The sequence below is a fragment of the Phaenicophaeus curvirostris genome, chromosome 3, assembly GCF_032191515.1.
Source record: "Phaenicophaeus curvirostris isolate KB17595 chromosome 3, BPBGC_Pcur_1.0, whole genome shotgun sequence".
In the NCBI taxonomy this organism is placed as follows: domain Eukaryota; kingdom Metazoa; phylum Chordata; class Aves; order Cuculiformes; family Cuculidae; genus Phaenicophaeus; species Phaenicophaeus curvirostris.
The window spans coordinates 89,570,214-89,858,571 of record NC_091394.1 but is presented as its reverse complement, the minus strand read 5'-3'; the positions used below and the strand labels follow the sequence as shown (position 1 = coordinate 89,858,571).

Below are 288,358 nucleotides of genomic sequence, written 5' to 3'. Positions count from 1 at the left end.
CTAGCACTTCAGTTTAGTTACAATTTTTTAACAGATCAAAGGCCTACATCCCTCGAGGTGTTTAAGACCAGGTTGGATGGGGCCTTGGGTAACCTGATCTAGTGGGATGTCCCTGCCCATGGCAGGGGTATTGGAACTAGATGATCTTCAAGGTCCCTTCCAACCTTAACTATTCCATGATTCTATGATTCCGTGATTCTATGGTTCTATGATTCTAAGAACATCATCTTTGCATTCTTTCCCTGGTGTAACAGTCTTAACTCTATGGAAAGAATAAAATGTCAGTAGATAGATTGGATAGGAAAACATTATTTAATAGCTTAAGTTGGTGCCAAGTGATGCCAGTGAAAACATCCCTGTGCAATGACTGCAGAAGAAAAAGTAAGTAGAAATGAAGACCTTCAAATCAAAGGTTCCAGATATCAAATGTAGGTAATTTCTTTGGAAAGAGCTTAGTATGAGGTTAAATACACATCCACGCATAAACAGACACCTCCACATCCTTACATAACCTTGTTTCAGATCTAAAACCGGAGAAAAAGAGGAGAATCTCAAAATGGCACTTTTTGCTCTTGTTAGAATTTTTACTTATTTTTCTCTACAACTGTGCTCCTTCCTTGTATGTGAGGTTTTCTTTTTTATTTCTTGTTGGTGTGCAATTTTTCTGTCTGAGATCATTCATACAGAGAACATAAAAGAAGGATTATTTTTTGATCCTGACTTCAGAGAACAAGTCAGCAATGTATTGAGGAAGGGAGTTAAATGTTACCTGAACAGAATGGAGAAAGCTGGCTGGTGTTTATGCTCTGAGACCATCATCTCTGAACTCTCTTCTTTGAACATAGTAGAAACAAGGAGCAATTCAGTCATGCGCTGGAAGTAACTCCACTTTCTGCTAGCATTTTTGACAATAGAAAATACACATTGGAGGAGCACACGATGCTCAGGGTTATTTAGAATTAGTGGAAAGCTTTAGGTCATTTTGCCAGATCAAAGTACAATGTAGTGTATTCTACAATAACTTGTCAGAGCTGTCGGTTACCCCGTCACTTTTGATTGTCTCTCTGTGAGTCCCAGAATTGCTTGAAATGACTCCAGTCAAGGAAGTCTTGTGGCAAACATATAAATGGCCTCACTGGGAACCTAGTATGCCAGCCATGCAATGCGTATATGTTATTATCTCAGATTAAAAGATGCAAACAGAAAATAATTTTAAAATGAGCTTACATACCTCAAATAAGGCAAGAAGTCATTTAGCTTTTAAAGCACAGTCACTGTTAAAATTGTTTCTTTTTCCGCAAATGTTTAGTCACTTTAATGGTAGCTGCCACTGATTGAAATATTTTGCTTTCCATCTGCTTGATATTCAAGCTGAGAGACAGAGGAAACAAAACTGTCAAGGTAGTGTGGTTTTCAACCTTTGCTTTCAAAATACTGTTGTAATACACTGGATGTGTCTCTACATGCTTCTCTGTAATCGCAATTTGTCTTCCAACTCATTAGAAAACTCTACAACCCAATGCATTGCTCTTCATATGCACTTTGGATAATGAAATTCATAGTATGTGTGTAAATTAAGAACCATTAGCAAAAGCTCGTATTTTTATTTATCTCACTTTTAACTTTCTTGGCAGCTAAGGAAATTCTTGGAAAAGCTGTCTTTTCACACCTCAGCAGCAGTGCCCAAAACTTTTCTGTGTAGTGGTTGCAGTTTAATGTCATATTTGGTGTCAAAGAGAGCCTTTCTGATTCTGGGGACATCCTTGCCTTTGTCCTACTTTAAGTTAAATATTTTAAGTGCCTTCTTACATCTACCTTCAGCCTTGTGGATTTGTTCATGTCCTGTAACTGAAGTTTAATGAGGTGCATATTTTAACATGTCCATGTCTGTCTTGTAGTGATATTTGTAACAGTGAGGAGTTGAATGAGTTAAATGCCCATTCACAGCCTTGTTACACAACTCTCTTGCATGTATTCATTCTCCCCTAAGGTAATAGTCTATTCTTGAGGTCCTCCAGAGTTCACATCTGAAAAGTCCTTAGCTTGCATCTGTGTCTTCCTTTTGCCCTGTATTTTTTCCATTAAAATTTCTCTTACTGATGGAATTGTGGGCTTCAATGTACAATAGCATCAGATATTGTACAAAGTTGTTTTTAATTAATGCCTTTTGTAATCAGGTTTCTACATATAGGTAAAGCCTGCCAGAGATTTTCCTTGATGCTTACAGTTTTCTTTAACAGAGTATTAATCATGTCAACTGCTAATTCAGTGTTGACATTTGACTGGCTGTGAGAAAGTGGCGATGTGCTGTGAGTGAATCCTCATTGCTGGGTAAATTGTACAAATAACCTTCCAGTATACTGCATCTTGCTGTCTAAACCAAAATACTCTGGGATAGCAGGCTTATCAGAAAAGCCCCACTGCTTTGTCTGTGACGGATGTTCCGACACCGTCAGACAAATTGCATAGTTTGGAGAAACCAGATTAACAGCTTGCAATACTAAAGCAATGAAAGAAGTAATTAGTCAAAATATTTTCTTCTGCTTTGTTCTGTGGTGTTTGGTGCACATTACCTAGATATTATTTCTTCCTTTTGCTTTCCGCTGTTTTTCACAGCTTTTATGAAAGGTGGAGACAACCATGAAAGCTACTGGAAGAGCTGGAGTTTGCACAAAAGTACAATTTGTCTTTGTCTTACTCATTTGCTTTGGGCAGAAACTTTAAACATCTCCAGTTCTCTCTTACCAGCCTATAGTTCTTGCACTTCAGCAGTATGAACAGATGATGGTGCGCAGCCAGTAAGGTGTGATGTTTTGGAAAATATTCCTTATTCAGGGTGTAGCTGGTTTGCATATGAACATTACAGTTGAACTTCTCCCTGACTGCACACATCCTTTTCACGTGGGTAGTATCTTCCTTCTGACAGTGAGAGTAGACCTGACTGGAAAGCCACATGTCATGGCTCCCTAGACTTTGCCTCACTGCAACGTCAGGCCGCCTTGCTTGCCCATTTACACAGATAACATTTTTTTTGGCACATATTCTGCAAATTAGATTTCTTTCAGCAGATATTTCCTGTGAAATAATAGCACACAACTAAAATAGCATCAGGTCAAGAAATTGTCCCCACTATCACAGAATCACAGAATCAGAATCACAGAATAACCAGGTTGGAAGAGACCCACTGGATCATCGAGTCCAACCGTTCCCATCAATGAATGTGGTTTATCTATTTTCCTTTGCATCCTTTTCTCCTTATTCCAATAATTCTCAAAATAAATGACCAGCAATTTTGATATTGGCAAATCTCTCTCTCTTTTTTGGTCTGATACATTGTATCATCAATAGCAGTCTAAAATTATTCTGCTCTTCACTGTTACCTGTGGGATGTTAGTTATTGGATGTTATCTTTTCTCTCCCCAGGTAGGTAAGTTTAGTTGTTGCATTTGTTCTGATCTGGCTATCAAAATATAACATTGATATCTCTTGGCCAGTTCTGATGAGGGAGATTCACAATTTAAAAGACAGGCTCTTCCAATTCCTTCTTTGCACTCTTTGTTTTCCCTAGTTGTCTTTTCTTCTTGCTTCTTGCTTTGTGCTCCTGCTGCCATCACTTAATACTGCTGCTCAGTTTTTCCAGGACTCACACAGATCTCTTCTGCATTTATGTCCTGTGTCCTTTTCCAGTGTTACATGCACTTCAACACGCACAGCTTTTTTAGTGACTATTCATCATCACCTCTTTACCTGCGACTCCCCTTGCTCCCAGAGAAAGTCATTTTAGACCCAGTGCTTTCTAGTGGTTTTCCAAAGGATCCAGGTCACAATCAGCCTTCCAATTTTTATTTTTTTTTTCCAGGAAATTCTCTGAAGATTTGGAGGAAACAAAAAAAGGCCAGTTCATTATCCAGCAGCTCGCTGAAGGGCAAATGGATATGAATAAATGGCTTAAGGGTGTTTGTTGATGAGGAATAGCAGCTGACTTTGAAATTAGGTGGCAATGTGAATAGCATTCACATGAAATACATTCACATGAAATACATTCCTTCTTACATGTCTCAAGTGACAGGGGACAGGACAAGAGAGAATGGCCTCAAGCTCCGCCAGGGGAGGTTCAGGCTGGACATTAGGAAAAAATTCTTCACAGAAAGGGTCATTGGGCCCTGGAACAGGCTGCCCAGGGAGGTGGTTGAGTCACCTTCCCTGGAGGTGTTTAAGGCACGGGTGGACGAGGTGCTAAGGGGCATGGTTTAGTGTTTAATAGGAATGGTTGGACTCGATGATCCGGTGGGTCTCTTCCAACCTGGTTATTCTATGATTCTATGATTCTATAAGTCGAAAGTTACTGGAAAACATGAAGAAGTTGATGCCGAGATCAAAGCTTGGGAAATTTCTAATGGAATTCAGTTATCTTATCTATTTGGCCTGCATACCCATGGACATGGATCTCCAAGACAAACACATCATTCTTTAACAGCCACGATTCACAACAATGACTCCTTCTAATCAGTGGGTTCAGTTCTCTTCTATAACTGCACTGTGCCATGCACCTGCATTATTCATGCATAATTCCTTACTATATGGGCACTCACTCTATCTGCTGAAGTTTGATTTGATGCCTAGCTTTAGATCCCATATGTTGCCTGCCACTTTTTGCAAAAAAAAAATATTTGCCTACAGCAGATAAGAGTAAAGGGCATTGAGCAATGAAGATTTTGAGTATGGTTGGTACTTTCAATACTGATTTTCCTTACTCCTCTCTGTGGAAATCCTGTAGTTTTTATAAGGGCATTCCTAGCCTAGACATAACCTTCACTAAATAATAACATTGTAAAAGATATAATTTTAAGACAGAGCTGTATAGACTATGCTTCCCTTTTTCCACACAAGGAGTAAAAGGCATAGGAAAAAAACAGTAATACAGATGGCTCACTAAGTCAACTTGCAGTTCATAAGCTGTGTAAAGACAGATGCCCCAAATCATACCAATGCTGCTATGGGGAGCTTGGCATCTGTACATTCTAGATACTACAGCGCAACTGCCGCTATCCTGGTAAGACAGATTCTCTTCCCAATAATTTTTTTTCAGAGAAGACGTGAATCTTATTCTGGGTGACTCAGATACTTGTTGAAGCACCAACTCTTTTTACTTTCAGTAAGGGTGGCAGACTCAATCATGATGTCATGACTGCAGAGTTCTGGGTATCAACCAGTCACTCCTCTGTAATTCAATGAGAAGAATCTCAGGCTATTGTTGGGGGTTTATCCCCTTTAAAGATTGGCTTCTATAGAAGGCAATACAGATTATGGACTAGTCTGCATGCCCAGAAACATTCTATGGAGGTACTTTTTCTCTCTATTGATCATGGGAACCTTGTCCTAACTTGGACAGCCTACCAGACATATAAATTAAAATAGCGTGAAAAATCTCATACAGGAGCATAGTCTTAGCTACTGGTGATTCTAAGGAACCCTCCCTAGTTATAGTCCAGTTCAGTGCTCTGAGTCATGATATTAGAGAAACCACTAGGTAGATGGTATCGGGACCTGCGCTCTTTAAGCTGTGAGAAAGGTTTGAAGACTTCACCTCCTGTAATAGCTATCAGACTTCACATCACTTATTGAATCACTAATTTTTGCATAGTTTTGTATTATTGCCTGTGCTACTGGCCTTATGTATTAAAAAGTGAAAGAGTTTAATTTAGTAGTTGTGAAAAAAATTGTGTATCCTATTGTTTTTAACTAAAAGTGATTCCTCAGGGAGAACCAATTGTCTGGAAAATTCTATTGAAAGCAAACTTTGCTTTCAGATGAAAATTTTGCCATCTTTTGACAAGATCTGTTCCCTAATCTCAATCACATGGTTGGTCAGAGAATTGTATTTAAAAAAATAAACTCCCTGTGGAAAATTTCAGAGATCTCCCTATTCAGAGAAAAATTAGTGGTGTCTGAACACTGTGATGTTTATCACAACTTATGGCATTAAAAAAGACAAGCAATTCACCCTGAAGTAATCAAAATGTTATGAATTCCAAGACTACAAATATACAATTGCTTCCCAATACTCAAACGTGAAAATGTTCACTTGGTTTGATTGTACATTCAAAAAGTGGAAATGGCAGTCTGGAAAACTTTTTAAAACCCACAAGCAGGTTCTCACTTAGTAAGAACTTTCTCAGGCAACTTAACATTCCATATTCCTATTCTTCTCTTCACCACATTCAGCTACCAGTATGGCATTTCATGAAGGACACAGTCTTTCCTCCAGACAGAATAATCAGCCTGAGAAGCACATGTAATGGTATGTAATTGATGTTTTTAAGTACCATCACTGAAAGAAACATATACACAATGGAAGCAAATCAGACAAAAACTGGCTGACAATAAATGTAAGATAGAAACTAGAAGAAAATCTTCATCTTTGTATTTCTCACCTAGATGTTGATATTTTATGTTAGACACCCAGTTTACCATGGGATGAGCCCCCAGAATGCTGATATCAGGTAAGCTGTATTCCAATTCGTGGGTCTTATTTCTAGAATTCAGAGTGAAAGAAACTAAACGATCAGTTATGTTTGTTGAAGTATGTAGTGGTGAAGTTCAGAAATATTTAACCAATAATTTTATACCAAGCAAAAACATTTGTTTGATAAAAAGCCTAAAGTGTTTAAAATGTCTTATGTTGTAAGGTTGGAGTATGTATATAGGATTTTTCTAAATACAGTTGTACTTAAAATATAGTCTACAGACGAAGCATAACCTTTGGAAGTTCTGTGTTGTGAAACACATGTCAAATTAGTATGTTTCCAGTTAATTAAAGTTAAACATAAGCAGACCAAAATATTTTCTAATTTGTAGTTCTGCTCCTTAAATCAGTATTTTTGAACAATATGAACAGTGTGGTTTAATTAACAGTGAATAGGACTCTTCAATTTGGCCGTGTATCACATCTTGCATAAAATAATGTTTCTAATCCTACATTAATTTACTCCCCACCATGACTAGCACAGTTCAAAGGCAAAAATTAATATTTTCAAGGCTTAGCTGTGCACATTTATCTAGACTTCTATCTTTTAATCTTGATTTCCACCCACGCCACAGCTCCACAAGCAAGAGGATTAAGAAAATAGGACAGTGAATGCATCGCTATCACTGAACTCTAATGCATATGGAACTTATTGGAGGAAAATACAGTACTTTATCTAATCAAAACTTACTCCAAAATATGCTCTTAAAGTCATATTTAAATGTTGCACTATGTATGCTATTATTTTGTCTTTGCACGGTTCTTGAGATCAACAGGAAATGGCTTGCAAATTTTGGTATCCGTCTTTCACAGAGGGAAGTGAACTAATACGTAAGACCCAAGAAGGATTTTTCCCAATCCTGCCCACATCACTTGTCTCAGATAAGTCCTTAGGTGAGTCATCTCAGTTGGATGTAGTATGAGAATGGGGCTAGAAAAATGTCACTACAGTTGCAGATGTCAGTGTAAGCACTAGTTCTAATTTTCACATATTTCTCATTGGGAAGATGCTGATCCCTTGCACCTACAGATGCTGTGCTGGCAGCAAAATAAATGTGCTTTCTGGAACAGCTGGCAGTCCTATTCAGCAATCAGTTAAAATTTTAGGAAAAAGGAAGTGAAGTTTCCTTGGGTTGGCAATGTGGTGGTGACAGATTTCCATCATATTTCCATTAGACTAATAAAAACATATGATGTGCGTGAGGCAGAAAGGCAAGATATCCAGTAACTCCTTTCTCTCAAGATTTTCTCTTTGAAATGCTTTTCCTCAGAATGTTAGTACTTTTCTGGAAAAATGTGTCACCTCTATGACTGGTATTGCAACAGTTGTATGTCGTTAACATGTCAGCATGTAATGCAACAATCACAGAACCACAGAATCACTAGGTCGGAAAAGACCCCGAGGATCATTGAGTCCAATCATAAGGCTTTATTGGTGAAGGTAGGGGGGTGGGGTGGTGAAACTCACAGTAAAATCTGGTTCACTTCAGAAGAATAACTACTCTGTTCTATTTGTACATCTTCATTCTTGGTAGTGACATAGTTGCATCTTGCTTCTGCTGCCTGGGTGGAGTAGAGTTCAGATGCTTAGTCTCATGAAATTTAACTATGGCTCCTTAAGACTCTTCTCCCTGCTACTGTATTTAGTAAAACACTTAATTAAAGACAAGTTATTATTATTGTTTGATTCTTTGAAGTCGTTATTCTTCTGAGGTATACCTATATTAGCAAACAAAAAATTAACATTTGTGCCCCTATGCTTCAGTAAAGACCTGATACATAATTATAGCCACTTTCCCTAAAGTCTGGAAAGTGCACATTCTATCACATTAAAGAAATAGGATCAGATGTTATTTAGAAAAAAAGAATGAAAATGGAGGAGGGGAAAAGTTGGTTGGTGATGGGCAATAAGTCTGGACTTCATTTTATGATTTTTTTTTTTTTAATTTGGAGGTAAGAGTAATGTGGCAGTTTGAAAGAAATTGAGAAAATAGAACATAAGCAACTGTCCATTTGCACCTTCTCAATTCATGAAGTGAAAAGGGATAGAAAATTGTTTCACTGATGTTTATGTCTAAGTCACATTACCCCAGAAGGGGTGACTTAGTTGCAGAAACACAGTTACTGTGCAGCTGAACATCGATGTCTAGTGCCATTTGCTGTGCCACAACGTTTGTCTGATTTCCAGCTCCCACTCTAGAAGGGTCTGGGTTATTTTTATGCTGTATCTGCCAGACCCTTGAGGGTATCTCAGATACCATGAGCCATTTCAGACGGCACTAAGTACTTCGATTCAGTTGACTGAATTGAGTCCTTACAAACAACTGAAGAAGCACAACTGGCATGCAGTAACTTAATGCACTAAACCTCATTCATTCACGGGAGAAACTCATTTCATTTATATGAATCTCTGACCATTTTCCTTATTTCTTTTTTATTAAGTAACAGAATATTATTTCTGAATGGGGAGAAAATATGCCAAGAAACTTTAATGATTTTATACCCTCAAAATGTCAATCTTTGTTCATAATTTTTGAAAGTTCTCAGTCTATGCTCAAGTCTTTTCAGGTAAGCTCCTTGGATGCTTTATCTATTTTGAAATCACTCTGATGCATTGTCTCCAAAGAAAAAAATAACCTCTTTGTGCTCAACACTTTAACCACAGCATGCAGGAGGTTGGCTCTGATTATAATCACATAAAAACAGGCATATTGTGTCAGAACGGAGATATAGTTATTCATTATTCTGTTTCTGACAGTGACCAACAGTGAATATCTGGGAGGTGGTATCAGGAAACATACACTAATACTTCCTGAAAATACACTCCTTGCCTCCTGCAGTTTATGACTCAGTGACTTTCAGAAACAGACATCTATCCTTGTTAACAGTTGCCTAGGCAGATTCTTCATCCTGTTTGAAAACTACTCTTTTTACTTTCTTTTCAATTTTCCACTTCTTAGTTTTCTTTATGTTCATTTTCACTAAGTGGTTTGGTTTTGTACTGGAAAAGACAGCAAATAGCAGTTTCTTTAGGACACCTGTGGTCTCATGAATATCCTCTTGGACTGTTTGTTTGCAGGTTGGAAAAGCCTACCCTACATATGGGTTACCTACCCCAGCCTACCCTGGGGTTGTTTAGCCTGGAGAAGAGGAGGCTGAGGGGAGACCTCATTGCTCTCTACAACTACCTGAAAGGAGGTTGTAGAGAGGAGGGTGCTGGCCTCTTCTCCCAAGTGACAGGGGACAGGACAAGAGGGAATGGCCTCAAGCTCCGCCAGGGGAGGTTCAGGCTGGACATTAGGAAAAAATTCTTCACAGAAAGGGTCATTGGGCCCTGGAACAGGCTGCCCAGGGAGGTGGTTGAGTCACCTTCCCTGGAGGTGTTTAAGGCATGGGTGGACGAGGTGCTGAGGGACTGGGTTTAGTGTTTGATAGGAATGGTTAGACTCAATGGTCCGGTGGGTCTCTTCCAACCTGATTATTCTATGATTCTATGATTCTATGATTCTGTGAGTGCAGAAGGAGACCTGTGATCACCATTTTTGCTCTTCTAAAACTTTCTATTTTGACTTTTTTTAAAAAAAAAGCTTCTAACAATTCACTCAAAACCAATCATCTTCTAGGTAAAGTATGGATTGTATTACTGTTGAGCATCACTTTAAATTTATCTACATTGAATGTCATCTGTCATATTACTGCTTTGATATTCAGTCTTGTAATATCTTTCAGAAGCCATCATCTGCCTTGACTTTCCTATCATAAATTACTTCGTATCATCAGCAAACTTTGCTGTTCCATCATCCACTGCCTTACCCAGGACAGACACTGGGGAACTCCTCTACTGACTAAACTACAGTCTAAGCCTGACTGCTTACTGCTATCCCCCTTTTCCTAGCAACTAACAAATTATTCCACCATAAAAGGAACTTCCGTTTTATACCACAAAAGCTTAATTTTGTTAAGAGTATGTTTTACCACAGAATGCTAGGCACAAAGTGCAATCAGCATAAAAAGCCCAAATTCTCCAATACTGAGATCAAATTGTACATGACATCTTAAATCAAAAAAACATAATGAATGCTTAGTAGCAATTAACAACAAGTTAACATTAACAGCTTTAAAGGCAGTGTGTCTAATCTTTACTACAAGAGAATAAGTATAGTAGTTAAGAAAGATGTATCACCAATTGCCCTGTTAGCACCATCCAGATCTCCAGTTGCAGAGGGAGCCCCTTTTGCAGAGGAGATTTGGTGAGTCTGTCCTGGAGAAGTTGGACTCCTATGCAGTTCGTGCACTCATAGATGGAGGACTCCGAAGAGAGCTTTTATATCCTTAAGTAAGCAACTTACACGGTTGTAAAAATGCAGAATTTCTGGACCCAGCTGCTCATTGCCCCCCTTCCTGGATTGTGGCCAAGCCCCAAAGGAAGAAGATCAGAAGTCAGCTGGATATCTCTTATCTCTAAAGTAAGGGGCCTGTTGAGATGCAGCATTCCTGATCAGTTCTCCTCCCTTCACACAGTGTTCAGTGTTCCTGATCATGCTGATTGGTCAGCCAGGATCTTGATGGTCTTTTCCTTCTCCGGTATGCTGGAGAAGCTACAATTAAGGTGACACAGCCCAATTGTATTGATAATGCTGACTATGATGTATTTTCTCACTCTCTTAATCTTAATACATATATTTAGAACAGCAGAGCACAGTTCTACTGATAATAGCAATGTGAGAAGTTACAGATTAAACAGCAGACATAGCAATAAATTACAAGTCATCCATGGGTCACCTATCTTGTTCCAGGCCTGTCAACCAGGCCCTATCACTTCACAGTATTCAGTGAATTTTTCTTTGGCTTTTTACCAAATATATTTTGGAAGTCCAAAAAAATATATTAATAAATTCACTTATTTAATGATTCTTCAGAGCACCCCGGTTGACATATAAGATATGAATTCTTCTCCACAGGCTACATTCGCCCACAGCCACCATTGATCCCTGTGTCTGTTAATCCTACTCTTCTTTAGAGTTTCTACTTGACATCTTACTATTAACCTACAGTTCTGGCAGTCTCCCCTGGAAGGCCTGTTAGCTTCACATTAACAGTTCTCTGTAGCTTTTGCACTTCAAGTTTATTGATTGTATCTAGATTATTCAATTTGCTTTATAATAATAACATCAATCTTCCTATATATGAAAATTCATGTAATACTTTTGTTATGAAAAGACTGTTAAGTTGTACAAGATACAATCAGCCACTAGGTTCTGTTTATTACTTCAATTTTACAGTAATTACAGTATTTCAGTGAGGATAAAAGCCCACGATACATCTTTTTAAATGAAAATCTTCATCAAAATAGTCTCTGTGAGACTTTATTTTCAGTAGTCCTGAATTGTTTCTAGCTACTTTAAAAAACAATTAGCATAAAACAGTACTTTCTTCTGCCATTCACTGCTCAGTGTTTAGCACTGCCTCTTAATCAGAGAAAAAAAAATTACAATGGATCCTATGAATAATATTTACAGAAGTGTAAAATGCTCATACTAAAAAGAGACATTCACATATGCTTTAATTAAAATGACTACTCGAACATTATCTTCATCTGGCACATTAACACACAGCCTACTTAACAAATAAATGTTAATTTCACAACTGCACAAGACCTGTTATATTTAAAGATATGAAATCAGGTCTTCATTGAATTTCAGTTAACATTGTGCTTGCATTGGGAAATAGCACCAGAAAATGTGAAAAGAATAGCATTTTTCAAATTAAGGAAAACAACTGATTTTTTTCAGTGCTGAGGTACATTATGCTTTTAAAAAGAAGAATTTTTCCAACATAATGGCTTTGCACTCAATTATATGATATTTGGCTTCAATTCAACTTCGTGCTCATAGAAATACGGAGTTAATATCAATACCATGGTCCTCGTCCTCTGTGGAAATCTGAGAAAATCCACCCCTTAAACACACTAAATAAGAGTTAGAACTCAAGCTGCCTTCTATTTTTGACAACATTTGGTGAAGAGTCTGATTTTTCAGAAAGAGATGTTAAATTAAAGTGAAACTTACTGGGAGCCACCTAGGATAACAGGACATCTTTTCAAGCAATCTTACCCAGGTTGTTTAGGTCAGATTTACCCTGGGAATATTCAGCTAATAGTCTGCATTCTCAGTCTGGCATTTTGATCTTTGGGGATAGATGGAACCAAGCTCTGTTGAACAGGTGCCGCATTTCGTGCCAGAAACAGCTATTTCTTATTGAGAAATTGAATTATTGATTTACATGGAATCCGTAAAACACACTGGGAAAAGTCACGTAGATGCATATTTTAGGCTATATGACGCAAGGGTCATCTGAATACACTCAGAGAAGCCCAGAAGCACAATGTCAGCAACTGGAATCGGACCATTGCAGACCTATACTTCTAGACAGCAGCAACTGGAGAAACTGGAGAGAGTATGCATATAGTATGGAGATGTGTGTAATTGATAGTATTAAGCAGGACATAATGGTGAGTAGGTAAGAAGCTTATGAGGCAGGTATTGAAGTGACATAATTCTGGGACATTCTGATATATCAGAAGGTCTGCCAGATGGCTACCAGAGGGACCAGGAGGGCCAAGCCAACTGCTGGATTCAGCAGAAGGTCTGGGAATCAACTAAGAGACCCATTTGCATGTGTGCATCTCTGCACGAGGCAACTGGAGATCAGAGGATGTAAGGGCTAGTTATTAGGTAGACCGTCTAATGCATGTTACTGGTAGATCGATAGTCTGTGTGTCTGTATGTGTTTGTATTCACATGCACAAGCAACTGGAGTAGAGCAGCTGAACCATGAGCTCCTATGGCCAAGTGTCAGGAACTGGCCAGACTGGGACCCAGGGGCAGGTGCTGGCAAGTATGACTGATCACAGCTGTTGGACAGATCCACATTACACGAATGTATAATTTCCCACTGACAGAACTTCATCCTGGTCAGCTGGAGAAGTGAAAAAGATGAGACCATCAGTGCTATTTGTGTGTGGTTGCTGGACTGATGTGTCTGTGTTGATCTGTGTGATCAGCTCTATATAGATGTGTTCTATATGCGGGCTCTGTATGTATGTTTACTAGGAACACATGCTCAATCTTGCTCCTGGGTGGATCTGAGGTGTGGAGCTGCAGTGTCTCATCATTCTTAGGCTGCAAGATTTGGCACTTCTGACATGGGGCTTTTTTGTTTTAATGTATTATAAAAAAATAATCTCCAGAATGATCAATTAATTGTATGACATTTTTACATCAGACTACTTGTCTCACCAGAGAAGTCCAAAAAATGTAGGGATGTCCAAAAGATACGTGGAAAACATGGCAAGTACTGGTCTGTGTCTAGCTGAAAATAAATTTCTAGTCTTAACTATTCCATTTGTTTCTTCTATTATTTGTAGATCAACAGGCATGTCCTAAAAAATTACCAATCCCATTCTAATATAGGTTTGAGAGAAATTAGGTGAATTATTGCCTAATTTTTCTCTCCTCCACAGTTGCTGTAAGGAGGCTGGACACCAGAATGTGAGGTAATTAAACGGGTAAAATGAGTCCTGCTCAGAGAAGCAGAAAAGATTCACAGTCCATAAAAACTTTTCTTTCACCTTCCAATTTCCCAAACCAATGGTTTCAATAATGTGTAAGACCAGATTGGTACCAAAAGGTATTCCTGTAGTTATATTCTGCTGTAAAATGGATACCTTCGCCTGCTCTCTCTTCCAGTTCAATGAACTATCATAATGCTTAAATGTCTTTTTGAGGTCCGTACCAGGTAAGAAAGAGCCTCATGGGCCTGAGCTGTCAGAGCAAACAATATATAAAAAGCTATTTAATACTCACAAGGAGGGTGTTTGGATAAAACTGTCTTTCTTATATAAATAGTCATTTTGTGAATAATAACCTAAATTTTACCATATTCATGGCTAAGAAACTAAGTTGTCAGGGAAAGGATTCTGGGTTTAGTTTGTTTTTCTCTAAAAATAAACTTATATTTAAAAAAAACCCAAACCTAACAGGTAACTAGTTTAATTTCAACACTGCAGAAACCTTGAACATTTGGATAACAGTTTAAACAATCTTTCACAAATAACTTTGTGAATGTAACACAACCCAGAATTAATCCAGAAGACCACAGCAATTGCACATTGATATTATAAAGAGACTTTTCTTCAGGCCTCAGTCAAGATAACACACTCTCTGTGGTGGATGCAGTACAGAAATGTGACATAGACCAGATGGATGTCTGCTGAAGGAAGAAAATAATCAATATTTTAATGTCCTCTTCTTTTTGTAACACTGTGTTAGGACGTGGATGTTCCTGAACCACATCATTTGAGCTCAGTCTCAGTACTGTGATGACCTGTTATTCCCCATTTCAAATTGACCATGTCTACCATGGCCCTTGACAGCCAAAATATATACAGCAAAGTAGATGAGAGAGAAAAAACATATGTGAGGGGAAGTATCATAAAAATAGGAAGGTAATCTATTCACATAAGTGAATTTCTAGTCGCATAAGAAGTTTACTGCTAATTGTAGATTAGGACCATGAGATCTGGATCATCAAATCTGCTGCCTTGAAAACAATTCTCTCTGAACAGTTACTGGTTTCAACCTCATTAGTCCCTTCTGTGTTAATCTATGCAATACTGACATCCACCACAGAAAGGTGCTGACTAATACTCTATGGAAAAGTACAGGTTCAAGCCAGTTCCTGATTATACACGGCTCCTTTTTCAAGCTGAATTCAATTCTTAAACCATCTTGCCATTGTAAAATTCCACCTGACCCTGCAAAGCAATACATTGTCATGGCAACTTGAGTCAATCTAGGCATTAATAACTTCCTTCACATGGGAACTTGAATGCAATATTTTTCCAGACTGAACAAACTTACAAGTTACCCATCTGGCAATAGCATCAAAGAAATTTATGAAGACACGCTTCACTAATGGTTTACTAATGTGTCACAGGAATATAATTTAATAAACCCAACCTATGAAACAATTACATAACCAGTACCTAAACCATTAGCTATTTTAAGAATTGTATATCTATGAATATTTAATAATAATTATATTATAACGTGTATATCTATACTGTATGTGTTATAACATGCAATTATACCACTATATATGTTATATTTTATATAAAACTTATGATTTTATATTATAACAGAAAGACTTGGCACTTGCAAGAGTTGTCTCATAGTGACACCTTGATTTGAAATATCTCAGTCAATCTATGTTAAAAGAGAAGTATTTTCTATTCTTAAATAAATTATGCTGAAAACATTAATGAGAGTTTCTTTTAATTGCTTATTTCTGTTCATCCTGATCTTGCCATGTTGGCTGGTAAAAATATTAGAGAAAAAGAAAAAATAATTTCAAAGCAAGTAGGTAGCTAGTGATGTTCAAAGATGAAAATATGATTATTTTTATGAGTCTCTGTGTAGCAAAAATACATCCATCAAAAATATTCATACACCACTCAGATAAGCATCTGGGCTTTTGGATGATCACTCAGTGAAATCTTGATTCTTTATTGCCGCTAGCTGTCATTAGAAGAGCTGATTGAATTTTTTTTTTTGTTAAAATTGAAGAAAGGAAATATTTTGTCACTTTCATAAATTTTTAAATCTAATCTGTACAGAAACTCTCTTTTAAAAAAATTACAATTAATAAATTAAATTAGTAAATTATTCATAAAAATCTGACTATTTTTAGGTGGAAGCCAAAATTTTGATCAAACCTTGTCAAGTTACTCCTCGATATAAAATTTTTCTTCCTTTATTCTTCTTCTGTATCCTGACTCACTGACCCATACTCATCTTCCATATGGTACCTCTGGCTATGGGAACATCCTGATATACTGAAGTAGCTCAGTAAATATAGAAGAACAAAAGGAAAGTGGGCAAAATGAGCACGCTGATCAGGAAAAAAAAAACACCCTCATAAGTATCCCTAAGAGTACATTGATTAGAAACTGCAAATCTCATGATATTGGAACTGTTTGGTTTCAGTCAGAGCTTTTGAAAGAGTCTTCAGGTGTTTGCTTGCTATTTCTGAAAAATCAATGGTTTTAAGAAAAGAAAAACACTTTTATGACAGGCCCTGCTACCTTCTGTGGCCAGACAAATATAGAAACACACTGAGAATCAGAAAGCCTGATTTTATTTTTGATTTTGCCACCCACAATTTGACGTGGGGTGCATCACTTCAGTCTCCTTTCCATTTCCACTTCCATATTTGGCCTATGTCTCCTGAGTTGCACTTCTCTTTTCTTCTGGATGTATACAAAAGGATATAAGCCTCATTTCACAGAGCTCTGAATTTTAAGGACAAAACACCAATCTGAACCGAACTGCTGGCCAACACAAAGAATAGCTTTTCAGTGTGGAATCGCTGTATCAGGACCATCGTTTTCCAAACAAAGAATGAGTCTAGAGGTTTAATAGGATGCAAAGAGTACACTTTTTTTCCAGTCATTCCCTGCTAAGGGCAGGGCTAAAAGTTAGGGCCTATATCTAAAATTATATTGTCTAGTACCAGCTTCTAACCACTGGCTCTTATTAACTTTTCTCTCTTAGATTAAAGAGAATCATGGCAACAGACATATCGACCCGTATTGATACTACTGAGCTTTGATTAAACCTTCTACTAACTTCTTTCTTTCAAACAAGTTAAGTTCAGCTTTCTAAATACTCCACTGAAAAAAAAAATTCTCAGACCTCTAGTCATCCTTACAGCCTCTTTCTGAGTTTTCCAGTCTATGATCATTTTTATTGCAGGCTGGCAGTCAGTGCTGCACACTGTATCCAAATTCTCTCTCTCAGGCAACAATTCCACTCATGGGGAATAAAAAGAATGGGATGCTCATTTGTTATGGGCAATTTACACTTAAACAAGTCACAAGACACCGAAGTGGATTATAAGCAAGGCAAAGGGGAGGAAAATTAGCTCCAACTTCAATCCTTAACACTTTCCACCTAAACCTTCCCTGCTAGTAAGTATGTTAGTGATGTAGTGGTTAGAGGAAGAAACCAAGAGTTAGAACCATTTTTTGCTGTATTCTTTACAGATATCTCACACACCTTATTTGTAAGTTATGTATAGCCACTACTGGATGACCATGCTTAATTGATAGTCAAAATGCATACAGAAATCCTCATACAGAAAGGAATGTGTATAAATTTATATAAAATGTGTGAAGCTGACTTTTTCATGGGGCTGAAAGCACTTCTTTTAAATATCTATCTAGGAAATCTCAAAGATGTCTTATCTAAAGAGGTCCATGACAGAAAATCTGGAGTTTCTTCTGATTGAGGCAGTGAATTTCTGTGTTACTCCCCAGCAAATAGATTGCACCAGCAATCTTATCTTTCTATCTGCCTATTTATTTATTTAGTGATTGTGCCATACACACTGAGTGTGGAAAAATTATTTTACTGTTTCTCTTAACTTGAAAATCGTTGTTGTGCAGATCAGTATCTCAAGATGCCAGAAAAAAAAAAAAGTGATATTTGATTCTCTTTTAAGCTCTTTCTCTGAATATGTCTAATGTTCTAAGTGAAATCCATGCTCTTTCTAATCCACTTTGAGATACACAGAATAGAATTACAGATAGGCCTTTTCCCTGGGCTACAGTTCATTTACTGGCCAGGAATAATTGCTGTCTCTCCAGGGACTATGGACACTAAAGAGATCACCAATTGTTCTAGGGACACCAGGTCCCACCAAGGGAAAGAGGACACAGGTCCTTGCAGAGTGATCTCCTAAGGGAGTTCTGGACTCTAGCATCTCTAACTAGGTGTGTTAGTGCAGCAATATTGTTCATAAAGGAACGGTGGTTGTTATCCACAGGTTGACAGGCTGAGAGAATAGGGTTTGTTCAACCTGGAGAAGAGAAGGCTCCAAGGAGACTTAATAGAAACATTGCAGTACCTGAAAGGGGTCTACAGGAAAGCTGGAAAGGGACTGCTCACAAGGGCTTGTGGTGATAGGAATAGGGGCAATGGGTATAAGCTGGAGAAGGGCTGATTTAGGCTAGGCATAACGAAGAAATTCTTCACCATGAGAGTGGTGAGGCACTGGAACAGGTTGCCCAGGGAAGTTGAGGATGCCCCGTCTCTGGAGGTGTTCAAGGCCAGGTTGGATGGGGCCTTGGGTAACGTGATCTAGTGGGACATGTCCCTGCCCATGGCAGGGGGGGTGGAACTAGATGATCTTTAACGTCCCTTCCAACCCAAACTATTCTATGATTGTATGATTCTTTGATTCTATGACTCCATTCTGAAAACCACAATGCTTCCCTAGGCTCTAGTGGAGAAACAGAGTTCTTTATTAGCCTTTCCTCTGAGCTGTGTTGAAAAAGCATGTTCTGATTTTTCTCACTAAAGTATATTTGAAATCAATGAAAGGACCTTGTTTACTAATGCATTGTAAATAAATAACAGCTAGAACTGTATAACTGTAAGTAATGGTGGTTTCTCCATTCAACTTCTGTAATCCAGGTCTTGTAATTTTTGCTCAGGAGAGGCATTAGTGCCCTTCATGATTTTTAAAAGAAGGTCAATAAAAGCTGGAGAACTATTATGTAGCTGGAAATTATCAAATGCTTTCATTGTATATGATGCAATAGCTTCTGAGGAGGGTTAATAATCAGCTTTGCAGTATCAAAGGTTTTATCTCCTGCACGGGCTACTCCTTTAAAAACGGAAAGGACTTGAAACGATATAACCAAAGGGAAGACATCCTTCTTCTTGAAGTCACACAACATTAATGGATAGAACAATAACGAGCTTTGATCAGACCATGTTTTCTGTCTCATAGATTAAAACAGAGGAAACCTCCAGGCTTTTTTTTTAAGAGAAATAAAGATATGAACAGATCAGCCAACAGCAGATCCTATGAGTTTATCAGGCTTTCAATTACTTCAGTGGCCCACGCCAAACTGCATATTACAGCAGAAAGTTCTGGTTTTCACATAACTCTACCAGTAATGTTACAGTTTGGACCAACAGCAAAAGAATCTCCATTAATAAGGCAAGTTGTACAAGTAATTTCTCTTTTTAGTGAATTTATATGTCTTCATATACCTGACTTTGACAGTTTTCAATTGACGGACTGACAGGGTTGGCTTAACCTTAGGTGGAAGCAATGTAATATCTAAATTAGAACATGTTAAAATATTTGGTTTGAAATTGTATAAATTAGAACTTCTCACTTCTTGCCTTTTCTCAGTCTCTCTGTATCAGTCCTTTTCCATGCGAACACTCTAGCAAAGCCAGTCTGTGATCAGCCATAAAGTCAAGATGGGATGGTCATGATCCCATTACAACTGCTTTCTTGGAAGAATCTCTTGCAGTCTATCACAGTAGTTTTTCAGTTTGTTTATGAAGCTCAAGTGATACATTAAACTTATAAAACTTACAAAGCCTTGTTAGTTTGTTAAGCCGCTACTAGGATAAGTGCTCCAAAGAAGACAAATGAGAAGATTTGAGGCGTGTGTGAAAAGTTTTGACTGAAATAGTATTTTAGTCTGGGTCTGAGGGATGTGATTACTCACTAAAATAACTGTGTCAGTGGAAGGCCCTATGTGTATAAATAACTCAATCCTAGTTCTTTCAGTAGGCTAAATAATAGTAGTATGTGTAAAGTCGTATGGGAAACAGTATTATCAAAACCATTGGAGACAGGTAAGAGTATGAGACTAACATAGATAAGTAACACCTGAGGCAGTACAAGCCAACTAGCTAAACTAAGAGTAATTTCTAATATTAGACAATATCAGATGCATGAGAAAGAGCTCACTCAAGGCTTTAGTCAGGCTAAAAGCTAGGAGAAACCATTTAATTTTTAAAAAAGATATAAATATAATCTTTGTCTTGTTTAGACTGCAAGAAAACAGTGCAATTGTATTCAATCACATTTTTATAGATTAAAATGGTTCACAGTATTGATTGGAGCAATAAAAGATGGTCCTGGCATCCCAAATATATTCTTCTGTCCTTGAAGAATGGGATTTCTTGAAACTCAGTTGCTGAACTTAGGTAAATAAGGTAAGAATTCTGTACTAAAATAAGTAATTTCCCTCTCAAGAATCTTTCTTTTCATTTTATATCCACATTCATTTGTAGATATTTCTTACAGGTCACAGCACCTGTGTCATATCTGCATGGGATGATTTTCCTTTACTTATATGCCATTATTATTTTGTTAGGTAAAATTCTTTTCATCTTGTTTTCACAGAAACCCAGCCTCTACGTGGACTTTTTCAGCCTGTGTCTTTTCCTAAGTAATATCAGGAGATAAACAAATCTAAACACAATTACACAAGAAAAAAAAAAGAAACAACCAACCCCCCCCCCCCCCGATTTGTGTCTTCCTTGTGGATTATTTTCCTTTACCGGTAAAAAGAGCATTTCCAGTACAGCTGTATCCATACCATGGATGGTTTGCTTTTGTGCTTTTACCAGTAAAGTGCTTCTACCATCCACGTCTCCCTCGTGTTTAAGGCATACATTTTAGTGTCCTGCTTTAATTCCTTACATGTCCTCAATTTATTTAAAGGACAAAAAAAACAGGAAAAAAAACATTCTCTGCTTCTTGTTGAGCAAAATACAGAACAGAAAATCCCCCCAAGGAAAGAAAATATTTTGATAATTCAATATAAGGATGGAACAGTTTAAGGATGGAAAAATTGAGGGAACGTTGCTGAGGAGGTATAAAGCACATCTCATCCAGTTTCAGAGGTTACTAAAATTCAGCATAAGAATGTGGATGAAAAAAAAAGGAAAGCAAAATCAAAAAAGAATACTGAAAGGAAAAGCCTGGCTTCTCAAAGTGCAGCATAAGTACAGCATAGTCTTGTGGTCTGAGAAACAGTAATTAGCAGGGAATTCCTATGATCTCATGCTGTCTCTAAGCACAACATCCTTCACTCCCTGTTCCCCCAGTTGAGATGGTGACTAACTGGGCCCCAAGCATGGGAACTTCCTTCACTGTCTTCTTTGTAGTGCTCAGGTATGCAGAGGACAAATTCATCAAGGAACTGGTCACTGTAACTGACGGGAAGACACCTGCAAGCTGAATACAAGAATTGCTTTGTAGGAATAGAGGAATTCCACACCCAGACAATGTTTATGGCCAAGTTTGCAAGTGCTGCTTCACAAGTTCTTCTCTAGCCAGTCACATGTGGGTAAAAGGGTTTTTATGTTCTAATATTACAGAACAATGATCACACATTATCCCTTTCAAAATCACTGAAAGCCAGATCATGCAGTCAGACTTCTCACTTGCTTGTAACAGTTGTACTTACACGTGGACTCCATATGATTCAGGAATGTGATCCTAACCTAACCACACCGTGATTAATTAGGTATGAAAATGTCTCAGCAGCTATTTCAACTGGCAGATGACTTCAAGCACTCCTAGTAATTCAGAGCTCTTCCACTGAGGACACTACAGTATCCTTTGGAGAACAGTAACAGACGAATGCCAGAGGTGTCCTTGAGAGCAAAATAAACCAGGTGCAGTGTATGGAGGTAGATTTTCAGAGTTATTAAGCATTTTTTTTTCAGTACTCTGATGGACCAGAAATCCTTAAAATCAATACAAATATAAAGTATTAAGTCCCTTTATGGATCCGAGGAAATGCAAAGAGATTTTATGTTAAAAAAATAAGGTTTGATGACTACATGCAGGCAGACATTAAATTGCACCAAAATGAAAAAACTACATAAGCAGTAGGGTGGAGACAAATTCTTGTAGATCAGGTACTTCTGCAGCAGAAAGATATCTATCATCTTTTGACGTCTTTGTTGCTCCTGTTACAAACCAGAAAAACAAAAAGTTCTTCAACTCAGAAGAGTGGTTTTCCTGGTCCCTTGATTTTTTTTTTCCAAAGTCCAATCTCCTCTGCTTTGTATCTCCTATCTTCTACCACAGTAAAATATGCTGCTATTATGAAACAGTTTACGTTTATGTTTGCTCTTCTTGAGCAATGGTGGATGAAACAGAAGTGATAGGGCTGGGGAGAGAGCAGGGACAAGGGTTTCTACTGGTTTCAGTTTTTGGTCCTGGAAAGGCTGAACACTCACAAAACTCTGTTTTGCTATACAGGCTGACCAAATTGATTTCTACTGCTTCCTCCTTCTCATCTTTACATTTTTTTCTCTTTTATGTATAAGATGCCAAGACCATATTGTATTAAGCGGGAATAAGTTCATCCACCCACCCATGTTTGGATTTTTTTCTGTTGGAATTTGTTTTTCATTTCAGTGATGTTCAACGGTTTCTAGCCCTTTCAAAAGAATAGAAGGCTTCCATCACTCTGAAACAGAAAAGAAATAGAGCAGAAAAAAAAGCTTCTCGTATGAAAATGTACCAAAGCTGGCTAAGAATGAAGGGCAAGATTTCTTTGTGTGTACATGACTGAGAAAAACTGAACCGAAGACAGATATTTCTTTGCTGTAATAAGCATGTTCTGTATCTAATCCTATCTAAGGCCAAATTCTTGCTTTTACCTTGGTTTACTTCTGTTTTCTTTACAGCAAGAGAACTATGATATAATTGCTATCACAGAAACATGGTGGGACAACTCACATAACTGGAGTGCTGCAATAGTTGGCTATAAGCTCTTCAGGTGGGATAGGCAAGGAAGAAGAGGTGGTGGGATAGCCTTTTCTGTTAGAGAGTGTTTTGATTGCCTTGAGCTCAATGATGGTGATGATAGGGTTGAATGTCTACGGGTAGAACACTGATTAAGGCAGATATAGTGATGCAAGTCTGCTATAGACCACACAGCCAGGAAGAAGAGATAGCCTACAAGCAACTGGGAGAGGTCTCACAATTGCTAGCCCTTGTTCTTGTGGGAGACTTCAACTTACCAGATTTCTGCTGGAAGTATAATACAGAAGAAAGGAAACAGTCTAGGAGGTTCCTGGAGTGTGTGGAAGACAATTTGCTGACACAACTGGTGACTGAACTGACTAGGGAAGGTGCCCCATTGGACCTGTTGTTTGTGAACAGAGAAGAACTTGAAGGAGATGTAATGGCTGGAGGATACCTTGGGCATAGTGATGGTAGAATTTTCAGTTCTAGAAGTAAGGAGGGGGTCAGCAGAACTGCCACCTTGGACTTCCAGAAGGCAGAAAAGGAGCCACACCTGCAAGGAGGGGCAAATAGGGTAGGTGACCCTAAACTGACCAACAGAGTATTCCATCCCTTATACATCATACTTGGTATACGATCAAAAGATCATGAGGGGCTCTCTCTCTTCTCTGATGGACTCGATGATCCAGTGGGTCCTTTCCAACCTATTGATTCTATGACTCTATGATTCTATGGCCAGGTCCTCACTGGACCCCTTTTGCTGCAGGGTGCGTGTGGGGGAAAGGATTTTGGAGGCTCAACTGCATGGTCTTAGCGGCCAAAATTTAGCTGGGTGGGGCTAAACCAAAGCCCATTCTCTACTAATCATTTACTCATTCTCATCAGACAGGACTAGACTTTAACATTTACTGATATTGATACAGACATATGCACCAGTCATGCAAAAAAAAAAGCAAGTCCTGCTTCAATAAATGTTTCAGCTCAGGAAAGATTCTGAAATGAGCTTTTCATGGTTAAATGGCTCAAAAATTTTCTTGCCAGTTATATGAAAATGTTGAAAAGTTAGAGATTAAAAAGATGCTATCCATGTTTAGCTGCTTTTCAAAATAATTTACTAAATCATTCAAGCTAGAAGGATAATTTACTTTCTTTTTATTGGGATTTTGTTCAACATTGCAGGTTCAGTAGTTGTTATGTATCCCAAGGGAGCAGAAGCCCCTGTGAAGTGTATTTCAGCATCTATTAAGATATGAAAGCAAGCTATCACTGCAAATAGCCCATGCTATAGGGAGAACAAAGAAATAGATTTGTGGTATGACCAGAGATGTGCTGTCTTCAGAGAGGAGCTTCAAATAAAATCTCAAGTCTCAGCTTATTTGAAATTTGAGAAACTGTCATCAGGATCTGAGTGTGCCCTTGTACTGGTTTTTGCTGTATTGTGCTGTTTTCCTTACTGGGAACATTTACAAAACTTTTGAAATAATAATGATCATCATAAAATACGCAGTACCCTAAGAGTAGTCTGGCACAAGAAAAGCAAACAGATCTTTGACTTCTGGTCACAAACACATTTTCTGCTACTTTTATAGTGTCCATCAGTTTTTTTCCATTACTGGTTCCCTGTCAGAACACTTAAAATAAATCTGCTATCCTTTTTGTCCTTTTATATTCTTTTGGCTAAGGTTGTCACCTTTCCATCTGCACTTTCTGCACACAGCATAACTCATCATAGCAAAGCTGTTTATTTCCTTTTTTTTTATGAGCACTGATATCACAGTTAGTTTCAAGCAGCGAAGAGAATTTTCTTGAAAGAGAACTGTGCTTTTCAATACAAGGAAAGAACAGCATTTTGATCAAATCTTGTCCGTTCCAATTCATAATAAGTGTTTGGAAATGCTAGTGCTTGAAAGACTCTTGCAGGAAATAGAACATGACCACCATAAAATAGTTTGGGTTGGAAGGGATGTTAAAGATCATCTAGTTCCACCCCCCCTGCCATGGGCAGGGACTTGTCCCACTAGATCACGTTACCCAAGGCCCCATAGAACCTGGCCTTGAACACCTCCAGAGATGGGGCATCCTCAGCTTCCCTGGGCAACCTGTTCCAGTGCCTCACCACTCCCATGGTGAAGAAGTTCTTCCTAGTGTCTGGCCTGAATCTGCCCCTCTCCAGTTTATACTCATAAATAAGAACCTCTACTGTCATATTTCATTAGTGAGACAAATGTGCTAGAAGTTACAGGACTATAAGATCTCATTGGTGGGACCAAATAGTGTGTTGAGTAAATGTTATGAAAGTTTGCATATGAAGGTTGCAGATATGACAAGTAATATATTTTCTTCTTTTATTTCCACCATAAAAATATGAATTCAAATCAGAAGTAGGATGTAAATATTTGGTTTTATCTCATTCCTTCTCTTGCCTGAATAAGGTTCACTGTATTATTGCTTTTACCTGCTAATTTTCTCAGTCATGTGTAAGACAATAAAAACCAGCAGTTTTACCCAGAGGATCTCACAATCAAATCAGTTCAGCCACATCTGTATGCATAGAAGAGGAATACTGTAATGACAAGCATAAACTGTGGTTAATTATTTAAGCTCTAAGTAACTTTTAAGAAACAGAACAGTGAATTAAGCACAGACAGTAAAACTACCACAAGATATTCCCTACCATAATGAGTCAACTTTATAGTAGATTAAATTGTAGCCTCAAATACCTGATAATTCAGCTTTAATGTTTCTAGTTGGCCAAAATTTAATATTAAATGAGTTTGAAATTTCAGCCCAGAGGTAAAGCAAAGTTTCAAGACTAGAAAGTTACTGCAAGATAAGGATAAAAAAAAATTATGGAAACTAAAATAGGTTCTGGATGGCTTGAGTGTTTGTATTTTAACCATGAGGCAAAAGAAAAAGAATAAAAAAGAAGAAAACATGTGACTAGTGATAATCACAGAATTCACAGGTCAATTAGTCAATTATTTTCTCCAGGAGCAGAGAAACACACAATGGTCATTTGACTATGTGCTATATGCCAGGTTTCTAACTCAAAAGTTCAGTGGTGCAGGATGAAATTCTGGAATCATTGAATCTACAGTCAAACTCCCATCTACAGCATTTATATCACACTGCAGTAATACCTCTCCTCCTCAGAATGGCTTATGACTTTGCCCTCCTACCAGTCCAGTATGACTGGTTTACAACAAGAATTTAATAACTGAACAGATAACTTTATATTTTTTTGTCTATCTATCTTTCAAGATACTCTTATACGTCACTGAGGTGCTGGCACTTCAATGTCATCTGCAGATTTCAGCAAAAGGCACAAGAACATACACCTAAACAGCTACTGTCATTCCAAAAGCTCCAGGAAGGCTGAATAATTTCAAAATCCAACCAGAAAAGGAAGAGGGGAAACAGGCTAAGTGTTTTCTCTGTTAAGCAATGAATCAGTTTTTAGAGCACTTATTCCAGATATCCCGAGGGGGCTTGAATTTATGCCCCATTCCTCTGAGGTAGCAGCATAAAATTTTTGGGTACTTTGAGTTAAGAACCTCTTAATATTTTACTTCTTCCTTAAATATCTGATCAACTTTATATATAATTAAATAATCACTAGAACAAAGAGAAGAACCCCAGTAAGCCCTTTTCTAGCAGTGCGTCCAGACCTTGTTCTGTTGCTGCCCTGTGGCAGGCTGCATTCTATACTTAGACACGAGGGAGTGGAAACTCACAGAGGTCTAGTGGGATTTTGTAGTCTTGATGCTTCCCAAATATTAGTATTAAATATTTTCAAGCTCTTCCGTGACTCTAGACCACCACCACATTATGGTTGATGGGTATATATGGCATCTTGATACATATGATATATTCAGTGACAAATCTGAGATCATAAAGGAAATCTTTGCCCACTAAAGAATTAAATTTGTAATTTGTCAGCCCAAGAGTTGAAACTTAACATTCCTAGTAATGACAAACATTAAAACCACTGAACAGAGCAATCTGCTTTCTGTTATATCCCTCTGCTGGGCCTTCTGGAAGTTTTAACAGGCCAGCTCCTGATGCCTGCTTTTTATGGATGAGAATCTGAAACTCTTACTGTCTAGTTAATGCTCTCTATCTATTTATCCACCTTTATTTGAATAAATTTATTATTAATCTTTGAAACTATTAATCACAAATATGTGCTAAGTGACCTTCAAACTCTTCTAGGGTTGAAAACATTCATATTTTCAGGTGGGGCACAAGGCAAGATGCAATCACAAAACCCCTCTTGTTCATGAGTTTCCATCTTGCTTGGTACCTAACTGAAGCCACAGATGATGTTAAATATCAACTGGGAATTAATTGCCCTCCATATGTTGCAGATAGAACTCACCATGACACTCAAGGCCACAATTTGGTTGAGCTTTATTCCTAGTGTCTGGCTGTGGATAGAAGTGAACAATGTATGAGTCATCTTGGAGGAGAGGGAAGTGCTGTGGTGTGAGTGGGAGGAAGCATTTGCATGAGCTGGCAGAAGCTGTGACTGCCGCAGGATGCAATGATCAGTCATCACTCCTGAACTCAATAGCACCACTGGCCGGAAATAATTGTTGACTTCTCTTGCCTGGTGACTGTACCCTCACTGGTAGATGTGTATGTCTTGATGATCTCTGAGCTAGTTAACTCCTGGCTGCAACTTTAGATTTTGACTGCATTACCAGCTACCTCTGATGTGGCAGGTTTTAGGGGATCCATCTAAGTCCTGTGACCAGGCAAGGGTTCTTCAAATGGCTAAGTGGGTGTCTGTTAAAATCCACTGCTTGGACTTCAAGCCTTAACTCTGTTTGAGGGTGGGATATACCCAGGGTACTTGTGAGGACAGGGAAAGTGCTGACCAATTGGCATGGTGCAATAGCTGCATTTCCCGCTGTATTAGATGAAAGCATGCAACATAGCATGATGGGCACAAGAATTCCTTTAAATCATCCTAACTGCAAGTCTGTCCCAGTAATTATTCTATTACACTAGAGTATTTGATTAAACTGGAGTATGATTCTATTAAAATGGAGAGGGGCAGATTTAGACTAGACATTAGGAAGAATTTCTTCACCATGAGAGTGGTTAGACACTGGAACAGGTTTCCAAGGGAAGTTGTGGATGCCCCATCCCTGGAGGTGTTCAAGGCCATATTGAACAGGGTCTTGGGCAGCCTGATCTAGTGGGATGTCCCTACATATGGCAAGGGGGCTGGAATTAGATGATCTTTAAGGTCTCTTCCAACCCAAACTATTCTACAATTCTATGATTCTATGCTTCTAATTACATGCCCATCATAGGTATCTTAGGAAATGAGAAGTGCATCTTGAATATATGCATGGCAATTATGACACTGAAGAGGGGCACATGGAGCTGTCATTGAAGCATCATGGCTTAATGACCACTGCATGAAGCAAGGTCTCAGGTCTACACCTGTTTCCCTGCTGTGCTACATGTTTCCTTCATTTGGCTGCACCCTGCCATCCAAAGAGGTCTGCAGCATCTCCTTAAGATACGGTGAAAACTGTAGCTATGGAAGCACCAAAAATAAGTACTTCCTTCAGCTTACTCTTTACTTTAGGAAAGTTGCTTTAATGCCTTGTGGCAGCTTGTCAGAATTAGAATCAAGTGACCTTAAATGTGTTTATCTTTTATTACACAATTAGCCAGATTGCAGGTGTTTGTGATTTCTTTTTGTGATTTAATCCTTGTAACTGAATTTCAGATCTATCCTAGAAATAGAATCAATAGAAATTTGGGAATAGTAATAATTACAAATCTCCTGAGTTTTCCAGTCTCCCAAATTAATGTATGTTTTAATTAACTATTGGTACTTAATTCACTTCTAGAGGCAGTTCATTTAAACCATTGCAAAATCATTTTAAAGCTATTTCCATTTTTGCACCAGAAGATGAAATCAATGCTTAAAATATCTGGAAAGTTCATGCTTTTCACTCACATTTTCACAATGACTTTCAAAAGGAAAAGGAAGAGAAAGACGGTTTTCACGTCACTTACAGTTTTTCAGCGCGGCAGCGAATAAATTCTGTGCTTAACAGCCCCACCTCCTGGTAAAAAAGCAGTGTTAAAACAAAAAATTGTCTTTTGCTGGGGACGTACTTTCCCTGGTAATTTTTCTGGCTCTAGCTTACATAATGTAAACACTTTTTGTTTTTTTACCTTTGCATTACAGCTCTGAGAATGCTTAAAGCTACTCTTTTTTCCTGGTTTTACCCTGTATTCCCTCTTTTTTTTCTTTTCACTTTATAGGGATAGTATATTTTAATAATTGCTTCTCTCCATAATTTCTCCTTTGAAATAGGTAAGAGATCCATCCTCTTTCCTTTTTTTTTGCCTCTGCATGGGAAAATCCAAAGGTAGAAATCAGGAAAAATAGGATCTCAAGACTTCTGAAACTGTTCTTGTGTATGGTTTCTCCAGGAGTTAAAGCATTAGATAATCTGGAACTCCAAGATGGAATAAATTTTGGGTAATAAAACACTATGTATTACAAAATCATTATCCAGTAGCATGGACTAGGCTGCATCTCCCTTTAGGAAGGATGTGTCCTGTGTGGCTCTATTTGCTGTGCAGAAATCTTGGGGTTTGGTTTGTTTTGTTTCACAGTAACTTCCTAATGGAAATTTCTGATAGCTTTTATCCCTTCCACTAATTCCTTGCCTCCAGAAGTGGACTTACAGAATTGATATGAACCCAGAAAGGTTAATAATGAGAACAGGACTGTCAGCATTTGGGGAGATGAAAACAACCTACATTCAACCCTTGGAACATCATGAGAACAATGAAAAGGTCAGTGACTTCATTGCTAAACAGAGCATGCAAGGAAGGAGCATGGCATGCGCATGAAGAAAGGCTGGATGCTTCACAGTGAGAGACACCTTCAGTATAAATCATGGGCTTGCCTTCTTAAGATCTGCCACTTTAACTTTTCTGACTGAGTCTTTGCTTCAGCCTCTCTGCCATCATTAGGCTTGCCAGCACCTCTCTCCCTCAGCTACCTGTCAGCCCACATCTTCCACAATCCCAGGATTCCCATCATTGTGGCTGGCCCTGCAGCATCTCGCAGAGGGGAGACTGTTTTGCAGTGAGCTGCCTTTTGAGCAAGGCTTCTGAAGAGGAGGAGAGGTGATGAAACTGCAGTCATCCTCATACGTCATGCTGGACAGTTAGGGTCTTGTTGGGGTGGGCAGTGGCAACAAGGTAATTCTTCTCTAGAATTAAATGCAAATTAGACTATATTAAGGAATGTATTTTAAAACACAACAGAGAGTAGGAATTATGTGCTTTTACAGACATTAGCTAGTGCATTTCTAATGGAATCTGTCCAGCAAATACAGAATTTAATTTCGCACTTTTCTGTAGGGTTAAAGTGCCTCTGCTAATACTTTCTAGCTATATGCCTTTAAATACTTACTAAGATGAAGCCTGAAGCTGTTGACCCCTGTTGGGACACAGCACATTAGCACGCAAGGGAAACTTTCTCCACCCATATCTGAGAGGGACAAACCAGTCCTGGGCCCAGCACTTGGCCCCATGTAATCATTATTACATTTCCAAGCTTAATAAAGTGCTGCATTAAATTTCAGGAACTATTGATTGCTCTTGAGGTGGTTAAGCAAAATAAATTGTGGGGCTATGTTTTAGCGAAAGGTATAAAAGAGGGGATAAGAGTACATGCCAGTATTTAAGACAAAACCCGTGTGGATGAGAGGCATAGGAATGTTATGGGGTCACAAGTTCAAAGACTTAAGCCCCATCTAGCCAAGTCCTTTCTGTTGCTCAGATATCCTCCCATCACAGGTTGCTTGAGGTTGCCTCAAAGAGTCTCCTAGCTCTGTCTACTTCCATGTCATTGTATAGGCAGTTCTCTATGGCTTGCAGTTTATTCTCACTTAATACATAATTTAAGACATTGGAGAGGAAGAAAGAAAGGAGAGAGGGATATATGTGCACATGCCTTAAGGTCGAAATGAGCGTTTTATCTTGTTTAACATGTTGCCTGCAGGAGTTAATAAATAGGAATGTTATTGGAGTGTGGGGCTTCAGTTCTGCCAGCTTCTAAGCACATAAGCATACAAAATGTTTATGCATGTTTTTGGTTTGGGGGCATGGTTTAGTGGTTGGTAGGAATGGTTTGACTCCATGATCCTCTGGGTCTTTTCTGACCTAGTGATTCTGTGATTCTGTGAAAATAATTTTGTGCTTAAATAATTTGACAAAATGGGCTAAATTGATTCACTTCTAACAGAAGCGAACCCTGAGAGCGTCCCACCTCATCTACTTTATTTACAACATTTACCACCAGTGCAAGATACAAAATGAAGGCTATGGATCCAATTCAGCCCTTACTGCTGGATAATAAAAGCCTTTTACAACTGAAGTAACTGGCAATGTTGACTTACCTCCCAGTGACCACAACACAAAACACTCATATCAAGTATTGGAACCCTTGCAAAGGTGTTTAGGAAGAGACACAGAAAATGATGTATCTTCTCATCTCTTCCTGCACTACTCAAGGAGCTTGTAGCATCACTTTCATGCTGCACTTAGCCATATATATAAAGACGAGTTTGTTTTGCTAGACTGTCAGGGAAAAGCCTCTCAGGGAGCACTAAATTCACATGAAACCGCTCTGTATGTGCCTAGGGCAGGTACTGGGGTAGTAGTGGCACAACTCAAGAATTTAAGGAAGTTGAAGCAAAAGAAAATGTGAAGGGAAAATGCAATTAGCACCATGGCTTGTGTTTTAGAGTCTCTAGAACACAAGCAGGAGAACTAAGAAACAGCTTTTTTGTTTGTTTGGTGTGTATAATCTTGCAAAGTAACCAACTAATAAATTGTTCATGAGCAGCTCATTGCAGACCTTTGAGCTGTGTTGGATTACTACATGAAAAGCATTAGGATTGTTATGTGGACCCAAAAAAAGTAAAACTTTAATCAAAGGGACTGCTGTGTGAGTGAATTCTGTAACAAATAAACAATGTAAGCAGATTGTGATTCCATTCTAAATACCCTTTTAATATTTGCTTCCTGTTATTTACTTCTTTGGACTTACTATTCCATTCATAAATGTTTTTTGTCATGTGCTCAAGCTGAATCTTGATCCACTGTAGTTTTTTACTGAGAAAATGCAATTAATAAATTATTAATTATCAATAATTAATATATATCTCAATAATAGATAAATGTTAATAAATAAGTAATAAAGCCAGCGGGTAAGGACTGAAAGCAAATACAAAGTCAATTCATTCAAAGTGGAGAAAGTATTAGGAAGGATTAGGAGATCACTGCTGCCAGCAACGTTTTCTTTGTCTGTGAGGAAGCCATGTCTTTTTGGGACATCTATTTCCCCTTTTGATTCTTCATTTACTTTGGCATTGAGCACACGACTGCCAGCAGACTGCCTACTATGAAGGCTGTTTTATCCCTGCAATGTGCCCTGGTAGCAGCTGACATCTGAGTAATCAGTTATATAATTATGGTTCGTCATAGATAAATGTTTCTCAGTGTGTAACTACCTTAATGGTCAGGTTTTTTCAGCAGTCACCCACTTCTAACCTTGAAGTGTTTCAGGGTTTTTTAGAAGGTTCCTAAAAATCCACCTTTCCTTGTAATTCTAATGAGAAAGACAGTGCTGTTGGTAGAAAATCTAATCAGCTTTCATCATGGTGAATAGACCTGGGGTTTTGCTATCAGATGCAACGTCAAGGCCTGAGTTCTGCTGACTTTCATTTTAACATTTTTTCATTTTTAAGATTTCTTAACAATTCCCCCAGAGTTTCACACTGTGAAAGGTAGCACCAGGCTAAATTAACCAATGTTTTGAGGGCTTTAAGGAATCTGGATATACTGGGTGAAAATTTTACCCTCCTTTCTAAACTGGACAAGTATTTTTGCTTGGGTTTGAGGAACAAATAATTTAGATAAAATCATCTTTCTTCAAACTGCTGTGTATCAGATAAAAAGGTCTTTCTTTGAGCAGTTCTGTATCAGACCAGGTAACTATGAAGTTTTAAGAACTGACTGTCCCATTGCACTGTTTCTTTCCTCACTAGCTGCTACAGAAAAAAAAAAAATTCATGGAGGCATTCCATAAACATTTTTCCATCATGTTACTTCACATTAGCTCACTCTATTAACTTACTATTTTGGATGTTTATCAATATGAAAAAGAGGAATCTTTCTCAATATGAACCTCCTCCAGAACAAAATCTATACAGGATCTGTCTTCACACTAAGCAGACTGAGGACAAGGGCAACACACTGTGGGGAGGTAAGTAGCCTCGGGAAAGGCTGTTTGCAACGTCACCTCCAATACACATGTAAGTAAATGTGTTATTCAAGTATCATGTCTCCTGCTAGGACAACCAGCCTGAAAGTTTCTGCTGTTGCACTTGTGCCTATGTCTGTGGCAGGTGAAGTCATAGCAGCAGTTACCATCTGCTTCTCATCTCAGCCCTGACAGCGTTAACTATGGCCAAGGCAGGATTTACAAGCTCAGCTCTCCCTCGGGTCTCTCCTTCATTCCAGGTCATTGTCCAAGAGCTGTTTTGATTTCAGCTACCTGTGAGGACTCAAAAATGCAGTTGAGTTCCAAGGTGAGAAGCATGGAGGTGTCCCTGTTCATCCTCTGACATGCAGCCAGTGACAGACAAAAGGAGAGCAGGCAATGAATACAAACCAGTACACATGTGCTTTCAAGATTGTTACATTTCTATGCCCTGTTGTGCCTGTGGATGGAAAAAGTAAGGAAACTGTTCAACTCATGTTCTGCTGCACAGCTTTTCCACAGCTAGCTGCTTAGAGACTCATTTAACTTGCTAGGCTGATCTGTCGAAAATTATGTAAGTACTAAATCCCACTGCTAAACAAGTTGTTTCAGGTTTGAAGTCAATCAACAACTTTTGAAAGCTGGTCTCTGGAAACTTTCATTAGAAAAAGAGAGGAGTAGAATTTAAGTATCTAAGAGTGTTTTGAACGGGTCAACAAACATGTGAAAAGGGGAAAACATAATAATATTTAATTTCAAATGAAATTAAAAGGACTTGGGTTTAAAATAAAAATGGTGAAGTTCTTCAGCTTGTAGGTAACAGATTTATGGAACTCCTTGCCAAAGATGAGAGGCTGGAGAAGGCTGGAAGAGATGCCTGTAAGGTATTCCTGAATGATAGACCATGTCAGCCTTAGGAAATCCTCACAGATGAACATATTTTCAGGCTGTAAGAATCGTAACTAATAGGTCTGTTCTTATGCTTTTATAGTGTGAAAGATGGAGATAAGAGTAGGTGGTAAAAGAAGTTAAGTTATATAGTGACATGGAAAGATGCGGAAAAGACTGTTTTCAGTAGAATCACACCTCTGTAAACGTAGTGATGCCCTATGTCAACTTTCTCCTTTGCCTTTTAACATTTTGAAGACTCTAAGCCATTTTCTTTCCTTTCAAAACTACTTATACTTACTTTGACGGGGCAGGTAGTGTGTGCCTTGTAGGCTACACGAATGAACATATTAAATCTTGCGGGTTGTTTTATGCAAAGCATTTGTTACATATTTGCCAGGGATTGGCACAGAGTGGGCTCACTGGTGTGAGTGGCCAGTGCTCCTGCACCAGCTCAGGCTGTAAGCAGCAGGTGAGGGATCCAGTCAACCCAGTTACTGATGAAGGTTTGTGGGACAGTAGTAGGAGGTTTTCACCCCAGAAGAGAGAATCACCCAGATTAGTTTTTTTCTCTTGATGCATGCAAGTTTTAAATCTTGGCTCCCATCCTCTGTTTTTACAACTTACTCAAGTTAATTTCAAGCCTTTCTTCCTTTTTCATTCAGCTTTGAAGAAACTTTCTCTTTACAAAAACAGTCCATTAGAGAAAGTTGTGCTCCATTGACTTGGCTACAGTTTTGTGAGGCAGCCGCTGCTGTTGTCGCTAAAGAGGCTTGCCAGCTTCCCTACCTATTGCTTGTGTTTTGGCTCATTATTCATATGGAGACAGAAGTATCTAATCTAATCAAAATATTAAGACTCTGCCTGTGCTTTCTACTGCTTTTTTTTTTCTTTTCAATTTTGCAGATAAGCTATTGCTATTTTATAACAAATCTCTCACTATTGGCAATGACACTAAAAGATCAGAGAAGGCAACATGTGTCCCTGCTCTATTCTTAAGGAAATTGTTTTCTATGCTTTTTCAGTTCTACTGAATGAGAAGAGTAACCATAAAGGTAGGCACTAGGCAAGAAATAGTCAAGCACACAAGCATTTCAGAAGAGGCAGCTAGATGACTTCCGCTGAGATTTTTTTCACCTGACTGTTAATCCTTCTTTCAGACTCCCTGGAAATCATGACTTGCTGCAGGCACTCCTTTATTTGGAACAAATTCCACATAGTTTATGAGGAAAAATGGATAATGACAAAATACTCCAAAATAATTCCCTTCAAAACTTACCAGCATTTCTGTATGGGTGAATTAGACTTAAATAGATTTTCTGGATGATGAACAGGAAGGGCACAATACCCTTTACTGTGCAGCAGAGCATATTCTTTCACAAACAGAAAAAAGTTGCTTTTTGAAATGTCAGAGGCTCTCCATAAATTCTTACATGCTTCTAGATATTAATGCCTCTCTACTTCAGGTATTATTACTTTTCATTCATTTGTTGATATTATTCTAAGTCATAAGACAAGGACAACGGATGTCTTGAAGAATTTGAAGATTGCTTTTATTGGTACAAGTATTAGCACAAGTGAAAATTCAGAATGATTTTGTATTAGCTCTCTTGTCTTCTGCTGACATCATGCTCAAACAGTATAACAGTGCTTAGACAAGAAATAGATGAGCAAACTTTCATCAGCAAGAGATTTTTGAGCAACCATTAATGATACAAGTAATGTTCAAAACAGTGAGGACTCAGTCTAGAAGTGCAAGTATTAGGATTAGCACAAGTAAGAACTGTAGAAAGTAAGACTCATGGTACATCATCTAACTAGCCACTTCTAAAGCGTTTCAAGGACCTTACAGCACCTGACAGCTGTAGGTATGCAAATTTATCTATGGGTATTTATTTTGCAGTGTTAGCTGCTATTTGCTTGAGGGGGATGTTATTTCTTGGCAGCTTGTGCCTTGAACACAGCCTGACTGATCTAGTACCAAAAAAAGCATCCTGTGTTTCAGTGACACAGAAAATGAGCAATATTCCCAAGTAGAACTAGGCAGATAATCCTGTTTTCATTCCTCTGGTCTGGGAAATGAAGACTTTTATTTAACTACAGCCTATTTTTCTTCATGGCTCCTTTACAAGAGCACAATCATTCACCCAATAAGCTCTGTAGAAGTCAAGAACCTCGACTGAGTTCCCCATGGCATGTTATTCAGGAAGATGGAGGTCAACCTCTCTGATACTGATGCAAGTCAAATCTGTCATTACCCATTCACCTCGTGCATCCTACAGCAGCTTTCAAAGGTCACATAGGAAGTGTGGAGCAAAATCAAGGATTTAATGCAAAACTAATTTTCAACCCTGTTTCAAGATCTGAACCAGAAAACAAGCGTTCATCTTCTAAACCTGCTTCAAAACGGCAAGTCAATACCTTGAGTTATTTCACAAATACAACAAATCGAACAGGAAATAGGAATTAGAAATAGGAATTAACATTCCTTCTACTTCTTTTTATTTCCCTTCTCTGTCTTCTAGGTACAAAAAAAACCCCAAAAATAAATGTGCTTTATAATAACAAAACATTTACTGTGGGTAAATACCTTCAGAGGAAATTAAAAAGGAACTTAACAGACACCATTAAGCTTAAGTAGATGTGCTTCCAAGGAGACTTTTTTGCCAGTTTATGAAATTATGCACAACTCCTCTAGTGATTCTATTCACACAAAGCATATATTGGAAACAACTTTTGGATCAGTGTTATTATAAATTTCAGTCAGCTACACCTTTCAAAGCTTCCTATATCTTTTGTAGAATGAAGTGAAAAGCGGTTCCCTCATATGAAGCATGGATGAAAACTTGGCAATGGAGATGTTCAAAAGATGGAGGAAATTCACTGGAGAGTAATTATTGATCATGCCGTTCTTTTATCTAAATGTGGGTAGAAGAAAGCCAAGGTTTGCAGGAAGACATGGCATCATTTATCATACCAGCTACCAGAACTGAAAAAAAATCCCAAACTGTAAAGCTCACCATCATTTCTTCTGTCAGCTCTTCATGTTACGTCAGTAACTTCCACATCATCATGGCAGTGTTGTTGCAGCCAAACTGGCCTTAGGATATTACGTTGCCAAGGTTAATTATTGGCATTGTACTGCCTGCTTCAGCCTGGTGAGGGCAGGAAGTCTCCTAGGCAGAATTATTCTTCTCTTGGTACTCTGGGAGAAGCTGGAGTTAATGTCAGTAACACAAGTAAGTACCGGTATAAAGGAAAGAAAAGTTTTGGAGGTGCATATAGAAAAGAAACAGGAATGCTTAAAAGATTTTATTTCTTTATTTCTTTCCTAGCTAAGAGCCCTAGAGAAACATTTAAGATCTAACATGAATCTATGCAAGCAAACTTTGGTCTACATAGAAAATAAATTGCATTTGTGAATGTACTTGTGTAAGTCTGCTGTCTATAAGCTTTTTACATACACGTTTGCAGTTGAACTGGCTTAATTGTTCAATTATGCCTTTGAAATATATGGGTTGATCCATTCTAGATAATCTTTCAAATTTGTTTTCCTCAAAATGTGAGCACTAGAGCTCACATCTCCAAGTGATGTGAGAAATCTAGTCTTGTGAGCTTGCTTGCTTGGAATGAAATTCTGCTGTAAATACAAGCTTCAAATGTTGTTGGGAGAGTGGTTTTGCTGCAGGTCAGGCCTGTTTTGTATTTGTTGCTGAACACACGTAGGCAGGAGAATTCATGCTGCACTGCAGTAAAATATAAAATTAAGATACATTTGTGACAGCATGATAAGAAAGCGTCAGACTCCAGGATTTTTCCCTGAAAATTAAGAACATGAAAATGAAATAAATGACCTTTGCTTTTTATTTATTTATATGGGTTTAGGTTTTGCATAGAGACAAAGAAAGCCATTGTTTTATTTCATACAGTCTCATAAAGATTCATCCCAGTGGTGCCTCATAACATTTTTAATGAATATCTTCTTCTGTAGCACAAGACCTGAATCTGTCAAAGATTTTTTTCATTTCTATTGTGTATTAAGAAATCCTAGGTTCTTCCACAGATTTTTTTTTTTTGCTTTTCCTGTGAACCACACTGAACAATTGACTGTGATCAACTCAGTGCATTATTTCCTTGCTAGTAATTGGAATTGTTCAAGATTCTGGAGAAGAAGAAAGAGGCAGAACAATTATTTCAGAAGGGAGGCTGGTATTCATCCTAGGACAACTATGGAGAAATGTAAGGCGACTGCTCTGCTTCAGTCTTACACAGCTCTTAGTCATGCATAGATGTACACACTCTTAATGGAGCGGAAAGGGGGAAAGATATATTTCCTTGACCTTCCCACTCACTCCTGCATAATTCCTGTTATTGTTGTTAACGATCTCTTTTAAAATCACAGTATAGTTTGCAGGTGCCTTAAAGCTTGCCTGAATGATATATAGCACTGTGACTGAGGCTGTCATAAAGGAGTAATCTGTATTCCTGGCTTACTTGAACCCATCCAAACAGACAAAAGAAATCTCACTACATCCAAATGCCAACCTACAAGAAGAGAATGAAAGCCAGAGCATAGGAGGGTAGAATTATATCCTAAAAAGTCACTTATTCTGACAAGGATTTAGGTATTGGATAAGTCACTTAGTGACAACACCAAATTGGATGCCACAGGTAATATAAATTAGTAGGGTTTTGAACCAGCTAGTGACAGAGAAGGAACAGAAAGACCCTATATTTATTTATTTGTTTATTTATTTACTTACTTATTTGTTGCTTCTGTATACATTACAGGAAAAACTGAGAGACGAACAATGTATCCAGCTGTGGTAGCTACAAGGGGGAAAACTGGAATAGATACAAAAAGTTGCAACAAAAATAATTAGAGGGCTGAAGTACATGCCTTCCTGCGGGAGATCTGAAGAACAAGATCTGTTCTGCTTATCAAAAGATGACTGAGGGTTGAATTGATTGCAAAATGTTTGCGTTAATGAGGATAAAATAGAGCACTCTCATCTACTGGAGAAAAGCATAACAAGAATTAATGACTACAAGCTGCAGCCACACAAATTGAAATTGGAAATTTGGCACATATTTTTAAAAATGAGGTTGATTATCCAATAGTTTAAAAATCCTAAAGGAGATGTTGCATGCTTTGATCATGGTTGGATGATAAACTAAAACTGTCTGTAGAGCTACTAGTTGCATATCATAGAATCATGGAATCGTAAGATCCATGCCATGATATGTGAGCACTGAGCCATGATATAATTGTTCTGCTTGTTTGTATCTACTTTAGTGTCTATCTAGACTACTGTTTTCTTAATCTCTTTCTGCTCATTTTCTCTAACAGTCCCTGTACTGGGATGTTGTTCATGTCCTGGTTTCAGGTGGGATAGAGCCAGTCTTCTTTCTGACAGCAGGTGTAGCACTGTGTTTTGGATTTGGGATTGTCACAGTTTAGCCATGAAAATTAATGTAGATAACACACTGATGTTTTTAATTGTCCCTAAACAGTCAAGGGCCATGGAGACCTATGGATCCTGGAGCTGTTACAAGAAATTTTGAATAAAGATATGGCAAGTTCATTTTAGAAGGGGCCAGTCTTAACTGTGAGCTGCAATTGCTCTGCAGCATTTGAACCAGCAGCCAGTGATTATTTGTCAAAGTAGACACATTTAAGAGCATATATATAACAATCCGTGCTATGTTTTAAACACCGAAGGGATTTGAAACAGATCGTATCTAAGACTGATGCTGTGAAGGAAGTCTGTAAGAAAGACAGGAATGTTAATGGGTGTTGTGGTGCTGCCAAGTGAGTTCACCTTAATTGGAACAAAGGATATAAAAGCTGAACATCCCAATCCTTTTTTTTTTTTTGAGACCAGTCTTGATTATCATATAGAACTTAATAGAAAAGAAGACCACCAAAAAGATTTATCACCAGTGAGGATGGCAGTGGCATGATTAGGATGGATGACACTCGTGCTTTTTTGGTTGGGGTGTTTTTCCAACCTCTTACTAGATCTTAGACATTTCTGGGCACTAGGCCAGATCCTTTGTGCCATTCTTGACTTGCATGGTAGGGTTAATAAAACTGAATGTGGTAGCAGATAACAACGCTACATTGCCAGCCAGGTCCCCAAATGCTAAGCTTTTATGCTGAGTCTCTTTCAGATGCTTTCATGTCCAAGAATTCAGCATTTTTCTTGTATTCATGGATTTGCTGTAACTGTGACAGTACATACTTACTGAGTTTCTCTTGACATAGTAAACTCCTGGACAGAAAATTGTTGACAGTGTTGTGAAACCAACAATAGGTAAACTTGCCTATGAAATAATAAAAGTGCCCATGGAAGTGTCACAATTTCTGTAGATGAAATTTCAAGGAGCCAGGATGCCAGGACCTGTGGTTAAGATGAAAAAGACTACAGAGAAAAACACTGAATTACGTCAAGGAAACATCAGCTTTATTTCATGAATCTCGTGTATGTAAAATATAAAATTACACACAACAGCACTGAAGATTTTTCAGAAAATAGCTAGGGATTCTTTCACTAGTGGAATCATTGAACCGTGGAATCGTTAAGGTTGGAAAAGACCTCTAACACAATCCCGGTTAAGAAATTTTTTCTAATGTCCAATTTAAACATCCCCCAGTGCGACTTGAGGCCACACAGTTCCTGTGGGTAAGTAAATGAACTGTAGCTGGTGCAAAGGTGAAGACAGACCCATTGAGTTTTCCCTGATCCATCCTGTTGCCATCTGCTCCCCTTTCATCTTGCAATCACTGTGCAGAGGACAGCACCTAAATATGATTGCAGTAGGGAAGCCAGGGTCAGATTTGACTCTGGCAATAAGGACTCTACCTCCAAGCAACAGCAGCTGAAGCAATGTCTTGAGAGGGTCTAATGAGGAATGAGGTTGCCTCTAAACAAGTCACAGCAGCACAAGCCAAGACAACAGGCCTGTGGTGGGAAGAACTTCCAAGCATTAAGGATGGCACTTTGACCGCACTGATCTCAAAGCATCAGGTGCATACAGGCTCCTTGGCATGGCATGAGCTGGGAAGCAGCTGTGGAAGACGCTGCTGCCATTAACTTAGCCCAGTCAGCTGGTGTCAGCTGCCATATGCCACTCTCCAATGACCTACAATACTTGCAGTGCAACAGCGTGAAGCCTTTCTTCATGTTGAGAAAGACCTCAGCTTGGATGGACGAGCAGAGAATATGCATCCTGTCAACTACATGGTAGGCCATCACATGCAAACAGAACCAGTTTTGACCTTCTGTGTGCTCACCATCCAGAGAAAGTATAGGCTAAGACTAATGTCTGTGAAACTTTGCAGACAGTTGTCATCTCAGAGCCTCTAAATGGCACAACAGAGGGAGTTAGAGGTTACAAGATTCCAAAAAATAAAAGCAATCTTCTTTCTATTCTAAGCACTACTTTCAGGCTAGTCATCTAACACATCATATAACAGCCAGCACAGATGTCCCAGAATTTTACCTTTATCCTTCCTCATTTGTGGCACAGATCCAGCTACGATATGTTTTCATATCTTCAGGTTTGGATGTCTTTATGAAAGAAATATTTTTGCCAGACACAGGTTACTGGATTGGGTGCAGATAAAGCTAGATGAAACACTATGACTGAAATGAAAAGGATTACCTTCCTCATCCCTTTTAACCTTATATAAACTGTACCTTTGGCTTTTAGCACAATATTTGATGTGGGTCTCTAAAATGGCAAAGAAAAAGATCAGAACCATGATTTGACTCTACTCGTATATTCCAAATACCAGTATTTTTTAAAAAAATCTTGTATTCAGCTTGTGGGGTTTTTTTTAATAACTGGCCTGGCAAAACAGCTCTGCCCAAAAGTACACCCGGACAGAGTGGAGAAGTGACAAGATAATGGTGCAGAGAAAGCAAAACTGTTCAGTGAAAAAAAAAAACAGTGAGATCTTTTTAACAACACACCCTATTCCATTTATCCAGGAGAAAGGTGAATAGAGGAAATCAAGTAATGAGCAATGAGGAGCTTTATTGGAAATACAAAACTAAAGAATAACATTGCGTATACTTGAATTCCTCCTACTGGCACCTCACCTTTTGACCAATACTACCTAGACAGGCACATTCTTGGAAAGGTGCCTGTATATTATCCACACATTGAACCTTAATTCAGGGCAGGTAGTGGGCACTGGAATTAGATCTAGTCCTCATCCAAATAGAATATCCACTTGCTTCAATATGTATACTGACTGCCTTCAGTTTTAGCCCCATGTCTGTAATGTCCAAGACGCTCAAAAAATTTTCCACAGTTTCGGAGCCACAGGTTTCATGACCTTGCAAAGCTTGTACTGTTAATAAATTCATTAGTCTCATCACAGGAGCTGATCCTGAACTTAGAGACATTTCAGTTTCCTGAGTTCAGAGTCATCCATGCAGATGATAGCATGACACAAAGACACAGTGGTAATTCATTCAAAAAAGAAAAAAAAAACTCCCTTAATATCAAAGAGAGGAAGAAAGCTCTCATTTTGACACTGCTCCAAATACAAAGCCTCTTAGTTTCTTCTTTTCTTTATTAAAGCAATAGATCATGGCTTTTAAATGACTGATGAAAGAATATATATATTTTTTTTTTAATTGAAAATTGATATGAGTGACAAACTTGGAGACACATATACTAAACACTCCTATTCCTGTGAATAGCAGAGACAGTATCTGTGTGAGCCCACAAAGATTCCTGTGCATTGTCTGATGCATATTTTACTTATTATGTTGGTAAATCATCATGATTTGTAGGAAGGGCAAAAAGTGCTGAGAAATAAAATAAGGAGGAATAAAACACAGACACAATAAACTGGTGGGAGGAAACCTTGGTGAACACTGAATGAGCACGTGATTTGTGCCCTGACCTGACTAGCTCTGGGAGGTGGACGTTCTCAGAGGGACTCCTGATAAGATCTGTGTCTGTAATTTGTAAACTGACTTTAGAGAATCTGATACACTTGGAAGGACAGGCTCTTTTGATATCTAAAATTATTAGATATGCAAAACAGGCATTCAAAAGGTTTTACATAACTGCATCGCTCCTCCTGACTCCATCAACATGGCTAAGTTAAAATGAGCTTTAAAGTTCCAGCCTCTTCCATAAATATACACATTTAGAAACTTAAATACAACTGAATTTGCAAATTCACTGTCTCAAGATTAGGGCTTATGAACAGACAAGGCAGCTGGATCCCTTTATCCAGGGAGAATCAGAAATAAGCCGGGCTGCCTCCAGTATTTGCAGTGCATTTCTGCGGGCCTATTTTTCTTATTAGGGCTGTGTGGTTATTTATAGAGCAGTGACTGAGACTGGAGATCTAGCCACTGTGAAAATGCATAGCAAGGAGTGCTGGCTGGAAGTGTTGCCTTTAAGCTGTTTGGTCAGAAAAGTTGATGGAAAACTGGATTTTCAACAAACCTTTTTTGGGGAAAGTTAATATCTGTTTTCCAATGAAACTTTAACATTGAAGAATAAAAATTACCCAAAGATACAAGTTGACAGAGTACCTCATGATAACTATAATCCAATTGCATCGTTTCACCTTTCTCTGCCAAACCACATCTCCTGTGATTCACTGAAGCTGAGAACACCCAGAATACACCATCTCTTTTTCTGATGAAGACTATATGATCCATTAGTCAAGACATAAAACAACCTGCTAATGCACTGAAAAGGGTTACACATATATCAAAGCTATACTACTTGTGAAATACACTGGAAGCATTTCCAAACTGAAATATTTCATGGCTCTGCATTTTGGTGTTTTTTTTTTTTTATTTTGGGGCTTTTTTGGTATTTTGGTTTTTACACTCAAACCAACCAATGAACCAATCAAATTAACTGCTAATGTCATAACAGGCAAAGGGCCAGAAAGAAAACAGAGGTACAGAAGGGTGAAGGGATCTGCCCCAGGGACTGGGTTTATTTTTGGGAACTCTTCATTGCTTAGCATACTGTTGTGCTTCACAGGCTCTAAGACTGGAAGCAAAGTCGAGGGAGGCACCAAAGCAGGCTGTCAGGATGAAACATTAGTCATATCATCAGCCTATGCTTAAATAATTCCCGTGTGTGCTGTTACACCAAGTTAAATATACTCAATCTTATTTTCAGATTTGTTACACATGAAACCACCGAAATTAAGGAATTGCACTAAGGTGCTTTAGAAGAGAATTAAGCCTATTTTCTTTCTAAAAAGAAAAAAATCACTTGTAATTGCTAGCTCTGTATCTTTAAACACATGGCTCATCCTTTGTCTTTTCCTCAGGGAAAATAAAAAACAGTATTTTCTTTCATGAGCCTGCAGTCATTTGGGAAAGAGAATCAGAGATCAGCTGTCATTGCAGAGAATGTCAGAGGAGTTTGTGGCAGCAAGCCATAGTAAGGAGGTTTAAAAAAAACCTCCATCATGCAACTATTTTGTTCATGTTGTTGGAAAGAGATAAACACTAAAATTAGAGGTTCATTGAGATCCTTGGGGAAAACGTGTAGTTTACGCTGATAAAAGTACCTCCTGTATCACTGCATACACAGCAGAGCTGGCACAGGAAAGCAGTCGGACTATAGAGAGAAAAGGGGATTCGTGATCGAGTAAGAGTTATTTCCTACTCTCTTTCTTTGGTTGCATCTCTCACATGCTTCTAGGATGAAAAAAACACAGATTAGTGGGGAAGAGTATGATCTCTTACTGTCCCAGCCAAGTAAGCTGGAGAACATAGAGGTCAACGGGATCAGCCAGCAGCAACATGGAAGTGAAGACTCCAGTGTCTCACCAATGTCATCCTCACCTCAGCTGTCTTAAATTCAGTCTGTCATCTGACTTTCTTCCCAACTAACAGTAATTTCTTCCCAATTAACAGTTGAATTGCTTACCACACATTCTTTTCCTTCATTCAACCTTTTATGTCTACATACAAATATTTATGGTTTTGTCCACTTATTCCTTCACCAACAAAACCTTGCCCTAAAATGTTAAAAATGACAGCCAAGTGATAAAATAAAAGGTCATCTGTGATGCAAACAAAGCGTTTTGCCTTCTCTCTGATCATGATGTTTATCTGTTACATTACCTTTCCCAGTACTGCTTCCATCTTGACGAGGCAGATAATAAAACCCCTGTAAAACAGGTTTTGTCTTCTGTTTATGCAGAAAGCTAGATTTGGCTTAGAGCCTCAGACGCAAGTCTTTACATGAATGGAGTTGCTAAGCTACAAAGTTTAGCCAATTCCTTAAATTTCATAGTCTTTAGCAAAAATAGCTGCTTGGGATGGATGCATCATGGACTTATGCTCCCACTCACCTTTATCAGGTGCCAGCCATGGGGACAGAGCACCCCACCTAACAGCAAACCACAGCAGCATCTGTGGCATTATGAGAAAAGCTGACATTTTGGAAGTAATTTTGGAAGGATCTCAAATGTCTCCTCTCAAAGGTGGCAGGGGTAAAAGCCAATATAATTATTTCCCTTTTTTTTCTGCCCAACAATACATCATTTCAATATGCGACAATTTCCACTGGAAGTATTCAAGACCAGGAATGTAGCCAGAGGAAAGAAGGGAGTGTATGTTCTTATAAATAAAAAGACACAGAATATCTAAGGTAAAGTAAACAGCTAAAATGAAGAAAGGCAGATGAATCCTCATGATACAATTCTCAAGACAAACAGTAACTATTAAGATTTAGGATAAGAGCATTACTCAGGCAGATTATCATATAGCTGTCTCCTGTGAGAGCTATTGCATCTTATTCTGAAGTATTTGGCACTGGCCCTAGCCCATGAGTGGATAAATGAGTTTACAAATATTATTTCTGAAATTGTGGTAAATCTTATCTTCCACAAGCAAGGCAGCTGACAAGTTTTGAGACAGTTTGCTAGATTAGTCTTTATTCACAAAAATCACTGCAAAGGGGCTGTACTATAAAGTATTGCTATATCACACCTCTACTGTTATGCCAAGCTTCTTGAATTGTATTTTTTTCCCAAAGGACAGAATACTGAACACCAAAGGATCTTGATTAAATTGAGTGTGGTCATGTTCCAGGCTATAAGGCAGTTTTCTTGACTGAAATCACAGTGGAATATTTCACTAAATCTTTAATATCAGCATGGAATTCCTGATGGGGCAGACATTCAAAGACACGAGTGAGATGCATGATAAAGAATGGCACCTGCACTGAGTAATCTTGCAATCGGTTATGAGCAGTTTTCTGGCCAAGGAAAAATTCTTTTATTTTAAAGTCTTAATTTAATTCAGCTACTTTCTATACCTGAACTTCTGCATGTCATTCTTAATAACTGAGGCTCTTCCTCCTCCTTATTTTTGTTTTCTAAACTTTTAATTTTTCTTGTCTTTTTACTATTTTTCTACTCTTCCCACACTGAATTGTCTCCTGAAATCCACTTTATAGTACACCAGCTTTCTTTGACATTACATATTTTTAGATTTTCCTCATCATTGCAGAGTCCTTTGCTAGTTTGCAGTTCTCTGCTAGAAAGACAGTTGAAGATTCTTCTTTTCTTTTCCACATTTCATATAAAAGCTAAAAAGCACAGGGTGTGATCAGAAAGAAAGGTCAGTTGCTAATAGGAAAGGTTGCATTACAAATACACTTCTACACAGTACCAATTGCACCAATTGCAGCAAAGGACACACCAGTGTGTTGAGCACCTCTTTTGTTCTGAAGGAATGTTCCCTCCTGCTATCAAATCTTCCTATGCAAATAAGATTTCTCAGATAGTACAAAATAATTTCAAGCAGACCTAGAGGCTGATAAGTGTTTTTTAAAAAATATAATGAAAAAAAGTCTTTTGAAAATAGCTGGAGGAGAAATAAAGTTTAAATGTACTCCACTGGAAAGTATGGACCCTTGAGAGGAAATTTGGAGTGTAGGATCATTTTCTAGTGGCTACAGCAGAGAAAGGGGAGATGAGATCTGGACTTCTTTTTTGTTTGTTTGTTTTGCTTTGTTCTTTTACCCAGTCTCATGTGGCTTTGGGCTAGCTGGGTAACTTGCTATGCCTTGGTTTCCCTATACTAATTACTATTTTCCAATAAATTACATAGAGGTATCACATTTCCAAAGCAAAATGAAAGCATAGGAAAGGACACCTTGGATTCAGCGTGTGTTCTTAAAGCATGTGTTCAGTGAGGGGCCGGAAGCACTTTAGAACTATTAAACCAAAGCTCAGTTGAACTTCAACATTTTTCTCTAGAACTCCAACCAAAACTAGACCTCACAGAACAACCAGGCAAAGAAACCTCTGAATTCAATATAAAAAAAATTTGGTCTTTAAAATATTCCCAGGAGTGATAATAGGAAGAGAACGGCTAGAGTGATTGGAGACCCAGTTCACCTTCCATTGCTATGCTGTAATGTGCACGGAGAAATGATTTGTGAACAGTTGAGTTACTGGGCAGCCCTGCTACAATTTCATGCTTCGAACTTCTCTTCATTTTCTACTTAGACTACAAGATGTTCTCATTACTGATATATCAGCAAACTCCTCATAAATTTTGTGATACTTGATATTTACTAGATGTTCTTCAACATTATGCAGTGATGGATGATGGATAGAAGGAAGGGAGGGAGGGAGGAAGGAATACAGGCAGCTGAGAATACCATTAACCGAAAAATACTGGCAGTCAAAAACACCTTACCGTGCCTGGTTCTATAAAACACCTGAAGTTTATGCGTAAATTTTCTTTCATTCCAGCAGCACTAGGTACAGCCTCAAGTCCCTCATGCAGGACAAGAGGGAAGCAGAAATTCTCCAGCAGTTACCTCCACTGTTTCACAGTCTTTCTGACAATTTACATCAAAGCACAGGTGTTCACAGAAATACTTGGCCATCCATAGACGCACATATTTAAATTTCAGCACACATGACAGCTACAAGAAAGCATCAGTGAGAAGTGATGGGATGCATAAGTGACTGCTCCTGTAGGGGGTACATGGAGAGCGCGTGCTAGTTTGGTTGAGTGAAGGACTGGCTGATGCATATTTACTTCATTTGGCTTTAGATCATTCTCCTCCATTTCTGCACGTAGATGTGGAAAAATTACTATGGAAAAGGCATTCTGCATGGACATATGCAGTCATAGGAAGACACTGGGAGAAATAAACACCTGTGCTAATTTGTAAGCAATATTAAAACGGTTCTCTAAAATAGTAAGTGAAATATTATCTTTATGGAAATTAGGTATTGTCATTGAGCTTATTACTGAAGGCTTCAAAAGAAGAACATAATCTGTCCTAGGTTTCTTAGCTGTACAGGATTTAATGTTTTGTTATTTTCTTATTTTGTTTTATGTTGGAATAATATCTGCATTATTATCCTAGAATGTGAATTTCTCGAAGGTTTGATAATTAGACCATGAAAAACTAGTCCATTTGTAAATGCAAGGGGTTTTTTGTTTTGCTTTATTGATGTTGAAATTAAACTTAATTCTCACTGCAATCTATGCACGCATGAAACTGATTCCATCATTCAGCAAAAAATTCTCACACAAGTGAAGTACCAGCAAAAGTGGAATACCTTTTCTGAGAGATAATTTAATTTTTTTTCAGTGAAACTCAGAGTATAAAGGCTTTCTTTATGTGTTTTTTAAAACCACGTGAAAATCAAACTGAGTGAAAATGAAATGTGGGAAAGACTAATGCACACTTTCAAGTATTTTGTGCTTTGGGGTTTTTACTACGATTATTATTTTCATAGCATCAGTCTGAGGTTCTGGATTTAATGCTAAGCAAATAACAGCAGAACTTGACCACTCTAAAAGCAGCCCTGGAAAAGACATTTGTCTCTTGATGGCTGATTCTAATTATGTTGCTCTTACAAGCACAAAACTATGCTATGGTTTCCTATTAAAAATGCAACAGATTTCCCTTTTTTAGTCTGATTCTCTGTGGACCGAGATGTATGCAGAGCTATGTCTTCCTAATATTGCCTACCCTCTTCCACACTCTGACTTAGCCTACCCTGGTGAACCTGTCTGTGATTTCTAAAGAGCAGGCTGTCTTTTCTTATTTTCGTTTATGCTGGTGAAGAGGAGGGCAGAATCTGTGCACTGCAGCAGGTAAAAGGAGTAAACCTTATCAGATCAGATACATAGGAAGGTCTCCCTCATTTCTATTTCCTATCTGCTCCCCTAAGTAAGAACAGGATAAATATGACTTTTAACATAGCAAGCAGCAGTTCTCACGGTGTGGGAGTAATAAATTCTTAAAGGATGTATGGATGTAGTACTCATACACACAAATGCCTTTTATTTGTCTATGTATCAAGGAACAGAAATGCTACCGATCTCTTCTTTGCTTGTTTGAAAGACCATTCAACGAACTACATTGAATATCTGCATAGTAAAGGCCAAGGGCTTTCACACACAGGCTCCTGTATTGAGCCTTAAACTTCTAGCTGAGCACACCAGGAGCAACTTTACCTGTTCACCTCTCCCTGTTTTATCCAGCATCTTTGCTGGTTTTTGTTGGCCACAGCAGAAGCTGCACAAAGCACACTGTTGTGTGCTGACACACCCACAGATGGAGAGTCCATGCCCTTGTACACTTAGAGCTACTGTCCAGAATCACTGAGCTACCACATACCTTTCAAAGCACACAATTGTTGCTAACTTATTTAAAAACACAAAATAAAACAAAATATTCAACAAAAAGATGCCCTCATTTTAATTGATCACAGACAAAGATTAGATTTAGGATTTTTCTCGTTCTGTGTACAGACTTTCCTGAGAATCACTTGTCTATCTACACTAATTCCAACATCTTCTATAGTACTCAGTTAAGAGACTTGAGAATGCAGGCAGTGCTGAATGGCTAACGAAATCCTAGAAAAAAGGCCCAAGTATGAATATATGAATAGCTTGTTAAGTGTGTAGATGTGAAAATATATGGGAAGGGCATAGACTGTGTGGAAAGAGATGAGCCTGAAAGCAATGATAAAAAGCCTTTGGGTAATGTTTTAATTATACCTATACTATGCATAATTTATAATACCTTTTCTAATATACTGATTATATTCAGTCAGAACTATTGATGCCTCCTCATGAAAAGTGTACAATTATAATCACATTCATATTTCATTCTCACAATTAGCAGACAACAAAATAATTTCTCATTGGAATTTTTTGACCATGAAAAAGATTATCATTCAAGACTAAAAAGGTAATCATATGCAATATGAAAAAATATAACATTTATGTGACTAAAAATATATTGAATTCAAACATTTCACAGCTCCTTCTTTTCATTGTTCCTATTCAGAAAAAAATGGGAATGTAAGGTATGTTAAGTCGCTAAGTTTATGATACGTTGTGTGTGTGCAAATAAAACTGTGTGAAATGGCACTATTATCTTTATAAGAAGCCCTTAGTGTTTCCGCTACCTGACAAATTACATTTACCACCTGCATTTGGAAACTCTCCACACAGTCTGCGTAAAAATAATAAGAAACCAAGGACTGAAAATTAACAAGTTTCTAGACACATGTTGGGTTTATAATAATAAAGTTCCATGCGTGACTAACTTTTGTCTTTTGTTTTACATATGACATAATCCACTAAGAATATTTTCCACTTATGTTAATGAAACATACCTTTGGAGATAAATTATGTGAGACTGAAAAATAAAATTAAACTGAAAGCGAAGAGTGGATGAGTCAGAACATTTATAACAGTGAAATGAATTGGTGCTCTGCACTCACCAGGCAAAACAAGGCAAAGGCACAGGGATGATGTTGAGGCCAGATATGTACTTCTTCTATGCCTGAGTGGAAAGGGATTGCTCCATTAGCTTAACATTAGCTTTCTCTGTAGCAATTCACTTTATCTTTCTAAGGGCAACGGCAGATACACAGCTACTTAAGTGGCCTATGAGGTCAGAGCTTATTTTTTTTAATTTTCCTTGGGAAATGGCACCTCCTAGTTTCCACCAAACCTAACTGTTGTTTTAATTGGGGGGATGGACTTTGAAGCATGGAATCATAGAATGGTTTGGGTTGGAAAGGACCTTAAAGGTCATCTAGTTCTAACCCCTCTACTTTGGGCAGCGACATTTCCCACTAGACCAGCCTGCCAAAGGCCTCATCCTACCTCACCTTGAACATCTCCAGGGATGGGGCATCCACAACTTCCCTGGGTAACCTATTCCAGTGCCTCACCACCCTCATTGTGAAGAATTTCCTCCTAATGTCTAGCCTAAATCTGCCCCTCTTCAGTTTAAACCCACTGTCCCTCATCCTGTCACTACATGCCCTCATAAAAAGTCCCTATCCAGCTTTCTTGTAGGCCCCCTTCACATACTGGAAGGCCATTGTAAGGTCTCCCCTCAGCCTTCTTTTCTCCAGGCTGAACAACCCCAAGTCTCTCAGTCTGTCCTCATCTCAGATGTCCTCCAGCTCCTTGATCATCTTCATGGGTCTCCTCTGGACCTGTTCCAATAGTTCCATATAGTTCTTACGTTGAGGATTCCAGAACTGGACACAATACTTCAGGTGGGTTCTAACAAGAGAGGAACAGAGGGGCAGAATCACCTCCCTCTACCTGCTGGCCACGTTTCTTTTGATGCAGCCCAGGATATGGTTGGCACATTGCCAGCTCATGTCAAGCTTCTCATCAACCAGCACCTCGAAGTCCTTCTCCACAGGGATGGTCTCAATCATGTCACCCCCCGTCCTGTAATGAAACCATGGATTGCCATGACCCAGGTGTAGGGCCTTGTACTTGGCCTTGCTGAAACTCATGAGGTTCTCACAGGCCCACTTCTCCAACCTGTCCAGGTCCCTCTGGATGACATCCTATCCTTCTGGTGTGGCAACTACATTATTCAGCTTGGTGTCATCTGCAAATTTGCTGAGGGTGCACTCAATCTCGCTTTCTATATAATTGATGAAGATATTAAACAGCACTGGTCCCAGTACAGATGCCTGAGGGACACCACTTGTCACAGATCTCATCTGGACATCGAGCGGTTGACCACTACTCTCTCAATGTGTCCACTCAACCTATTCCTTACCCACCAAACAGTCCACCCAACAAAACACATCTCCCCAGTTTAGAAAGAAGGATGTGGGGGACTGTGCCAAAGGCTTTACAGATGTCCTGACAGATTACATCTGTTGGTTCTCCCTTGTCCACTGCTGTGGTTACTCCATCATAGAAAGCCACTAAGTTGTTAATACAGGATTTGCCCCTGGTGAAGCCGTGCTGGCTGCCATTAATCACCCTGACAGCCATTAATCACCCTGACTGCCAAGGCTTTCAAATATCAATGCAGAGTGTCTTGACCACCACATCAGCCAAGCCCCTCAGGATTCTGGGATACAACTTGTCAGGTCCCATAGACTTATATATGTTCAGGTTCCTCAGGTGGTCATGAACCTGATCCTCCCCTACAGTGCGAGGGGCTTTAACCCCCTGGTATCCATCTTGTTGTCCACTGACAGAGGAGGGGGCAAGGAGAGCAGTTGTCAGTGAAGACTGAGGCATAAGTGTTTTTGAATACCTCAGCCTTCTCCTCATCTGCTGATATGAGCTCAACATTTCCATCCATCAGTGGGGATACACTTTCTCTAACCTTCATTTTCTGGTTGATGTACCTGTAGAAGCCCTTCTTACTAGTCTTCACTTCCCTTGCCAAGTTCAGTTCCAGCTGCACCTTGGCCTTCCTGACCTACACAGCCAGGCAGCATCTCTATACTCTTCCCACGTTACCTGTTCCTGCTTGCATTGCTTGTGCATTTCCCTCTTGCTCTTCAGTTCGACCAGCAGGTCTCAACTCAGTCATACTTGTCTCTTCCCTTTCCTGTCTGATTTTCTGCATCTGGGGAATGAGTGCTCTTGTGCTTTATGGAAAGTATCCCTAAATATTTGCCAGCTCTGTTCTGCTCCCTTGTCTCTGAGGACCTTTTCCCAGGAGGTCCTACTAACTAACTCCTTGAAGAGCTGGAATTTTCCTTTCCTGAAATTTAAGGTGCTGACTATACTCTTCACAGTCCCATATCCCTCAAGATCTTGAACTCTGCCAATGCACGATCACTGCGGTCCAGGCTGCCTCCAATCTTGATGTCACTGATAAGTTCACTTGCATTGGTGACCATCGGGTCTAGTATTGCATCCCCTGGGACTGGTGTATCTATTACCTGGGTTAAGAAATTATCTTCTATACATTGTAAGAGTCTTGGTTAGTCAAATGCACAGACTATGTCTTGCACAATCTTACTACGTATGATGTCCACATAACAGTTACAAACTGTGGGGTAGAAGGTAGAGGTTATGTTCGAAACCTGGACTGGCAGAAGGGGACATAGAATATGCAGACCTGTGAGTGTCATCGTCACATCTTTATAGAAGGATAATGATTTCAAAATCAATCCAGTTCATAATCCAGTAGCCAAAAGATGGGGCTTAAATCACTGAAGAAGATGAATTTTTACTAAGACTTGAAGTGAACTGCAGTGTCTGGAACTAAGGCATTTTCTCAACTCTTCCAGCTTTGTGGCTGGATGGTATGCTTCCCCAGAAGAGCAGGCTACAAAGCTGAGAGGAATCATTTGCGGGGGACACTATGTGAGGTAGTCATGAGTCAGAGTCCCGAGCCACTATACGAACAGCCACCACCACCTAGGTCCTTTCCAGTCAAGGACATGGAAAGACTCTCAAAAAGGAGCAATACGGTACAAATCTTAACAAGGAAAGTTAAAAAAAACTCTGAAAAACTAAACAAAATGCTGCACAATTAAAAAAAAAAGCAACTGGTAAAGTCATTTATGTAAAAAATGTTCTACAAATCAAGTCTAGAATGGAATTTGAAGACACAAACAAAACGGGGAGGAGAAACAGAAGGGAGGCCAGAAGTTACCTGACATGATTGAATGGCAACTTCCAAATAGTAAAATGAGTCAAACAAAAATCCTCTGTTATCTGACCCTAATGAAGCCAATAAACAAGAAGATAAATAAAGTAAACAGCTATTAAGCAAGAAGAAAATTAGGAAGGACAAGATGGATTTCAAAGAATAAGTAGCTAATGGTGTGAAAACAAATGAAAATCAGGAAGTTTGCAAGAGACTAATAATTCCACTGAATCATCAAGGGCTAAGGGGAACTGTGAGGAAATATAAGCACATTGATGAAAGGCTTAGCAGCTTTTCTATAAAAGTTTCATGAAGGAGACTGCTGGGTAAATACCTTGAACTTTTTTTTTCCTGGCATGGAACAAGAAATATTTTTGGATATTGAAATGTCAGAACAAGAAATAATAACTTATAGAGTGATAAAATTCATCAGACCCAAATGACACACCTGGGAGTTCTGAGGGATTGTAAGCATGGAAAAAAAATCTACAAAACTATGCAGTCTGCCTTAAAAATACACCTCTTCCAAAGCAGAAGATGGTAGTAAATGCCACATGTAAACAGCTGCAGCCAGAATAAGAAATGTCTGGAGGGTATTTCAAGAGAGGCACCAAACAGCCTAACCCTTGCAGAAGAAAATTATCTGACCCCACTCTCTTGGATTTTTCTATGTCATTAGTGTAGTGGTTAAAGGAAGTATCAGCATGGTAATGTGTAAACTTATTGACCTTGAAGAACGTTTTACATCCAAATTTCTGACAGAGAATGGATCCTGACCTACACAAGCCTTCTAGACATTGTCTGAGAAAATGCAGGTTGGTGTAGTATAACACTTTGCTGCAGACAATAGTGATAGTTCATAAATATGGGGACAAGTAGCAATTTTGTAAATCTCTTCTGAAATACAACCAGGGATGTCTGAGCAAGTCCTCAGAGTCCTACACAGGCAATATTAATCTTGTACCAGTCTCTTGTATGACTAACTGTTTTCCAGAGTAGTACTGCGGAAGAGATTGCCAGTAGAAGAGTCAAAATGAAGCTAAGGGAGAGAAACAGGGGTAAAGAAACTGAGAAAACTGTGTTTGTTCACGAGAATGATGAAAGAAAAGAAAAAATCCACTGGGACTGAGGGATGATGCTATGTAATAACATGATGCATTTGCAGAAGACAAGAACTAGAAGAGAAGGATGAAGAAAGAAAGAGGAAGTTGAAGGTGTAAGAAGTCCAGCAGTGGGAGAAATAGATCAAGGAGAATGGGTGAAATATCTGAGTAATGTCAGAAATTTAGTTTTTAGTTTTAGTTTGCCTATAAATTGGAGTACTTACGTTAATGCATGGTGCAAATCCCCACCAGGCATAAATCATAGAATCATAGAATCATAGAATCATAGAATAACCAGGTTGGAAGAGACCCACCGGATCATCGAGTCCAACCGTTCCTATCAAACACTAAACCATGCCCCTTAGCACCTCGTCCACCCGTGCCTTAAACACCTCCAGGGAAGGTGAATCAACCACCTCCCTGGGCAGCCTGTTCCAGTGCTCAATGACCCTTTCTGTGAAGAATTTTTTCCTAATGTCCAGCCTAAATCTCCCCTGGCGGAGCTTGAGGCCATTGCCTCTTGTCCTGTCCTCTGTCAGCTGGGAGAAGAGGACAGCACCCTCCTCTCTACAACCTCCTTTCAGGTAGTTGCAGAGAGCAATGAGGACTCCCCTCAGCCTCCTCTTCTCAAGACTAAACAACCCCAGCTCTCTCAGCCGCTCCTCATAAGGCCTGTTCTCCAGCCCCTTCACCAGCTTTGTTGCTCTTCTCTGGACTCGCTCCAGAGCCTCAACATCCTTCTTGTGGTGAGGGGCCCAGAACTGAACACAGTACTCAAGGAGCGGTCTCACCAGTGCCGAGTACAGAGGGAGAATAACCTCCCTGGACCTGCTGGTCACACCGTTTCTGATCCAAGCCAAGATGCCATTGGCCTTCTTGGCCACCTGGGCACACTGCTGGCTCATGTTCAGTCGGCTGTCAACCAACACCCCCAGGTCCCTCTCCTCCAGGCAGCTTTCTAGACAGACTTCTCCTAGTCTGTAGCACTGCATAGGGTTGTTGTGCCCCAAGTGCAGGACCTGGCACTTGGCCTTGTTAAACCTCATGCCATTGGACTCTGCCCAGCGGTCCAGCCTGTTCAAATCCCTTTGCAGAGCCTCCCTACCCTCCAGCAGATCGACATTTCCACCCAGCTTAGTGTCGTCCACAAACTCACTAAGGGTTCACTCAGTGCCTTCATCCAGGTCATTGAGAAAGACATTGAACAGGGCTGGACCCAGCACTGAGCCCTGGGGAACCCCACTTATCACTGGCCTCCAGCTGGATTTCACACCATTTCCCACCACTCTCTGGGCCCGGCCAGCCAACCAGTTTTCCACCCAGGAGAGTGTGCGCCTGTCCAGGCCAGAGGCTGACAGTTTCCGAAGCAGAATGCTGTAGAAACTGTGTCAAAGGCTTTACTGAAGTCCAGGAAGATACATCCACAGCCTTTCCCTCATCCAGCAGCCGAGTCACTTTGTCATAGAAGGCAATCAGGTGAGTTCATGGAAGGCGATCAGTGACATGAAAAGAGATACAAGTCTCTGGTGATATAAAAAGTGGTTACTGCTAATCTCTAACCTATGGTCCAGATCTTTAACATCTGTAGTTAGTTATAATTCCTGTAACTAGCTAGCAACTAGCAACAACACAAGTGACTGCAAAGACAGTGTTTTCTTTGTTATTTCCAAACTTAAGCCACCTCATGATGTGATTGCGTGCTGTGAAATAATTATTGATCTATACTACAGTGCCAGCAATACCACTATTTCTATATGAAATTTCCTCTTTTGGCTAAGTGTCTCAAGAACCCTCCCTGTGTGATGAGAAAAACACAGGTGAGTGAAATGTTCCTGGTAACGAAGTGCAGTGCATTGCTCTACCCATGGTCTTTTTTTACATCAGCTCTAAGAAACTTAAGTTGATCTCACTTGTCTGCAGTGTGTGCTGTGTTTGTTCATTCTCTAGCCTCTTTATGCATAACTGCAATCCCACAGAGATTGAATGTTTTACTAAAGATATTAAATGTTGCCAGCAATCTCTGTTAGCATAAGAGGCCACACAGAGGTCCAAAATGCCTTATATTAAATCATTAAGTGTGCTACTCCAATAGCTGAGGTTAAAGTTTTCTAACTTGGTTGCTTACAGCATGGTACTTAGAGAAGTAGATATGATTTCCAGGCCTTCTCTGAAAATCCTCCTCTGTTCTGTTTGGCCTTCATCAATGACAGTCAGTTCCTCATACTGGGACTGGGGGGATTGATTTCCTGTATACAGTTGAGAAAACAAAGTTTCTAATAGACCTTGTGGCATATGAGCTGGGGTCATGCTTATGTCTCAAATGGCATTACATGTCTTCTTTTAGGCAGCTGGATCATGTTTCATTCCAATTTAAAAAGTTGAATTTGCTAAACACTTTAATATCTGAATATGGAAGTTATGCCTCCATCCGGATATCCAAATTTGAAAGTTTTCCTTCAATAGAATCCATGGATTACTTCGGTTGTTATTTAGCTTTATGCTTGGGCAGAAGTTCTCATACAGTTATTATAGAAATTGCCCTGAAATGTTTTCAAATTATACAAAATTGCCTAAAACAAGGCTAGCATATATTGCTCAGTGATTGGTTACAAGATTTGCAATTTCTAAATCTTGTTCTCACATTGGAAGTAGAAAAGGTTAACCTCATATTAGCAAAGATTATAACCTCATATTAGCAAAGATTTTGTTCAATAGTGAAAAGATCACAGTTGATAAAAAACTACAGGGAACTATGTTTCTGATTAAATTGGAGCCAGTTTGTAGACCAGCAAATAAAATTTGAGAAGATTAGGTGCAGAGTTTAATGCTAGACATGCAGGATGGGCTTCAACACATTTAAGTTAGGTGTGCATACCATAAAAAAAATTATCTGATCTTAAAATAACTTAACTTCCTGATATAGTTAGTGGAGGGAGAAAGCACTTTTGAGAAAAATTTGTGTGTTCCCTTTCAGACTCCTCCTGTTTGGGTGAGATGTGTTGTACCATGTTTCTCTCACTGACTCTGCAAGCAGCAGAGATCACCAGGCCATGTGTAGATGTTTGCAGTAGGTCAGGTGGGTCCCATGCATGCAAATAACTGTACTCACACCACCTCACATTAGACATCAAACTTGGAGTTCCCCACTAGGAAGCAAATCCTCTACTTCCAGTCTCTATACACAAAGAGAGGAGAATCATCTATTCAGGTCCAAGGAAAGATGTTGTCACTTGGAACGTAGATACAGATGCCTACAGCTGGATGGTGTGACTACTTCCAGAGGTGGAAATTTAAAAGCAATGATCATGTCTTCCCTATTTACCTTTACATTTTTCCTTATTCTTCTTCCCGTAGATGTCACACCATTTTTTTTAATTACTAGATGAAGTTTTCCTGGGAGGTTTAATATAGATATTTACAAAATATTTCAACCTATTTGAGTTTAGTTATTATGAAATATTAAAGTAGAGCTTAAAATAATATATGCACAGAAGTTTATTTTTGTGGTTGCACGATTTTGAAAAACTTTCTTTTCTCCCTCTTTTCTAATGTGTGATCTGAAGGAATATAAAACAAACACTGAAAAGAAATCAAAATATAGATTAGGAAAGAAATATGCAGTACGTGCACATTGCACTGATATTTTCTTGCCTGCAGCAGTAATTTTTTTCCAAAGTAAGTTTCATGTCTTGCAATTTTCTTACCTGCAGTAGAAGACAAAAAGTCATTTAGAAAAAAAAAAAAGCAAATACTTTACAAATATAATTTGTTTGGTTCTGGCATTCTCATCTGCTTAGGTCCCATGCTGCCACTGGCCATTGTTGTTCATGTCCTTGCTAAATGATTGGAACACAAGTCTGACTGTTATGCAGCATTGCCGCTGCTGGAAAAAAAATGTTTAAAACATTGAAGTACTGAGTAAAGGTGTACACAACAGGTACAGATGTAAGAAGATTCAGGGAATAAATGTGTATGGCTTATGTCCAACACCTCATTTGATATAAAATAACAAGTTTTGAATAAAGTAAAATAAATCATCTCTTGACAGTTTTATTTCCTAAGGACTCTGCCACAGGTCAATGGTCTACTGAATTCACTTTGTCTATCCAAAGACAGAGTTTATGTCTGCAATAACTTGCTATAAACATTGATTTCCATTTTTTTATTGCTGTGTTTGTCATTGCTTAAATTCTTACTCCGAAAGTGGCACTTTGGCAGAAAAAAAATAGATGCACTTAGCCCAGAGGTTTGCAAAGAACGCTGCCAATTTCATGTGCCCTTCACTGGAGAAGCACAAGAAAAAGCAGCTAGAGATATTAGATAGATTCTTGTTCTGATGTGTACATTTCTAATCACATTTTCCTACTTTTTTTCTTTTCTATTTAATTCTTTTTTTAATATTTGATGTCAGGATTAAAATGAGGCCACTTCCCGCCAAATTGGAAATTTCATCCCTTTTGTACACTGCTATTAGATTTCACAGATTTCATTACAGTTTTTGTTAAAGAATATGTAATAATTAGAATGTGAATGATTCAGATGATCAGTTCACTGGAGTCTCCAGGGGGTAACTGGGACTTTGAAAATTTCACTTTGGGAAGTGCAATTTGTTCCACTGAAGAGGCAACTTGGATGGTCGGCAAAGTCAGATAGAGTGTCAGCAGTGGGAACTAACTGAGAATGATCACCTCAGTGAAACTGGTAAGATTTCTACATACACCTGGTCACAAATACAGTTCCTCAGGGTTCGATACTGGAAGAAATACTATTTTGCCTCTTCTTAAAGAACAGAGCCAGGGAGATGGAATGCATTCCCTGCAAACTGGTGGATGACACTAAACTGGAGAGAGCTCAGTTTGGGTTCCCAAGACATTGGCAAAGTGCAGCAAGTTGAGCAGAAGGCCATCAAGATGATCATGAGGCTGGAGTACCCAACATATGGGGAGGGACTTACAGTACTTTGCAACCAAAAATATTCTGTTATTCTCTAATTCTAAATAATCTGTAAGTGGCATTTCTCTTTCTGTTGCCATAAAGAACTGCTTGAGAAAGCTTTACTTTCATAATTTCTCTTCCTCAATGATGAAAAAAATGAAGTATATGGGAAAGAATGCAGAGTATGTGAGAAGGAAAAATCTAAATCCCGTGTAAGGAGTCTATTCTCATGAAGGAGGTATATAATTCAATATGGTAAATATATCTGCCACGACGTGTTAATTTCTCGTTCATGTTACTGTCCATTACTGTAGCAGAGTCATAAAAGTTTGAGTTCTTCCGCCTTCAGGATGTTCAGGAATTGGGCAGGGGCACTCTCCTAATGCTGACCTGAGAATTTGTACTGTGCCACAGAACTGAGAGGCTAGACCTGAGCCAGGCTAACCAGTGCTATTGACATATGACATATTGCCTGGCTCTATTAGCTACTCAATTCCTTCTTTAATATCATGTTCACAGGATCAGAAAGATATTATTGTGCCTGTCTTCAAGGCAGGATGAAGAATCACAGTGTTTATTGGCATTTTTTATAGAAAGTAGTGCAGTTAAATAACCTCTCTTAAACTTCCTGAAATTTAGCCCTGCAGAAATGTGAAGCTGTGCTATTTTTACTCTCTAATATTGAACTGCATCCTTATATTTTTTACAGATCCATTTTCACACTGTAGCATCCTCTCAGTAGTACATAACATTGTGAATCAACAGAAGCTCATGATTGTAAGACAAGCAGACAGAAACAGTAAAACTGGAAACCAGGCCCAAAGGCCTTTAGTAGTTCATGTTTCTAAATTATGAATGAAAAGAAAATAATTTCTTATGCATCTCAATACAACTTTTTGCATATCTGATGTTCCTTTGATTTAACATTAATGTCTATATATGATGTGAAGCATTGGAGCACTAAACCCAAGACATATATGTCCTGAACTACCTATAGAAAGTTTCCAGCAGACATAAATTTTCCCTTTATATAGTTCATATTTATCAGTACTTATGCTTGAAGCAATTAAATCAGGATAACTTACACCCTTACTTTTCTGTACAGAAATAACTCCAATGAAGGCTGATCAATGCTTGAGGGTAGAAAGTAAAGCACACAGAAATAAGGAAAAATCACAGTCAATATGGCCCTGGGAACAGTGATTCGTGTACAATCATTACAATACCATATTTAAATACCTGATCATTTATTGTTTTCCTTCATTGTCCTTGGATTGAGCCAAACTCATATAGGAGAGGAATTTGTTTGGTTTATTGCAAGAATCTCCTTTGCTTCTTGCAACAGAGAGACAGTATTAAAAGGATGACAGGTTAAACTAAGAACAGGATCCTCCTCTTCTCTTTGCTATAGATTTCATGTGATGATGGACAAGACCACCTCAGAAGACGTTCTCTCAACTCCTCTTTTACTGGGAAGTTACCAAACAGTAGACTCCAAGGTCTGATTTACTGAAATACTGGGTGCTCACAGCTGCTACCAAAATCACTCTGAGCTATACTTTTTGTCAAAGAAACAATGAAAATAAGCTAAAAATCTCAGACAAAGGAAGTATTAAATGCCTCTATTGGGCTTATAGTCAGAAAGCAGATGAGTCAAGATTGTGATTCTTTATTTTCCAATTCCTTTGAACTATAAATACTTGTTCACAGCACAATAAGGATGATGTCTGGGATCAGGTCATCTGAGACAAACTGCAATCTGCAGAAGAGCTTCCAGAGAGCCAGTAAGCAGTCTTGTGTGGTTTCTCCTCTTTCTAGAACATCTTTCTTTTCTTTTATAGTAATTTAGTCCTGCCTTTTGCTTCTGCTTCTGTGAATGACCATTTGATATAAGACAGTACTAAGCTGGCCTTCAGATGTGTAGGTTGATCTTTTTGCATCAACATTAGGACATAAGTATACATGATGGCTATCAGATTGTCTACTGCAGCCGATACACCGAACCCTACTGGGGACAGATATAAAAAAGACTGTGAGGAAGAGAATACTCAGGGTTAAAATATTGCCTGAAAACTGTAAAATCTTACCTTTCTGCTGAAATATTATCTCTCCAGTAGAACTCTGCTCAAAGCCCTGTTGGCATAAAACTAAGGGGTAATTTCTATATTTTCTTTCATTTCCCCCTCATTTTTTAATTTAATAGTCTCATCTGAGTGGTGTAATTGTAAAACAACAATTAAAAGCTCAGCAAGCACTTGTGCATTTTTGTCCTCCCTGATCTTATGGGGGCTGCCAGACAATGGCGCTGTGGAATTTTTATTTTTATCCCTATCTTTGGTGTTCCATATTTGCTTCCTTGTGGGTTTGTTCCTCCTGTCTCCTTCAAATGTAAAAATCAAATTGATCTCTCCAGAAATTAGTGAGGCCATACTGCTATTACTTTGTTAATTCTGAAGCAAATTGGTTTTAGCTTTGCTATCTGCATTGAATATTTATGACTCAATCCACTCTCTTGAGGTGCTCAGTCATATTTATATGGCTTTAGGAATCCATGAATGCATAGTGTAGGGCCTCAATTAAAAATGGCACTTTGCAGAAGGTTTCATAATCATATCATCCTATGATCAACAGAGTGTGTAGAAAACCTAAAGGTTTTGTCATCTAGGTTTTGTGGAGAAGTTTAACATTAAAGCGAACACGATCCAACTCTGTCACCAACAATGTGACATCCTTTTCCCAAAGAATACCAGATGTGAATTCTCATGGCCCTTTTTGCCTTTGATCTGTTGATTGTGCCATCTCACTGATGCACAAGAAAAAAATTAATTTTAGAAAAATGTATTCAATTTCCTTCAGGTCAACAAAGGGATCAAAGGCACCCTGGAGATAAAACATTATATTTGATACAGGAGAGAGGGTGGGAGATCTGCTCTTCTGACAGAAGTATGAAACACAAAATCATCATAGAATGATAAAGCGGTTTGTGTTGGAAAGGACCTTAGAGATTATCCAGTTCCAAGACCCCTGCCCATGGCACCTTCCACTAGATCAGATTTCTCAAATCTCCATCTGACCTGGCCCTGAACACCACCAGGGATGAAACACTTACAGTCTCTCTGGCAACCTGTTTCAGTGACCCACCACACTTATAAGGAATAAGTTCTGCCTTACAACTAATCTAAAACTACTCTCTTTCAGCTTAAAATCATTACCTCTTGTCCTACCACTACATGCCTTTTTGAAGTGTACCCTCCACAGCTTTCTTGTATGTCCCTTTAGGTACCAGAGGGCTGCTATAAGATCTTCCCTGAACCTTCTCTAGGCTAAACAAGATCAACTCTCTTGGCCTGTCTTTGTAGGACAAGTGCTCTGGTCCTCTGATCATCTTTGTGGCCCTTCTCTGGACTTGTTCCTTCTTATGTTGGGGGTCCCAGGGCTGAGTGCAATACTTCTGGTGGGGTCTTGCAAAACTGGAGCAGATGGGGAGAATTACCTCCCGCTACCTGCTGGCCACGATTTTTTGTTGCAGCCCAGTGTACGGTTGGCTTTGTAGGCTGCAAGCACACATTACTGGCTCATGTTGAGATTCTCATCGACTAACGCATGCAAGACTCTCCCTTCAAGGCTGCTCACAATCTGCTCACAAGGCTGCTCACCCAGCTTGTATTTGTGCTTGGATTGCCCCATCCCAGGTGCAGGACTTTGCACTTGGCCTTGTTGAGCTTCATGAGTTTCATGCAGGCCCACCTCTCAAGTCTGTCAAGGTCCCTCTAGATAGTATCCCTTCCCTCCATCATGTTGACTGGGCCACACAGCTTGGTTTCTTTGGCAAACTTGCTGAGGGTGTATACAATTCCGCTGTCCACGTCACCAACAAAGATGTTAAACAACACCAACCCCTGAGGAATACCACTCATCACTAGTCTCTACTTTGACATTGACCTTTTGACTGCAGCTCTTTGAGCGTGACCGTCTAGCCACTTGGTATTGGTACACTGAATGGTCCCCCTGTCAAATCCACATCTCTCCAATTAAGAGGCAAGGATGTCATGCAGGATAGTGTCAAATGCTCTGCGCAAGTCCAGGTTGATGACATCATTTGTTCTTCCCTTATCCACCAATTCCATAACCCTGTCAGAGAAGATCACAAAATTTCTGAGGCACAATTTGCCTTTAGTGAAGCCATATTAGCTTTCACCAATCACATCTTGTTTTCCATGTGCCTTAGCACAGATTCCATGAGAATCTGCTCCATGATTTTCAGGCACAGAGGTGAGACTGACCAGTCTGTAGATACCTGGGTTTTCCCATTCTACCTTTATAAAAAATAGGGGTTATGTTTCCCCTTTTCCTGTCAGTGGGAAGTTAACTGGACTATATGTATATATAAAGCTGGTGAAGTTAAGGACCTGATGAGGAACTTGAACCCTTGCCTAGAAGATAACTCTACTCCTGAGTGAGCAGATGAGTCTATTTTCCCAGCTATTGCTCCAATAGATCTGTGAACAAGCTGAGTGAATGAACAAATTATTATGTTGTATGAATAGCTATCTGCTACCGGTAATAACAGCGTAATGAATAGCAGATGTTGTAAAAAATATTAATTGCAAATCGTGTTTTGCCCATTCACACATACAAACATACATTTGAATCCCTATTTGAAAGAAAGGAAATTTACAAGACAGGCTAAGCAATAACTTGATATTGCTTAACCTTACATACAGTGATCAAACTATCCTAAATCCAAGACCCAAGTATTCATGAAAACAAATAATGTACAGTTTGCGAAACGCAGGATCTATTTCTGGTATATTTCTAGAATTCAGAAATTCTGATTTAATGTCTCCATCTTAGCTTGTCATGATGACAAAACATGAAAAACAAAGGAGTGGACTAGATTTCATAAGGCAAAAGTATTTCCTACCAATAGCTACCCTCAAAACAGTTTCATGGAAAGTTTTGCCATTTCGAATATCCCTTGCTGCATCCTTGAAATGCTAAGTTATCTGTTGTTTCTCACATGGGGCATGAAACACAATTTTCATTTTGCTGCCTTCTCTTTCTCCCCACAAAGTAGTGTTCAAGTGTGACAATTCTTACAGAAGAGTTTGACAAAGGATTCTCTAATGAAAAAAAAGGTTTTTAGTAATTTGGAAAAGCATCTGGGACCCCAGCAACAAGAATTAATGGAGTAGGCAATGAACCTTAGCACATTGCTTTCGGGAGATCTGGATCTGCTGCCGCTCATAGGATTAAGGAGTGTGTCAGTGAACTCATCTATGTGGGCTTCTCTGTTATGGCTGGGAGAGATCCTCTCTTGCACATAACCCCAGTGACCTCTTCACTACTCCCAAGCCTCCCACCAGGATGTAATCTGAAGAGCAGATGATAACTGCCCAGCACTTATTTAGGACCATTTACAGAGACCTTGAATTCCCCCATATGAATAATACATTTTCCTTACAACTGAAGACGATTTTTCCCCCCATTTTTTCATATTTTCTTTTCCAGAATCTGAAACACAGTAACACTTCCTTCAATTACTCAGAGATGTCTAATTTCTCTTGACATTAAAAGTTCTATTTTCCTTTTCTCTCAAAGGAAATGAACAACCAGCCTCTCTACGCATCATAGGTCAAGCATCAGAGACCGCAACTTTACCTAATTTTCAGATAATTCTTCTACACTTACCTGGTTCCCCACATCTCCCATACAGCAACAGAGATCTCTAGCACTAAGGATACAAATAATTACAATAAAATCAGTCATAGTATTTGTTTCTAACTAGCTCCTAATTAGTTCCAAAGTCAGGTCAGGAAAAAGCCCAGGTGAAGTGCTCAGTGGTCCTGAAAAACCCATAGCAGCCAAAATCTTTTGACCTCCCATCTCTTCTCCAATAATCCCAAAATGTTTCCCTGAAAATTGGAAATGGGACAAAGCCAAAGCAAGATTGTCTTAGTAAGCAGTCATAGAGGTTCACTCAGCTTGAGCATCAGCTGTTTTATGAATTACTGATTTCAACTTCACTCAACTGCTTTCTGCCAACTGAGGGCATGACATTGTGCTTATCTGCTCTGTTCTTTGATTCATAAATAAGTGAATAACTGTACAAACAAATGAAACTTATGGGTCTGAATATGAGGAAGTTCACCTAGGAGCAGTAACTAGATGTGAGGAAGGTACCACTTCAGGATTTATAAATTAATTAGGTATTGATATTTATTGACATTTTTTTGAGAACAAATGTGGGTGGATTTCAAATCAATGGTTAGCTACATTTGTATGTGATCTAAGGCCTACCTACAGGTCCCACTTCCCTGTGGTGATAGACCACGGCACAAACAAAAGTATGAACTCAGTGCTGGCACATGGAGGGGAAAGAATGAAAGGAAAAGATCAAATTCAAGCTATTTAAATGGAGGGAAAACAAGAATTAGGAAAATTACTGCTATCAAGAGACACAAAAGCAGTGTCACTGAGCACTTCCATATTACTTTTTAAAAGCAATTCAGGTATGAATGTGCAGCCCTCAAAGTCAGCAGACCTTGCTAATCCTTTATATCCTTTAGCTCAGTGCTGGGTTAAACGTGCACTGGAGCTGGAAGGAAAACAGCTGGAACATATGGCCAAAATAGAAAATGTCTACAAGCTGCCAAGGGTGAGGTGGCAGCACATACAGGCATGTGCCTTCAACCAGTGCAGCCAGGCTGTGCTTTTGGCAGTGCAGGCAGAGGAAAGGCTCCTCTTAGTGCTTCCCTTGTGCTGCACTGACCTACAGTCTGCAGCATGATGGTTCCCTTATGGAGGAGGAATCTGGAGGTGGGAACATATGATAAAGCACAAATCTGCATGGCTGAGTGAAGTGCAGGCTACAACTTCTCTCTGCTGTAAAGAACTGGGAATAACCTGGCCCAGATGAAGGCGTCATTCTCCTAAATCCAGAGATGCATGAACAAAGGCTAAGCTAAAACTGATAGTCCAAAGCTTCACAAGTAAACACTAGTCACTGGTAGGACATACAACTCCCTTACTGTGCCTTCCAGGGTGGTTGCACAGAGAGCATGCATTCATCCTGGCGGTGACCGCATCTTTCCTTGTGTGTCTGCTCTAAACTTCTGCTTCTGTTTTTACAAAGTGGACTATGGCTTAGTTTGATAGCTATAATCATTGGACTCTACCAAAGCACCTTCTGATTCTGAGCAGGTAGCTGTCAAAATGATGCCCATGACACAAAAAAAAAAAAAAAGGAAAAAATATAGGAAGTCCTGGAGAAAATGTGCTATGTGCTATGTTGACAGGAGCTGAGCATTCTCTAAACCAGGAGCTTTCTTTTAAAGCACACCTACTGAGAGCTTCTCTCTCAGGAGTTTTGCTCTTTGCACAGCACAGGCTTTACTTTTGGTGACAAATAAATAAGTTTCAGGGAAGTGGAGGATACCTCAGCATCTGTTCTCTGTAGCCATGAATTAACTTCGTGATGGGGCTGTTGATAGGCTTGGCATATTCATACACTAGGAACAAAGTGATGGCTACTGGCAACAGCATACATGCTCATTTATTCTGGATTTTCCCAGCTGTAAATGGACATCTGGTCATTCAGCTTGGAAGACTAATATTCCTGTTACTATTCTCTATGCCACCGGATGCAGGAAACAAGCACACTTTCAGTCTTCTTGGATTGCCTGGCCACCCAGCCTCAGACTGACATTTCCTATGGAGGTATCAACTTTCAGGGGCTGTTTTTGTGCTAAACCAGTACAATGACAAGGCAAATGATAGTTTTGATGAGATAAACAGCAGTTCGGAGAGTCTAAGAAAACAAAGTTGGGCTTCTAGCTACTGGTGAAGCATTATCATACCTAAGTTCCAGTATGGCTGTAAGCCTATCAGACAAGATTTACAGTGGTATCTAGAACAATAACAATAAAGACGTATCAAGGGAAAGGTATTACAGCATTTAAATTAGTTTCCTCTTTACCTGCCATGACATCTAATGTCTTACTTGGATGGAAAGTTTTTGCAAACCATCTAGACATCTTTAAGGCACTTAAACTCTCGAGAGTCCTGCAGGAAGGGCCCATTTTGATATTAGATGCAGTGTCCACGCCCTATGCACAGCAGTAGGTTACTTCTTTCAGGAGGGCTGAAACCAACATGGAATATTTATGTGGACCCTTGTATGTAGCTAGCATCTAATTTACGGCTTTGAATGTGCCCTTGCAGGCACTCGTGTACTGGCTATATGGAATGTCTCATTCCAGTCCCCTGCATTCTACCTAAAATAGCCAGATGTTGTAAGTATTGCTCTTCCTCCCAGCCAAAATATCTAGCTTGTTATCCTTATTGATTATGGCAGAAGCTAAAGGCACGATACATTACACCTAACCAGCCAATCAAAAGCTAAACAACACTTTTAAGTTTGTCTAACTTTGCTCTTATAGGAGAAAAAAATTCAAATAAGCAAGTCATCCCTGCCATAATACTTCACTCTTAAGATGTCTTGGGTCACCCACCAAAGATTGTTGTCTCCAGCAAGTAAGGAGGAGGCTAGATGTTGATCTCAGACAGTGAGGCTTTTTAGAAGATCTCAGTTTTTTTATATTCAAGCATGAGATTCTGTTAGAAAAAGAGAACAAGCTTATAGACACACAGGCCCTTGACCTGAAGAAAGGCTGGTGTACCTGCAAACTTGTCTGTGTTCTTTTTTGGGATTTTTTTCCAGTTTTATTATATCTAATATAAGATATAGTATTTTGTTGACATGGTCATGTCTGTACATCATAATGGTTATACTGTGAATGTGGAATAGAAAGCTAGCTAAGACCTGAATAAGAGCTCATACAGAAGGAGCCTTTCATGTCAAATCACAGTTAGCTTCATATTGCAAGAGAGGGACTGCAACTAGGGTGGGTTGACCTGGGCCAATAGCCTGATGCCAACCTAGCTGCTCTGTCACTCCCCTTCCTTAAGATGACAGGTGGGAAAATAGGATTTAGAAGTTCATGGGCTAAGATAAAGACAGGGAGGTCTCTTAGCAGCCACCATTACCGACAAAACTGACTCAGCTTGGGGAAAATTAATGTAATTCATTGCGTTTTAAAATAGATTCAGGTAGTGAGAAACAGACAAACATTAAAACACCTTCCTATCACCAACTTTTCTCCATGCCCAGCCTCACCCCTCCACTCCTGACTCCTCTCCCCTCAGGGTGTGCAAGGGTGGGGATACAGTCGGGATCAATCCATCACAGCCCCTCTCAGCTACTCCTCCCTCCTCACACACCTTCCTGCTCCAGCATGGACCCTTCCCTGGGCTGCAGTCCTGCAAGGACTCCATGTTCGCAATTCCCACAGGAAATATACCCCTGCGGCGGCCTGGGGGGTGATAGAGACAGAATCAGACACTCACTTCTTGGGGCAACTGCCCACTGCCCTGTGCCCATCCACAGGGATACAGTAAGAAAAGTGAACAACTCACCAAGGCAGAGCTGTCTCCAAGTGTTGACACCTGATGTACCCTCACAATTCTTTGCTGGAGCCTGGAGTTCCTCTGTTTGCAGAGGCTGAACAGTTCAAGCTGTCTCAGCATTTAAAATGGCATCTCTCTGTGTAGCAGTGTCAGTAGGGGTTTTCTTCTCCTCTTGTCTTGGTAACTCAATACAAAAATCCTCAAACTCTATGAGAAACATGGGATATTCCTTCCTTTCTGTACCTTGCACAATGGCCACAGGCAAACATAGTCATTGGAATAGACAGTGTTTCAAAAAATACAGTTCGCAAGAGACGAAGAGACGTCGAAGGCAGTTATCCACTCAGGCAGGATGTCACTGAAGTGTCTGCATTACTCCTGGACCGGTCAGCTCATGCAGTTGAGTGACCCATAGAAAGTCCTTCTTCCCACCACCCATTTCTCCAGGCTGGCCCTGACCTAATTCCTTCATTAAGAGAGCAGGCTTTCCAGCATATGTCCCACCTGATGTTGTTATCCTCTGCCTGAACCTTTCTAATCACTATTCCATAGCAATCAATTAGAAGGTGACTTAACAAGCAATTAGGACTTCAGGAGAGTTTATAAACACTCCAGACACTAAGATCTGTCTTTGCCTAAGAATACTTTGCTATCGAGAATGAAATCAAAGAACAACCAAGTTTTCCAAAACCAGAATTAGTCCTCAAACAGACCAGGGCAAGATAGATGACCATGGCTTTTTGCTGGCGTATAGGAAGGTGCAATCTCTTCCCAGAGGCCCTTTCCAGAAATGTCAGTAATGTACTAAAAGAGAAAAGTTGCTCATGGGGTCATACCCAAGGTTGTTTTAAAACTTGGAGGTTCTTAGCCCTGTATTAAAAAAAAGGGAAGCCAGCTTAATATGGGCCCATCAAAGCTGAGAAGCTGAGTTAATATAGTGGCTGGCCAGGCTCTACTGCTATTTTAAGTATAATCCAGGTGCACCTATCTAAACAAGCTGCATGTGGTTCATCCCTGAGGCCATATGGTACAATATATCAGTTTTTCCGGACTGTATCAGGTCAACCCATCCATCAGCCCCTTGGCTGTATGATGAAGGTGAAAGTCATGTTCCTTCTCAGTGACAGGCAATAGGGCTTAGCTAGGTTCTTTATTGGTAGAATAAAAAACCCAAATGAATAAACAAACCAACCAAGCCAAAACAATACAATAATAAAAGGAAACAACAAAAAAATACCCTCAAAAACAAAGCAGAACTGAAGTAACTGGGTAACCAGTGAAAAAAAAAAAGAAAAGAAAAATAAATTGTTGCTGCTTCTGGGCCTACTGAGTTTTCGCAGAAAATATTTGATATTTTGCATTTGGCAGTGGCATTTCAAGACAAAATGGATCAACAGTTCTTGGGGGGAGGCAAAAAAACCCCCGAGGGTAATATTTTTTATCTTTCTGATGTTGTTTTTATGAGTGAATCGAAGATGGACTCCATTGCATATTGCTATCATTTTCATCTTTCCCTCCCTGGTTTTCTGTAGGATAATGCATACCCTTTGGGACTTCAAGAAAGGGATTGTCCTTGAAGCAAAGCTCACAGCTACCTCAATACTTTGCACTGGTTGTGCTTTGGGTGGGGCAAGTGGCCTCTGCAGGCATGTGGGTAAATACCAAACCACCTGACCCTTATTTCACTGCAGTACACAATAAACAATCAGGCACAGAAGTGAGGACCCTAGGAATGAAAATTTTCATCAGAAATATGTGGGAGAGAGCTCACTACATTTGGGATTGTGTCCTGCAGTGATCTCCGAAGTCTGTCAAGGCTGTGGAAGCAGCTGTCCCTACAGCGATCCTTCTTTTCTCAAAGACCTTTCCTCTTAAATTAACAGATGGGGACATAGAAGAAGTTAGAATAAAATTTCAGCTATTTGTAAATTGTGTGGGGTTGTTTGTTTTCTTCTCTATTGTCTTCTTTTGTTTTGCTTTGTTATTGTAGTAGGTGGCCCAGAATCCTCATCCTTCTGGCAGCAAATCATCTGCAGAGAGCAAATAGCATGGGAAAGCTAGATGCAAAGCAAGCGTCAGAGCGGTTTAAGGAAATATCTATGTCAGCCAGAGGAATGGACAGTTTGTTTCAAGCATGAGAAAAGGTCTGGCACAAAGAAGGTCCCAGATGGAAGAGAGAAAAAGAAAGACTATGAAAAGAAGAAATAATTTTTCCAAACTCTCTTAAAATATAAAATAGGAACAATACTGGATTTTATAATGAAATGAAATGGAAATGATCTCTACACCTGACATGTCTGGAAAGTACAGGCAATGCTGGATTCTCTCTAACAATAATTTTTCTTCTAGACAGTGGTAATAAGACTAAAACATATCAATAATTTCACAATATCAAAAATTTCAATAATTTAACAATAACCAGACTTGGCGCTTGGAGTTTTCATCTTGACATCATTAGAGGAAGAGATTTACCAAAACCCCCATGGAAAATTGCAGATTGTTACTGCAAATGGAGAATTTCAGCTTGGAGAATTCAAAAGGTCCAGAACCATGTCAGCAGGGCTTTATGGAAGGATATTGTGTTTGAGTGCTCACTGAAGAAAACTGAGGTCTGAAATCCAAGATGACTTTAAATTCAATAGGAGGATTAATTCCTACCAGAGACTTCATCTCTAGATGTCACTGCAGAAGAAACAGGGTCTTAGCCTCCACAAATCAGAAAGAGGGCTTTATATCTGCCTTAGTGGATGTGGCTGAACTGCAGGAGTTTTTCATCACATAGGATAGGTAACAAACCTGCAATGTGGGTACAATGATTAACTGCCAGCATCACAGTATCTTGCATTTCCTGAAGTTCTGATTCCTAGAATTATTTTTTTCTCTCTTCTTTTTGTAATGAAAGAGACTTTCTGAATATAAAAGAGTGCTTTATACTTCTAAGATCAGAAGGTGAATTAAAAACTCAATACTGTTATTTTTCAAAATCCATCACAGCTTAAAGCAGTCTTGTGCTTTCCCACTGTCTGTCTCCTGACTCCTGGATGCCAGGCAGGAGGACAAGAAAGGGATGACCCATCACGCAGGGTGTCTACAGGTCACTATAATAAGAGTAGGCTATTCCAGTTCTTACTCTACTTACTACTCCCCATTTCTCTCTTTCAAGGCAAAGTATCAGGGATCACTTGGTTCTTCTCCTTTCTGCCCTCTTCTCTAAACCAAAATCACTTTGGAACAGAGGACCGAAGAGACTTAATCTTCTTCCTTTTTGCAGCTAACACAGAGCTCTGACAGTCCAGGCACTTTTCTCATTGGAAAAGGCACATAGCCTTGCCTTGTATCTCTTCATCCACATAGAAAAAGGAAGCAGTGGACTCTAGCACAAGCAGTGATTGTTTTGGTACTATTGGTATCTATATTTTCCTATCAGACTATTGGACAGAGGTCTCTTCTATCCCACAATTTTTGATTCTAAAAACACAAGGGCCACTTGAATTACAAGAACCAAAATGATTGCTAAAACTAAGAAAAGTAGACTAAAGTTCAGAAGTTATTCTTAACTTTGATTCAGCTTTGTGTTATTACAGTCACGTTCCTTTTATTTTCATTAAAATTACAGGACAAAGCTTGTTTGCCCAAACATGAACTGTAGCATTAAGATATTCCTGAGCCTTATTAGGGGCTAGTGAAGCGAAGGTGTACCATTTTCTGTTGCTGATAACATTCAAAGAATACCTAGACATTTCTAAGTGCAGTAAACCACTAAGTTATGCACCTTAAAGTGACTGACCTGGAGGTAGCCTTTAATGCAAATCTGGAGACTTACTAGAAATTGTGCCTCTGTAGCAAGAGTCATGTAAATGTAAATCTTACTTGGCCTTTAGGTTTTTGTATGCATTTCATACAATGTTGATAATAAAATCCAGTTAGAAAGTCAGCAGTTTTGTATGAACTCTCAATATTCCTTGACTTTTTGAAGCTAGATTGATCTTGCTGTCAGTCTGGTTGTTTTCTGGGTTTGTGTCTTATTTGTAGATTAAAAAATGTGTATTTCAAAATAGAGTCTGACAGTAAAAATGTTGAATGGTGAATACTTCCACTGAGCAAACATGCTTAAACTATTTTTCAGCACTTAAAATATATTGGACCATGATTTTCTGAGCATTAAACTTCACTGAATTTGTACATTTCACGACTCCCATGGGAAAGAAAGGTAACTCGGACACCCAGATTCATCCTGGCTAGCTGCAGGCACCAACCAGAAGTGCCCACATCAGGGAGCTGTTTATTTAAATTTCCCATGTATTCTGGAGAGAGAGACAGGTATCTCCAAGAAAGCACTTTTGTCTGCCATCTGCCTTATATATATGATGAACTCCACCTCTCTACATGAAGGAAAATAGGGCCATCACAGCTCCTGCCTTACACTAAGGGAGCTTACCTACTCACTTAAGTCCCTACTAGCTGTTTTGAATCTGGACCAATAAATGTTGGACACAGCCAGAAACACTCAAAGACTACAGCTAGTGTCCTAATAAATTAAACAGAATGAGGGAATATCAAATGGTAACAGATCCAGAGAGTACACATTGCTGTATTCTTCAGACTGGCATAGCTTTGTTCTGGGACATCCAGCACTTCCCTTAGGAACTAGCAGAGGGTAGAAACTACTCTCTGTAACCAGTCTGTATGCAAACAGCTTTTAGAGAACAAGAGAAGTTAACGGTAAGGACATTGGCTGTTCTGTGCCACTCAGACAGACTACCAAAGGGTGATTTGGGACATAGATAGTTTACTAGGGCAGATGTAGCTGGGGCTTGGATTAGTCCCAGCTGCCTCCAGACATCCCCTAACTAAAGTCAGGTGCAGATATTTTCAAGCTTCTCTTTTGTTAAAATATCACTGCTGTTATATCAATGCTGTAACATCATCACATCTGAAAAATACAGGCAGCACTTTGAGATATTTCCATTGCCATGTCACTAGGTTATGATCTACTTGTGATTCAAACATTCTGATTGTTTTTAGTCAAACCAAGCAATTTATGTCTCTCTCTATGACCCTGCCAACATAAACATGTCAGGGATTGAGGGAGGGTCACAGTTTGACAAACCTTCTTGCATGGTCATAGGAAATGGCTCTCAATCAGAGAAATCTGACATAGAGAATCAGTTGCTCTTAATCAAATGGAAACCTGCACTGGAATAACAGACCATGCTGCTTAATAAAATATATGAAATAGGAAGGGAAACAATAAAGAATGCCCTGGGCTGTTCTTTGAGGAATAGCATCACAAATCCATCGTCATCAAAGGAACACCATGTATCCCAAGAACAACTACACTATCATAGAATGGAAAATGTAAAGTAACAATGAATGAAATATGATATATCTTTTGGGAGGATTTGTTTTATTTGTTTTTTTTGGAATGTGTATGTTCACTTTGTCCACAATGAACACATTTAAAGGAGGCAATATTATTTTCCCAAATGCCATAAAATTACAAATTAAATTCTATCATGTCTCTATATGATATATAAGTCAACAAATAAATTGAAGTCAAAATGAGTATTGGCACTGAGCTCAGTGGAAGTATGTCCCTGGGCATTCTGGACTTTTAAAAATGCTAAGAAAGGTCATGGCTTGAACAGTCAAAACTGGTTTATTTTTTTTATTATTTCTGATGCCACATTGTCTGTGTTCTACATTTTAGACACATAGGATCAAAGTCCAAGGCTACTCAAGCACTCACATCAGCTAGGGTCTTTAATTCTGAAACTGTATCTTAACTAAGAATCACTTGAAACATACGCATCCAAATTGCAGATAATTTTTTTAAATAATGACTTTACTTTTTTGAATTATCCTATGTGAAATAAGGATGAAATTTAGCAAATTCCTGCTCTGTTACTTTTGGATATGTAGATCTTATCTTTTTCCTCATATCACATTTAGTATCTTTATCTCATATCCAGATTGGTGGGTTTATTATTAATGGTTGGACTCAATGATCCAGTGGGTCTCTTCCAACCTGTTTATTCTATGATTCTATGATTCTATGATTTGTGCTTACTCAAGATTATTCAGCTGTGCTTACTACAGTAATCTCTTAAAAGCCAAACAAACATAGAATGTCTCCTCTAATATCGGAAACTACTCAAATTTCTCTGACATTTCAGAAGAAAACAAAAATTAAAATTGTAATGACTTTTGATATCGAAAATTCAGCCAGTTTTGTAGCTCTTTCATTTATTTTTCCCAAAAATTATCTGCTGAATTTTTCAAGCTGTTACAATAAAACATCATTATTATGGTTCTATTATGAGGAATGATCTAGTAGCCATAACTGTCTACAGTTTCACAGAAGATTTTCTTTGCCCTAAAGTCGCCTATTTTTTGAGAGTATCAGTTGAAATAGTAAGAAGAGACTCCTTTTTTTTTCCTGTAAACTTTAGTTTTTTGTTGTTTTTTGTAATGAACTATATCATCAGTGTCTCAACTATCAGAGAATTCCAAGCAGACCTCATTTCATATACAAATTTATTTGTCTGATCTTCATTTATTTCAAATAGTTTTAAATAAAAACCTTGGGAAGAATCTTAATGTCTCATCTGTAGACTTCACATAGCTTTTAATTTATGCCTTTCAACCAGCCTACAGACTAAGCAAGGTATAATCATGCGGTTTATTTGCATTCTGAATTGCATAATAGTCTCAGTACTCTCATAGAATTTACTGTATTTTATCTAACAATTGTTACTGCATATGTAATAAAATAAAGAGGTAGATTTGGGGAATTAGGAGCAGAATCAGGTTTCTCCCATTCTCCAGTTGTGTGCTGTAACTGTAACAATTGTAACAGGAAAGGAATCCTGGAAGTGTCTTGTCCCACCCCACTGCTCAAAGCAAGGCTATCTTCAAATCTGGGTGAGGTGCCTCAGAACTTAATTTAGGGTTCAGTCAAGGTCTAAATATCTCCAATAATGAAGCTCCCACTATCTCCATGAGCCTTTCTTCCAGCAGTTAACTATTCTCATGGTGATTATTTGTTATGTTCTCATGTTCCTTATATACTGACTGAAGGACAAAGGGTTCCCAATGATCAGGAAAACAAGTAGAGTTCATGAGGGGAGGCTGATTAAAATACTGGTTAAAAGCAATTCAGAGAGAAGGCTTGAAGTGCTGCTTGCCAAGGGAAGCAGCCGTTCATATTAGCACTGTGGGATACTGAAAAGACCGTCAAAAGAAGAATGACAGCAACAGAGGACTCACAGAATAATCCTCCCATCAGTAGGCCCTGAGCCAAGTTTTTTCAGATTAAAAGCTTGATCACAAGGTGAGATTTGCAAAGCTTTCATGCTCTCACTCTCACAATAATGCTCCAGTTATCAGAATCTTAATTACCAAAAAAAACTACAGGCAAAAAAAAAAACCCTATCCAGTGTTCCATTTTTAGCTGCAGCCAGCTGCAGCTAGGCATGAGTATAATAGCAATTATTAGTTGCCTATGGAAATTACAGTGATGTTTGTGAATAAACTTCCCCAAGTTTACATCAAGAGATTACTAAAAGCAATATGGTCAGTTGCTTAGTGGGACCAAGCATTCAGAGGTTCCCTACAAGTGGCTTCCCAGACTCTCAGCCGTGTTTTTAAAAAGCAATAATTTGTCATTTGTTTCCTAACACAGTGGGCTCACATGAGCTCTTCAGACATAGCCAAATGATCTTCATTTTTCTGCTTATTCTTTTTATGGCACATGGATTTCATTTGGTATTTCAGAGAGAGGATTTCCAACAGACATCCAAACACAGCTGAAATGTTATTGAAATCTTTCCCTCCTGCAATACAGAGAATAATCATCAACCCAGCACGTCAGTGTCATTTAGATTGCTGGTGAGACACTTCAAACTGTTAGGTCTATGGAGAAGCTCACATTAATCTGTAATGCAGAGGACTTCAGGGGACTATTTTAATGTGGCACGACCAATTAATTAACAACAGAATGACCTTAACAATTCACATTACAGTGGAATAATTGAGTGCATGACATCATGCCTCTGAACTGGTATAAAAACATAGATTGGATATACTGTCTGACAGCAGAAATGCCGAGACATCACCACAAACTGATCTACAAGGGAAAGTTTTATCAGTACAGCTGCTAATGTGGAGTCTCACCTGGATCTTTAAACTAATCCCAGTGGCTGTGTGAGTACATATTTCAGCCATAGAATTGCTTACTTTAGATTATCTTATGACTGAGTCTAAAAGGTGTTAGCTGTTTGCCAGAGCTATTTTTGGAATAACACTTGCACTTAAGCTATACCAAAATAAAAATCTCCATCATGATCCAAACCAAACTCTGCATCACATCCCTTTAGTCCCTTTTAAACGTTGCTGTCAGGCAATCAGCACTCTTTCTTTCACTTCTGTCAAGGTACAGCTGCTTGGGAACTCAGTTTCACTCTCTCAGGCACGCTTACACCTTCAAGAAATTCATCCAGGAAGCTTTTGACCAGCTGCTGAGGAAAATGATGTAAAAGAGCTTTGACAAAATGAAGGATTGCTTATTTACTCAAATTACTGCCAGAGGAGACTGTTAGCCCAAGCGCAAAGCTTCATTGAGTCTAACTATAAATCTCACAATCTCCTCACAAATTTAAGATGTTCCTGTTTAACTTGAACAGCCAGGCTTATTGCTCAGAGATTCTCGGTCCTCCTCTGCCTCTCTTGGTATTCTGCAATATCTTTAAATAGGTTTTTTGCTGCCCCACTCCCCTCTGCCAACTCCTGTTTCTTCCCAAACTGTCTATAGAGGTGGTTTGTAAGCGTTCAGTGACTTTTTTATCTTAGACTCCAATACTGGAATAAAAACCCAAACATGTCTGTATACTTGTCTGCAGCCAGAAAAATAGGTACTTCTCCTAAGCCCCCTCTGTCCTTTTGAGGCCTTCTGATATTTAATTTGAAGATATTTTATCTCTACTTTCATTTCATTTCTGACTCCTCTTACCAACAGCCCTTTGTCTGTAGTACCTTCTAGTAATATAAAAAAGACCAAGTAGATAAATTGAAGGATGTACACAACAGTTAAAAATGAAACAGACACTTCCATTATCTATGAACTCTTACAAAATACTATTCTAAAAGCTGGCTCCGAGATGAAATAATTATGGTACTTCGAAAACAAAGTAATTATTTCCAATTAAATCACATTTATTGTGCAATTAGAGTGCCATATGGAAGAGTTTTTGTCTTCCAAACAGCCAGAAAACATCTGAAAGGTTGTAAAGAGGTTGATGTATTCCCCCTACAGAGGTAAGAGGAAAGTTCCTTGGGAAAAAGCCTATCTCATCCTGCTCACTGACTTTTGCAGTCTCAGGTAGCAGTTCAACTGTAACAAAACAAAATCTGGTTTAAATGCATTAGCACTGCCTTTAAGCTCCTCTGGGAGAAGTCTCACAACTCCTTACTGCAATGTTTCCAACTTCCAGACTGCTTAAAGACACTAGTGACAGAAAACAACCTGACATACACTTCTAACTGGTAAAAGGTGAGTAGGAGTCTGAAATCTTTTTCATTCTACACCTGGAGAGGTTAAGAATAGAAAACCTGAAAAAAAAGAGAAGCTGACATGCACAAGCTAATAAGCTTTACTGTCAGTTTCTAAGAAGAACGGGAAAAAAACACCACCAGCATTACCACGAATAGGTAAGACTGAAAGCAGGACAAATGATGAAAAAGCAAACCCTCCCCATTCCCAGATTAGCTAATGCCAATGATAGCTGTTACCAGGCTTGGTGCTTTGCCACAGATGTTGACTGTGCACGGGGATCAAAGAAGCAAACTCTTAATGCGGCAGCCCTGAAAAATGGCTGTGAAGATCAGGGGCTGGTCCATGATGGGAAGGAGCTCTCTCACATCAAAGTTCCTGCGTCCTGCTAGGCAACTATTTCAGTCCAATTAGTCTGCTGTTCTTGCATTTTCTAGCTAAATATCTGAGGTTCTTCTGGACTTATTTTTATCTCACAGGATCTTAACTGAAGAGACCATTAACACTATTGACCTAAAATCTGGACTACAGCTGCTTCTACATCTTATTAGATGTCTACAGGCAGGAACTACAAAGGGTTTTCCCTGCCCTTTGGCAGACATTTGGGTTAAACGTAGTTGGCTATGCCAGTATATGGTTTACTGATTGTATAGTGCAAACGTAATTTGTTTGTATTCACCTACACTGACCACTATCAGACATGACAAGGTGAGAATATAATTTCGCCAAAAGTAGCCCCAAAATCTGCAGCTAATTTTTATCTCTTCCCCAGTGCTGTAAATTGTTTATAAATGCTTTTTGACAATTTCCAGCCTCGTGTTTGTTCATGAGAATGATGAAAGAAAAGAAAAAATCCACTGGGACTGAGGGATGATGCTATGTAATAACATGATGCATTTGCAGAAGACAAGAACTAGAAGAGAAGGATGAAGAAAGAAAGAGGAAGTTGAAGGTGTAAGAAGTCCAGCAGTGGGAGAAATAGATCAAGGAGAATGGGTGAAATATCTGAGTAATGTCAGAAATTTAGTTTTTAGTTTTAGTTTGCCTATAAATTGGAGTACTTACGTTAATGCATGGTGCAAATCCCCACCAGGCATAAATCATAGAATCATAGAATCATAGAATAACCAGGTTGGAAGAGACCCACAGGATCATCGAGTCCAACCATTCCTATCAAACACTAAACCATGCCCCTTAGCACCTCGTCCACCCGTGCCTTAAACACCTCCAGGGAAGGTGACTCGACCACCTCCCTGGGCAGCCTGTTCCAGTGCCCAATGACCCTTTCTGTGAAGAATTTTTTTCCTAATGTCCAGCCTAAGCCTCCCCTGGCAGAGCTTGAGGCCATTCCCTCTTGTCCTGTCCCCTGTCACTTGGGAGAAGAGGCCAGCACCCTCCTCTCTACAACCTCCTTTCAGGCAGTTACAGAGAGCAATGAGGTCTCCCCTCAGCCTCCTCTTCTCCAGGCTAAACAACCCCAGCTCTCTCAGCCGCTCCTCATAAGGCCTGTTCTCCAGCCCCTTCACCAGCTTTGTTGCTCTTCTCTGGACTCGCTCCAGAGCCTCAACATCCTTCTTGTGGTGAGGGGCCCAGAACTGAACACAGTACTCAAGGAGCGGTCTCACCAGTGCCGAGTACAGAGGGAGAATAACCTCCCTGGACCTGCTGGTCACGCCGTTTCTTATACAAGCCAAGATGCCATTGGCCTTCTTGGCCACCTGGGCACACTGCTGGCTCATGTTCAGTCGGCTGTCAACCAACACCCCCAGGTCCCTCTCCTCCAGGCAGCTTTCTAGACAGACTTCTCCTAGTCTGTAGCACTGCATAGGGTTGTTGTGCCCCAAGTGCAGGACCCGGCATTTGGCCTTGTTAAACCTCATGCCATTGGACTCTGCCCAGCGGTCCAGCCTGTTCAGATCCCTTTGCAGAGCCTCCCTACCCTCCAGCAGATCAATACTTCCACCCAGCTTAGTGTCGTCCACAAACTCGCTAAGGGTGCACTCGATGCCTTCATCCAGGTCATTGATAAAGACATTGAACAGGGCTGGACCCAGCACTGAGCCCTGGGGAACCCCACTTGTCACTGGCCTCCAGCTGGATTTCACACCATTTCCCACCACTCTCTGGGCCCGGCCATCCAACCAGTTTTCCACCCAAGAGAGTGTGCGCCTGTCCAGGCCAGAGGCTGACAGTTTCCGAAGCAGAATGCTGTGAGAAATTGTGTCAAAGGCTTTACTGAAGTCCAAGAAGCCTACATTCACAGACTTTCCCTCATCCCGTAAGCCAGTCACCTTGTCATAGAAGGCAATCAGGTTAGTTTGGCAGGACCTGCTTTTTGTAAACCCGTGTTGACTGGGCCTGATCACCCGGTTCTCTTGCATGTGCTTCATGATAGCACTCAAGTTCACCTGCTCCATGACTTTCCCTGGCACTGAGGTCAGACTGACAGGTCTGTAGTTTCCTGGGTCCTCCCTCTGACCCTTCTTGAAGATGGGTATAACATCAGCCAGCCTCCAGTCAAGTGGAACTTCCCCAGTCAGCTTGACCTGCCAACACCCTCACAGGAGAGCATTCCTGCCTAAGACCTCATCTGAACCTCCAAGCACCCCCTTTGAACTCCCCAAAAATGCAACTTTCACCTCAAATCTCCTCACAAATGCCCCCAAGAGATCATTTCCACCCCAACTGCCATCCCCAAACTCCCCTAACTCATGCCTCACATTTCCACTCAAACTCCATCAAAATATGATTGGTTTACCCCAAGTCCCCTCACCAACTCCCACCACACGCAACTTCTACTACACGTCTCCTCACAAATGCCTCCAAAAGACATCCTTACACCAAAATTCCCTTCCAAAACTCCGCAAAACCATGACTTTTATCTCAAGTCTTCCCAAATTTCCCCTCAAAATCCCCTGTAATATGATTGTTTTATCCCACATCCCACCACAAAATCCCCTAAAATGCAACTTTTACCACAGGGCTCCATACAAAAGCCCCCAAAGGAGTACTTTCACCCCAAATCTCTTCCCCAAATTCCCCCAAATCATCTCTTTTACCTCAAATCCTCTCAAACTTCCCTTACAACTGCCCCAAAATATGATTGGTTTACTCCACATCCCCTCAAAAATATCCCCCGAAATGCAACTTTTACTAGAAATCTCCCCAAAAAAAGCCCCAGAGGAGTACTTTCACCCCAAATCCCTTCCCCAAACTCCTCCATACTGCATCTTTCACCTCCAGTTGTCTCCAATGTCATAGAACCATAGACTCACCAGGTTGGAAAAGACTTCTTGGTCATTTAGTCCAACCATTCCTATCTGTCACTAAACCACCACCCTGAGCACCTTGTCCACCCATCTTTTAAGCACCTCCAGGGATGGAGACTCAACCACCTCTCTGGGCAGCCTTTTCCAGTGCCCGATGACCATTTCTGTGAAAAATTTTTTTCTGATGTCCAGCCCAAACCTCCCCTGGGCAAGCTTGAGGCCATTCCCCCTTGTCTTGTCCCCTGACACTTGGGAGAAGAGGCCAGCTCCCTCTCCTCTACAACCTCCTTTCAGGTAGTTGTAGAGAGCAATGAGGTCTCCCCTCAGCCTTCTCTCAAGGCTAAACAACCCCAGTTCCCTCAGCCACTCCTCATAAGACTTGTTCTCCAGCCCCTTCACCAGCTTTGTTGCTCTTCTCTGGACACATTCCAGAGCCTCAACATCCTTCTTGTGGTGAGGGGCCCAGAACTGAACACAGTATTCAAGGTGCTTTTCCCTTCAAACTTCCTTCAAATATGGTTTTCTTACCCTAAGCCCCCTCACTGAATCCATCAAAACACAACTTTTACCACAAATCTCCATCACATTTCCCCCAAAAAGATGTCTTTCACCACAAATCTCTTCCCCAAACATCTGCAAACCCATGATGTTCAGCTCAAATAGTCTCAAATTTCTTCTCAAACACCCCCAAAATGTGACTGTTTTATCCCAAGTCCCCTCACTAAATCCCCCACATACCTCCTAACAAAAGCCCCAAAAAGCTACTTTAATGCCAAATCCCTTCCCCAAATTCCCACAAACCATCTATTTCTCCTCAAATCCTCTCAAAGTTCCCTTCCAACTGTCCCAGAATATGATTGTTTTACCCCAAATCAGCTCACAAATTCCCCAAAAATGTGACTTTCACGTCAAATCTCATCACAAATGACCCAAAATAACACGTCAAGCCTTCTCCGATTTTCCCCAAAACACCCACCAAATGTGATCTTTTTACCCTGAATCCCCTCACGCACTTTGAAAAAAGGTGATTTTTGCCTCAAATCACCTTTCAAAACTCTACAGAAATGCAACTTTTCCCCAGATCTCCTCACAGCCCTCCCCAAACTCCCCCAAAATACAGCTGCACGGGGCATCGCTTTGCCCACCAGGCAGTTCAAAGGCTCTGTGTAACGGGCAGTGGGAGCAAAGGCAGAAGAAGGCTTTCCACAGATTCTAAGGAGGGCTGGACGAAGCAGACAGGAGAAGGCAAAATTGGGATATTCTCCTCAGAAATTGTTTTGGTTCATTTTTCCCCCCATTGCACACCCAGACTTGGGAGGCTTGGGGTATTTTTGAGCAGTGGTGGCAGATTCCACGCTGCCTGTGTGGTTCAAGCTGCCGGGAGCAGCCTAGGAGGGACTGGAGAAGGCAGCAGGGACTCTGGGCATCTGCCAGCCCCAGGAGAACTTGATCCCAGGTCCCAGAAGGACTCTGTGAAAGTGTCCATGATTCGGGGGGGCATCACCTGGCAACGGGTAATGTCACAAAGAGCCCTGTGTCGTCCCCCCCCATTGTGACACTACCTGTGGGCAGTCACAGTGCAGGAGCACCCACAGCCTGTGGGTCACTCTGTGTCTGTGCGACACTCGGTGTGTGTGGGTCACGCGCTCTCTGCAGGTCACCCATTGCCTACAGGTCACTCAGTGTCCGCGAGGCACTCGGTGTGCGAGGTCACTCGCTCTCTGTGGGTCACATAGTGCCTGTGGTTACTCAGTGCCTGCAGGTCCTTCACTGTCCGTGGGTGTCCAGGCAGAAAGGCTCCTGTCCCGCCGTGGGGGCAGCACCGTGGTTCCAGGCAGGGCAGCAGCCATGGCCACACTCACCCTGTCCCAGTTGCTGGATTCAGCCCTGGGCTCCCCTCGTCTCATCAACTTGGAGGACCTGCACAGCCTCCTGCAAGCCATGCTCCAGCACCTGGGGCTGCAGGACCTGCCTTTCCAGGCAGTGGGGCACAGCCCCCAGGTCACCTCTGTGGGGCAGCTGGAGAAGGAAGAAAGTGAGAGTAGCATCTCCAAGGTGAGGCTCGGCCCAGTGCCATGGGTGTTCCTCTGCAGGGCTCTCCAGGGTCTGCGCTGTCTCTGTGCTGCCCTCAGACCAAGGTCTGTTTTTACACCCAGCTCCCAGTGGTGCGTGGGGCTGCACTGCGGGAGAGGGATGGAGTTCTGGGGGAGGAAGAGCTGGGGCTGAAATGCTGCTCCGCTTGCTCTGGGTCCTCCCCATGTTGCCACCAGCGAGTCCTGGTGGGTCTGACACAGCCAACGGTGGCTCCACTGGTGTGGCTGGAGCCTGTACTGCCTGTAAGCTCTGTGCTGGCAACAGCAGGGCTGGAGGTCCTGGTCCCCAGGGACCCTCCCTGGGGCTCAACCCTGCCACCCCCATTTCCCAGGCTTTCCTCGAGATCAACGGGTTGAAGGCAACACAGGACTGCATGAAATCTGAAATTCAGCAGCTCCAGGAGGCACTTGGCTTGGTGAGCTTGATGCACCCAGGACGGAGCTGAGCCATCGCTCTGCTCCCTGCTGCTCTGGCTGTCCACCCGCCACACCAGCCCCAACCTCCGTGGCTGGGCTGAGCCCTGCATCCCTTCCTTCCCTAGAAGAGGCTGGAGGACAGGCAGAGGCTATGCCCAGGGGACGGGGACTGGGGAAACGGTGGGAGGATGACCAGAGCTCTGTCCTCACCTCTGCAGGGATGTTTATAAACCTGCTGCCTTTTGCCTTCTCTTCCCAGCAGCCCAGTGGCAGCCACTCAGCCCCTGTCAAGAGCCCCAAGGCAGAAGAGGACACCCAGCATGAGACTCGATCAGCGCCTGGTAGCCAGACCGGCAGCCTGGGGATCCAGCCAGAGTCCCCTGGCACCCAGACCCCTTCCCTGGGGACACAGCCAGAGTCCCCTGGCACCCAGACCCCAAACCTAGTGACACAGGCAGAGTCCCATGGCACTGTATCTTCCTTCTTAGGGGCACAGGTTGCAGCAATTCCAGGGGCCCATGAAGAAGAGGCAGGCATTCACTCAGCTTCCGGCACGGAGGTGGCACAGGTCCTTGGTGAGATGAGGCAGCTCAGCAACCTCTATGACACCCTGAAAGAGCAGGTGGACCAGCTGTCAGCCACCAAGGCAGAGCGCTCCGAGCTGGAAAAGCTTCACCAGCTCGTCCCGGAGGGAGGTGAGAGCCCTGGCCAGGCTGGCGGAGTCTTTCTGGGGTGGTGACGCCCTCGGTGAGGCAATCGCCAAGCTCATAGCCTGGCCCCGAGGGCGAGACCTCCTCACCAACTGCTTGTCCCCTTGGACCATGACTCTCTAGGTCAGGAGAACATCACCAGTGCCCTGTCTGACCTCCAGAGCAACGTGTCTTCCCTGCAGAGCCTGGCCAGCAACCTGCTGGGTGACCTGGAAGAGCAACAACAAAAGGCCCAGGCCACACTCGAGCAGGTGGTGGCCAAGAATGCTGACCAGATGCAGGCACAGGTGAGGTCCGGGTGCAGCAGTCCCACCACCCGCTGGCTCTGTGGGTTGATCCTGTCTGGGTTCCCAGTCACGTTGCTGGGCTGGATGGGGCCATGGAGCCTCCATGGCACCTGGGCTCACTGGATGCATCCATCCCACCTCAGAGCCTGTTCGTTCTCCCCTTCCTGCAGCTGGATGAGCTGAGGGCGGTGGTGGAGAGCCTGAGGCAGGCAGAGTTGCAGACAGTGCGCCCCGTCTGCAGCAAGGACACCAGCGCACAGGTGGAACAGCTCTTGCAGCGTTATGAGAAGCTGGAGGAGCAGGTGGAAGCTGTTGTGTGCCAGCAGGCAGCAGTCAAAGTGGCAAGGCAGCGACGTGAGAAGAGCCAGGTAGGGAGGTGGTGGCATGGGGACCTTGCGAGGGGCTGCTGGGACCCCACCCCGACTGGCCGTGCTTTGCTGTGACGTGAGGGAGCCCCTCACTGCCCCCCAGCTTGGCTTGTACAAGTCAGCAGCATGGGAGGAAATGAAAGCCTTAGGCGAAATGTCCTGCTGGCACCAACTGACCGTGGCCGCTGGCCAAGCAACCTGAGTTTGCCCCACGGGGCAGCCAGTCCCTCTCGCACAGCACCACCTTGTCATCTTCCTCCTGCAGCAGGACGAGAGGCTCCTGAAGCACATGCAGGCCAGCATTGCACAGCTTCAAGGAGAGTACGAAAGACTCGGCACCACTGTGGGAAAGCTCCTGGATAGCTCTCAGGAGAAGCAAAAAGATATAGAGGTGGGTGGCTGAAAGCCCCAAGGGGTCAGAGCATCCTCCAGGCCATTCCAAGGCTGGGGACCTCACGGGATTTGTCCTCATGCCAACCTGTTTGCAGCCCTGCAGAGCTGCAAAATGCCTTTCCTGGAGGTTTGGGGCATGTGAGGGGTGTGCTTGGCTGGCTGGGAGGCAGCTTCAACCCTGCTGAGGCATCATGGGGTGTTTTCTGATTTGAAGGCTCGCTTCCTGTCCCTGGAGAGGCTGCAGAAGGAGATGGGAGAGCAGGAGGACCTGGAAGGAAAATTGGTACGTCCTCAAGGGGCCGCAGTGCCAGGCAAAGGGATTCCAGGCATGGTGACAAATGACCCTTGTCCCTTGGGTGCTCCATGGCAGAACCGGACAGAGGGAGGGAGGATTTCCAGACCAACTGTGGGACCCTCACCAGGCCCCAGTGTCTCCCTGCAGGGACCGAGCCCACAGGGCTGATGGGGCAAGTGGGGCTGTATCGCCACTTCTCCCTCTCCTCCTAACACTGGTGGGCCCTGGCCATCTCCCAGCAAACCTTCCTTACCTTTCTCCTGCCTTTCCCTGTTGCCAGAAAGCAATTAAATCCGCCCTGGGCAGCAAAGTCAGCCACAGCCAGTTTGAGGCCAATATAGAGCGGCTGACGGAGACGATGCAGAGCCAGGGACTGGCCCAGGAGCAGGGCTTGCAGCAGGTCCAGCAGCAGCTCCAGCAGCTCATGGAGGTGATGGACTCCAAGGTGAGGGCTGATTCGTCCCCACTACCCAATGCTGGCACCTTTGGGGACGGGCAGACTAAGGCAGCCTCCGTCCGAGGGTCTCCTCTCCCGGCTCTCCCCTCGGGGACTGCCACGTCCCACCCTGGGGCAGCGGGCTGAGGGGGTTCACCCATCCACAGCTGGACCGCCTGGAGCTCGAGCCCATTCAAAGCCAACTGGAGCGCTGTAAGAACGCCCTGAAGCAGCTCAAGGACAAGGTGCCGCAGACACAGGCAGCCAACGAAGCAGCTGGGATTAAGTGAGTGCGATGGGCACAGGGTGGCTTTTGGGATAGCGCTCGCTCTGTTCCTGCCCTCTGGCCATCGCGGCCAGTGTAGTGCCTTGGCACAGAAGCGATTTAGCCAGCGAATTGTGGGGATGGTGAGGAAGCAGCTGGGTCTTCTCCTCCCACCATGAGCCAGCAGCAGCTTCCCCACACTGGAGAAGGCACGAGGCGGGGGCACCTGCAGGACAGGGCCCTCCCAAACCAGCACTGTGGTGTGGGTACACAGGCTTTCTGGGGTCAGGGCCAGGGATGGTGGCTCATCCTCCCAAGCAGGGATGCCACACACAGTGCCCGGCAGACCCGGCTTGTGACCTCCCCTCCTCGCAAGGCACGGGGGTGTAATTGGCACTGAGGCAAGCGCTTCGAGGGCCATTTGGAATGGCAGGTGTGGGCACCTGTGTCTTTCAGCCCCTATCCCTGCCAGCCCTGGGCAGCTGCCGGGTTTCAGAGCAGGTAGCAGGGCCAATGTGAGTGTGTCCTGTTCCTCAGGCAGCAGTGACAAGGCTTATCCTAAACCCATGGGAACGCTGCATTCCCTGGGCTCAGTGCTTGCTCCCAGGCTGGGAGCATCCCATTCCGGTTAGAACTATCACAATCCCTTCCTTTGGCCTTGCCAGTACGCCCAGATCCCGTGGGACTGAGATGCATGGGACTGCAGTTGTGTGAGTGTCTGCAGGAGAAGTTCCTGTGCTTGTGGTGGGGTTTGAACACTCCCCTCTGTGGGTTCTTTGGTGCCTAATAGGAGGTTGATCTGGTTCCCAGCCCTCCAGATGCCTCGGATCTGGAAGCAGACAGACCGTGTTAGGCTGGTGGGGGACAAACCAGGCTCAACGCCCGGTGGTTCCCTCCGCAAATGCAGTAACTCCCTACAGGGCAGTGCCCAGCTCCTCACTGCTGCCTGCGAGCCATGTGTCCCCAGGAGCTCAGCCAGCCTTTCTCTCCCCTCCACAGGTACCCGCAGGCCCATTGCCACTGCCTGTCCTGCGACCAGTCCCTGACCGTGACGGCACCCGGCCCGTGAGTAGCATCCAGCACCGTGGGTGGGATAGGGGAGATGGGTTCTGGCGCTGCCCCGCTGTGTGGGACATGGGGGCTTGGGTGTCTGACCCTGCCAAGCGCCCTGCACAGGCCTGTCCAGCAACAGGGGGACAGTGACCCCTGCCTGGGACAGGGGGCTGCCACAAGCCAAAGGCTCTGGGGTGCTGCCTCGCGCCGGGGTGGGTCATTGCACCCAGTCACCCACATGCAGCCTCTGCCCTACCCAGGAAAAAGGAGTGCCTCCCGTTGCTGCCGTCATTGCCCACCCGCTCCACCATGAGCCCCACCACCAAGAGCCCCACCACCAATTCCAAACCCCTGGAGAAGCAGCAGCACGGCAACAGGTAGGGGAGACGGGGACCCAGATGCGGCCTCGTGTGTGCGAGCTGGCCCAGCCCGAGCCCTGGCAAGGGAGAGACCTTCCCTGCTGGAGGGTGGAGGGGTTGGGGTGGGAGACATCACACGGGGTCGGCTGTGCTTGCCCCAGCTCTGTGGGGTTTTACAGCTCCACCCAAGCTGCCCTGTCCAGCCCAGGTCTCTGTCTGAAGAGCGCTTGAGCTGTACGTGATGAGTTGTGTCTGGTCTCAGCCTGACCTCGGGCTTGGAGGGGCATCAGGTGCCTCCTGTGAAACCAGTCCCCTAAATGCAGCCCTGCAGCTGGGACAGCCCAGCTCCTGCCTCCTGGTGTCCCTCGTGGGGGTTGCAGGGACGAGCCACGGCCACAGCCACCTCACCATGACCTTGGGGAGACAGCAGATCCAGTGGGACTAGGGGAGCCCAGGGGGGGCTGTATCCCAGCAGGGAGCACCCCTGCGCCCTCCCTGTGGCACGGGGGGCACACAGCGTGCCAAGCGCTGAGCACGCCCGTGCTCCATCCCACAGGGAGCCATCGGGTGAGCGCAGGTTCCCCAGCGTGGTGCGGAGCAGCGGGGGCCCGCACACCACCACCTCCCCGCAGCAGCTCTACTCCCTCAAGTATCCCAAGCCAGCCAGGACCCTGCAACCAAGCCAGGTAGGGATGGGGAAGGCAGGGACACGGCAGGGCCGAGGGAGTCTGGGAGGTTGCTGGATTCAGCCCGCCACTCTGATCTCTCTCCTTCCTAGGATGAAGTGACATTTTTGGTGGGCACGGATGGCCGTGTCTACCGAGGCCAGCGGAAGAGCCAGTAGACTGCACTTGCGGGCAAGGAAGGTACATATGGGGTAGGCTTCCACAGGGACCCTGTGGGTGGGAAGAAGACAGCGGGGTAGAGGGGTTCTGGACACCAGCACCCCTGCTTTGGGGTGGCAGCAGGACCCCAGGTCTTGCTGTCTGCTGCTGGGCAGAAGCCCCATCCTGGGCTGGCAGAGCTGCCCTGAGGCTGCACAGGGGCTCACCCCTGCCCCTTGCCTCCAGGCTCTGCTGCCTCAACGGAAGACAGGCCAGCATCTTTCAAAAGACACCCCTCCCAGGCACCAAAGGACCTCCAGCTGGAACCCAGCACCCGACAGCTGGGCAGCTAGGCAGCATGGGCAGGTGTGGGAATATATGCTAGTCTAACGATGTGGCCTTATCAGGTTGCTAGGGAGAAGTTTGGAATACATCAAGGTCGAGGAGCAGCTACAGCGTGAGAAGAAGAAGGCAGTCTACCTGCAAGAATACTTACACAAAACTACTAGGGGAAACTTTGGGCTTTAGCCAAGCATTACATAAACATTAGACAAGATAGCAGAAAAGTACAAAAGGCCTGCTTGTTGCTTGCTAATAAACAACTTGATTTCCAATCATATTGATTGTCTGTGATCTTGTCCGGGGTACCTGCACGGGTTCAGTCTCCCACAGGCAGGCACAGATGTGGGTAGAAAAGCAGCTTTCTGGTTTTGGTTGTTTTGGATCAATAAAAAACCTTCAACCTCTTGTTATTGTTTTATTATTTTCTTTTTGTTTGTTTTTTTTTTTGTAAGCAAGATTGATTTGAAAACTAAAACCCAGGTCCCCTCTTCCCGGGAAAGGGCCATGGATGGCGGTGGCGGCGACTGGGTGCATCACCTTGATCAACCACGGCCCACAGTTCTGATTCCCCCCACAGGAACATAATGGAATGATTGCATATGTATCATAGAATCATAGAATAACCAGGTTGGAAGAGACCCACCGGATCATCGAGTCCAACTGTTCCTATCAAACACTAAACCATGCCCCTTAGCACCTCATCCACCCGTGCCTTAAACACCTCCAGGGAAGGTGACTCGACCACCTCCCTGGGCAGCCTGTTCCAGTGCTCGATGACCCTTTCTGTGAAGAATTTTTTTCCTAATGTCCAGCCTAAGCCTCCCCTGGCAGAGCTTGAGGCCATTCCCTCTTGTTCTGTCCCCTGTCACTTGGGAGAAGAGGCCAGCACCCTCCTCTCTACAACCTCCTTTCAGGCAGTTATAGAGAGCAATGAGGTCTCCCCTCAGCCTCCTCTTCTCCAGGCTAAACAACCCCAGCTCTCTCAGCCGCTCCTCATAAGGCATGTTCTCCAGCCCCCTCACCAGCTTTGTTGCTCTTCTCTGGACTCGCTCCAGAGCCTCAACATCCTTCTTGTGGTGAGGGGCCCAGAACTGAACACAGTACTCGAGGAGCGGTCTCACCAGTGCCGAGTACAGAGGGAGAATAACCTCCCTGGACCTGCTGGTCACGCCGTTTCTGATCCAAGCCAAGATGCCATTGGCCTTCTTGGCCACCTGGGCACACTGCTGGCTCATGTTCAGTCGGCTGTCAACCAACACCCCCAGGTCCCTCTCCTCCAGGCAGCTTTCTAGACAGACTTCTCCTAGTCTGTAGCACTGCATAGGGTTGTTGTGCCCCAAGTGCAGGACCCGGCATTTGGCCTTGTTAAACCTCATGCCACTGGATTCTGCCCAGCGGTCCAGCCTGTTCAGATCCCTTTGCAGAGCCTCCCTACCCTCCAGCAGATCGACATTTCCACCCAGCTTAGTGTCGTCCGCAAACTTGCTAAGGGTGCACTCGATGCCTTCATCCAGGTCATTGATAAAGACATTGAACAGGGCTGGACCCAGCACTGAGCCCTGGGGAACCCCACTTGTCACTGGCCTCCAGCTGGATTTCACACCATTTCCCACCACTCTCTGGGCCCGGCCAGCCAACCAGTTTTCCACCCAGGAGAGTGTGCGCCTGTCCAGGCCAGAGGCTGACAGTTTCCGAAGCAGAATGCTGTGAGAAATTGTGTCAAAGGCTTTACTGAAGTCCAAGAAGCCTACATTCACAGACTTTCCCTCATCCCGTAAGCCAGTCACCTTGTCATAGAAGGCAATCAGGTTAGTTTGGCAGGACTTGCTTTTTGTAAACCCGTGTTGACTGGGCCTGATCACCCGGTTCTCTTGCATGTGCTTCATGATAGCACTCAAGTTCACCTGAAAGAATATGTTGTAAACAGGATTATTCCATTGTTAGCTGAAAAATTTACATCAAAACTACCTAATAGGAGAAAATTTAGACTACCAGGGAAACTGCTATTTCTTTCATAGTGTCTGATTTCTGCTGAACATTCTAGCTTTTACTGAAAATGGAGCACGAGTCAAAATACTCTTGTGGCTCTAAAAAGCTGCTTCAGTGACTCATGATGATTATAGTTTAAGTGCAGTGCTCTCCTTTCTGGACAAGTCTATCTGTCAGCATCCCAGTTTCCATAGTCAAGGATGTGCTGCAAATATAGCACAAGCTGGCTTTGAAGATGAGGATTAGGGCTATAGCATGGAGACAAGCATGTGGCTGGAATGCATATAAGTGAGGAGAAAGGGAGAGGGTTGGATTAAAGAGTTTCCATTACAAACATGGTCTTCTTCCCCACTCACTGTCCATTTTCCTATAAATCCCTGTCCTAAGTTTGAGTTCAGTGGATGGTTTGTCCATGTGGTGAAAGGAGAGGATAAAGGAAGAATGGGAATCATCTGGCAATATCATTATGAGATAGGAACTTCCAGGGTTGAGCACAAAAAGATTAAAAAAAAAAAATTAAAAAAAAAAAGATAAGACTATTATACCAGCCTGGAAATTTCTCATCTCCATGTTGACTTTGTCAGACAATTCACCCATGGTGTCTAAAATGAGCTTAGATACTGTTATAGGCATCTCAGTTGAATACTATGAGCTGTTCAGCTCAATATGTCTGCAGCAGCTGTTAGTCAATGTGACTGTCTGACAATGACACCTGGGGCAAACTGAGCTGCCCCAGGGATTCCTCCAGCACTTAAGAGATGTGCACATGGCCACCAGTCAACTCCATGTAGATGTTTCAGATATACCTCTGTGTGGCTGATGACCTATGGCCTATGTTTAGACAGATTTCATAGAATTATAGAATCATAGAATGTCCTGAATTGGAAGAGACTTACAAGGATCATTGAGTCCAACTCCTGTTGCTGAATAGGACAAACTCAAAATTCACATCATGTATCTGAGGGTGTAGTCCAAATGCTTCCTGAATATTTTCAGGCTCGGTGCTGTGACTGCTTCCCTGGAGCATCAGTTCCAGTACTCTACCACCCTCTGGGTGAAAAACTTTTTCCTAATATCCAACTTAAACCTTCCCTGGCATATCTTCTTGCCATTCCCTCAGGTCTTATCATTGGTCATCAGAAAGAAGAGATGAGTGCCACCTCCTCCTCCTTATCCCCTTGTGAAGAAGTTGTAGACTGCAATGAGGTCTCCCCTTGGTATCCTCTTCTCCAGGCTAAACAGGGCAAGTGACTTTACCTGTGACTCATATCAGCTCTAATGAAGCTTGGACAACTATTACATGTGTACATGGATACGAAAGTCTAGGTGCCTTAACCTTGAATAAGTTGCCATACTCAGTGGATGAGTGTGAGAGCCCTGAAGGCACTGATAGATCTTAATGTCAACAACCTGTCCTGGTCGGGGCTTCCACCTGCACCCTCTGCCCATGGGCCCAGGATGCCCATTTCAGCTCAGCCCTGGACTTTCAGTTCCTGCTTGCTCTCTGTCACTGAGATACCAGTTTCTAGTCTGTATCTGCCCTGACTCAGATGTACCAAACCTTTCAAATGTATGCTGCAACCTTGTCCCTAGCCATACCTTTAGTGCTATATACTAGATGGACTCAGGAGGCAAAATTTTTGTAGCCCTGTCTCCAGTCCCTTGCTTCACCACCTTCTACTCGTGGCTGACATCGTGGCATGAACCTTGGCTCTGGTTCACAATTTGCCATGTCTGGAGCTGCCAGTGGAGGCTGTTACTGGCACCCAACTTTGTCCTCCATGCCAAGAGACTGGGAGACTATGTTCCATTAGTGATGGAACTGTCTGCACAAGCATCACCCTTGGTTCCTGTTTCTCTCTCCCTTAGAGAAGTCAGTGAACCAAATTTGATTGATTGATGTTGCTGCTGCTATTCATTTCATGGACCTATGGCAGATGCAGGATCTGGCCAAACACTTATAAATTGGAGTGCATAGTGACATTGTGGGATCATGAAGGTATCTCCCTCCCATAAAGTAGCCTATAAAATTGTGTTACTAATGTGCGAGAAGCTTTATAACTGTCATCCAAGAGCCTTCATTCTGAAAGGTTGCACTGAAACTTTTCGAAACATCAGCTGAAATTACTCAATCAGTCTGAGACTACAGAAAGCCAGGAACAATATATATAAATGAAGAGAATGATTTAGCACCTGTGGGCCCGCATATTTTTACAACTGCTTAATACCACCATGTACTGGTCTACTGTTTGCATGACATGAGAGGAGGAAAAGCTTTTTCATAATACAACAGCACATCGAGATTGGCCTAAGTATTCCAGTATGAGGAGAAGGAAAGGCTTTAGAAGACTGCCTGGCAGGAAGAGACATGGAAAATTAAGCTGTTATTAACATACAACACAACTGTGGGGAGTCATCATCAGTTTTCCTAACATGAGTCGAGATTTCCAGTATCAAGAAATCACTGCTCACTGGGAAGGAAAACAAACCACATGCTTTGTTCTGGCAGGAAGCTGGGAGAGTACTTAAGTAGAGCACTGGTGGTTAGCATAGTGATAGGGCTCCTGTCATGCTCAGTGAGGTACAAATTTTGAATTACACACAAGACAAAAAAGACATCTGAACCTGTACATCTTTATGAGCTAGTAAAACTTTACATTTTGGAAATGCACATTGCCTCAGCTACAGAAGGAATTCATGGAGTTGTCCTGCAGAAATGACCTACCCTGTTCTGTAATTTCTGGACCTACCATGACTTACTCTAATCAGGAAAATAAAGAAGTAGAGCCATAGCAATGGGATAAAGATATACTACGTATTTCATTAAATATTTCCTTGAACTATTGACTTCAACTCTTTCTAAATGCTGCCAATGCTTCTGAGAGACAACCTACAACTCAAAACATGGTAGATTCTAATCAGCTTTCATCCTTATCCTTGGCAATTATGTTAGAGGTGTACTTCCCAAGAAGGCTCTGTTTTGGAGGCAAGAGAATTATAAACAAAATGTTGTACATACATAGGCTGTTCTTTTCCCAACCTTGAAACTCCTTCCATCTGCTCTGCTGCATACTGTGGAGACTATTGAGAAGGCAAAGAATGTCTTTAAATTGGAGGGTCTCTTTGTGGCCCTGTCAGGGAAATAATTAAATCTAGCCTGTGTAATCTAATGCTCAAGGGATTTGCTCTTTACACAGTTTTAAGGTCTTGTAGAATGTATGGGGTTCAATGTCAGGGAATGTGCCTAGTGAAGCAAGTTAATAAAGCAAAAGATGGGAGGTTGTACTATTTAAAACAAGAAACAAAACTGAAGAAGTTGAGCATTACTTGATCAAATACAGGTAAATATACAGGAGACAAAAATATCTGTCATTTTCTTCTGGAGATGGAATAACAGAAGTTATTTTATGGTGGAGCAAGAGAAATAGAAGATATAGAATGCCACAGAACAAAAATACCTCCAGGATGACCTCTTAAGAAATAGACTACTGGTAATGGCTGTTATTCAGAGAGAAACACACCCATCGTAGACAGTTCTTCATCTCAGTCATTGAAAACTGGGCAAAATGGAACAAGGAGTCATTCTTGTATGAGCAGAAAGTTGGAGTAGGTTATGGAATAATAAAATTTTCCCTTCAATCTTATCTCTGACTTGAAAATATGACTGGCAGTCAGGAATGAACCTGTAGAACAATATACACTAAATTTCATTGTCTTCAGGAGGATGCGTGTGGGTTTGATTTTCTATTTGGCAACTGAAAACAGAAACTCTTTTATTCAAAGAGAGGGAATAAAGAGCATGGATGATTTTTTGATTGCAGCTGAGTCAGAAAAGTCTCTAGATCTCAGTCAAAACAGACCTGTTGAAGTCACTACAACAACTGTTGCCACAGTTGGTAAATGCCTGGGGATATATTCAGCCCATCTTTCTGCCAGCCTGAGTTTCATCCTTAAATATACTTGTAGGACTCTGTTTCTCTGTTTGGTCAGGAAGGCTGAGAACAGAACTTCAGGACTTATCCCTGTGAGTTCAGCCTATAAAGCACTACTGACTGAAGGAAAGGAACCTTCAATCAGCAACTACAGGGAATGTTTGGTTAGTTTGGGCTGACCTAGTGTTTCTGCCCCTTAAAAGTAATGATGGTATCCTTAATACTTTACAATAATGAACTTTATGATTGCTGAACTATTCCTTGTTTCGGGTTTCTCTGTCCCTGCCCACTAGATGGTCTGATTGGGGTGGATGAGGGAGATCGCTTCAGCCTTGCAAAGGGAGTAGAAGGTTTGCTGGAGGAGTCCCTGACGATGTTTCCACCACAGTTGATGGTAGGTAATCACATCACCACACACCTGCTGCAATCAGCAAGACACTCAGAAAGAGACAGAGCCAAGTAAAGGGTGTTCCAGATGAAACAGCCCATTCATAGACACAGCTCCAAGCAGCTCTGAGAGAACACAGGAGAGAAAGGAGCAAGAAAGTGCTCCTTAGGACAACAAATTTCTCCTAACTATACATTGTGGAACATTCAATGAGGCTTGTTTCTGCCTTCTTTGTGTGGCACTCCTTCACCCAGACACTTCTCACTCTTATTCTGTGCTCCCAGGACTTTATTAATGCAGGCAACGTTGTCCCTGTAGTTGTTCCTCTTAACACAGAGAGGCCTCTTACCCTACTGGAAGTTTCATCTCTCTGAGAAGAGAACCATTGCGATTTTTTCCTCAGAAGTATGAGGCAGAAATGCAAGAAATGCATTCCATTATCCCTGGAGAGTCAATTAATCCTCATAGCACACTTTCCAGCACTTAAGCATAGCTTTAATTTCCAATTTATGGAGGTATGGAGGAGCTATATAAGTTTAGATCTCATTCAGCCAAACAAACTCTTGAGTGTGTCCTCTGCCTTGGCAGTTGAGATCCTAGGCACCAGCCATCCACAAATAAATGTGAGAATTTAACTGTGACATAGATAATGATATTTTCTTTTTGTAACCTGCTGACATGAAACTCTGCCTGGTTTTTGTAGGATCCCACAGCTCTGCTGGAACCACCTGTTTTCAGCCTAGATCATTCTTCACATTTACTGCTTATCCAACTAAAGTGATTATCATTCTACATTAGAAATATTCATTTGCATTTCACCTTTTTCATTGCAGTGAAATCAAAGGCCCGACACAATACAACTCCAATCTTCCAGACTGTCATGGGGACGGAAAACACCTCTGATGTCAAAGTGTATATTTTAGGGAAGACATTGCAAACATTGTTTTTACCAAGTTTAATGGCACAAATAATACAAATTGTACTATCCCTCTGGGTGCACTGTATTTTTAGGGGAAAAAAACACATAAAGGTCAGTTTGCTTTTCTGAGGCAGCTACACTAAAATAGATGCAAAAAATTTTTGGATGTCCAGTAGTTTTTCCTACATCCAAACGACTCAGAGAACTAAGCAGTTTCAAATGAGATATTATCAAAATTGTTTTTGTAATCCTGACTAAATGTCTGACATTAGTCAAATGCTTGGGTGAATGAAGCCTGCAAGTCAAGGGGCAGAATGAATGTCATTGTGGTATCCTCCTACAAGTCCTGGTAGAAACGACTTCATTTTAAGACAGTCATAAGTAGATGGGAAAGAGTGGAATCACTTTGGGTGGATCTGTTCCATGCTTGGTTTTGTGTGGTACTCTTTTGTATAAATTGTTCCACACTCAGTGGGTCAAACAAAGACTGACTCGCCACCTGTGTGATGAGAGGCCCACAAGACATTTGAAGATGTAGCTTCAAATCAGACAGAACAGGAGTTGGAAGATTAATTTCCCTTATCTCAAATGAGTATCTAAACCACTAGATCTCTGCTAGGAATATCTTTCAAAGCTTTTCTCATTTTCACGAGAAATTCCAACAAACATTTTCTTGGTAAGGATTTGTGGGAAAACAACTTTAGCCAAACATGCCTCGCTATGCTGTGACTAGCACTGAGCAAAACACCAACACGTTCTTTGGTGCTATCTCAGGTTCCTTCCTTGGACCATACTTTTCATATATTTCTCTGATATTTCCTTGCTTAGGATTTACTTCTCCTTTTAGCCATTTGGACCAAGACTTCATCAAACTCCTGTCCTAGAAAAAGGACAGTAGAATCTGGATTTTTTCCTTTGGGCAATTTTCTTCACTTCATGTAGCATGGCACAAATGCATGCTGCTGACCTTCTCTCATGAATCTTTTAACACTGGCACCTCCCAAAGTACAAAGATCTTCGCAAGCTGGAAGTACCTCCATCTTCCCAGGTCCTGCCACAGCTATTGTCTTTCTCTCCTTTTCTGGACTCACACTGTAATCTCTGTATGACTCAGGAGACTGCTGGAGTGAGAATTTCCCTGTGTGCTTCAGTCTCCCCATGGCATCAGCTTCTAAGAAATCATGACAAAGAAAAGTTACATCCACCAAATGATCCAGGGGTGAGGTAAGTTTATTGGGAATCCATCTCCTCAATATACCTCCTTTGCAGGAAACATCATTTTATATTAAAAAGAAGGAAAAATGGAAGTTCTATACCAGGTTAAGATTTACCCCAATGGGCCATTCCCATGTCCTCAGTTGATTGACAGCCAGGAGCCAGATGGAAACACAGATGCACAAGTTGTAGACCTTCCCTGATGTAGCCCTTTAGAATATGTGGAAAATTTGACTTTGCTTGCTACTTTGCAAAAACACAGCAGAAGCTCTACAATGGCCTATCTCTAAAGCATCCATTTGTTTGGTTATGGGCACTGACTGCATGGAAGAACCATTCCACAGTGTCCAGGTGAATGAGTTTCAGAATACAGATTACCAGTAATGGTATCAAACATCCAATGATACCAGTGTCAGAATTTTATAGCTTCAGGCATCTGGAGATCAGCATAGCACTGATACCCCATGGCTATATAAAAATAAATTGGGAGACAAGCTGGCAAGGTGGAACAGATTTAGTCCTTGGGTGAAAATAGTGCTTCTCAGTAGAGTGCAGCAAAGCAAGATACTTTCAAGCACTTCTGTACTGAGAAAACCAGAAGAGGTGTCAGTGGAGCTGGCTTGGGAATGAATGAATTCAGAACAGTTAAAGGATTCTGCTCTGCCATTCAGCAGCCTTTGTTCTGCCTCTCCCAAGGAATCCTTACAGCAGATAAGAGGTAGTAAAGGCAACTCCAGATGAATGGTCATTCATTCTGCTACACCGCTACCCTTAGATACAACAAGAAATTAAATGCTTACAGACCCACTCTACACCCCAAAGAGGGGATCCTGCCTTCTGGGGACTGGTCTCCTTCCAGGGATGGGTGATTGCGTTGTCTTGCTGTTGGCCTTATGCCAAATGCAGAACTAGAGAGAAGTAGTTGGACTTCTGCCAGTCTCCCTCTTTGCTGAGTCAAGAGAGTGTCAACGGAATGAGAATGTGGCCTTCTTATGTTCAGCTCATGCAAAATACTGAGGTCTGCAAAAATACAAAGCATTATAAGACTAAATGTACAGACATCTATGACTCTGAGATATTGAAATAATGAAAGATTAATAGCTGTATTTCAACAGTTAACAGTCCATCAAGGATTGAAATGAATTTTTCCCTATGCTACAGAAATTGTTAAAATTGAGCTGCTAGAAGCTGGCTGTTTTAAAAGGAAATTCTAAACTTGTCCCTTTCCCATACTGCTGTATGTACAATTTAAATTAACACAGAGAAAATGAAGCTTTGAAATGCAAAGGTGAATATGAGTCAAGAATACATTATGCATAAAGTTTACATATGGTGATGACAAGTGTCATCACATCCATGTTGCATCCACCACACTCTTCAGAAAATTACTAATGCAGTTTGAATGTCTTCTTTCTTTAGTAAAATATGTATCAGTCAGATAGAAATGCCTAAATAGCAATATATTCTATGGTTATAAAATCTTAATGCTTGCATTTTACTGCTTCAGTTCTTTACTCTTATAATATCGTTCTTTATTAGAAGATAACATTTGAGGGCAATGCCTGAATGCAGCCAAACAAATGTTCCTTTCAAACATTCTTACTGGTTACATTTTCTACACCTCAAATCACACTTCTTGTAACTGATTTTGGAAGGTCCAATACTTTTTGATGTGCGTTTTCCTAAGCTGGTGTCTGGTCCCTGAGGGCACCAACAGCTCTTTGCTGACCCTAATCCACCTCACCCAGGGCCTCTCCCACCCCTGCCTGTGGCCTAGGACCACAATGTAGCCCACCCAAGGCCACCAGTCCATTCCACACCCTAGAGAGTCCTCAGCCCATGCCGTGCCCTTACAACCGTGCAAGGTCCAGCTATGACCTTACCAGTATTGAACAGAGTGGAAGAATTATTTCACAAGCCTTAAAAGACCACATTTCTGCTTATGCACCACAGCGTTTGCTTTTTCCTGCAACAGCATGACATTGTTGGCTTAATTTCAATAACTACCCCCCCCCATCATTTCTTGCAGAATGGCTATTTAAGCAGCTGTTCCCCATCATGTGCTAGTGTAACTGATTATTTCTGCTATATACAGTATCTTCCACTTGCCCTTAGTGAATTGCATTTTCTATTCTTTGTTTTTCCAGACCATATCTTGAAGTAGCAAAATTTATTTCTAAATATGATTGTGCCCTTCAACTACTGGTGCTCCTGTTTGACCTGGTACTTAGTAGGAACAGCACTTACTACATCATCCAGGCTTTTACCCTGGTAGATATTTTGAAGTGTAAATAATACAACACTACAGAAGTTTAAAAAAGTCAGTGATTCATGATCCACCAGGTCCACCAGGGTGTTCATTGAAGTTAGCTGGCAAAAACATACAAGCTGAATGATCAGGAGTAAATTTACTGCTGGAGTGGTTCTGGACAACTCTCAGTTCAAATCTGCAGAAAGACTTCAATTTTCTATCCCGAATTTGTGGCACTGAAGCTTCACCGCTTTGCCAGCCTTTTACTAAGACTCTGTCAGCTTCTGTAAAAATGAGGAAAGCTATCACCTTGCCCACTAAATATTTAAATGTTTCCCTGCCATAATTCCTGCAGAAATCCCAAAAGGGATCAGCTGCTTTTTAAAGGTCATTGCTTACTGCATTGGTCACAACTGTTCCCACACATACTTCTCCTGTTATCTGTAATTCCATATGGTTCCTCACTATGTCTAAGTGCTGTGTCCCATCCTGGACTGCAAATTTCTTGGAACCAGAAATGTTTTGTTGTTATACATTTGTAGAGAGAGTTATGCAATGAGGTTGTAGTCACAAGTTGAGACTGTAATTCAAAACAAAAAATATATGCAAAGGCTTAGAGCAATCAAAACCACACTTGGCTTTCATTTCAGAGCCATCTCTCATATATTTTGATGTGAACTATATCTGAGTATGTGGTGGGTTGACCCTGGCTAGACACCAGGTGCTCACCAGGCCACTTTATCACTCCTCCTACTCAGCTGGACAGGGAGAGAAAATGTAGCGAAAGGCTCACCCATTACTGTCACAGGCAAAACAAATTCAGCTCCAGTGTGGGGTACTGCACAGACTGCAGGTGGATATCTGCTACACCATAAACCTCCAGGGGCTGCAGGGTAACAGCCTGCCTCACCATACTCTTCACCACAGGCTGCAAGGGAATCTCTGCTTTGGCACTTGGACACCATCATCCTCCTCCTTCACTGACCTTGGTGTCTGCAGAGTTTTTTCTCTCACATGATCTCACTCATCTCCCCAGCTGCTGTTGCCACAGATTTGGGTGGTTTTTTTTTTTTTTTTCCTTTTCTAAATACATTATCACAGAGGCACTACCACCACTGCTGATGAGCTCAGCCTTGGCCAACAGTAGGTCTGTCTTGGAGCTGGCTGTCATTGACAGGATTGTCATTGTTGGATATGGGGGAACTACAAGCATCTTCTCACAGAAGCCACCCCTGTAGCCTCTCCTCTAACAAAACCTTGCCATGCAGACCCAATATAGAGTAACACTTAGGATCAACAGGCCGTAGGACCATAGAATTATTTTACCGCTGAAACAAAATGACAGAGCTGCTGCAAGCTGAAAACATCCACTGGAAATTTCTTGATTAGAGAGATGTCAAAAAAAGCTTACAGGAGAATGTAGCATCATGTGTTGCTTCCTCCTTACCAAGCACTGGAATTTCAGATGTTTTGTTTCCCATTATGATTTCAGAGCAAATAAAATTACTTGCTTCCCTATACAACTGAGAGCAGACACAACCATACCCTGTGTAAATTATGTTAGTCTAGTTGCTATTTTAATAATATTAATCACACTAACAGTACCTGTGCTTTTCATATGAAGCTATTTAAGCTGCCTTTAGAGTCCTGTAGGTTTCAGAGGCATTCTCCGTGCCTGTTTCTAGAAAATACTTTTGGATGTTCTATACATCCTTGTGTAACCTGGCAATGAGATAATCTTCTCCTTGGCTTTTAGTAACCTCACAGTGTTGAAAACAGAGAAGATGCAGCCTTTAAGGCTGACATTGCCTTTTCTAGTCATGTAAGTGAAGATCAAATTAATCTCATGTGTAGGATAGACCACCTACAGGCCAGTTTTTCATATTTTTCTGGAGCACCAACAACCTGCCATTGTTATCAAAAGGAGATCAGATTTAATCTGCTGCAGCAAATCCTGTAATACTAGAAAATGACAGGGTTTGGTGATTTAGAGAAATGCAATATCAACTAGATTGTTCAAATATGAATCTGTCATCCTCCCCCTATGCCAAGGAAGATGTTACAGAATGTAAAAACAAGATAACAGAAAGGAGAAACAAGTACTCTGCTGATCCCATACACATTAATAGTATCATTTCAGAGAATGACTAAAGATTGCCATGAGTCAATGATTCCTCCTAAACATTTTGTCTAAGAACACCTACCAACCCCAGCTTGACTGGCAATGAGCAGATTAACATGCTTCAGTTATGATGGGAGCTCATTTTGAAGTAATTCACCATTAATATCAGCACATCAGGCATCAGTGCTCTTTCTGTGATGTGGCAAGTCACTTAAAGGGTTATTTTACGCACTCTCCATTTTCTAACACAAGAAACCTTCATATAGAAGATAAAAGAATGGGGGGGGCAAGAGTTTTGTTGCTGGGGAAAAGTACTGCCTAGGAAGCCAGCTGAATTAAATCTTGTGCTTATCTGCAGGCCAGAAAAACAGAATCCTACACGTTTTCCTCTGTGAAGCATCTGATGAAACAATGCTTCAGAAATATAAGCCAGATTCTTTCAAAAACCGGCCTAGCATCTTGTCACCTCTGTAAAGAATTGCTTTAGAACTCAACTCAGGGGCTCTGCAGCTAAGACAGCACAGTACATGTCTTTTATGGCTCAGACTCTCAGCATTTCTGTAGCTTTTATCATTCTTGCAAACTCAGTGTCCCTGGAAGCAGGGAAGGCCAGCCCAAGCCAGAGTCTGAAGGCTCCCATGTTTCTTGACTCATGAGAGAAACAGGGCTGCAAAGAAAGGAATTCTCAGAAGCCTAAAAGTTTGCTTCATATTTTATTTAAAAATTGAACAGAATTATTTCCTCTCCCCCCCGTCCCCCAATAGAAGGAGAAGAAACAAAAAGGAATTGCCTTTCCCCTGGAAACATGACTGTTTCTAGATTTTGTTACTGTTCCAAGGCTAAATACACGTACATAAGCACATACATACACAACCCCACCGGACTTTCCCCTCTTTGATCTGGCTGACAGGGAGATTTCCTCTAAGGATATGTCTTATACTGCAGTAACTGCAAGATACTGATCTGAACGGACTTAAAACCTTGTACAGTATAACAGCTCCCTATTTGCAGCCTAATTAGACTTATTGTATACATTCACAGGAAACAGCTCCATCCTGTAACAAGAAAAACACTTTGAGATCTGCTTGTGAAAACCTCTACACAGATATAAGAACTATTATTTCAAGAGAAAAGGTTATACAGACTAGCCTTACATATACTTTCTGGGGTTTTTACTTGCTTTAGAATGTCTCAAATTCAAGTCTGCCTTCCAGTATTAATTTTGATTGTAGTTTCACCCATCAGGCTATCACTCCTACCACTTGCTGCTTCAGAGAGCAAATAAAGAATAAAATGCTTGTGAATCGTCTGTCTGCTGTAGATTATAAAGATGTCACTCATAGTGCCTTGAGAGGTGAATTTAGTAGCTCATTTCCTTTTAACTTCTGTTGCAATTAATATACAAGCCAAAGGTCTTCTGTATTAAAAGGAAGAAAAAATAATCTTTTCTTCAAAGGAATCCCATAAACGATCAAGAACTGCCTACTCCTTTGTAAAAAGTATTCATTCCGCAGTGCAGGTGTCCCAGGAATCCACCAGTCTTAACAGCATCACAGGAGAGTGATGGCATGTGTTGAGGAAAGAGACAAGCCAAGGAACAGCTACTCTCTGAAACCTGTTTGGAATAGGATGAAAGGGTGAAGGGAAACTTCTCGATGGCCCAGAGAGCAATGTGAAAGACAGTCCTGTTTGGGGAAGATTTTTCCAGATCATTGAAACTGTTCCTGACTCCAAATTAGGATATACACCCTCCTTTCCCAAAGAAGAATGGTCTTCTTTTCTTATCAATCTTGTTTACTTCAAGGACTCTGACATGTTTCTCTGATTCCAAGAAAAATCTGTCATCCATAGTGAAAATTTGAAAGAATCATTTGAAAATGAAAATCTTAAATTCACTATTTTAAAAATGTGTTTGCTTTTTTTCTTCCTAAGAGTTTAAATTTTCCATCACTTTAGTGGCTTTCTGAAGATTAGTTTTCAGGGAAACTGCAACAATTGAATAAACAAACAGGCTGATATTTTTCAGTACAAAAGTCTGGCTAATATATTCCTGATCAACACTAGTGTCCGCAAAGTCATAAGAAAAGGACTTGCACTGGTCACAGTGTTAATATATTTTAAAAACCCGAGTAATAAATGGTTCATTTGGAATGACCTGGAAGAGAGAGACGGAAAATATAACTCTACTTATTGGCTGAAAGGTGAATTATTAATCTCCAGTCCCTTATCTCCCTCCATAAGATCTACGTGCTTAGACTGTCTCCTGGCTTTTGTGTGTGGGTATGTGTATCTGTGAAGGGAGGGAGAAATTCATTTGTATTTGAGGAAACTGTTGATTCACAACATGGAGCAGGAATAGTATGCACATAGAAGAACAAAAAATGGAAAAAAAAACCCTAAAGAAATGAAAAGTAAAAGGCTATAAATGTAAAAATCTTTAAAATATAAACATTTCTTGCTACCTCATCATTTTATAACTGACATAAATTTTTTTCTTTCTATTTTTACTTCATTTTTCTTTTTCTTCCCCCTTCCTCCCCCCCCCATATGGTATCAATGAGGTATGCAGTGTTTTAGCTCAATTTCCTGCAAACTTTAAAATATTTCATAGAAATTTTCACTATATTGAGAAAAATCACCTGCAAAACCCAGCAAATGTTGATCATTTCCATCATCTGTTAATCTCTGTGTCCTCATCGTCTTTCTATCTGATCTTTCAGTCCATGAAGCCTTGTTTTCCTTTCACCGTGGCTTTCATTAATCAGTCTGAGTGTTTTTACTTGCTAGTGTTACATTTTTCAATACAGTCCCTAATGCCCTCTGCTTGGTTTCATAGAGACATGTATTGAGATATGCATTCAATTGAGAAAAATTATGGAAAGGTTTTAAAAAGAGGAAATTCAATCAATATCTGAAGGGCTTTGTTTCACATTATCATTACAATTTCTAAATATTTGCCAAGGAGAAAAGTTAAAAAAAAAAAAAAAAATTAAGGGGGTTACAAGGAAAAAAAAACCCAAACAGCTAAGGAGGAAATCAAGGCTAATGTGTTCATATTCTGCCATTTCCATTATTCCTGAAGTTTCATGTGTGCTTGAAGAGATATATAGGTTATTGGTTAATTGTTCACTTTTGCTTTTTTAATTTATTCTTTGAAATCTCTATTTAAATGAAGATGTATGGCAACACAAGTGTTCCTTCATAATATACTAGATATTGAGGCTACCTTTATTGGAGAACCCTGGAGTGCTTTGCAAAGCACAGTGCCAGGCTTGCAATCCTGAGGACATAAATAGTCCCACTGAAGTGAATGAGATCATTATTTGCATGATTAAATATCATAACATTAAACTGTACATAAATGTTACTGTAGTGGGTAGAGAGGGGGAAGGAGGAGAGGAGTGTGACATAAACTTTCAGGTGACAGAAGAGGAATGAATTCTGCCTGATTTCATCCTTCAGAAGCCTTCCAGTGACAGTATTATTTTTAAATGAGTTTTAGTGATTTTGTGACACTGCCAAGTCATTTAGCTCTATTTAAAAAAAAAAAATCCAATAGCAACAAAGATTGAAAAATGCACAGTACTGATCTACGGCCAACAGAGCCCGACCAGGATTCAGAAGGTACGTGTGAAATTACCTTGTTGGACCCTCAGCTCAGGCACCCTTCAGTGACAACCAGGGCTTCTGCAGTCCCATCCCTCTCCTGCTCCCCAGTATGCGTGGCCTTTCTCCATGCCCTGCAGAGCCTAAGCATTGCTGCAGCAGGTTCCTATGCTCAGAAAGACCTCGTACTCTCTTGGTAGCCTTGCATAAAGGTGTCCAGCACTTCTGAGGCTGAGATTCAGAAATACGTGCAAGAAATGTGCACACTGTTACCTAAATGCACTGTACCACTTTGCCATCACCACCGAAGAGGGAGTAGGCTCACCAAACACACAGATGGCACAGAGCTAGGCAGGACTGCTGGCATGGAGAAGGGTAGGTTTGATATTCAACACATTCTAAGCAAATTAGGCACACAGGATGGGAAATCTACAGTGCATTTTAGCAAGGGTAGGTGTAACATACTTCATACAAGCTGTTATGCACATATGGAGCCAGTAACATCTGTCTAGGGCTTAAAAGTGGCAAAGAAATTTCAGTAGGTCATGGGATGAGGGCAGACATCTCACAGGATATATAAATAGGAGTGCAGATCATAAGAAAAAGTTCTTGACCATAAGATATCTTTTCAGTATAGAACTGAGTTGAGTTGTGGGCATCTCACACAGGGAGAAATGAAACTCAAGATCATGAAAGTGCCCAGCATTCAGATCAAACAAAAAAAACCAATCAGGGGCCTAGAAAATGTTACCCATGGGGAAAAAAAGGACAGAAATTAGGTTGTTTAGAGTAAGAAAGTAGAAGGGGAGGAGTGAATGGATAGAAGACACATTCATTAAATATGTATATTTTACTGCCAGGATAATTCTTTTCTCCCTGTCCAGGGTGGACAGGACAAGAAGTGATACACTTAGTGAATGCTGCAAGGAAAATCCAGGTTAGATATGAAAATGATAAGGATGGAGAAGCACAGAAATAGACTGCCTGGGGAGGTACAGAGCCTCCATCGCAGGAGCTGTGGTGAAGGTAGAGCTCAGTCTGCCATGAGGCCCAAGGACTTTTTCAGCACTGTGATTCAGTGGTTACAGGATCATTAGAGAACTGAAAGCTTATCTTAGCTTCATCTTATCTATTTTGAATGGGTGTCTCTTTAAGCTACATGATATATTTGTCTCCTTTTCCTTTGATATAGTGTGCAATCTGAATAAAGTATTTTTTTTCTGGGGTAATACCACTAATAATTATGATTTCTTTTATAAAAGGTATACACAAGTATTTAAATAAGACTTCCCCCTTACAGTAACATTTTCACTTTCAATTAGTGCTTCAATTTCCATGGGATTTAAGATATCTAGAAGTAAGGATGCATGTCTCTACCATTATTGTGAAGCTAGTATTAACCCTTTCCATTTTAACAGGGTCTTGCTGAACCACAGGAAAGACCCATCCCTGTTCACAAAAGCACTACTCATTCCTTATCTGAACAAGAATTTCCTGTCCTTATATCTCTACAAAACCTGCCTCACACATGGGACACGGACTTGGCTGGAGTCCCCACATCCATTGTAGTGCAAATACAAAAACAGTCAGTGAAATCCTTCATGAATCTCCATGCCTTCCTTACCACAATAATAAAAGGTGAATTAAATAATGAGAGTCGACAGTCAGAGGGGTGTTCAAGGAGGCTGGGGCCCAGGGAAAGTCAAGCATCATTTGCTATGTTCAAGCACCAGCTATGTCCAAGGATTCCCAGCAGAAGCCACAGTTCCTAAGGGGCAACACAGCTCCCTTCCAGGCTCTGTCCCACATCTTCATTGCTGACTGAAGGCAGCTGCACGTTGTCTTATGAAACACAAAGAAAACACCTCTCCCTCATTTTGCAGTAGTCTAATGTGTAAACCATTTCTGTTTCAGTTGCTTCTAGCAGCAGGGTTTCAGCTCCGAAACCGTCTTTCCCCCAGGACAGGGTTCAACCACTTCAACAAGATTTATTCTGGGCAGAGGAAGGATGGAAGAACCAAAGGTGGGTACCTCCTACCCCTCTTCTCCAGGCTGTGCCACTGTGCACAAAGCAACCAGGTTTGCTGGCACAGACAGAGCCCACAAGCAGAGGAGCAGAGACAACATCACCTACCACCTTGAGGGGGTGAGGATTGGCTCTAGCTCCGGTGCCTAAGCACAGGACAATTTTGGTTCTTTATACAGCAGCTTTAATGTAAACGCTGACAGGATAGGAGCCATCAAACATAAAACCACGTTCTCTTAACACGGGGTGTTAAAGCCACAGCGCTAGCAGTGCAAGCCCCGTTCTCTGAGGGTCTGAGCTCACCCAGGCAGAGGCGGATTTGGTTCCCAAGGCTCCCCGACACAGGGCGAGAGTCCCAACCCCCAAGCAAGGCCTGAGGCTGCTCTCCCTTGTGCCCAGGCAGAGGGACACCCGCCTTCCGCGCCGGGTCTCCCTTCGCGGACGGATGGAGAGACCCGCTGGGCACAGCGGGGCAGCCCGGGGCACCCGCACAGGCGCAGCCCGAGCGACACCCCGAGGGGCGTCCTGGGACCGGGGAACCGCACCCCGAGCCGCCTCCCGCTGCCCCCCCCAGCCCCGGCTCCGCGGCTGCGGCTGCTTTAACCGGGCAGGGGGGTGCGGGCAGCCCCGCCGACGTCGTGGGCATCAGCTGACCGCGCCGGCTCTGCCTCCTCGCGGTCCCCGCAGCTTCGCTCCGGCGGCGGCTCCGCCGGGCGGTCCCCGGGGCAGCGCGACCCTCGCCCCTTCCCTCTCCCCTGCCGAGGGGAGCCTTGCAGCCGCAGCTCCCCCAGCCCCAGCCCGACGAGAAGTTGGGATGCTCCCAGCGGTCTTCCTAGCGCTTTGAGTTTAGGGCGGGATTTTCTTTCCCCGCTCTTTCGCTTTTTTTTTTTTTTTTTAAGGCTTAGGTTTTGGTGGGATTTTTTTTTTAATTCTCCTCTCTTTCTTTATTTCCCTCCTTTTTTTCTTTCTTGCTGACAAGGAAGCCGAGCGGCTGCGATGGATGGCAGCCCCGAGCCCGCTCCGGGCAGCGGAGCCCCGTAGCCGGGGCATGTCCCGCCGCCGGGGGGGTGCGGGCGGGCAGCCCCCGGCCGGCGGCTCCGACGCCGTGACCGAGGATGCCTCCTCTCCCCTCCCGCCCGAGCTCGCAGGGCTGACCGCGGGGATTACGGCAGTTCCCGGGGTCCAGACCTCGGAGCGGAGCCCCGGGAACCGCGGAGAGAGGAGGCTGTGAACGGCTCTCCGCAAAGGCGGCTCCCCCCACCCTCTCCGCGCCTCCAGCCTCCGGATGGGGCCGAGGATCGCCCGCCGGGCAGCGGGGCCGCTCCCGTAGATGCTCCGCTCCTCCCTCCTCCTCCTCCTCCTCTCCGGACCCGCTCGGCTCCTTCCCCTCGCCGCAGCCGGGCTCCGCGGGATGCGGCTCCGCGGGGCGCCGCGGGCGGGGGGCGAGGGCCGCCTGCGCTGAGCCGGGGCAGCCCCCCCGGACCCCAAAACGACCCCGCCGCCAGCCGAGCCATCGGACCCAGGGACCTGCCTCTACATGTGATCCCCCCCACCCGCCCTTCTCCATCCCCTCCCTCCTCTCCCGAGGCTCCATCCCTCCCTCCCTCCGCTCCCCTTCCCGAAGACCGTGTGTCCCCGTCCCCCCGCGCGCCCCCCCCCCCCGCCCCCCCGCCGGTGCTCTGCCCCCCCGCCAGTCCCCACCATGGAGCTCTCGGAGGTGCGGTGCCTGAGCGACAGCGATGAACTTTACACCATCAACAGGACCCCCCCCGGCAGCGGCAGACCCCAGCGCCTGCTGTGGCAGACGGCCGTGCGCCACATCACCGAGCAGCGCTTCATCCAGGAGCACAGCAGCAGCAGCGGCGGCAGCAGCAGCGGCGGGGTCAAGGGCTTCAGCTCCGAGGAGACCTGCTGCCCCAACCACCACCCGCACCCGCTGCACCACCACCACCTCCGGCGACAGTCGGCCGGACGGAGTCTGGGCGGCGATCGCCACAACAACGGGGGCACCAAAGTCTTCCCGGAGCGCACGAGCAGCAGTGGGGACCTGGGCTTTCTGCCCCTAGACTGTGCCCCCAGCAACTCCGACTTCTTCCTCAACTGGGGCTATACCTACCGCGGGGTGATCTTCCCCACGCTCCGCAACTCCTTCAAGTCTCGGGACTTGGAGCGCCTTTACCAACGCTACTTCTTGGGCCAGCGGCGCAAATCTGAGGTGGTCATGAACATCCTGGACGTGCTGACCAAGCTGACCTTGCTGTTCCTCCACTTGACCCTGGCCTCTGCTCCCATGGACCCCATTAAGGGCATTCTCTTGGGCTTCTTCACGGGCATCGAGGTGGTGATCTGTGCCTTAGTGGTGGTCAGGAAGGACACGACCTCGTACACCTACCTGCAGTACAGTGGTGTGGTCACTTGGGTGGCCATGGCCACGCAGATCCTTGCAGCTGGCCTGGGCTTTGGCCTCCTTGGGGACGGCATTGGCTATGTGCTCTTCACGCTTTTTGCAACCTACAGCATGCTCCCACTGCCACTAACCTGGGCCATCCTAGCTGGGCTGGTCACCTCTGTCTTGCAACTCGTCATGCAGCTGGTTATCCCAAGGTTGGCTGTGACTTCCCTTAACCAGGTAATGTGATGAGGAAAGGGTGGGAAGGTGGGAACCCTCCTCTTCATCCATCACTCTGGGTGAGAGGAGGTGTGGGGTGTCCCAAGAGGTCATCTCCCTTTTAATCAGGTGCTCAGAGGTTCGTTATCTGGAGGGGAGACCGTAGGCACAATGCAACCTCCCTCCCCCTGCTTCTCAGTCCCCCACTTCCTATCCAAGGTTTCATCTCACACTCGGACACATTCTGACCACTCTATCCCCTCTCCTCATACACCCACTTCACTGTTACCTCTTGAAATATCTTTGGGGAGAGCAGCTCCTGCGATAAGTGAGGAGGATAGGTCATTTGTCATTCCTCTCCCTTACTTCTGCCAGTGGTTCATGACATAAGGTGACTCTGTCTTAGACAAACTCTCCCACTGCTCATCCCTCATTTTACTTGCTCAGGTCTTTTAACTCTGGATCTGCTGGAAGGACTGATACTTTCATACGTGCAGCACATCTTGATCTGGGCTATAGCAAAATGAGCAAAGCGTGCTGCTCTTTTTTCCAGGAGAGCAAAGCAGTGCCCCAGTAAAATCTTGGGAAAGCTCCCCTTAGAGGTGTCATGTGAGATTCTAGACTGTCTCTGGAGGGCAGCAAGAAGCCTTTTCTGCTGGTGGTCACGGAGCAAACATTGATGTGCTGCATCCTTATAAGTGATGTCTAGGACAGAGTACTGGCTACATGGGGGAGTGGTGGTGCAATGCAAACCACTGAAAGGCACTGGGCACAATATGGGTCTGAGGAGTTAAAGCCAGGACTAACCCGACTTCACACTCACCTGGCTTCTTCCATGTGAGAGTGAGAATGCACGAAACTCCCAACATCCCTGCAAGGCAAGAAAACAGTGTATTTCTAGGGCAACTTAATCCTGGGTATTCTTGCTGCTCCCTTTTCTCTCCCTGAGTCTGTCAGAGCTCTGTGCTACCGATATTTCACAGCAGATTATCATCTCCATTTGGCTATCTCTGGGGTGTCAGGGAGGAGGGGGTAGAGGTAGCGCAGAATAATCCCCAAAGGATGGGGCGTGCAGAAGAATGTGTCGCTGGTGGCATCTTGCTTATGTGAATGGTGGGATGCACAGCTGCAAAGTGGCTGACCTTGCACCTGGAAGTTTTGATGATGATGGTCCTTGGAACACATCTACCGCCCTCAGATCCTGGTCCTTCTGAAACCCCTGCCCACCCCTGTCCATCTTTTTCCTCCATGTACTTGTTAGCTGTGGGCTGCCTGGCTTTGCTTCCCAGTGGCCAAGCTCACACTGTTTCTGGAAAAGCTGCCCCAGTGTGTTTTGCCTCAGGGAGTCCTATAGACGTGAGACAATTAGATTGCTCAGAGTTGTTCTTAGTAATGTGCTGATGAATGAACTGCAGATGTGTGCCATGTCCCACTCCCATGCACTGCTGGTGCTATTGGTGCTGGGTCAAAAGCTGTGTGAGTTATGTTGATTTCTTAATTTACTTCCATGTTCTATCCCAGAGCTATGAGTAATGCACTCCTATCTCATTATGCTCAGGTATCACAGCTGTTTAGCCAGTACACACACATTTCCCCACAGACATTCTTAACACAGACATTTCTCAGGAGAGATATTCATATCTTCATTTTGCAGCCTGGTACCTTGCTAGTTGTGTGAATGACAATTCCCAGCCAGATGACTGCCTTCATGAACTACGTAGATAAGTCGCCTTACCAGGATCCGCCACCCGTCGGTGTCGATTCACACCGGGTCCCTCCTCCCCAGAGCCCGCTTAAAGCCGCCTAACTACGCGCCGCTTCAGCACTTTGCCTCCAACCCCCTCTGGGAGAGGCCAGAACCTTCTCCTCCGCGGGGTTTCGCTCGCCACTCCGATTCCAGGGCGACCTCGGAGAGGGGCGAGGAGCCGCTGCCTCCGCCCCCAGCCCCAGCGCCCCCAGCGCGGCCGCCGCTCCCCGCCCGCCCCGCTCCCTCCGCGGCGCTGTCCGCGGGCGCGGTGCTGAAACCGCCGCGGCGCTGTCCGCGGGCGCGGTGCTGAAACCGCCGAGGCGCTGCGCGGCCGCTGCGCAGCTGCTACGCGGCGCGGGGGCTCCCTCCAGCGGCCCCGGCGGGAGCTGCCCCTGCGCCCCCGCCGCGCCTCCCGTCTCCAGCGCTGAGTCCTCACCGGGCACCCCCGGGGCTTTGAGGGAGCTGGAGCGGGTGCACAGGGAGAGGAGGAGACCTGCTTAATTACTTTGTAGTGTCGCACCATTCCTTTATTATTTTTTTTTCTAGAGAATTGCAGAGCGCTTTCAGGTGTTTAGACAATGAGAGCTTTCATGGCTGGTGAAAGGTATATAACTATTATTTTACAGGTGAACGTGAAGAACTTAGATGACTGTGTCAACAAGGTTGTATAGGAAATCTTTCAGACAGCACAGATTTCTTGACCTTGCAGGCAAAGCACTGTCTTTAACCCCAGGGCTCATTTCTCCAGGTAAAATACTGCATCTTCCCTTCAGGGGTGCCTTAATGAACTGTCTGATTATTAACTAGGGGTGCCTAAATGAACTATCTGGTTATGTAGCAATACCTGTGACCATCTTGCTATGCCTCAGGGTGCAGAGAAATGCTTACAGTGTACCAAAACCAGGAAATAAAGTATACGATGAAAGAAAAAACTGAGGGTAGAACTCTGATTTTGGTACAGATAATGGGTTTTTCAATGTTTTCGATGAGACCAAGCTTTCATGCATGAAAAGTACTTAATTCAATTCTGAACAGAAAGAATTGTCTACCCTGGAGTCAGTTTATTAATGTACCCATAGTATCCATTGGGACCCTGGTTCCGATCCTCTTCCCAGTCACACTCATAGAAATCAGTTACAAGTCTGTCTAAACTTGTAGAGTTGCAACAGTTTATACAAGAGGAAAATCAAGTGTTGTGATCTGTTTTTGCTTAATCTCTTAATTAATCCTAGTTTTCATTGATAAAGATGTTTACAAGTTTAATTAAGTAGTAATGCTGAACACAGACATGCAGTGCTATTGCCTGATTCAGGTTTTTGTTGAAGTTAACAAAGTATGCATTACGATGGGTACAAATAATGCCCACTGTTCACCATTTTTTAATTGCAATAACACTTAAAAGGTCATGTGATTTTTCTTCCCTTGCATCTCTAAAATTAATTTGAACCAATATCCTCTGTAAAGGTGAAGGAGAAAGACTGTCTTGAGATTAGATCTTAAAAAGAAGACACACACTCACTAAAACAAGTGTTAACTCACTAGTTTGAATCCTGCCAAGTGCTCAAAGCTTCTGGGGATGTACAACTAGGCTGGACGTTTTAGGCTGGACGTTAGGAAAAAATTCTTTACAGAAAGGGTCATTGGGCACTGGAACAGGCTGCCCAGGGAGGTGGTTGACTCGCCTTCCCTGGAGGTGTTTAAGGGACGGGTGGACGAGGTGCTGAGGGATATGGTTTAGTGTTTGACAGGAACGGTTGGACTCGATGATCCGGTGGGTCTCTTCCAACCTGGTTATTCTGTGATTCTGTGATTCTGTGACTACCTTTAAACCAACTGACCCCAACTGAAATGATAAGCTATGTGCTGCTGCTCAGCCAGATGAGAGCCTGCTAGAAAAGGACTACAGCCATGATTTAAGAAAAGGCAACACTGATACGGATTTGACTAAAGATTTTATCAGGAAACAAATAAGAATTGCAAGATCTCACTGGTATGCAAGTAAAGTGCGTTGATTTCTGTGCCTGGTCGGGTACCATGCTGGGGGTGATGTTTGCCCCTGATGTTCCCCAAAACAAAAGCTTCATTTGTATTAGATTCATTCTTACAGTTTTCCATGGTTATAATATGATACAATCCAAATTTCTAAGACTATATATATGTTTCAGACATATGGGGAAGAACAAACCCTTCAGAGCTCCATAGTGTTATGTAACATAGACAGATGATAATATAGATATGAATTTTGACAGGCTTGGAATTATGTAAGCTACATACGTACTCTGGGTTTTAATCCTCTGCCTGTGCACTCTTCACTCATGAGTAAATACCACTGGAGTCAGTAAGCCCACTCTTGTGAGTAGGTCACCTGCATAATGGATGCCTTGAAGGATCAAGTTAAACCAAACTTTTAAACTAGATTTAGAAATAACCTTGAAATCGTAATATCGAAATTATGGAATCTCATTCTTTTTCCCCCTGTTAGCATCTGTCTTTCCAAGTTTAGACAGTTCTGTGAATTAATAGAGCAATTTTGCTTCCTTGGATTTATTTTTTTTCCCAAAACCCTCTCTCAGGGTTATTAATAGAGAAAAAGGGAGAATTCATGAAGACACAAGGAGTCCTATAGAAACAAATCAGTATAATTATTCAATGGCAACAGACGGGTTTTATGTGCATATTTCAACTATGTGTTTTCCAAAATCTGATTGTAGATATCAGTATACAAGTAGGTACAAAACACACTCATCTCTTCCAATTTTTTTGCCCAATGCTAGTGTAGTGTCTGTTAAACCTGTAAGGTATAGAGATATTTCAAAGTTGGCTACCGTTTGAGAATCTGAATCAAAACACTCCACTTTTATCCCTATGGCTGCTTTCATAGCATTGCTGTTTCTTTTTCTGCCATAGTCCATTGTGGGTGACTTGTAACCTAACAGTGTGATTTTAGACTGGATTATGATCTTGTTTCCTTTTATATCCTCTAGTATCACCTGACCAGTATCACTGGGTCATAGCATAATTAGATTAGAATTGGATAGGTTAGAATTTCTCTGAAGCATCTGCATCATTATTGTACTAAGTAGGGCAAATGTCTCAGTTATATTTACAATTTTATAATCAATTACCTTCAGAGAGTTCCTTCAAAATGAAGGCAGAAGCATGAATGAAACCTGCTTTTGTCAGCGAGTTTCAACCTACAAGTTAGATCACTCAGTGTTCTCAGTGAGAGTTACTTTGCTAGATTTGATGTGACAATTTTATGCTGTCAAGACACTTCTGGGTTGTGCTTAAATTTTTCTTTATTGCTTGCTTGTTGTTTCTCATGGCCTAGAAAGAGAAATATGCTCTAAAATAGCAGCATCTAATGCAAAATAATGACATACTGGAGCAGCGCACTTACAGCTGACAGTTAACAGCCGACTGTGCTGGAAAGATCTTTATTAGCCTGCACAAAAGACTGAAGGGGATAAACTTCTCCAGTCCATCCTCTTACTGCACTTCTCAACCCAGTCAATTATATGATCTGAACAGGAAATATAAGAGTCCCAAACTAGAACTGTCTAATAGATTCTTCTTCCAGAGAGCAGAACAGGTGAGTGTGGAAGGCCTCCTTCTTCCATTTTTCCTTATTTCCAGAATATTTGGCTAAGCAGAAGAAAAACTGGAGTGTTTCATGTAAAGGGTGAATTTAGTAAACAGATTGGAATTCAGCTTTTAATGTGATGCTTGGGCTGATGGAAACTGCAAACCCAAACCCACGTGCTCCACTGCTGCCTAACACCCCATCCCTGCAGACATCTTGCTAACATCACATTCCTTTAAGTGCAGTCTTCTTGCACTCCACTGCACTTCTGTTTCAGAGCATTCCATGAAGTCCCTCAATGACTCAATGCTAAAGTTACTGTTCGGCCTAGCCAGAATCCAAATACTTTCCTAGTGGGAACACATTTTGGTGTTGTATGACACTCCATGTTCCTGCCTAATGTCAAAGCCAGAATTGAAGGGGCTGTGTTCTTCCTCTGTGTAATGAATGCAGTGATAAAGATGTTCCTAGGCAGTGGCAGATAGAATTTTAAATCCCTTTTTCCCTGGAGGAGATTGAAATTCACTACTGTTACTTCACCAGAGAGTTTCAAAAGCAAACCTTCCCTCATTCCTTGTACAGCCGTTCTTCTGGGAAGACAAGTTAAGATCCACTAGGGAAAAAAAAAAAAGAAAAAAAAAGAAAAAAAAGAGAAAAAAGAAAAAAGACCAATCCTGACTCTAACCAACTGATCCAAACAATTAAGGAATTCATCCATAGTGGTGTCCTTGCTGAACATTTTAGTGTTTTATATAATGGTATTAAGTCATTCCCTCAAGCACATGTCCCGGGCAGCAGACTGTATGGTCTGGTCCCCTCTCTCTGACCTGATAAATCAAATCTTGAATGTCTTTTTTCAGCACGGTGGAGCTTCCTCAGAGAATTTCTCTCTCGCTTCATCTGCTGCCCCTCCAGCTCCTCAAAAGCAAACACAGTCCAGGGGGAGGGCTTTCATAGGGAGGCAGAAGAAACTGAATGAGGGATGAGCCTCTCAATCATTGAAGCTGCTATGCAGAAGAGATACAGCTATTTTAAAAGACATCGGTAGTCCCAGTTCGGTGTTTAAACAAAAGTATAAGGTTTAAGGCATACCTCTTGTCTGCCATAGTTCCCTCCTAGCTAGTTCTCTTCCCATTCATCACACTGGCTACTTTATAGTCAATCTGAGACCCCAGATCTTTTCTGCATGTTGTATAAGGGCCTGTAAGGGCATGATGGCATTCAACATAGGCTTGTAGCTTAGACTCTAGTAGTCATGTGTCTGCAAATGAAGTGCACAAGGACCTTGATCTGTGGTTTCTGGGCCTTTTCTTATTCATCTAGCCCTTCCTTCAGAGACAAACGCTGTTTCACTTGCTCTGTTCTTGGTGTAGTGCAGCTTGTACCCATCCCCAGTGCGGAAGGGTCTGTAAAGTGGCAATCTGTCCCAGGGAAGGAGCCGAGTGCAAATAGCTGAGTTAGTAGTGCAGTGAATCTTGGGCATTTTGGTACCAGATTCACTCATTTAAACTGGGAATAAAAGAAACTTGGCTAGTCAAAAGGGATCAAGTGCAAGTAATACTGAGTACTTAATATTTCTTGGAACAAAGAATATTATTAAGGGATCTTATTAGGGCCTGACTGACTTGGAGACTCACAACAGCTTGATTTAGGAGCCTGAGTTAAAGCACACAGAATGTAATATAAAAAAACCCTACAGATATTACGATCCTTAGGTGAACCAAGATCGCTTCTTAGGACCCCCTATAGGGAAAACATTGATCTGAATCCACGTGTCTTCTGAAAGAGAATACAGACATGGATGTCCAGCTCCTCCAGGAATCTCTTGGAGTGGACTCTTTTACTCTTATTTCTGCTATCATCCACGTCTGCAGATAGAGATACCACTGTGGTGCCACCTAATCTAGAACAAAAAACATCAGAAAATGTACACAGGGCAAACTGCAAAGCCAGGCAGCCATTGGCTGGAAGTGTAATATTTGTTCATACGAGTTCTGTTTATTAGCAACTACTTTAAGAAGTGATGCTCTGTCGTTTGCCAGCTTCTTCTACTGCAAGGTTTCACGCAGATAGCCCTAGGAGAGTGAGGAAGGCTGCTGAGTTCATTAATTAACCATTGCTGCAGTCTAAGAAACAGCTGAAGCACATCAGTGTGAAAAAAAAGCAAAACCAACCCAAGCTAATTTCTTTTTCACAACCTCAGTTGTACATCTCCCAAACAGTCTGATGTTCATGTTATAATTTTATACGATGCTTAGTTTTAATCTAGAGAACAGTTGCCCCTGGTATAAATGAAAGACTATTTGAATGAGTTTAATGATTTAATTCTTCTACCTAGTCAATTTTCTTTTTCAATTTTAATTTAATCATTACTTTACAGTTTTGGATTTTTCTGTATCGTCACTTTCCTTTGTTTTAGCAACACAGTCCCTTAAAAATAAGATGCAGGAATCTCTCTTTACTGAAATCAGTGGAAGCATTCAACAGTGGTAGAATCCTAATTAGGAAAATCCATTTGTTTCTTTAGAGGGATCTGATCTCCAGGCACTTTATGATTTCTCCTTTGTTCAACCTCTGCCTTTTTGTTTACCTGGAAGCTACTCAGAGATGGAGTTATCTACTCTATGCTGCTTGCTTTAGGTCTGCCACAGCAGGAGCCTCATCCATCAATGCAGAGGTATCATCACAGCGCAAATAAGAAATAATAATAACCAGGAAAATCAATCAGCACAGTACTATGTGATATTATGCAGTCCACTTGGTGTTTTATAACTCTGGAGTAAGGATCTTATGTAAAGAAATCACTTAGATCTCATGACAGTTATTCAAATAATTGTACAAGATCAAGATACACACATTCTTCTATCCTGTGACTCTTTATGATATGTGAAAGTGCCTCTAATGCTTATTGGCATTAACAATCTTCATAAGCATGCTAGATAGCACTATAATTGAGATAGGAATTATCCCACATGTGCTCAGTATGGATGTAATTTAATGTGCCAGATATGTGTATACTTTTAGAGGAAGGGGTGATATTCACCATAGAATTGAGCTAGGGACTGGAAACGAGGATCATTCCCCTCTCATCACTAAATTTATCGTTGGCCTGTGCTGACCCACACACATCACTTTATATTTCTGTGCTTCATTTGATTTGAAAATTTGCCTTTCCCAGTTGCTGTAATATGTGACTAATACATTCAATTGCTTTGAGATTTTTTGTGCAAAACACGTCCATCATCTTCCATGATGCATAAAAAGAGGAATACTGTAATGACTTCTGTCAGCCATGCAGGTCTTTTGTTAAAAAATGAGTACACTGAATGCAGTGGGAGTGTTTATATATAACATTGTTTTTTTTAAAAAAAAAGACTTGGTTTCACATCATTTGGAGAAGAAGATGTTGAGGAGAACCTTGTTGCTTCTCTACAGAGGGAGTGGAGACAATAGTGCTAAGCTCTTGTCCCTGTCATCCAGTGATACGATGCAGGGGAATGGTGCAAAGATGCATCAGAGAAGGTTTAGACTGGACATTAGGAAGCATTTCTTTACTGAGAGGGTAATCAAACCCTGGAAAAGGCTTCCTAAAGAAGTGGTCATTTCCCCAAGCTTGACAAGGTTTAAGAGGCATTTGGACAATGTTCTTGCATGCTTTAACTTTTGGTTAGCCTGGAATTGCTCAGGCATTTGGACTAGGTGATCGTTGTCGGTCCTGTCACAGAATCACAGAATCACTAGGTTAGAAAAGACCTCCAGGATCATAGAGTCCAACCATTCCTATCAATCACTAAACCATGCCCCTCAGCACCTCATCCACCCATCCTTTAAATACCTCCAGGGAAGGTGACTCAACCACCTCCTGAGCAGCATGTTCCAGTGCCCAATGACCCTTTCCGTGAAAAATTTTTTCCTGATGTCCAGCCTGAACCTCCCCTGGTGGAGCTTGAGGCTATTCCCTCTTGTCCTGTCCCCTGTCACTTGGGAGAAGAGACCAACACCCTCCTCTCCACAACCTCCTTTCAGGTAGTTGTAGAGAGCAATGAGGTCTCCCCTCAGCCTCCTCTTCTCAAGGCTAAACAACTCCAGCTGAAAACTGTGCTGCACAAAGGGTCAGGCAAAGTTAGGACACATTTCAGGATTCAATCCATCCCTCTCCCCAGGGCTGTATTAACCCTTCCCAAGCAGGGTGCCTGTATCCAGTCAGTGTGGTCAGAAAACTAGGTTTATGATGATGATCAAGCTACGTATTGGAATTGTGTAGGGAGGGTTGGTTTACCAAAGCTGGAACAGTGCCTGGAACTGTTCTGGTGATGCAGCAGCATAGATGACTGCATTCCAAAGACATTATTTGATGCTGTTTAGTGCACTGCAGGAATGAAGTTTCCCTGCCTGCTTGTCCTGCTTTGAATTGCAATGAAGGTGTATAGTTGGTTAGGCTGATAAAGGTTCTAAGCACATACAGTAAGCGAGCAGCATATCTCAAAATGGACAGAGAGTTTTGGTAGATCCCTCCAAGATCTGGAGGTCCTTGAGAGTAAAAATTGAAAATTGTTCTTTGAGACTGAGGTAGAACTGAAATAATATGAATCTTGCCCAAAGATGTTACTGTAAAAACTTTTTTTTTTTGACATTTCCAGAATGTAGCTAAATGTCATTCTGTCTGATGCTGTGATAATTCCCATGTTCTCCCCACTCCCTAGAGTAACAGCAGCTTGTTGACAATAATGGGAAGAGAAGAACAATTTTTTATACGTATTTCATTTGTGCTAATGTGATTGCTCTTATCTGCTATGTTTCATTAGCCACCTGAGAGGCTACAAGAAATGGCAGAACACATGAAGTGTTCTCATTTTCCGTGTGATGGAACAGGATGCTAGGGCCTCCAGTAACCTTCTTATAAGCTTAACAGCTCTTCATGCTTAGAAATTATTTTTACCATGACTTATCACTTTCTTTCCTGTAAAACCATACTCGTGCCTACTTATTGTTAAGGGATAGTTATGTGTATTATCTGACGACAGAAACTGTTCTTTGCTATTCCTCTATAGCAGAATATCTAATGTAAGCACCTGGTTACTCCAAATCCCATCAACAATAAATACAATTAAATTTAAAAGCTTTCAAGAAAGGACTCTCAGAGGTAATGTGACTCTGAAGAAGTGCAAAAGAATACATCTTAACATTAAGCTAATTACTTTGAAGTCAATAAAAGAACTCATACACTTAAAGATGAGTATAAGTTTAAGTTAGTTGATGGCCTAAGGCCATTAACGTAGGAGAAGATTGTTAGGATAGCTGTTCTTTCCTCTTCAAGCAGCTCACAATGCTGGCCAGATTGTTTTACATGACACCAAAACATGTTAACTTCCTTAGAGAATTTACAAATGGTTTATTCAAATGTCATTTATTAAAGAAATCTTTAAATAATATATAAGAATGAAGAGTATTTGATACCACTTCTGGATTCTTGTGTAGCACAAGACTTCTGTAATTAAACTTGACATAGCTGATTTTTTTAAATCAAAAAGCAATCACTATATCTAATAACACTGGATAGCATCCCATATTTAAATTTCTAAAGGTTCAAAACACTTCATAAATTTACATATATTGGTATTAGATGGAGACAAATACTCAGCTAAAACAACGTTGTGGAATTTCAGGCTTTATACTTTTTTTTGTAACTTGATTTCAGTTTTAGTAATTACATTTGCAAATCAAAATGTTTACTATGTTCCTAAAGCTTGTGTATATCTAAGGAGAGCTTATGGGTGCAATTTAAAAACAGAACGTACACACACCATTAATTAAAAGACATTTTTTCTAATTACCATCATTGAAAGCTCAAACTATAATCTGGAAATCAAACTGTCATCTTCTGGCTAACCGCAATACAGATTCAACAGTAGCATATTTGCTGAGGAATTGCAAGGTGCTTAGTTGGACCTTAGTGGCCTTTACCTTATAATGATGATTCAAGGAATATCGGACAAAAAAAAAAAGGAGAGAAAATGTTAGAGCATCCTACAAATAAAGAAAGGATTAAAAATCCAATTCATAAACACATAGTCCTTCTATGAGCATTGTGGCCCACAAATCGTGGAAGGATAGAATCATAGAATCACCAGATTGGAAGACACCCATCAGATCATCGAGTCAAACCATTCCTATCAGAATACTACCACCACGTGGAGCAAAGTGATTCTTCCCTCCTTCTCGGTCCTACTGAAACACATCTGGAGTTCTGTGCCCAGTGCTGGACTACCCAGTAAAAGAGAGGCATGAACATCTCAAAGTGAGTTCAGAGAATAGCTGTGCAGTGCCATCTGACAAATGAGGAAAGACTGAGAGAGCTGGGACTGTTCAGCCTGTAAATGAAAAGGTTGAGGGGGAGGAAGAGTATAATGTGATTAGCATGTATGTATTAGCATGTATGAAGGGTAGTAAAGGAGCCAGAACCAAATTCTTTTCAGCAGTGCTTAGTGACAGGAGGAGAGTCAATAGGCACAAACTGAAACACAGTAACATCCATTTAAACATGAAAATAACTTTTTTTACTGTAAGGGTGATTGAACACTGTAACAGGTTGCCCAGAGTTGTTATGGACTCTTCATCCCTGGAAATACTTAAAATCTGACTGGACAAGACCCCAGACAACTTGTTGTAGGCGGTCCTTCTTTGGGGAAGGAGGTTTGACTACAAAATCTCCCCAAGTCTCTCTCAAACACATATATTCTGTGATTCTGTGATATCAGTACAAGTATTGTTTCATGTACACAGATCCAAAGATCTGCTGAGGATCTGAAAGAAAAAAATAACATCTCCAAATCCAACCTGAAGCAAATGCACCATAATCCAGTGCTCTGTCACCTTCACTGTAAAGAAGTTTTGTGTTCATGTTAAGGTGGAACTTCTTGTGTTCCTGTTTGTAACTGCTGCCCCTTTTCCTGTCGCTGGGCCCTCTTGAGAAGAGCCTGGATCTACCCTCTCACCACCTGCCTCTTAGGTATTCATAAGCATTGATAAGGTCTCCTGTTAGTCTTCTCTTCTCCAGGCTAAATAGACTGAGATTAGTCAGCCTTTCCTCATAAGAGAGATGCTACAGTCCCTTGGTCATCTTTGTGGCCCTTGTGTATGGACTCACTCCAGTAGTTCCTTCTATTTCTTGTGGTGGGGAGCCCAGAACTGGACACAGTATTTCAGATTTGGCCTCACTAGGGCAGAGTAGAGGGAGAGGAAGACCTTCCAAGAGGCTAACCACTGGTTAAAGGACTACACTGTCAATAAATTCCCATTGAAGGCAAAGAAACAGCAAAGAGTGAATCTGCTGAATAAGGAAAGGCCATTTTTGCACAGTGAAAAATAGTTTTCAGGTCATAATCATCTCATTTTATTTGACCTTCAATCTTCCTCCTCTTATGTCATAAATGTAGTCTGATTTGTTTTATTTATGAAAAATATATATGTGTTTATTATACATATATAAATATATTCAGACTACCATCTTTATTATAGATCTGTTCCATCTTTATTGTAGAATCGTATAATTATACAGATTTGTGATGTATATGCTACTTAAGAAGAATAAGATTTTTCCTGGTGGTTCCCAATCTAAGCAAAGTATGAAAACAACTGTGTACATTAAAAGAAATGGATATTGTCTCTGAAATCTGTGGAGCTACATCTGGCTTTAAAACTATTCTTATACATATAGTACACACAAAAATAACAGAAACAACATGGGTATACAGTGTCATGAGTAATTGTAGCAATTACTTCATGCTTGGTAAGTAGATAGAGCATTGTTAGAAAGTGGAAATATCCACATCAGCCTTCCACACTGGGAAGCCTCATGGGGTACTTTGTCTCTTGCAAAGTTTCTCCATGTGTAAGACCCACAATGGGTCCTTTAGATCAAAGGCTGCTTTCTGTTACTGGAATAACATAGCACCTTCCCTAGGGCTGAGCATCCCACCCTGCTCAAAAACAGGGAACCAGGCTTTTAGTTTTAAACAGCCACAAAATATTTCCTTCCTTCTCCAATAAAGAAAGAGGCCTTACCAGAACACAATTGTAATTCAGGGAACATGGCAGCTAATGTTCTTTTCAAGGGCAATAAACTCTGACCTTGTCAGGATATTTTAATCATGTTTTTCTTGTTGTGAAGGGCAATTCAGTCTTTCAGCAAAATGCCTTTATTTCTAGACTACAAAATCAGTATCAGCAGTTCAGAGTAACTATAGAGAGTCTTTTAATGACAGATTTTTAGGCAAACATTTCTCCTTCTGCCAGATACAGCAATGTCTTGAAAAATGAGTACTTAGCAAATCCTTGCTGGGTTTTACGTTCAGAGTAGAGGATGGTGTAAAACACACATGTGAAATACAGGTGCTCTTGTTCTTATTGAAAGTAATGTGGTAGGCAGAAGTAGGTCATCCTTGTGGTTTTTTTTTTTTATTGTTATAATAATTTTGAAGATGTGCACATTGACAGTTTATGGCTTAGGATGCATTTTTCCAGGAATGTGTGTATGATCCCATCGAAATCCCATGCTACTGCTCTGTTCCTACAAGGCCTGGACCTTTCATAACTGTAAGTCCTACAGATTGGCAACATCTGTCCTTGTTATCCAGCAAAGAGTTTTTATTGAATACTGAGGTAAGCAGGAGCCTCTATCTCCCAGAGGAGGAGTTTTGCAACTCTGAGTGGCAACGACCCTTCCATTTCAGTTCCCAGTTGAACTCAGTGGAATGTGGGAGTTGAGAGCTACCATATGCTGCCCGCATGCTATAGGTGTCTTCTGAATCTTAAATTCTGTATTTAGCCACATTTTTCCTTTTAGATGCCATCAGAGATCAACCAGTCTGAGAAAGGCATTTGCACACCTAGGCTGAGCTGCCCAGAAATGCAGTAGTTGCATCTCTTTGCTATTAAGTGGAGAAAGAAAAAAATGTAAAGATTGTGGGTTTTATATAATCTGCCAAGAACAGAAAATTTTAAAACACACACACAGAGCTTTTGGTTTTAATTACAGAAATTTTTTAAGATAGTCCTTTATAAAACTTTTATGGTTGTCTAAATTTTTCTTGCCTGTTTCCAGGCATTGTTCTCAAATTTATTTTTGTAATATTATCTTTGGAGTTATTTGGTCTGACTGGAGTTTTGTTATTAATTTTTTTGCTTAAAAATATAATTCCCATGACTTAGAGTTTTCATGCTTTATAAACTCTTTGTGAAAATAATACATAGGAACGTGCCAGAAGGCAAGAAAGAAGGCCAGAATGTGTGGCATAGGTTATATATGATACAAATACATTGTGTGTGTGTTGCAAGGATATATTAGTCTTATGCTTACATAATGATTAATTGAGCTGAGTTTAACAAATGGATGTGGATGTTCATGAGGAGGGAAACAAAAAGAAGTAATTTCAGCTTGTTCTGTTTTTTACCCAGAATTTAATAAAGGTTACACATGCAGTTACTGTACAGTGTTGGCCATCAGATGTCAGCTTAATATTGACAGCCTGCATATTTGTAATGCTGTTTATAGACATGGTTTTAATTACTTTCAGTACTGCACAAAAAGAAAAGCATTTGAACAGTAGGGTCTGTGTGGAGCCTTATGTTCATTTAAGAACAGATATTCTATTATTTTTCTGTCTGTAACATTTGTACATACCTTGGAAAGGATGTATTTGGCCAATGTCAAGTGGCTGGGTAGCAGAACTTAAGTTCTAAGAACTAATTTCATTCTTCTAGGCAAAGTAAAAATTCAAATTGTTATCAAAAAGGATACATAAGCTGTTCTTTGGGATATCTGAAATGCTTCCTTTCACTTGTGTTCTGACTGCTAACAAACCAAGATCATTGGAGGGAACTGCCTAAAAAGCCATCAGAGCCAGCAAGCATATCCCCATCAAACAGAACCACCTTTGGATCAAGTATTAAATGTAGTGATAGGACAAGGGGTAACAGTTTTAAGATGAAAGATGGTAGATTTAGATTAGATAGTAGGAAGAAATTTTTTATGGTGAGGGTGGTGAAACACAGGAATATGTTGCCCAGCAAAGCTGTGGATGCCTCATCCCTGGAAGTGTTCAAGGCCAGGCTGGATGAGCATTTGAGCAACCTGATCTAGTGGAAGCTGTGCCTGCCTATGGCAGGGGGGTTGGAATTCAAGGATCTTTAAGGTTCTTTCCAGCCCAAATCATTAAATGATTCTATGATTAAACAGTAGAAAATGTCTTCACTCTTAACTCAGTCATTAACTGTGTCCTTTCTCCTTGAGCCTTTTCATAGATTTAACTATTAGTAGTCTGGTTGCAAAAAAAGATCAGCCAATCAGGCAGGTCAGTTTCTAAAACTGGTTGTGCTTAGTTTTCATTTTTCAAGGCTCAAAAATAACATTCTCTCCACTTCCCGAAATTCCAGTAAAAAAATTACTTTCTCAGCTAATTGTTGTCTTTAATTTTGTGATGGTTTTTGTACCATGAATCACAGCAGTGTCAGTCTTGATATTCATACCCCAGCATGTCCAAGGCCACACATAATTTCTTTTCAAGCAGTCATCTGCTGAGTGCTCCTAAGAGAGCAATGTTTACTTGTCATGACTGCTGCTACATTGATCTACAGCAGATACATGAGCTAATTACTCACTAAGACCAACCAAATTTTGCCCAAGCAAATTTCTCTTCGAAGTCAATGAGGTTCTGTTTGAGCAGGTTAAGACTGACCTAGGTCTTGAGTGAGTGACTTTAAAGAACCTGAACTGCAGAAATGTGGACAGCATTCATGGCTCTGCATTGGACCAAACCCTGGATGAACTTACACACGGCTAGGCTGATATAAAACTTCTGGGGGGTTTCTCTTGTTACTGTCCATGAAGAAGTAATATTCTCTAGCAGCTCTTACTGGCGATGCAGCTCATGCAGCAGGATTCATTATTTGACTTTAGAGACAGTGGTTGTTTTGTCTTGTATCATTTATTTAATATTCCATGAACAGTCCAATTTCTTATGCTTACATAAGCAGAGAAAACAAAGGCATGGCTTGTATTGTCAGGCAAGGACAATTTGGTCCATGGTAAATATCAGGGTTTGATGTTAATCCCATCCTTGTTTTGTACCAGGATAAGCCACTGCCTTCAAAGGAATTAGTCTTAGGTCACACCAGTGCCAATGCAAAATGAATACTGTGCTATAAGTCTCCTTTCCTAACAAAGTGACGAAAGAAACCTAATCCTTCATTGTTTGTGGTATATTCTACCAGCCAAAGGACTGAGTCAACTTTTTCCCACAGTGCACTCAGTACTTTTGATGTCAGACTGACTTATTCTAGCTCACCACACTGAAGCATTCACCGTGACTAACAGCAAAACAACACCCACAGGTTTCACAAAGGAAAATGTTTGTCCTCGCCTAACACTCTGAGATAAAGTTTTAATCCAGCTGGACTGGAATGCTGTATCCTCTCATGGCTTTTGTCTGGTACATTTCCATTTGCTCCCACATCCCTTCCCTATTTTCTCTCCAGGATAGTTCCTAACTGAGTGTTCAAAGAAAATGAGATAAAGAAGACTTAAAGAGAATATTGAGTAATGGTAGACAGTTTTCAGTAAAATTCCCATTTAACCTTGAGTGATTCATGTCTTCCACTGTGCCTTAGCTGTGTTCAGTCAGTTCTGGAGAACAAAAGCTCCTGGACCCTTCTACCCCCTCCCCAACTGACCTAAAGTTTCCTTTAAAGGTTTATCTGTATCTTCACAGGCTCTGTTTCCTGTGGTTTCACAAGGTCGTAACAGCACTGGCTCTCAGTGTGATTAAGGATGTCTGAAATTCTGTGTACGCTGAAGTCAGGCTACAATCCACCACCTTCCTGCTACCCAAGATTTTCCCAGAGTAAGGGTAGGCCCCAGATGCTACAATTTGTTATGTTTGCAGCTGAATGTTACAATCAGGGATAGCTGAGAAAGTTTTGGGGAGGGATGTTAATGTTTTTTCCAAATTCTATGCTGAGAAAGGACTCTAAAAATTTTCAGAGGTCAAATATAGTCAGAAAGAAAAGGAGATAATGAGCGAAAAAATAAACACTGGGAATATTAAATTGCTTTCATTGCGTCATTCATTTCATTCAGGTCATTTTTCCAAAAAGAATTTCAAATGAAAGCAGAGCAGGCATAATGGGAAATTTGGAGAAAGGAGATATTTTCCTTATTATTTCTGGACCAGCAAACCCATAGCGTGATCTGGGATCTGTAAGTCTACTCCTGTGGTCTTACACATCAATCAGTTGTAGATTCAGTGGGTAAACTCCATCTCTAATGACACTTATGCAAAATTATAGCCATTTACAGGTGCAACTGTGGGGAAAACTTAGCCCTGCCATTGGCCTTTAGTTAAAAATGCTGATAATAATGCACAAAGAGTCTTTGCTTTCAATACTGATTTAGCTTTTTTTTGGTTAATGGTTTAAAAAAAAAGTACAGCTGTGAGGTGATTTGTTTGGCAGTAGGTGTAACTGATTAAAACATGCTGCTGATCAACAGAGCTTCCCATCAGAGTAGAATCAGGCTTTGAAGGACAAGGGTTGTTTAGGAAAGGACATTCAACACCATGATATGCCTCACCTATTTTTTTATTACCAGTATTTTCAGTACGCTTTCAATTAAGCCAAATTACTTTTTGGTAGGTATTACTCTCACTCTCACCCAGTCTGGAGTGGCTTTCATAGACAGTCGTTATTTCTTGATAAAGAGGCCAAGAGGAATTTACAACCACTACATTTTGCTCTTACTTTCTTTTTTCTATTGCAATACCAAAGAGGAAAAGAATGATTTATAAAATCCTGCTTCTTTCCTCCATCTAAGACCACAGCTTGATAATTCAGGGGAAAACACACACAACCTGGCCTAACATAGCTAGGAAGGAAAATAAAAAGCTTCTTTGGTGCAGTCTGTTGTTATAACTCTGCAAAACAGACTGAAGCAGGGTCACTGTACAGAAATCATGACGATTGCCAGCTCCGTTGGGAAGATACATGGAGTACATACTGTGGGTAATTGCTGCGATATGCATACATTTGATCAGATGAAGACAGCAATGAGACGTGCCAGAAAAGATGAACTGCTGTCAGCTCTACAAACACAATTATTGCTCTCTCAGTTTTGACATCCTACTTCGAATAAGAGCCATTATATGGAGCAATAAAAACAGTTGCACAGAGCACCATCGCAAACTCACTTAGCGGAAATGCAGACTACCTAATTCTGTTTTCCTTAAAATGTAGTTAAACTCTCTCTAATGCTGCAAAGTAGCCTTCATGATTTTTTTTTTTTGTATCATTACTGCTAATCAGTTTTATGATCTACTAAGGGAAGGACTAGGAGTTCTTCTACCTTGGCTATCTTGCATACTGAGATAATGTCAAGAAAATGTCCTAAAGTGACTTTCAGTGTAAGGGTCCCAGTTTTACAGTGTTCAAGTTCACCCTAAAACTCAGTGATGCTCTCAGACGTTTCCAGACTGGGTAACAGCTGGATTTTTTTGTCACTGGGAAGCTATCTGTGATGTCTGATGACTGGTACCCAAATACTGGTGTTTCTGACTTGGTATCTGTTACTACAACTCATATCCATGCAAGGGGTAAAACCAGCATTTGGCAAGGGTTTGTTTAAAAAAAAATCCAGAAATTATTTTTTTTTATTAATATCAAGGATATTTTGAGTGTTCTTCCCCATTTCAGGTTATTTTATTATAAATCTTTGTTTAGATGTTGTAAGGCTTTAAATGGAATGCGACTTCTATTGGAGGTGGTTACTTCGGTATTAATTTTGAAGAGTAAATGTGCAGCTTGTAAAGGAGATCAACTTCCACATAAAAAAAATAGTAGGGAATATTTTAGTGTAAGACTGAGCTTCACAAGCCTGAATATGAAGGTGCAGGAAGGGAAATTCTACAGCTGTTCTACAGTCCCTTCTGAGCACTGAGTAGGGGAATGCCGTCCCTTCAACAGTTTTCTCACATATCCGGACTGCCATGGGCTGCTTCCAGTGTGTTCTCTGTTGTGTAGGCATTTGTGCCATGCCTTGTTTTTTGCTGTGTTTCGTGGGTTGTTACAGGATTTATTCCTGGTTAGAACACGTAGGTAATTTAGAGTTATTCTCTAGTGCATGTACTATGGTTTCAAGGTTACATATATTTGAAGAAGAAAACAGATTCCTGTCTGAGCCTTTCAGGTTTACTTAAACACATGAAATGAGGTGGCATTTTTGGGCAATAAACTGATGGCTTTAGATTTCTCCTCGTAATTACCCTGCAATGCAGCTGTCTCAAAGTAGAGGGAGAAGGTATATAACCAGCACAAAGAAAACACTGAATAGAAAGGAATTTTTTGCATAAGGATAAGATTTTCCTTTTGAAATAGGCACATTTCAGGTAGCTGTAATAGCATACTCTCTGCAAAATGATGTCAGGAGTGCTGTGCTTTTCAGTGCATAGGAGACATGATCACCAGATTTCATTGTGTAGTTCAAGATCAGTTCCGAGATGGAAGTCAGAGAGTTCAGCAGAGAACTTGGTAGCTATCAAAAACAATTACTAAAATCTGAATGTTGTTCACCCCTCTCTGTCCATTTTTCTGTAAACATGGGCTATGACCCTACTACTGTCATTGTCTCAGACATTTCTAGTCACTTTAGCATCTACAAAAAGAAAAGCACCAAAAATGTTATCCAAAGTCCTGGAATATTTTTTTTCTTAAGTTTATACCTGAATCCTAAATTTTAGATGAGTTCAAGGGGAGATGGAGATGTGCTGAAAACTATTTGCCATTTGAGGCTGCTTGATGGCACTAACAGGGTTATGCATTTGCTTGACTGCTTCTGTGCATCACTCAAGTTATGTCAGCCCTTATGTGTGTGATATATGATTTTACTGAAAGATCTCATGTGCCACATCATGTCTTGCCGTGGTTGACCACTGACTTACCAAACTTTATGGTTTGAGCTACCTATGAACAACTCAGTCAGACATTCAATTTTCTAGATTTCTAGTGGATTCAGTGAAAGGAAAAGCAAGAAGGAATTAGCCACTTTTCTAGCAGCAAATTAATCTCTGGTTCTGAATACTAAAGATACCTATATCTGAATTCTGTCTTGAACTACAAGAACTGATTTTCTGAAAACATGTCTTTGTTGAGAGGGAAAATGTTTTTCATTTTCTAAATCATTAGCAGTACAAGAGAGTAGGCATGTTAGGATATTCTGTAAACAGAATGGAGAAAACCAGGTCTGAGACCAGTTACCGTCATTGAGGCTACTCTAATAATCCCTGAGGGTACACCCTGTGTTCACAAGGGCCAGCCTGCCATGCACACCACAGATTTAGTGCACATTGAAGACTAGACTTTGTCCCTAAGTACATGGTGAAGTCCTCTAATGCCTGCCCTGTAAGCATCAAGACCAGGCTTCTGAAAAGCTCTCAACTCCCCTGAAGGCATAAATAAGACTTGAGTTTTTGAAGACTTGTCCAACATTCCCATGGGAGCTGTGCACAGCTGAACCACAAAACTCATTTCTAAACACAAAATCAGAACATGACAATGATGTAAATGGGTCATTCACATTTAGCACATCAGACATGGGCAAGGTAAAGCACTGCTCTTAACCATTGTAGTCTGTGCTTGACTACATTTACCATGAATAAACAGTATTATTTTCTCCATACATGTCTTCTCAGTTTTGTGGTATATTCCTGTATTTCAGTAAATTATGTATATGTAGATCAGATAAAAGAGATAGCACTCACTCCAGCTGTGAGTAGGATTGAAACAGCTGTTGTACTTTTGCATTGGGCAATATAGAGGATTAGGAACAGATGAGCTTTCTGGAAAGCCATTGCAGCAGTTTGGGCACCTTTGTAGAACAGGCTGGTTTCCAATAAGTGTTGATGAAAAAGCACCCACAATCCAAAACAAACTAAAAACTTCTATTATGGCACTGGCATTTAGCAGTTAGACTCTGGAGAAGTCAGATGGATTGAATCTGGGGAATAAAAAAAGCCCCCTGCAAGGTGATTTAACAATAAAGCAGCAATGATTTCAGTTTAATGAGTTGGCAGAAGGGCCAACTATGAATGTTCACGTGTTTCCTTTCCCTGTGGAGGTTGTGCTGTGAACTCAATCAGACTATTGCTCTAGATAGGAAAATCACTGCCAATGCCAAATGTTTGGGTTTTATGTTGGCCAAGTTCCCTGATATAGTTCATGGTATGGTCCCACAAATGATTGATCTGGCAGGACAAAGGGGGAGCTGTGCTGAGAGATCAAGGTGGGCAAGAGGCAGTGCAGAGATACAGGTACTTACTAGTTTCACTGCCAGGAGCTTTGATTCACAAAATCATGGTCTCAGCTGGAGACAGAGGCTTACTGCAGCCCAGCAGTGACAGTGTGGTAGAGTCTGTGCTGCCAGATGTTCCTATGCTATACAAAGCACAGCATTTTGGTTTCAAATCCCACACTTCTCATGCAACCTTCAGTTCATTCCTGGTGATCAGCTTTTATAAGAGCATAAGTTATTTTTCCTTGAAGTAAGCAAGGGGGTGATGGAAGGAGAGAGGGCAATGGGGTTTCTGAGACATTTTAGTTACAAAAGACAGCCTTGTGGCTATTTTTAAACAACTAATGATGAATCAAAATGCTCCTGCAAACCTAATTAACCAATAATAATTACCATAGCAACCAGTTCTTTATGTGGCACATGCTGAAAGCACTCTTAAAGAAGCATAACAGCTTTACTTTCCCAGTTTTCCCAAAACACACAAGAACTACTCTAATCCATTGTTGAAACCAATCCAAAAGTAGAAGGCAAAATAGGAAAAGAATTAAATAATTTCCCACAGGATCATTTCAGGAATTAATGAAATTCCTGCTCTTCAGGACTAATCTGCCTTGCTAATGTACAACTGCAGACTACATTGAAAACCATTTCTCTACTTTTCAGATGTGTTTTGTTGAGATCACCCCCAGGACTGCTCTGTTTCCACGCAGCAGACCAAAATTACCTGCTGAAGAGATTAATAATAGGTTTATTTCCACAGAGCACACTAGGGTTTCTTTCTTCACTTGAGTTTGTAACACACATATTCAATGTCCTCCTGAAGAACAGGCCTTATGAGGAGCGGCTGAGAGAGCTGGGGTTGTTTAGCCTGGAGAAGAGGAGGCTGAGGGGAGACCTCATTGCTCTCTACAACTACCTGAAAGGACGTTGTAGAGAGGAGGGTGCTGGCCTCTTCTCCCAAGTGACAGGGGACAGGACAAGAGGGAATGGCCTCAAGCTCCGCCAGGGGAGGTTTAGGCTAGACGTTAGGAAAAAATTCTTTACAGAAAGGGTCATTGGGCACTGGAACAGGCTGCCCAGGGAGGTGGTTGAGTCACCTTCCCTGGAGGTGTTTAAGGCACGGGTGGATGAGGTGCTGAGGGATATGGTTTAGTGTTTGATGGGAACGGTTGGACTCGATGATCCTGTGGGTCTCTTCCAACCTGGTTATTCTGTGATTCTGTGAATTTCAGAATTTTTTCTGAACTTTTTCAGTTTTTTTTCCTCCACTTCCACTGTGTTTTCTATGTGAATATGTGCTGCCATTGGCTCAATTATTCACAATGAAGATTGTCTAAGGGAATTACTGTCTTTTAAACGTAGCTTTCAAATAGCATATTTCCAATCTGTTGGGTTTGTTAAATGTTCCTAAGTATTCACTTTTCCTCAGGATATGGGCACTTGGAAAGGGCTAAACTCAATCAATTGCTATACAGCCTATAAATGTCTATTAATGGCAGGTCTTAGAAAGCACTGAACAAGGAGACTCTACAGCTGGCCTTACGGCTTAATATTTCCTGATGAATAAATGCACCTTTTCAAAGAAGAACCTTGTGGCAAAATTAAAAAACACTTCTGTTAAGTTTTTTTAAGTTTTGAAACCTCTGAGGTTTGCAAATCTTTCTTTAACTCACTTTTACTTGTTCATAAACTCAAAGGATACTGTGTAAATTCCAAATCAAGGCAAACTCAATCAAGTGCTCTTAATAGCTGAAATGCCTGCAAATTGTTGTTATGCTTAGTCCAGCTCTGCTCTCAGTAACTCACCTATACCCTTCTGTGTTTCCTGTTTCCTGAACTCAATTCTGTCCTGAAAAGCTGTCTGTGGCTGATTCACAATCCACTTTACAATAGACTTGTGTGTTACTTTACCATCTTTTCAATGAATTTTCCTTTTCCCCTTCTCTTACGTTATGTACTGTACCTTTTTGATTGATACTTCTTCCTGACCAGCTGTGCCCAGTGCCTTTTAATTGTTTCTTTGTCTGAGACCTGGTGGTCCCCAAATCCACTCAAAATATTTTCTTGGTTTCAGCTGTTATAGAATCAGAATGGTTTGGGTTGGAAGGGACCTTAAGGATCATCCAGTTCCAACATCCTGCCATGGGTAGGGACACCTTCCACTAGATCAGGTTGCTCAAAACCACATCTAAACTGGTCTTAAACACCTCCAGAGATGGGGCATCCACCACTTCTCTGGGCAACCTCTTCCAGTGCCTCACCACTCTCAGAGTAAAAGATTTCTTCTTAATACCTAATCTAAATCTCCCCTTTTTCAGCTCAAAACCATTAACCCCTTATCCTGTCAGTACACTCTCTGAAAAACAGCCACTCCCCAGCTTTCTTGTAGCTATCTTGGCAAATACTTTTTTTATACAGGGAGTGACAGATAAAATGAAACTCTGATTCAATGTGTACTGTCAAATTTAAACTCAGCTTTCTTGTCTGACAAACCGCCTCTCCTCTCATTGTCTTTGTTTTTTACTAGTTTTCATATTGATTTTGCAAAGGGCTCTGAGGTGCTTTGTGAAGGACACTTTGTAAATTTAAACTTATCAGGCAAGAGTTTTCTCTGTGAACTAAGCTCTTAATTACCTCCTATGAGAAAAATGGAAAGCAGAGTTTTGGAATAAAAATTTTAATGGCTACTTCTAACTACCAGCATCATCTTACCTAGTAACTTTCTTTAGCACTACTCATCCTAATACGTGACTATGTGCCACTGTAGGTTCAGCAGGGACAGTGCTGATCCTGTTACACAGATATTCCCAAGCAGCATGGTGATGGTTACATTCTAATTTGCATTTTTTTTTTTTATATTTGAGAAGCAGACCTCCCCAGAGCTCTATTTATCATCAAAACAGCTTTCAAAGATCACTTGCTATCTCTGCTGCAGTTACTTATCTGAGAGCTGCACGAGGTGCAAGTGGACTAAAGAGCTTATAAATGCTGTGAAAAGATTTTCTCTATTTTTCACCTTATAACTTATCCTTCATCTGATTGTCTTCAGGTCAGTCAAAAAGATATGACACTGTGTATGTCTTATAAAATCACAGCCTGCCCTTGCCTGTGGCCCTGATAGGCAGCAGAAAATCCTGCAAGGCTGCTGGAATTGGCCACAGTAAACTGTAGGATAAAGGAGTAGCAATGGCAGACTCAAATCTTAAATGTCTTTTTTATTCTTTTATTAACAGGAGCCACAGATTAGCATCCTTGCAAGGCATAGTGCTTTCCTTTTTAAATTAGCTTCAATCAGACTTCTATGTGTAAGAAAAGCAGATACTGCCTCTGAATAATCTGTTGTTTTACCTGCAACATGCTTTCCATAATTCCCTTTGTCCAAATCAAATTATGTGCTCATGAAATCTAATTGGAGGTCAAATTCTACTGCATTTGCTCTAAGGAGAGTTGCTGAAGTGAGTGGCACAAGTCCTAAGTATTAGCAGAAATGGATGACTGAACTGGGCTCATGAGGAACTTCCAATTGAATTTGCAAACAAAGGAAAGCGCCTTGTCACTGTATTCACCATCAAAATGTACATTTCAAATGTTGTGAAAGGTTTTCCTCTTTTTTTTCATCCTGTAGCCTAGCTTTCCTAGAGTGTAAGCATTGATTATCTTCAAGTAAGTCAAAAAGGTATGAAACATTGATTCCTGCAACCACCCACAGATGATTTCTGTTATCCTGCTGAACAATGTAATTCTGAACTAGTCTTATCTCATGTCAACTCATCACACGCCTCTTAGTAGCCTGCACAGGAAAGGAGTTATCTCATGTGCTGAATTACTGTATTCTCTGCTTTATCTTAGAGCGGAAAGTGTCTGGGAGAAGCTAGCTAGTCAGGGGCAATGTGTCTCTGGTAAAACAGGGTAGCGTAGATAGCAGGGAAAAAGCAGAAAGCAGAGAGGTTTAACAGTGATAAATGCAGAGAAACTAAGCACTCTCAAATTCCTCCTTTGTAAAAGGTACAAGCATGAGAGGGGTAAAATCAAGAATGATGAGAGAAAGATGGAATGATTATTCATTGTTTCTCATATTATAAGCATAATGTAGTACTCATGATAAATGAAAAGGCTGCAAATTAAAGCAAACAAAAGGAAACATTTTTATCACAAAGTGACTAATTAAATTGCAGAAACCTTTGTCATTGAACACCATAGGGGCTAAAGGTACAATTAACTTGAGAAAGGTATCAGAAATAGTTAAGCAGGCAGATAGAGTATGCCACTTCCAGAGGTGTTGTAAACCATAGGATTCAGGAAGCCAGGAAGACTCAAGGATCATGCTAACTATGCCCTATTTCTCACAAGCTTTTCCTAGATGTCTATTACTGGCATAGGTTAAACAAAATTTCAGCTGGAGTCATGATATGCATTCTTATGTAATCAAGGCATGTAAATCGTAAATGAATTCCCTATATTATACTCCAGATTCAGAAGTGTTGCCCATAGTGTTGCACAACCACAGACTGTTGCAGTGTTCAAGACTGTTTTGACAGAACATCACTGAATGCTGGCTTTATTCTTGTATCTGCTGTTTTATCCTTATAATCCTAGCTGGGCACTCTCACTTGTCTACTATTAGAGACAGGATCCTTAATGATGAACACTTATCTGTCCTGGTGTGTATGTTCTGATGTTGTTATGATTCTGTAGGTATCACCCACAGCATTATAGTTCACAGCTGTGAGAGCCTGGACAGCCTTGCTGTGCTGATGATGTGGTTCCCCCTCCTGCTCCTCGGCACGTCTGCCGCTGGGAGAGAGCTGTGATCCTGCAAGACAGAGAACCCTCAGTAGGACCTCATCAGCACAGTGGCTGACAGGGCCGTGGCAGGCAAACGGAGAGCTGCAGTTTACAGACTTTCAGCTGTTTCACTCTGCCCCAGTGGCTTCTTTAGCTAAGGTAGTAGTCTGAACAATTTGGGCCTACGTGATCCATTTGAGGCATATTAATAACTTATGGACTTATGTTTCATTCTTGCCCTTCTCACAAGTTAAAGAAAGGCAGGATGAAGTGAGAACTGAGAGGAATTTTGCAGCCTGCAACAGGGATGAGGTTTTGGATAAAGCTGCTGAAACTGCAGGTCTGTATCTCTCTCTAGTGCATGCAAATATTACTTTTCTTACGCAGTTTCCCAAACAGTCTCACATCAATGATGTTGATATATCCTGCCTAACAAACATGCAAAGCACAAAGAGGTATCAATGAAAGACAAATAAGCCACTGGGATTTATACTGCCCAATGAGCCACTCCCATATGGCTCTTTTAAGTTCATATTGCAATGGAAGAAGCTGTGACACACCTTCTACAAGGAAGAAGAGTTCAGAAAAAGAGATGTAGGCATCAGTGAAGAAAAGTTCTGTGTACAGAGACATAGGCTATGCAAACATTTGGTTATCCTTTCAGCTTACCCTGTTGAATGTTTCAAGATTCAGATTGTGCAAGCTTGAGCTTTGGCATCAGCTGAAAATGAATTTACTTAATTTGGTCAATAATAATAGCGTAACTAGTATCTCTGATATTCTTATCTAACTCTTTGTTTTCCTTAATATGGCTTTGTTCTCAAACTAAGCCATGGAACAGGTCACAAAGTTGCTTATACAGAAAAGGCACTGCAAAAACAATTTGTTGATTATGTTTGTAATCATTCTTGACTAGACTCCTGTGAGTCAGTTCTTGGAAACATCATTTGTGGTTCAGCTAGGGTTTAATGCCCTCCACCCCAAATACTGCATATTTCTTCCTCAAGGCAGAGAGAATTTTTTTTTCACATTTGATGCCTCTAATTAAGATCCAAGAGATTCTTTTCTGCAAACTTCTGTAATTGTTTGGTTTTACAGCCTACCTGACTGCAGAATAGTCATTCCTCCTCTATCTCTCTTTTTAAACAGATATTTTTGCATCTCTTGTCTGATCAAATCTTATTCATTGTTCGTTGCAGATAGTGGCTCAGGCGGTTCTATTTATGTGTATGAACACCGCAGGAATCTTCATTAGCTACCTATCAGACAGAGCACAACGTCAAGCCTTCCTGGAGACCAGAAGATGTGTAGAAGCCAGACTGAGACTAGAGACAGAAAATCAGCGACAGGTATTGGAGAAACAATTCTATTTTTATATTAACTGGAACCGATACTTGGAAAAGGCTGGGCTTTTGTATCTTCATTGACTGCAATGTGATGCTACCTGATTTGTTCAAGTTCAATGAGTTTCATGCTGTTATTTTGCTGGGTTTTATTAATCTGATATGGCATCTTAAAGATTTTCAGTGGGAAACAGGATAAGTAGAGAATGGCTGTTCATTGTCCTTTTCCACACAAGAAGAGGCCATCAAATGAAATAGCATTTGACAGGTGTTTAAAAATTGTTCTTTACACAAGAGGGGTTAAACTGTGGAATTTCATGGTTCAGAATGTTGTGGCTACCAAAATTTTTGGTCAAGTGCAAACTAAGCATGTTTATGGAGGAGAACTCTATCTAGGCAGAAAAAAATGATAAAACATTACCTCTGGCTCACAGATGAATATTTTTTTGGACCTAGGCAGCCACTGCCGGGAAGTATCACTGTGCACTTTCTCTGTCCTTAAGCTATGCCCTAAAAATCTCCTTTTGGCCACTGTGCACAATAGCATATTGGGCTACCTGCAATCTATGCAAAATAAAAGGTAGTGAATAAAAATAAGTTTGCTGCTTATTATTTCATGTTAAAGCAAAAGAAATTAAATGTAGCATGCTATATGAATTTTGCATTCCTACTGAAACATCAGATGGTTCACCTGCTGATTAAAAAATTAAACTAAGATCAAAATATAGCCTACATGTATGTACCTGTTACACTGGTATTTCATTCTCAAATGAACTTAGCTGTTCATTTTGTCCTGTTGTATTGTTTCTCAATTTTATTTCATTTACTTTTTGAAAGTCTTACACAGAGATCTTATACAGAGATCTTATACAGAGATCTAGGAATATGTCATGTTCTAGAATTTACTGACTAATGACTCAGCATGAATGTATGACTGCAAGTTACCTATGCCAGAATGTCTTTCCAGCCATTGCTAATTGAAAAGGCTTTGAGGAATGCTGTTTAGGATGCTCTGTTCTCATTTTAACTCTAGGACCCCATTTTTATGGTTTTTGGTGGTATTTTGCATTTCTCTTCTTATGCAATCCTTTATAAACTAATATTTTGTAAGCTTTAGTTTGATCATTTCTTTGTAGAATTCATTGTGAAAATCTTTATAAAACACTAGCAAAAGATTCCCCTGTTCCAGATGATTCTGAAGATTTTCTATTAGAATTATTTTATTTTATTATGGAAAATGAAATTCCTACAAACACAATATTTTTTTTGAGAAGTTGAATTTTGTTGAAATTTTATTTCCTTTTACAAAAATGAAACATATTTTTTCCATTTGACGGGGTTAAAAAAAAATCAGATATTTTTTGGTAACAGAGGGAAGTAGGGATATTTGTTTTTAATCAGGCAATGTTGAACTGCGTATTTTGTCTTGGCCCAGTGCCTTGTAAGGCTTCAGGGCTGTGCTGTCCCATGAAGGCAGAACTTCCTGGAGAGTTACCGCACTGCAGTTGAGACTCACCTATAACAAACATAGCAGTGTGTCACAGGCATCGTATGACTGGAAATGCATAAGGGAAAATGTATTTAGGCCAAAGAAAATGCTCACAAGGGAAAAAATAGAAACATCAGGACACCAGTGAATGACCTCTTCCAAAATTCAGATTGATGATACACTATCCCAAAATTTAGGAAGGAAACATTTTTAAATATTTCCAATTAATTCTGTCAGAACTTTGAAACTGTGTCATTACACATGCCTTACATGTATACAATACATATAATATACATTTCAGGTTTTCATTTGTATTTGGGACAATGACAAAATTATGACAAAATGTTCCAATCCTGGAATGTCTTGAGGAATGCAGAGCCTCTTTCTTTTAGTTTTCCATTCTTTCTCTCTGCCTCTGAAGTAGTGGCATATTTCAGTAATTTCTAAACATATCTTCTTTAACAAGGCTGGCGGTGTCACACTGTAGGTGACTTTTCTTGAGCACCTTGTTGATTCTCTGTTGTTTAGTATCCACAGGCAGTAATCCAGTGACTGCTAGCATTTATTAATCTTGAAGACATATATTTCATGGTACAGGAGATCTGTAGTTCACATGAATGTAAAAAAGCATGTTACCTGTTAATGTATGTCACATTTTATAAAGCAAATTTTAAAACCTGACGAAGTTTAATAAATTCATTCTAAAACTTTATAGAAAATAGTTCTGATATATGAAGGAGATGAAAAAAAGTGTGTGCATGCCAATAATGGTGTTGTGGCTTCTGAAAATTGCTGAGAATGTGCAGAGAAAACAGAGGAATAATTATTTTCATGATTCTTCCAGGTAATTATTCTAGGAATTTTGAATTCTGCTCCACTTTGATTTATTTCCCCTCCATTTCTCATAAACTGTCTAAATGTAGGGTTTTTTACAGCAATGTCAAGCTTTTTGTGTCTTTCAAAGGTGGTATTGCTACATTTTCTAGAAATGAGTGATAATTAAAATATCTCAAGGTTTGTTTCCACCCCATACAGCTTACACTTCTTAAGCTCAAAATAATAGACAATTATAATGGATGTATTCACGTCATACACGTGACATGCCGTACGAAGTATGACAGCTTGCCACATAGGTCACATTTGGTCTGATTTTGTCTTAACTTTGTTCACAAGACCAGTAAAATTAAAGTAAAAAAAAAAGTAATTAAAAAATGCAGTGCAGGAAGGAATGGTATGTTCTTCCATAATTAATTGCAGAATATGACTCCAAATTTTTATAATTATAAAAATTATAAAAATTATATAAATACTTCAGATATACTTCTGTTCATTACTTTGAGTTGTCAAAACAAAGAAATCAAGCTTTTATGCTCTCAATATGATCCTTCCAGTTTCTCAATATCCCTTGTATTTGTCATCTCTAATTAACTGTCATTCTCATAATTATAAATGCTATTGTTATCATTATTCAGTATTGTGTAATGCCTTAAAGAGCCAGTCATGGAAAGTCACCCATTGTGAGCCAAACGTTTTATAATCTATGATTTAGGGACAAGTGAGAGTTACCATTAGGCATATGGAGCTCTACAAGGAAACAATAACTCCCATAAGTAAGGCATTGTTAGGGTTTTGGAGAATTTTTAGAATCCCCTAATAAGTATTTGAAGATTTTCTGGAATACAAAGTTTCTACTGTATCAGCTTCTGTCTTGTGGTAGAAAGCAAGAGATACTTCTTTTTTCCCTGATAGATTTCCTATAGCTGAGCTGATTTTTTTTTTTTCAGTGAAAGCAGTTGCATTCATTCATTTACGATCATACTTTTTTTGTAAAATGTGATGAAAATTGAAGGTGAAACTAACAAAATCCCAATAGTGGGAAAAAGGTCTTTTGTTGTTATTTGTGCAACTCCGCACTGAAATTTGTTACTTAGATGCAATAACTTGCTTTCCAGGTATTGTTATTTTGCATAAGTCCTTTTGTAGCATTTTCAGGGTTTAAGGACTCCTTGCTGTATTTCAGTATTCCTATGGGATATTCCAGTTTAACAGACAGAGCCGTTTTGCTATGTTGAAATGTCTATGTGCCATGTTATGGTCTCAGCTGAATGGCTGTAAATCTGAATTAGCTCCATTTGTTCATCATCCACTGAACATATCCTCAGGTGCAAGTTCAGCTTTTAGGCTAATTACAATTCATTCTCTTACTGCCCAGGAAGGAAGAGGGTGAAATGCAGACTTGTAAAATGGAAATTACTTTAAGCAGCCTGGCCAAGAAGCTACTACATCTTTTTTCATCCTCTCCCCACCCCCCAACAATTTACCCTCAACAAGACTTTTGAATAAAATTTTAAGAAGTAGTTGAGAAAGTTAGGAGGTTTAGTCATATTTTCAAAACAGACTAATTCATTAATGATCTGGTTTTGTAATTCTTATTTTTTGATTTTTAAGCACCTAGCATTGCTAACAAGCACACATTAGCATTTTCAATTACAACAGATTTTCTAACTCTAATCACTCTACTAATAAAGTGAACAGTATTGTGGATACAAAGGAGAATTACTCCAGCAGTCATTGCTAATGATGTTTATATACTTAACTGTACAGCATTATCTGTGTGACACTATTTAGGAATCCTAGCACTCTGTGAAACTGAGGGAATATCTGTGTCTACTTCCTTCCCAGTTTTCATTAAAAAATTAGAATTTTGGTGAAGATCTAAAGCATTTCAGAGCTTGATTGTGTTAAGAGAGATACCATTGCTCATTAGTACCAGGAAACTGGTATCATAGAAAGACAGAAATATCAGAGAAGCAACGTAGAGAAAGTAACACAGACAAAACAATGATGTGAAAACAGCCTTAGTTTACCAGTTATTGATCAAACCATTAAAGTATATTCTAATGAAGTGTAGTTAGCTGCTTGTGTTTAAATATGTATTTGTATCAACCAGCCCAAAATAGCAGCTATCAAATATCCTCCCATTTGTTTTCTACACATTGTAATTATGAATAAACAACAAACACAGAGTTCTTAGTTTTAATAATTCCATTTCATTCCAACAACACCATCACATTCCACTACCAGTTTGTAATTTTGGGTCAGTATTTTGATTTTATATCTATGTGTTTCAAAAAGATTGACACCCAGGGCTGTGCTTTAATAACCACTTCAAAAACACTGTCTTCCCTTTTACCTTTGTTTTATTCTAAGTGCACAGCAGGTAATTCTGCTTTCATCATATCTGGCTATGAAAATATAAAGTATAAGTTACTTTCTTAATTAGCTACTGCAAAACTTTCAAAAACAATGAATGTGTAATTTCCTTCATTGTGAAAAAGCTGTTAAATTGCCCTAAATTAATAGCAGGAACCTGCATTAGAATTCGGTCTCATTTCTATTTCTTATCATACAAAGTCCCTAAGTTTTAAATTATGGCATATTAAACCCAGACACATATTGAAGTTACGACTTTAGGAAGAACTGAATTTATAATGTGTCTCTGGTGTCCCTACCTGATCTTTCTTCAGCAATTCATCTTTGATTGATTGAAATTTGTCTAACTTTTTTAAACCTCAAATATTATTATTTAATTATATAGAGTTTCTCAGACAACTTTTTCACTGTAGCTCTTCACTTCACATACATATGCCAGGATATGCATACGTATTCGAAAACAATTTTTGTTCAAGGAGGTTAATATTTCACTTACAACATTTCCTATGACTGGATCTGGAAATGGAGGATTCAAGTGACTGGGAAGGGAACGCCAAAGAAGCAAAGTAGCTAAACAGCTTTAAAAATCAGTCTAGCACTTACCTTTTGCCTTGTAATAAGATTGCAACTTGTCAAAGCTGCTGTTCAGAGAGAAGTCATTTTACTTATAACTGAAAGATGTCTATGTTATGGTCACACTTCTAGTCTCCATCCAAGACCTCTCTAGACCACTGAGGCTAATGAAGCCCAGATAGAGGGATAGGGAAACATGGGTGGGAGGCTGTGTTCCAGCTAACAAATTTGTTAGACTATATGCTATTAACATGAATAAGCTGCAAATTGGACTAGAGTAGAAGAAAATAACATAAAGACTCTCTGAGATATTTTATTTGCATTATTTCTGGTATATTTAGAACACCTGATTTTACCTTATGAAACAAGGATCTTCTCTGCAATCTTTTGAGATGGCAGGTGAGATCGGTCCAGATCTTTGTGATGCTTATATTCATCCTCTGGTGAGGTATTTGGTTTTGCTCACACTGTGGCAAGTTCTGCATCATTTACTAAAAGGTAACTTCCTCCCTATCTTGTGTGCAGAGCTCTCCAGAAAAGCTGCACTGCCACTGCTGTGCTCAGCTATTGGGAAAGACTAGGGGAAGGACGAGGAGTCAGAACAGAAAGAAATTCTCCAGATTTTAAGCTCTGAAAAGCCAAATAGAGAAAATTATTCTACTTTAGCCCTACATGTGTGCAGATTCAGTGAAGTTAGCTAGTGCTAGAAGGTGCTAAAGCCACAAAGCGTTTATCTCTTTACTTGTAAGCTTTACATTTCCCTCCAACACGGTCTTAGCAAGAATATCGCTTTTCCTGCAGGCATCATCTGAAATTCGCCCAAGAGAATTTTCTTTTATTTGGAAATAAAATTCCTTCTTAATGTCTTTCCTAAGCCTCACACATATTTTCTGGGGTGTCTAGCACACTGTCAGAGGAAACAGAGGCGAAGGCTGGAAGAAGGGGCAACTGAGAGAATTGGTAGGGAAAAACTACTGTCTGTCTCTAGCCTTGCAGGGAGTACTCAGGTGAGAAGGTCCAGGCTGGAATCATACCTGTTTCACTAGGCTTCTGGGCATGTATCCCTTGATGGTGGAGTGAATATAGCCATCTGCAGGCATAATTATGAGCTTGGTCAGATTATCAGGGAACAAGAAAAAAAAATCTTCATTAAATGGTCTAATGAGGAAAATCATCTATGAGAACACCCTAGCAGATATTTCCTCCTTCCCTGCAAGTCCTGCCACTGTCTTACTGGAAACTTACTTTTCTTTGTCATAGAGGATTCCACAAATTCAATTAAAGCTCAATTTGTAAGGTAGGACAGTTTGGATATTATTTCATTTGATTTCCACAAAGTATTGTGCTCAACCACTCAAAAGAACCATTTGTCTAGCTCAGAAGAGGGATAGTTTTTTTCTGGCTGTGGACATACATACTGTTTTGCCAGTGTGGTTATGAGGGCTGGTGAAGGAGAAGATACCCCTTAGTCTTCATAGCAGTCTGCTTTTGGCACATTTACTCTCTCCTGTCTGTTATCTATGGAAAAACTGTAATCCAGTCTTAATCTCTTTTTCCATTAGAAAACTGTTCTGTTTGACTATTTGTTTCCCTTCTGCCTCAACTTTTAGAGCATTTTTTCATGCTCTCCTCTGCAACAATCTCTGTTTCACAGCTTTAAGAAGCTCTCTGCAGATTGATGAACTTTTTTTTTTTTTTTTACTTAAAAAAAAAGAAAAAAGAAGCTTACATGTTCTGCAGGATTTATCAGGCTTTTACAGATCTAGATTTTAATCAACCATCAGTACTTTTCAACCTCTAAAGTAGGAACAGATCGGACTGATATTGGAAAGGACACTTTAAGAGGTTTAAACACTGTAAAGTCATTTTTTTACACTGATGCTGACAATATGAAAATCCCTCTAAATTGGTATGAGGATAAAGTTCAGATTTGTTTTAAAGAAGAGTAATCTGAATTTTAGAGATCACATGACCTTTCAGTCTCATTATAAAAGTAGTTTAAATTTCTTCATTAATAAAAATTATGATCACAATAATTGAGGTTTTATTTGTGAAGGGCAAACAGTAACCTCACAATGAAAAATTCTATGTAAATATCTGATTAAGTATTGCATTTTAGCCAGCTTTTTTTGAGACAGGAAACAGTCTGTGAAATGTGAGATGCTCAGAAAGGTTTCACAGTTATCTAGATTTTCTTTCATGTTGATGCCTTTCTCTAAAGAGCCATAATGTCAATAGAAATTTGTTCTTAGCATTGCTTCTCTGGAACTTCAAGGATCAAATTCAAAATATAACACGTTGGTTGGCCCAATAAGTGAAGGAAAACGCAAACTTCATATTGTCCTTTACAATTCATTTCCATATTTTGATTCAGTAGGTGACCTGTTTCCTAAGTCCAGTGACATCTTTTCCTCCTTGTTTTGGTGGGGTTAAGCGTTATTTACACACACATGCTTCTGTAGGAAGGGGCTCATCACAGGACAAGCATGTACATTTTCTACATCTTCATGTCTAAAAATACCCCATCTGCTCAACCCACTTGCATAGGACACACAACTTTTTACACAGCAGATTTTAGGTGCTGTTCCTTCACATTTGCTACTGATGTTTATGTCCTATCATCATGTTTTGCTTTCAAGTAGAAATGTAAGGTAAAATAAGACTGAAAATCATCCTCTGCCTTGCCTACCATTCCTTGTAAATCTGGAGTAGTCAGATGGACTGAAACAGAATAACAAGATTTATAACCAATGCTAGAGAAATAGACACTGAACAGCAATTTATACCAGGGGAAAATAATCCCAAAGAGTGTCAGGACTCCATCCATGGAGGCTTTAGGGAAAGGAAATGGTAAGAAGGAAACCTCTGCTTCCTCTCTGTTGTAGATTGGATTTGAATCCACTACTGATAAACCTACTTTTTGAAAATGTGTGTAGATTTTTTTCATCTATAAACCAGGCTGTTTAAATGCTGTGCTGGTCAACACTGAATAGGACTGATAGCTCATTGATCAGGTGTTGGGGCCTGTGCCTCCCATGTTCTCAGCTCCTTGCTAGAAAGAGATGTGCCTCATAAAAGCCATTATTACAGCTGCCACTGACTAGCAGCCCTTGCTGATAGTGTCAGGGAAGTGGACAAAGGTGAAATGAGTAAGGGGAATGAAATAGTTTCAGCCCCCTACAGCGATGAGACACTTCTGCCAGCTGGTCTGCAGTACAGGTGTCTCTGCTTAAATAAAGAACTCCAGGTTCCAGAAGGCTAGAACCTTCCCTGAGTTCCGAATATGCTTACTCATTTAAAGTCCGTTTTTCTTGTTCAGGATCAGAATTTTTAAGGTACTAAGGAAAGTTTATATTGACTTTCCTTAGCATCCTGAAATGACTGTAAGTGGACTCTGAAAATGTCCTGACAAGCTCCACAGTTAGTAGAGAGACTCTAACTGTTTTAACCATGAGCAGTTACCAGTCTAAGCTAGCCAGTGTAAAGTCACTGATGCCGTTGGTGAGATAATTTAAAGTAAAATAAAATTTTTTGATTGATGTTTAAGAAAAGGCTGAAGGTCTTCCACATCATCGGTATTTAAGTATCCACCTATAAGCCAATTAAAAGGCATTTGATTTTCAGAATGCGACCATGATCCTCCCTATAAAAACTTCCTAGAGGAAGTTTTATCCAGCTTGTGTTGTTTAGTAGTAGAGTATGCTAAGTCCTTGACAATGTGTATTACTTGTTTTGACCAGAATCAATGACCTCCTAGCTCTTTTACATCTTGTTCTGGAGTAAGTTAGTCATATAAAGTTGAAAAATAAATGGCAGGCAAGCCATTAGTTGCAATAACTAGCACTATTGAAAAAGGTAGAATTTGCTGAAATTGCCTAGTAATTTATGTCAAAACAAAAAAGTAACAAAATGTAAAAAGTAACATTTAAATAGATAGAAAGTGTAAACAACATAAACACTTGCATGAAGATTAAGCAGTAGGTGAATCGAAAAAGTTCTAGACAACTGAAAGTGTACCAGGACATAGCACCACAGTTATCAAAGTGAGGTGAGGCAATTCTGATATTTTAGAAACAAATTGAATTGTAGGAACTGATTTGCTTTCATTTTCTATTCCTGTAAAATAAGGAATGGCTTAAGGTTATGTCATTATGGAATCAGTTACCAGTAGAAGTGTCTATCTTTTTCCTCTTGTTAAGGTATATCTCCGTGCTTCTTATCCAAACTAACCAGCATTTATGGAAGTCGATACACTACAATATTGCACAATGTTTTTTGTTATGTGTTTTATTTCCATATAAATGTTTTTATTCTGGATATGTTTCTTTTCTACAATTGTTTAATACAGAATAAATATTTTTTAAAAAGATTATTAAGATATTTGGAAGAAAAAAACCCAGGACTATAAAAATTGCTTTTCCATGTGTTAGATATGTCAGATGGGTTACACTGGAGATGGACATTGTCACTTGTAAGCTTTAATGTTCATGTGGACAAAGTAGGGTGGCAATACAAATTGATTTATAATTCCTGCTTTATCATATGTCTTTGTTACATGCTTGAATTTCACAATGGAATGTAAGTTGAATGTACTTTTCATTCAGGAGGCAAAAAATCATGTGTCAGGATCCAGAGGGTCTAGGATTTTTAAATAGTACTTATACTCAACATAGACATTGGCATGGAGTTTCAGATATGTATTTCCTATTGTTTAAGCTAAAAGACATCTCAAATGACAAAACAGTGTCAGGAGAAAAGTCATGGCAATCAGAAGTCCCTGGTGACTGGAAAAGGGGTAACTTTGTGCCCATTTTTTAAAAGGGGTAGAAAAGAAGACCCTGAGAACTACCAACCTGCCAGCCTCACCTCTGTGCCTGGGAAAATCGTGGAATAGGTCCTCCTAGAAGCTGTGCCAAAGCACATGGAGGACATGTAGGTGATTAATGGCAGCCAGCATGGCTTCACCAGAGGCAAGTCCTGTATGTCCAACTTAGTAGCTTTCTATGATGGGGTAACTGTAGCAGTGGACACAGGAAAACCAACGGATGTGATCTATCTAGACTTCTGTAAAGCCTTTGACACAGTCCCTCACAACATCCTTCTCTCTATATTGGAAAGATATGGATTTGATGGGTGGATGGTATGGTAGATAAGAAACTGGTTGGATGTTCATGTTCAAAGAGTAGTGGTCAATGACTCTAAGTCCAGATGGAGATCTGTGACAAGTGGTATCCTTCAGGGGTCTGTACTGGGACTGGTGCTGTTTAATATCTTTATTAATGATATTACAGCAAGATTGAGTGCACCCTCAGCAAGCTGAGTGGTGTAGTTCCCACACCAGAAGGATGGGATGTCATCCAGAGGGACCTGGACAGGCTGGAGAAGTGGACCTGTGAGAATCTTATGAGGTTCAATGAGGCCAAGTACAAGGTCCTACACTTGGGTCGGGGAAACTCCCGTTTTCAGTACCTGGTGAGGGATGATGTAGTTGAGAGCTGCGCTGCAGAGAAGGCCTTAGGGGTGCTGATCGATGAGAAGCTCAACATGAGCCGGCAATGTGTGCTTACAGCCCAGAAGGCCAACTTGTGAGGTTATGAAGTTGCTAGTTAGCTTTTACTACTTACTGTTGCAATATGCAATATGAGCTATATCTACTTTCTTTTATTTGAATTCAGGCAGATACTTTACCCACTCATCCTCATCCCTGGCTGCACATTCCATTTAGGCATCTGCTGTTCTCAGAGAAACAAGGCCAGATCACAGAGGAGGTTTTGGAGTCTCTTTTCATTTAGCTGTTGGCAATGAAACATGTTTAATTTGGTTACATCAATCATTGCATCAAAAGAAGTGTGGCCAGCAGATCAAGGGACGTGATTCTGCCCTTCTATTCTTCTCTTGTGAGACCTCATCTGGAGTACTGTGTCCAGTTCTGGGGTCCTCAATGTAAGAAGAATATGGAGCTGTTGGAACGGGTCCAGAGGAGAGCTACAAAGATGATCTAAGGGCTGGAGCACCTTCCATATGAGGAGAGGCTGACAGAGTTGGGGTTGTTCAGCCTGGAGAAGAGAAGGCTCCAAGGACATCTTATAGTGACCTCCCAGTACCAGAAAGGGGCCAACAAGAAAGCTGGAGAGGGACTATTTATAAAGGCTTGTGGTGATAGGAAAAGGGGGAACTAGTATAATCTCTTTCAAAGCCTAGGTACTATGGTACATAGGTACTATTACAGATATAAAATAGAGAGGGGCATATTTAGACTAGACATTAGGAAGAATTTCTTCACCATGAGAATGGTGAGACACTGGAACAGGTTGCCAAGGGAAGTTGTGGATGCCCCATCCCTGAAGGTGTTCAAGGCCAAGTTGGATGGGGCCTTGGGTAACCTGATCTAGTGGGATGTCCCTGCCCTTGGCAGAGGGGTTGGAACTAGATGATCTTTAAGTTCCAACTCTAACTATTCTATGATTCTATGAGATTGTTTCATGATGTGGCCTAGCAGATCTAACAACTGGCTGCTCCTGTCAAGGAATGCAGACTTGCTCCCTTCAGCTCTAATCCCCAGAAGAGTGTTCCCACCCACTCCCAAGGAAGTTACTGGTGCTCATGTAGCCTTATAGTGAGATGATTCATTAAGCCAGTGCCAAAACAGTATAAGCATTCATTGCACTTAATTTCCTGATTGTTCATGTAACTTTAAAAAATCATTATAGAAGTATTTTTGTAAGTATTTTATGGGGGAATAACATTTTTCTTTTAAAAGATACATGCAGCAGCAGTAAGGGATACTATGCCAACAAATCAACAGGGAGGGTTGTTCCACCACTTTCCAGCATGCTTAGCATCCAGGATAAGCTAAGTATTTATAAAGCCAAAATAATACTGACAAGGCATGAAAATACAAACCAGCAGCCTGGATTTAGCTTTCCACTGTTCAGGAAGCACAGGACAAGGAGGCATTAAGCTTGTGATATTCTTATATAGCCAGCTGGCTGCTGAGAAAGGCACCTCTTTGACACCTGGCAAATGGTAATCATTAAGCCCTGCCAAGGTTTTGTAATGTGGCTACAGGTACTTAAAGCTTGATGCCATTCATCATCCAACCAAAGAAAAGGACCAGTAATATCTTGCAGTTCTTCCCTTCCCCATATGCTACATAAGTGGTGTTCTGGACAAGGGTATTGATGAAACAGTTGGATGAAATGTCCTTCCTAGGAGAATTGTGTGGAAAAAAGCTTTATCTTTCTTATATTACTGCAAACTATATAACACCTCTCAGTTAACAACTAATTAGGCACCGTTATAAAACGTCATGACTCATAAACACTGGATTACCAGTTTGGATAAAACTCTACTTATGTTTCATTGCCAACAGCTAAATGAAGGGAGACTCCAAAACCTCCTCTGTGATCTGGCCTTGTTTCTTGTTGAGAACAGCAGATGCCTAAGTGGAATGTGCAGCCAGGGATGGGGATGAGTGGGTAAAGTAACTGCCTGAATTCAAATAAAAGAAAGTAGATATAGCTCATATTGCATATTGCAACAGTAAGTAGTAAAAGCTAACTGGAAGCCTCATAATCTGACAAGTCTGAAGATATTAGATACTGCAGTTCTTTCTAGATTTTTCAATTATTTGCCATTGTTTCAGTAACGCACAAGAAAGAACAGCTGCAAATAGACTGTTCATTGTGCATTAAGTAAGAATAAAGGAATTTCTCTTTAGAGCTGTTCATCACAAGGAAAGGTGCTAATTGCCACTTTCTAGAGGGGCATCTACAATAATTATGTCTATTCTGAACAATGTAGGGGTTTTTTCAGTAGAAAACAATACCACATTTATCTACTTCCCTTAAACATAACAGAAGCTCATGTGCTCTGGAAAGGCTAAAAACACTACTCCAAATAGCCCTTTTCTCATCCTATTAAGTTCAGTGCTTAAGACAATAAATCTTCTGTGATATCAATTGTAAATGTTCAAGCCAAGCTTGCTGGTTCTGGGAAAATACTTATTAAAACTCCAGACAAGAAGTGTAGAGCAGTTTCTCTCAAGTTAAACTTTTCTGGGGCACGTCTATTCCAGTTTTAAAGTGTCTTCAGAGAAGCCATAAGCAACATTTTCCCTGATACAGATTTCTTCCCTCAAAATATATGTAGATTCACCCATCTGAAAGTATGTATGGAGAAGGAAGAAGAAAACTTGATTTGAACTGTCAGTCAAGAGGGCCTTTTTATGCCTCAGCAAAGCCAACAGTGATAAAGATGCTGAGAAACAAAGGAAAATCCCAGGGCAGTATAAGTGGCATTTTGTCATTTGCCAGGCTCCATCTAAGGGGAATTGTTTCAAGGAGCTTATAAAGACAGCAGGCACTACAGGGGTGATGCCCTTGCATGGTCTACAGGGAAGCACTGGGGAGTTTGACCTTCCTCTTGGCGATCTCCTGGAGGCCCCAGATTGCTTGTTGATGTCTTGTGATTGCTAGTATTTTTATTTTCTTTGATGAGCACCAGTGGAAAAGACTCCAGCTCAGTTTTTATTCACAAGACAGAGATCTGGTGCACTGGCTAATTGACTTTTCTCAAACATTGTTCCAAAGATTGTTATTTACTCATAACATGTCCCTCTTTCCCGACCATAAGCCTCACTACTTTTGTGCAGTTGTAAGCACCGTTGACACCCCATAATTTCAGCATGAAGCACACAAAGAATCAGTGTGTGCAGACCAGAGAGATGTTCAACAAAGAATGACTGCTTCAGATGCATAAACCAAGGAGCATTAAAGAAAGTATCAATGTTACAGTCATGGGACTTTAAACAATCATATGTGACTCATGAAATTAATTTGCTTTATTAATGCAGGATTTATTTCACTGATCCTAAATTTTTCTGAAGGAATATAGTAGACTGGGTAGGAGTCAGCTTAATATTAAGACACCTCCTAAACTAGGTGACTACATGTTCTCTGCACCTCTAAGCTCCCATTACACTCAGCTGAGATCTAGTTAATACAGACAATGGAGGACAGAGAGACCCATAGTGACACCAAAGTAGTTGTTTACATCTAGTCTATTGTGTAACTCTCCAGATTCACTGGATAAAATGGAAGTTTAGGCATATATACATCTTAGTCATCAAAATTCAGGTGTCTGAATTCAGATCTGAATTCTGCCATTCTTTTTTTCTTTTACTTGGTTATTCTTTGGGTTAAAGGGTCTATTTTTCATTTATTTACTCAAAACTCTGACTGCTCTGACTGACTAGGGCTGATTCATGTCATAGTTGGTTAATAGGAGAATAGATCACTGGCTCTTTTATAACCTCCTTTTGTTGCTATCTTCTTTCCTCTATGTCTTTTCTTTTGAACAAATGTATCTCTGTTCCTTTTCAAACCACTTGTCACTACTGCTGCTCACCTTTGAATTGTCTCCACTTAGTCATTTGCTCAACTAGGAAGCTTTCAACAAAGATGGATAATGTAGTTTCCTTCACCCCAGAGTTCATAACACTTCTTTATTAGGCCTTTCTCTGAAAAAGAGAAGATTTTTTTTTTCTTACCTCTTTTTCTTCCTCTCTGAAAATGCCTTGCAGGGAAGACTAACTAGAAAAGTGAGACTCTTTAATCATTCACATAGCAAGGTACAGACAGCTACAAAAAATTTGCAATTGTTTTATCTACGATTAGCTACTGCTCTTTTTATACATGACCTTCACACATTTACGCTGTTCTTCTCTGGCACAGTGTCTAAATCTGTGAAAGGAGAATAACAATATTTAACTAGTTTTAATTGGTAGTTACATCACTAGGATCTTTATATGAAGGGGACAGTGCCCTGACACTCATTCTTGGATAACAGAAACCTTTTTTAACTGCTGGATTGAAGCAAAGTGATGATAAATGCCTGTCAAGTAGGACACATCCTGGTTCATAAAACATTAGCATCAGCTGTAGGAAAATAAAGGATGGGCACAATCTACAGCAGAGTCCTCTAAAACCTGATTTCTAGAAGGAGCCTCGTTGAGCATCCGCACCACCCTGTCAATCTGACATGGTGTAAAAGCAGTTTGTAAAAGCAAAAGAAAAGTTGGTGCCCATAGAGGAAAGAATTTTCTGTCCTTTGAATGTTTCAGCATCAGAGAATTGACTGGTGGCTGAAGTACCTCATAAAAAAATATATAGACACACATACTTCCATGCTCTCATGGCTAGCCCTGACTGTCATTTAAGTATCATGCAGCTGCTCACTTGCTCCCTTCAGGCCCCTAGTGGGATAGCGAGCAGAATTAGGAAGTAAACCAAAACTTGTGGGTTGAGATAAAAACAGTTAAATAGGACAACAAAAGCAGACATTATGATAATAACAACAACAACAATAATTATAATAAAAATAAAGAATATAGAAAACAAGATGCACAATTCAATGTAATTTCTCACTATCCAGTGACCTGACAACCTGGCATAGTCTGTCTCAAGCAGTGATCATGGGTCTGCAAGCCCTGGCTCCTGGCCAATTACCCATTTATGTACTGAGCATGACATTATATGTTAGATACCTCTGTGGCCAGCTTGGGTCAGCTGCCTGGCTATATTCCTCCCAGCTTCTTGTGCACCTGCACACTTGCAAAACATGACAAACTGAAATAGTCCTTGATTTCATATCAACAACTGAAAACATCTGTGTACTGTCAACATTCTTCTCATACTAAATGTAAAAAACAGTGGCTGATGGGAAGAAAATTCATTCTATCTTAGCTAAGCATAAACATTACCTGGCAACACCTACAACAATATATGTTACCAACATTATTCTCACGCTAAATCCAAAACACAGCAGCTACTGGAAGGAAAATTAACTTTATCCCAGATGAAACCAGGACATGGACATACACACTTATTACCTTACTTTCCTTGTAGTGTTCTTCCCTAGCACGACATACATAATACAGAATAGTGACATGAGCTGCACATACACTTTCAGATGTGATCCTGACAAGAGCTCTTCACATGCTACAGTATTTATTAGCAGAGGAGTAATCCGGCAGTCATACTAATTAATGCCTGGTTTTATGGATCATTGTCAGATCTTATGTGTGGTCAAGAATGTTTAGCTTACTTTAAAGAACAGCATGAAGGTTAAGATACCAAAATTGCTGGGCACACTTTTCTTGGCTAAGTGAACATGTGCCCAGTGAACTGGGGTTTTGTCATTTTATTATATGTTTTATTTTGAAATAAACATTCTAAAGCCATTGCTTGATACCTTCTTAAGTGAATGCAAACAAGGAATGTAAACTTTATCTGGTTTTGGAATATAAATCAGCAGCTGTTCCCAAACATGGCAATTTAAGATGTCAGGGGGTATTTGCTTGACAGTGTAGATACCTTAGGGCTAGACATTCCTCTGAAAACCTGGGTTTGCAGGACTGTACAGGACTGCCTGAGGGACTGATTTTCTTCTTGCATCAAAAACACCACATAAAACTGTGTTTACACATCAGAAGAAGAGTGAAGGATACCAGAATTCCCAGGTGAGAAGGGTGGAAAAAAGTCAAGATGGCGCAGATGTGCTAAAATTAGTACAACCTGTATGGGGAAACAGAAGGTCTGAGCTGGGCTTTTTTACCAGAATAAAGGAGGAGCTCACTGCATGAGAGCTCACTGCCTGCTCTATGTCAGCTGTCACTGCTTTGCATCATTGTTTTTTTCTCTTCCTCTTGAAGGCAGCCCTTGATTTACAGTAAAGGTTTGTAGAAGATGTGGATTAAAGATTAGTAGAGTCTCTGGTATCTCATTTTCTGTGTTAGCATGTTTTGCAGGCAGGAGCCCAGAAAAAATCTGCCATTTCAGCTTGTGGTGTTACACATCCCCACTCCAGAAGCTATTAGCAGCATGTATTTTGCCTTCTTAAATAAACGTACAGTTCACCTCAGCCGGGGCTGCCATGTAGACAAATGAATGTGTTTACCCACAATGTGTTTTCATTTTAACTGGGATTATTTACTAACTACTTACTAAGACTGCTCAGAGTGCAAATTCTTCATGATTTTCACTGTTAAAGTTGTAAGTTAGAAACTACATTTCCTCCTACAAATGCTAGGGAAGGGATCTTTTGTTTTTTTTCAGATGTTTCATCTACAGCTATATTTCATCCAGAGCATCTAATCCTGCTGGCATCAAACCGAGCATTTTCATGACTCTTTTGCCTTTCACTCTCTCATTCAACCTATCATTCCCCTTTTCTCTGCCTTGTTCCCTCTGAACATTATTTTTCCCTCAAGAAGGGACATATCCCACCTCTTAGATAATATTAGTTTATCTTATATCCCCCTAATATCAAGTTACTTCACAACAACCTCAGCATCCATTTCCCTGACAGAAAGCATAAAATGTGTATGAAGTTAAATCTTCCAAAAGAAAACAGATAGTACAGAGAGAAATTGAAGCCATGACTCCTGGGTGCTACATACTTTGGTACTTGTGAAAAGTGGACCATTCTTCATCCTTAAATATCATGTCATTGGAGTGTGCTAAAACAACCACGGGGGTAAGCAACTGCAGCCAGAAAACTCTCTAAGCAGTGCTGAGCTGAACACCAAGATACCATTATGGTGATAGGACAACCTGGAAGCTCAGAATCAAAATCCTTTCCTTTCAACACTCTATGATTCTAAGATTTAAGATTTCAATGCCAAGAAGCATTCTACTGCCTGTGGAGTGCACTTTCTTTCATCTACTCTCTGGTACTCATTAGGGATGATGCTCTCCTTATAAATGGTACAAGGATTAACCATATTCTTCTAAAACAACCTAAAATCACCTTTTCTCATATTTCTTCTGAGGGTGACCAAAATAGACCTGAGCAGAACAGTCATGTGAAGAGTCTCTGGTGACCTAGCTGAAGACACTTCCATGAGGACCCTTGCAATGAAGATTCCTGCCACAAACAACAACCAGCTGTTTGTTTTGGGAGATTTGTGACTGTATGCAAGCATCATCCTATGCAAACATCCAAACAAACTAGTTTCTTCTTTATTGACAGACATTCTGCAATAGATTTTTGTACAATGTAAGAGTGAAAGTTTATCTGCTCCCTTAGGGCCTAAAAGATGGCCAGAAGTAGGCTGTCATCTGCAGAACAACAGATTCTCCTCACTCCCACGTGCCTTTTGATGTGGGAAAGGGCTATATATCCCATTAATTGTTTTGGTGGCTGCTGTTGTACAGCTCTTATTGTACATTGTGAAGACATGTGAATCCATTATGGGATAGGGAGGTTGTAAAAGGCCTTCGGGAAAAAGAACAGTCAGCTCTGGGTCAGCAGAACAACTCAACCCACAGTCTGCCTGGGGGGATCTTCAAAAAGACGTGAAGAGGGCCACAAGCCAGATGAGTCAACCTGGAAAACTGCTTCACTGACATATATAAATGCTTATTTCTGAGTTTGCATATAGGGTTTTCAAGGAACACTGAAACTGAGTCCTATTTGTCAAAATTATGTAAGCACTTCAATGACAGAGACTGTTAAGAAGACTCTGAGATTCCCAAGTCACTTTAAAACTTTCAGAAATGCACTTAGGAGCCCAGTTCTTGTTTTCAAAAGTGAGTGACACAAATAGGTAAATCCACTTTAAAAATCAATGTATCTGAACTGATGAAGTTTGTTTCAAATTTATATCTAGATTTCTAAACCATTCAAGTTTTTGAAAATTTTGGGATTTTTATTACAGATATTTGACTGTCTCAAATAAATATTTCCAGCCCTTGGAATAGGAAAGAGTTCTGTTTCTGTGGTACAAGCTGAGAATGTGAAGGTGATGCTCTCTCCAGAAAGAGTCTAAGCTTGCACTGGTCCCTCCATGTCCTTTTGCCTTTTCCTTCTGGTCTCATGTGTTTTCCATACAGATCATGACATAAATCAGCAGTTCAGTCAAGTCATCTGCATTCAAAATGCATTGTCCGGTATGTTTTGTATAGCAAAAGTGTAGACACTCCATAGCAATTCATAACTTACAAATACTTTCTCCATTTCCCTTTAACTTGAATTAAGACTGCTGTGGCAAAGTGGATGGGTGCTGACGATAAAGTCTGCTGATAACATTGGATGCTTCTGTAGATACTCTAGCTACTAAATGAATTTTACTCTGACTTGCACTGAATGCTATGTAGTTAAAGTTGGCTGTTTAGTTCCTGTTGACTATTGTAACCATATTAACATACAAACAAGTCCATGGCTAGATCTTTCCTGCAAAACATTTCTTAAGTATGCATTAGTTTATATTATCCCCGTCTTTAATCTCTGACAATGCAACCAAGAGAGAACTGTCCATATCCTGGACTGAGGTTTGTAACATGATTTATCACAAATTATCTGACCTAGAATTTTTAAAGGGGAGGGCCAGATCTTCAATGGCCAGTTATGCAGCTCCTTAAGGAGGGCAGAACTCAGTTTCCTGTGAGGTACTAATTCAGACTAACATTGACGCTTTGCTTTCTTCTTCATTTTAGGAACGGCTGGTGCTCTCTGTCTTACCACGGTTTGTAGTCCTGGAAATGATAAATGATATGACGAATGTAGAAGATGAACATTTGCAACACCAGTTTCACAAGATCTATATTCATCGTTATGAGAATGTCAGGTGTGTGAAGGAACCTTATTTTAATTTTTAAATTTTTAAATTGTACCTTTCTTTAACCTCTTAGTAGATAAGCACTTGGGTGCCTTCTTTTACTCATTACAATGGATGGATGCCTTTGCCAAGGCAAGACCCATTTGAATTGAACACTAGAGGCTGGACCATTTGTCCAATTGAGTGGTCAGGGTGGCACAGAAAGGAGAACCCTGTCTGCAATTGGACACAGATTCTGCCACAATCTTCTGATTGACCTCACATGATAAGAAATGAGATGAGGTCTTGTAAGATGCTATCAAAAATATAGATATGTCACATGACTCCTCTGTTTGGCAGCCATATTAATTCTATCATTCTTACTATAATTTTCTTGATTTTATCTCCCTTTTTTATTCTCCTTTATAAATTTTGTCTATCTTGATATTAGTTAACGACAAAGAGATAGTTATACTATGAGCCACTACTTGAGGCATTAAGTCCTAACTGTGCATTCAATACAGAATGATCAGTTTCTACTCTATGATGCTACAGAATCTCTGAACTTATTTTGGTTTCTGACTATCAGAACATTTAGCTAAGCAAATAGCTTTTTACATAAGTTTCTCCCAAACAACAAAGGCAAATGACTTGGCGGTCATCATTGAAAGAAATGAAAAATAAGCATCCTTGGACATGATGGGACATGGTTACCTAGGAAAGCAGGTACTTTGTCTCTCAAAGAAACTCACATATAACTTTCTCTGGACAAGTATAATGAATGTAATTTGAACTTTGCCAAAAGAGTCTATTGATTGTTTGCTTCCTCTGTGGACTTAGAGTAGCTCAGACATATTATTTTATTAAACCCAGTGGAAAGTATCAAGGACCTGTACAGAAGTTTTAAATTGCACTATATTAAAGTGTCTTCCACCATCCTTTTCCATTCTCACAGTAGGTATTGCTCTAGAAAAATCAAAGTAGGGAGAAGATAAACCTTCTAATTGAACAGAAAATAGTGGTAGTCAGGGATGAAAAGATGAAAGATAATTTATGCTTGAATGGGATTTAAAATGAAGATGCTGTATGCTTTAGAGTACATACACTGTTGATTCCTATACAGGCTGCGAGAAACTAGACCTTTTCAAAACTGGGCTTTACCCTATTTTTTCCTAAATGTTGAGCACTGAACATTATGTAAAGCAATGGGATATGAATCCCCAGAATTATTATCCAGTCAGGGATTTTGTAGTTGTGATAATCAAAACTGTAGAAATTAGTTACTTGAAGATTTTTTTATCAATTTAGGCTATGTTAATAATCTCTTAATATGTTGATGATACTCTTCAAGTAGCTTTGTACTTTACCGGCCTCTTATTTAATCCTCACCCATACACTTACCAGCTCATACAGTTGAAGATGAGTTGACTTGTCATTAGTCATATTTTATTATCTGCCTGTCATTGCTGTATTTACTATTGGCTGCATTAGTGATTCTCATACACTATCAAAAGTGTGATATCATTCAACACAAATGAAAGGTCTTCAGCTACTCAGACTGTAACACCAGTCACTAGTTGACTTTGAAATGGTAACTAAGTTCATTTGGGTTATTTCCAGTCTGTGCCAGCATGATTTGTGTCTCTTTGAATCCTGCTCCTTTTAAAAGTATACTTTCCTTTTTACAGCTGCTAGGTGCCGAGCTGTTACATCCTTTGGTCTGGGTCATAACTTACACAGCACAGAATTTTTCTGTTGTGTATCTTTCTCTAATTCACATGGGTTCATTGTAGGCACAGTGAACAGCTGAAGTTACATGGCTAGAAAATTCACTGGCTGCTGAAATATATGTTAGAGCTCTGTTTGCAACTTTGCAACTAGTTCATTGACCAAGATCCTACAACAGCTTCAGGCATCGAATTTGATGCACCTTAATTTAAAGTATAATCACACCAGGCTCCCTGTGAAGTCAATGGAAAAAACAAGGAATCATCCAAATACTGATTCATACTTAAATAGATGGTACTATACTTGTAACTCAGGTACATCTGTCAAGTCCCTAAAGTTACATGTAACAATGCTGGCTTGAGCCTAGAATATATCAATACTGCTGTGAATCTGTTTGTTGTCTTAAGATTTGAGTCTTGTATGACACATAGATAAGTAAAGATTGAATATCCTATCGTGCAAAGCAGCTATAAATAAACCTGCCCTCAAAGAGTACTGTCAGATTTTAACAAATATATGGGTGCCAAGTCTATCTGTCTATACAGCCTTCTGTATCATGGGTGCACTATGCCTCAGTCTTCCCATTGATAAATGGAGACAACTGTGCTTATTAAGGCTTAACTGTATCTCCCTGAATGATTTGAAAATCCAAAATTGTATAACACACATTTTTTGCAAAACCTTATCTCATACTTGGTAGTATTTCTTTAGTCCCTTCAATGTTTATATTCAGTAATCCAGAATCCCCAATAATCTAGAGCTAAAGTAGCAGAACATTAAACTGGTCCTTCACTAGTAAATTACTAGAAGATAACTTAGCATGTTCAGTTATCAAAGGCAATAGACTGCAATATTAATACCTTTTCTGTTTTCAGCATTCTTTTTGCAGATGTTAAAGGATTCACCAATCTCTCCACAACTCTGTCAGCCCAGGAACTGGTCCGAATGCTGAATGAACTCTTTGCCAGATTTGATCGACTAGCACATGTGAGTTAAGCACAGTTTGTTTGCAAAAGGATGGGAAGTCAACTCTTTATTTGGGAGCTTTGGGAAATATCTTACAATTACTTTGAACAATATTAATTTAGATTTTCCTCATAGGAATTTAATGCAGCCACTGAAGCTGGAATTAACGGGCAAGCTTATCAAAAGTGATAGGTTCTGATAGCAAGTGAAAGCTCAGATACTCATCAGAAATTCATTCTTCTGTGGTGTTAGACAAGAACAGCACGAGAGCAGATCTCCTACCACAGTTTCTCAGGAGTTTTGTAGTTTTGGTCCTTGCTGGAAATTGAATTTTTTTAAAACCATAGCTTTATTTATACTTTTCTTCTATGAAAGGTTAAAATACCTGTTGATTTAAAGGACATGTAATCAGCCAACAAAACCATTGCAATGGTTAGTAACTAGCTGGTTTTACAATCTTTAGGTTCTAGGTTCTATTCTATCTAACTCAACAATTAAATTAATTAAACACAGTAGTGGAATTTAATACATCAGGCAAATTAGTTGCTACTTAATTAGTACAGCTTAGAAAAAAAGCAAAGCATAGAAATACAAGCAGAACACATCCTCAGTTTTACTAGGCTTACATTTTCTTTTCTCCTCTCTTTTATGTTTCTTTGGTCAAAGATCCATTTTGTGTGACTATGTTTAGGCGTCAACATCCGAGCTGGATACTAAGGCTGTTAGTATAAGCAATGGAGTACATTTAATCCAACTAAATGCAGCATCTACTGTGGGAAAACAGGAAATACATTCTGAATATCACCGACCACGCTCTCTACTTATTATAAAAGGGGCCTAGAGTGACTTATTCTGATGTACACATCTACCTCCCTCACTAATTCTTATACATTTCTGGTTCAGGAGTACAGGGTATTTATGTACGTATTGCGCAGGCATTAGTAAGATCCTTGGTGTTGTGTCTTAGCTTCCAAATTGATATCAAGAAAGGCACGACCTCCATAATTATTCAAAGATTTTTTTGAGTCAGTTGTTTTTATCTCAAATAGCAGTGTATTTTCTCATGTACAGAATGATGCAATGACCCATTGCCTGGACACTGGCAAATTGGTAAATGCAATCTACAGTATTTGTTTTGAAAACACAAAAACCTCATCAACTCTGATCTAAATTAAAAAAATAAGCAGAGTGACAGAAGTTACCACAATCCTGTCTTACAGAAAGCTTATAGGAACAATGTCTGCTTCTGTATATAATGACAAAAATAGCTACCCTAACTGAAGAAACATATTTTAAACGAAATGAAATGAATGTATGTCATAGAAGTATTTTAGGAAGAATATGTACATCATATGATTTATTGCCTGGCTTTACATTTTAATTTTGCTTAGTATTCTTGGTGGAATAGATTCTTATCTCATAATCATTAACCATATTTTCTAATTGTTCCATAAACTGTATTTAACCAGTAGAGATTTTTTTATAGGTCTAATAAAAGACTTAAGAACAAAGAATATATTTATATCTAAATTTGAATCCAGAGAATCCTCCGTCACTTGCCACTTAACCCTGAAGGCACTTCCCTGCTTGGTTTTAATACTTTGTAGGAAATGAGAATTTTACTTCTTTTAATGCTCAGAGGTTTCCCTCTTCTCTGTGGTTTGACATACATCCCCTACCTAAGACCTTTAGAAATCTTTCTGTTGTAGTCCTAAACTGATAAATCTTTGTGAAGAACATAGAGTATGCCCACACAGGAGGAGTATCTCCAAAATGTAAGTCAGTTTATTTTAAACAATAGTAAATATACAAATTTATCTAACATACCTAATAAGTTAATATCTTACCCAGAAATTTGATGAGTTTAAGATGACAGAAACTCTCTGTCTGCACAACTTCATCTTCAGGACCGTCATGGCTCTGGTAAATATTTCCCAATCATCGTTGTGTTCCATGGTTGTGACTTCTGAGCCCTGGATGTTGTGTTACATGCCTGAAGTTCTGACTGTAGAGATGCCCGACAACCCTAGAATGGAACAGAAACTTTATATGGCTTTTGGTGTTTCCGTCCAAACCGAGATGAACTATTTCTCTGTACTTTATCAGAAACCAAGACTCCTCACTCGGGGTTCTAGACTCTCATGGAGGGGCCAGCTCCTAAAATTAAAGGCTTAAATCTCGAAATCTTAAATGGACTTCAACTTAGCCTTCTGAAAATTTTGGAAGCAAGCACTGACTGGACCCAAATTTTAAGGACTTGTGATTTACATGAACCTATCAATCTACCCAGCAGATACAGTATGAAGCTTTCACACCTGGAAAAGGTGGATCTTTTGGAAAAATGCCCAGTCTTCATCTGGAGTCCTAGGAGATGGAGAAATACTTCCATATCTTAGGAGTTTATTCCGGTGTCCTTACAGTGTCACTGTTAATTTGTTATGGTTTTTTTGCATTTGATTTTTCTGACTTTGAATTTCATCCAATATTTCTTGCTATGACCTATTTTTCCAGACAAAAGAGCCATCTTGTAGCCACAGATTTTCTCCAGGAATATATTTGTGTGCTTTGCTCAAGTCACTCTTCAGATTTCATCTTGATAAAAGAAACAGACCAAGAACATTTTAAGCCTTTTTTCTCCATAGGAATTATTCCTTCAAATAAGTTTGGGGGCTAGTTTTCTAGACCACCTCCAATTTTTTTAGAATCCCTTTCAAAGCCTAGGTACTATGGTACATAGGTACTATTACAGATATAGAACAGAGAGGGGCATATTTAGACTAGACATTAGGAAGAATTTCTTCACCATGACAGTGGTGAGACACTGGAACAGGTTGCCAAGGGATGTTGTGGATGCCCCATCCCTGGAGGTGTTCAAGGCCAGGTTGGATGGGGCCTTGGGTAACCTGATGTAGTGGGATGTCCCTGCCCATGGCAGGGGGTTTGGAACTAGATGATCTTTAAGTTCCAACCCAAACTATTCTATGATTCTACTAGCACTGAAAGCAGTGTTCCTGGACTAACCTCTAATACTGTGGTAGAAGCAGATCATTATCATCCTTATTTTCTGTTTCTTTGATCACTGTCCCAGACCACATGTTTCTGAACATACAGTGATGACATTACTGCACTCAAACTTACTGTTTTGGGGGTTTTTCATAGTCTTGCTGTCTGGTTATGACCACCATGCCTGTATTGTAATTGATTATTCTACCAGTCTTATTTCTTCCTCAAATGCTATTAGCAATGATTTCATACTTCCTTGTAAAGACTTGAGAGGCCTTTTGGTAACTGGTCCTTTCAAAGCCTCCATAGAAGGATCTTCCATTACTGAGGATTACACATTCACATCTAGATTTCAGATCTATCAGTTGACTAGTTCCTAATCTTCTTAATCAGAGGTGAATTACAGAAACCTTCAGGCAATTTCTTTAGATTTATGGAAAATCCTTAAAAATCCTTATTTACTTCTAAATAAAAGTAGTTATAATCCCATATAAAGGATTGTTTGGTCTGCTCTATGATATTATAAAAGTCATATAATATTAAAGAAGGCACTATTTCACAGCTTAATGTAGAATGTCATTTAGCTTAGTTTCTTATTTGTTTTACTGAGCTTTCCTTTTTCTTGTGCAATGCACAAGCAACGAAACCTCTGAGGCTTTTTTAATCTTCAGTCAGTTACATCAAGTATATGGCATATGTTGATGCATATAATTAATAACAACAAATTCCATCTCTGTATCATTACCACAGAACACTTTGAAGAAATATGAGAACTCAGTTCAATATTTCTTATAATAAACAAATGTAATATTATAATATGTACAGCTACTTCCTCTTTCTCATCACTCTATGATATTTTTGAAAAATTTATAGTTATTAAAAATGACAGTTGGAAAGGAAGACAAATAAGTTGTCATAAAAGAGAGAGAAAAAAAGATTCCCCTATATATCCATCTACTGAAAGGCCTAAAATGAAACTTAATTAATATTAATATTATCCTTAGGCAGAAATTTTGAGGAGAGAAGGGAAATAAAATGGTATTCAGTAAGATACTTAAGTCTATAAAAGGTCCTGCTTTGATGAAATAATAGGGTTTTCTTAATGTTTGTTTTTTTCTCTGCCTTCTGTTCAGTACTAGATACCAGCTGATACTATGATTCAATTTGTCATATTTTTGAACGTATCTACATTGTGTGCAGATTCAGTTTCAGGTAAGAAAAAGAGGAAGGAGTAAAATCCTAAGCACAGGAGCAGACATCTCTAATCTTTGTCATGACAGAGTCTGAGATGTCTGACACCTAAAGGTAAAATAAAGCCACAAAATATGAATTTAGACACACATACAAAGACAAACACAGAGTCTTATGTTTGAACTTGGACCCATGCTTAAGATGAAGCATTAATGCTGAATCGGAAATCTTCCCTTGAAATCCATGGGTTTCATGTGAGAATGAAATGACTTACCAGTAAGGAACTTCATCTCTTTACAGCCTTAACAGTTCTTGTGTTATAAACCAGAATACCATTTCTTCTTGCTCATAAGAGCTGTAGAAGCTGAATGTAAAATTCACTCTTTATTATAAGCTTTATTCTCTTTGCGTAACTAGCCTGGAGTTCGTGGGACATTTATTTACATAATGTGAATTATAGGTTGCTTTCATTTATTAAAGAACTGATGAATATTTTTTTCCTAAGAGAGATGGTCCCTTTCTGTAACCTTGGTTAACTTCTTTACTAGGACATTGAAGATAACCTACCAAAGATCCCTCTAACACTGTATTACTAGTCTTAACTGTGACTACTGTTCCTAAGGATAGAATCTAGCCTAACAATCAGGCTCCACAAGAACCATCATCATATATCCCATACAATACCTGAACCAGCTGGTATCAAAGAGGGAAGAGTGAAGGGCATTGAAGGCTTTTTTGTTTCCTCAATAAAGATACTCTTGTTGCTGTGCTTTACTGTTCCTTGCCACACTTAAACTCTGAGCTTGCAGTGTTTTGTTCTTTTGTGTAATGATCTTTAAGAATATAACTGGCAGGATTCTAGAGACTCCTTAAAAAACCCTATTTGTTTAAACATATTATGCCAGTACATAAAGATGTGAATTTTTTCATGTGTATATGTTAGGGGTACAGTATTAGGAAACAGAGTTAACAGGAGTATGAGTGTACATATATGATATTTTGTTAATTATAAGGACATTGTGTGAATTTATAATAATCATAGAATCATAGAATGGTTTGGATTAGAAGAGACCTTTGATATCATCTAGTTCCAACCTCCTTGCTAGGGCTCAAGGATACCTTCCACTAGATAAGGTTGCTCATAGCCTCATCTAACCCTCCTTTGAACATCTCCAGGGATGGGGCATGCATGACATCTCTGGACAAACTGTTCCAGTGCCTCATGACCCTCACAGTAAAAAATTTCTTCCTAATACCTAATCTAAATCTACCCTCTTTCATCTTAAAACCATTACCCCTCAGACTATGACTGCACTCCCTGATAAATAACTCCTCCCCAGATTTCCTGTACGCCCCAGGACTGGGCGGCAGTCTTTTTACTGTGCTTAATTCTAGGGTCTTTTCCCTCCTCATTAGTGTCAATAACTAATTGTCTAATACTATAGAATAAACAACACTATTAAGTTCTTACTGTAGTTACAGTATTCCAGATAATAAAAAGCCAAGTAAATCATCAGATCTGCACAGTCAAATGACTCCAATCCACAAAACACTTTTGAAGTGATAGTCTACAGGCATTTTATGAAAGAAGTCAGATGAAAATGACAGATTAAATAAAAATTCAGTTTCAAAATTTTTGTGGTTTAGGAACTAAGAGTTATGTAAATCCAAACCTAAAAAAACCCCCACTTTGTTAAATCGGGATTTTCATATAATTTAGACTTCATAAATATGTTCTTAAGAAATGTCTGCCTCACCCTTCATGTGTCTGCAGTTCTAGAAACTCTAAAGGGGCAGAATTTCTGTGCAGAATTGTTCCTGCTTTAGCAGGTAAAAAACATTCCTTAAATCTTTCTAATGGGGATTTATGTGACTAAAAACACTTATGTCATAATTTACTAATTAACACTAGATGGCAAGAATGGTTGCTTTCCAGACACAAGAGCAACAGCTGTTTTCATTCCATAGAATGGCAAAGCATGGAAATGTTGATATATTATATTAGAAAACTCACAAAGGAACATACCTTAGTTCCTTCTGCAGCACAAGAGACTCCAAATTGCTATTTTCTATCAGCCTGGAGAAGGCCTAAGCACTGCACTACAGGCTACTCTAAAAGAAGAAAACATTACTTACATGGCCTACTATAACGCATACAAATAAATTCATATAGGGCTATATTTAAGTATTCCCTGGTCATGGCAGAGGATGAAAGATTGGCACAATTTTCCCTTTATATATATAAAAAACAGTAACAGTCCTTGCAACTGTGACCCAAACCTGGTCTTCCTTTCTGCCTGCATCACCAGACTCGAGAATTTCCCACCATCTGGCTTTTTCAAGGTCCTAGCTCTGTTTTCCAAAGCAACAGAGCGGCAATAGGAGGAATTTGGATGGACCTCTCTCTCCAGCCCACCCCAAACCAGCCCGCTGATTAAGAGCTTTGGCCTCAATCCTATTCGTGCTGAGAAAGGCCTTTTATCTAGGTTTCTTATGACTTTGGCAAATGTTTCAGGAACTGAGCTATTGTGCACAAAGGCCAAGTTCCTGCCCCCTTCCACTCTGGCCACCTTTTAAAAGGAGATCTATGTGTATGATCTCTTTGTTCTGCTGTTCAGCCTCAGTATTTTCTCACCCAAAATGTTCTAAATTTTTAGCTTGAAATTATAAAAACTGTGAATATGGGCTTTTCTGTGGGCTGTTACCTAGTCTATGGGATTCCCTTCAAAAGGAGGTGAAGCGATTAATTCACCATAGGCAGAGATGGAAAAGTGGCATAATATAAAACACAATCCTTTTTTTCCCTTTGTTGGAAATTTAGCCCAAGAAAACAGGAAATATTAATGAAGTTTCTGACTGTGACTTTCAGTAACTTGGTATTTGAGCAACTCATTTCTTCAACTCCACTTTATGCCAATTTGTTTTGTTTACTTTCCAGTCACTAAGGGTGTATTTAATAAGCTTAAACATAAATCATTCACATGCATGAGGTAATTATTTATGAAAAATTTGCATTTTTTCTTTTGCTCTGGATTAATGTGCTTTGGAAAAAAGATTTCTTAACAACTCTCACTAAATTCATCCAGAATTATTATTAATAATAATCGAGCATTTGAGTCTGCATAGTATCCCCAGGCAAAATTTCTACTCATTTCAACTGATCTTGACAGAATCTTTCATTTGTATCAAATAAGAAGCTGCAAATAAAGGCAAAAAAAAAAAGCCCCTATTTGTGACATGCTGAGAAATTAATTGATACCTTCAATATACAGCATTAATGAGTGAGGAAGGAGCAGTGTTAGGCTGATGGCTGCTGATGTGAATGCCTGTATAATACTGGCTGTCACTTACATGCCCAAGGACAACTTTGGAATTGCTTATGGAAAGGGAAAGGGGAAGAGAAACAGAATAAAATAAAGCAAAGATTCTAACAGCCTCACAACAGTGTAAGGATTTAATGCAGTAGTGTAAAAATTCCTGTTTGGCCATTTTCTCTTATTTAAATAATCTGCTCATTTTACACTTTCCTCATGCAAGTTTATATTTTTCATTCATTTTCATTTAATATAAACTTGCAACTCTTAGATTACATTGTGGTAAGATGGTTTTAGGAAGTGTGAGGAAAATCTTGAATGCTATTATTATCATTTTAAACCACTAAAGAGTAAGTAGGCCCTTAGAAAATTCAGTCTTCTCTTCACAGCTACTGCATGACTACCCACAATAGCCATGAATCTAGCCTTAATGTACTAATGAAGTCAGTCTGACAAAGCATCTAGTCTGAACTGTAGATGTCATTAAACTACAAAGTTATCAGAGGGAATCTCTGGAGACAACACAGTCCTCCTTGGCCAAACGCAGATACCATTAGCCCTCTGTCCTCCCTGACAGTTGTTACATTATTTTCTTTTAGCTGAAGCATTTCCAGTGACAAAGAAAACCATGGTTTGCTTTTGATATAGGTATGATGGGAATAAGGGAAGAATAAAAAGGGTAAGGACAGCAGTCTCAGTCTGTTCATGTTTAACAGTCATAAACATTTGACTAACAGGAAAAATAAGGAAGACAGGGAGTCATTTAAGTGTTCCTTGTGGCTTCTTGCGCCAACAGAGATGCTGTGCCTGGCCCTTGCACCACTCCAAGAGGGACAGATGTAGTGTCATGTTTGTTATTCCTGTGTGGGTGTCTCACGTACCCGGGAGTCTTACCAATGCACTGTAAGCTTGTTTGTAGACAACTGATCTGAAGCCCAGCCAACTGCTTTATCTGTAAGCTGAATCAGTCTCTAGGCTTCACTGACTTCATTGCTTGGCTCTCCTTTGACTGTGATGGCAGCCTTGAGGGCTGGCTGATATATGGACACCTACATATGAAGTCATCCATGTCTGGATATCTCATTCGGTAGATGACATCCTTAACTTTGGCAAATGAGTGCAGAGATGATGTGTCATGACAAGAAAACGTATACATTCTTATGCAACTGAAAGGATTTCCTCTGTCACACACACACATTCAGATTCACATGCATCAAACCCTCATTAGTAGGTCTTGTTAGGTGTTAAAATTCCTCTTTGTTCTTATAAAAATCACACCTTTTTGGAGTGGCCTGCCTTGTTCTGATTTTCAGCAAATGAGGAGACATGCATCCAGGTGATAGAAGTCTCATCTGACTTAAATGGAATCAGCATATCAACTAGTTTAAATGAACAATTAACAAAACAGTTGAGGTTTCTTTCCTGTTGCAGACTATGTTCTCTAACAGTGCTAAATTAGAAGCTAATTTAATAAGGGTTTCCCACATCATCACATAGGCAGGTAGTACAGATACAAGACTGTATGATAAATGTTGCATATAAAAATGTAATTATAATACTCAAATATTATACTACTTAAGAGATGTCCGTCTGCCTTTCTTTCATTCTTCCTTCCTTCCTTCCTTGCTTTCTTTCCTGGAAATTGATTGTGTTTACCTTTATTTTTCTATAGTACACTATGTGGTTATCAGTTGTATTTGTAGCAGGTCTGAATGGCCTTAAAGTGCTGCCTTTTGCTTTAGTTCACCTCATTCAAACTGATATGATGTTATAAATGCTCCTTTTATTTTGTAGATGTAAAAGTAAATGGCAATTAGAATACAAAACAATTTCATGTCACTACTAGAAAAATCAAACAACTTTATATCTATGCTTTATAATATCTTTACCTCCTTGCATTTTGTCTAACCAGGAAACACAAAAACAAGAGCTTAAGGAAGCCCATTAACAGTTTAACATGCAACGATTCATGCCATTACGTCCTCATTGCTTCTTGATTGACTTTAATGTTTCATAGCTTCACTCTAATGCCTTTGACTTAGTTTCTCACAGCATTCTGCTTCAGAAACTGTCAGCCTCTGGCCTGGACAGGCGCACACTCTCCTGGGTGGAAAACTGGTTGGCTGGCCGGGCCCAGAGAGTGGTGGGAAATGGTGTGAAATCCAGCTGGAGGCCAGTGACAAGTGGGGTTCCCCAGGGCTCAGTGCTGGGTCCAGCCCTGTTCAATGTCTTTATCAATGACCTGGATGAAGGCATCGAGTGCACCCTTAGCAAGTTTGCGGGTGACACTAAGCCGGGAGAAAGCGTTGGTCTGCCTGATAGCAGGGAGGCTCTGCAAAGGGATCTGAACAGGCTGGACCACTGGGCTGAGTCCAATGGCATGAGGTTTAACAAGGCCAAATGCCGGGTCCTGCACTTGGGGCACAACAACCCTATGCGGTGCTACAGACTAGGAGAAGCTGGCTGGAGGAGAGGGACCTGGGGGTGTTGGTTGACAGCCGACTGAACATGAGCCAGCAGTGTGCCCAGGTGGCCAAGAAGGCCAATGGCATCTTGGCTTGTATCAGAAACGGCGTGACCAGCAGGTCCAGGGAGGTTATTCTCCCTCTGTACTCGGCACTGGTGAGACCGCTGCTCGAATACTGTGTTCAGTTCTGGGCCCCTCACCACAAGAAGGATGTTGAGGCTCTGGAGTGTGTCCAGAGAAGAGCAATGAAGCTGGTGAAGGGGCTGAAGGACATGTCTTACCAGGAGTGGCTGAGAGAGCTGGGGTTGTTTAGCCTGGAGAAGAGGAGGCTGGGCAGAGACCTCATCGCTTTCTATAACTACCTGAAAGGAAATTGCAGAGAGGAAGGTGCTGGCCTCTTCTTCCAAGTGACAGGGGACAGGAAAAGAAGGAATGACCTCAAACTGCACCAGGGGAGGCTCAGACTGGGTATCAGAAAAATAAAATTCACAGAAAGGCTCATTGGGCACTGGAACAGGCTGCCCAGGAAGGTGGTTGAGTCATCATCCTTGGGGGTATTTAAAAGATGGGTAGACAAGGTGCTCAGGGACATGGTTTAGTGGCAGATAGGAATAGCTGAACTCGATGATGCAAGAGGTCGTTTCCAACCTGATGATTCTATGGCTCTATAGAAAAAAATTAGGTGGAAGTCTTGGCAAAGTTAATCTCCAATTCTTTTCATTGAGGAAGAAATGTAAACAATAAATGTTTTGGTGGATTTTAGGATTTCGGTTGCAAACATATGAAAAATATTCAATGTTCACTTGTGAGGATCTGCAAAGTGGCTGAAGAGAATGTGACAGGGAAAGAGGAGAGTCACATACAAAACCTGGCATTTTAGAAGCTTAACTTTAGTCTTGAATTTCCTTGTGAAACTTGAGCTGCTAGACATTACACCCTGAGAGCCAGCAATGGTATTAGCAGGAGACTTAGCCAAAGCTTCAAACGCATTCAGCTCCTACTGATGGTTTAAGGAGATTTCAGGGTGAATCAGCTTACTTTGGTCCAGTGCCCAGAGCAGATTTTACCCTTACTGGAATGCCTAAAGGTTCAGCTGAGTTCTGCAAAAGCTTTGAGTACAAGTGTGTACATTCCCTATGCCACTCCAGGATTTTTAAAGACTTGTCTAAGGTTCATTACAAAGCTTCATTCTTCCTGGGCAAATTCCTGAAAAACAACTTGGAGTCCCATATGTTTGGCCAGTACTCAATTCCTGAGGCACAGACAGGATTCACATTTGCTCCTACACCCTATTTAAAGTTCTTTCTTCCCCAGCAGGTTTAGTGCATCTTCACTCTTTTGATTAGTGCAGCCTCTGCCACAGGTTGCCAGGGCAAAAGAGATGACAAAAGCTGTAATAAATACCACAGGTCAAATTTTGCTATCATCTAATGAGCTAGTTTTACAAATTGTAATCTTGCTCCCCAGTAATGACTCGTCTTCATTTTAGTGTTCTGTCATTTGAGCCTTTACTTATTGAGTGCTAATACTGCACTTATTATTTCAATGATTCTCTATCTTGCGATACCTTCTGACCCTAGACACTTGCAGCTCTGTCCTCAAACCATTATGGTCTCTGTTCCTGTGCATTGATTGCCTCTTGAGAGTGCCAAGCCAGCAGAATATATCAGGCAAGTTTACAGCTTATCTTGGGCTCACTTGTTTTGCTTGTCTGGGTAATGCAAAAGTTTCAGCAGCTCAGGTAATTTTGCTTACTATAACAGAATCTTTCAAAATAATGATCCAATCACATAGTAATATGCTGCTTTTGCCTGTAAAGATAGTGTTAATATATATTTAAGAAATGAAATTCAGTATTAGCTCCTAGGCTAAAGAACACTGCTGGCTAAATGACAAATAAATGCCATTTCTTCACAGTATAAGCCTAATGCAAGACACCTTCTTTGTTACGCTTGGCATGCAGATACGTGATCGGGTCCTATGGCTGTTGGGAATGCTTGACTGTGACAGTGGAAACTTTAGGTGGGAAGGGATTATCAGTGGGAGGAAAGAGGTTTTTCATTTATTTTTAGTGAAAAAAAAGGGAGCAGAAAGGATACCCTGGAGAAATACATTCTAATATAGGTTATTCATTATCTCAGCTGGCATTTCTGAATCCTTGGCCTAGCTTCCATCCTAACTCTGTGATGAAACCTTTCTCACCATCAGCAAGGACATCTCTGGCTAGCATAACACAAAAATCACTATATCTTTTTTTACTGAAAATGTAAAGGTATCATATTTCAAGGTTGTACTAATTACTAACAAGAAACATCCAGCAAAAAGGTTTTAATTTTTTTTATTTCTTTTTTCAATATCTTAAAATTATGAAAATATAACTGTAAATCTTTGCTTTCTCTTCAATGCATTTACACCTAGGAACATCACTGTCTCAGAATAAAGATCCTGGGGGACTGTTACTACTGTGTGTCAGGGCTCCCAGAACCTCGCCAGGACCATGCACACTGCTGTGTTGAAATGGGGCTCAGCATGATCAAAACTATCAGGTAATGATATTTTTTTATTTTTCTACCTCTTGTTTCATCATTTCTGACAGTGTCCTGAACTTCTTATCTGAGAATGCTTTTACTAGACAAGTGATTCCTATGGTGGTTCAGAAATCTCTGGATTACCATTGTGAAAAGTGCAGGACTTATTGAATCCATGGAATGTGCGGAAAGAGGTACTAAACAACTTTGATTAACCTGTGTTTTTTCAGAGTATACACACAATAGGTGTGTGTGTGCATTGTGAGTGATAGGCTTCACAGTTTTTAACAGTTCTCACTTTGTACTGTTGTCATTGTTAAGAGGAGATTGATGAGGAGGAGACTGAATTGCTTCCAATAATCTACTTTAACAAAATTAAACAAGATAAACACTAAATAGACAGCTGTGGCAATACTTTAGCTTGGAAACTAGCTCACAGACAAAATTGGAAGCACTAAGATTGCCTGAGGAACAAATCTTACTTGTTACATTAGGTTGGTGCTTAAATCCACATAGGCTGGAAGTTTTTAATTAAGGGATGTGTTCCCATCATGTGAATACAGTTGTGTTGATGATAGTTTCTTGTATTTTGATGCAATCGAGATTAACAATAACAAAGTTCCAGCAGCTCATGTATAGAGCTTGTGCAATGATTGTGACAGTAGCTGAAATCTAATGCTCCGAGAGGTTTTTTTCATCTTTTTTATCCTCTGTATCAGTGTTGCTGAGTTCCCGTTCTCCATATTCTTCTGCTGCTTTCTTCCCTAAAACAGTGTTGCTTAACCTGAGCACTCTCTTCTTTCCATGGATGTTTTTCTGTCCAATTTCTTTGTCTGCTTCTTTTCCAGACCCCTTTCCTTCCTTTAATCTGAGTGTGTCTCATTGCATATATCACAGAGTTAATGCGTACTGCAGCTGGATTAGAGAGATGTTAATAGAGGGAGAATTTGACAAAAATTAATTAAAGGAAAATATAACTGAATAAAGATTATGCAACAATGATGTCTAAGAAGATTAAATTCAATTATCACATACTAAGCGTTGCACAAAGTAATCAATATTTTGCTTCTGGAATCCCCATAGTGAAAGTGAAACACAAACAAGAGAACATGCAATGATGAAAAAAGCTGCCAGCACTGTTAAAAATTCTTGGAGAAACACATCAAATCCTGTGCATTTTCTTGGTAATACCATCTGCACATTGCAAGTCATTTTTATTCTAGGATAGTAATTTTCTCTGAATCTCCTTACACATGTGGAAGTCTTCAGTACGCTGGTACACTTTCATGAACTGGATATCAAAGACAGTAATCCAGTAGATACAGTACCGTAGTTTTAGTATTTTAAATGACAGTTATATTCAGTCAGAGCTAAGAATCTAAAGTCCATTAAGGCTATGGACCCTTTGGCTAATTCAGTTCATATTTTCTCCAATTCATATGATAATCTCAGTATCTACATTTCTGGGCATTCAATGAGGCTTTTCTGTTCAGACTATAGGAGCCTTAGGTTACTTATTTTAATGCATGCTCATATATTCACAGGGAGGACTGATCCTTCCATAGGATATTACAAATACTTCAGTCAGCATTTCTGACAGTCTAGTTAGAACTGAAACTAGTAAATATCTTGCACAGTTAAAGTGAAAAAAACCCATCTTTTACCTTTCTTTAGAAAACTGACCAATCCAGGTACTTTTAGAAACTCTAATACTTGTACCAGTTTAAATGCAGAAGGAAGCTTTAAATTGGGCAGACCAGTTTTTCCCCTACAAGTCCTCCAGGATTCCTCTTCTCTCCGTTGACAAAAGGAAGTTGGTAACATTGAAAGGATCAGTACAACACCTGTCGTGAGGAGTGCCCCAAAATCTACCATCTCAGGATACCATTGCTGAATTTTCTTCTAGACTTCTTGATGACTGCATGGTCCGCAGGAATTGAACAAGAATTTAAAATCTACTTATTACACAACATGTAAGATAAATCTACATGGATAGATTGACTCACAAGGGACTTCTGAGTATTTTAGTACAGCTCATATCCATACAGCTAAAGTGTTAAAGTATTGTTAATCGAGGTTCTACAAATTGATCTTAAGATCATATACCAAGGATTGAGACTTGAGTCTTGGTGCTGCACTTCCCTCTTTGCAGTTATAAGGAACTGTTCTGAACACAACAAAACATCAGTGTATCTTGTTACAAACTTTATAAAAAGAAAAGCTGTTATTGTTATCCCACTCTGTCTTCTTGTACTTTGCTCCCTCAGCCACTGAATACAATTGAAATACAACTTTCTGCCATAGAATGGTTCCACTAATCTGATATTTACTCTGAAACAAGGAAGCTTTGCCCCATAACATTTGTGAACAAGTAAGAATTCTAACTCTGTCCATCTAGCAAAACCCAATCTCCTGCAAACTTTCTTTAGCTTTAGTTGGAAGCATAAATTAAGTTAAATGAAACATGCTGTGCACAAGAGTTTATTTGTTTAGCTGGTTCTCTTATCTTTTCACACACAGTGTAGCTCTTCCTCCGTTTAATTTTATTGAAGCCTGTCTGTACTGACAGTGGGCAGAAATTAGATACTAATAGAATGTTTAGTCATCAGATGATAGTGTTTCAGTTTAACAGTTACCTCCCAAGCTAAATGGGTGTCAGAGAGAATGATCAGGAAAACTAAATCTGCAACAGCTCTTACCAATAAAAAAGAAGCAACAAAATTGTATTTACCTTTATGTCTATACAGGGAGGGGAAAAAATGTAAGAATACATTCATCAGTGTTTTCATTCCTTGTTAGTGAAATTCCAAAGCTGTGTTGGAGTGCCAGATGGATGGAATTGTGGATGAGATATGTAATAAAATTCAAGACGGGGCTACCTGTATGTGAACAGTAACATTTGCAGCATGAGCTTAAGACCTAACAGTAAAAGAAGCCTATGGTTGGTGAGACAATCACTTCTTAAAACATATTGAAATAGATAAGAGAAAGATACAGGGAAAAAAATGTAATTCTGAATTGAGATAATCACATTATGATCCAGACAGAGATCAACATGCTTGTTCATTGAGGTTTTCCATTCTTTGGGTAGGGCTATGAGGAGAGGGATGGCTACCTAAAACTTAGCGAGGGAAGTTGAGGGAAAGTGAGGTAAAAGAGAAAGGAGAGAAACCATGAAAGAAAGTGGAAGTAGAAGAAGGACTGAGAAGAGAAGGAAATAATCTTAAAGAAGAGGAGAGAGTACTTCCGAAGTGGAAATAATAGTGCATAGTTTGTCAATGTCAAGACTGAGATGAGAATAATGAATCTTGGTGTGGTGGCCTCATTTTAAAATGCTTGTTAAACATTTTTATAAAGCTGCAGGGAATAGTTGCAAAAATAATTCATGAAGCAGAAGTGCTTTTAAAATAAGAGAATTGAGGAGCTTGATCTGTTCAGCTGAGTGGAAAAAAGAACTGAGAAGCTATTTGGTAGCTGCACATAAAAAAATATATGGGCAGAAAACACTAGATTTAAAAATGGGTAATGGTATTACTAAGAGAAGCAATGGCTTTTCTGTCAGTGTTTTCATCAGTGTTTTCAAATCAAAACTAAGCTCATTCTGGAATAAACACTTATATCAGGCACAAATTATTGCATGATGAACAAGCACAATTGGGTAAAAAAGTATCATTCCATGTAGCACAGGATGTCAAGGCGGACAATGAAACTGTCCCTTCTGCTCTTCAGCTTGGCACACAATGGCAGCATGAATGAGAAGCCTGCTGCTTTCACCATCACATCCTTATTCTTAAGATCCCTATGACTGGGAAGAGAGAGGGGAGTGAAATTGTGTGAGGCTCAGCTCCTCGAAAACTCACTCATAAGGTATAATGATGGAAATCCAACAGCAATCCACATAACGGTGGAAATCAAACAAACCTTTATGCTGGTATATGTTTGGTAAGTCAAGGAGTTCTGAGCGATTTCATCTCTTGGATTATTTCCCACTAAAATACCAGCTGAAAGGGTAATTATTATGACAGAAAAAGTAGTTCCAGCATAAAATGTAAGCTAAATTCCAGAAATTAGGTAACAGTTCATCTTCATTAAAAGTCTATAATTGACTACTAATATTAATATCAGTTCATGAAAGAGGAAAAAAAAATCAGCCCTGACTCTCAGAAGAGAGAATAATGTTTCGCAAAACCGAAAGATATTGCTTGCCTTCATTTCTGTAAGGTGTTGAAAATGGTCTTTGCAAGATATTCACAAGTTCAGCCACCACTCTTCAGAGTGAATGAGTACATCGTCAGTTCCATATGTCCATTTCAGCCACCTGCTGTGAATGAACAGTGTCAGAACAGTATATCTTTCCCTAATTTTTGCTCTTGGGTTACCATATGAATTGAACAGGGTAAAAATTAATAGGTCTATCTATCTCTGAAACCTCTTTTCTTTGAATATGCCACCAAATACAACCAAAGCTATGTTAACAAGATGGCATAGAAGTCTATGTATTTATATAGCGTTTTATAATATAGTTTTCAAATGAAAATAATTGATAATATTGTTTGTAGTTCCTTGTGCTGTATTAGTTTCCTGCCTCTCAAAGCAGATAGACATAAGAAATATGAATACAGTAGTGGTTTAACTCAGCCCATGTTGCTCCAGTATCTATCTAAACTCAAAGCAAGTCAGTTATATTAATGATAAGCCTGATGATGTGAAACTCCTCCAGATAGTAGTTTCTGCTGATGTTGGAATGTAAGTGTAATTACAACATAAACTCCCTCTGGAGCTATTTTAAACTGGCTTCTTGGGATAACATCTTCCTAAAATGGTAAATTCAATGCTGTGTAAAGTCCATCTACAAAATGTTTTATCCTGTGAGTCATAATACCTGTGCTACATTCTTCAAACTATTCAGTAGCTTAGCGCACCCTGTTTCCTAGCTTTTTAAAAATAATGGATATCTTCTTCACAGGCATGACAGTTTCCAGAGTCACACACAAAACCCAGCACTTACCTCAGTTCCTCTACTATCCTTTCATGTCAGCAATAAAAAGCATTTGAGTTCATTTAAGAAAATTCCACAAATCTGTTCCGTCCAACCAAAATGTTTTCTATGTAATTGAACCTCAGGATGATAACACGGTTCAGTTTGGAGTAGATATCAGGAGCTCACCAGTCCTACCTTCTGCTCAAAGCAGGGTCAGCAATGACCCTTATTTACTTCAAACTTTCCTGTTACATCTGCATGAGGATGATAGTGTCTGTGTCTTGATGGGTAAATTAAACCACCCCACAGAATGTCAGTTGTCACCAAGAAGAGGTGGCACAGACTGGCCAACTCCATTCTTCTAAAGTATTTTTGCTTCCAAAACAAGGTTGTTGTATTCAGATCATCTACTGCAAGTGGTCTTCATCATATTCAAACTAATAAACCTAGGAACAAGTACTAAGAGAGCCAGTTGGCACAGAAAAAAACATCTGGGACTGTTCTAAGTATCTCAAATGATATACAGAACCTTGCCCAGTCAAACTGATCAGCACAGAGGTAGTGTGCCACTATCTGAACCTGCAAGGCACGAATTCCAGGGCATTTTTGGCAGCTTTGGAAAAGGTTGGAAAGCAGATTTCTGATATTTGGCTCACCTTCTCAAAATGAATAGGAAAGCCCCTGATTAACAACACAAAAATCAAATGCCCATCAAAGAATGCTGTCTAGAATGAAAGACCAAGATCCAAGTAAAATCAATAAAATTTTTATCACTGACTTGACTGAAATGAGATACAGTAGAAATAGCAGCAGTCACAGTTGCCTCATCCTGGATAAAATACCAGACAGCTTGTGAGGTAAACAGAGTTGCCTTATAGACCATCAATAATGCAGCTTCATGTACCCGCTTTGTCAAAGTATTTGCAGAGAGCCTGTAAAGTATTTGAAGAAAATACTATTTTTTTCATTAAAAGCTTCATTGATAGTTGAATAAATTTAAGAAACAGAACTAAAAAGTGTAAACCACCTGAGCATATGCAAAATAAACACTCTTCATTTTTTCAGTATGTAGTGCATGCTATTATTTATGAGAAGTTTTTTCTGAATAAATAGGAACAACCCCTATTGATAAAGATGACCCGGGGTTCATTGTTCCAAAGGTTTTAATTGTTTATTTTTTCCTACAGCAGTATATAAACAGGACCTGATAATGTATGTGGTAGTCTGGCTGCTAGGAGGTTTGATTTGACCGTGGTGAAGTTCTCTTCTCCACATAATTCTGAAATCTGTTTCAGCTCACATCACTCCATATTTTAATGAAAAAAAACCAATTCCATGCTTTTACATGATAATCAATCACCTTAGTTTTAACCTACAACCATTTACTCTTCATTCAGTTTAAAACCTCACAACAAAAGTTTAGTGAAAGCTAATGCCTCCACAAACAAGTTCTCAGCTGCTGTGCTCTCAGTCGTGTGTTGCAAATAATAAAGCAACAGGAGCAGAACCAGATCACCATTCTGGTTTGATTCAGGTTCTGGATAGAGTCTGTTTAAATATATCTCAAACTGCCTGTGGCTTAATTACAACAAAATTTGAGCATCTCTGATCTTCAGCTGTAGTTATGTTAGGAAGAATAAGAAATGGCAAAATCTCCAGGAAGATCTCTTGCCGAACTCAAATTCATCACAATCCATATTCTTTACCTCAAACTCATTCTACGGGCAGTGTAAGACAGTGAATTGAAGTCACGTTGATATCAGCGAGGAGCAGAAAAACTACTCTTTGAGTATACAGTTACAGACATGAACAAAAATTGGATGTGTCTACAGCACAGATAGCACCATTAGCTGAGGTGGTGAGGTAAGCCAAGGATGGAAGTGTCAGCTCTGAAATTCAGATCATGTCCAGTATGGATGGAATTTTATGTTATTGAAACAGAGCTTCTTTTCTAAACCACAAAAAGCTAGACAGAATTTATTTTATATTAAGAGAATTAAGGCCTGTTTGGCCAGAGAGGTGATAGATGCTTCACCCCTGGAAACCTTCAAGGTCAGGTTGGATGGGGCCCTTGAGCAACCTGATCTTGTTGGCTTAATTCAATCAGGTCCCCTCATGCAATTAGTTTCCTACCTATCAACATAAGAACACATTGCTGTGAAGGGCAAGTAAGAGAAGGGTATGAAGATGGGGACCCTGCAGGTGCAGCAGTACCACAGCAGACAGAAAAACAGAGCAGCACTTAGTCAAAGGACGCAGGCAGGTAGCCAAATCCACTCTGACTCTAGATGAAGAGCTGCGGTCACATATCACCTGAGCAGCACACAGGAATAAGTTTCTGGGAGGTTGTGAGAGATGAGCCAAGGGAGGTAGGACCTTGATTAGGGTCTGTAATGTCAGGCAGGAGGCAGTGTGGACAGCACAGCTATATGAAGCTTTGAACAAATGTTTAAGTCCTATGTGGTTGATTGAGGCTGATAAAGCCTTTTCAGGCCATCATCACATTATGCATCGACCACCTCTCTAGGAGGCTGCACTAATACAGTGGGATAATCTTTTCTTTTGACCAGCTGGTTATGTGTTCGATGCACTCCAGGATGTGGTTTCCCTCTTGGCTCCCAGAGTACACTGATGACTCCTGTTGAGCCTGCTGCTGACCAGCAACTGCAGATCCCTTTCTGCAGAGCTGCTTTCCAGCCACTTCTCTCCCAGCTTAGACTTGTGCCTAACATCACACTGCCTGGCATTCTGACTTAAAAATTCCATGCCATTGATGACTGCCCAATGCTAGTATTCATCCAATGTTGATGCTGGTGTTTACTAGCAATTAAATACTATAGTACTTTAAAATCTGAATTGATCTAATAGAGTGAGATAATAAATATGCTGTGATATATATGAGATAAATATATGCTGCTAGATCATTCTAGTAAACTTAAGGTCCTCTTATTGTGTGTGTTTTCCAATAAAAAGCTTTTTGCTCAATTATTTCTCTGGATCCAATTAGCTTTTTATTTTAAGATAAGTAAAACAGGCATAAAATGAGAAATAATTATCTTAATCTGAACAAAAGAAAAAGGCAGACTGAGAAGTGATCATGTGGGGAGTTGTGTGATAATTCCTCTGGCAATTATAAGTATCAGTTTAGATATTTTTGTATAAAAATTCGTCAAAACACATTACAAATTACAGTGCTGTCACCTCTCTCTCACAACATCTAAGACACTACTTATAGCGTGAAGGAGTTTCTTTACATGTCCCGTCTTCCAGAGACAGGAGACTCTTTAATGTTGATATTTCAAGTCCTTTCACTTGCAATCCAATAAATTTATAGTCAAAAAATTCGGATGATCATAATCTGTATAAATCCCTTTCCAAAGCTTCATTTTTATTATTTTATGATTAACTATTTTTAAATTTATTTCTTTTAGATATCTGAAAAATGTTAGCTTCCTGATATGATGAATAGAAGTTCTATTGTAGGCAAACAACTGCACTGGGACATATCATAGAATCGTAGAAACACAGAACATCAGGTTGAAAGGGACTTATAGGATCATCTGCTCCGACCTTTCTTGGCATAAGCACAGGCTACAAAAGTTGGCCCATCACCTTGTCCAGACAGATCTTGAAAGTGTCCAGTGCTGGGTAAACCACCACTTTCCTAGGGAGATTATTCCAATGGCTGATTGTTCTCATTGTGAAAATTTTTCCTCTTGTGTCCAGTTGGAATCTTCCCAGAAGTAATTTGTACTCATTATACCACCTCTTTTCCCTGTGACTCCTTGTAAAGAAGAAGTATCCATCTTCCTTGCAGGCACCCTTTGAATATTGGAACATAGTGATAAGTCATATGCATGCTTTCCTGCAAGGTTTCAGAATATACAGGAAAGGGAAATAAAGATCAATTGCTTATATTCACTTCCTCACACTTTCATATGACTAGTTTCTCTCATTTTTAAAACTCTTATTCACACCCCCACCCCCCCACCCCAAATGAACTGATGCCGCATTGCAAAATTGAAAGGCCAAGACTTTTCTGAGACTGCTAACAAGTATGCATGCATTTACTTTTGAGAAGTAAAATGGTCTTTACCATTACACAGAACAGAAGAAACTGGGAAACTAATTTTAGAATCTTGCTGTTGTCATAATAGAGTGAATGGTGTTCTGGCCAAATCTACTGAAAATAATTTGCCTTTGGAAAAAAAGTAACTCTGGAAAATTTCAATCAATAAAGTAACATTTTTGAAATAGTCAAATCAAAAAGTGCAGTAGAATTTAAAAGTATATGCAAGTCTGATGGTGATAATTTTTGCAATGTTGTTGAATGCTCATTTATAATTCCAAGCTAAAGGACACAATGAGTCCAAATATTTCACTCAGACATCTTTTTCTCTCTCTCTTTCTGTCTAATAGGAACATGTGCCACTGAACCATACATGCAATTAAGCACTTAATGATAACTGGGCTTTTAAAGTCATTTTATCACTACATGTACTTTGCTACCTAGAAAGCTACCTCTTTGTTTCACAGACTAAGTGGTTCTTTATAACAAATTGCACTGTATTTTCCATTGTACCCTTTTCTAAAAGATGTAAAAGACTGTGGGATATACTTTCATGAGTCTGGCCTTTTCTTTTCTTGTTTTGTTTAACAGATATGTTAGGTCAAGAACGAAGCATGACATTGACATGAGAATAGGGATACATTCAGGATCGGTTCTATGTGGAGTGCTGGGCCTACGAAAATGGCAATTTGATGTCTGGTCATGGGATGTGGATATTGCAAACAAACTCGAGTCAGGTGGAATTCCTGGGTAAGGCAATGTCTATGTCCCACAGTTAGAAAACATTGTCGACACAGTACACTGCTAAATTTGTCTCTTATGTTATAATGTCAACAATGACTTTTTTATTTTGTTGCTATTTTTAGGTTGGTAGGATTTGTGAAGTTATAATCAAAAAAAGGTAACTCTGGTCAGTTTGCAGAGGCATTGGAAAAGGTAGAAGTGTGAGGTTTATTCCCTTTGTCAGCTATGATTTCCTGAGAAAAGGTCAGTGGCTGTATTCAGCCCGTGTAATACGAAGAGGCCACCTGAATTTCCCAGTTAGGTGTAAACCACTCCTGAGTTTCTCCAGGCTTCATTCTCCCATCCTTTGCATTCAAATGTTGCTGTAATTCATTTTATTTCATAATGCACAAGGTGTGGGAAGAATTATATGTTCATAGGTCATTACACTAATAACAAGTCATTATGAGCAGCTGGCTCTCTAGGGGGTGTTTTAAAAAAATTGATGCTTTAATAGATGTTTTGAGACATTTATGTCACCTGTCTATATGTGAAAATATATGATTTTCCATTGAGCTGCTTCTTTTTCCTTTGTCTGAGGTGGCTGATTCATCTGTAAGATAACATATTATTTCTGCCTGACATAGCTTATACATCATAATTGTTTGGAAGCTGCAAATTCTAAGTTTGAAGAAACAGTACTGGTTGAAGCAATACTCTGTTTGCTTTTAGTTCCACCATTCATATATGAAAGATGTAGCAAAAGGTCCCCTACAACAATTGAGGTTTTGGCCATCGATTATAGAAGCAATAGCAGCGGACAACTTTATGTGGAAAATAATCCAGTGATTCTATGATTCTTTGATTCTATGAAAATCTAAGTGATGCTGTCACCTTGAGTGAGAGAGGTTTTAGTTAAATCTGAGTTATGTGCTCCCTGCACACGCATCAGGATCTGTTAGAGCTCCCATGTTTCCCAGAAGTTAGAAAGATGTTTGCTTTATATTGTATTTGCAAATGTGGGCCCCTTCCACCATTCCCCATAGAAAGCCTTCATACTAATACATATTCCTAGAATCAGCAGAAAATGAAACATTGTTTGCTCCAAAACCAACTTTTATACTCTGCATATGTGGTTAGTGTTTAAAATGGAAGAAAAAATTTCTTTCCCTGCTGCTTATCCCTCATGGGAGCCCTAGATGACTATGAAAGGTCACATGCTGCTTTGATAATATAAGCAAATCAATCATCTAGGTTTCACCATCCGCACCTGCAAAAAAGTCTAGTTTATTGCTGTTAATGTGTGCAAGTAGTATGGCTATTAATGAATAACCCAGAGAGTGCACCGCCTTGCTATTGTCGATAAAATGCCTGGCTAGGTTGCAGTCTATTCGAGCAGAGTGATTTCCACTCCTGTTTATCAGTTTGCCAACAGAACAAAGCCTGTATGCAACAGCAATTCACTCAAAACAGTGATTTACATCAGGCTTTCCTAGTGTGCAGAGCAGATTTAACAGAGCAGTTGAGTTCACTTTAGCCTCTCCTTACTTCTCCCTGCTGCCAGCATTCAAATCACCCTGTTTGCCACAATGCTGAGATGATTCCCGTTCCCGTTCGCTACTTTCCTCTGTTCCATCTGAAAAGCTGCCCTGCTGTTGTGAATGGTCCTGCTCCCACAGTGTGAAACAAGAGCAAAGATGAACCACAGCCCTTTCCTGAGAACACAGCAGAGGAAGGCAGCTCACCTGCCTGGGATGAGAAGGATCCCTCCACCCAGTCTGGGGGCAGGACTCAGCTCTTCTTGTCATCGGTCACATACCACCCTGAGACCTCGCAAGCAGGAACAGATTGTCCCCGAGTTAAGGAGCATAAGTAGGCAGACCAGTAGAAATGGAAGGAGGCTCTTGGAAGCACTGAAAAAACACCCAGTAATTTCTGGTTTTCTGAGAGGAAAGACATGTGTCCACAACACCTGAGAAGGAGACTATGTAAGATCCTACAGTGTTATTTCAGACACTCTAATGCTAGAACCCTGTCTTCTTATAGTTTTCGCCTGGTATACCTAGATATGAATCTATCGTATTGAATTGGTGCAAAACTCAGATAATAATTAATTTTCCAGTATGTAACATTCAAAGGTATCATCTAGACCTTTGTGTCTTATATTTTCAGTACTAGGACAGGCTCTACTTTTATTACTTCAGTCTTCAGTTTCCCAATCTACCATATTTTTGTAAAATTAGAAAGACATCTCTCCACTAAACATTTTAAAATTTTTAAGCAAGCTGCACCAAAGGTGAAACTAGAAAATATTTTTAATCTACTATTTATTGCTGTTTGGTCCATTTGAAGTTACTACATGAATTGCCAGCTCCACACTCCAGTTAAAGCTGTTATCATTTCAATTACATAATACATATTTCAGGGGTTTATAATGCAATATTATATTATAAATTTATATTAGCTGAAATTATATTAGTTGAAACTCAGCACAAAGATAGTCACCCTGGCAACTAATGTATCATTTTCTTTTCCTTTCCCCCTTTTTTTTTTAAAAATTACTACTTTACCTAAATCAATTTAACCTGTTTGGGTTTCTAAGAGCTAGAAAATGCGTGTCTTTCTGAGAGGTCATATGTTCTGGTTTTAAAGTCCAAGCCAACAGCTGTTTATATTTAAGAAACATTTTTGTTGGTTTTTTTTGTCAGTTTTACTAATATTTGACCAGGAAAGAGTACTAATCTCAGCGGACATCATGACGGCTTGGCTTCAGACAGTGAAAGCTGTACAAAACTTGTGTTGACTTCAGAGGGAATTTGAGACCAGTTGAAAATAGTGGAGTTAGATATTTTTTGATCTTTTTGTTAGATACAAATACTTAAAATTCCACATAGACCCAGTTTTTGCCAAATTCTGATACTCCAGGGCATTGCACACTGCTTAAGAACAACTAGCACTTTATTTTCTGGCAATACTTGCACATCATACATGTACTTATAACCCTTTATTCCATCACTGTTTTATGCAATGTAACTCTCTTATGGTATCCCTTAAGGTCCAGAGGAAAGTTACAAAGGGGTATGCTAGGACCATTTCCTTCATTGGATATAAGCCAGTTTGTGGTGCCTGAGAAAAATATATCAGCATCTATCATCAAGAAGTGATCATCAATTTTAGCTGACTCTGAATTTTAGGAATTTTTCTGCAGGTTTGACTTTCAAAAAGTGTCATGCATCCAAAGTTTGAAAAATGAGCCAATTTTAATGGAGTCACTAAATTTATTTGCTTGAGTTAGGTAAATATCTAATGAATATCTCCTGTTATTGCATTTATGATGCTACATTACAAAGTATAGCATGGCTAACCATCTGGATGTATTTTAGAGGTGTTTGCAATTTATCCTACCTGCAGGAATATGAAGGTTTCTTAGAAGCAGACAAAAGAAAGACCAACTCTTTTTTTTCTTTTCTTTTTTTTTTTATTAACTTGAACTTCTTTCTGTCCTTCTCAAGCAGTCATAATTATGAAAGTCCAGATACCAAACACTTCAGGCTTTAGTGGAAGACTTGCAAAGTCCTACTGTGCTTTTGTAAAATTTGAGCTTTTTATGTCATCTCTTAAATTCATCTTCATTTTTGCAAAAGCTTTTTGAACTCATCACGTAATCTTACCAGAAATTATCCCCTCACTTGTTTTCTTGTAGTTTCCCTATCTCTCTAATTCAATTGATGCAATCAGACCACTAATTTCAACTGTTTAAGGTACCTTAGGTAAGTGAAGGAAATCAAAGATCTTCACATAAACTGCTCTAATGTATACCACGTATTTTCCTCTCACCATATTTATCTTCAGTGGCAGTTTTCATTCACTCTGGATAGTATTTTGCTCTCCCATTAAGCTGTTACTGTGTTCAGGTGTGAATATTAAAGTGTTTTTTCTGTACCAGGACTAAGTGAATTCATGAGATCCTAGTGATGTGACCATGTCTTGAGAGTATTTTTCCCCAAATGAAGCTCCCATTTGTAAATACACTATTTAGTTTTCTTTATAGAAAATCATCAAATACAACAGAAAACCTATTTATCCATCATATTAAAAATGATGCAGAGTTCATAAACTCCTTCTTACCTATGTATACTAGAACACAATTGGTATTTGCTACTACTTATTTCACTTATGCAGGAGAATTCACATCTCCAAAGCCACTCTGGACTGCCTGAATGGGGATTATAAAGTTGAAGAAGGGCATGGCAAAGAACGCAATGAATTCTTGAGGAAACATAACATTGAGACCTATTTAATTAAACAACCTGAGGAGAGTCTATTGACTTTGCCTGAAGATATTGTGAAAGAGGCTGTCAGCTCCTCCGACAGGAGGAACAGTGGAGCAACATTTACTGAAGGATCCTGGAGCCCTGAACTTCCGTTTGATAACATAGTGGGAAAACAGAACGTAAGTCAAACTTCCTTTAATGTCATCAAGTATGAACGCATGCTTGAGTGCATTTCAATAAAGGAAGCCTCAGAGGACAGAAATTCATCTTTAACCTTTATTCTAACACATGCTGTAACAGCAGAGGATAAAACAAATTGTTTCAGGGCAGAAATAAATCATGTATCCAGACTGGGGAAATGCCAGGGGACCAGAGGTTTGAGGGTTTTTTCCAACTGAAATTTAACACTACACAGCATAGTTTTAACTGAAACTTTCCATAAAGAAGTAAATTAAAAATAAAGTTAATGTTACTAAACTAGCTGGGACATTCTTGTTAAAATATGTATCTCATTGCAAGCTTCACTGCACTGCCATTAAAGTAAAGGGATGAGTGAAAGGACAGTTTGCCAGAAGAAAAATCAGTCTGTAGGTCATTGATATATACAGGAAAGAAAAAAGACCTACCTTAACAAAGCACCTTGTGAAAACAGTTTGTTCATTCTTCATTTTTCTTTTTTTCTTTTCTTTTTTTTTACTTAAAAACATTAAAAAAATAGATTCTAGAATATAATTAAGGTTCACTATTAGGCGAGTTAGCCTCTAAGGTCATGTGTAGCTCAATAGAAGTACAAGATAATAACAACCGTTCCTGATCACATCTTTTCCAAAAGCATTGCATGGATAATTACTAGCACATTGGGAACCAGAAATCCTTAGGTAATCATAAAAATCACTTGCGAAGTCTTCTTGCTTAGAGGAATTAAAATGGAAAGGTTAAAATGCCCTCAGACACCACTTTCTTCATTGCATTTGAAAGATTGATGAGTCTTTATGAAACAAGGTCAGCTGGACTTTTCTTCCATTTTTCTGAGGCATCTGTAATGACATGATATATTCTTTCTTCTGCCACACATCCTTAGTCCTATTTGTCTGCACTGTCTGTTGAACTTCAAGAGTTGTTGTGTGGAGGTCTTGCTTTGCCAACCGTCCTCTGCTTCTTACAAATCTGCTCAGAAGTGATAAGCCTTCACAATTAATCAGCCTATGGCAGTGTCTTTGTCTCTTAAAACTGAACTGGAGCATGGCATAGTTGGCTGCTATATGAAATCCCTGTTTTATGTGTGTTCTGTACATCTGTGTATCTGCATGTACACTGCCTTTTAGCATTCTCCGTATTTTGTTGACCTGTCTGTACATTCTTGTTTCATTAGGAATAGTGGACGCATGCTGCTGTGAATATTTTCTGATCTCTCTCTGTTTCTTCTTTCCCTTTAAGATATTCCAGTTTCTTTAGTCAAAAAAGTCAGTATGGAGTAGGCTCTCATTTTGTTGATCTTTTTCTCAGCTAAACCTGACCTTAATACTAAGAAAGAGGAGGAATGAAATACAGGACTAGTGGTTTTATTTGATTATTGAAAAACTCCTACCCAATAAACTAGCAGAGAGCCTATGAAAATCACTCAAATAGACATAACTAAAAAGTTTGGTTTAATCAGATTTTTGTCTTATGGAGATCAAAAATCCATTTTTAAAATAGTTTCTTACTTTTTTTTTAAGAACTTTCTTTTTTTGCTGGAAGTAAATATAATTTTATATTGCACATTCTACAATTTTACAGTAATCTTTTTCATGTACACAAGATTTTAAAAATCTGCCATTCCATGTGTGATTCAATTGTTACGTAACTTTCAATTTTCAGGTTGAGACAATAGACACTGCTACTCATGAATAAAGTGTATCAGCTCAAAAATCAGATGATAGATTTAAATTATAATAGGATATAGTAGCTTTCTTTTCAGAGGTGTGTCAGCCTTGGATAGAATAAGCATTTAATAACAATAATTATGCAGCCTAAAGGTCACTGGCAGCAGCAGGCATTGAGAATACAAGCAGCAGCAACCCAGTAATGAATCACCCTGTATATCTGAATTTTTGCCAATGGCATTTAAATTATTTCTTTACCCAATATAAGTTACAACAAAATTTGAGCATCTCTGATCTTCAGCTGTAGTTATGTTAGGAAGAATAAGAAATGGCAAAATCTCCAGGAAGATCTCTTGCCGAACTCAAATTCATCACAATCCATATTCTTTACCTCAAACTCATTCTACGGGCAGTGTAAGACAGTGAATTGAAGTCACGTTGATATCAGCGAGGAGCAGAAAAACTACTCTTTGAGTATACAGTTACAGACATGAACAAAAATTGGATGTGTCTACAGCACAGATAGCACCATTAGCTGAGGTGGTGAGGTAAGCCAAGGATGGAAGTGTCAGCTCTGAAATTCAGATCATGTCCAGTATGGATGGAATTTTATGTTATTGAAATAGAGCTTCTTTTCTAAACCACAAAAAGCTAGACAGAATTTATTTTATATTAAGAGAATTAAGGCCTGTTTGGCCAGAGAGGTGATAGATGCTTCATCCCTGGAAACCTTCAAGGTCAGGTTGGATGGGGCCCTTGAGCAACCTGATCTTGTTGGATGTCCCTGCTCACTGCAGGGAGGTTACACTAGCTGACCTTTAGAGTCCCTTCCAACCCAGACTATTCTATATGAATCATTCTGTGATTCTAAGGCCTCCTGCTCCAAACTAAATTAACAGCTGATGAAGTTGGATTTCTTCCCTGGGCCTTCCAAAAGAAGTATATGAAAGCATAATATGGTCACTGTGTGTGGTGCTGGAGGCACCTGTTGGGCCTGAAAAGAAGTTAATTAGGAAAAAAAAACAAATTAAAATGCCCATTTCTTGTATAAGCATGTTTTAGTGGTGGCTGCAATGACTTTTAGCAGTTATCACAAAAATTATACTGCCAAGATGACGGACAAGTATAAACAACAGGGGGAATTCAGTTTAAAGCCAAGGCATCTGAGGTTTTATATCTATTGACCTCCCCAGTGTCAATCTCCCCGAAGTTCAGCTCCTAAACTTCCTAAACTTAAGGGTCTAATGCGACTTGTGGATGCTTTAGGGTTCTTGAGACATCCAGAAGACAATGAGCCTATAAAAGACCTATGATCGTCTGGAATATCAGAAGCCAGACAGGAGACTGATGTCTCAAGTAGTGCTAACACCTACGCTGAAACATGCTGAGTAAGAGCTTGATTCAGCTTCTTAACTGTGACTGTCTATTGCAGCTTGAGATACCCTAGCACATGCCAAGTGGTCCCCATCACTGACCAGTAGCACATGAGGTACCCGTAAGTCTTGTGCTACGTCTCCTTGCTCCAGACAGTTGTCCAGCATACCCTAAGTCATCTCAGGTAACCATAGTTGCATATGATCAGGCAACTGGAAGTATCCAGAGTGTATATCGCCAGTAACACAATTTTAGACACCAAGCACCTAGACACCTTCATTTAGGTGTCTTTCTCTTGAAACAAATCCCACCTGCAACCTATCTCTTTAAACACATGACTTTGTAAGAGTCAAGACACCATACTGGTGTAAACACCAAGATCTGGTGTTTACAGTATGAAAAAAATAATTTGAAGGCTTCCTAGAGTTTTCTGCATGACACTGATTAAAAATTCCCCTTCTTGTTGAGACCAGGTTGCTTGGTCTTTTTACACAAAAACTTAGCAGGAAGAAAATAAAATTTAATCCAAACTCCTTTTTTTATGTCTCTATAAAGTATCGCAAAGTTGGAGTTTTATTATTTGCTTGTTTTCATTAACCCCATTTTCCACTTTCAAATGTATATTTGGCTAGGGTTTTTCCTAATAGAACCTTGTGTGTTCCTGTACAATGAATGGTTATTGTCAGTATCAGGAAAGTTCCAAAGCCCATTGCAGAATTAACAGTTGTATCGTCCATACAGCTGTTCAAAAAACTGTAGGAGAGGTAATAGGGAGAAACAGTATTTCTTTACATTGGCATAACACAGTGTTAAAAGATGCAGAGAAAAGAGAGGGGGGACAAAGAAAAAATGGGGTTAGAATATATTCTTGAGGCAATAATTTGCATGTTTTTTCATTTTTGTTTTTACGGGGAAGCAGTTTTCTTAAGTATGTGTATGGGTGTAAGGGAGAGCAGGCTCCACTAAACTCAAATATGAATTTCTTTGTTATCCTATGAAAATAAATCCAACTTTGTAATCCATTTTTGCACCAATCCTACTGGCACCATAGCCATAGTGGTGATATTATGTCATGTTTATCTATGAGAAATTGTAAACCACTTCATACATTCAGCAAGAAGACAATCCTTTATATTAATCAAATTTTAAAATATATTTTGAAGCAAAATATAGTCATTAACTAGGATTACTTGAGATTTTTCTCCTCATGTAAATGAGACCTATTCCTAGCTAAAACATTGAGACCTTCTTAACCCTTGTTTCCAGTGGAGCTACGGCTGTATGAACTAATTCTGAGGAATTAATGCACACATTAGCATAGAATATAATCTCATTCTTTAACAGTGACTTCAGACACACTTGCGTAATTTCAGCCACCACAAATTGATAATAACTTTACTCCATAGCTCAGTTTAAAAGAGATAGGAACATATAAACTAGTCGTATCTTAGTGTGGAGTAATAGAGTATTTCTCCAATTGACTCAGTGAATTGTTCTCTTGGGATTTGTCTCTAACTTTAAATTCCACCTTAAACCCAAGGCTAAGACATGGATTCAGGCATACTTGAAACTTTAGTATGAGAAGTTTCCTTGATGCTTCTTTTTGTCTCCAAATGTTGATGATACTGATTTTCTAGACAGAATATGAGGATATTCGAGTAGGGTGGTTTGATAAATCTTCTCTAATGAAGTCCTTTTTCTACTAAAGCAAACAAGAAGATTGCTTTTCACTAAAATAAAAAGACAATTTCAATTCTTATATTATTTTATGCTATATTTTGGGGTCTTAAGTTACTCATCAAAAGATGAAACAAGAAAAGGAGATACTGTCTGTGACTACAGAGTCCGTGGACTTAATTTTTGGATTATAAAGAAAGTTGTTGCTTGGGGGTTGACAGTGGGTACCTTCTTGTGTTTTTATGTGCTCTCCAAGATTCATTAGAATGCAACTGCCTACTATAATTTGAATGTTAACAATGAAAACTTCCCTCTTTTGTTTGCTGTATGCAATCTCATAATGCAGAACTGGCTTTCCAAAGAGATCTATTCATAATCCACCCCAAACTCCTGTTTCCAACAATTCCCAGTAGGAGACATAGCAGAAGATCTTTCCAGCAAGGACCTATGGGTTAACTTCTTTTAAGCAGAAGTGTATTTCTTGTCAATAATAATTCTGATATGTCTTATGCTGTGATGTATGAAGGTTTATATCCTTTCTGCTCATTAACATTTCTTAACCCTTAGGAATATCACAGGTAGTAGGGTTTGGGTTTCCCATTCAAGTGGAAAAGTACTGCTTCATTGTGGTTTCTGTCATTAAATGATACCATGAAACCAGATTGAGTTCTTCTCTTTATGAAAGCAAACTTTGCCTCTTTCTTGAAGTGAAGCACCCTTCATACTATCTCTGCTAGCTTTCCTTTGTGAAGCTGTGCAAGTCTTTACTTTTTTTTAAATTTTGACTAGTCAATGGAATACCAAAGGAATAAAGCATATGAGATAATATTTTAAATAATAATTGGAATTATAGTTAAATTAAATCATACAACCTAACTGTAATCTAGACTGGCTGAAATATACCAATAGTGAAGAACATATTATTTGAAAATCCATGCCGTAGTAACCAGAAATGTTACCTTCATTCCTGCCTAACTGCTCTGTTCCTTAACTACACACATCCAGTAAATTTAAGATCAAAAAAAATGTCATTACTTGTGTTTTGTAATTTCCATTTTCTGTACCGTTTTTTAGTTGTTCAAACACACCATTGAGTTAGATACCCTGCTGTGATTTCGGTGTGTACTCCTGTCATGCATACTCTAATAACTAATTATCAGAATCTGGAAAGGGGAATATATTCTTAGAGTTCAGTGCAGCACCAAACATCCTAGTCTGTGAAAAAGAGGGCATTAAAGTACCCCGCTTAATATACTGTATGTGTTTAGTGGAGCAGACTTGTTATTTTATTCTTCTGTAGGTTTCATTGAATGAATTGCATGGAATGCTGTAATGGTTTGCAAAGCAACATGATCTAAAACATTGCATTTTTAACCCAAGGGGACCAGCAGGTTTATTCTGTTTGCATGTGCTTTCCCCTAGACTCTGGCTGCCCTAACAAGAAATTCAATAAATCTGCTTCCAAACCATCTTGCACAAGCTTTGCATGTCCAGTCTGGGCCTGAGGAAATTAACAAGCGAATAGAGCACACCATCGACTTACGGAGTGGCGATAAATTGAGAAGAGAGCATATCAAGCCTTTTTCACTGATGTTTAAAGACTCCAGCCTGGAGCATAAGGTAGCTGGGTCTTGGTAGCTGCATTATTCGCAACTCAAATTGTAATAAATGTCCACTGAAGTAGAGAAGCCATAGGTTCTAACTTGCACTGTTTGTTTTCTGGGTTTGCTTTTCTTTTTGGTTTTGTTTCAGTTTTCAGAAGTTGGGACTGAGCTAGAGGTCATAATAGTGTCATGATGCAGGTTTTACAATGCTGCAATGATTACACTTCATTGTTGGAAAATGCCTACACTGAGCAAACTCTGCTTCTGAAAACAACAGTCATTTGCCGGGTTTCCTTTGCTGTTTAGTACAAGCAGATTTCTGTAGCTGACAGGTTGCTTTGACACAAACAGTGATTGAACATATTAATAAACTGACACATCTATTCAAAACGTATATCTATATTTATATAGATACGTTGCTTCCATTTAGTCATAGGATCCACCTGATGTCCTCTAGGACGCTGCTATGTTTACTTTAAGTCAATACTAATTTGTCAATTCTTTGTTTTAAACATCCCTTTTTTAACATCTGCTTCTAAGAGGTAAATATTGTTCATGTCTTTGCCGCTTCAAATTTTATTTCAGTCTAAATCCAGATGTAAGTTACAAGTTAAAATTATAAGGCAATGGGACAACTTTCCTTGCAAGCTGATGATGGGGTGTGGTTGTACAGATCTCAAATTGTTTCATTGATTTATATGCTATTACAATGCAGCAAGAGCAGGTCTGTCATAGGCAGTTCACTTAGACTGAAAAGATAGGAAAATAATGGGGAATTGCAAGTGTGGAGGCCTGCTTCTCTGTTGTCACTTTAACCTGCACTGGAAAACAGACTTTTTTACTTGACTTCTGGGAGACCAGGCCTTGGGTGTGAATTTAATGAAAACCACTGGAAAAAAAAATTCATCTTGAAGTATATTTAAGCCCTTATTTCACAAGCAACCCTGCAGAAGGAAAAAGAAAGGTTCGTTTAAGGTAAAGAAAACATTCAATTTCCCTGTTAGGGTACGTATGACACTAAGACAAAAGGTACAATCCCCGAGGCTGAATAAGTCACTACTGCTGCAACAGAACATATGAAGGTATGTCTTTCAGAGCAGTCATCATTCAAAGCTGGCAGAGACTCAGAGGTAGTGAAATCCAAGATTTCTGATATCCTGTGAATTACATCTAAAGGCCAGAAAGTCATGAGCAATCTTTAATCTTTTCAAGGAACAAGGCCAAAAGATAAGGTAAAAAAAGTCTAGAAAAAATATCATTTAATCTAGCAGGTCAGGAATGGTACGTTAGATTTTTTTCTTTTTGTGCTAAAGAAGAAACAGCCTGGTCACAAACAACTTGCTGAATGAGCAAGATAGCCAATGGTTCACCTTGTCTTACATTACTGCTCAATAAAAGTGAGGCCTGAACATGGGCTGGACTAATGGGACACTACCCAGAATCAGATTCTGTATTCAGAATATAAACTTTCTTGCCATTTTAGATTTCACAACTAGCAGCCATAAGGAAAATCTTTACAGGAAGGGTAAATTTTCATTTAAATGCAATTTAATCAAGAAGGGGAAAAAATCCCAAGCAAACCTGCTCTAAACCATCACATTACATAGGTCATGTTCCAAATATTAATTAATCACAATGTCCACTTCATTATGGGCAGTGGCAATATCTTGTTGGGCCATGTGGAAAATGTCCCTTCCCTCCTCATTTACCTGTGCCGTAATTACAGGATTGTCCTGTTTTCCTACAGATGGTAGGTATTTCCTCCATGCTCTCTTATGTCACTATCGTTTTCTCCCTTCTACTTGCCCACTTAGGAAACAACCTAAGAAATATGGATCTCATAAAGATATTTCAAAAGCCTTTTCCCTGTGCTCTATACACCCCTAGCCTTTCAATCTAGAATTATGTTTTCTTCTAGCCATTAACATTTTGCAGCTGCTTATATGACCTTCTACATCAGCATCTTGAGCTGCTCCCTGCAGTGCTGCTGAGCAAGTCATCAGTATGTCTATGGACCTCCCATCTCACACTGCTATTTCCATTTGCTGCCAGTCACTTTCTGTTCAGACCAGTTGCAGCTTCAACTCAGAGGTAACTCTGAAATAAAGTAACTTCTAGTGTGTAAAATCTTGTGCCCTCACTTTTAATCATCACACTCACAGGTGGCCTTGGCATCTGCCTAATACTTATATCTTTTATCTGTTAGTACTTCTCACCCCAGACTTTAAAGTTATTCAGGAGGCAGAACAACCAGTATCTATAGGTGAGATCCTGATCAAGCAGTGTTATGCTGACGTTATTCAATGATAATTATATAATGCTCTGTACCTCAAACCACAGAGAAATGAGTAACTGTATGAGCAATAAACTATGTTTCTTTCTCCAGCTTTAGTAACAAGACCACTGTGTCATGGAATCATAAATCTTTTGGGGTCACTTTAATAGATCTGAAGTGTCATACTGGACTTCAGTTGAAGCAGTCAAGTTGTTTATTTTTTAAATCGTAAAACAATTGCAAGCAACAGATGTACGCTAGCAATGAAAGTGCTGTTTCAAAAATATTTTTTATGGAATCAACATGCCCAAAACTACCATAGGAGCTAGCATAGCTCCTGGTTTACAATAGTTTAAATGACTGGTATGTCACAGCAGTTTAATCCATCCCTGGAGGTGTTCAAGACCAGGTTGGATGAGGCTATGAGGAAACTGATCCAGTGGGAGGTGTCCCTGCCCATGGCAGGGAGGTTAGAACTAGAAGGTCTTTAAGGTCCCTTCCAACCCAATCCATTCTATGATTCTAGAAGCTTCTTCCCACTCCTCTCCTATGTTGTTTATCTATGTGCTTCTTGATGACAGCATAAATGTACATTCCACAGCAGGCAGTAAAAGTTGCATTAGCAGTACATATGTTTCCACATAAATTTTGCAATACATTATTTTTCAGAGGATTTGTACAAGATCGCCACCTAGCATATTTCATAGATTCTTTACCCAAATGGACTAGTTGTTACTTACTTGTATTTCACTCATTAGCACTTGATATCTCATTTAGCGAGTAATTCACTCTTAATTTTGCTAGAGGTTATTTTCACAAATAGGATCTAGGCAGCCAGAGCATAAGACTCATCACAGGAGAGGACTTCTAACAGTAGCATGAAAACACACTAATGATTTCCAAATATGTAAAAGCTCATAAGGAAAATCTGATAATACTTTAGATGATATCCAATAATGAAAAGATATTATGATGCTCTACCTTAATAGCAGTGACTTGGCAATATCAGTGCTGTGTACTTTCCTAGAGGACGAAGCATAGTAACAGGCCAGGGAATTTTACATTCTAGTAGAGTTTTTTTGGTTAAGAAAGTTTCCAGTGTAATGATTTGTATAAAAATGTTCTATGTCTTCCAGCATATTTATATTGGGATAATATATCAGACTAGTTTTAGAGGTGAAGTGTCTACATTTTTTCTGTGAAATGAGCACACTGAAAATATAAAAAGGGCTTTGAATTTCACAGTACAGGTTTTCTTAGGTCAAATATTAGACAAATATCTGAGTTCCCGTTTCAGAATTTCTGATGGGTGAGAGAAATATAAATTAAATCAGTAGGAAACAAAATTTTGCCTTTCCTACATGTTGCTCCTTAAAGACATAGGTCTCACTTCTTTCCTTCAACCCAGAAACTTCCAGTGGCAAGAAGGTCTGCAAGAAACACTGGACAAAATCAGGGCCTGTTCAGCATCTTCGTTTCTACCGCTGGTCAACAACAGCATCTATGTGTTCCCTTTGATCTTCGCAGGAGTCCATCCATCTCTTCTTCTGCCTTAGGCATTCAGATGCATCTTCTTCTGTCCCTCCCCTGTGCTGCAGAAGCTTTTCTAATGCCACAAGCACCATTGCTCTGAAGGAAAAATAACAAACCAAACCACGGTCTCCCTTTTCATCCATAAGGTCTTATCTGAGTCAAAGAACAGCCATTGAGGATAAGATCAAATCCTTTCTCCCCAATGCACAAACACTTTGTCTAGGTGAACATGTATGACCTGTTGTATTACCAGTAATTTCTTTTCAAAGAGCCCTGGGAAAAGAGAGAAGAGGTTGGGAATAGGCAGCATTACTTCTCAGAGGGAACTCAGCCTTTTCATACACCAGCTCTATTTCAGCTGTCTGGCTGTGCCTCGGCCAATAGTGCAGGCAAATGGGTCAAGCCCCATGAGAAGCATAGTGAGCCTTCACTGCTCCATGAACAAACATGCCAGTGCAGGTGGGTCTAGGATGTTACAACTAAGATGTTCACCGCAGAGTAAGTCGTATCACGATTCTCCTTACTGCTCTGTGTGGCTCTAGTTGGCTACATTCCTCCCCATGGTTAAGTACCTTGAGATTTAGTCTCTCCTTCAATTACTTCTCCAAGGCATTAAGGGGTAGACTGCTACAAAAGTGCTACATTTATCATTGGGGTTTGTGCTGTCTCAGAGATGTTAACAATTTCTCATCACAATATTCATACTGATTAGACCACAGAACTCATCATTATGACATAATGCTCAACACAGCAGGCAATTCCATGTTTATGTTTCATTCAATTAGTTTTCTGTAATTTCCCTAAAGAACAGTTAAGATTTCATGTTATATTTTAAGAAACGTACCTTTCTTTTTCCCTTTGGTTCTTTTAGTGCTGCAAACGAAAAGAAAGCCTTGGTCCATTATTTAAGCAAACTGATGACGTTCTGTTTTCCTGCACATGAAATTGGAGTCAGTGCCTCTGTGCTTCCAGCAGCAAAATGGAGTTGACTGCATGCACCACTGAAATTCATGTCAATGTGATACTGCTTTTGCTAACAGCAGACACGGGGTAAAATCACTGCAGAGGAGGATTCAAAAAGATGGACACCTCCTGCTGAATAACAAATAAGCCCCTTTCTTACTCATAACAAATGAAAGCTGGAAAGAGAGAAGCCTCTTTCCTGTTTGGGGTTATTAAAGGTGCATTTATCAGATGTTCGCAACTGAGATTAAGTCCCCACCAAAGGTCTATGTAGTGAATATAGTCTAATTCTAGATATGATCTTCTTTCAAGAGCAGATTAACTATAAAATGGAGAAGTTCATAGCTGAACTTTCTCAATGAATATTCCTGAAACATTTCTTAATCTCTTTTTCATGTTTCTCAATGATAATGCTCTCTAAGCACATTTACTTTGTTTCCAAATTGTTGGAGAAAGATTCTGATATCTGATGTCTCTTCGACTCCGGTTTCCTTCTGTTCTTCATGTGTAATTCTTAGTTCCCTCAAAACTGCAAGATATTAAATAAAACTGAGTTATGGTTCAGAGGACGAAAAATGACAGGCAGGCATCAGTGGAATTCTTTATTAGGTGAAGAAAATTTAGTAGCATCAATCTAGGATAAAGAGATTTACAAAAATATGTCTACGGACTGATCTTCATCTCCTGTAAACAACTGGAGTTAAAATGCATAAGCAGTGATAAATACCAGCTGAGGACTAAGGTGACATTTCCACTTCAACTGATCCACCATGATTCACCAGTGTATCTGTTACTCCTTTTCTTGGTAACTCTCATAACAGGGGAACCTGTTAGAATTTTCAGTGGTTTGATATGCTGGAGAAAATTACTTTTGTAATAAATTTTAATAATAATGCATCTCAAATGATCTCTTACATAATAACACCCTCATTTTCTGCTTGGAGAGTGTTCATATTGCCAAGTTTCTGCACAGCCTCTGGATAAGGTAGGACATAGAATCATGACCCACATCCCATTAGTCACAGAACATCCCAAACTACATAATTCTCTAAAAGAAAAAAAAAATGAACAGTTAAAAAGAAAACAGAATTTTGTAATTTGGCAAGCAGTGTCATGCATGCAGAGTCACAGCAGACTTCAGTGATTGTCTTCAGGTGAGGAAACCCATGGTTCCTTTGGTTAAGCTATGAAGTATTTAGCATTCTATTTGGCAGTACAAGCCCCTAGAATCTACCTGGGGATTTTTAAAGCAAATATTTTGAAAAAAGAGGCAACCAAGTAAAACAACTTTGTATTGCAAATTACAGAGTTTTGCTCTCTTGGATAAAGCTGGTTTTAAAAACAAATTCAGGTTTATTGATTTATTAGCTCTTCCTGATAATTTCCCCTAAGTCTCCTATGTACATAAGTCTTTATGAAATTTCTGCATGGGTAATGGCTAATTTACTCTTCTGTTTGTTGTTTCTTTTTCTTATTCTAGTATTCTCAAATGCGGGATGAAGTATTCAAATCAAACTTGGTGTGTGCATTTATTGTTCTTGTATTTATCACCACTATCCAAAGCTTACTTCCTTCTTCCAGGTAAATACAGAAATATATATCTGAAGGTCCTCTTGGGGAAACAGCAAGATAACATTCTAGGATTGATATGGAATGAACCAATAAAATGCGCTTATTCCCTAGAAGCGTTCAGAAATATTTTTTCACATTTTTCTCAATATTAACCACTTTTGTATCATAATATCTTCAGCTGCATTTTTTTCATGTGAGACATCTGTCTACTGACGTTATGTTATTATGGTTTTAAGCAGAACTCCCACTGAGATAAGTCGGAATTTTGTGTTACAAAAGTTTGACGTGATATGGCCTGTTGCTTCAAGTGTTGAAGTAAAACATGATCCAGGCTCATAACAGTGTTAAGTGACTGGTAATAACCTTGGGAATGAGCAATTGTTTTGGTTTTGTTTCTTTTATACTGCATAAGAAAATTATACTGTTGTGCTTTGTTGCTGATAATACATATTACCCATCTGGGGAAAGCAATCTGGTGCCATTAAGAAGGAAGGAGGTGATCTGGTACATCTTTTCCCGCTTCTGTTTTTGTATCAGACTGACCAAGCAACAACTTCCTATCAAGCTGGTGAAAATGGGACATACCTGAGACCTTTGTGTCCACGTTTCACACAGTCAAACCCACCAACTGACATTTTTGTCTACTTTTTAATACTGAGAACACAAGTGTGTGCACAAGGAGTAATGCCAGTTTTCCAGCATCATAGCAGAGACAGTGGAACATGATTGCCACAAAAACATGCCCCTGATCCCATTTGGTCTTTGGCAGAGCAAGTGCTAAGGTGGAAATATCTAGATAAGCATAATTCTCACACACTTTCTAACACTCAGGTAAACCTTAACTTATGGCTAACGTTGAATACTTTTGAAAATAGAGTCTTTATATAAGAAATAAGACATTTATTGTTACAGTAATGCAGCAGTATTTCTTGGATCACCTCTAGAAAACATGATTCTCCATATTTATGTCTAAGAATACCAAAATGGTGGTAAGATGCTACACACTGCAGCAGTGATTTCCCATGTATTTTGTAGATCTCAGCTGGGAAAGTACCCAGAGTAGCACCTGACCTGGTATTCCTCATGTGCTATATTGCCCTAATGACAGTAAGTTTGTTTGCTTTTCTAAAGTTCTTCTCCTGATACACATTCAAAATTCTTCCCTTCTAGTAGCTGTTATATTTTCCTTTTTTTCTCAGTACACACAGGAAGATTTATGGATCTCATTAATGGAACCTGTTTTCAAAAAAAGATTTCTGCTACCACATCTATCACTGCTCTCCCAACAAAAAAAAACATGACTTTTTTCTACCTGCACAGATTCATCTCTGTTAATTCCCGTGAGCATGTCTAGTGCAGTTGGCATTAGGGGAGGAGTCACATAACCGCATTACTTGCGGTTGTCTCACTTCTGGTTTCCCATCTTGCATGGTACTTTTGTGGTTTTCCCTTCACTTCAGAAATGCTTTGTGGAGCTTTTTGTCACTGAATGTTAAGTATAAATAGGTTCAAATAAAGATTAGTTAAATTACTATAAGATAAGATCATCAGAGGTTTTAAAACCAAAAGCATGGAACCTTGGCCACAAGAGTGTCCTTGAGTACTGGAACCTTGGGAGACATTTAGAGAAAAGGTATTTACCACTATACCTTTAGAGACAGATGTGGAGCCACATGGGTGCTGAAGATTGTCAAGATTTAAGAAGGCAAATTTTAGTCTTTCTTTTTCAACTTCTGATACTCTGCTTTAAAAAATGTGTTTCAGTCTTAAAAAATATACCTTTTAAGTTGGCGGAGGTCAACAGGTGATCAACCCTAAAATAACAACATGAGAGGTTTTGAATGAGAAGATTTCAATATGCTTAAACACGGAAATAATCTCAAAGTTCAAATTTCTTAAGCTCTAGTTATAGAAACAACTCAAGGTATGAGCACACGAACTAGCTGTCATAAAGTTAGGTACGTTTTGGATTCAGAGAGTCTTGGAGATAACTGCTTGCCTGTCTATTATACCTCTAGTAGATATCAGAGAGACAAACTACCACAGTGGAAGAGCATGGGCATAATTTCCATCGAAAAATTAAAAAACTAAAATTCACACGCTTTATGGTAACTTACCCATTTCCTAACAGCACACTTAAGTGTCTTTCAATGTGTGTTTCAGAGTTCTGTTGAAAAAAAATGGATTTTTGTGTTTGCTAAAGCACATTGAATATTTTTCTGAGCTGAGTCCTTTGGGGATTTCTAGAAATATGATGAAAGCAAATATTATTTACATCATTGTAAAACATGTCTTATTAAGGATCTTCAGGGAGTTTCCAAGATAGGTTACCTTTGACTGCATGTTAAAGAAGGGAATCATCTTTCTATTACTGCACCTACTGCATGTGGAGTTTCAGAATTTTATCTCAGTTTATAGTTGTCTCCCACTGAATAAATATTTGATCAGTTCATATTTTTCCTTGACAGGACAGGCATATCACCGAATTTAAAAATCTTTGTAATAGTTTTCATTCTTTGAAATATTGAGTTGGGGAAATTACTCTAAGTGACATAAATTAATGCCATATTTCTGCTGTAATTATCCTCTATGAAGCCATTAAGTTACTCTGCCAACCTTGCAATGATTCATCTTATCCATCTGAGAGGCCTGGGAGTTTGATTCATTTCCTGCAATAACTTTCTATATGCTCACATAGGCAACAGATCATACTAGAGTAGACTGCTGAACTGCTTTTATTTCTGCCAGTTTTTTTCTGGGTTATTCTTGTAAGGGGAGAAAAGCAGGTTTCCTTCTGGCTCAAGTCTTGGTTTGCAAATCCACATAAAGAAGAAGGAAAGCAAAAGCTCCATTTCAGACTTTGCTTGATCTTGAGAGCAAGAGAACTTGTAGAAAAAAAAAAGCATTTGGTCTTTTATCTCTTATTGAATAAAGTAGGTTTTCAACCCAAGTTCTGGGAGAAGTTCACAGACAGAACAATATTATGGATGTTTGTTCCTATCCCTCTAACCTTGGCTGTGTCTTCTGCTGTACTTGATCCAGCAGCATGCTGCCAACAAAATCTTAGCACATATACTGGACTGATCCTCTAATAGGATAGTAGTGCAGAGTTCAGGTTTGTTTTTATCTCATCCCAGGCAGCCTTAGACAAGAGACAAACATACAATTGTTCAGTCAAACATAACACATAAATGTTCTTCTACAGTGGAAGAAATTTTGCTCCCTATATATTTGTTATGAATAAATACAAGGTCATGGTTTCTCAGGCACCTAAGCAGGTTATTCTACATTCTGGATTGATATTCCAGATTTAGGCCCCTAGATGATCCCTTTACATTACCTTCATTCAATAACACTGGGTCATACATGTACAGTTTGGCAGTCCAAAATAAGAACTTGTGTTTAATGCCCACAGACATGGCCTCTGGAAGCTTGACCTTAATCTTTTTGAAAGCCTTAATTTAGTTTCATTTACAGCTGGGTTGCGCTAGGTCTGCAGAACTGGTAGTCTACATCTGCTTATGGAGAATGTGTGTGTGTATATATGGGATATAGATAGAAACTATCGGTTCCAAAGAGGATCTCAGTCGTTTGGCTTTGGAAAACAAGAAGGCAGAACGATGCTGTAGTGTGGGAAACAAGGAATTCATCTCAAATAATTATCTATCTGCATCTATACCCCAGGTTCAAAGTATAGCCACTGGAGAACAGGTCAATCAGTAGATCTGAATAAATCCAAGTGACTGCTGTGCAGCGTGATGAATTGAATCCTAAACTCTTGATGAGCCCTCTTGGCTCCCTTCACTAGGTATTCATGAACATATTGTCCAGATTTTGCCTGATTTTATTGACAGTCTCTCCCTTGGCTTTCTGTGTATTTTCAGAGATAGACAAGGAATTTTGAAGCAAATTACCTGCTATTCTGTCCTTTACATTAAAGGAGTCATCATCCCAGCAAGTCTGCTTGGATGATCAGAAAGGAATAATGTTTATAATAATGTTTATAATAATGTAATAACATTTTCATTTATCCTGTTTTCTCAAAGTATTTTCTAGAAATATCAGTAGTATGAGGAAGATGTACCCACAGTTTTCACATAAACTACTCAGTGCATCTTTGGTGTCTCCTTGGTGCATATTTTGGACTCTATCCATCAGCTTCAAACATGGCCAGGGCTAAGAAATGCCAGTTCCCACGCCGACTGATTATAAAGCCTGTTCTGATATGTCCATGTGTTCCCTCCTGCCATTTTCTCAGAATGGTTTCCTCTTAATGTTGATTACATACCTCTTAGCTTATGCTCAGACTTTCCAGAGTGAAAGCTTTAGTTAATAGTTTCAAATCACATATCTGAATACAGGTTGGCATAAGTTTAGAATTTGCTCTTCTAAAGTCAAATTTGAAAAAACTTAAATTGGGTAGAATTTCAGGCAGGTTGAGATTTAGTCCATTCAGATTCAGGGTGTGGATCTGGCTGACCCAGAGAGAAACAAGGAAAGACAAGATATGTTCTATTTCCACTTTACACCCATATTTTTTTCTTGCCATAGCACACAAGTGTACAAACAGAATTGCACGCTACCTGAAAAGAAGAGGGATAGGTGATGGGTAGCAAAACCTGAAACTTCATGTTTTCAATAAAATAAAATATATGTTTAGAGAAGGCTTAATGAGCAGAGTACAACTTACGCGCACTCAGCCACCTGGAAGTGCAGAACTCTTTCTGGAACACCCTGATAGTCCACTTTCAAAAAGTTTTGCCTGTGAGACATCAGTGTTAAATCCCTGTAGCATACAGGCACATATACAACTTGGTTACTAGGAAATTTAATTACTTAATTCGAAGCCTCAAGTTTAGTCATTTTCCTTATAGCACAAAGGCAAGGGAAAGCAGAGGGGAGAGGTTTGCAGGGGCAGTGGGGTTAATTTTAATTTTCATGGGTTTGATCTTTATGAAGAGAGACACTGACAATGACTGGCACAAATGGGGACAAAAAAATTTTATTTGTGAGTTGCTGAGTTCTTTCTTCTCACATTTTACCACATTTCCCAGTCATGTAGGTTACTTGATTGATTTCAGGTCCAGATTTAAGCAGGAAGAAGGAATAAATTTAGAAAAATATAATGAAATCTGGGTTAGAAGAAATTATGGGGTTTAATGATTTATTCAAAGGAATTGAATTGTTTATTCTGTGTATGCACTTAACAATACTTCATTAAATATGACATTTGTAAGAACAAAGTTTATAGGGTTTACAAAATGACAGGTTTTATTCAAATATGTTTGGATGATAGAACACCTTTTCATATGCTTGATATTTTAAAGGGCTTCCATGAAATCAGCAAATCCGTTCTTTTGGTTTTTTAAAAAACTGATGAGATTCACAGCTGCAGTTGATGCACTTCTAGTTAAAATGAGGCATATCCTGCATTTCTGTAGTTACTATATCCTGACGTATGCCAGAAATCAGGCTGCATTATTGTACTCACTTTAGAGTCTATGACCTTCAGTATAATACAAGTTAAAGGCACCTATGTTGTGCTGTGTGTAAACTAATACCCTCCTAAACTGCCCCAAACTAGCTTACTAGAGTGGGAATCAGTGACATCTGGACCCTACAGGCTGAATAGATTTACTCTGAAAGACAGTTAAGGGATAACTGAGTCCCAAAGCAAGGGGTGTTCTTGCCGGTCAAACTCGATACAGGCAGACAGAGGCATTGGCAATGGTTCCCCTGGCTTGTTTCTTCAACAGCAGTTACTCAGAAAGAAACATGTAAAGAAATACCAGACCTATGGAACATGAACAGATTGTTGTTTTTTCTGGGTTTGTTTGGTTTTTTTTTTTCCTAGACTAATTGTCTCAGATTTATGACCACTGAATTTTTCCTAGTCTGAACTGTTTACATATTTATTTTGATTAGCAGTGGTATTGTGTCAAGGTTTAATTCTGGGTGCTTTTTTTTCCTTTCCCAGGGTGATACCAATGGTCATTCAGTTTTCTATCTTGATTATGCTGCACTCCGCTCTTGTACTAATCACTACAGCAGAGGATTACAAATGTTTACCCTTAATGCTCCGGAAAACCTGCTGCTGGATTAATGAGACCTACCTGGCCAGGAATGTCATTATATTTGCATCCATTCTGATTAATTTTCTTGGAGCCGTCATCAATATTGTAAGCTTATAGGGAACCAGAGAATATTGCACAGGAAAAGATGATTTATGAGTTATTAAGCTTGCTACAGGACCTGCTGATTAATGTGTTTATAAGCAAGCTATAATTTAAATATAAAAGGCAAAGTATGACAGCTTCAGCTTCAGGAAATTCAATCTGTTTCTTTAACTATATATTTCTGAAATATCTAATTATTTCCTCCTCATAAGTATCATCTATTTTTAAAACCCCTTTTTTTTCAATACATCTACCATTTGAGGACAGATTTTTATAGTTTTCTAGCATACCTGTATAAGTTCTTAAAGACTGTCAATCTAAATAACACTTACAGATATTAAATTCCTCATCTCACAGGTATGTGTGGATTTACCTTAGCTGAAATACTAAACTATATGCATAGTCACTCTCAACTTTCTCTATATTCAATGAAGAAAAATGTGCATCCCCCAAGATTTCTTTGGATAACACCAGTCCCAATAAAATTACTTTTTTCTCTTTACTGCCCACACAGGGATTTTAGTCTGGTTGGTCTCTTAGTATACACATCTCCCCTAAGATCTTAAAGCATGAAACATTTAGAGCAAAGTTTACCAGTTTATCTAATATACTGATATATATAAATATGTCTATATCATCAATATCTCTATAGCATATATCTGATATATATGTTTCAAGTTTTGCTTAGCAGCTGTGGTTAGATAAAAATACTGATTAATGAACACTGTGGGCCTGGCACTCTACCATGTCACACAGTGAAAGAGTGGGGTCTTTGTAAGACATGTATAAAACAAACACTAATACAACAGAGCTCTGATTTTCTGGATATCTTCAGAAATATAAGACAGATTTGCATGAATTAGGGAGATTATTACATTACACAACTTGTTGGGTGTTGAAGCTTGAGACAAGAAGGAGGTAAATATCTCACTGACAGATTAAAAGTAACAATTCCATCACTCTTTCCTCCTGTAGGGCACCTCTTGGCCATGCATGTAGGTGTTCTTATTCATCCAGACTTATTGTTTTTAAATTTTTATTTCCTTCTAGATGAGACCAAGAAAGCATTTTGTGACAGTAATAGAAATAGCACCTATGACAACACAACAGCAACAATAATTATCCTGTAATGATTAATAATAATTATGATTATTATATAATTGCAGTAAGTATGCTGAAGTCTGATAATTCAAGGGTTTGCCTCTTTTTCTAATAGATAAGAGACTTTATTAGATTCTATTGCTGTCATTCTTTCATGATTGAATTCAGGTTGACAATATGCTAGGACTTGGCAACTGTCTTGGTTTCTCAGTGACACCATGGAGTTAGGAGAGTTAGTCAGAGAAAGAAGAATGTAGCTACTACTTGCTATCCTTATAGAGAAAATACAATTACAGGAAGTTCAACAGGATTGAAAACTTCCTAAAGATAAGGACAGTGGTAGATAATATTATAGATCACTAAGGAGAGTTATAGAGTTTAAGTTTTCAAATCTTATTTGATAAATATTTGTCAGGAAAGATTTTATTAGAATTAAACTTTCTCTTGAAACAAGATGACCTCCAAAGGCCTATCCATACCGAATTTGCTGCAGATAAGATAATGAGATTTCGCTCTCACTTCTTGTGGATTATTTTTTAAGATTGTACACACTGCAATCTTGTGGAAGAGCTAATCCAAAAGCAGTCAAAAGAAATACAATACTTTGTACCCTCAAATGTACCAATGGGCTTCTAGAAGCAAGTAAACAGTTGTATTTATCATCATATATTTAGAATGGCAATAACTTGAGACACCAAGTCCTGACCTCTGCAGAACCTCATTATTTCATATGCCAAAATCCTGCCATAATAAAAATAATTATCTTATAACTGCTTTATGTATACCACTAATGAAAAAAGGTTACTTTTGTGAAGTAGGTATCACAGCAGCAGGTGGGGCTCCATATAGTGGAATGCAGCACTCAGAAGGGACCTACATGTATTTAAGAACAGGTAATGCAGCCCACACTCAAGCTATATGCATCCACTGAATTCAAATGCACTTAGATGGACAGGGCTAAGATTCAGATGCTTTCTATGATAAGCCATAAGGCTTTAAGCTTCACCAGGGGGGCAAATGATTCCTGTGGTTCTTTACATCAACTGTACTTCTACTGATTTAAAATTGGAACAAAGTTTCTGATCCTGAAGGTCTTTTAAAAAGATGCCAAGAGTGGCTCTAATGGCACACTGCCCTGCGAAGAGGTGCTGTAAACCTCATGAACTTGTAGAAGGTAACTGTCTTGTCACGAAGTTGTCATGGAGGACTGCACAGACAACCTAGAAAATGTAGCTGCATTGCAGAGATTACTGAGTTGCTGAAAGAACAAACAACAGAGTTCTAAGTTCAAAATTCATTACAACATCATTATAAGAAAATGGGCCTCATTAAAAACATTCTCTAAATCTTTTGGGAAGAAATAGGAACTAGCTTGTACATAGCAGGCTGATTTAAAAAACCCAACAACAACAACAAAAAAAACAAACCCAAACCATACAGATTAGTTTAATACATGTAACAAGACCCCATCTGATTTAACTGTCAAAATATGAAACTATTAATGATTTTGTTCCTGTATTCTAAGACCATGGTGTATTACAACTCAACATTGCTGATTTATATATGTTTAATACAGTTGTTTTGAAACACCATAAAAATGAATGCAAGTCATAACCCCAAAAAGCAGTATTACATTCTCAAAACAGAGAATGTAAACTTTCCCCTTTATCAACAAGAAAGCATAAGGCAGCTACTCAGATGCTGAATGTCTGCAGTATGAATAGCTCTCCCTTTCCATTTCATCCCCACAAAATGCATTCTTACTGCCCATTTAGTCCTGGGTGCCAGTTAGGAAGCTGACATAGAGAGCAGCAGCTTAGCCAATTCCATCACTGAACACAGCACTTAGTCACCAGGGTACATTATAGCCAATATAGCCCTGATTTTGTTTTCTTTCTTCACAGCTATGGTGTGATTTTGACAAACCAGTAGCCCTGAAGAACCAGACGTTCAATTCATCTGCATCTTTTACAGACATCTGTTCCTATCCTGAGGTACTTCTGAGGGTACTTTTGAATTTGATGCAGGGATCCACAAAGGTTACATGGTGACCACTACCTGGAATCAAGTATTACGTACTGGTGGTGGAGTCAGGTGCCTCAACAGCACTGAGAAGCTGAACCTTTGTCATTTATCTGTATGCTGATAAAAATAACAGAGGCAGGTTACAGAAAGACATTACAACCAAGTTTCAAACTTTGAACTTCATACAGAACCTTTATGCTAGAAACAAATCCAGCAATGATTCAATGAACCTAATGCAATAAAACACACTATTTAATTCATATGAACCTAATGGAGACTAATACTTGCATAGCAAAACCAGCAGTCATTCTGCTGTAGTTATTTTAAATTTGATTTTGGACGAAAAAAATCCTCTCTATGATCAGCAAGCAGGCAACAAAATCAATGGGTTGGTGTTGCAACTCAAACCAGAATTAGTCTCTTACAGTTGGTTATGTGTAGATAAATGAAGTGTCTTGCTTAGAAAGTCATACAGCAGTGTTATGATACTGTCAGTAACATGTCACAAATTACAGGGATGCAGACTTTCCTACAGAGGAACCATACTAAAGCAAAACTGTTCTCAGAAAAAATGAATGCTCTCTCTCCTAAACCTGTATGATAGGAGTTAATTTAAACTACATTTGGACTGTGGGTGTTGATGTTGCTATTTTAAATCTGCAAAGCACATGGCCATGATTGTCTCTATATCCAATATCAACTGCATGGATTGCATATGAGAGATGAATAATCATTGAGAAAAATGAGACAATGAAGAGATTATAAAATGATATATGAATATAACCTCCAGGCACCACATTTTAAGAGAGTAATTTAACTGAGGTAGACCTGCATTACCATAAAAAAATAAATACATAAATTCCTGTAGCTTTATCCTCTTTTCAAGTACTATTGAAAAAGTTGACTTTTCATGAGCAAACAAATACACGGATCATCTCTTCCCTTCCTCTTTTCACTGTACAGGATGCCCTTTGCCTTCTAATGCAATTAAAATGCCATAAATGCACAGAGGAAAAGTTCTGCTAACACAGATGTGCTATGCAAAATGGATAATTTGTAATTTCAAATTCTATTTTAGCAAAAAACTTATTTTCAAAGTACTTTGTACCCTAAGAATATGTGGATGAGAACTAAATTCCAGAGCAAATTTTTCTGTTTCTGATCATTTTGATTATTTATGCAGATATTTATGGAGTATGTAATCACTGATCACCAAAAGTAACCACTGTTGTTTTCTATTCAGTATTTTGTCTTCACTGGTGTGCTGGCAATGGTGACTTGTGCAGTCTTTCTTCGTCTCAACTCTGTTCTGAAGCTGGCAGTACTTCTTATCATGATTGCAATCTATTCGCTGCTGACTGAGACCATTTATGCTTCCCTTTTTCTGCAATATGACAATTTTAACCACAATGGAGAGTAAGTGTTCATAGTAGCCATTAAGAACTGTGTTTTAATAAGGTAATGGGTCAAGTCTTGACAAAGTATACATTTACTGGATAGCACAATAGTTAAGAATAGAGTGAGGCAATGACTAATCCAAAAAATGTATCATGGGACTCTTTCTTAGGCCTTTTTGTTAGAATGTTCATTTCATGAGGTTGTTTATATATTGAGCAGGGGGTCTTTCTGATGTCTCCCATAGTCTGTCCATGTTGATAAAAACACACATTACAGTGCACATGCATTGTCTGTTTCTATTCTTGAAAACTGCAGAGATACTGATTAAAGCACTCACTTCAGTTTAAGACAACAGGAACAAATGATTTTTTTTAGGAGCAGGGTTTTAACTGTATACATTTCAAAGTATAATGTGTAGCTGTGAAAGATATAAAGAATACAGAGACGACCCCGTTTTGTTAGAGGGCACTTAAATGCTCTTCCTAGACTTCCTCCCCAACAAGAGGAGATGAAGAGGATAGAAGAGCCGCAGTAATCTGCAGTCAGAGGTGCACCAAGTGTTGTAATAACTGAATCTAGAGCAGCAGTGATTTAGCTCATTCAGAAAAACACTTCTTCAGTCTTTGGTACTTAACCAATTTAGATTTGCTGTTGCTTGTGCTTGTAAGTGTATGCCAGATGAAGATCCTCAAAATGACAGAAAAGCATGGGTTTGCAGTCCATCTAGTTCTCACAACGGCCACATCTTCTTTACACATAGTAATGCTCTGCATGCATTTCTTTTGTTGCTAGCTTCCTAGGGCAGCAAGGTACTAAAGATTGGGATACAATTCCTTTTTCTAATGCTAGTTATGTTCCTACAGACTGATGATATGATATATAGCATATTCAGAGCAGAGCCCAGCAAATACGACAAATACAGTAAGCAATATTTTGGCTTACTTAGCCAAAACTTGGTTTAGTTTCTACTAGAAGTAGAAACCACCATCATGGTTGTTAATTTTTATTACTAATCAAGTATGGCAAAGAAAAATTCTCCCTTGTGTGAAAAAACCTAGAGAATTCATAGTGGTTTCTAATCCCTATGTCAATGAAATTCTCCAGTGACTTTTACCATAGAATAGTAAGAAAGAGCCAGAAATATCCATCCTCTAGAGCAGCCAACAGACCAGGACATACAGATCTCAGCTGAGATGCTACGCACTCAGGACAAGGACCCGAACTCCAACTCTGATATTTGGGAGCATGAGGTTCAAGGTTGTTGCCCAGAAACTTATGTGAGGTTTTTTAGCTATTCCAATTAGTTGAATAAAAGGGTTTTCAACTCCCTACAAAACCCACCTAGCTTATACATATGTGGCTATAGCTACATTACCACAACATACAGTAATTCATCAGTTCCTAATTATGAATTTTGAAGCTATTGTCCTTAACCAGTGTACAAAAGGCCCTTCTGGAATCATCGAATCATAGGATCATAGAACCATAGAATAGCTAGGGTTGGAAGGGACCTTAAAGATCATCTAGTTCCAACCCCTAAAGTGAATGAAATCTTTGTAAGGCTGCATTTCACACAACTTCAAAATGGAAAACATTTGAATTCCAAAATATTTGCTGATGACAAGTGTTTCTGCCTGTCTTTTCCTCTACTGATGCATCCCATACTGGTATATTTCCTCACCATAAATTCTTCATTAAGCCCACAAAGTCAGTTCAGTTAGCTTTCTCACAAGAAAGTTTCCTTTTGGTTTAGTTTACACCAAGTTCTTCTCTTTCTCTAATTTCTCTGTCAAAGGAGTCCTTCTCTGACAAAAATAATCTCATCTCTTTTTTTTTCCAAAATTACTATGGAATATGAATTGAGGGTCCAGACATCACTTTATTCTCATACCTCAAGGTAGACAGACAAGTGTCCCAAAGTCTCTTCCAACTTCTTCTTGTTTCCTCCATTATTAGCTTTTTTCACAACTTCAGCCTTTCAGCATCTCTTGAACACTTCCTCATATTTCCTAATCTTCCTTCAACAATACAATTGCCAAATATCATGGATATTTGACTCCAAATTTAGTTATTTGCCCCTTTTGTCTTACAATAAGATTTGCCATAGAAGTTCCCCTACATCTTGATTTCTGTCTTTTCCCCTGGAGGACACACATTTTTGAAACCACCCAATATTACAGAGATGCTCAGTTTCTTTGGCTTTGTCATCTTTCCACACACCTGTAATTTCTCCTCATACTTGAAAGCTCCTTCAGCTTCCCTCTTTATTTTGTCATATGCTGTAAATGGTCCACACACAGCATTTCAGAGATTTCATATAGACAATACCCTGGAGGTATTTAAGGGACGGGTGGATGAGGTGCTGAGGGGCATGGTTTAGTGACTGATAGGAATGGTTGGACTCGATGATCCGGTGGGTCTTTTCCAACCTGGTGATTCTATGATTCTATGATTCTTGGATCATCTTGATTACTTCCCTACTGTCTGCAAGAGCTTCTTCTACTTCCCTTGTCATAGACAGACACTTCTTCTGTGGTGTCTTCTTTGTAGCTCAGTCCTAATTACTGTTTGCCACTTTATTCATTCCCCTTTGATCCACACCTGCTTCCTTAATTCCCCTGTCGTATTCTCCAAGTCTTTCTCACAGTACAGGAATGTTTAACTTTCAGCACTTGCCTTAGTGTTCATCTTTTGTGTCTAGGCCCGTTCCCCGAGCTTGTACTTTCACAATCGGAACTTCCTCTTTCCCAGCTCCAGCCTCAGCCTTTCCCCATCCAAATTCCACCTCCTGTGCTCTGCAGTGACTGTGATATTCATTGTTGCTTACCAATCTCCCCAAAAAAGAGGGTGACTGACACACAGCTTGCATATCACATTTGAAAGAGAAAGACCCTAACCTTCTGTGTTCGTGCTGTAGGCTACAATTTAGTTCCTTAATACACTTGTCTCCAAAGAGTGAGCACTTAAGTTACACTCCTGTTCTCTTGAACTAATTAATTATTGCCAAGTAAAATTTTCAAATACATGGGATTTTTTAAAGAACAACAAAAAAGTACCAGGGTACATTATGAAATGAATTTTCTGAACAATTACAATACTGAAAAATCAATAACTGTATTTTGCTTTGTATTTTTTCCAGCACAGACTTCCTGGGTACAAAGGAGGCATCTTTACTACTGATGGCAATGTTCCTTTTAGCTGTATTTTATCATGGTCAACAGGTAATGCAAACATTTGCTTTAACCATTCCCTATATCATTTGCAATTGCAGGATGTGACGATAATTACTTTCAAAATATCAACTGCCTTTTTATGCACTTGAGCATATGACCTTTAACAATTTAATAAACTACATGTAAAACCTGATTAAAGATAGCCCACATCTGACATTGCCTAACCTTCTTAAAGAACACGTGCAATATTATATTCAGCAACATGCAAGTTATATTGCATTTTCTAATAGAAATTGAAGGAACAAATGGAACTTCATTTATCTTAGGTACATGTACAATTCCAGTGCCATCTGAATGCTTCAATGCATGACAAACAGTAAATAATAAATCTGTGAAATATCTTAGTATAACCATAAAGGAAAAACACCAGATTTGAGGAAATGAGGAAAACTTACAGTTAAGCATCAACACTAACTTCTTTTGGTTATGGACCATTTACAAGAATTCTTTCACATGGACCTAGATCATAACCAGGATTTTGTGGCCTCGGAGGTTTTGGGTTGTTATCCACAAGAAGGAACTAACTGAGAAACTGGATATTTCAAGAATCTATGCATAGTGCACACAGACAGTGAACTACGAAAAAATAAAATTTAAAACAATAAATACACTGGGTAAAACTCACCTAAAGCAAGGTGTTTTTTCCCTTGTTTCTGACTGGCAATCTCTAGGCTGCTTTATGTCAAACACACTGACTTCACAGAGCTTCTGTTCACCTAAAGGCAAAGAGGACCACTGCATTAAAGGAAGTAGCAACCACAATTGCCTTTAGATATTCTTACATGTTCAGCTTAAAGATTTTCTTTTCAAAAGCATTAAGCTGATGAATACCTTGACCCTAATTTGAGTAGGGCAATAAGAGAGGAATGTTGCCGTGATGAATAATACAGTATTATACACTTTACTACAGTACTACAATAACTCTATAAGCTGTGCAGGTACATACAGAGCAGAAGGAAGGCAAGACTGAGTATGCTTGTAGTTCTATTCCTTTTTATCTTATTTTTTGAAGAAATGGAAATAAGTTAGTAGGAAAAGCAAGGAAAGAAACGAGCTTTGTGCTTAGAATTAAATTTGAGAGAAAACAATGTATTTTGCAATATCTTTATCAAGACATAAAGCCCATTTAGGACAAACATTCCACAAATAAGAACTGAATATCCCAGATTTGTGATAGGCCTTATAATATTTCCAATGATCCCTAACACGTGTAAAGATTCATATGTAAGGGCTGGAAACGGTCTACAGTAAGAATAAGTACTAAGAAAGGAAACACTAAGAGAGTTTGGGTAGATTAAATATTAGGAAGTATCCAGGCCATGTTCTTCAGTATGACAATTCTGAGTGTAAATGTTTGTCTTATAAATAAGCCTATTAAATATTCCATGTTAATCCATCCTATTAAATAGTCCATGTTTCATAAAACAGGGTTGCTGCACTCAAACTACCCTTGAACTCTTCCCTGAGTTGTGTTAGAACTTGCATGTTGTGCCAAATGATTCATAGGGCCACTCTACCAGTTTAACAATACCCAACAGCAGTGCCTAGGAGCATTTCCTTGTATTGTTGATTTCCTGTTATAGAGTTAACCTAAAGGTATAAATAGAAAATGAAAATATATATAAAAATTTTGTCCAGAGCAATTAAAAAAAAAAAACCCAAACACTTCAACAGTCTGAATTGATGGTGAGCACAATAAATCGAATAAAGTTGTCCTCCAGCACAGCTTTGCTTCTCACAAACTGCAAAAGTATTCTGAAGTAGAATAGCTTAAAACTTCCCTCATTATAGGTGGAGGTACCAAAAAAAAAAAAAGACTTGGGCAAGATCAAGCTTATGGACCTTTAATTTCTAAACAACTAACAATTTATCCATTGTAATTCAGAGTAATTTCCACTTTTGCAACCAGAATTTTAAGTTAGATTCAAGAAAAAGTTGCATGAGACTGTCTAATAAGACTCAGAGCTTTCTTAAAATCTTACTTGGACTTCAGCCAATAAATCTTGAAGGTTTCTGGTGCTAAACATGATTAAAAATAGTTGTGTTACTGTTACATGCAATTAGGTTATATAGACTAATTCCCTGGATTATTTCAAGGCTAGACTTATTCTGTTGTGAAATGTGTTCATTTACAGCTTTATCTTTTTAATCAGTTAAGTAGACCATTTTCTAAAAACATAAATTAACTCTTAAAACTTTATCAAAATATGAGTAAAACAGAGAGCAAAATCCCTTATAGTTTCTTTTAGAGTATAGATCTGAATGTAGAAGTTGTCTACACCACATGAGTGTTCTGGTGTAGGCAAGTGTAGACCAACTGACTGATTTGTTCCTGTGCTTCTGGGGCTCTTTGGTAGAAAGGAAGACTTGAACTTTGACAGGGAAGGCATGGACAGCTATGTACCTAATAATCTGTGCATGTCGGGGCTTTAGCTTAACTCTATAGAGTCTTGTTGGAAGAAAGGAAGGACTGACATCCCTACACAGCAATTTATCTACAAAATACATGACCCTCTGAAACTCCTCAATATTTGGGGAAAAGGGAAGGAATGAGGAAATGCAAAGAGGACATTGTTCCAATTGAAAAGAGAAAAAGAGAGGAAAAGACATACCTAATTCTGCTATTATGCTTCAGGCCTCTTCATTATCCTTTCTATTCAGGTATTTGTGTAGTAAAGAAAAGATATTGCTCCTTTTGTCTGGAGTTAAACTGATTTTGGCAGTTTGAAGTGTCACTTTGAGATGTAAATCCTCTTCCCTCCTTTTCTAAAAAATACTCTGCTCCTCCAACTCTCATCCTTACCTTGTGCTTTCCTTGTACTCGGCAACTGCCTGCAGAGAGGCTGGGTTGTAGAGCATTTAGAGGACATAAGTAGTGTTAGGCTTTCTGTGTAATATATATTCTCTGATTTTTTCATTCACTATTGGAATTAGGGGTGTTTTGTAGAGCTACATGTCAGGGCAAGGAAACCTGAACATTTCAAGTTTTAGGTTGCAGACAATTATTTTTGTTGGCACTACTATGCCCGGGAACACTCCTTTACACAATCAAAAAAGAAACCCAAAACTCAATCCTACAATTTTATTAGTTTTAAGCAATATCAGGACTTACCAGAGCACCTTCTTAAAATTACTTCAAACCTCACATGTAGCACACTCTTATCTCTGCACTGACAGTGTCATCTCAGTTGTCTACTGATGATGCACGAAAAATATTTTATGCTACAATGTGATTATAAATAATGAGGATGAAAATATCTAAAATGTAAAGATTACCTTCTGCTATTCTAAGCTAGATTTAGAGATGTGAAATTTTCCTGCACAGCAGCATAAAAAATCAGCTGTGAAAAACTGTACTACAGTTTTCTGCAAAGTTCTTATTGTAGTGCTATTAAGTATGTGAAGCAAAAAAAAATCAGAATCCATCAGCACTTCCTGCTCTAAGCCAATTTGTAAAACACCTTTAGAACTTCTTGGAAAATTATAGTCATTGTTACCTTCTCAGTGAGCTGGTAGAGATAAAAGTCAGTTATGATCTGGTATGGGCTCTGTCTTCTAGCACAAAAGAAAGGATGAAGAGAACTGAAAAAGAAGTTGAAAAACATGATTTAAAAATACTTTTACATGACAGGTTGTTTGTTTTGGTGCAGTTCATTTAGGGAATAGTCACAAGATGAAGATCAATATAATACAAACAGAGAAGAGGTTATTCATTTATAAATTTGTCAATAGCATCCATAGGGCAAGTCAATCACTGCTAAGGTACATACAAGCTTTGGAAGTTGATATCAAACCAGGGTCACTTTTAGCTTCTAGGAAGGGAAACTCTCTTGAGTACAGTCAACCCATAAAGGTCCCTTGCAAGCTACTTTTCATTTTCTTTTGAACACTTTGCTATTGGTCACTGCTGGTGATGAAAAATGTGGACATGACGGTCACTAAACAATGCTCAAACCCTTTCTTAGTCACTCCCACACAGACCAGGCTTGCTGTTCATTAATTATAACCCAATGACTTTCTTAATTGCAGCACCTTTTGGCAAACCATTTGGTGTCTCTCCAATTGTAAAATTCATCTATTTGATAGATAATATGCTTTTCTGCTGGGTGTTTGATTTTCTCTAGTTAGAGCATCTCAAACCTAACAAATATATTTTCTCTTTCAGTTTACTGCACACAGATGTATTTCCATCATCCTCAGTAAGGTCATAGATTAACAAATCACCTCCTGTGCAAACTAGAGTATCACCTGCCTTGAGGTCTGATTAAAACACTGTGTCAGTGTAATGCACCCAAAAGCTCTGGCAGCATTGGTCTTGTCCACGTGCTGACACACACGTGCCTCTCAGGCAAACAAAGTGATGGTTCAGCATGTTCCCTGCTTCAGCTAGCAGAGAGTTGCCATTTATATATACACATAAATATGCATTTTATATATATATATAAAATTACATTATACTTAAATATGCATATATTAGCAGTGCTATGTAGGAATCTTCCTTTTGCCCTGTACACACACAGCAATGAGAACAATTTAACTTTGGTTTGTAGCTGAGGCTGTGAGGCACTTTCTCTATGCACATACTAAATTGTGACTGAGACTCTGGATCCACAATGTATCAGGGACAGACTACGAGAGTGGCTATCAAACAGCATGACTTTCACTGTCTTTTAGAAGACTTAAATTGCAAATAAGTGCATGTTCCAACAGCAGAAATACCTCATTTTGATGCCACAGATTTGAAAGTCCTCTTTGGCAGTACGTCAGGTGGTTAAATTTTGTTTGGCTGTAAGAAGGTCGTCTTTGAGAACTAAACTGTCTCAACAAAGTGTTTAGAATGAACCTTGTGCTCATTTCTAAAGCAACTCCTTTCATTTGAAAAGATATGACAAGGGGAACATATTTATTTCATACCAATATCTTCCAATTCTTTTATTTTCTATTTTACTCCATTCTTTAACTAATACAGAGGTGTTTACTAGGAAAATAATTTTGTGACATTTTCTATCCAATGATCATAGCAGTAATATGGAAACATTCTTTTGCTCAAGATAACTCCAAGACTCCATACACAAGGCAAAGAAATAAACCACTTTTCTGGCAGTGGAATTTAATTCTTTCAGAGTCAAAGATCTTCAGCAGCACTTAGGGCAGTTACAGGGCAGGAGCAGCCTACCAGCATGTCTTTTCTTATCTTGTCAGATTTTATTTTTGCCTTTTTTTTCCTTTCTGGAACTACAGCTTGAATACACAGCAAGGTTGGATTTTCTGTGGCGTGTTCAAGCAAAAGAAGAAATCAATGAAATGAAGGAATTAAGGGAGCACAATGAAAACATGCTACGAAATATTTTACCCAGTCATGTTGCCCGTCACTTCTTGGAGAAGGATCGGGATAATGAAGTATGTATTAATTTTATTGCTGATTTTTTTGTCTAATTAGCAAAAGAAAAGCAGATACATTAGGGAATTGATAGAACTTAGTTCTCTATAGAAGTCATAACACAGATACTGCCAATATTTGATATCTGATCCACATTTACAAAAAAAAGAAGTGTTTTAAAGTAAAGGGGTTTGCACTTCTAAGACCACATCTGGAGCAGTATTTCCAGGTTCAGGCTCACCAGCAGGAGACACATGAATCCACTAAAGCAAGTCTAGCAGAGGGCCACCAAGATGATTATAGGACTGGGGTGCAAAGGCCAAGCACACTGGGTTTATTCAACCTTAAGAAGAAAAGTCCAAAAGATGATCTCATTGTATTCAACTACCTAATGGGTTTTTAGAGAGACAACAGACAGAAACTCTTCCCAATGTGTAAGTAGAAGGAGAAGGGATAATGACATCTGTTGTAGAAAGAAAAATCCCAGTTAGATTCTAGGGGAAAAAATATCCCCAGAAAGTGGTCATTGCATCAATGCTCAGAGATGCAGTGAAATCTCCAGTCTTGGAGATATTCAACCCATAACTAAACAGAGCCATGAGGCACTTGACCTTATCATCCCTACTTCAAGCAGGAACTGTGTTAGATGACCTTCAGAGGTTCTTTCCAACCTATGAGTCTATGAAAGTATAGTATTCCTAACTATGGAAGAAATCTCTGCAAAAACCTGCAATAGACCTGAGTATCTCACATCTTCAGACCCAAGAGAATATTTTTTTCCATTTCATATTGCCCCTGAATTGCCTTTTGGGGGCAGTTAACAAAAAAACTACTTCAGAAACAGTTTGTGGTTGTGTTCTAGTACAAAAATAAAAGGTTGATCAGGAATCTTTGGATACTCTTAAGACAGTATTATAATATTATAGACATAGTATTATCTGTGAATAGGCTATTGTGTGATGAAACTGGAATTTTCTTATGCAATACTGGAATTATCTTTTACAGCTGTTGCAAGACTCAGGCCGAAGCACTGACATATCCATTCATTATGCAGCAAAAAAGGAATTGAGGCTACTCTTTTCTGATTCTACATTTTCGAAATAGATGTAGCCAGACAAATTAGACTGCACAATGAGGAATCATTGTGTTCTGAATATGCGATTTCAAATATTACCTAGGGAGGACAACATAGTGAGAAGCTACAAGGAAAAGCACTTTAGAAATCAGCCTCTTGAGGAATTTATATTCTATGGGTACTAAGCAGCCATAAAAAACATAGCTCTGTACATGAGAAAATGTTTGTGTGTGAAAGCAACAAGTTTAAAATTCTTAATTCCAAATGGAGTAGACTACGATACCAACAATGACTGGATTCTGGCTTATCTGCATTACGGATTTTCAGGGAATACATGTCCTCTCTTACACATTCATTCACATACACTCATATGCATAATAATCTTCAAAAGCAAACAGATGCCCCATGGATCACTGCTGATGATTCAATAATTTGCGACTGAATTCAATTCCACCACCCCTTCTTCTTGTAAGGCAATTTCCAGAGTGACTGTACTTGGGGATGATTTATGCATGAGCCGACTAGCTGTAACATCTACCAGATTTCAGTAAAATCAATCCTGCAGTTCATGTCTGCCCATTAAGTTAATTTCTCGGTTCTCAAAAAATGAATTCCCAAATGTGTACCGTAAGCGTTTTTTCATGGATGTATTATTTCTGTCTTGATGCTTCTTACCAAAAATAGAAAAGCTGAGCAGCTGAAGGCTCAGCCAGTCATTTTCCGTCTTCACAGTCTGAGGAAAAATTATGCCTGAGTGTATATATGCTTCTCCCAGCGCATATTGACTAGTCTTCCATAAGCATCAATGAGCTAGTGTGTGTATTACTTTTCTTTATACCTATGAAAGTGAATAAGAGCGACCTTAGAGTATGGCTTACATGACTCTGCAGATATTCTTCAGTGAAAGAAAGTGGAATGGCAAGATGGGAATCAATGATATTTTTTCTCAATCAAAGCTTTGCAGTGTCCTTGAAAACTTGCTGAATTTTCCCACTTTTACTTTACGATGCATTGTAAAAGACTGTAGATAAGTAGCAGCATTAGCAGCATAGCAAAGTTCAGGATGCTTTTCTAGGTAGAAGCAGGATGAAGGAAGAGGAGCCTGACATCTTCAGATTAGGTGTACGGCATCCAGCAGTAAGTCCTTTTATCAAGAGAGCAATACACTAACATTTCCTAAGGCACACTAACAAGAACATTGAGAAGCAACTACTCCATGTCAGAATGTTATGAGAGAAGTCCCAGAACAGAAATTAAAGTATTGACCAATGGGTAAAACTTCTCCCCATACCAGACAACCAAATGGCTCCATAGTGACCTTAGGAGAATGAGCCACAGTTTACCATTAGAGTAAGGAGTCTCTGAAAACCTGTGAATAAACAAACTTGTAAAGAGCTGCAGTGTGAAGTAGAAAGTATCCACCAGAAAATGTGGTAACTGAGAGGAATTGTTACAAAGAGGTCATATTAGCCATTTTAAATGGTCCTATCTGAATCACGCAGAATCACACAGAACAGTCTGAGTTTGAAGGAACCCAAAAGGATCATTGAGTCCAACACCAACCCCTGCATAGGACAACCCAAAAATTTACTCCATTTATCTGAATTTGTTGCCTAAATGGTTTGGTGCCATGACTACTTCCCTGAGGAGCTCTTCCAGAGCTCCACCACTCTCTAAGTGAAGAACCTTTTCCTAATATCCAACCTAAACTTCTCCTGGCACATCTTCCTGTCATTCCCTTGGTTCCTATCATTGGTCACCAAAGAGAAGAGATCAGTGCCAGCTCCTCCTCCTTCCCTTGTGAGGAAGCAGTAAACTGCTATGAGGTCCCCCCTCAATCTCCTCTTCTTCAGGCTGAACAGACCAAGTGACTTCAGCTGCTCCTCATACAACTTCCCCTCTAGAGTCCTCACCAACTTTATGGCTCTCCTCTGGACACTCCCCAGTAGCTTTACATCCTTTTTACACTGTGGTGTCCAAACATGCACACAATACTCGAGGTGGGGCCGCAGCAGTGCAGAGTAGAGCAGGACAATCACCTCCTTCAACCAGCAAGAAATGCCATGCTTGATTCACCCCAGGACGTGGTTGGCCCTCTTGGCTGCCTGGGCACACTGTTGGCTCATGTTCAACTTGTCAACTAGAACTCCCAGATCCCTTTCTGCAGGGCTGCTCTCCAGCCTCTTGCTCCTCAGTCTGTATGTATATCCAGGGTTGCAGTGTCCCATGTACAAAACCTGGCACATACCCTTGTTAAACTTCATGTGATTGGCAATTGCCCAGCTCTCCAATTTGTCTAGATCCCTCTGCAGGGCCTCCTTGTCCTCAAGAGTGTAGTAAAAGTTAGTAAAACTTTGAGTCCTGCAACCAGGTCATTTATGAAGATATTAAAGAGTACTGGTCCTAAGATTGACCCCTGTGGAGCCCAGCTAGTGACTGGTCACTAGCCTGATGTAATGCCATTCACTATGATCTTTTGAGCCTGACCCATCACCCACTGCCTTATCTGTTTATCGACCAATATGCTGAACATTTTGTTAAGGAGGACACTGTGAGAGACAGTATCAAAGGCCTTGCTGAAATCCAGAAAGATTATGTCAACTGTTTTTCTTTGGTCAGCTAGGTGGGTCATAGAAGGAAATTAAGTTTGTCAGGTAGGACTTTCCCTTCATAAGCCCCTGCTGGCTGGGACCAATGACCGTGTTGTCATTCACGTGTTTTTTAGTAGCTCCCAGAATAATCTTCTCCATAAGCTTACCAGTCACTGAAGTGAGACTAACAGGCTTGTAGTTACTGGGGTCAACCCAGCTGCCCTTCTTCTAGATTGGGACAATATCTCATCCCTGTTAATCAAGAAATTTAAAAATATACTTTCAAATGCAAATGTTTATGAAACAGACTGAAACAATAATAATAAATATTAGTTTACTTTTACTTGCCTAATAGCGTTTGATTCTCTGGTACATGTACTTGCAAATGAAAATGAATCCTTCATCTCTTCAAGTGGTTCCACGTATAAATCAAAATGAAAAATTATATTACATTTTTTGCTGATCTAGCCCCCTAACCTCAGAAGCAGAAAGAGCAGGCTTTCAAAGAAAGGGCAAACCCTGCATACAATCCATGATAAAAACATGAGAAGCCTCCTCCTATTGAACTGTCCAACTTTTACTGTATGTGTTAACCTCACATATTAAGTTATAATGCATAGAAAAAATAAGAAACTTATTTTAATCGCAGCCAATTATGTTGTCTTACCTGTATTACTGCTTTAACTTCATTGTTCTTTTAGGAATTATACTCTCAATCCTATGATGCTGTCGGTGTGATGTTTGCTTCTATTCCTGGATTTGCTGACTTCTATTCCCAGACCGAGATGAATAACCAAGGAGTAGAATGTCTGCGCTTGCTGAATGAAATCATTGCTGACTTTGATGAGGTAATAGCAGTTGCTAGAGAAAATCTGATAGAGCTTAAACAATGAGTTCCCAAATACCAAACATGTCATCCTAAATTATCAAATTTAATAACGACTCTGCTTCCAACAATTATCTGAGGTTTTTTACTCCAATTACTATTACAATTGCCTGTTTTACTTTCTGTACGTAGTCTTACTAAACATTGGTTTGAACGACATGGTGAGATAGAGTTTGAAACCAAAAATTACTTGAGTATAAACATACATAAATAAAAACACAGTCTGCTCCAGTATATCTAGAAGTAGAATATGCTTTAATTCTGTAGATGAAAGGACAATCAAGGTATTTACAACAGTTCTGGAAACAGTAGTCTAAATCCAAACAGAAAAAGATATTGTTTTTGAAGACATTGGTTGAATGGACTCAGCAAATGTCAAATGTCAAGTTAAATGTGGACCACACAGCTCGGAATCAAAAGTTGGGTAGATGATGAAAAGAGGTGACATATTAACTGAGGAGACTTGTCTGGAAAAAAGTCAAGAAGGCATACTTAGTCTTTGCATCTGGACCGGGATTCCACCAACAGATTAAGCATACAGAAATTTTTTTCCAGAAAAACTAAAGCATTGGCAGAGCTCAGGCCTTTTCAAGGTTTGGAACACAACTGAGTGAAGAAGGCAAAAGGGTGAGAAAAAGAGATAAAGAAAAAAAAATCTTTTTAATTCCATTCTAAGCAGCAAGTGCCAAAGTCTTCTTGCAGTTTTTGAAGAATTTAATTTTAATTTTCTCTTCTGGTAGAAGTTATACTATCTTCATTTCATAAGTGGAAAACAAAGGCACAAAGGGGTAGCTGACTTTCCTGCATTTTTTTTAAAACAAATATACCTGTGCCCATGCCACAAGCAAGAACCTAAATATGAGCCCATTTCAAGGTCTTTGTTCTGCTTCATGCTGGGCCTCTGCATGGGGAATGTTCATAGAGTGGTAGTTCATAAAAATTGGATCAGGGTTAAAATTCCCAAAGTCTGAGAGAGTCAATGAAATTGAGAGTTTATCCATAAAATTAGTCAGAATCTAAAATTACAAGCAGGAAATAGAAGAATTCACAGGGGATGCATCCTGGGGCAATTTTAGTAGAAAACACTGCTATTCTCCTATGAGGAGAGATCTGTCACCTGCTAAGCACTGCTTTCCCTATAGGTATAAATACCTGCCTCTTATCTCTGAGAACTTGCAAAGCTGTCAGCATGCTTCTTGATTAATAGTTTTGTTTTTCATTCCAGATCTGATTAAAATGATTATGGCTAAAGCTTAATGCAAAGCCTGTTGCTATGAATTAATTTAAGATATTTTGTCATGCACGTTCATATAATCTTCACAACAAAATTCCATTGCTGGCATGGCAATTACTGAAGACAAGGTTTTCATCAAAAGCTCTAACACAATATTACATTCAGGCCCCTAACACCTGCTCGGTAATCAATAAAGGACCTAATTAGGGACTGTATTATGTCCCAGACATGTTTAGTTGAATAATAGATATGTTCTCAGGATGGGTAGTAAATGAAATTATGTGATCCCCTGCTGACTGCTAACCTACTTCCAGTATGGCCGCGCCATTAGTTTACTCTGTCTAAGCAATTTGAAAGGTCATATGCCAGTCAGGACAACTGACATGAGTAATCCTACCCATGGAAAAGGAACCACCTTTGAGACATCCACTTGGGACTGCCAGGTCCCATAGCGCACCACCAGAATACTGTTCTGGTGCAAGTCATTGGGGGTTTTTCATTGAAGCACACGCTATATGACACCAGACATCTGTTTAAATAAATGAATTGAGCTCCTAATCTCAAATCAGATTCAACCCTATGAGTCCCTTTCCTTTCCTTTCCTTAAATAGATAATAGTAGTAGGGATGTTGTGTCCATAGGGCCAGGAAGATGTTTCTGAATGAAAGCAGCAGTAAAAACGCAAATTGACCTGGTTTGGAAAATGTGGTAGGTGCATAGAAAGGAGATCTGCGCATTTTATTTCTTCTTTTTAGAAGAGTTTCCTTGTTACTGCGAAATAGAAGACTTACTAGCTAGATCTGTTATTTTGATTACCAGGTAATGCATCTGTGTTAGACAGTCAAATAAAAAAAGACTGGATAGTGGAAAAGAACCTGCCACCACCATCTGCACAGAGTAGGAGTCCACAAAGGATTTGGGTTGTGAGTGGGACTTTCATAGGAAGCTGGGGCAACCTGCTCAAAAAATCAGTCCTGGGGAGCAGGTGATTGACTCTTCTCAAATCCCTGCCTTTACTCAGAATTTTTATTCTCTCTGAGTACACAAATCTGTTGATTTCCAAATTATCTAGGCTTCCTGGAGACTCAGGCAGATTGGGATCTGTTGGTTTCTGAATTGAAAAAATTTAAAAAGAGAGGTTTTTATTTTTTTTTTTTTTATTTGACATATAGCATCATTATAGAATACAGTTATATATAATTTCCTGGTTTGTAGTCAAGCACAGAGATGGTGACAGGAACAGTTCATATATCAAAACAAACATGAACATTCCAAATCTACGTTCCTAACTACTCATTTTTATATGACTGTAGTCTTAAGACATATACAGGGCTAAAATCCAACCATTAGAGATGCTTCACGAAAAAAATAATATTGAAACATTCCTTCTGAAGATTAGGAGTCCTGAAGGAATTATTTTACAGATTGAAATATTCTTCCTAGCCTTTTTAATCTATCATTTATGTATCTTAGTGATGTTACATTTGGGATTTGTGCTTTAATAAGAGCTTTCTAGTTCATAGGCTCTTTTTTCCCCCATTTTATTTATCCTGCAGTGATTTACATGGTGTTTATGACAACAGTCTTTAATACATTTTGTTGCCACAAATAGAGGTTTTGCTAGAATACAGGATCCTGTTTTCAGACTTCGCTGATTATTTTGCACTAGTGTGTCATGTCCTGAAACATTCCCTTTAATACTACTTTGTACATGTTTCATTGCATGTGTATAGCCCGGGGTCTGAACTCCCCATAACCTTGGCTATAAGTGAATTGCAGCATCAAATTACTAGTTGCTTTTCAGATACCAACCACATTCTAGTGTCAGAAAATGTTTCCTGGACTATCTTAGCAAATTAGTAAGTCTGTTTAAAATGTCATAACAAATAGCAGCTGATGTAGGACTGAGTTGGAATATCTTTCTCCGATATGAAAATGCATCATACTGTCATACTGTGAAGAAAGGAATCGGTAAATAAACCATTATTTGAAGAAGGAAAGCAGCGATGTAACAGACTGGACAAAACAGGGGAAAAGAGAGATTTGGAAACAATAATGAATGAGAAGAAAAAAAGATAATGAGATTACATCTTCTAAATTGCCTTACACACAATAGGTTGTTTCTTTCTTTCTTTTAAAGGGTCACCAAAAGAGATACGTATCATACATTTTAAATTGGTATGTTGTTTGCTGTTGCTTCCAGCAACCATCTGGAAATGAAAATATACGCTGTTTTTAACCAATATTAATTTCTTCTCTTGCCCACACACCTGGGTGCTCTCAGACTGCTCACAAAAGCAGAACTGCAAGAAAAGATCTTTTTCTTTAAGAGAGCAGTTGGGAGAGCTGCTCTTGTAAGAAGGAAATGTAGATAATCGGCTTTTCTGGCAGTTCAAAGAAAAATGAGGAGCAGGTCAAGTCTTTGGACTTTCCTGACTTGGAAGAGAGCCATTAACCATATGGCTTTGTATTCCCTACGTGCAGTGCTGTGCAGCCTCCCATTACAGACAGATGGTGCGATATCTGTACACGAACAAGCAAGGCTTCCAAGACCCTGGCTCTCCGGCTGACGTACTGTCGTTAGTTCAATGGCAGGGGTTATTTCATATTATGCCTTTGGTATGCCTTTCCTTTTGAATGAGATAATCCCTTTCATTTTTAATTGACAGGAAAGTCAAACCCACAACATGGAAAAAGAATCCATGACAGTGTATAAAAAAGGGGAAAATTTTTCATTAAAGTTTTGCCTGACCATAGCAAGAATTTTTTTCATTTAAATCCCAACTAAGTTGAGTTTTTAGAACTGAAAGTCTGAAATTTCTTTTCTCTGTGTATTACCTTTTTTCCTTCCATGACTGCCTGACCATATTGACACCCAAATTTATTGGATGCTGTACTGCTTATCATGAAGTTTCCCAGGGTATTTTGGTTTTAAAATCAGCAATACACATTTTTAGACACTGTGATGAGGTGATACATGCCCAAATCTCACATGAAGCTCTATTTTCATTGATAGAGTTCACAGCCTGATCTCTGTTTAGGTCTCTCAAGTAATGTAAGGCTCTGGCTTCTACTTCATGGAAAGTCTAAGTTAAAATCTGCATGTGGGCTTAGAGTAGGGACCAAACTGCCACTCCCACTCCACACCACCTGAATTGTTCCTGTAGCAGCCCTTAATTTGTAAGCTGAATTCCTCCAAAAGAGATTCAGGAACACTTTTAAGGGGTCAAGTCTACCTGTATTCACACATGCATACACATAGAGATTGTCTTCAATAATTTTCAATTATTATACCTCAGGAAACACAAAACTCATCTGCATTTGAGTTAGGCTGGAATATGGATGTATTATATTACCCATTATGTGATTTACCAAACAGCTTTACAAAGCACAGCAGGATTTATAGAACACAGCAGGATTTAGCTTGAATACACCCTCTGAGTGGATGATGTTGCAAAGAGTCCCAGCTCAGTATGGCCCAGAACACAAGTGGAAGTTCCCACAAGCATAATGATTCATTTTGGTATCTGTAAAAGCATTTTACACTAAGAATTACAAAAGTAACAGTGTTTTTTACATATGTGTTAGTTATTAGGTGAAGAGAGATTTCAAGATATTGAAAAAATTAAGACGATTGGCAGCACATACATGGCTGTGTCAGGATTATCACCTGAAAAACAGGTAAGAGAATAGTGTTCTTTAAGAAGCAAAACGTTTAGTGTGTTTCATCACTGATATTAAAGAATATTAGTATTATCTTTCTGATATTCATAGAACTGTCTTTGCTAAAAGAAAACAGACATTTGGGGCTTCTTGCAGACAACAGTTGTACTACTTGATGAATTGAAATGTCATCTTCTGCCCAGAACAAGAACCATATGGATTCTTTCCTCAAATTTAGATTTATAAGACAGAAAAAAAAAATCTTTCAATTGCACTGATGTGAATCTAGAGGAAGTCTATCTATATCTTTGGACACAAGCTAAAGATATCACTGTAACTCAGACCGGAATCTGGCTGACAGCCTCCAATAATCTGTGAAAAGGGAGGATCTATTAACTGACAGAACGCTTATGCAAATGTAAAGTTGCCTTTAAACATTTTTGTGATTATGTAGCTTTACATCTGCAGACAGCATGATAAACTACACATCAAAAAGAAAGCAGACTCATGAGTTCAATTGAAGAACATCACAAAGCCTGAAGTCTGCACAATGCCCTCATTGCAGAGGTGCAAACCAAGCTGGGAAAAAAATCAGCCATAGAGACTACATTCATAGTCACAGCCCTTAACCTCAGATAAGTTAGCGAGAGATCCATTCATAATTACATCCAAGTACATGCCTGAAAGTGGGGTCGCCAAAGGATTAAGACAAGGCTCCACAACAGAGCTGTTGCTGAAATCTGTCTTGCTCGGCAACCATTGTCTCTCTCCAAGGAAGAGCAGCATAAAAAAAGGTGTGTTGCCCCAGATCACCCACAGACTGGGAATCGGATCAGCCCTTGCTGACTGCAACTACCAGAAAAGCAGAAGCCAGATTAACATGAGCTTAATAATCTAAAAAATTTCCATTGTCTGTTTAGAATGCATTGCAAAACATGTGAAGTATAACTAACTGAGCATCTCCCACCTGCAGAGTAACAAGTGATGCCGATAGCTAAAAATCCACAAAATTAGGCATGCATGAGATTTTTGTTTGCTCCAACTGAAAATGCTTCTGTGCAGAGATGAGCAAAGAAGAACTGAGTTTTAGGGAGGTAGCTGGATATAGCTACACAGCTCCTTACAACTTCTTTTGACTCTTGATTTAGGTAAAAATTCAAAAGGAAAACATCTTTCCTGCATTTTCAAGACACATTAACTCATCCCTTTTCTTGAACTATAAGAGCCTAAAGAAATTTTTATTTATGTTTTAAATATGTCTGTCTTTATACATGCATGTCTATCATCTTGTCAGCATCTAAAATGTGAGGGCTGCTGAAGGAGGTTGGCATGTTGTGAACTGAACAAGGCTGAGGACAAGGACTGAGCACAGTGTGAGCAGAACAAGGTGATGCCAGAAAGATGCTTGTGTTCAGGATTAAACGCTGAGGAAGATGAAAATTGCAGAGGGCTGGACTGCATAACCCAGGGCAGGACCTTGCAATGCTTCATTCCTATGGACTGGAAATTTGTTTGATGAAAGAATTACCTGGTCTCAGAATAGATGAGATGACATCATACCATTATTGGACCAAGACCATGGCTATTTCCTACTTCACTGTCTGCCCTTGAGAGTCTCTGCCCCACTATACGCTCTTTTGATGTTCTGGGAAGACTAAAACCCCCTCCCAGACACCATCTAAATATTCCCTACAGGAATGGGAATCCAGAAGAAGGAAAAGGGAGTGAGTTGAATGCTCTAAGCAGAGGCCATTAATGAGCTTCAGAATAGCCTTTTCTCTCCCACTTAACCTGTCCCAGGTTGCCTGGCTTGCCCTATTGTTCCTGTCACTATTCCATCCTGAGAGCACTGGTGTTTTTCCTGGGTGGCAGTTTCAGCAAAGAAGAATTATGTCTTTCATTTATTTCAGTCTACTTCTTGCTTACATCGGTCATGCCTGGTTCTCACCAATTTTTTTTCCCTTGCACCCAAGCTAGGTCAGTCCCCTCTATACTTTCTTTCTCAACCTTAGTTAGATTTCACATGCCTTATTAATTCCCGTGACTGACAGATTATTGACAGAAAATTACTTTCTTTAGTACTTCATGCTAACCTCGTCTGTATCCAGGTATACGGGTGTTGTAATACAAATGAGAAGCGTCACCATGACAGTTGGATCTTGTATGTTGAGACTGTTCTAACAAATTCTGAATTCAGATGCTTGGCACTTGCTTGGGGTGGATGGGAGCTGGGCAAATTGCAAACCCTTTCTAACACCTTGGTCTGTAACTTACCCCTTAGCAATGTGAAGACAAATGGGGGCATTTGTGTGCTCTGGCTGACTTCTCCATAGCTCTGAATGAAAGCATACAAGAGATCAACAAGCATTCATTTAACAACTTTGAACTCCGTATTGGTAAGCATAGTTCAGACATGAGAATTGAAGTATGATTTTATCTTCAAGGATCCAACTCTTTAAGAACATTCCAGGAGCATTGCAAGGACATGTATAATCTAAAAGACTCCAAATACCATACCCCCCATTTTCAAACTGACTTAATCCCAAGCAAAGTTAGAAATATTCTGTTTGCAGAATATCAGCCCCAATTTGAGGACTGCAGAAGCTTAAAGGTTAAATGAAGTGTGAATACATATTTAAGATACTGTCTTTAGCAAGTATAGCCAAGATCCCATAGGTATAACACAAAAAGTGAACTAGACAGCCTAAGCCTAACCCCAAGCCTGATACTGACTTGCACAGTCGCTAATTAATTTCTCTGTCTTCGATGTTTCTTCAGTAAAGGAGTAATAATAGCTTATCTTAAAGCCTATCTGTAGTACATTGCTTTTGCACAAAAATTTAATTCCATTCCTAACCTGACCTGCTCCAGTGGCAGCAGCTCTAAATTGTTGTGATAGAGAACCCATTATCCTTGGTGGGTTATCCTGGAGGGATAGTAGGATGGGAAATGAAAAAATGGCCTGAATATATGGCACATGGCAGGACCAGATCTGATGGCTTCTCATGCTGACAGGATCACTGGCCAAAACCAAAAATTACCCAGAAATATAACCTTTGAAGACCATCCTGCTGTAAAAAAAGCTGAAATATATTCATCAGTCACAGCATGGAAGGCTGCGGCAGTGCTGTGATCCACACTTCCTAATAGTTTTGAACAGAAAACTCTCAGTTCCCAAGATTTTTCATAGAATGTGTATCCACTCTTAGTAAGTGTGGATCACTTGAAAAATTTTCATAGTGCATGAATGCAAGAGCATTTGGAAATAATTTCTATCACCAGTTTAAAAAAATATTCTTTAAAAAAAATCTAAAAAACTAATAACTGTTTCCCAAAGATGAACCTGTCACTATCACTAAATATTCTTAAAACCTTGCTGCAGAAAAAAATATTCTCTTCTATACTGTTGCTTGTCTTGAATTTATGCAACAATCTTACAAGATACAGTCTTCCAATAACTTCATAGAATACTTTAATATTTTCATTTAATGGAATGTAACAATGTAATTTCTTGATGGTATAGAACTAGCAAGGTTGCCTTCAACAAGCATTGAGCCAGAATGATCCTTCCAGAGACACCTTTCCTACTACACAAGAACCACTTTTCAGGAGCTTTGGCAACAGTGTGCAGAATACAGATGACACTTAAGTGCTGCTGTTCCACTGAGATGGGCATCCTGTAAAATAGTGATAGATATCACTTCTCATATTTTCTGGATTTTTTTTCTTACTTTCTTTGTATATTCATCTTCCCTTAAGCTTAGAGATAAGTGTGTCTGAACAAGGCTTCCTCTGTGTCTTAGGTGCAAATATGGTTTCAGCCATTCATCTCTAACTGCCTACCTCTTCTCATTTTTATTTTATTTTTATCTAACAGGGATTAGCCATGGCTCTGTTGTAGCAGGAGTTATCGGTGCTAAGAAACCCCAGTATGATATCTGGGGCAAAACGGTTAACTTAGCAAGTCGAATGGACAGCACAGGTGTTAGTGACAGAATACAAGTGCCTGAAGAAACGTATCTGATCCTGAAGGACCGGGGATTTGCCTTCGACTACCGAGGAGAGATTTATGTCAAAGGTATCAGTGAACAGGAAGGAAAAATCAAAACATATTTTCTTCTAGGAAGAGTTCAACCAAATCCTTTAATCTTACAACCAAGAAAACTGACGGGACAGTATTCATTAGCAGCTGTTGTATTAGGACTTGTACAGTCTCTTAACAGGCAAAAACAGAAGCAAATCCTTAATGAGAACAATAACTCCGGAATCATAAAAGGACACTATAACCGGAGGACTTTGCTCACTCCCGGTGGATCTGAGGCAGCAGCCCAGGCAGAGGGGGTTGACAAAACTGAATTGCCATAATCAGCATTTTGTTTGTGTTCTTTTTTTTTGTATTTCTTTTATATATAAAAATAAATATACAAATAAAAAAGGTTTAATTTTTTTTAGAATAAGTCTGATTATTTTCTGGTGTGATATTTCAATGAGACTCCAACCCTTACATTTTAGCAAATGGTTGCAGCATCTCTGCCCCGAGTTGTGGTTAACCTGAGTGTCCAGACACAGTAGCTGTGGGCCACCACTACACTCTGCCAGCTACCTGCAGAAAGGGGCAAAAATAAACCTCTAACTGGAGAGATTTAGAACATAAATTGGGTAGGAAGTTGATGGTGGGGAAAGGAGGGAATACTGTCCACATTTTTCAGGTGAAAGTAAAAGCATAAGGATATTGAGTATCTTCTTCTCCTCACATTTAATTGCCTTCAAGTAGACTTCTATGCATTTGAGTTAATTTCCTGGTCTCCGTAAGAGCCAGGGAGAAGCTAGTCAATGCAGCCAAAGAATTTTCAGGTGTGCTGCCTTCCCAGATGCGAGGATTTGGGAGACAGAAGAGATGGATCTCGCCCTAAACTCACTGATTCCATTGAGTCCACTGACTGTTGGCTCTTAAAATAGCCTAAGGTGTCCACCTCACAAGCAGGTGACTCCACTGTCGCCAGATAGATTGCATGTTGATTTCCACGTGACCTCTTGCACCCAAGCCAGGAGGTCAAGGTTCTCTTGTAGACATTATGTCATGTCTCTCAGTCCTTTTTGGAGGACTCAAATGCACTATGGTATGTTGACCAGCACAAGACACCTATGAACAGATGATAAAAGTACACCTTGAATGACATGTGTGGAGCATATAGCTGATTCTGTTGTCCAGTCAAGGAACTAATCAAATTCTCTGGAGTCATTCTCCACAGCTGAACTCTTAAGCCCATCATCAGTCTGTGTTTTTGCCAAACCAATGGCTCTTTGAGTCTGTAAAGTGACTACATGCTGAAGTACAGTAGGAGATAAAGCTCACCACTAAACTCCTGGTCAGTGGCCTCAAGAAGAGGAGAGGCCAAGACTGAGAATACCTCAAATTATTTGTGTGCCAGCACAGAAACAGTCCTGCTGGGATGCTACAATGGCAAAACTACGTGTTACAAGCCCTGCAGGAGGATCACTTTTGAGGGGATGGCTAATCAACATGGCCTTGGAAACAGTAAATATATAGCACAGGTGCCATAATCCATATTGGGCTATAAAGTGCACAAATGAACCTCTGATCAAGTCTGCATGCTCAAAGGAGCTAGGTTTGTCTCAGTAAATATTATCTTTAAAGTAAATCATAGATGGAAACAGCAGAACCTGTGATCACACGGCAATCACCAGATGAGACCCCACACAACCAATACTATGCAACATACAGGCTCTTTGCAAATACAGGCCTTGGTTTTTGTAAGCTGTTACCCAGTCCTTAATGAAAAATGAAGTTTCTTGGGAGCATCACCACTGGATAAGGCACATTTATAAAAGATGGCCAATATGGCTAGGAAATCTTGAGTCCTACGCTACAGTTTACTAACAAAAAGGCACCAAAACATGAATGTTTAACTATAGTAAGATACAAATAATGGTTTTGCATTGTAAAGTAACATGATGAATGGGTTTGTGATGCAAAATCTAATCAGCTGAGTGCCATCTTCAGGAAACAGAAAATAATAAAAATGACCAAATGAATTCCACAGAAAATTGTTTCACTGAAAGATGAGTCTGAGCACAGAGAGCAAAGAACAGTCTGAAACAGTGCACCCAGGGATAATGCTGCCAGTAACTGAGCTCTCATTCCAAATGATTACTCCTTTGAATCCCCACAAATATAATTTTTTCTGCCACAGAGGGAAAGCTGGGCCACTCCGCTCACCCAGGCTTGTGCTGATATTGTAGGAGATGAAGACAAGTAAAGGCCAGTTTCTGAAGCTGATAAATTAATTTCACATTTACAATGATATTTGAGGCACTGAAGAAGTAAGTTTTGTCTAGTTTAAACAGCTCATTAACAGCTGTCCTCTACTTCACAGCTTATTTCTGTGCTGGATGGGTTCACTTCTCCTGGCTCCCTAAACATTTAATTCTTGCTAATATCCCAAAGGAACTGGTTTTCTAATTCTCACCACTGCTGCTGACCTCTGTAATGACAATTAGCAGTCAGTGGAAGGTGTTAACTAGATAACAGGATTGGAGACTGGAGCTGTGAGGGCAACTTCACTGCTCCTTAGCACAGGCCCAATTCTCCTGCTACTTATCATAGCTTTCTATATTTTCCCTCTCAAAATCCTCATTATGATAACTATGTTCCCAAGCAAAATTGTTGCTAATGAAGCCTGAGTCTGTGTTGACCAGATAAAGAGTTTGCTAAATAGCTCATTGTCATGAATAACTCTTTACTGAGGAATTTCACCTATGACTGCTGCAGGTAAATCCCTGCTTGGGACTGTTTGTCTACACTAGATGGCTATTTGTCACTCTAGCAATTACACTGCTTGTTCCTTTCACAAGTTTGATGACCTTAAAGGTTCAGCAATGTTATTTCTCATTGTAGCATCTATTCTCAGTGGAGCAACAGCTATTATTTATGCTCTCAGTCTTCTAGTTTTACTCCATGACTTTATGGTACCATTAAAGTTTTCAGCTTTCCCACAAAACTCTGTCTGCAGGGTTTCTTGCTTATACAGAATAGAGTTGTTCATACAAGAAGGCTCTATAAAGCCAAGATGCCTGGCTAGTATCCTCTGAAATATGCATGCCTGGGCTGACAAAGGTAAATTGCTCTGATATTGTAACTCTTTGGCCAAAACAGCTAGCCAATATTGAGAGCTTTCCTGGATTATCCCCATCAAGAGGAGAAAGCCTTGGCAGAAACTGACTCTACCCTTAGACATCACCTTATGCATTTCTACAAGTGTGCACCACAAAACCAAACAGCAGCCAGCTGCTTGCTCAGAAATTTGTCCCTTGATCCCTCCAATAAGCACTGTGCCATAAGTACTGTGAACTTAAATGTTTTCTAAACAAACAGGCTGAAATCCACAGCTTTCTTCTTTGAAAAGGAACATACAACCAACTATTTCAAGGGCAGTTGATGCCAGCTTTGATGTACTCTTTCTTAATCATTAAAGTAAATGGAATATTGACTATCTGGACAATAGTTCTGTACACAAATTACTCTGTGATGTTCCAAGTGCATATTTGAACCATCATTCCTATATTCTAGCAAAGATTATACCTGTAGCAAGAGTATGTGTTTGCAGGACACTGCAAAGATTGCAGTGTTGATGAATTTATGCGATTCACCAGTTTTAGCAATGTCTATGCAGAAAATCATGGTTATGTACTGATACTTGCCAAGTTATCTACTCTCAGCTCACAGTAAGACTCAAAACAGAAGAGAGTCTACCTCTGATGAGAACAGTATGATAGGTGTGATATCATTTAGAAGTGTGTGCTGAGAAAAAAAGCAATTCAAAAAATAGCCATTGTTCACAGGGGAAAAATATTACTCACTGTCCTCAGATTTAATTTATTCCTGTAATCAGTCATTTGCACATTTTGAATAGCACAGCAAAAAACCATCTCATCTAATCCTTTTCTCATTAGCAGAACTTCAGCTGCCTTTCCTAAGTGCAATGAGAGTCAAAGATTTTGTACAGATACACAGTACAGCAAAGGTGGCTAATAGCCAAATGTCCTGTCACTGCACACTGTCAAGCTGCAACACAGGGAGCAGAGAGCCTGGCTCCAGAGCTTAGTTAACGAACATGCAGTGAAATGATCAGAGAAGCAGGAAATAACCACATTAACCATCGTCAGTGGTACTGGGTAAGTGTTATAATTGCACAGTCAACTTATTAACCTCCCCATCAATCTTTTTCTGTTGCTGAATGACAGTGGCACAATTAAGCACTTGTGGTTTCTCCAGCTCTGCATTTTGCTGGAGAAAGGGAAAAAATATAACAGTGGAGTAGACAGCAGATGGGAAGAAAGGGGTAAAAATACAACATGCATATCTTTAGGCAATTGAAACTTACTGCAGTTCAGTTAGTATTTAAGCAATGGTCTCATTAGCTCTCCTGGTAGAACAAAATATTTCCCTGGTTTACGTACCTTGGCCCAATTTTTTCCAAAATAAATTATTTTTTTCTGTCCATTTTCAACTAAGGTCTTTTTTAGATGATGGCTGTCAGAGTTACAGAGCCTTCCAGAGACTGTTTCATTCTGCTTTTTCATGTGAAAATGACAGCAATGCGCAAGGCTGATTAGACAGTGTCTCCTGTAAAATGCCGCTCATGCTACTTCTCCTGACCCAGATCTCCTGGAGCCCAAGTTGTTTACCTGTGGCTCATAAATATGTTAATAGCGATGTGTTGAGTATCTCTCTGTTTCATAGGCCATGTACTTTTTGAGGGTCTTGAAATCAGTCCCTCCTTCAGCTTTGCAATATTTAAACAACAGCAACAAAAAAAAGAATCTCTGTTGCCACATGGAGAAAAAGAAGAAATCTCAGCTGGTTTGTGAAAATCCAGGGTTCTGAAACAAATGGTATGTGTGAAATGACTTCCAATTGCAAAACCCACTCCCAGCAGCAGTGACATGGGTTACACCAAGGGATATTTTCACAGCAACAGGATATTAAGTATAAATTTAATTAACTTGTCAATTACTCAAAGTAATAAAAATACAACAGCATCTTCCTACTTATCTTTCCTCATAGAGACTATTGTGACAAGCTGTCAGTTTTCTAAGTTTCTATAAATCAACAAGCAGTTTTATTTCAAGTGAGTGATTACTTTCTCTGGATGTGCCCAGACCAATGCTCTAAAGCTCCATCCAGAAACCAGGAGTCACATGCCAGTTGCTGGAGTCAGTACATTTTGTATATGGGTAAGACCAAGAGTTGCAGTGCCACCAGCTCTTTACCCATGGCCCAGTTCTTGAGAAAGGCAAGATCAGGGGCATAGGCAGACTGGAAGTTGTACCTTAACACTTTTTCCACCTGAATGAGGGTGGGAAGAAGACCCTAACTGGATTCATTTCACAAGGTGAGTCAAGATGCTGCCTTTACACCTCATTCTTCATTAGCAGCCTAGTTACCTGCAAGTTGTTATAATAACCACTAAGCATTCTGGCAGACCCAGACCTGCTCACAGGTTAATGAGGGCATAAGGAATACCTCCGCCATGCCACAGATGACACTGCAGTATGCAGTCACCTGCTGCTGAATTGAATTTCCCCTTTCCTGGCAATTAACTTGGCAGGACACGTTAGCTCTCAGAAACCATTGGATGGATGTAAGCAGGCAAGATTTCATGGAACCATCTCCAACAAATCTTTTTATTGATCGGGTTTTTTTGTCTATACTGTTCTGTTTCTTTCTGAACAAACAGAAATCAGTGTTCTCATAGTTTTCATTTTACTTAGACTTTATTCAGAAACAAAACCCACACCCATGTTGAATACTTGAAAATCAACTTAAGCAACATGCCTTCGTCTTACTCTCAGATAAGGCTGATTATGTGTAGATTTCAGTTTAAGGATCTCCACCATACTTCCCTCCCAAAGGCATTCCTCCTTCAGCTCTATGAATTGAGAGTTCATATACAACATGCTTGCAAGGAGACCTCAGCCACCTATTCACCCCATCTTTCCACTCCCATCACTTTTAGAGCTAGAGGACTAGAGCAGAAGGGCCTTCATGAACCTGAGCATTATGTAAATGAAGGAAAATTCTCCATGAAACAAGTGCCAAGCTATCTTTAGCTTTACAGATAAAATTCAAGATTTTATCTTCAGTTTTAAACTCCTGGTGGCCACAGAAAGCACCAGTATCTCTCATTGTCACTCAGTTTCACACATTTTATGCTCACACTTGTTGCTCTCTCCCCATTTAAACTGTATTCCCATGACATTAGCCAGTCTTGGCTAAGCATAGCAAACCATGCCTTTGTATTCTCCCTTGTGGAGCATCATCTGACAAATATAAAAGAAAGAAAAATTTGATGGCAACAGCTGCAATGTGAACTTCAAATTTCAGACACTTAGCCATGCCCGAATATGATTCTTTGATTATGAGTCCAAAAAGCATCCTTGCAGCTCCAATCTGTCATCTTTTTTTTTTAACCCAGAAGGTATGTCAGAAGGTATTGCATCTTAGCATCAACACAGTTGGGAAGTAGCTGGGTTTTCTCCATGCTCCAGTGGTTAAGTACATACCAGTAAAAGAAACAAACAAAACCACAATGCAAACAAACAAACAAACCAACAAAAAACAAACCAACAAAATAAAACCCTTAATCTATCTCTGGAGGTATCCAACTCTGGTATCCAACCAGAGTTCCTCCCTTGTCGTGGAAGTCACCACGTCTAGGCAACAGCCAACATCACCTCTGCTCAACATCAGAACTTGATTTAACCTGTCTTCTGTGTGAGATCATTTCAGATGTCAGGATCTCTCAGCCCTGGCTCACAGTTCTGTAACAGTCTCAATTAGTCCATCTTGTGAACCCTAAGACTGTCAGACATGACAAAATCACATTCATAAGCATTCTACTGGAGGTCAGTAGCAGAACTGAGTCAAGCAATGTGGTTTATGAAAGAAAAGGCTTTGCTGAAGTTAATTCCGATATATGAATACATTCATGGGCCCAAAATTGTAATTTCTTGAGACCCTATGAGGTAACGAAGAAAACCAGAACTAAAAGTGATGATGGGAAGTTAAACGAGGTCAAATTAGGAATAAGCACATGCTTTTGACAGCAAACATGATTAACCCCTGGAAAAAATTACCAGGAAAAAACAGTGAATATATTATCTCCTAAGACTTGAAAACAAGATTATAAAGATTGTTTGTGGAAATTACTCTTTATTCAAATACAAGTACCCAAGTCTTCTGATAGGGTAGGAATGAGGCTTTCTACAATCTCTGAAGCTCAAAAGGGCAGACTAGACATTTCAAGATATTTTTTTTTTCTAAATCCATTAATTCGACAATCAAAACAGAAGAAGGCAAAATATTCAGTCCTGGGAATATTTCACAGCTCTTGCTAGTGCTGACTGAGGATGAGGAAAGCAAACCTCTTCCATCTAATGTATTGATTCATAGCCCAGAAAAAACATAATTTGTTATATGTCTCCCTTTGTGGAAAGCACCAGAGGTGTTGCGAACCAGTGGCTCAGCTCACTGGCAGACACTCTACCAAGCTACTCTATTTAGCTTCCTTATTGCTTATATAACTGCTTCATTGATTGTAGGAAAAAAAAAAAAACACAAAAACAAAACACCTCTGTAGTCAAGCATTTGTAAAGAAATCTTATTACTTCTATTCCCATCCCACCACCTCTCACTTTGCCCCAGTGTTCAGAGCAATAAGCCCTCATTGCATTTGTTCTAAGGGCTCAATGACCCACCAGGGAAAAGTATTTGTTCCTTAACAGGAGCCACTTCAAAGAGAATTTAGTGAGATCTCAGGAAATACTTTTGTCAGTTGAGTTGAGTGACCTTGACTACAAAGACAGTGTTCACACCTACTGTTATAACTAAAAAGCTGGCCTTGAGTTAAATGGATGAAGATTCCACTATAAAAGTAGTTTTTTTATCATGACATCTCCCTGTTATTTTTATATAAGCATATGATACAACAGACATAAGATACTCAGCCTGTAAAGGCTTCTGGAGTTTTTTGCTCCACAGCCAGAAAAGCTGAATAAAAAACATTGGATGCAGTGGAAGAAGAATAGAAATAAAAGCTTCCTCTGAAGTTTTGTGGAGGGAAGAAAGAAAAGCATGTTAAATGCTCAGAAATTATCTTCCAAATAACACAATTACCTATTTGCAACCTGTAATTCATGATACATTTCTCAAACTTCTCGCAGAGGCTGACAAGAATTTTTCCCCTTCCCTCTCCAAATTGAACCAAAACAAGAACAAGTTAAATCCTAATATCTCAATTGGATTAGCAGTTCCCACCAAGTGACAGAAGCAAGAGATTTGTACTGGAAAGTAACAATGGTAAAGCAGAATGAAAGCCTCTGCTGCTTTGAATTATTAATGGTGTATCACCACAGAGCACATACCAATCACACTGTTCTCTTTTCTGGTGCCTCAGGAGAAAGAAGCATATTTTCCAGCATACTTCAAGCCTTTTGAAACTGCTTTGAGGCCACCCAGCTCTTTAATACCAGGAACAGTTTCAGGGCAGAGCAGATTTCTTAAAGACATAACATCCTGCTTAGGATGGGGGTAAAAAATGAGGATTTCACATGTGTTATTTGGGGAAGGCATTTACAACAGTATCTAAATGGAGGGAAAACAGTCTAGTGCTCCAAAATCCCTTAGGCTCTGTTAAAAAAAAATATTAAAAGTTGTAATTATAAAAGCATATAAACATGTCTGAATTGCCATGCACCATGATTCCCTTCTGCTGGTTGTCTATATGCAGCTTATACCACAAGTTCTTGTTTTAGTCTTTTTCCTAATGTATCTAAAAGTCTTGAATGGTATTTTTGAGGCAGAGGAGTGACTTCTTCAAGACAATGAGAAAGTGCTTTGCTGGAAACTTCTAACGGTGTCCTGGAATCGATATGACTCACAGGAAACGCTAGTGAGCACAGCTCAGGGGGTTCAGTTGTGTATTTCCTGTGTCCAAATACACGTTCTAAAACGTGATGACCTTGCTTTCTAATCAGTCTGAGGCTTAAGTTGTGGCAGATTAGAGTAAGTTTTGATCATAGCACCCTTTACAACAGCACTCTCAGGTTCTCCTGAACTGTGTAAAAAGTTCTTTCAGCAGAGACATCTTTATTTACAGCCTATCCTGTGTCCTTCCCTGTCTTTGCTGGATTAAATGATTCTAGGTTTGGTAACCTGTAGAGGAATCATGAATCTGTCTTATTAGATTAATTTACCTAGAAACCTTAAGAGTGTATTTCTACAGCAGAACCTCCCTTTTTACTGTTTGAAACAAGCAAAAAGCTTGAAACAAGTATAAATTACACAGCAATATATTTTTGCACCTGCAGGCAGGATGAAACTATTGGCTCATGAAAAAGAAAAGGATGAAGCACACACAGCTGACCAAGCTACTGATTTTGACTCCCATAGCAGAGGGTAGCATTGCTCAGGATAAATCCAGCCTGTTTATTGTCAGCCAGGCAGAAGCTGCTTTTTTCTTCACAATGCCACCAAAAGGAGATGCAGGGATAATGTATACAGTGCTGTAGACATGGCCTGTGGGCACAGTCCTTCTGCAAATTATCTGCATGGACTAAGGTATTTATTATTTTGCACTGAAAGAACCTAGGGTTGAACCTGCTCAAGCTCCGCCAGGGCAGGTTTAGGCTAGACGTTAGGAAAAAATTCTTTACAGAAAGGGTCATTGGGCACTGGAACAGGCTGCCCAGGGAGGTGGTTGATTCACCTTCCCTGGAGGTGTTTAAGGCACGGGTGGATGAGGTGCTGAGGGATATGATTTAGTGTTTGATAGGAACGGTTGGACTCGATGATCCGGTGGGTCTCTTCCAACCTGGTTATTCTGTGTGTGTGATTCTGTGTGTGTGAATAAAGTAAATAAATTAACAGTATGGCCTAGCATAAAATTAGCACTTATTTGCAAGCTTGGTTGCTTTTAATTTATGACCTGGACCTTGTGAGTCTACCAAGTCCTGTTACTTGTATCTCAACCAGGGGGATACCAAATACCTTCTTCAGTGTTGTCTACATTGCATTTCTTCAAGCATTCATGAAAACCTAATTCCTCCCAGCTCTGTCTGAAGACTCCCTAGTACAGGCCTCTGCTCTGCTGATGAAACTCTCAGTCACAGAGAGATAGATTGGAGAACCATAGGAATGAATGAGCCCAAAGTTTTACTGGAGCATCAACCAGAACAGCTGAGACACTTCTTCCCAAGCCAAACAGCATAAGGTGTCTACTGGCATCTCAGACACCTCTTTAAATTTTACTCCTAATTCGATCTTCACTCTTGATTTTCTCTCATGATCACGATCCTATCAGTGTTGAAAAGCTTCTTTTGGGACCACTCTTGGCACTCCTTATGTTGAATCTTGTAGTCCTGCTGGAATCAAGCCCTCAAGAGTGTGATGTTCATTACTGTGGCTACCAAAGTACATTAGGGACCGTTAAAGTTGAAAAGCTTTTTTTCCCCAGAGAAGTTAGATCATAACAGATACCTTTTCTGACCTTTGCTGTAGCACTTGACCGCATCACATCACATTTGGTGCTGGAATACTTGTATACACATACTTATCAAACAAATTTAGCAGAAGCAACTTCCCACACTTGGCATTACCTGAACCCTTATTTGAGTTTGGTTCAAATTCTTCCACTGCTTTTTGTAAACATTCATCCACTGTTGTTTGATGGAAGCCATAAAGAGCCACAAGTACAGAAATAGAAAGGATTCAAAATTGCATGCAGAATGTGCACATGGGTAAACACAGGCTCAGAACTTCATATCATAGAACCGTAGAATGGTTTGGGGTGGAAGGGAATTTAAAGATCATATAGTAACAACCCGCCTGCCATGGGCAGGGACATCTTCCACTAAATCAGATTGCTCAATGCCATATCCACCCTGGCTTTGAACACCTCCAGGGATGGGACTTCCAGAACAACTCTGGGCAACCAGTTCCGGTGCCTGATATATAAAACAAGCTACCATGAAACTAAGACACTTCTAAGTTTCAACTCGGTTTTATGTCAATAAAGATCAAAACATTTTAGATGGAGGGGGTGGGGGGTGGGGGGTGGGGGAAGGAGGAGGTGGTGTGTGAACAATACAAGCTCCTGTTGGAGGGAGGGATCTCAAAAATAAATCAGAGAATTTCAATTGTATTGTCTTAAAAATGGCTCTGGAAAACAGCCTCATCTGCTGACTGTTGCAGTCTAATTCATTTGAAAATCTGTCATGCTGCTTGCAGAGGAAAACTACTAGCATTAGAAACACTTCTTGTATTTTCTGAGACATCCATTTACTGTGTAATCATTGTTTAGGTAGCTATGAACAACTTTCTCTCTTTCTTGCTTTCCTCTGACACCCTTAAATAGCACTCACTCTTTTACCAGCGCAGAATGCTAATGTGAAAAAAAGGTCAGCTGCTTTCAGTCCTCTACAGTGCATCATTTTTTAAAAGGAGCTCTAAACTCATGTGAGCCTCTAACGAACAAGCATCTGATGCTTTCTCACACTCCATACACTCTGCCCAAAAATATTATGTTACTGTATTTATAGCTGATCAAAAAGTTTAGGGTGCAAATTAAAATGCATGGAACTCATCCGACTTTTGGTTTCCCAAAATGTCACATAACATCTCTGAGATCAGCTGTAGGGCCCAAACTGACCTAGGGAGGTTTGGCATATCAACAGGAAAATGTGTGGTTTTGATAGGAAATCATCATGCTTTGAATGAGATAGGAATTGAAATGAGAAGGAGGGGAACAGGAAGAACAGATGGACTTTTCTAACCTGATTTCTTCCTGGCAATCCCCAATATTTCCTGTATTTCCCTCCAGCCTGGGACAGGGATTATTTTAGTACTTTTGTTCTATACAGCAGTCAGACATGTCATGAAGACTTAAATGAAAGTAGCAGTGAGCGATAACACCCAGGACAACATCAATCTCCCTGCTGGACCACAGTAAGCCCTGAACTTTGTACATATCTCTGTACATCTAACACAAGATCTGTAGTAGTTAACATAGCCATGCTTCAGCTTCACAGACAAACTGCTGTTCCTCACAAAAACACTAGTTGCCATTTACTTGGTAACTGGTGATAGCCCCTGGCAATTGCAAAGTGTTTGTTTGAAGCAACCTCCATAATACATTCTGACTCATGAAGTTCTGGGACCTCCATTGTTTCTGATCAGGAGAACATAGCCTGAGACACAGCCAAGTCTGTGAATGGCATCAGCCATTGGGAAGACTTCTCAATCACCTGGGAGAAATAAAACTTGCTTAGTAGTTTCATGTTGTGTAATACAGCACTTTCTAACATTAAAGCAGAAGGTTAATATTAAAAACTCTTTCTGCTGGAGTTATACTAGAAAATCCTCAAAACTCTCTTCCATGAACAAAATGCAAGGTCCAAGCTGTCTGGCTAACTCATCTTACATTTGTTTTATATTACATCAGACTTTTGTTGATTCTTAGAATCATAGAATCATAGAATAACCAGGTTGGAAGAGACCCACCGGATCATCGAGTCCAACCGTTCCTATCAAACACTAAACCATGCCCCTTAGCACCTTATCCACCTGCGCCTTAAACACCTCCAGGGAAGGTGAATCAACCACCTCCCTGGGTAGCCTGTTCCAGTGCCCAATGACCCTTTCTGTGAAGAATTTTTTCCTAATGTCAAGCCTAAGCCTCCCCTGGTGGAGCTTGAGGCCATTCCCTCTTGTTCTGTCCCCTGTCACTTGGGAGAAGAGGCCAGCACCCTCCTCTCTACAACCTCCTTTCAGGTAGTTGTAGAGAGCAATGAGGTCACCCCTCAGCCTCCTCTTCTCCAGGCTAAACAACCCCAGCTCTCTCAGCCGCTCCTCATAAGGCCTGTTCTCCAGCCCCTTCACCAGCTTTGTTGCTCTTCTCCGGACTTGCTCCAGAGCCTCAACATCCTTCTTGTGGTGAGGGGCCCAGAACTGAACACAGTACTCGAGGAGCGGTCTCACCAGTGCTGAGTACAGAGGGAGAATATCCTCCCTGGACCTGCTGGTCACGCTGTTTCTGATACAAGTCAAGATGCCATTGGCCTTCTTGGCCACACGGGCACACTGCTGGCTCATGTTCAGTCGTAATGCTGTCTGTAGCCAAGGTTGGAATCCCACTTCAGTCAACTCCGTGAGGTGTAAAGGGAGTTTGTTATCTTTTTAGTGTCCCTGGAAATGCTTTCAGACACAAGGCCACATGCAGTCACACTGTGAATGAGGGGGAATGTTCAGCAGTGCTTTTGCACTACTGCAGTCTCACGTAATGTGCTGGCGCTGCTACAGGGGGCAAGGATTCCTTGATACCCTCATCTCTATCACTGCAAAAAGATGTAGCATGGTGAGACCTCAAGTCTCCCCGAGTGAGTCTTCGGTTGTATTAATCACTTCACCAGCGACTTCTAAAAGTGTGTCTATAGTGACAGCCTTGAAGAGTTTGTGACCAAAGCAGACAAATGGAATGAATAGGGAGGAAAATGAAAAGCCCCAAGCACCAGACAGATTTGTTTGATGATTCTTGGCCTGTTTTTTTCAGAGTCAAAATCGCATTTAAGGTCCTTGATCCTAACTCAGACCTAAAGAACCAGTTTGTGTCACTTCAGATAGTGTACAAGGTTTTTACAGGCTGCTTTGTTGAACTGACCACACACATCTGTCAACCTTTTCTTTCTCTCCATAAACAAGCCCTTATAGAAGAGCTCCTGCCTGAGGAGTCTAATCCTCTTAGAGCCTCAAAAAAGCTCACATGGATTTTTGTCTGTTCTCTGTCAGTTAGAGGATTTGATTGATTCTTTCATTATTCTTCCAACTCAGAGTAATGGAGAGTGGCATTTTGCTTGGAGAGATGCACATTGGATTAAAAAACATCCCTAGTCCATCCATCTGCTAGACCTCTGGAGTGCCAAGCAATAGTTACTATTTCAGACGTTTGGTCTGACATGGAAAAGATTTTGTTTTCCCTTCTGTTAAGTGTCGCAGTGAGTGCATGGTTGTATCACACGTGTGCTTCCCTTTTGGTCTTAGGGCTTGTCTGGGACCCTTCCTGCCCTATAAGAGATTTAGGGTTGATTCTTGCAGTCCTGAAGGGACAGGATCATGCACCTCATCCTAACAAGTTATAGGAGCACGACACCAAGACCACATAAAGATATGGTGCCCTGGTGCCAGGCAGATATGCTGAGAAAATGTTTGCACACTTAAAAGCAGGTCTCTGACAGGACTCAGTTTGCTGTTTGTGGCAGTGCATAAAGCCTGATGCTGTGGCGGGAAAGTTGGACCAGGTCAGTCTAGGAGCAGCAGCAGAGAGGGTGCAGTGGTTATCACTTGAAGTTTGAGTCTGCAGAGGAAGCTTCATTAGCAAATCAGAAACCGGGCAGTTTGCAGGAAAAAGAAGGGGAGGCAGAGGCGTAGAGGTAACAACAGCGTTTATTAGAGTAACTCTCCAGTCTGCCAAAGCTGCCACAGTCCCAGACATCAGCTCTGTATGGCTGCATCTACCACAGATGCCAGTGAGGACGTAGTCCACAAGAGATTGGAAGAAGCAGGCTAGGACACGTTGGTTCTTCCCCGGGGGAAGATGCTAAGTTTTCTTTTCTGAAAATCGGACACATTGTAGAGGGAAGCTCAGGTCTGGCACCCAGATCTAGTAGCTCTTGGGCACCATTTAAAGCAATAGTTTATCTGAGTTCTCAGTCCCAGCTAAATTGTAATGCTTTGGTTATACTTGTTGCTTGCTTTACTTTGTGTGTCTTTCTACTGCATTCACTGAAAGCAACTAGCGTGGAGTGGGACCCTGCTTTGAATAAATGAACCTGTCCCAGTGTGGCCCCTCTTACTTGTGTTCTGGTGTCACTCAGAGCGTGCTTTCCATTAGGTAAAATATGGCAGCAGTGGTAGCAGAAAAAAACCACCATCCCAAGGCTAAAGAATGGCTGAGATTTGGGTCTATATCCAAGCTCTAATATAGCCCTTGGAAAGATGCCCTGGCTTTCCTATGCAAGTTATTTTTCTCTGCCTTCTGTTCGTCATTTATTTAGAGGCAGAAACATTCAAAATGGGCAAAAGTCTTCTGTATATTTTAAAGGTAATTAACATGCTGGCGCCCTGGTTGCCTGCAAGACTGCATCACGCATGAATGAAAATGCAGGATGCGGTACAGAACTGCTTCTTTTACTTAATGTCTATTTGCATTCAGCACAGCCACTGTGGCACACAGACACTCCCCCAGCAACTCAAACCAGCTATAACACCCCAGATTCTGTTCAAATAGCTCTGGGTAAGGCTGCTGGACAATAAAACTCCCCAAATCAGGATTCCTTTATTACTTAGGTGGGATCTTGGGATAAAACAGCATAAAGTGAGATGATTTTGCTGTCTCCAGGTTGTTCTTTAATTATAATCCTCCTTCTTCGTGTCAGTGCTTCCTCGGGCAGAGTGCCTTAGAAAGGGAAGGACAGATTTGGGGGAAAGTACTTAAATTCTTCGAGAACGGAACAATTAGCACTAGAGATGAAGATGCTGAAGCCCAGGAGACCTTGCTTAGCGGCTGTGCTGCAGACAGCATATTTGAAGGTAGTAGCAAGTAACTTCATTAAGCTCTCAAGAGACTGGGAAGCTTGAAGAACATTAAAAAAAAATCTCTCTTTCTCTCACCAGGAGGTTTTCTACAACCTCTCCCAGTTCCCATACAATGGTATTTTCAGTATCTTATTAAACACAGTAGGAAATTTAAAAGCTTAAATATTCCTGAATGTTTGTCTTGCGTTTTGGCAATAATTTTCCTTTGCTGCCCTCTTGTGGGCTAAGAGACAAAACGTTCATTCAGCACAAAAATAAAAGGTTTCATTCACCAAAATATATCCTGACCTAAATTCACCTAGGCGAGAGACAGATGTCTGTAAAAGTTGCTTGCTTCATTTCATACAGTTCCTTCTGAGAGGAGGGTTTTTTAAGTGCCAGTATGGTTAAACAGCTCAAATGTAAAATATCCATTTTGTAAAATATCCATTTTGTAAAATATCATCACTCAGGCCACATAAAACAATCATGAAATTATTTTTCCTTGAGTGAACCAGGGGAAAATATACATATATGCATGTATACATATTTCTATATATATTGTATACACAGCTGTTTTGTAAATAAATACATAGATATGTATACATTTCATAGAATCATTTAGGTTGGAAAAGACCGTTAAGGTCATCGAGTCGAACTGTAAAACTAACACAGAGTCCACCATTAAGCCTGTCCCTAAGCACAACATCTACACATCTTTTAAATACCTCCAGGGATGGTGATTCAACCACCTCCCTGGGCAGCCTGTTCCAATGCTTGACAACCCTTTCTATGAAGGAAATTTTCCTAAAATCTGGCCTAAACCCCTCTGGTGCAACTTGAGGCCAGTTCCTCTTGTCCTGCCACTTGCTACTTGGAAAGAAAGAGACCTCGCTACAACCTCCTTTCAGGTAGTTGTAGACAGTGATAAGATGCCCCTTCAGCCTCCTTTACTCCAGAATGAATAACCCCAGTTCCCTCAGCCACTCCTCATAACAGTTGTACTCCAGACTTGTTACCAGCTTTATTGCCCTTTCTTTGCACATCCTCCAGCACCTCAATGCCTTTCTTGTAGTGAGGGGACTAAAACTGCACACAATATCTGAGGTGCAGCCTTACCAGTGCTGACTACAGGGGCAGAATCACTTCCCTGATCCCACTGGCCATGCATGTTTCTCATACAAGCCAAGATGCTATTGGCCTTCTTGGCCACCTGAGCACATTGCTGGCTCATATTCAGCCAGCTGTCAACCAATACCCCCACACCTTCCTCTGCCCAGTAGTTTTCCAGCCACTCCATTGCATGAGGGTTTTGTGACCTAACTGCAGGACTCTCAACTTTGTCTTGTCGGACCTGATGCTGCTGGTCTCAGCCCACTGATCCAGCCTGTTCAAATACCTCTGTAAAGTCTCCCTAACCTCAAGCAGATTGATGCTTCCTCCCAGCTTAGTGTGATTGCTGAACTCACTAAGAGTATACTCTATTCCTTCATCCAGGATATTGATACAGATATTGACCAGAACTGGACCCAGCACTGAGCCCTGGGAAACACCACTTGTGAATTGGCTTGAATGTTGCATTTTAAAGCCATAGTAGGTTCCCTTTCACAGTACTAGTTTATTAACATCTTTAATTTCCACTGAATAATGATGCCACATAATCTTTACTTATGATAACGAAATGTTATTTTCCAATACAGGGTAACCCAGAGCAGATAATGCAATCATCTCTGTATGAGCTGTAGCCAAAACTGCCTGCAGCTTGCTTCACTGTCAAGGAAAATATCCACAGACTACATGATATAAACCTGTGAGGCCTGAAGCTCTTCATGTCATCCCAGAGTAACAGTGCTCTAGAAGTCTGTGGACTGCAGAGCTCTGTAGGTACAGCCTTGCAACAAGACACTGTGTCTCATTAAGGCATTGAAATGCTGAATATTTTACCCTGGAATTATTTCTGCCTCTCTTTTTTTTCTCCAGTTAAACTTTACCTCTTTCAGAAGACAAAGTTTGAATCCCATAAAAAGCAGACATGTTCACATCTTATAGAATAGACTGACTTTCCAAAGCTCTCATACCACTGTAAATTCTTCCCATGAGTTTTCGGCAAGATGCAACAAGTGTCTATTTTTCTGGGCACAGTCTGTCATTAGCCTGACAACAAAACCAAACAAAAGCTTTAGAGTGGTCATTAACACAGGCAGAAGAAGGAGCCATCTTCAGTAAATTCACCACAGGCATCTTTCAGATGCCTCTTCTTTGGGTGATGGTGGCACATGCAAGCATGCCAGATTACATGTAGGAGGGTTCCTTGAGTACATTAAATATCATCTCTAAGGGAGATGGATTTTGGGGATTACCCCACCTACCCCAGAATAGATTTATTCGCGAAACCAGTGCATTCTCTGGGGTACTTCACAGTCACTGCTGAAGTAAACCCTAACATTAGACTTTTATATAAAATATTGATATTTCAAAATATGGAGAGTTCACCTCAGGGGAATTTTTTAAAGATCCATATCAGCACTCTGCTATTTTCAGAGGAAAGCAGCACTACAGGTCTTCTTGTTGGACTGTGCTGCATCTTGGTTTTTAATACATGTTACTCCAAAACCCAGGACAACTATACATGCTTTGTGTTCGTGACTCTGTGATCATTCAGAGAAACAAAGAGCATTCTTTATGTAAATTCACTGAATCTCTTAAAAAAAAGTTTAAAGGGGAGACCACATAGCCTAGAAAATGACATATGGCAGATGGAGAGGGAAAGTTAACCATCAAGGAATTCATTCATGATGCTGGAGCAATACATAACAGTTACTTTACTGTTAGTTTTGCAGGAAACAATAATATCTTGTCAAAAGCAGTCAGTTTTGTGAGGCAGGAGCTCTGTTCAAGAAGGTGGATCACTGCAATGGAATGGAATCATCTACTATGAACTTGGCACTAAAATTTAAAGCGCTCTTGCTAGGGTCTGTTAGACATAATGAAGTAGGCATCTCTAGGATGTCCTTTTCAGCAGTTTTCATCAGTTTAATCCCAAAATATTTTCCAATGGATATCAGCGACACAGCCACAATTCTACAAATGAAAAACTAAGGCACAGAGAGGCAAATCAATTTATTCAAGGTCAAGCAGCAGGCAAGAAAACTCAATTCTTTGAATTGGAGGCCAGTATCTTGCCCACTTGACCACACTGCATAATGTTTGCATTATCTGAAGCCAGAAAATGCTCCATTTGTTCATGTAATGCCTAACATAACTAGCTGTGAGTGCCTTTCTAAGGGTGATGAATGCTATTCAGTGTGCAAAATAATCTGGCAATTCACTGATGCTCTTCACCCATGCGAACTCTTCTGTCCATGTAATAGCATGCAGTAAGAGAAAGCATTACCTTATGATGGAGCCAGACAATTGTTGCCATCAGTAATTTGCAATAGTAATTACTGTTTTGTTTAAATCAGTGTCACTTCAATAAACTCATGTACTGCCTGTCACATATCTCATTAACAAACAGTCCAAACATGAAGATTGAAAATACCTATTGCATTGACATGTGGAAGGTGTGAAAAGGGAATTAGGACTATTCTAAGCTAATACAAATTTCTGTAAATCACCAATTGGTATAGTGCTGTTACATCAACTCATGCTATATTAATTAACACTTGCAGAAATTCTTGCCCATAAATCATCATTTCCTCATGTCTAATTTAAGAAATAATCAAACCAATCTTATGCTTTGTTTTTTAAAAACAAACTATCACCTTCAGGTCCTAATTTCCTGCGATCATTTTTCTTACAACCTCACACAGAATCTAGTAAATAAGTGAACTCAATGTCAAATCACAGTTTCCAATAACTGACCCCACAGTAGCATTAAACACTCACAATACACAGTATAAATTATGAAAGAAGAAAGTGATGCCAATTAGTATCTAACCTGTGTATTTTCAGTAATAAGCAACACATTCAGTTCCGCAGCAATTTAGGGACACATGGAAGAGTCCTGGTTGCAAAACTGTTCTGACAGCTCTTCTTATTCATATTGTGTGAATTCATCATGTTATTTTGCCTGGGAACACTAACAATATGCTTATTCACTGGGAAAAATAATGTATCTCACTTCCAGGGGTTTAGTTTGCTTTGCTTCTTTCCTTATTTTTTTCTTTTTCTTTCTCTCCACCCCCCCCACCCCCCCGCTTTTTCTTTCCTCCCCTGACAACAGAATCTGTCAAAATCTAGTGAACTGCAGAATCACATTATATTATGTTATGGCTGGAAGAGTCACTACATTTTTTTCCTACTTACCTGCATTTTTAAAAAACTTCTCATTTGTTTTCCTCATGTGAGAAGAGAAACATTTATTTTTCTTTCATTAAATATATTGATTATTGCCCTTTACAAGCAGCAACAAAGAGCAAGTCCTTTTATCTTTATACCTTTGTAAGCTATGTCCTTTATGTGTTATCCGTGGAGCATAACACAGAGTATCGGATAATCCCAGTCCAAAAATTCTCAGATTAAGAGGAAAGGACCAGCATAACTTTGGCCTGGGTTTAGAAGATATGAAGGGAAGCAGCTTGAGTGTGTATTGCTCTTACAGTGGTGATGTTCATCATGGGATGTGAGGTTTTGTAGGGAACAAAAAGCCAAACAGAGAAATTAAACCAAGAAGTAAAATCAGGAGGACAAGGAGATATACAATGGTGGATGAGGCTTGAGCTGAGAGTACAGCAAAGTTTCTATCCTGTTTATCGCCACTGCTCTCAAGAAGGGGCTGCCTGTGCTCACAAGAAATCATCACAAACTCCAGGCCTGACTTGTCTGTGCACTTAGTCACTTCCAGGCCCCTCCAGAAAGCATATAAATGCAACATCAACCACATGATCATACCAGACAGTTTCTCCAAAGAGATATCTTTAAGCCCACACAGTGATGAAAAAGAGGTGTCGTGGCCAAGGACACATGGGGTAGCTCATCCCTGCGTGAAGTTGTAGGCTCCATGAGAAGGAGGCCTTACCTCCATCAGCCACTCCTTAGTTTATGTCCTGATCAGGTGCTATTAATCAGATCTCATGAGATTTCATACAGTCATAGAATGGTTTGGGTTGGAAGGGACCTTAAAGACCATCTAGTCCCAACCCCTCTGCCATGGACAAGGACACCTTCCACTAGACCAGGCTGCCCAAGTCCCCAGCCAATATGGCCTCGAACAATTCTGGGCATGGGGCATCCACAACTTCCCTAACCAACCTATTCCAGTCCCTCACCACCCTCACTGTTAAGAATTTTTCCTAATGTCTAATCTAAATCTTCCCCCTTCCTATATAAAGCCATTCCCCATCATCCTGTCACTACATGCCCTTGTAAGTAGCCCTTCCCCAGCTTTCCTGTTGCCCCGCTTCAGGTGCTACAAGGTCTGCCTGGAGCCTTCTCTTCTCCAGGCCAAACAACCCCAGCTCTCTCAGTCTGTCCTCAGACAGAGGTTCTAGAGCTCTCTGATCATATTCATAGCCCTCCTCTGGGCCCGTTCCAGCAGTTCCATATCTTTCTTAGGCTGAGGATTCCAGAACTGGACACAATATTACAGGTTGGGTCTCAAGAGAGTGGAGTAGAGAGGGAGAATCACCTTCCTCGACCTGCTGGCCACACTTCTTTTCACAGAATCACAGAATCACAGAATAACCAGGTTGGAAGAGACCCACCGGATCATCGAGTCCAACCGTTCCCATCAAACACTAAACCATATCCCTCAGCACCTCATCCACCCGTGCCTTAAACACCTCCAGGGAAGGTGAATCAACCACCTCCCTGGGCAGCCTGTTCCAGTGCCCAATGACCCTTTCTGTGAAGAATTTTTTCCTAACGTCTAGCCTAAACCTCCCCTGGCGGAGCTTGAGACCATTCCCTCTTGTCCTGTCCCCTGTCACTTGGAAGAAGAGGCCAGCACCCTCCTCTCTACAACGTCCTTTCAGGTAGTTGTAGAGAGCAATGAGGTCTCCCCTCAGCCTCCTCTTCTCCAGGCTAAACCACCCCAGCTCTCTCAGCCGCTCCTCATAAGACCTGTTCTCCAGCCCCCTCACCAGCTTTGTTGCTCTTCTCTGGACTCGTTCCAGAGCCTCAACATCCTTCTTATGGTGAGGGGCCCAGAACTGAACACAGGATTCAAGGAGCGGTCTCACCAGTGCCAAGTACAGAGGGAGAATAACCTCCCTGGACCTGCTGGTCACGCCATTTCTGATCCAAGCCAAGATGCCATTGGCCTTCTTGGCCACCTGGGCACACTGCTGGCTCATGTTCAGTCGGCTGTCAACCAACACGCCCAGGTCCCTCTCCTCCAGGCAGCTTTCTAGACAGACTTCTCCCAGTCTGTAGCACTGCATAGGGTTGTTGTGCCCCAAGTGCAGGACCCGGCATTTGGCCTTGTTAAACCTCATGCCATTGGACTCTGCCCAGCGGTCCAGCCTGTTCAGATCCCTTTGCAGAGCCTCCCGACCCTCCAGCAGATCGACACTTCCACCCAGCTTAGTGTTGTCTGCAAACTTGCTAAGGGTGCACTCGATGCCTTCATCCAGATCATTGATGAAGACATTGAACAGGGCTGGACCCAGCACCGAGCCCTGGGGAACCCCACTTGTCACTGGCCTCCAGCTGGATTTCACACCATTTCCCACCACTCTCTGGACCCGGCCAGCCAACCAGTTTTCCACCCAGGAGAGTGTGCGCCTGTCCAGGCCAGAGGCTGACAGTTTCTCAAGCAGAACGCTGTGAGAAACTGTGTCAAAGGCTTTGCTAAAGTCCAGGAAGATCACATCCACAGCCTTTCCCTCATTCAGCAGCCGAGTCACTTTGTCATAGAAGGCGATCAGGTTAGTCTGGCAAGACCTGCCTTTTGTGAACCCATGTTGACTGGGCCTGATCACCCGGTTCTCTTGCATGTGCTTCATGATAGCACTCAAGATCACCTGCTCCATGACTTTCCCTGGCACTGAGGTCAGACCGACAGGCCTGTAGTTCCCTGGATCCTCCCTGCGGCCCTTTTTGTAGATGGGCACAACATCAGCCAGCCTCCAGTCCAGTGGGACTTCCCCAGTCTTCCAGGACTGTTGGAAGATGATGGAAACGAGTTTGGCCAGCACATCCGCCAACTCCTTCAGTACCCTAGGGTGAATCCCGTCCAGCCCCATAGACCTGTGGCTGTCCAGTCGGGCTAGCAAGGCTCTGACCACCTCCTCTTGGATCACGGGAGCCTCATTATGCTCCTCTAGCTCCTGGGTTAGTACACAGACGGAACGACCCTCCTTACAACTAACGACTGAGGCAAAGAAGCCATTAAGTACCTCAGCCTTTTCCTTATCCCCTGTTACTGTTGTTCCTTCTGTGTCCAATAGGGACTGTATGGTCTCCCTAGTCCGCCTTTTATTATTTATATATTTGTAGAAAGATTTTTTGTTATCTTTCACTGACTTGGCCAATCCAATTTCTAGCTGAGCCTTAGCCCTTCTGATTTTTTCCCTACACAATCTCACTTCCCTCCTGTAGTCCACCCAAGAGGCCTGTCCCCTCTTCCAGAGCCCATAAACATTTCTCTTCTTCTTGATATCCCTCAAGATCTCTCTATTCAACCAAGCTGGCTTTCTCCCCTGCCGGCTTTTTTTCCGGACCATGGGGATGGCTTTCTCCTGAGCTGCTAGGACCACCCTTTTGAAGAGCTCCCAGCCCTCCTGGGCTCCCTTTCCCTTGAGTACTGTCTCCCATGAGACTTTACCAACCAGCCTGCTGAAGAGATCAAAGTCTGCCCTCTGGAAATTTAATGCTACCGTCTTGCTAACCACCCTCTTCACTTCACCTAGAACAGAAAATTTTATCATCTCATGATCGCTTAGTCCTAGGCGTCCACCTACCACCACATCCCCCACAAGGCCTTCTCTGTTCACCAACAGCAGGTCCAGGAGGGCACCCTCCCTTGTTGGTTCATTCACCAGCTGTGCAAGGAAGTTGTCTCCCACGCACTCCAGGAACCTCCTAGACTGCTTCCTTTCTGCTGTGTTGTACACCCAGCAGATATCAGGCAGATTGAAGTCTCCCACAAGAACGAGAGGCATCGATCTAGAGATTGACCGCAGCTGTTTATAGAAGAGATCATCAGCTGCTTCTCCTTGGTTGGGTGATCTGTAACAGACTCCCATCACAAAATCTACCTTCTGTTGGGCTCCTCCGATTTTGACCCACAGGCACTCAACCTCCTGATGGCCACAATCCATCTCAATGGAGTCCAAGTCCTCCCTTACAAAGAGGGCTACCCCGCCTCCTCTCCTACCCTTCCTGTCCCGCCTGAAAAGCTTACACCCCACCATAGCCATACTCCAGTTATATGAGTCGTCCCACCACGTTTCTGTGATGGCAACGACATCATAGGCCCCTTGCCCTACGACAGCTTCCAGCTCTTCCTTCTTATTCCCCATGCTGCGTGCATTGGTATAAATGCACTTCAGCTGAGCTGCCGAGCCTTCAGCCCTCCTAGAGGGAACAGGATTCGTTCCCAACTGCCTGGTAACTGGAGTAGTTAACACCAGAGTGCCTGCATCTCCCTTAGCACCCCGAGGTGTGTTCTCCCCCACTTTTTGTGTGGTGAGGTACTGGTGGTCCTCACCGACGCAGCCTCTCCCAATCACCAATTCCCCACGTCCAGGCTCATTCCTGTCTAGCCTGGGCTCAACCCCCTCCCCCTTCACATCTAGTTTAAAGCTCGATTTATGAGCTTGGCTAGATTTCTAGCAAGGGCTTTAGCCCCCCTAGGAGACCCATGTGTCCCGCCCTTAACGAGAAAGCCTGGGGGTGCGTGAGCCCCCCCATGATCAAAAAAGCCAAAGCCCCTCTCCTCGCACCAGGCTCGGAGCCAGGTATTAATCGAATTCTTCATCCTGGCTTCCCACTCCTCTCTATTTAGCATTGGGATGGAGCAGAATACTACTTGTGCCCCAGAGCCCTCCATCATTCTCCCAATGGCCCTGAAGCCATTCTTGATGGCTTTGGCCTTTTTGTTTGTTAGGTCGTCATTACCAGTTTGGACTACTATCAGAGGATAGTAGTCTGTCTCGTGAACCAGGGAAGGAAGTTTTCTAGCTACCTCCTTCCCTGATGCACCCGGTAAGCAGCAGACCTCTCTGTGGAGCGGGTCCAGTCTGCAAATGGGTCCCTCTGTTCCTTTTAGGAGGGAGTCCCCTACAACAATCACCCTCCTCTTCTTCTTAATGGAGGATGTTTTTATCTTTTTCTGAGAATGGTGCAGCCTAGGGAAGGATTCTAGGCTGTGGGAGCCAGCATCCTCATCCTCAGGGCTGGATTCCACCTGCAGCACCTGGTACTTGTTTGCCAGGGGGATCTGGGGCTTTGCTGTCTGGGTGAGGGGAGCAGGTTTCCTTCCTCTGGCAGGAACTTGCTGCCACTCCCCATCTCTTGTTCCCCCAACCGTGCAGTTTGCAGGTGGATGATATTCGGACACACTAGCTCGAGCAGGCTGCTGAGTTAGTGAGAGGGCCCTGCTCCACTGGTCAATCTCCCTCTCACACTCCCTGATGGTCCTCAGCCTCTTCACCTCCTCTCTTAGCTCCTTCACCATGTGAAGGAGTTCCCCCACTCGAGCGCAGCTTTCACAAGTGGGGCCAGTACCAGAGGCACGAGCCGGTGTGGGAGGGGGGCACTGCCTGCAGCCCAGGGTCTGGGGAGCTGCCTGCACCCACTGTGGCTCTGTCTGGGTGGCAGCATCCATCCTGCCTGCTGCAGCACACGGAGCAGCTTTAACCTTCTGCCGGGTGGCCACCATGGTCTTCGGTGTCTTCTGCCTATTCCCTAGGTCCTCTCTGCGCCCTGCCTTCTCGAACTGCCGCTCAAACTGCCCCGCACCTCTTTGCCACGCCCCTCTTCGCGGTGCTCCCAGGGGCATAGTTTAAATCTCCCGCGGTAGCTGCCGGGACCGCCCCCTCCCGTCAGGCACCGCGCGGGACCAGCGTGTGGGGGCTGTCAGGACCCCCGCCTGGGTTTTTTTTCTGGGATTTTCCCGGCTCCGGGAAGCTCCCACCGCCTCAAAAAGTCCACCCCACCACAGAACTCACCGTCCTGCTGCCAGGTGCTGCCAAAGAAGCCTTTTTTGATGCAGCCCAGGATACATTCGGCCTTCTGAGCTGTGAGCACACATTGGCGGCTCATCAGTCAGCACTCGCAAGTCCCCTGCAGGTCTGCTCTCAATCATGTTGGCCCTCAGCCTGTACTGAAATCAGGGATTGCCCCATCCCTGATGTAGGTTTGGGGACTTGCACTCAGTCCTGTTGAACCTCATGAAGTTCACACAGGCCCACTTCTCCAGCTTGTCCAGGTCCCTCTCTATGACATCCCATCCTTCTGGCATGACAACTGCACTATTCAGCTTGATGCCATCTGCAAACTTGCTGAGGGTGCACTCAATCTCACTGTCTATATTGATACAATATGTGGAATATTTGGAAACTTTACGAAGTGGAATATTTTGTTTTAAGCTAAAGTACAGTTAAGTTTTGTCTAAGCAGTTGTGGGGTTTTTTGAAAGTTAGACAGATGTTTTCTTTAAAATGGTGTTTTCCAGACATTGATTGTTCTTTTAAGATGATAATGCCTTGTGTGAGGTATGATCTGTGCTGAACAGATGTCTCTTTATCTGTAATCACCTCTGTTTTCAGTATTTTCTATCTTAAAGCCAAGATCAGGCAGAGAGCCGGAGCCAGCTCCAAATTAGCAAGAGTTTTGACTCTCACTAAGTTTCATAACATTAAAATTAGACCTTGGAAAGTAATAGAATATGCATAAACTTCCTGGGGAAATTTATCCATATGCATGTAAGTGGGAAATATATTCTGTAACCAGCCTTTGTCTCGTTGCACATGATTGATGGAGACGACTCCCACATGTTGCCCAGGCCTGATAAAGGATGCTTGCTTTCTAAAACTTCAAAATTAGTCTTACAGACTTTTATTTCCCAGCATTTTCATTATCAATATAATTGATGGAAATATATAAACAGCAGTGGTCCCAGTAAGGACCCCTGAGGGACACCACTTGTCATAGATCTCCATCTGGACATCCAGCCATTGACCACTATTCTCTGGATCCAACCACCTAGCCAATTCTTTATCCATCAAACAGTCCACCCATCAAATCCTTATGTCTCCAATTTAGAGAGAAGGATGTTGTAGGGGACTGTGTCAAAGGCTTTACAGAAGTCCAGATGGATCACATTCATTGCTTTTCCCGTGTCCACTGATGTGGTTACCCCATCATAGAGAGCCACTAAAGAGTCAGGCAGGACTTGCCCTTGGTGAAGCCGTGGTGGTTGTCTTGAATCACCTCCATGTCCTCCATGTGCTTTAGCATGGCTTCTTGGAGGATCTGTTCCATGATCTTCCCAGGTACAGGGGTGAGGCTGACAGGATAGTACTTCCCAAGGTCCTCCTTTCTACACTTTTTAAAAATGGATGTAATATTGCCCTTCTTCCAGTCAGGGACTTCCCCTGACTGCCATGACTTTTCAAATATTATGGAGAGTGGCTTGGCAACCACATCAGCCAGTTCCCTCAGGACTCTGGGATGTATCCAATTCAGTAACACCCCAAGGAGAGCCTTATGTACTCATCTTAGATTGTCCTAAGAAGCCTAGGAGAATTTTAATCAGCAGACTCACTTTTGGGCAGAGTATCAGCTGGTGGCTGAACAGAACTATGGTTACCTGTGATGGCAAGACTGTAGGCTACAGTATTGTGATCCAGGTGCATGTAACAAAACAGTTTTGTTGAAGGGTGCAACTGCTGCATGCCACAGTTTTCTCTGCTCCACAGACAAGTGGGGAGTCCCTGGTAAGGTGTCCAAAACAAGGGGAGGTATGCCTCTGTCCTGCATCCAGGAATAGAGTTGCTGCGTTTTACTGGGAAAGATTACCTCTCAGGGAAGGTAGAAGCTGATGCCCCATTTTATTCAATCCCCAAATATTCTGGACTCAGTTCAGGTACACGTACATAGGTGCAGACTTCTATATTTTATTTCCCAGGCTATCTCATCTAGGCATGAGCTGCTGTCTCTCATCTGCTCACAGCGTTTGTAAGACTTGCACTATAGTGGAAAGACACATCTGAAACACCACAGCTGAGCCACACTGCCCTGGCATGGAAAAGCGTCTCTTGTCTGTAACTACACCCAGCCTTGGTTACAAGACCTTATTTAACTAGATTAATTTAGCATCTAATATTTTCTCTGTTATTTAATTCTTCCAGTTTCCCAAATTCTTTATTTTTTTTCTTTGAATCTCCACCATTCTGAATGCACAACCCTGTATTTGATGATGCTCTGGATGATAGACAAGACTGACAGCTCTCCGCTAGAGAATCATTTTGCTTCATTCAGTTTGTTTACGCAGATCATAAGTTTCAGTAATAGCTTGTTGAAAGCTTAGAGAGTCCTAGAAAGTAGGACAAAAAGGACAAAAGCATCTGGGCCATCCCTCTTAGCCAAAACCTGTCAGCTCTACCTATGATATTCACATAGTTATATTTCTGTCTCTACATTTTATGCAGCACCATTAATTTCCAGTATTCCTCTACTCACCACCTAAAACAAAAATAATTTTCACTGGATCATTTTTGCTTCTTTTCCTCTAAATTGAACCTCATTTCATATTTTCTAGCAGCTTTGTGTCCTTTTATCATTATTTCTCTCTCCTGCCTGATGTTCACATTTCCCTTCAATTTAATAGTTTCAGAATCCCATTAACAAGCAGCCTACTCAGCCTTCTTAGACCATTAACATGGATGTTAAACAAGACTGACTCTAATGGTTATCTACCAGCTACATCTTCAAATGCAGTTTCAGTAGGTTTTAGCCAGCTTGCCTGCAAAAACATTTTAAATTAATGTGCTGGATAAGATTTATTCACACAGTATTCACAATATCTTCTTGAAATTCTAAGCTGATTCTCACATTTCTTTCATCCTTCTAGGTCCTGATATTTACAGATGGCAAACTTTTACAGTGTAATTCCGTCAAATGTCATGTTTTCAAAACACATCCAATGCTCTTTTGTACATAGTGTCAGAACACTCTTATCACGTTATCGGTGGTATAAGGAACAGCAATTGCAAGACCAGTTTCCCTTCATCTTTTGAGCACTCTTCTCTAGATTTTCAGGACTACCCCAACTGTCCTATACTTTTCAGGTCGTGGAGTTATAGAACTGAATGAATGCACTTCTTTGTCATTCAGGCCAAGTCTCATCTCAAGGGAGGTGAGTAAAAAGAACTTCTTTTGTACCTTGATGGGGCATTTGGGCCCTTCTTCTGGGCACTGAGATGTGGGAACTGAAGGCAGTCATGGGTCTGATAGGCAAAAGAGCTTTGTGGTGTTCTTTTTCTATGATGAGATGTTTTGGAAGATCCCATAACCTTTAGGTGAGTGATTGATGATACATAGCTCTCAGAAGTGTGGCACACCTGGAGACCTCAGCACTTTTGCCTCAGCAGCTGAAACACTCAAGGTGCTTACATGCCTCATGTGCCTCTGGGATTCGGTTACCCACAGACCTTTGCTCACTATTGCATGAAGCCAGGACATCTCAGTGTTAGCCTGTTATAAAAAAGAGAGTATAGATTCATGACTACTGTTTTTTAGCTTATGTCTGCATTATCTGAGCCACAAAGCTGGGCATCAAGGGCTACATAGACCTGGTAGGTGTCTCTGCCTCGAGGTGACTTATTAGCTTCCAAGAGAATGGTTCAAGGGCAGGGCTAATTAGTTTTGGAAGATATTCTTCTATGATCTTAATTGATTTTATGCTTAAGGAAATTTAAGCTGTGAGAGATTTAGATTTTGAGATAGCAAAGAAATTACTTATTCACAGGAACAGGAGGCTGGACAAATCTTTGCCCAGCTCTGTGAGTCGAAGAAATGTTCCAAACCTGTAGTTACATGGCTGAAAGAACAACAGCACAATTATACATTTACCAGTCTTAGAATAGGAAATGATGTGTGTAATAGACCCCTAATGCAACCACACGCTTTAAATAGGACAGAATGTAATTAACATTGAAATCACTGCCTTGAGACATAGGTTTATGGGAAGAAAGAACCAGTGATCTGAAAGCTTCAGCCCACTGGTTAAATTCAAAAGTTAAGGATATTCACTTGGTCATTTCACATCCAGGAAGTGCTTCTGAACTGCTCAGTGACTTCTTCCCATACTCCTTACTGGTTTGAACTTTATTCTTTTGTTGTAGTTGTATAGGAGACATTAGCAAAAACAGTGCTTTCCTGAAAATATATCAGTCATATGATACATTATCATTTTGTTAGAACTAGCCCTCAGAAGATATTCACAAAGAATTCATCCAGCCTTGCGCAGAGGTTATAAATCTCTCTACTTTAAAGTGAGAGAAGCTTCTACAAAAAATCGCACATACTTCTTTAGATATCTCTTAGCTGACCCCACATACAAGCTCCCATTTGTGCACCTCAAGACTTCCTAATGACATCTGAACTAGCACACTAAGGATGTGTATTTTACAAAACTCATGAAACAAACGTTTTGTGGTGAGATACATCAGTAATTTAGAGACCCTGGAGAGGACTCATTTTTATGACATGGCTAATGGGGCAGAAAAGGCTATGGGAGAACACAATGAAGTACTAAGAACAGAGTTTAATCCACAAGACATTTGTCTGCTCAACTCATGGAATGTCACCTTGCAAACCAAACCCCAACAAGGAATTCATCCGGACTGTTGGCACTGATCCTAGTCAGCTGTCGAAGTGTTCTTGTAGCCAAAGGCAAGTCAGTGGACTCTTACTTTGGAGTGAGACAAATCACATCCCACACTCAATTTATTGTATTGAAGATCACCCAGTCCCCCATCCCCCACCTCATGTTATGGGTAGGTACACCTTCCACTACATCAGGTTGCTAAAAGCCTCATTCAACCTAGTCTTGATCACCTCCAGGGATGAGGCATCCACAACTTCCCTGGGCAACCTGTTCCAGTGTCTTACCGCTCTCACAGAAAAAAATTTCTTCCTAGTATCTAATTGAAATCTCCCCTCTTTCAGCTTAAAACCACTACCCCTCATCTTATCACTGCACTTCCTGATAAAGAGTGGTGTTGGATAAAGATCTTCCAAAGTCCTACCACCCCTCCCTCCCTTCTCTCTTTAATGGCCTCAATAGAGAGTAACGATAAAATCCTACTAGGCTTTTTTTTTTTTCAAGGCTTGGTGTTACATTGTCTTCCCACTTTACTTTTCACCAAGCAAATTTTTTAATTCTCGAGATAAAGTTAAAGCTGATATTAATGTGCGTCTCTTCAGAAACTCCCGTTTAATCATCATTGTTAATATGATGTCTATCACTGAAACAAAAAATCAGGTTCTTTGAAAGGATACTATACAGAAAATTAAATATGATCTCTTATGGCTGCTGGAAAAAAGTTCCTCTATTATCTTTCATTATCATAATGAATTGTTACCACTGACAAGGAGTGGTGTGAAATGAGGTTTAAAAATATCCTGCTTCTCAAACTGAAGTTAATCAGGTCATCCCTAGGGATGGGGAGATTTTAGTTTGTGGTAACTGTGGCAAGGGAAATAACCTGTACAGGCACATTTCAGGGAGACTTCAGGCTGAGAGATTTCTTCATTGACAGCAGTATATGAACCCCTAAATGAGATTAGTCTCCTATAATTTTTGTCCTTTCAAGGCTATGCAGAGCTCTTACTGTAAAAAAGAAGACTACAGGAGAAGTGTGATATCTGCATTATTTTAGGAGTGCTAATGTATGAAAAGCCTAATTTGAGAAAGATCACCGAGAATGTGGTAAAAGTCATAACTGACCTGAGGCCTAAGATGTTGCTCTACTCACAGCATCAGCTTCTAATACATATTCTTTGGCTATGTCTCATGGAAAGCTCCATCTGACCTTTTACAATGTCAGTTTTGACCTACACAAAGAGGAAACATCCAAGATACAATCCTTCCAAATCAATTATTGTGGTTGCTTCCTCAGCCCACGCAGGGTGGGATTTAGAACTTTGTCTTTTAGTAACATTTCAGTTACCTTGTAAAAGCTCTTAGAAATGCAGCATGGCAAAGACCTGAACACCTTGCTTCAATACCATTATTTACCAGCCATATACTTATACCTCCTTTAAAATCCTGGAAAAACTGCATATCATTAACGTCCGTGTTGCCAGGGTGTTTTATCAACCCCTCACAATTACGAAGTCAGCAATCAGCGGAGACATGTCTCTTGAACAGCAATTACACTTCTTGCCATCTAATCAAGATAACTGTGACTGACATTGCTGCATCTTCAGATGAAAGAGATTGTTTTCCTCTCAGTACTTTAAAGAAGGTAATGCCTTATGCAACCTCATATTATAACCTCTCCTTACACATCACATATAGATGCATATCTTCGCATGGTACACAAATATCTTTCCTCATAAGGAAATGTTAGTTTTATCCAGAAAACGAATACTTTGAAAATCTTTAATGTAAATTTGTATTTTATTCAAAGTGAAATTTATAAGAGTTAATTTTGGCAACAATTCACTAGCTCTATTTGGTTAATGATGTCTCAAATATATTAAAAAATCATAAAAAATTAATATAACTACTGAGCTAATTACTTTACAAAAGCCATGAAACAAAGAAAAGTAAAACATTTTAGGCAGAATGGAGAAATTCTGCATTTCCATGGAAAATGAACCTGCCAGATGTCCCTTGAAAATAGCTGGAGGGGGCTAAGTGCTGGAGTTGGCAAAGGACTTACTTTTTTGTCAGCTATGTAGATGGTCAGCTGAATTACCACCAAAGAAGGGCATATATAAGTTTGATATTTGAAAATTAGGAAGTAATTTGAAACTTTCTCATGACATTCTCTTAAATAAATGGAATACAGTGTCTATTAATCCACTTTAAAGTGTCTGAACAACTGGTCAATAACTGCCTTGTAAAGTTTCCTATCATTATCTGGCTATAATGCAGAAACAGCATTTCATGTGAGGTTTAGAAGAGTCTTCTGCCATGTCCTAGTCAGAATTCCCATTAATGGCTTGGCTGATGTAATAGCACACCCTTGTAAAAGCTATGATACCAAACTTGGGAAGGACTGCAGACACATTAGATTAGGGACAGAGTATACATCATCTTTTTGTACATTAGTTGAAGTTCAGTAAGCAGAAAAGTCACATTGCATTTTTAAAGGAAAAAGTAAATATGCAAATACAATATGAAGATCAACAGGTTTATCAGTAACATGGAAAAAACAGAATTTGGGAGCCACATTTGGGATTGCTTATTGGGGAGAAAAGGAGGATTAGGGGAGACCATATCGTTGCTTACAACTACCTGAAAAGACTTTGTAGTCAGGTGGGTCTCTTCTCCCAAGTAACAAGTGACAGGATAAGAAGAACTGGCCTCAAGTTGTTCTAGGGGATGTTTGGGCTAGATATAAGGAAATATTATTTCACTGAAAATGTGGTAAATCATTGGAACAGGCTACCCAGGGAAGTGGTAGATTCACCATCTCTGTGGGTATTTAAAAGACATGTAGATGTGGCACTTCAGGACATGGTTTAGTGATGGACTTGGCAGTGCTAGGGTTATGGTTGAACTTGATCTTAAAAGTCTTTTCCAGCCTAAACGATTCTGTGTTTTGTGATCTAGGAAGCACCTTCTGCTGCTGTCCAAAAAGAAATATTTCCTTCCATGAGGAATGAACAGGTGTGATATGTGTAAGCTGCAGAGCATCATCGCTCTTCAAGACTTCACATTATTGAAACACCAGTTACAGGAACAAGTTCAATGATGCTAGTGAAGATCCAGAGGAGAGGATTAACAAAAGACAAACACTCTACAAAATATGGCCTTTGTGAATATTTTTCAGGAATTACTGTGTTTAGTCCTGAAATAAAAAGATCAATACTGGAGGAACAGAAGTGGAGAAATAAAACGAAGGAGTGGGGATGAACAAGAGCAAATGAGACATAACAGACATTTGGTACTAGAAGGAACCATAATCAGCTGTTTATGAACAGTGCTCCTAATTCCATCTTCCACACGCTCTCACATGAAATTCTGACTTTAATTTCCCACATGGGAAATCAAGGTAAATCTGAGGGAAACCCTTCCACAACACAGGAAGAAGACACCTGCAGAAGGCCAGGGACCCTCATTTTATAGAGTATTCAAGGCCTGCCTGGGCAAAAATATCTTACCCATGAGATGGTCAAAGTTTAACCCCTCACTAGAACTACAGCATATCTTCTGCCATTATATCCAGAACAACTTTGCCCACATTCTCTGTTTGCTCCTGCAGTGCTGCCTGTCAGAGATAGTCTGGATACACTTGCTCCTATTTTAAAACCAAAGTCCTTCCAGCCCAGGTTTTTTCCAGTGACTGAGACAGAGAGACAAGTACCTTAAAGTATTTATACACTTGATGGCAATAACGACATGTTGCTGCATACCCTTTGCTGCCTTCATGCAGGCTCCCAAAAGGTTTCACAGGGGTACCATCTAATGTGCTGTCCCAAAACAAACTGGTGCTCTCGATCTGAGATGCAAATGCTCAGTAAAACTCTAACACAGCGGGCTCTGCAGGACCTTATTTTATTCATACTGCCAGTTGCTAAGGGGAGTATATAAAGAAGACTATATGCAAAATGAAATAAAGAGCACTGCACAAAATTGCAGCTGCAGAGGTGTAATCTGATTCCCACTGCTTTTTATTCATTATCTAATACATACAAAATCAAGACTCTACCACAGTGGCAGAATAACACTCATATCCTTCTTGATTTATTTCTGCAAGCATTGCTACTGAAAGTAATGACATTATTATTTTATCGGATTCTATACATAACAGAGTCAGACTATAGAGTTAGTGATATTTATTAGTGGTCTATGGACTCCATCTAAAGATGAAGAAGAGTCTGATGTGGTTCAGAGACATAACCAACCTGTGGAGAGATTAAGTTGAGGGGAGGAATGAAGTCTTCTCCTGGAACCTGCATGTGGAATCAGCCCATCTCTTCTCACCTTAGGCTTATGTAGCCACCCTGCACTGGGGGACAGCCCCACAGACTCTCTTCTGTGGGAGGAATACCAAATATCTGGCATTGCAATTGTAGTATTTCATAGGCTTTGTGGATTGCAAACTTCAACTGGAGAACTTACTAATACACTTACTCAAACCTTTTGCTTGCATTTATAATTACTGACTTTTTAGGGACACATAGGAATCATATGTTCATTTCCTCATATGTCTTAAAAATTACAGACATGACATAAAGATAAAAAAAATAACTATACCCTGAAATGCTGTATGGTGACTAGCCCAACTAAATGTCCTTTCTGACTTATTCACATGCCTTAGTGCTCGCTATTTTTACATTATTTTACTAAAGATTTATCATAATTATAAACCTTATCTCAGTTTCCATTAAGTGCCATTTGACAAACCACAGATAACACTAATCAGTTTATGTAAATTTTTAAGTCCTGAAATATTTTAATTAATAGAACACTAGCTCAGCTAGTAACTAGATAATAATCCGTATGCTTTTTTACTTGAGACGTCTTGATAATAAGTTGTAGCCCCATAATGATGTCTTCAAGAACCTGCAAATGCCATCTGATTACTTCTGAGACTGGTCACAACAGCATAGGCTAAGAATTGTTTGAATCAAGGTAATTCTGATAAGTTACTTCTAAGGAGATAAAAGCTAGGCAAGGCTTTGCATGGGATCTTTCACAGCATAAGGAAAATAGGCTACACCTGTACTGCTGAATGCAGCTTCAAGACCAGACTCATAAACAGGCCACACTATAACCTTATACTTGAAGTGTGCCCAGGTAAGTACCCAGTACATTCCATGTACCTCTGCATCCTCAAATTAATGATCAATGCCTAACGCTCTGTCATAAGGTGGAGAGCCATTACGGAGAGCACCAAGGTTCTCTCTCTGTCCCAGCAGTCTGGGGGATGGCGACGGGTATGGATGTTCCTCTACCAAATGAATTGCATAGTTCAGGAAGTGCAGAGGGAAAAGTATACTTTGTTGAATATAAAATTGGCACAGCTTTTACCAGACATGAGTGGGAACCAAACAGCAGGTTATAAAACTGACTGAAATGATCTAGCATAGAACAAGTATCTTGGCATTAGCCAACAAGTATGAGGCCATTGCCTCTTCAGAGATCTGACAATAATCTGAGATTTAAAGTAGCATAGACACATTCAGTTTAAGTCAAGGATAATGTTAATATAAACGTGTTTTTCAGCCAGATCTAAAAGTGCAGGATGCTAAATATATGGGCACTGTTTGTTCTTTTATCTACTCCTGTCGGAGTAGTATATTAAATTATTTAGGCTGTATTGATTAACTAAAATCTGACTTTCCTTTAAATCTTGCAAACTTCATTCACTGTCTGCAGCTTGACACATTTGTTTTGCTCTTCCCTTGCATATGTACTGCAAAGCAGCAAGTTAATACAGTCTTTGCAAACCACATAATCAGCTAGGTTATATTTGAATGCTTCTGAAAGCAAGTGCAATATGCTCAGATCTCTTCAGCAGCAACAGAAGCCTTTAGGGATAAATATTAAATGTGGTGTGGTGGGATTTAACTCCACATCTCCTATTACCTTTCATGGGATGCACACAGTTGAAGTTTTCTGTATCCATGTTAAAAAATTTAGGTCTTGATGTTTAAATATTGACCAAAATATTTACATGTGAGAACATCAGTTGCTCTTTCTTTGTTATTCAGCCACTGCCAAAAGGGGACAGAAACAGTTTGTGAGGCTTCATATTGGCTTCTTTCACTGATGCTGTTACAAATGAGGGCACCATTCAGCCAAAATATGGCCCCCAGCCAATGGCACAGAAATGCCAATTTTAATTTCTTTCATAGTTCACAAATGCACATACAGGGAATGTTAAAATTACCTCTCTGGCTTTTAACACCACAAGTGCTACAAGACAACAGACTGCAGAGTAAGACAAAGGCATCAAATTATCACCTCAGAGGGAAGGTTCTGCCCCCTCCCCCATGTTTAGAAAGTACTGGTTGATGGAAACGTGGGTCACCCTGGGGAAAGTGCAGCTGCCATGTAGGCAACAGGAATAAGGATCATTCCCATATATGGACCCCTTGACACTTGCTGTGCCCTTTCATCTGGAATTTTATTGGTATCTGCTCCAGTTTTACTGTTTCACTGTGTATTTGTCATGCTGTGGGAAGGAGAGCAGTTACAGAATTTTCTCTTGTTTCACTAGAAGAATTAATTTAGGCAATCAGTAGGAGGGGTTTTTATGTGAATAAGGATTATTGGAGTTGGCTCTTATGTGATAACATACGTACTTAGCACCTGCAGGCTAATCATGGTATCCCAGGATCTGTGGAGCTACAAAGCTCCCAGGAGCTTCCAAGAGCTATGAAGGGCATGAGGTGAACACCACACAAAGGATCTAAGCCCATCAAGTCAGTAAATTGTGGGAGGACATAAATGACCAAAGGGTTCATATAGGTCTATTGCTAGCTTATAATGCTGTGATGTACATATTTTTCATTACTGATTTCCCTCCCCGGCTCTTCTTGATGGTTCATGCTTCTATCCTGCTTGCCAGAACCACCGATCTCCAAGATGCGGTTTCATCCCCAGAGTAAAGATCATGCTCAAGGCAACTGTCTAAAGGTCAAAGGCTGGGAAACTGAGTGGTTCCCTACTTCATGCAACTATCCCTCTTAGGTGGACTGAATTATCACTTGAAAGAAACCTGTTGCTCAGCTGATATTAAAAGGAATTGATCAAATAGCGTAACAAAATAGCTGAAATACCTCAGGACAGAGAAAGCAACCAAAGGAGAGAAAATCAGGGAAAGAATAGTAGAGAAAACTGGAAAGTGACAGAATATGAAAATGAGGGAAAGGGGAAATAAACTCCAAAACAGAAGAAAGAGGGGTCATATTAGGCATTGAGCATCTGAAAACACAGAAAAAAAAATGAGAAGACAGTGAAAAGCAAAGAGGCATCTGATTGGGAGGCTTCAAATATTGTTTAATGCTGCTTGCACCTTTTATACCAATGGTATACCATGAAGAATCCAAGTCGACACATAGTGAATATCAGCTGAAGATAATTCATCAATAGCTTAGTAAGAAATCCTGGAAATCTGACAACACAGTCTCTTTTTCCTGCTTAGTAGTGCAAGAACTTCAAAATTAGGCAGTAGAAAACAAGAAAATAAGTAGATAAGAAATGATCAGTCAGGTCTTTTGTGGCAAGTGATCAGGAAAATGTACTGGAAGCCTACTTTCCTCTTTAACATCATCTTACATGGGAGTTGATCTTACAAATGAGGCAAAGGTTATTACCAGTGATGATATGCTAAACCATAGACCTGTCTTCAGCAGATGCACCTCCATATCTCCCTGGGTCATTACTGATTTAAAGAATATTAAAAGGCATTCATCCCTGGAGCTATCTTCCAGATCCATGGACTGCAGTATGATTTCACTGTGGCGAGCAATTTTCATAGAATCATAGAATCATAGAATAACCAGGTTGGAAGAGACCCACCAGATCATCGAGTCCAACCATTCCTATCAAACACTAAACCATGTCCCTCAGCACCTCCTCCACCCGTGCCTTAAACACCTCCAGGGAAGGTGAATCAACCACCTCCCTGGGCAGCCTGTTCCAGTGCCCAATGACCCTTTCTGTGAAGAATTTTTTCCTAATGTCCAGCCTAAACCTCCCCTGGCAGAGCTTGAGGCCATTCCCTCTTGTCCTGTCCCCTGTCACTTGGGAGAAGAGGCCAGCACCCTCCTCTCTACAACGTCCTTTCAGGTAGTTGTAGAGAGCAATGAGGTCTCCCCTCAGCTTCCTCTTCTCCAGGCTAAACAACCCCAGCTCTCTCAGCCGCTCCTCATAAGGCCTGTTCTCCAGCCCCCTCACCAGCTTTGTTGCTCTTCTCTGGACTTGCTCCAGAGCCTCAACATCCTTCTTGTGGTGAGGGGCCCAGAACTGAACACAGGATTCGAGGAGCGGTCTCACCAGTGCTGAGCACAGAGGGAGGATAACCTCCCTGGACCTGCTGGTCACGCCGTTTCTGATACAAGCCAAGATGCCATTGGCCTTCTTGGCCACCTGGGCACACTGCTGGCTCATGTTCAGTCGCTGTCAACCAACACCCCCAGGTCTCTCTCCTCCAGGCAGCTTTCTAGACAGACTTCTCCCAGTCTGTAGCACTGCATAGGGTTGTTGTGCCCCAAGTGCAGGACCCGGCACATTTGGCCTTGTTAAACCTCATGCCATTGGACTCTGCCCAGTGGTCCAGCCTGTTCAGATCCCTTTGCAGAGCCTCCCTACCCTCCAGCAGATCAACACTTCCACCCAGCTTAGTGTCGTCTACAAACTCACTAAGGGTGCACTCGATGCCTTCATCCAGGTCATTGATAAAGACATTGAACAGGGCTGGACCCAGCACTGAGCCCTGGGGAACCCCACTTGTCACTGGCCTCCAGCTGGATTTAACACCATTTACCACCACTCTCTTTTTTCTGTATCTGCCACTGAGAGGTGCTATAGCAAGGGGGGAAAAAAAAGATGAGGCACTTTCCCCAACAATTTCAGTGTGTGGTTTGTGTTTTGATCTCCTTGACAAGAAAATATTAGAATTTCACTGGTTATCCTCTTGGTTGCTAAGTTACAGCACAACTGAGGATAAGGAAAATTCACTTTGTGGGAGAGCACCCACAGAACACTGTTCTTAGGATAACACTTTAACTGTTGCAGTGCAACACATGTCATGGAAAATGATAAGCTAGAGAACATCCAAGAAAGGGGCTCCTCCAGCAAATCTGATATTTTGCAAATTTGAACTGAAACAGTCATTGCTGAAAAAAAGTGGGTTTCAAAGTGAGAGCTATGCTGTCATATTCAACTGATACTTCCAGTTCATACAGCAGCCACCTTACTGCTTTGATTCAGTGGATCCTTAAGCATGCTGCCGTAACTCAGCCATGCAAGGACATGTGTGGTACCAGTGGCTAAATTTTTATTCCAGAAGATTTGATTCCAGTGCAAGTACAATCACAGAGTGCTCTGTCTCCATGTGGCTACCTCAGAAAGGGCTGAGGACTAGCTCTACACTTGATTATTTTCTTTATGACTGACATGTTCTGCATGCACTGTAGAGGATATATTGAAGTCTATGTTTGTTGGCTCATGGTACACATGGGGTATTGACCTGAGACCTAAACTTCTCAGGGGCTTACCCAGCCCTACATTCAGTGGGTAACTTTGTGGATTTGGACAGTACAACATTGCAATGACGCAGCAAAACAACATCTTAACATCACACAATTGATTCTTTCAGAGCAGAAAAGAGGTATGTGTATCTCTGAAAAACGGCAGGAATCTCATGCCAAAGTTTTTTACAACTATAACTCTTCCAAGCTTTCAGGCTGCATAGAGTGCCACTTCCTTCTGCCTACCAGTTCTGGTTCACATGAAGTCTGTGCACATTCCATCTGGAGAAACAATTCTAATCTCAATTCTAGCACATCTGCATGGGTCTGGATTGAAAGCCTAGAGAGGTCCCAAATGGCTACTAGATAGACAGTCTTTTATTCCAGAAGATTGAGAAAATATTAGAAGGAAAATCAAAGCTGATATTTCCAAGCTGCTCCCTGTGTATTTGTTTTAGATGGCAAAGTTTTGGTAGCAAGGAGCAAGCAGGGGAGGGGACATGTGGAGGACTGCAGGAGTGGTCCCCGTGGGTTGAGACCAGGTCAGCCCCCAAGTCAGACAAAGCCAGACCAGCTGGCTCCAAGGCAAGCTCACTGCTGTCCAGGGCTGAGCCCACCAGCAATGCTAGTGGCACCTCTGTGAGAACGTATTTAAGTGTGGGAAGAACATACTGTGCAGCAGTTGTGAGAAAGGCGTGAGGAAAGGTGAGAGAATCAGCCCTGCACACACTAAGATCCATGGAGAAAAAAGCTGCTTCAGGAGCTGGAACAGAGATTTACCTGTAGCCTATGAAGAAGACCATGGTGATGCAGGTTGCTCCCCTACAGCCCAGGGAGGTCCATATTGGAGGAGATAGCCATCTGCAGCCCATGGCAGTCCCCACACTGGAGGAAGTGCATGTGCCCTGAAGGAAGCTGTGAATCCAGAGACATCATGCTGGGGCAGGCTTAATGCAAGAACTCTGGCCCATTGAGAGGAGCCCACATAGAAGCATGTATTCTGGCAGGAGCTGCGGCTCATAGGGGACTCGTGCTTGATCAGTTCATTCATGAAGGACTACACCCCATGGAAAGGACTCATGCTGGAGCAGTTCTCAAAGAACTGCCACCCCTGGGAAGGACACACATTGGAGCAGTTTGTGAAGAGCTGTATCCTGTGGGAAGGACCTTATGCTGGAGTAGGGGAAGAGTACAAGGACAAAGGAGCATCAGTGAGAAAGCATTATGGACTGACTTCAACCCCTATCCCCCATCCCACTGTGCTGCTTCTGGCAGAGGGTAAAGGAGTCTGGAACAAAAGAGTGAAATTAAGCCTAGGAAGAAGGAGGGCAAGGCAGGTGATTTTAGTTTTGTCTTTGTTTCTCACTATCTTACTCTATTTATTTAATAGGCAATGAATTAAATTAATCTTCTCCAAGCTGAGCCTGTTTTGCTCATGATGGTAATTGGTAAGCAATCTCTCTGTCCTTTAATTGACCCACAGACTTCTTAAATCAACCCATGAGCTTTTTCATTCTCTCCTCCTGTCCTGTTGAGGAGGGGGAGTGAGTGCCTGGCAACCGTTAACCCCCCCCACGCACACTGATGGCATTCCCATGGCGTTTTTCAACAAGACATCAAGCTTGCTTTCTCTGAGCAGACAGCTGTAATGAATATCTGTACTTTAGGCCAAGGTAGAAATATGATTAACCCACTAAACAAGAAAGATACTGAGTTGTTGGAGGGTGTCCAGAGGAAGGCACCAAGGCTGGGTTTAGAGCACACATTTTATGAGGAATGGCTGAGAGATTTGGGCTTGTTTAGCTGAGGGGTGACACAATTGGTCTCTGCAACTACCCAAAAGGAGGTTGTAGCAAAGTGGGTGCGGGTCTTTTCAACCAAGTAACAAATGTTATGATCAGAAAAAATGGTCTCAAGTGGCACCAGGGGAGGTTTAGACTGGGTATTGGGAAAAAATTCTTTACTGAAAGAATGGTGAAGCATTGGAATAGGCTCCCTGGGAAAGTGGTGGAGTTACCATCTCTGGAGGTGTTCAAAAAAACACATAGATGTGGTGCTTCAGGACGTGGTTAAGTAGGCATGTTGGTATTGTGTTGATGGTTGGACTTGATAATCTTAAAGGTCTTTTCAAACCTTAACGATTCTATGATTCTGTGATTCATAGTTAGATACAGATGCATCTCAGGCTCACAAACGTGCCTGCTTTAGCACACTGTCCTTCTAGTGGTTTAGGTGAGACTATTCCACATAAAACTGCACAATATTTGAGACTCTTGTTCTGCTGCAGTCCACAGCCAGCAGAGCAACTGATTAATGCTTAGGGCTAAATTTAACTGCAGTATAATCTTATTTGTAGCCTAAAAATATTGAGGGTGTGAAACTGCACATAAGACCCAACCTTAACATTAATTCTACCATGATGCCAAATGCCTCACATAGACATCTTTGACAGTCAACTCTAATTGAGACTCATAAACAGTGACGTTCAATAACCATGATGACAGTTATTTAATGGTAAAGATGGCCATAATGGAATTTGTGTGCATTTTCTGCCTCTTTCTATGTTTTGCTATACCTGAGTATCTTTTCAGCACAAATATTAATAGTACTTGTTTTCCCCGAAATGACCTTTATAAATATTAACAAATTGTTCAGAATATATGTTGTCCTAAATTAAAATATGCTTTTATATAAATAAATGACATATCCATTACTCTTAATTATACAGATTACCCATTCCAAAACTTACTTTTTTTAAAAAAAAATAATGTGTATTATAGGTGTATAGGCTTTATGCTTTGCAATCTGGCAGAATAAGATTCATTTAGTGCTCCAAAGAGCAATTTTGTTTAGTTTCTTGTATTGATTCTGTCTTGAAACTTCCAGCAAGGCATATAGATTGCATCCCATCTGTTTCATTTTTCACTGCTGCTCTCCTTGTAGCACTTCTGCATTGCTCTAGATTGCCTTGCCCACTTATGGGACTGAGCAGTTGGTCATGGATCCAACACAGACAGCTGTCAGATGGTCAAAGAAGGAGTACACAGAATCACAGAATCACACAGATTCACAGAATCACAGAATAACCAGGTTGGAAGAGACCCACTGGATCATCGAGTCCAACCATTCCTATCAAACACTAAACGATGCCCTTTAACACCTTGTCCACCTCGTACCTGTACTAGAGGGAGGTACTAAACTGATTTCCAACTTTCATATAAAGTTATGAATACTTACTTGCAAAATACACCTTCTGCTAGTTCTATCAGTGGCTTGATGCAGTACTTCTCACAGCTTAAAGCAGCTCACAGCTTGTGGAGTATTAGTGTTTAATTTATAATGCCGATTTCAGAGGACCAGGTTGGCGCACCTATTTTTTAACTGAAGCTATAAAAGGCCATAACTAATCATCTTTAAAAAGATATCTGTTATTAAGTCCTTTGCTCTTGTTCCTGCTATAAGCAGGAAATCAAAACAAAGGCAAATATTAAAAATGCATAGCTATATCTTCAGTCACTGTTTATTAGTTTCTTGCATATTTTCTGTAGCCTGATACAATCTCTACTTCACCATGGAATAAGCAGCTGTACCAATCTACTAAAATATTAATCATAAAGGCCACCTACAGGCTTTCCTTTTTTTCTAGCAGCCATCTGGCTGTTAGACAAAACCTGGCTCAGAAGGGAAAGTAAGAAAAATGCAGAACTCAAAAATAGCTCATATATGAGAGATGGGGGAGCAAGTTCTGGGTTAGCAATCTAACAACCCCCATAACTGCCACGTGAAATGAGATCTTGAAAAGATTATCCATGCCTAAACCTGTGTAGCAAAGCACCTTGGAAGTTTGCGACACAGTTTATCACAAGCTCACAAAAGCTTATGCTAATGAATCGCCAAAATAATGGATGATAACAGGTGCAGTTGAGAAAATATTTCATATTTTGAAAAAGGTGATGGGATTTATTCTAAACTATGACATTTCATTGAAGTGTCTGTGTCAGACTTAAATTTAGTAGAAATATGAATCCCACAAGAGGAACAGAGCCAAAAACCATTTTAGAACTACAGGCTGATTTTATAAGCAGACCTTTATACTACCTGCTAATGGCTATTTTATTATTATTTCACAGCAGTTGCTAGCTTTGGCTTGTAGAAAGGAAGATTGGATGTGGACTTGTACCTCTCACCTTCAAATCAGCAACCTGGCAGGCAGCACTGCCCTATAGATCTCTGCAGGAGATTTGCAAGGTGCTGAATGTTGTTCCTCCTCCTCAGACTCTCTATGCTCTGAATATATTTGTAAGTGCATATTTACACCTGTATACACAGTTTTTTATTGATGGCATAATTGCAGTTTTTGCCCCAGCATCTCAAGTGTTTAATATTCTTCTGAAAAAGCCAAAGTCATCTCATAGCCTTAAATCTGGCCTCTTAATAGACTCTTTTCATGACTTTTCTCATTTGTAAAACACTTTGTTGACAGTTATAAGGATTAATGAGACAATGTTATGAAAGTGCATGGAAAGTAAAATGTGCTACATTAGATGATAAATATGATTTGTATGTTTATATGTTAAAGGCTTAGGTTGAGCTTTAAATACCACTGGTTATTGATTGGGTATTTTGAGTCCTGTTATGTATCATTCCATGGAATTATGTTAACCAGACCAAGATAAAATTGGCTTCTTGAGAATAAATTTCATTGCTCTCATTTTCTTACGTTAAAATAAAACTAAACGTTATAAAAAGATGCAAGTAGCATTGAGAACTTGAAATTTCTCTGTCCTCATTTTCACCAGCTGTTATTTTCTGCTCCCCATATACAGGTTGTGGGAGATATAATGAATATCTATAAATTATTTAGAGTATCCAAAAGAGGTGACTTCAGTCAGGAGCCGGATTATCACTGGATAAGGCACAGAATGGTCAGGGCAATAAAAAGGATCATCTTGACATAAGGTGAAGCTGATATTTTTGTCTCTTTGGTTTCCTCTTCACTTTCAGTTTGAAGTAAATGTGGTGATTTTTCCTGGAATGATGAGTTGTCTGCTTGGACACTTGTGCCTAAGCCTAGATGAGTCATATCCATAGGTCTACAAAGATCCAGCTTTCCTTGTTTATACATCAGCGGGAAACATATTGCTGCCTCTATTAAAAGAAAAATGAGGTCTCCATTCAACTGTTTTGTCTCCAAACTACTTAAATTTTACTCCTGAAGATAAATCTAGTACTCTTGCCAGATAGCTTTGTAGAAGACTGAGGCAATTAGAAAACCAGGAAGAACAGATTTGTTGCTCTATTCCTATAGCTGGCCCAGACACTGTCAATAAAACAAGAAGCTGGCTGAGAATTAGGTGGAAACTCTGAACTTAGAGACTTATCAGTTTTGGAAGCTCTTAATGAAAAAACCTGCCTTTTCAGACATAGTAATAGCCAGATGGAAAATGTCAATCTATTTAAACAAGACTGAGAGGTTTGTTTTATCATATTCAAAGTATATTTCTTTGCCAAATGTTGATCTAACATATTATGGTATAAATAAAATCTTAGATTTTTTAAAAATATAAATATAAATATAAATATAAATATAAATATAAATAGTGGTCAGGGCTACACAAGACCAGAAATTGCCCCATCATGTGAAGATTTTATCTTTAAATTTTCCCATTTAATATCAACAAGTGAAATGAGGAAGATATAAAATAATTCTTGAAGATGAATATAAAAATTAGCAATATGTGTGTGTGTATGTGTATATACATGTATATGAACACTCAAGTACTTTCAGACCCTTGTCTGAGTCTGGTTTCTGTTGTCCCCCTGCTGTATTCACTCTAATTTTATCAGATGGCAGAGAAAAAGCCTGAAATAAATGTCAGTTGTTCACAAACTCTAGAAGCAGTATCCTGACAGTTCTCAACACACCCTTAATGAGAGACTGATGCTGGATTTGAAGGGATACAAAAACTGTCTATTGATCTGACCTGTGCAAGAGGAAAGGCACATTCGCTACGGGCATGTGTGGGGCAGACACTGTCCTTAACAGTATCTGCCACTCACTAGTTGCAGTTTTCAGATTAAAAAGTAGTTCTGCTTGAATCCAGGCACAGCAAATTAGACATTCCTTGACACAGAAAGATGTTACATGTTCTGCTTTCCCCCTCACCATTTGCCTTGGGGATACAGACCTTGGTATGAACCACTGGGTATTTGACTTTTCATATAGTCATAGAAACACAGAATCATTTAGGTTCGAAAAGACCTTTAAGATCATGAAGTCCAGCCATAAACCCAACACTTCCATGTCCACCATAAACCATGTCTATGTGTCTTTTAAATATCTTCAGGGATGGTGACTCAGCCACTTCCCTGAGCAGCCAGTTCCAACACTTGACACACAACTTGATGTCGTCTGCAAACTTACTGAGGGTGCACTCAATCCCCTGATCCAGATCATTGATAAGGGTATTAAACAGAACCGGCCCTAATGGTGAGCCCTAGGGAACATCACTTGTGACCAGCCACTAAATGGACTTAACTCCAGTGATCACAACTCTCTGGGCTCAGGCATCCAAGCCAGTGTTTTACCCGTTGAAGAGTATGCCCATTCACCCCTTGAGCAGCTAGTTTCTCCAGAAGAATGCTGTGGGAAACTGTGTCAAAGCTTTACTAAATCCTGAGTAAAAAGCCACAGCCTCTCCTTTGTGCAGTAAACAGGTCACCTTGTGATAGAAATTTGTCAGCCTAGTCAAGCAGGACCTGCTTTTCATAAAGCCGTGTTGAATGGGCATGATCACCTGGTTGTCCTGTATATGTTTATTTGATAGCACTAAGACGACCTGCTCCATAATGTTCCCTGATACTGTGGTCAGACTGACTAGCCTGTAGTTTCCTGGATCCTCCTTACAGCCCTTCTTGTAGACTGGTATCACATTTGCTCACCTCCAGTCAACTGGGACTTCCTGGGTTAGCCAGGACAGCTGATAAAAGACGGAAAATTGCTTGGTGAGCACTTCTGCAAGTTTCCTCGGTACCCTTGGATGGATCCCATCCATCCCCATAGACTTGTGTTTGTCTAAGTGGTGTAGCAGACCATTAAATATATCCACTTGGATTATGGGGGCTTCACTCTTCTCCCCATCTCTGTCTACAAGCTCAGGGGGCTGGATATTCAGAGAAAAATAGTCATTAAAGACTGAGATGGAGAGGCATTAAGTACCTCAGCCTTTTCCTCTTTCTTTGTCACTATGTTTCCCCTCTGCATTCAATAAAGGATGGAGATTCGCCTCAGATCTCCTTTTGTTATGAATGTATTTATAAAAACATTTGTAATTATTTTAATGATTAATAGCCTAATTCCTGAACCCCACTTGCCCCTAAAGCAAAACCACAGTTAGAAAAACATTAGTCCAGAAAGAGGCTACCTACGTGTTTGTATCAATACTCAGCATCACAATTTCGAAGGCCTACACTGAACATGATAAATGCAGGAGAAAAGTTCTCTGGAATAAATCAAATTCATAAAAGCATCAAGGTTTTTCTGCTTTGATGTCCAGTAGAAATTTATGGTATTGGCCCGGAACTGCCGTTTAGGACAGCAGTTATGTGACCACCCTTGTTCCACACAACCATTCCCCATAGGATGAAAGTATGTGTCCCCCCTAGTGGAAGGGAGAGTAAATGGCTCTGCTACCAAGTCCACAACCTCCTGAATGCAAATGTCATGGGGTTTAGGACACTGTAGGATGCAATATTTGTTTTTATTTCAGATAGCTCTGCCTTTTTTATTTCTGCCTTGGTCCCTTTCTTATCTTCATCCCAGGGGGTGAATGCAAAACAAGTCCCTCTGCTCTGCAGACCTTTGTGGAGGTCAGTGATGTGTGCTGGAATTTTGATCTTCTCAGGGAAAGACAGGGAGAAGAGGAGAAAGAAAAATTATACATATTTAGTATAGGAATTAAACATTTTCCTTGATTTCCTTGAACAGGCTGCCCAGGGAGGTGGTTGAGTCACCTTCCCTGGAGGTGTTTAAGGCACGGGTGGACGAGGTGCTGAGGGGCATGGTTTAGTGTTTGATAGGAATGGTTGGACTCGATGATCCGGTGGGTCTCTTCCAACCTGGTTATTCTATGATTCTATGATTTTTCCTAGTAAGTATTCCATGTTAGAACGGGCTTGTATTTCAGAGGCTCTTCCTCTGCAGGGAGGTCCTTCCCTCGCTAGGGCTCGCAAGAGAGCTGCTGGACTCAGCCTTGGTTTGCCGCAGGAATTGATGCTCCTTTGCTAATCCCAGGCTGTAACGCATCTGATTATGCCTGCCTGCTGCCAGGGAGAGATGGAAATCTTGGAGAGGGGATCTGCACAGTGGGGAGTCTCACAGCCCTATCTACAAAAAAATCGGGTGATGCTCTGGTAGCCAAAGGAACCAGGCTAAGGAGATGCTGCCAGCTGTGTCTGGGGGAGTGGATCCATCAGGGGCTCAGACCTTCACTGATCTCTGCTGCTTACCACCCTCCATCTGAGTGTGCTGCTGCTGTTCCTTTGGTGTCTGTGAGCTTTTACCAAAGACTGGTATGACATCTTCTTCTGAAGTCTCATTCCCAAGCAAGCCCTGGCAGAGCAAGAAAAGGATTCTTCCAAAACAACCATGCTGCTCCATGCAAACAAACACCTCTGAGCTGTGAAACGCCCTGTGATCATTTCATATTTAATCATAGGGCTTCTCCTGGCATAGTGGATAGCACCACTGCTGGCATCGGCTATGTGTGGATTGCATCTTGACACCAACAACAGCATTTCACTGTCATCTCCTTCCCATTACAGCATCCCCAGAGAGCACTGCCAGGAAGGGAAACGTGATCAGCTGCGTTTCTAAAGCACATTCAAAGCTATTTCTCTATGCCATGTCTCTACAGGGCTGGGACAACCTGACATAATTATTGTGCCAAGCAAACCCTTTCCTAAATAACATGGCTACTGTCAGGAAGCTCTTTGATAGGCACTCACTGCTGGTTTTTAAAAATAGTTGGTTTGTATTTTCACACGTGCTGAGTTTGTGTTATTCCAGTCCTTTCATTGCAGGGTACAGTACAAAAAATGAAGAAGGGGAGCGGCCATGGCATCACCAAGAAAATGGGATCACCCCCTCCTTGACTTATAAGAGGGGAGAAGCTGGTGAAGGGGCTGGACAGCAAGTCTTATGAGGAATGGCTGAGAGAGCTGGGGTTGTTTAGCCTGGAGAAGAGGAGGCTGAGGGGAGACCTCATTGCTCTCTACAACTACCTGAGAGGAGGTTGTAGAGGGGAGGGAGCTGGCCTCTTCTCCCACGTGACAGGGGACAGGACAAGAGGGAATAGCCTCAAGCTCCATCAGGGGAGGTTTAGGCTAGGCATCAAAAAAAATTTTTTTCACAGAAAGGGTCCTTGGGCACTGGAACAGGCTGCCCAGGGAGGTGGTTGAGTCACCTTCCCTGGAGGTGTTTACAAGACTGCTGGATGAGGTGCTGAGGGGCATAGTTTAGTGATTGTTAGGAATGATTGGACTCAATGATCCAGCGAGTCTTTTCCAACCTAGTGATTCTGTGATTCTGTGATACCTACTCCCACTCAATTGACATCTTATTTGCATTTGGCTATGCACTCCCAAAATGTGCAGGTCTGAGATATTTGGGGACCTGAAAAGAGTCTTTGGGTAAACATTTGTTTCAAGTTGCCAATTGTGTGACTGAGGCCCTGTTAAAACTGAGACTCATGCACTGGTAAGTTTTGTGGTCTACTGGCTTATACCAGTGGCTTGAGAAGGGCAAAGGCATGGCTTATACACCTGCCCTGAATTCTAAAGTGCCTTCCCATATGTGAAGTGACCGTATAAGCGCTGTTTGGCAGAAAAGGGACGTACCAGCATCTTGTCCGTGTTTTAAGACTCTATCCCCTTGCGACTCTGCCATTCAGATGAGGACATTGTCCCTAGGAAAAACACAGTTTTTGTCATTCCTGAAAATTGTTCATCACATTTGATTTATTTGAAATGGCCCTTTGGGGACATACAGATGATTCACTAGTAAAGAGTCAGTTTGAGCTCAAGGTTGCCTTAAAGAAGGGGGCAAAACAACAGCCCTGCAGCCCTGTCAAATGCAAGCTTCCTCCTGATATCAAAGGTCTTTACACCAAGCTTTCTCAGAACCAGGATCTTCTTGGTCTCCATTGTAGTTGTTTTAGACTCATCTTCTGAGTTGCTGATTAAAGGAACATATAAAAGCACTTTGAGTTTTCTGAAACTGTCGGGCAGTATCTGTAATCCCTCATGACCTCATTTTACAGGAGCTAGGGAGCACAAGATGCAGCTGGCTGAGTTGTATCTGATGACTCCATCAAGATCTAGCAGCATTCAGGAGTTGCTGCAATGTGAGGCGCAGAAAGTTGGTGAGCTGAGGAAGAATAAGGGTCTCACAAGGGCTGAGATCCTGATTTCTCAGTTTTCTCTTCAAGCCAGCCAAAATCCAAGAAGCTTGCAAGTAATCTATGTACTTAGGAAACCAGTGATCCAGCTAAGAAATATAGAGTCTTCATTGTCTTTCCATTTGTAGGCTACTGGCAGGAACACATTCCTTATGGAAATAAAAAGATATAATGGCAATAATCCCACCCCAACTATATTAGTCTATGAAAGAAAGATAGGTGAACTGAAGGGGCTTGACTGTTTCTGATACCAGGGCTATTTGAGCAAGGGGCATAGCAGAGCAAGGGGTCAAGGGAAGAAATCTGGGGGCATAAAAAAGTGAAAGATCACGATGAATGAGTTAATGAGTTCAAGAGTTCATCCTGGAGAAAAATTATGAACTTTGTGTTAAGAGCTGGAGTGGTTTTGGACAGAGAATAAGGATGTTGCTCCTTATTTCATTTCTCCTCTGTCCAAGTAACCAAGACTTTGTACACTAAAAATAAATATATCAAATATTTGTGTCTATCATCTCTCTCTTCTTTAAAGAGATAAACAGCAATTTGAATTACTCTGTCCATGTGGGCTATGAAAGATCAATGTTGCTTTTCTGGCTTAGAATGTTTATGCAAGCTATTAATTAAAATACTCATAGAGCACTTGGAATCTCATATTAATCACACCATATCTGTGCATTTTATCACTTATTTTATTGCAATTCTGAAAGCTGAATAGTAACATTTCTCTTCTCTGCACATTTTTGTCTTTTTACATTTCTGCAGCTCTGCTCTCTGTTTTCTCTCCTGGTTTTTAACTGTGAAGAATTTTAACTTGCCATCTTTTTTCTCTACATCTCTGTTCCTCAGTGTACCCTCAGTGTACTCATTCATTACCTGTCAGCACAATACCAGAAACAGCAGAATTTTGGAAACCATTGGTGGAAATGACTCCTAGTCTCTTATCAGAAGCAATTAGTCACTTTGGGTCAGAAATACCTGTCTAGGTGTCTTCCTTCTAAATATATGGGCATTGTTAATCCTTTCAACAAATTTTTTTGTTTCCCAGGCTGATACACACTGACAAGATAACCATGAGAAAGGAACCTTCGTAAAGCAGAGCAACCCAACTCCTTGATAGAGAATGTCCTGCTTGGAGTAATGTGTCATCTGCAATCTTTGCTTATGTAAACAGTTGAGTGCAAGTTCACCTGTTTGAGAGACAGGCAAGATTCAGAACACTGAAAAAGTACTTGTCAACCCAGGTACACTGGGGACTTGCTTTCCCAAGAAGAAGGCTGGGGCAGGGCACAGAAATAAAAATTCTTTCAACCTTAGTACCGAGGATGAGATTCAGCTTCCATGATTTCATCTATCTCAATGACCAGGTTCCCTCCACTCAGTGAAAAAGTGCTACCAGGCACCCGAGAAAACTTTCTTCTACAATTCCTTCCCAGAACCCTCCTGTCCAATGATTCCAGAGGGAACCTTCAGTTTGCCAAATCACTGAGGGCTATCAGCTGAATACAACAGTTCCCACATTCCCAGCCTGGTGACACATGTATGCATAAATCTGTCTTTGCTAAAAAGTATAATTGACATTATGGAAAGTAAAATAAGAAACTCTTCTCCCCACAGAGAAGATAATGCAGGAGAACATTGTCTTTACACACTGGTTTCATGTACAGCAATTAAATCTAGTAATTAGAAAAGTAGTTCAATTTACCAACTGATAGGAATCAATACAAAGATGTAGAGGCCAAGAAGTACAGGTACAAGCTGACATTTGAGTTCCTTTAAGGACAAACGTACTCTTTACGCAGAGAAAATAAAAGTGACAAGGGCAGAGCAAGGGAAAAAAGAAAGTGCGGGACAAAGCCACAAGGACCACAAGTCACTGTTCATTAAAGTGATCTTTTTGGAAGATAGGCACAAGATCAAAGTTTGCCTAAATGAAAGCAATCAGCTGAGAAATTTGTTTATTCCTTTTATCTCCTACCTAGGACAAGTTGCTGTTCCAAGGTTTTGATTAGCACATCCAAACTGCTAGCACACTGCAAGCAATGAGGGAGGCAGCACTTCACAGACCTGACCTGGGATCTGCTGTGATCTGAGCCTGGTTTGTCATCTCCTGCTGAGAGCTCACTGACTCCCCAGAGCAGTCTGGAGATCTGCCTGGGTATTTTTAGAGCATCTCTGGTGACAGACATTCAGTTTTCCTAAGGACTAAAAAAGAAAGAAACAGACCATCTTTGTAGTTGTAACAGGCTAGGGCCAGCTAAGGTTCCTCAGAAAGAAATGCTTTTCTCCTCCTCTTGTGATGAAAAGCAACCACGAGTTCTTGTATTTCTTCCTCTCCTTGTCAGCAAGGGTCATTTCAAACCCCAGCTGCTTGCCCAGGGCTGCTGCAGGGCCACCACACACAGAGCCCATGCAGACAAACCAGTGACAATGGCAAGGTACGGGCTGTCACTGGAGGCAGATATTCCTCTCCATCAGCTTGCTCCAATCAGGCCATTACTTGCCTGCAATCATTATTGCTGCCTTGCATCAAAGCAGGGATTTGGTAAAATCAAAATCTCTGAGCAGACTCTCCTTTTGTATATATGATAAAATGTAATCTTAAGAGATACTGAAGAGACAAAGACTATTAAGCTGAAGGGCCTTTAAGCTGGACAGAGTGTTATCTATATGGACTCCCTGGAAGTCCTATCAGAAGACTCTCATCAAGGTGTGGCAGTAACTGCCACTGCCAAAAGGGAGCTGGGTGCTCTTCAGCCCCTCTCTGTCCCTGCTAAACTCATTCTTGTTGAGAAATGGAAACAAAACACCATTCAAAGCACCTAGACGGTGTTTGTTCTGCTAGTTCTCACTCAAAACCAAGGAGATAATAAAAATTGAAAACTAAAAGTTTTAAACCAGTAAGATTTTCATGCATCACATGCAATTAAGCTGTTTTACCTGTATTACAGCGAGTTGTCAAGGCCTGGGACTCTGCAACATGGTGAATGGCACAAACAATTGCCTGGCACAGTCTTGATATCTGAGTTTCCCTAAACTGACTAAAGACATAAGATTTGGAAGAGCCGATTAACCTCTGTTTAAGGATTTTAAATGATTTGGCTGTTGGAGACCTGAGTGACAGCTGGTGGAGGACAGGGACTTTCAGGTGACCACTGAAGAGCCAAGTCTTCCTCTGAAATATCCAAACTGGCCCTTTTAAGAAATATCTTGCATTGTATGCAACCCGTGTTACGACAGATGGACTGGAAGGACCAAACTGCATTTGCTAACTTCTGGTAGGGTTTGTCATACAATGCTTAAGGGTGGAATGAAATATGACCAAGTGCCATGTATCATACCACATGATACTAGTGTGATACTAACTCAGTGGGACTGAGACAGTTGCTAGATGACACAGCTTCAACCTTGAATATTGTGCAAGCCTGTGGGATGCTGTGTGGTCACCTTCTTCTAGGGATATGCATGAGATGGCATAGCAGTGGTGGGGTTTAAACAACAGTCAGAGGGATTTAATCCCTGCATTCAGCTGATAGGAGTTGCCATGCTGCTTTACCAGGGCCCAGATTTGGAAATACCAGTCCCTTTCCATCTCCAACAGCTGTCAAGATATTAGGGCCTAGATGCTTGACACATCAAGGGGGAGAGGGAAGAAATGAAGTGGGAAAGGGTGCACCTAGGGCCCATGGCAGTCTCAAACACCAGCCAAGCCTCCTCTCTCACCTCTCTGACTGCTCCAGGTGTTCACAATGCTTATTGTTTCCTTTAAGCAAGTGCTTGTTAAGCCTGGAGCTCAACTTAGTGGCTTTGCATAAGGACCTCCTAACTGTGCTCTGCTGACAACCTATCCTTTTACCATGGCTTTATAGTGAGTAGC

General features: G+C 40.3%; 1 protein-coding gene across 2 annotated transcripts; it reads left to right on the top strand.

The window, feature by feature from the left end:
• Positions 1-110,596: 110,596 nt before the first annotated feature.
• ADCY8 (adenylate cyclase 8) lies at positions 110,597-234,412 on the top strand. Of its 2 annotated transcripts, XM_069854668.1 has the most exons (18): positions 110,597-111,531; positions 139,161-139,310; positions 159,078-159,208; positions 161,782-161,893; positions 174,266-174,393; positions 184,017-184,175; positions 188,331-188,601; positions 194,761-194,958; positions 201,194-201,294; positions 207,263-207,464; positions 210,467-210,556; positions 211,831-212,003; positions 215,125-215,206; positions 220,460-220,618; positions 224,966-225,112; positions 229,973-230,065; positions 232,329-232,443; positions 233,925-234,412. In XM_069854668.1, exons 1-18 carry the CDS (start codon positions 110,605-110,607, stop codon positions 234,410-234,412), a joined length of 3,726 nt encoding a protein of 1,241 aa, XP_069710769.1. In that variant the 5' UTR covers positions 110,597-110,604. The 2 variants fall into 2 exon arrangements, with proteins under 2 accessions (XP_069710769.1, XP_069710770.1); XM_069854669.1 differs by lacking the exon at positions 194,761-194,958.
• The last annotated feature ends 53,946 nt before the right edge of the window (positions 234,413-288,358 follow it).

Coding starts and splice junctions, on each gene's coding strand:
- ADCY8 (XM_069854668.1), top strand. CDS start 110,605: ATGGAGCTCTCGGAGGTGCGGTGCCTGAGCGACAGCGATGAACTTTAC. Junction 159,209..161,781: donor CATCGTTATGAGAATGTCAG/GTGTGTGAAGGA, acceptor TTCTGTTTTCAG/CATTCTTTTTGCAGATGTTA. Junction 161,894..174,265: donor GATTTGATCGACTAGCACAT/GTGAGTTAAGCA, acceptor ATTTACACCTAG/GAACATCACTGTCTCAGAAT.